Source organism: Haliotis rubra, unplaced genomic scaffold (assembly GCF_003918875.1).
Source record: "Haliotis rubra isolate DU_JTF1 unplaced genomic scaffold, ASM391887v1 Scf576, whole genome shotgun sequence".
Lineage (NCBI taxonomy): Eukaryota > Metazoa > Mollusca > Gastropoda > Lepetellida > Haliotidae > Haliotis > Haliotis rubra.
In genome coordinates, this window is record NW_025767275.1 from 20,566 (window position 1) to 225,075 (window position 204,510).

The following is a 204,510-nucleotide window of genomic DNA, read 5'->3' on the forward strand; positions in this document are numbered from 1 at the left end:
CTTGTTCATCTCTGGCCACAGATGCCGCGCCATGCAATGACGCCTCCTCCATCAAACGGATGAACTTCTATAATGCAGTTTGGCGCCAGTCGATCTTCAGTACTTCGAAAAACTCGCACTCTGCCATATTTTCTGAACACACTTTCAGAGCACTTTCTCCCTAGTCAGTGCCGCGGGCGTACAGTTCGTGCCCATTGTGGTCAGCGCTAACGTTATAGACGGATCAAGGCCATTCCTTGGAAGGGGCGGAGTGAGTGAGTGAGTGAGTTTAGGTTTACGCCACACTCAGCAATATTACAGCTATATGGCAGCGGTCTGTAAATAATCGAGTCTGGACCAGACAATCCAGTGATCAACAGCATGAGCATCGATCTGCGCAATTGGGAACCGATGACATATGTCAACCAAGTCAGCGAGTCTGACCACCCGATCCCGTTAGTCGCCTCTTACGACAAGCATAGTCGCCTTTTGTAGCAAGCATGGGTTGCTGAAGTCCTATTCTACCCCGGATCTTCACGGGGCGGAAGGGGCGGAAGGCTCGTATACCAACCATACCAAGTCGTGGAAGGACTGTTCGTCTGCAGATGGCATGTCCTAGTGCTGTCGCCTATTTGTCGTTCTGCGCCAACGTAATCTGACAATCGAGGCTGATTATTCTCTGGCGTTGACATTTTGTTAGACTGAGTAGTGGTTTATATATATATGTGTGTGTGTGTTTTTTTTTTCATAAATGTATATTCTTCCTCTGATATGCTAATAAATATTCTTTAATCAATTACTGCTATCTGATTAAGTTATTTGTGATGTCATGCTTCTAGGCTATGACTTCATAAACGTTACTCCTCATAACAATGATTACAAGATGCGTGATCCTACTGGGGGAAAATGCAACAGCACATATTACATTGCCTTTCGTGTGTAACCTGATGCATATTGTTTCATGAAACAAAGCTACCATTGGTTACTCCTTCATTACTGACTGTCTCTGAGGTCTAGTGGAGAGTCCGGAAGGTCGGTGGCTCTGTTCATACCACGTCATACAAACAGACAAAACAAATACCATTTTTAGCCTGCCTGGCGCACAGCACGAAAAGGGGCTGAATTGTTCATTCTCGGCACAGCGTGTGTCCAGATAAGTTATCCATGTGAACTGTGACAAGTTATGTCAGTTGGAGAAAAAACAACACACGTACAAGCAGAGACACAAGCACAAACATCAACACTAACACAAAACCATTTCACATCCTTTAATAGATGCTTATTGTGCTGAGTTTAGCCATTGTTTAAAATAACAAATATTTTACGACTTAAAGTTTGGTAAAGCTAAACTGACCTTGAAGTTTGGAGACTAACGTACCCTCTCAGGAGGACAACAATTTTACGCTACTTCAACCCCCTTTGAGGGTACAGCCACTAACAATCACAGTTGCTAAATTCAAAGTACCTTGTTTAAACTATCAATTATCTATTTACAAAACATATTCAAAATTTAGCTAATAATTCGATTTCCTTTAAAAAGTCAATTAATAAATGATAATTAACATTATACAAAGATCCCTAACTGTTTTTACATTGAAATATTTATCCCTTGTGATGGCAAAATCACTACAGTCAAGCAGGACATGCTTGACCGTGATTCTTTCATCACAATGGATACAAAACGGAGGATCTTCGCCTTTCAATAAATATTCGTGAGTATATCTATAGTACTGTCGGAAATAGAAAAAAAACTGTATTTTCTCACTTATCTCTACAATTTATGAAGTTGATATGTGCAAGTGTGAAATATCTCTTAAACTAAGTTCGGCCTAACTACAGTCTCAATGGTAGGGACACAAGAAACGTAGAAAAAGGACTTTAATGAGGAGAGATTAGTGCAGAAATGAGCAATGCCATTTTTTTCTAAGTCCAAAACGAATTATTTGGAACAGACCATGGCTGTATGCAAATTAGCGTGCGACGATATTGTATTATAAAGGACACTTTTTAAGTGACCAATTTGAAATTAGACGTAGCTTCATTATAAACGATAGCTGGCGTAAAAAATAATAACTTTCATGCTGAAACTATTAAGGATGTAGCTACCATGGAGTCTCACTGTCACTATAAAAAGAAACAGATAGGAGGGTTCGTCTCAAAAGCAAAACCTGGACGGGTGTCGCAGACGATCGTTTGGGTCGGACTTGGGGATAGACATATCAGCTCAGATACGATAATCCTTTAGGGCAATTATACTGGGGAAGTACACGGCATGTCATAACAATTTACAAATAATATCCAGTCCTGTCGATCTTCGCGATCGGGTTGTCATGCCACCTATATATTTTGAGACATTTAATACGATGCGTTTCTATGGTTATCAGGTATCAAACTCTTTTACATATCTCAACATAAACTTTATGAAAGAAAGACACTTAAGCTGTTAATCAATAGATGAGGCATAGTCAACACACATGAAAAAGCACAAAATATCTTCGAGATGACCCCTTGGACGCGTGTAGGCAGCACATGCATTTCATGCCAGGTGAGTCGACAGTCCGTCGTCATACCTGGCTGAGCGACCTAATTGCCATCTATAGTCTGATCTATTGTTTTCAGCAGCTTTTCGTATTTTTTCTAAGTTTTGCCCGATTTTACGAGTAAACATGCTTTTCTGGATATCCTATTACGCATCCCACTGAATGCCAAGTTAGGCCGAAGTGGGTTATTTCGACATTTGAAGTTGTGTAAATTTTAGGGATGCAGAGTAAGAGCCTAAAAACAGTTTTTTTCTATTTCCGACAGTACCATAGTATGGCCATAATGACCTCTTCAAATCTGGACTGAGAACCCAAGTAGGTGTAACCGATACGGGGTTTTATTGCATGTAATTTATTATGTCTCCCCCCGAAGTGTCGGGAGAGATATTGTTTTTTGGTTGAGTTTCCGTCGGCGTCCAAGAACCAATCCTTTGGGCACGCCGTTAACAAGATCCTTAGGACTGGAGATGTGAACATCAATGATCACCGATTGATGCCTACCTGATATGTAGGACTCAAACCACTGAAGAGTAATGCCTCTAATACCCACCCACGTGTATACATCAGAATAGTATGTTCGATAGTATCGAAGGCACTACGCAGATCGAGTAGAATAAATACTGCAGCACCATCTTTGTCTACAGCTCCCAGTATTTCACTGTGCACTTGAACGAGTGCGGTTTTCGTGGAGTGAAAATTTCGGCATGCTAATTGCATAACTTCGAAACACCCATTTAAGGTCATGTGTTCCTTGAGTCTTGTTGTGACCACACGCTCAATAAACTTTGAGGTGAATAGTAAATTTGTGACAGGCCGATAATTTTTAAGCGTTCTTTAGCTATACTTTTCGTCTTAAGAAGTGGAGTTACAGCTCCATTTTTTAATTTATCCGGCATCACACCCTCCTGAAGAGATTTATTCACAACGGGTCAAAGATTCATGACTTTGTTGGTGACTTAGTCATCGGTTTATTGATACACAAAATCATAATTTATCCAAGCATAAGATCAATTGATTAATATATATATGTCTTCTGTGAGACATTAAACAACGGTGCATTAAACTGTTTAAGTTGAACATGTTTTATTCTTCATATTGTCAGCTATTATTTGGGATTAATGTAAAATACATGAACCAGTATTGGCGCTACTTTCAAAACTTAAGTGGGACGTTGGCCCCCATTATTTAAAACTCAGAAACTCAGGGTCCCTTTTTCAAATCTGAAGAGGAATTGGGCCATGGTTTTTTTTCAAATCCTAGAATCAACACTGTATGGTGGACAGCCATCTGTAGCTAAGAGAGAGAACTTTGTTATTTAACCTTTGGAAGAACTGGAAACTTATATAATGTGCAAACGACAGAAGAGATATAACCATACTTGCTGCAGCACACTCAACGATTGAGTTTACGACACACAGAAACTTGTTAACAAATGATTTTGTTGAAAGATTCATCAGGCTATTGCAGTATTCTATCCTGATTACGACGAAAACGTATGATATGTTCACATTTCGTCAAAGGATAAATATACCAAGAATCCACATATAGCGAGACGGTGCCTGAGGGTGTGGGTTCGAATCCCGGATGGGACTCAACCCCACAAAAGTACTAAGGAAGTGTAATCCCCAATATAATATTTGTTACATTTGACCACTTTCTAAATGGCATTATGTATTCATCATTTTTTAAAATATTTTTTTTTTTTGGGGGTGGGGGGTCATTATTAAAACCATTCAAAAGATTCTCTTTTTACCGAGTGCCTCATATAAAATGCTGTTGTGATTATAGATATATTAATCATATTTTCTTCACAGGGTTTAGTGCTTCCTCAAGTAAAAGTAGTTTGATTGGCGCATTATGCAAGTTAACAAGTTTCTTACATCATGGATATTAAAGATGAAAGTAATAAGAAATAGATGTAAAATAGTAAATTTTGAAATCCAGAAAAAGTGGCAAACACAGAGGTGTGTAAACATAATGAGCACACTCTGCTAGAACAGATCATTTCTGAAATGCTGTGATCCATTATAGTGCAGATCACACAAATATCGTGGACAGGCATCTGCAGCCAAGAGAGAACGCACATGGCAGCTCCAACACACTCAACGATTTGGTTAATGACACACAGAAGCTTGTTAAAAAATAATTTTGATGAAGGAGTCAGCAGGCTATTGCAGTATTCGATAGATTGCGATTAAAATATTTCATGCATCACATTTGTTGCAAAAAGCGAGGCACAGCATGGAGATGATCTTTCAGGATACGCAGCTGAATGGACCCTGTACTACAAGTGTTATCATTTATTGGAAGCGCACATTTTATGCCACCTACTTAAGCATATTATGTATGTATAACAACCATGAGTATATAGTTTGCATGGAAATGATCGTTCAGTGCATCCAGCATCACGGATTCTGTACCCATCCTGAACGTATAATCATTTATCGGAATCGTGTTGTGTTTACTCGGCATTACTGGGCATTATTGGAAACTCAATAAGCATGCATGTTCACTCCAAACTGAATTCAAAGCCATTACGACTGTTCAGGTACCTCAATGTTGTGGACATTGGGCTGTTAGTGATCATCTGTTGTGCGCTGATGATGTGTGTTCTTGCATTTGAAAGACTGGTGTTTAATTTTAATCATATGCTTCTTTGTTTCACACCATTGTTTTCTACAGTTCAAACGTTGGGAACGTACCTGACTGTATTGATTGCATTTGTGAGATGTCTGGCCGTTGCAATGCCTTTCAGATTCTCAACTTGTATGCGGGATTCTGTTCAGAACACGTTGTTCATAGCTATCGCAGTTTTTTCCTCTGTTATTCAACGTACCTCTCTTTCTACTGTGGTCACTTGTCTTTACTGTTTCGTTCTCCGATATGCTGGTGCCTGTTAAATTTCACGCCAAGTACCTTAGTCTGGTATTTTCATGCATTCTTCCTATACTCATCATCGTCATCTGCCACGTCATCCTCGTTGTTTCCAGATGCAGAATGAGATCATTAACACGTCACAATGACAAATGTAGATCACCTGATAGACGACACAGCATTTAATATTTAACGTCACATCGGCAATATTTCAGTCATATCGTGACGAGAACATATTTGGCATTGAAATGGAAACTGTGTACACTATAAAAACCTGTCATCAAAGGACAGTAAAACAACTATAATATCACAATTACAATTAAAACTAGTGTAGAAAGGTAAAACTATTAACACTATTAGGACAATACAAGATAAAAACAGGCCATAGATCGCCAACAACCGAAGGTAGATCACCATACTAGGGTCCATGGGGACTTACTGCTACCTGCATGTACCCTAGTTGGATTTACACCATCCCTTCAGCTGCTGGCGATTGTAGGAAAGTTTAGCCGAATTTTAAAGGAACAAATATACACTACGTCTAAAAATCGGGTAAGCAAACATTTAACTTTGAAAGTCTTGGGAACTTACGTACCCTCTCAGGAGGACAATAAGTTTACGATACTTTCACCTCCTTAGACGATACAGCCACTAACAATCGCAGTTACTAATTTATACTACCATGTTTAAAATACCATATATCTATTTACAAATCATTTAATAAATCTAATTCTTTTTAAAATGCAATAATTTTACAATACTTCAACCCCCCTTTAGGGTACAGCCACTAACAATCTGAGTTATTAATTTAAACGTCCAATCATAAAATATTTAGCTATTTACAAATCAGTTAACAAATCTAATTCTTTTAAAAATGCAATAATTAAATGACAACTTATATTATTAAAAAGATCCTCATAGTTCGTGATTTGAAATAAATATCCCTTGTGATGGAATATTCAACACAGTCAAGCAGGACATGCTTGACCGTTATTCTCTCATCACAAGGGATGCAAACGGAGGATCCTCACCTTTTAATAGGTTCTCATGTGTGGCCAATACGACATCGTCGTAGGATGACCTCTTTAAATCTGGACTGACAACCCAAGTAGGTGTAACCGATAGTTGGTTTTATTGCATGTAATTTATTGATACCTACTTGGGTGTCCCACTTCTTTTGAATCAGATCACGGATGTAAGTTCTAATGCTAGCTTGTAATCAGAGTATGGAATAAGAAGTGGTGCCACAGATTTGTTGAGTGCTGCCTTGGCAGCAAAATCAGCCATTGTGTTTCCGGAAATGCCAACGTGGCTGGGTATCCAACAGAAGACGATGTCGTATTGGCCAGTAGCAAGATCATTATATAATTCAATAATTTGAATTAAAAGTGGATGTTTGCAAGAAAGATTTTAATCGCCTGAAGGCAAGAAAGAGAGTCAGGAAAGATAATATATTGTTTATATTTAGGGTGTATATTAATATATTTTAAGGCTGTCAATATGGCGTTAGCTTCTGCTGTGAAAATAGAGCTGTTATCAGGCAATCGAGAAGATATTGTTTTGGACCCAATGACAGTGGCACAAGCTACAGCGCCACCATCCTTGGATCCATCTGTAAATAAGGATTTATATGTATTATATTTATTTCTTAATTGACTAAATTATTGTTTATACTGTAATTCATTAGTTTCTGATTTTTTAAATGTGGTTAATATTAGGTCAACTTGGGGTCTAACCAATTGCCTTCAAAAAGTTTCTACTTTTTATTGTATGGCTTGTTTTCGTCACGATATGGCTGCAATATTGCCGATGTGACGTTAAATATTAACTCACTCACTCACTAACCAATTGCCAAGGAGGAGAAGAAAGAAGACGGGAAGGAGCTATATTTTTCCAGCTCAATGCCGGCAGCAGAAATGAATGGTTTAATTGAGTGCCCAAGAGGCGGAACAAGAAAAGAAGATTTTTTGTGTGTATAAATCCTCATAGAGGGATTGAAGACACTGTTACATGCAGGGTTAGATTTGTTAGAGTACAGTTTGGTAATATATACTGTAATGATAGTTTTATACGGCATTGTGCAAGAGATGACTCATCTGCCTCGACGTAGAGGCTGTAAACATGTGAAGTTCTAAAGAGCAAAGACAAAGTCTTAGACCTTGGTGGTGGACAGAATCTAATAGTTTTAGGTTGCTTTTGCAGGCTCCACCATATACGATGGAACCATAATCAAGTTTTGAACGGACCAATGATCGATATAGATGTAGTAGGGTAGCTTGATCCCCTCCCCACCTAGAATTGGAAACGACTTTCAACAAGTCAAGCGCCTTCAGTCATTTAGTTTTAAGGGATGTAATATGTGGCAGAAGTGTTAAAGTGAGTCGAAAATTAAACCCAGGAACTTTGCCTCCTTAAAGAATTTGTACTATTACATATGAAAGATTTGTGGTTAGTCTTATGCGGAACACCAAATTCATTCTTCAAAAAACTTGTGGTTAAATAATACCGAGCGAATAAAAGTTGCCAAAAAGTCGCCTGCTTCACTCTCGTCCGCCAACGAAACCACAGACAGGTTACATAACTCTGTCGCCAGAGCACTGCAGTGATGTCATATGAGGAAGGATTTTCAGTTAGTTGTATAGAAAGTGTGTAGCAAGCTCGTCATTTTGATGATTTCTCGACATCAACGAAGACATGCCGAATCGATGCGTTGTCGTCAATTGCTCCTAGGGGGTCAGGCAATGGTGTCACCAGGCACAGATTTCCACAGGACCCCGCAGTTCGTGATAAATGGGTTATGTTTGAGAGTGCGAAGCGAGCGTTGTGGAAGCCTGAAACTATATAACTTACTTGTGTTCAGATCGCTTCACGGAAGTTAAAGAATCCAAAACACTTACTAGTTGTAGTAAAATATGTACATGATTGATAACCATAAAGATTTTCCATGACACAATTTGTAACATAACGATTTCTTCCTCGGAAGCGAGGTTGTGGTCGAAGTAACAATAATATTGTAAGTAGTATTATATTGACACCCACCTCGCTTCCACGAAAGAAATGTTATGTTATAACCTATGTCATGCAAAATCCTATTGGCCATCAATCAATTACATATTTTACTACCAGTAGAAAGTAGTTTTGATGTAACTCGGTGAAAACAAACCTAAATAGCATTTATCCTCAGACTGGCGGATGTTCGCGACAGGGCGCTGCCATTTTTGAAAATCGTAAAGTCACGGGCTAAAGTCTGTTAGAATTAATGAGATTATGGTTTGTTTTCATCAAGTTAGAAATTCAAAACTACTTTCCACTCGTAGTTAAATATGTATTTGAATCATGACTAAAAGGATTTTGCATGACACAACTTATAACATAACGATTCCTTCCACGGAAGCGAGGTCGGGGTCGAAGTGACAATACTGCGCGATAAATTTCTTGCTACATTCACGTGGTAAATGTTCACTCACCAATATGTAGATACTAGTCAATATACGTCTTTATATTTGGTCTTATAATCCTAATTAGTTTATTATCGTACTTGTATGCATTTTGAAACGAAATATAAAGCAGACGATCTGGTGATACTTATAGTGAATTTATAACAGGACTGTAATATCTAGGCATTTTATAGTTTGGCAATGTGAATCATAATTCGGACACACGCCCTAGTGTATGTTGTCTGTCTCATTACACTTCACGGCGAAATGATTCTGTTTGATGCTACGACAAATGAATAAAAACAAAATGCAAATATTAACATTAAAACAGATTAAAGTTATAGGAACAATGTCAGGCTATTACCTTGTTCGAGGAATGTATCCATCAATATCCACAAAAACGAGTGATATGTCATTCATCTGCAGCTGTTCCAAGTGATGTATCTTTTAACAGTCTAATATACGAAAAAGTGATATATCGTTTCAGGTATTTCACATTGGTGTATAGTCTCATTGATCACCCAAGATAGCACACATGGCAACTAATTGCATAATATCCGCCATTCTTTAAAACAAAGTAATTTAGTTAGCCACTAATGAGCAATCAATCAATGTATTTGCGGTTAATCCTTTGAAAGAAGATGGTTGTTTTTAGCAGACACAGACACGACAGAGTTTATTCAGTATAGATTAGTAAATCTACATACATAAACACTACGTTTTGACAAATCCGCTGTGTAAGATAAAAGTAATTAATCAATCAGCGTGTTATCGGTTAATCCTTTGATCGATGTTTATAATGTTGAGTATTTACTCCAGACGCAGGAAATGCCAAATGGGAAGCTTTGTCGGGTAATCTAAGTGGTGTTACCACTTATTATACCTGTTATAAATTTATTAATTGACCATCAAGTGAATGATGACAAATAACATGTGTAGGTTTATACGACCTAACACGGGTTACAACAAGGGAGTTTTCACTGTTTTTAGAATGCAAACAGAACTTCATTGTTGCATAAGAAATGCATATAAGCATTTGCTGTGTGCTAAAACTGTATGTAGCTAAAACTGTATGTACCTATTTACCTAAGTAAATTTTCAGATTTAGTAGGGTTGTTGAGTTTACAGATTCAGATAAATCAAATGTCAATTTTTAATATCATACGTAATAGACGTCATATTTTTACATGACATGATTAATTATCGAGGTAGAAAAACACAGAAATAGGATCAATTTGGATAAATCATTATACCATCCAGGCATCAGAAAACCTGAAAAAGCCCACACTGCTTTGATACTTTATTACAATCAGACAAGAACTACCGGGGATATTTTCAAATAACTGCATCTGATTGGCATCCACCCTTCTTAATGTCGCACTGTTTAGGTAGAAGAAATTAACCGTAACCGTGATGAGCGAGGCTGATCATCGTTTTTGCTATCATTAGCGTCTGGCTCGAACAAATAAGGCCTAGCGACACCACGCGATTTTGACAGAATCGTCTATGAAAACAAGTTGTAACTCGTAAGCTAGGAAGAGCAGGAGACAAAATTAAATGACAGTAGAGGGTGAGAACATATGGCTTTCATTTTTCACAACAGTTGTCATGATTTCAGGTTGATACAAACCTGTAAACAAGATAATTTACCCCCTAAAATGTACATGAACATCGGCGCTCATATCTATTCCTCATATGACGTCACAGAGACGCGCCGCTCTGATTGGTTGAAATTTCGTTCGCGGGTGAGAATTGTGCACTGTTGTCAAAAAGGTCGATTTAAGTTAATAAAAGATCGAAATGAGTCGTTTTAATGACGGGGTTTCATTTATAACGATGCCAATTGGTGATTTATATATTTGTACCCCCCAAGAGTATATGTGACATTTAACAACTTTGATCGGAGAGCCATTTAGAAACAGTTCTGGGTCTTTATGCGGTTTATATTTTCTACAAAAATGCATACAATTAGTTTTGGATTAGACAATTTAAAACCGTTTTCAAGACACCATTTATTTATTTTGTTTAAACACAACTGCTGTTGCCGTTCAATAGTATGCATATTTTTGCCCCGACATGAAATATTAAAATCATCCACAAAAAGTGATCCATCAATTTAATCATTTAAAACTTTGGATAAACTGTTTATCTTAATGCTAAACAATGTTACAGACAAAATACTGCCTTGTGGGACACCCTGATCCTGATTATAATGGTCAGACAGGGTTGAACCCACTCGAACTTGAAATTGCCTGTCGGTTAAAAACTGTGATATAAAAAGAGGTAAACGAGCCCTCAAACCAAAGTCATGTAAATCCTTTAAAATGCCATGCTTCCAGGTGGTATCGTATGCTTTCTCGAGATCAAAGAATATCGATACAGCATGTTGTTTATTTACTAAAGCATTTTTAACAAAGGATTCCAATCGTACCAAATGATCAATGGTACTACGATTTTTCCTGAAACCACATTGAATATTTGTATTAGGTTATCGGTTTCAAGATACCAAGTTAATTTATTGTTTACGATTCGTTCCATGGTTTTGCAGACACAACTCGTTAAAGAGATTGGTCTGTGATTAGACGGATCAGTATGATCTATGCCAGGTTTTGGAATGGGGACTACAATGGCATTACGCCAGGAAGTTGGGAAATTCCCTGAAGCCCATAATGTATCAATTTAGCAGCGTTTCCAGACATGATTCAGGCAAATGCTTCAAGAGCTGATAATGAATATCATCAGCCCCTGTTGATGTATCATGAGCTTGCTCAAGGGCAGTATGTAGTTCATGTAGTGAAATTAATTCATTATAATCTTCACCATTGTTTGAGTTAAACTTTATTCTTTTCTTCTCCTGTTGTTTCTGGTGTTTTTTGAAACTCAGGGACATAATTTGATGATGAAGAATGTTTGGCAAGAGTTTCGCAAATTTTATTTGCTATTTCAGCTTTATTAGTTATTAGGTTATCACCATCCTTCAGATGGTGTACAGTAGATTTAGAACCTTTGCCCTTTACTCATCTGATACTGAACTACCTGAGGGAAGTTGATCTATATCATAAATTGTAACTGTGTAATGTCACTAACGAATTTACCTGCTTTTCAATTTAGTGCTATGACATTCTCTGTTCTAAAATGATAATGTAATGAATGTATGTCTTTGAAACGAAACCACTTTGTACTTACAATGTATATTAATGCAGACTTGTTCTCGTCACTATATGGCTGGAATAATGCCGATGTGACGTAAAGCCCAACTCAACTCAACTCAACTCAACTTTGGACCATGTTCAACACCTTGGACATAGGTGTACGTGAATTTATTTTGGAAACATAGTTCCTCCAAGACAGACGCTTATTCTGTTTAAATGCGCGTCGAGCCTTGGAATTTAAATTTTTTACTTTATCTAAATTATTGACTTTAGGATGTTGGCGAAAATACTTTTCAGCTTTTTTTCCTACTCTTTCTGGCCTGTTTACAGTCATTATTAAACCATGGTTTACGAATATGTGGAACTGCAGAAGATTTGGGTATAGTTGGTCAGCAATGTCATTAAGTCTATCAGAAAAGAATTGTATAGGATCTTCGCTGTTCGTAAATATATCATGTTTTAAGTGTTCAATGCAAAGAGTCTCATATAATGACCAATCAGCCCTGGCAAAGTTCCTTCTCGATAAAGGTGGATCATCATCAGGGTTGATTGTTTTGAGAAAGGTGGGGAAGTGATCACTACCACAAAGGTCATCATGGACCAACCATTCAAATTCATTATGTAAATTGGAATCGGCGAATGACAGATCCAGGGAAGAATATGTTCCCGTAGCTGGATGCAAATATGTGGCTGAACCATCATTTATAATACATCAACTGTTATCAGAAATAAATTCCTCAAGGATTTTACCTTTAGCATTAGTGTTGACACTTCCCCAAAGCGGGTTGGTGTCCATTCAGATCGCCCATAATGACACATGGTTTTGGAAGTTGATCATAGAGATTTTGAAGATCTGATTGTCGAATATTTGAAGAAGGAGGAATATACAAGCTGCACAGTGTTATTGCAATGTGCAGGGTCAAGCAAACAGCTACAGTTTGGAGATTGGCATGAAGAGGGACAAGGCTCTGTATTATTCCCTGCCGCACTAAAATGAAAGCACCTCCAGTTGCTTTATCTCCCGGGGGAGAAAAGGGATGCTAATCGGTGTACTGTCTCAAGTTTAAGATATCTGTATTATTTAAATAAATCTCTTGAAGGCAGAATGCTGACGGTTGAAGATCTTGTATGAGTAATTGTATTTCATTGAAGTTGTTCTTCAATCCTCTGCAATTCCACTGAATCAAAGTTTGAAAATTATTCATCTTTTAGGCGGATTAACTGAAGATCTCGCTCGCCCATTACGTTTAGGCGACAAACTTGTTGTCCTCCGAGGGATGCTTTCTGAAAAATCCATCCCTTCAAGTGATCCAAACTTGTTATAAAGTTTGATAGGATCATCTGAACCTTTTGATACTCTGCCCGTGTGATTGTTTCGGGAAGAGTCTGTTTTATATCTGGCTAACACATTTTTGTTCTTTCCTGGATTGTGAGTTTGAAGCAGAATCATTACGTGATCCTGAACGCTGAGTTGATGATGACGATTCAGGGGTCAGTTCACCTGGCAACGTATCAGCAGGGGTATGCGTGCCAGAATCAGTTAGACAGAGTGGTTCAGGATTGATGGAATTTATCCATGTCAAATCTGTTTGACACTGAACTGATACTGATGAAACTGTGGGAGTTTTAGTAACTGACGCATATGTTTCATTCTGGACTGTATTTGACACAAGCTTCTTTGCGTCAGTGTAAAAAATGTTTTTCATGCATTTTATTTTGCTTATTTCCATTTCTTTTTTCCATACTGGGCAGGCTTTACTTGATGAGGAATTTGCTCCAGAACAGTTCTGACACTTTTTAACGTCACTGTTACAATCTTCTGTAACATGAGAAGTTTGACTACAGTGTGCACAAGTAATTTTGTTTTTGCAGGAATTTCCCCATGGCCAAATGTTTGGCATTTGAAACATCTTAAGGGGTTTGGAATGTAGAGTTCAACATTAATGTTTCAATATCCTGCTTTAACTGATTTGGGTGCTGAAGGAGATGAAAAGGAAAATAAGTAAATATTTGCTCTGAACGTTTCAGTCCCTTGGCGCCTTGTAAATCGTTTCACCAATGTAACCCCTTGGTCTTTCATTTCCGACACTATATCACGTTATGTCATGTCTTCAAACAGTCTGTCACGATCCCTAATGATACCTTTGCTTGTGTTCAAGCATCTGTGAGGAGATACAGTCATTGAAAGTCGAACAAGTTCCTCTATTGACATCAGGTTTGCTGCTTGTTGTCTCCTTGCACATTCAATTAGTATAGATCCTGTCCTGAGACGTTTACTGTTTTTAACGTCACCTGCTATTCCGTAAATACCCTTTGCAACTGCAAAAGGGTTCAGTTTAATTGGTGTCCTGTCGGGTGTCTATCACCAAGAATCTAGGCCAATATTCCATTGGTTTTGTCCTTTGACTCACATCGTCATTTTCATGGTCGATTTCCAGAGTACGCTTTGATTTTTTAAGAGGGGTTTGGAAAGCCATAGTTGTATGAGAAAGGTTTGTCATCCATACTCCCCACCCACCATGGATTGCCAACAAGGGCAGTATCTTAATGCCTGTGGATATCCAACAAACAGATACTAGGGATATATGAATGATATACACCAGTAGTAAGTCCTACCAGTTTGGCCCATGAGCCATCGGCTTCTGTCACCAGCATCTAGGCAAATTTCTACTTTCCTGACGTTTCAAAAAACAGTGTATAATAATAAACTTGCAAGCACAATAAGTTCAACAATTTGTATTAAAAAAACAAGCCAAAAAGTGATAGAGCAATGAAAATAGAGTACTCAGGGCTCGGCATGACCAGCCGATTGGTTGAACCGGGCCCATTCAACCACCCGTCTAGGTGAAGTCAGGACAGAAGTGGTGCGTTGGGCAAAGGAGCACTGTTCCTAGAACCAGTGCCCTCAACCACCAGATTCCCTTCCTCCACCGACACAGGGGCGCAACCCACGGCAAACGGGTTGGTGGACCAAATATACCCCCGGGTCCACAACGGGGGGTTGAAGAGCTCTTAGCGTTACCCAGCACCCACCACGAGGAGGTTGCTCTTGCAAATGAAGTTGATGTTGCTGTTGTTGTTGCAGATCAAGTTGACATCCACAGTAGTTGTCACTCACATTGTCATCTCAGTGCGTTGCTATTATCCGCCATGATAATCGAGGTGTTTTTGTTTGTCATCAGTCACACGTGTAAATCGGCTTTCCTTCACTAATCAATGATAAACATACTCACCCGAGTCTTCATGTGTACGTGTATGTATATGTGTACGTGAAAAGCACAATCGCCACTGTTAAGGTAAATTAGATTGATCAGATGACAATACCATTGTTTGCCAATATGTCAACCAGTATTCACGGTTAGCCCTTTGCCCTACAACCTGAACACATTATATATTCATTTTCCCAAAGGAAATAACAGCCTGCAGTATATAAACAACGAGGCACTGCCTTGTTTAGATCGTTCAGCATACATAGCGTCATGGTTTACCTGTATATTGTGGGAGTATTATGGTACGTTCAAATCGTACTGTGTTTACTAGGTATTATTGGAAACGCAATTAGCGTGTATGTTCTTTCCAAGATGAACTCAAAGTCCTTAAGACTGTTGAAGTACCTCAATGTGGTGGATATAATACTGTTGGTGATAGTTTGCACCAGCATGACAATGAATGCCTTTATGGAGGGAGGATTCCAGCTATCCATGATTATGGTTCAGTGTATTACCGCATTGTTTCTTGTAGTTCAGACGTTTGAAGCATACCTGACTGTCTTGATTGCCGTCGTAAGATGCCTGGCCGTGGCAATGCCTTTCAGATTTGCAACTTGTATGCGGGATTCTATGCAGAATAAGTTACTCATTGCAAGTGCAGTATTTTCAGTGCTTTTTCAACGTGCCTTTCATAGCAACGATGTACTTAAGAGGAACGTCCTTAAGCAGTTGGATTTCAGATTTCTCTATCTACTTCCAACAGATATTTTGCCGGTTTCTTCCGATACTTGTCATTATCAGCTGCAACGTCATCCTAGTCGTTTCAAGATGTAGAATGAAGTCATTACAAGAACAGAACAACCAATGCAGTTCACCTAATGGACGACGCAGCCGGAGTGCATTTCAGCTGACGTGCCTCGTCATTGCAATCACTGCAATGTTTATTGTCACGCAAGGTTCTTTGGGTGTTATTCTTGTCTATCTTAGGATATCTCGCTCTGCAAGTATAATCGTTATCTTTCCCGTTCTCATGATCGTTATTAACAGTGCTACCAACTTCCTTTTCTATTGTTTGATCGGTAGCGAGTTTAGAACAACACTGGTATCTCTGTGCAAGAAAAACACCTGTTCCAGAAGAAGAAACATATCTCTGCCCGTGTCACCAGTGTAACATTTTGACTATGTGTTTCAACCAGTTGATTACCATTTGATTCACCATTTGACTACCTGTTTGGGATCTGTTGACTACCTGGTAACAACCAGATGAACAGTTTTTTTTACAATTTGCTATTGGCTACAACTCGGCGGCCAGATGTAACCAGTTACAGGTGTCACGAGAGAACCTCATAGGGAAGATTGTTTCCGGTGTAGTGTGTGCAACTGATGATCACAGGGCGTCCATGCGTCAGGGAAACTCTGGTGAGTTCAGTCGAGTAAATGATAACATATTTTCTATATTCTATTGTCTCTGTGAAAATGTGTGTAAGTACTGATCTTGCTTAAGAATTTAATTTAAGGAATAAGCTAAATATTGAAAACACTTGAGTTTAAAGGCTATAATGTTCTGTAGTACGAGTTGGTATCACGATTATTGTATTTGCTGAGCGATGATGATGATGATGATGATGATGATTTTACAGACGCTTTTTGACATAATGCGTGAAGGTCATTTGCCCCACAAGCCCTCATGTCTTTGCGACGATTACAGATTTTATTATTTATTTGAGATGACTCCCGTCTCGAAATATTTCACAGTACAATAAATCATGACAAGGCCAGACACTTCGGTGTACTCCATCCGCCTGCTTTGCCAATCGCTAGGCAATCGATTAAAATTTAATGTAAACATATTCATAGATGATTGGCCTATCGATCACCATTGATGACACCTTCCACTTCATTATTGCTATTTCTGCAAGTCAATTGAAAGCCGATTTTGACCCTCAACGTAACGATCTCGTCACAAATGGATCGCGATAGGTCCGCACAAAACGGGTGCGTGGTCGAAGCAAACCCATATTGAATTCTGTGTATGCGACCAAAAGGCCGGTTTTAACTAGATAGTGTCTTGGGCTTTGAGGGTTTGGCTTAAGTTTAGTGCGGTTTATAGGTTTTGTAGTGTGAAGCATCTGTGTCCAGTGCGTTTTTGCAGCAGCAATCTGTGTTGGTTGTGGTGCGTGTAGTGTAGTAGTTTGTGTTCGGATGTTTCTGTGGTGTTGCAATGAGGGGATTAGCGCCTTTTATGTGTGGTTTTGTTTTGTTTTTGTTTTTTGTTGTTGTTGTTTTTTTGGGGGTGGGATCGGGGGTTGGGGGGGCTTGTGCATTAATCTCTTTCATTTTATTTTAACCCAGTTTTAACATTTTAGTGGATTAGATGTTTGATAGGCATTTAGAAGTTGGTAGGGTAATACAAGACACTTGATATGGATGTGCAGCTGGTGAATGATGATGAAGGGTCAAGTATTAGCCCAGAAACGTCGTGTGTATATAATAAAGAAGTTGCACATCCATATCAAGTGTCTTGTATTGCACTTAGAGGGAACATGGGACGGTTTTCAGTGTCTGTAAGACAAAAGGTAGAGGGTTTCAGATATTTATAAGATTGAAATCTTTGCAGCAACATCAGCTGCCATATATAATTCATCGATGGGCAAATGTGATTCCTTTCTCTTGGGATAACACGTTAATGAATATCGTTCGACAATATGACTGTGCCCATTAAAATTTGTTAGATAATAATTGGGAAGCTAAATCTTGAGTACAATATTTTAAAGATGTGTTAATGCATGAGGACGTATCAAAATGGCGCGCTAAGCTCTGGGATGATGACGGTAATGTTAATGAGAATAAGCTTCGAACTTACAGAAAGTTTAAGGTCTCCCATGCTGTCGAATTTTATGTAAAAAATGTTATCTTTCGGGGCCATCGTCGTATTTTAGCTAAGTTTAGGTGTGGAAGTTTACCATTGTATGTTGAAACGGGTAGATATACCAAGTCTTCTATACCGTTTGAAGAAAGGCTATGTAAATATTGTAAAAATGATTGTACATATTTTATTGAAGATGAGTTTCACTTTTTGATCAAATGTACTTTTTATAAAGCCATTAGATTTAACCTTTTTAAGGTAGCTGCAGAAAGCAACGGTAATTTTAATCACCTTTGTGATGAAGATAAATTGTTTAATATACTACCCATCAAAAGTTTAGACTCACCTCAAGCACTCACTATATGTTATGTAAATATATATGGTTACATCGAAGATGAATTTCTCCACTAACTTGGGGGAACCAACTGCAAACCTTATGCAGATGAATTGCACGAGGATCATGCATCAAATTGCTGAAAAGCATGTGCAAATATCGTTCATGTGAACAGCTGCGTTGTGGTGTAAAGTTTTGTGAAGAATTCGCCAATTTTCACTGATTTTCAGCATTTACTGAACTCATGACAATAATCTTTTCAACGTTACGAATTTGTTTTACAATACATCAGCTCATGTGTAAACAGAGCCTTTAAACAGTATGGAATATTTTGCAAAATTTTGTTTAGAACAGTTGCCTGAAGTAAGTGGCTATATTTACACTAGTGAGTCTAAACTTTTGATGGGTAGTATATAATGAATTCCGATGTTTTACAAAAAGAATTATCTAATGCATTTTATAAAATGTTTAAAAGACGGCCAATAGCGGAATAATATTATTTTTATCTATGCAATGTATATCTAATTTATGAATTTTCATTTTTGGACTTAATTTATCATGATTATTTTAGGAATCTCCTGTTATTCTTTTTCTTTTTCTTTTGTTGTTTCATCGAGGAGTCTGTTGTTGTTATCAGTGTGTCTTAGCTACAATCTGCCTAAATTTCTACCTCCCATATTATATTCTATCACGTGTGTACCATTAATGTACTCGTAAGCCCATGTATGGCTGGACGCACTTCCTTTAAACTGTTTTATGTGATTCTGTATTTTACTGTAAATGTTGTGCGTGTGACACATTAATAAACATTTTACTACTACTACTACTACTACTACTACTACTACTACTACTACTACTACTACTGTATTGTTAATGAATGCACCTAATCCTCTTTACTGAACTCAACTTATCCCTGGGTGTTAAAGTTGATGGTACCGGCATCGGAGTTATAGCGTATGCAGATGATATTGTTTTAATTGCTGAAAATGAGAATGATTTAAATGTTATGTTGGACTGTTAACATAATATGTGTATATCCAATAAGATGACTGTCAATAACGTTAAATCCAAAGTTCATTATAGACGCTCGTCAGTTCCAAGAACTAATGTTTTACTTGTATGTGGTGATACGGAATTAGAAACAACAGATTGTTATAATTATTTAGGTTTACTTTTAACAGAGCATTTACATTATTTACGTATGGCAAAATCTGTAGCTTATTCCGCCAGTCGGGCACTAAGTATAAATTGTTAGGCGGTCAGTCGATCAAGATTAGTATGGCACTGACCAGTGAGTCATGTCCATAATAAGAGTAGGGATGCATTTTCTAATCCCAATTAGCCTACATTGTCTTTGTATGCGAAATGGGATGAAGGTGAATTGAGAAGTAGGCGAATAGAGACTAAACCGTCAATTGTTCTACTGAAACAATTCGGGAACGTAATATGGTGTAAGCCAAAATAGCCACCTTCAACTCAAAGAAAACATCAAATATGCACTAAAGCTAAATCAGGAAACTGGACAGACAATTTTCTATAAATTTACCATATCACTTGATAGTACCTTAATTTGTGTTCCGATGTCCTTAAAGGGGCACTGATCCAGAGCAATTTCCGTGGACTGGTTGTTGCTTTTGTTATTGTTTTTCTCCCGTGAATACCCGGATGATATCCCAGGAATCTTGACTGGCTAGTGACCTCTGCTGCGCCACCCGCATACGCAATTGATAGTGAGTGAGTGAGTGAGTTAAAGTTTATAGTCACAGCGGCAGTATTTCAGCCATATCGTGACATAAGATAGTTATAAATTCACGACCAATGCGCAAATGTCCAAAGCCTGTCGACGAAGGACAGTAACACCAACTAGTATATCACAGTAATAAGAAATAAAACAAGCGTATATTTCTAAAATGGGATTTCAAATTAGGACAATACAATATTAAAACAGGCTGAGGATGGCCAACAACTGAAGGTAGATCCCCACAATAGGGACTATGGCGCCTTTTGCTACCTGCATGGACCCTAGTTGGATTTATACCATCCCTTCAGCCATTGGCGATTGTACTGATATTTAGCCATACTAAAACAACAAATATTCTACGTTTGATAAGGTATGTGGAGCTTAATTGACCTGAGAAGTTTTGGGACTTATGTACCCTCTCAGGAGGACAGGGCACCCGTGAAGAGCCACCTCCTCGTGGTGGGTGCTGGGTAACGCTAAGCGCTCTTCGACCCCCCGTTGTGGACCCGGGGGTATATTTGGTCCACCAACCCGTTTGCCGTGGGTTGCGCCCCTGTGTCGGTGGAGGAAGGGATTCTGGTGGTTGAGGGCACTGGTTCTAGGAACAGTGTTCCTTTGCCCAACACACCACTTCGGCCCTGACTTCACCTAGACGGGTGGTTGAATGGGCCCGGTTCAACCAATCGGCTGGTCATGCCGAGCCCTGTGTATGTATATTGTGATGCACAAATTTCGGCAAATGTTTAAACTTTATCATATGTCTTGGCTGCATGATTTATATATTTAAATTCCAAATGAGTCACTTTAATGTTGTAATTTGCCTAGAGTCTTATGCGCAGAAGGCGGTGGCTCATGGGCCAATCCGGTGGAAAAATTATTATTTTAGTTTTTCTGCTTGAGTATATCATCCGAGTATCCTTGGTGCTGCAAGTTGGAGACCAAGTTGTTTTTAGCATTGTCTTCATGATACTCCGTGGTGGGTGGGGAGCTCGGATGATGACCCTTTATACACTAACCATGGCTTCCGAAACCCCTATTACGAAAAAGAAACGTCCTCTTGACACAGATCCAGATGTTAATGACCAACGACCGTCCACGTCTATTGAATACTGGCCACGTTTTATAGTGCTTGAGACTGTTGACAAGACTCCTTTAAAGCTGAACCCCTTTGCCGTTTCAAAAGGCATACACGGCATTGCAGGAGATGTAAAACAGGTAAAACGTTTGCGGACAGGTTCTATACTTGTTGAATGCAGTAAGAGACAACAGGCAAACAACCTCCTGTCAACTAAATCTTTTGTCGGCATTCCCGTATCAGTCTCGGCTCACCGAACGCTTAACACCAGCAAGGGTATTGTGAGAGACCGAGACCGACTTTTTGCTGATATGCTAGAAATTGATATTGCATCAGAGATGAAGGAACAAGGTGTGCTATACGTGAAACGTTTCACTGTCCGAAAAAACAATGAGATCCAACAAACGAACACCTATTTGTTTTCATTCTCCACTCCAACTGCTCCTACTTCCATAAAGGCTGGTTACTGTCAAATCAAATGGATACGTACATTCCGAATCCACTGAGATGTTTCAAGTGCCAGAAATATGGCCATGGTGTAAATACTTGCACATTGTCTGTTGTGTGTGCTCACTGTGGTGAGAAGACACACACAACAGAAGATTGTGAAAGTAATTATAAGAAATGCACAAATTGTTCTGGAGACCATTCCTCTTTCTCAAAAGACTGCCCAATTTGGAAGCTACAGATGGAGATAAATAAGATCAAATTCACTCAAAATATTAGTTTTGTCGAAGCCAAACAGCTTGTCCTAAGATCTGAATTAAAAGAAACGTATGCCTCCAAAACAAGGACTCCATCTGAGGCAACTCTTAAAGTAACTACATCATCTTCAAGCTGCCAAACAAATTTGACTTGGGTGAAAACCACTTCTCCACAGATTTTCTCCACTGCAATATCGATTCAAACAGTAGAGTCACTTCCTGACAGGTCCGACAGTCAACCAGAGCCAGATCACGATCATGGTACATCATCCCAGTCTACCACAAGGTCTCAATCGCAATCTCATGTACATCGCATTACTGATTATTCGAAAAAACAAAGTGGCAGAACCCAAAAAGGGTCTGAAAATAAAATTAACCTTTACAGCAAATATGGATCACTTGAAGACATGGACGTGTCCGAAAATGTCCATTCTAGGGCACAAAGCTTGTCGCCCTCCAAAACAGTGCGGGGCAGATCCCCAATAAATACCCCGAAAAGATAGTTTATTCCAACAACATCGTACAGTGGAATTGCAGAGGACTACGGCATAATTACAATGAGTTACAGTTATTTGTCCAGGATTGTATGCCGTCAGCATTTTGTCTGCAGGAGACTTATTTAAAGCAGACTGATTCTTTTGACCTACGGCATTTCAATGCTTATCATTATTTCTCACCTCCAGGTGACAGGGCCACTGGAGGATCTTCAATCCTAGTCAAACAGTCTGTTATCCATAGCCCTATTACACTTACTTCCAATCTTCAAGCAGTTGCAGTGCGACTCACTTTACACGTTGCATTTACATTATGCTCTTTGTATATCTCACCGTCTTCAGTCATTCAGAAGACTGATCTTCAAACTCTCTATGACCAACTACCAAAACCCTGTATTATAATGGGGGACTTAAATGGCCACAACCCACTTTGGGGTGGTACAACTACTAATCCTAAAGGTAAACTGTTAGAAGAGTTCTGTTCAGATAATGATTTATGCATATACAATGACGGTTCCAACACCTATTTACATCCTGGCACTGGAACTTATTCGGCGCTTGATTTATCAATCACGGATTCAAACCTACTGAATGAATTTGAATTGTCAGTTCACGATGACCTCTGCGGAAGTGACCATTTTCCTACAATTCTAACATCCGTTAACCCATCTGATATTACCCCATCTTCAAGATGGAATTTTAAGAAGGCTAACTGGCCTTTCTATCAAGCTCTGTGTTGTAACAGAATTAAAACTGAACTTTTTATAGAAAGTCCTGATCCTATAAAGGCTTTCTCTGATGAACTAATTAACATTGCTGATGAGTGTATCCCCAAATCCTCTGCAATTCCATACATACGAAAACCATGGTTCAACAATGAGTGCAAACAGGCTAGGAAGGCACGGAAGAAAGGTGAGAATTATTTCCGTCGCCATCCTATGGTCCATAATTTGAATACATTTAAAATTTTAAATGCTAAGGCACGGCGTACCTTCAAGCAAAGTAAACGTCAATCCTGGCGAAAATATGTATCAAACATAAATTCACAAACGCCGATATCTAAGGTATGGAACATGATTCAGAAAATAAAAGGGAAGGGCTCTCAATCTAGCATTAAGCATCTCAAAGACGGAGACGAATTATTAACTAGTAAAACTGATATAGCAAATAAACTTGGAGAAACTTGGCCAAACATTCTTCTTCTTCGAATTATATCCCCCAATTTCAAACTATGAAATGCAACAGGAAAAGAAAACTATTAATTTCAATTCAGATAATGGGGAAGATTATAATGAAATATTTTCTATTCATGAGCTTCATACTGCTCTTGATCAAGCGCATGATACGGCTACAGGTGCTGATAACATACATTATCAGCTCCTTAAACACTTACCGGAGTCAAGCTTAGAAACCCTTTTAAACATTTTTGATGGTATTTGGACTTCTGGACAATTTCCTTCTTCATGGCGCGATGCTATTATTGTACCCATCCCTAAACCTGGACGTGATCATAATGATCCTTCGAATTATCGACCAATCTCATTAACGAGCTGTGTTTGCAAGACCATGGAGCGCATGATAAATAATCGACTTGTGTGGTACCTGGAAACTAATAACCTTATAACAGACATTCAATGTGGTTTCCGTAAAAAACAGAAGTACTATCGATCATTTAGTACGTTTAGCCATTATTAAAAAACAACATGAAGGGGCGATCTTTTTCGATTTAGTAAAAGCATATGACACCACATGGAAACATGGTATTTTAAGAGATTTACACGATTATGGATTGAGAGGCCTCTTTTTTATATCACAGTTTTTAACGGACAGGCAATTTCAAGTTCGCGTGGCTTCTACCCTGTCTGATTGTTACAATCATGATCAGGGTGTCCCACAAGGCAGTATTTTGTCTGTCGCACTCTTTAGTATTAAAATAAATAGTCTTTCAAAGGTTTTAAGTGATTCAATCGATGGATCTCTTTTCGTGGATGATTTTAATATTTCTTGCCGTGGTAAAAACATGCGAACTATTGAGAGACAATTACAAATTTGTCTCAACAAAATTCATAAATGGTGTCTTGAAAACGGGTTTACATTTTCGAAATCCAAAACCAATTGTCTACATTTTTGTAGGAAATACAAACCCCATAAAGATCCTGACTTATCATTAAATGGCACACCCATCAAAGTTGTCAAGGAAGCTAAATTCCTTGGTCTCATCTTTGATTCGCATTTAACCTTTCTGCCACATATCAAACATCTAAAAGCCAAATGCCTGAAGGCACTCGACTTGTTGAAAGTCGTTTCCAGTTCAAAGTGGGGAGGGGACCAAACCACCCCCTTCATTTGTATAGATCACTGGTCCGATCAAAATTTGTTTACGGCTCTATCGTATATGGTGGGGCCTGTAAAAGCAACCTCAAACTACTTGATTCTATCCATCACCAGGGTCTAAGACTTTGTCTTGGGTCTTTGAGAACCTCTCCCATTGACAGTCTCTACGTTGAGGCCGATGAGCCATCTTTAAAACTTCGCCGTATCAAATTGTCCCTACAATATATCACAAAGTTATATTCTAATGAATCCAATCCTGCTCACACTTGCGTTTTTAATCCTCTTTATGAGGATTTGTATAATAAAAAACCTTCACTTGTTCCACCTCTTGGGATAAGAATCCAACAATATATTTCTGCTGCTGGCATTGAGTTGGCGAATATATCTCCTTCCCGTCTTCTTTCTTCTACGCCAAAGACCCGGGTTCGATTCCCCACATGGGGACAATGTGTTTAGCCCATTCCTGGTGTCCCCCGCCGTGATATTGCTGGGATATTGCTAAAAGCGGCGTAAAACTAAACTCAGTAAGTCAGTCTTTCTTCTCCTCCTTGGCAATTAGTGAGGCCACAAGTTGACCTAACACTGACAAAGTTTAAAAAATCCGAAACTAACGAATTACAGTATAAACAAGAATATAATCAATTAAAGAATAAATATAATACATACAAATCCTTATTTACAGATGGGTCCAAGGATGGTGGCGCAGTAGCATGTGCCACTGTCATTGGATCCAAAACAATATCTTCTCGACTACCAAATAATAGCTCTATTTTCACAGCAGAAGCTAACGCCATATTAACAGCTCTTAAATATATTAATCAACACCGTAAATGTAAACAATACATCATCTTTTCTGATTCTCTTTCGTGTCTTCAGGCTTCAGTCTTTTGTTGGTTACCCAGCCACGTTGGCATTTCTGGGAATACACTGGCTGATCTTGCTACCAAGGCAGCACTCAACAAATCTGTGACACCACTTCTTATTCCATACTCTGATTACAAAGCTAGCATTAGAACTTACATCCGCGATCTGGTGCAGAAGAAGTGGGACACCCAGGTAGGTATTAATAAATTACATGAAATAAAACCCTATATCGGTTACACTGGGTTGTCAGTCCAGATTTGAAGAGGTCATCCTACGACGATGTCGTATTGGCCACACAAGATATACTCATGAATACCTATTGAAAGGTGAGGATCCTCCATTTTGTATCCCTTGTGATGAAAGAATCACAGTCAAACATGTCCTGCTTGACTGTGTTGAATATTCCATCACAAGGGATAAGTATTTCAATGTCAAAACATTGAAGGATCTTTTTTATAATGTTAATTATCATTTAATAGTTGAATTTTTAAAAGAATTAGACTTGTTAACTGATCTGTAAATAGCTAAATATTTTATTATTGGTAGTTTAGATTAGTAACTGAGGTTGTTAGTGGCTGTACCCTCAAAGGTGTTTGAAGTAGCATAAAAATATTGTCCTCCTGAGAGGGTACGTAAGCCCCAAAACTTTTCAAAGTAAAATATAAATTATCACATTTTAAACGTAGTATTTTTGTTATTTTAACTGTTGGCTAAATTTTCCTACAATCGCCAGCGGCTGAAGGGATGGTGTAAATCCAGCTAGGATCCATGCAGGTAGCAAAAGTAATGTAAGTCCCCATGGTTCCTAGTATGGTGATCTACCTTCAGTTGTTGGCGATCTATAGCCCATTTTTACATTGTATTGTCCAAAAATAGTTTTGTACTTTTAAAGATATCTGCTAGCTAGTTTTAACTCAATCTGTGATAACCTAGTGGTTTTACTGTCCTTTGCTGACAGGGTTTTATATATTATATGTATGTATTATGAATTTAGAACTAGTTTTAGTCACGATATGGCTGAAATATTGCCGATGTGACTTTAAATCTTAACTCACTCACTCACTCACTCACTCACTCAGGAGGACAGTCATTATACAGCACTTTAACCCCCTTCGAGGATACAGCCACTAACTATCTTAGTTGCTAATTTATTCAACCGATTATAAAATATAATTTATCTATTCACAAAACATATAAATCAAAATTTATCAATCAACTCTATTTCTTTTAAAATTCAATGATTAAATGATAGTTAACTTTACTAAAAAGATCCTTCACTGTTTTAACATTGAAATATTTATGCCTTGTGATTGAAAAATCAAGTAATCTATTGATACCTACTTGTGTGTCCCACTTCTTTTGCATTAGATCACGAATGTATAATCGAATGGTTGCTTTGTAATCGGAGTATGGAATGAGAAGTGTATTATATTTCCTTTTTAATTGATTAAATTCTTGTTTATATTATAATTAGTTTCTGATGTTTTAAATGCTGTCAGTGTTAGGACAACTAGTGGTCTCACCAATTACCAAGGAGGAGAAGAAAGAAGACGGGAAGGAGATATATATTTTCAAGATCAATGCCAGTATCAGAAATGAATGGTTTAATTCTGAGGCTTAGAGGCGGAACGAGGGAAGATTTCTTGTTGTATAAATCCTCATAGAGGGGATTGAAGACACAGTTAAAAGCAGGGTTAGATTCGTTAGTGATGAACATAGAGAATTTTCTATTGTTTTATGAAGCATGCATTAGATTCTGCATTAGATTGCAGGTGTGTACCTCCCGAATGCATGGTTCATTAAAACAATAGACAATACCCCACTGTCCCCATGTATAAACCATACTTTCTATGTATACATTGCAATTACTTTACAGTGTATACATTTTTAAATAAGTGTATTTACATTTCTTAATTAATCAACAATTTTGTATAATAAGTGTCTGTACATCTATAATTTTGCAGTAAATAATATTTTATATATTCATAATAACATGTTTTCCTATTAGCCCTGTTAGCTGTATCCGTTATGGCCTCCACATGTATTGCGTCGTCATAGCATTGTGATGTAATAAGCATTGTGACGTCACGGGCAGAATTAACAGTTACTGTTTAGTTCTACCTGATGATGGGGCCAGAACAAGCCATGAAACGTTGTACCAACATAAAAAGAAGATGAAACCCAGAAAATTGTCCATGTTCATCAATATTACATGTGCATCTTTATTATTTATTAGACATACTCCCCTTCTTACATTTTGATTGGCAAACTAATTAAAACTATTTCTAATTTTGAACAGTGATCTCTTAAATTGATATATTCTTCGCATCTTGCCCTTCGGAGTGACGCATTGACAGATACGACAAGACAACACATGTCTTCTTATGTTATCAATTACTCAATCCAGAGTCCACCTAAGTACAAGATATCTCCCCATCAATGACTCGTGACATACGATCATTACCATAATCCTGATGATCACTATCAAATGTCAAGATACGTAGATGAAAATGCAAGGTGTATAAAATAAATCATGATGTTTTAGATTCTTACCTTTTTCTGTTGAGAAAACCTTTTAAATGCGTCTTAATTTGACTATAAATGGTATTTATCCAGGATGTAAGTCGATTTTGCTGAAGAGCTTCATATATAAACTCACCTCCAACTTTGAATTCTTGAACATCATTTATGTCTGCATTTAGCTGCCAGCTTCTTTCGTTAAAGGGCTAATTTTACCGTTTTGTTTTCAACATACAAAGTACTCATCCTGTCGTTGCATAGCTCAAACCGTACATATACCTCAAGTACCTAATGTAATTTTTGGCATTATATCGATTGATATTTTACTCATTTACCGAGGGTCCTATTCTCCATAATAAATATGCCATGGCGTATACCCCTTGCAATATGACGTCAGAGTTTCCAATGGATAAACGAGTTGACCTTAATATACCCTGTCACGTGGTATCGGACTGTAGGTATAGGTGTGTGGTGCCTGTGCCTCGATGCACAGCCAACTCCAATGGTACCTGGCCGTCAGCTGGCTTTGTGTACCATTTATTACCGAATTATTTATGTGTAACGAAACTCTATAACATATAACTGTAACAGTATCTTCTTTCAGCAAGTCCAAAACGTATAGGCACCAGATCCACCAAACCATCGGTTAATGTGCTGACAATATACGTTTGCTACTTACCTACAAAAATCATATATGTCCCAGCTCTTCAGCCTTCACTTTGATGTCGAAAAATATCCAAATACATCACAGACATAAATGCTTCGGCAATAAAGAAGTCTGTGGAAAATTCCCTCCTTTAAGATATCATCAGTTGCAGAAGGCAAAATTACTGAAAATTACATCCACCGTAAAGGTCGCCATTTTGAAACATTACTAATCACCATTCACGAGGATTTTAGAATGTTTTGAAATCTAACTATCGACTATTTACTCGCTTGAATATATAAAATCAGCATATTAGTACCCAGTGGTCATTCTGACTCGTCGTCGATCAACCTGGAATCATTCAGAACGTTTCGGAAAATAAACAATTACGAACACCGAAATGGACTTTATTGAGGAGTGTTTATGTGTCTGTACGTATGTCGGTCATGTTAACCTCATAACATCACGTATAATTTGAACACAGGTTCCTTGCATTTACCTCTGAATTCTTTATACATTTTACAATAAAATGACACATGGTCTTTGTTACCAATGCTAAGTGGTATGGTGAAATCCATCGAACTAAATCAGATGTGAAAAACTGAAGCCGTGCTCGAAAAAACAGTTATTTGGTTGATAATGACAGACAATACTCATGAGATTGTTATACTTGATAACGTTGTCAATTTGTCCAGCTACGACGTTGCCGTATGTAGATTGACATATAATTTCATACGCTAAAAGGGTTGCTAAATGGCCAAACAGTTCACAAAAGGGAAATGTGCATGGGTTGCATGATTTATTTGTCTGTGTCAGATCATCAATATATTATAATTATTCAGGCAGTAGTTTTGCGTAGTGTCTCTATACAAAAAACATGTAATTTGCGTTCGTCGCTAATCTATATGTTTCTGTCACTTTATTCTGTCATAATCATAATAATCTCTGGTGTTGTGGTACGTAAGCCCCAAAACTTTCAAAGTAAAATATAAATTATCACATTTTAAACGTAGTATTTTTGTTATTTTAACTGTTGGCTAAATTTTCCTACAATCGCCAGCGGCTGAAGGGATGGTGTAATCCAGCTGTGATAATCTAGTGGTTTTACTGTCCTTTGCTGACAGGGTATTATATTATATGTACGTATTATGAATTTAGAACTAGTTTTAGTCACGATATGGCTGAAATATTGCCGATGTGACTTTAAATCTTAACTCACTCACTCACTCACACACTCACTCTGGTGTTGTTTTGCACGATATCGATATGCTGTAATACATGATGACATATTTTGGTGTGAGACTTCCTTTCTGTTTAACTCCGAAGGCCGGAAAATCGGACAAAACGTCATGAGCAGACCAGTTTTCTGGCCAGTCCGTAATCACGTCTGTATGATAGATAATTTTAAGAACCTGATATATGATTCATTTGTTACATTTAATACTTTTCACTTTTCTGAAATCACGTGTTACGTTTCAATTCACCATAATTTCAAACCTAAAATTAGAAACTATTTTCTTAATGTGATTGAAAAATCAATTCTTGGACACAATCTTCGGCAACGGGTATAAATTGTTAAAGAAATCATAAATTAATTGAAATAATAAATACAATCAACAAACGTACCCATAAAGGTTGCGTAGATCTAAGTTACTATTTCCTTCTTGTGTGATGTAAGTCAAGTGACATCTCAGTTTCTGTCACCTTGATCTTCACGTACGGAAAATATCAATCCGAAATTACATACCTGAGAAAATTTGGTAGGTCACGACCTGGCATGAAGTTCCATAGTTTACATAGCGGTGGCGATTTCTTGCATTAAACGTTCAGGATAACCCAATTTTATCCAGAACGTTCGCCTGAATCTAAATGTTATCGTTTGCGAGGACGGTATTTATTGCTGCAATGCGATTGGCTGTCTTGGGTCACGTCCTACAATTTGACCAATCACCACCCTCATTGCAGAGTATCGCGAAAAGACGGAACTAGAAAAGAGTTTTTTGTCTAATACACTCGCTTGTTGCAACTGCGAAAATACAAATTAGTGTTATTGATGTTCAGAGCTTTCGAATAATTCTAAAGATCAAGAATCTTCTCGTTTGTTATTCATACAAATTATACAAGGTATTTTCAGGTGCGATCTCATGTTTCTGAGCGGAAAGAACTTTTTATCGGGAAATAGGAGACCGTGTATATTATGTAAGAATCTTATGTGGTGCTGTAAGATTAGGGAACACATTGCAAGGGTTACAATTGTTACAATTCTTGTAGAAATATAGTTAACAGTTTAAAATTCTGCCATCACAATTATACATGTTTTATATATAAACTAAGTGTATACCAACAAGACGTGTAAATCGACAAAAGCGCACCTGTCGGATCATTAGACATCATTGTCCGTGAAACGACATAGACTTATTCTATATCCGAGACAATTCCATGGATTTTCTGTGCATACAGATTTAACAGATATTAATTATTTTCTGTCAGTATTCCTTCTACGCTTAAGTGTAATGTATGTTTACTGACCTGTTAGTGTGAGTGAGTTTAGTTTTAGGCCGCACTCTTGCAAATATGTTATAACTCTTTTTAGTGTCCTGTGAAACAACTGATTATCTTATACAAAGCAGGAGCAGTAATTCGTAAATTGTTCGTAGTTTAGTGCACCTTGCCAATCAAACTGCTATCGGCCATCCAAACATAAGTGAGTGGGTGAGCTACATCTATTTATGATATGAAATATGAACAAGGATAAGTGTCACACTGAGTTTACTGGGTATAAATGGAAATGTGATAAGCGCGTATGTTCTTTCCAAGATGAAATCAAAGTCCTTTAGACTGTTGCAATACCTCAATGTCGTGGATGTTGTACCGTTAGTGACGATTTGTACTTTGCTAACGATGGATGCTCTCAGGTCCGAAGGATTGAAATTCAGTCACCACGTGTATACGTGCATTAGTACATTGATGTTTGTAGTTCAAAGTTTTGCAGCATACTTGACTGTCTTGATTGCCTTTTTGAGATGTCTAGTTGTGGCACTGCCTTTGACATTTTCAACTTTTATGCGGGATTCTGTTCAAAATAAGTTACTCATTGTAATTGCAGTGTTTTCTGTGATTTTCCGCGTTCCTTGGATCCTAAAGAAGATACCTCTCGTGAATAGCTACTGGATTATGTAACTAAGTTTACTTTGAGCTGATATTTCGCCGATTTCTTCCTATCCTCGACATTATCATCTGCAACCTTATCCTAGGCGTATCAAGATGTAGAATGAAATCATTAAAAAGTCAAGACAACCAATGTGGATCACTAAATAAACGACTTGCCTCGTCCCTGCAATCGCTGCAATGTGTATGGCCACTCAAGGTTTTACAGGCGTCTCTGAAATAACGTGAATGTTATGTCGATATTAATATGAATACAGTGGATTGGGATGTTTACCTTTGGTTTAAATTATAAGAACCAAGTGGTTCTAAAATGGTGCGGGTGAGCGGCTTTTTTCAAACCTTGGAAATCGCCTATCTAATTGAAATATGTCTTGACTTAACTTTATCCCTTTTGAAGTGGTCACCCGTGATGAGCCACCTCGTGGTGGGTGCTGGGTAACGCTAAGCGCTCTTCAACCCCCCGTTGTGGACCCGGGGGTATATTTGGTCCACCAACCTGTTTGCCGTGGGTTGCACCCCTGTGTCGGTGGAGGAAGGGAGTCTGGTGGTTGAGGGCATTGGTTCTAGGAACAGCGTTCCTTTGCCCAACACACCACTTCGGCCCTTACTTCACCTAGACGGGTGGTAGAACTGGCCCGGTCCTATCAATCGGTTGGTCACGCCATGCCCTGTGCATAGTAAATATTGTTGCACATTTCTCTTATTAGGTATTGGTAATGTTGATTTCCTGTGTACAAATTCTTGATTTATTCTTGATTTTATGTGATAGTCCTATGCCAAAAGGCGGTGGTGGCTCACGGGCCAATCTGGTGGAAGAATTAACCTTTTGAAGGTCACATGCAACGTAAAACACAATTTTGCAGATTCTGATACCTTTCGGTATGGACTTACCGAAACAAATCATGAAAAATGCAAATTCAACTTATAAAGTTGAAAAATAACGCGATGAAAAAAACCGCGCGAAATCGGAGTTCAAACGATTCACTAATTTCCCCCCGACTTTCCGGGGGAAAACTGGTTTCAACAGCTGGGCTGCGCTCATAGCACGTGCGCAGTGAAAATAGGTTCGCGCAACTTGGAAGCGGGCTGTCCGGTGAATACTCGGTGAAGGCTTTGGTGTGAGCTATTTTCCTTATGTTTTGTTGATATCTCACAGGCGCGAGCTTTTTATATGTTATGACAGTAAATAAACTGTTTATATAATTTCATTTGTCTATTTCACCACACGTTCTTCTTACCGAGTCACTTTTCAGTTCGATACTTAAAAGCAATGTCATTATTTAGCGTTGACAGAATTTCTAACTGTGATATAGATATGTCGTTGTCACAGACAAAACTCAATGTCTTGTTTTATTGACACCTGTGTGTCTGCCTGCCTGTCTGCTAATGACAATATTCAATACACAACTTCGATCACTGACCACATGCAATTTGAACTTAACACCATTCAGGCTATACACCATAAACAAAACGCATTGATTTATGGCCCGAGTTCGGTCTCTGTCACATTATGTAATTACACAGACAGGCAGGTGTGATACTTGAACACATGACATGTTATGATGTCTGTTGATTGCAAAATGTTATACACAAAAAATGAGCATGTATTTACAAAACCCAACATCTCTATATATACACACACAATGAGCCGTAGGGCATCTGCAAATGAACCAGCCGTTACACTTAAGTGCACACCCACCCGCTCTGACTGGGTTCGGTATCCCGGCTGCTTCGTTTCTTGGGAAGTAAACCCAAGTACACAATATTGCACTTTTGATTTGCGATTGTACGCTTATAATTTTGTTTATATGTTTTTTTTATGACCAGCAATGTATATTATATGTCATGAATAAGTGATAATTGTGTTTTAATTATGTTTGATTTTTTTGGTTGCATGTGACCTTTAAGTTTTCTGCTGGAGTATGTCATCTGAGTATCCTTGGTGCTGCAAGTCGGAAACCCACTTGCTTTTAGCGTTGTCCTTGCGATACTCCGTGGTGGGTGGGGAGCTCGTATGATGAAACTTATACACTAACTATGGAATACAAAAAAAAACTAAAACGAAACAAACGTCAACTTGACAACGGTGATGATGACAAACGTCCTTCCAACTCAATCGAATATTGGCCACGATTTCTGGTTATCGAGACTGTAAACAAGGCTCCACTGAAACTGAACCCTTTTGCAATTTCCAAGGGTGTACATGGCATTGCAGGAGAGGTTAAAAACAGTAAACGCTTACGTTCAGGCTCTCTGTTGGTTGAATGCAGTAGAAAACAGCAAGCAACTAACCTGATGTCAACAGAATTATTTGTTGGAATTCCAGTTTCTATCACTGCCCACAGAACTCTGAACACTAGTAAAGGCATGATCAGTGACAGAGATCGACTGTTGGCTGATATGTCAGAACTAGATATTATTGTTTCTGAGATGAAAGATCAGGGAGTGACATATGTTCAAAGATTCACAACCCGCAGAAACAACGAAACAATCCAAACAAATACTTATCTGTTCTCGTTCTCATCTCCAAATCCTCCGAAGTTTGTCAAAGCAGGTTACTGCAATATTTCAGTTGACATCTACATTCCAAATCCTTTGAGATGTTTTAGATGTCAGAAATATGGGCACGGAGTTAATACTTGTACAAAGCCCATAAAATATGCCCACTGTAGTGAGACTACTCATGTCACAGAAGACTGTACCAGTGACCTTAAAAAGTGTACAAATTGTTCAGGAAATCATTCTTCTTTCTCCAAATACTGTCCAATCTGGAAAAAACAAATGGCAATCAATAAAATTATATTCACCCAGAACATCAGCTTTGCTGATGCCAAAAAACTTGTGGAATCTGCAGCACCAACTGAATCATATGCATCAGTCGTCAGAACACATTCTGAAAACATGTCAAAAGTAACCACCTCGTCGATACATTGCATAACAGACTTGATGTGGGTTAAAACAAATAATGCTCAATTTGTTACACTTGAACAGTCTACTCAGACCTCGACATCTTCTATCAACACTCACTGACTCACTAAAGGTCCATCACAGCCCTGTAGTCAGATTTCATCTGTATCCGGAGAACAATCTTTGTCTCAGTCAACTCAAAAATCTCAAGCAAAAACAAGCTCGAAGAATAATGTTCAAACTAAAACCGACTCAAGAACAGAATCTTTAAAAAAAGAGTGGCAGACCCGCGAAGGGTTCAGATAATCCAGTCAAATTGTACAATAAATACGGATCGCTTGAGGACATGGAAGTGTCAGAAAACTTCCATCCCAGGGAACATAGCTTGTCGCCCTCGAAAAAGGTGAGGGGTAGATCCCCTATTAACCCACCGAAAAGATAGCTTTTTCTAAAGACATCGTGCAGTGGAACTGTAGAGGACTCCGAACTAATTTCCATGAACTACAGCTATTAGTCCAGGATATAACACTATAAGTATGTTGTCTGCAGGAAACATACCTGAAACAGACAGACAATTTTACCTTATGTCAGTTTAAAGTCTATCATTGTTTTTCTCCTACGGGTGATCGAGCCACTGGAGGATCTTCTATCCTTGTGCGACAAGATATTATTCACAGCCCTGTTACACTCAAAACTAATCTTCAAGCTGTAGCAATACGGCTTACTCTGGGTGTTGCTTTTACTTTATGTTCTCTATATATCCTGACTTCGTCAGCACTTCAGCAAGCTGATCTTCAGTCTCTCTATGATCAACTACCGAAGCCCTGTGTTATCATGGGCGACTTCAATGGCCACAACCCACTCTGGGGAGGTTCACACGCTAACGCCAAAGGTAAAATACTTGAAGATTTTATCTCTAATAATGACCTGTGTATATTTAATGACGACTCAAGCACTTATCTGCATCCAGCGACCGGCACATACTCTTCTTTAGATAAGTCTATTTCAGATTCTAATCTATTCAATGAATTTGAAAGGGAAGTTCAAATGACCTTTGTGGAAGTGACAACTTCCCAACTATTCTTTCAGAAATAACTCCATCTGATCTCCATGGTATACAAGATGGAATTTTTCGAAGGCTAACTGGTCCTCATATCAAACTAAACTCATGTCCAAAAGAAACGATACCAAATATTTTTTTCAATATTTTTAAATTAATGATACTTTTTGGAGAAAAAACATATTTCTGTGTATCCCACGTTCCTAACCAAACGTATTCGATCGAAAAAAACGGTAACATTTATTCACTGAAGAAGCAATCGCACGAATACTCAAAATGACGTTAAGTCGTGTAGCACGAAATGCACGTGCAGATGAACTGTATAAAACCGCTGGTCCGACACGTTGTGCCCACAGCAGTAAAAAGCACACAAAAGAAATGGCACGTTTGACAGCGATCGAGAGAGAAAGAGCCGTTTCAATGGCCCGACAGGGAGCATCACACGCCGCTGTAGCAAGAACGTTTGGATGCGCGCGCATACCCGTTACCAGGTTAATGCGACGGTTGCGTCAAACAGGCCGAACAACAGACAGGCCGAGAAGCGGGAGACCCCGGGTGACCACGCCTATTCAAGACAACTACATCCGGTTACTTCACCTACGTAACCGCTTCGTTCCTTCGACGTTAGCGGCGGCGACGGGACTTTGACACCGGATCAGTCGACAAACCGTCCACAGGAGACTGCAGGCACATGGTATCCGTGCACGTCGCCCCTACCGCGGAGACTACCTGACACGTTAAAACAGAGTCAACCGATTGATATGGGTCAGGCGTGTTCGGCGGTGGCAACGTCGAAACTGGGCACGTGTCTTGTTTTAGGACGAAAGCCGGTTTTGCCTTTACAAGAACGATGGTCGGCAACGAGTATACCGAAGAGTTCGTGAACGTTTGGCGCCGAACTGCATCCAGCAAGTCCATGCATTTGAAGGTGGAGGTGTAATGGTGTGGGGAGGTAACTGCGGTGATGTGAAAACGAGGCTCGTCATTAGTCGGGGGAACCTGAATGCACAGCGTTACCAGGATGAGGTTTTACGACCAGTCGTGCAGCCATTCGCCCAACAGCATCCAGGAGGAATCGTGTTCCAGCACGATAACGCTAGGCCTCATATGGCAAGATTGACCCAGAACGTCCTTGCCAACGCCAACATACAGGTTTTGCCATGGTCAGCGTGTTCACCTGATTTGAATCCCATTGAGCACATATGGGATCACCTCAATCGGAAAATCAGAAAACGCCCTGCGCCCCCAGCCAACCTCCAACAATTGGAACATTGTCTCCAGGATGAGTGGCAGCGAATCACCCCTAACGTCATCTGACGTTTGACGTCATCAGCCCGGAGGCGTGTCATGACATGCATCGCAGCTGCTGGTGGACATACCCGGTACTAAAGTGGCGTTAAGGCTGTTTTCAGAGACTACCCTCACTAGCCTCCTCCACTGTGCTAAAATGAAATTTCAATTTTTGACACCACACTTCGTTTAAAGCCCTGTGTTAATGATTGTACATCTTTGATTGCCATGACTTTTTGTACACATGCCGTAAAATCATTTATCTAATGAAAGATATCAATTTGAAATGTCTATGTTGTTTTGTTTTAATTTAGTGATCTTTGAAACACGTGGTATCGTTTCTTTTGGACACTAGTTTATGTGTAAATCGAAACTACGACCTGAATGTTTCAGCGATATAACTGATCCCATTCAGGCCTCATCAAGATGGAAGTTCAAAAAGGCTAACTGGTCTTTATATGAAACTCTGTGTGCTGCCAAACTTACACCTGGACTTTTTATTGATGTTCCTGATGCTCTAAAGTGTTTTCCGATGAATTGACTACCATAGCTGACGAATGTATCCCAAAGTCTTCTGCAATTCCACATATTCGAAAACCCTGGTTTAACGATACCTGCAAACAAGCTAGGAAGGAACGGAAAGAGGCTGAGCATTATTTCCGTCGACACCCCATTGTGCATAATTTGAATAAATTTAAGATTTTAAATGCTAAAACACGGCGAACATTTAAACAAAATAGAGGCCAATCTTGGCAAAACTATGTATCAAAGCTTAACTCACGTACGCCAATGTCAAAGGTATGGACTATGATGCAAACAATCAAAGGAAAGGGCTCCAAAACTAGCATTCAACATCTTAAAGACGGAAACCAGATACTAACTAAGAAATCTGATATTGCTAACAAACTTGGTGAAACTTTTGCGAAACACTCTTCCTCATCTATTTATGTGCCTAACTTCCAAAAGTACCAAAAAACAGCAAGAAAAGAAAACTATTAATTTTAATTCAGATAATGGGGAAGATTACAACGAGATATTTTCTATTCATGAGCTCCATACTGCTCTTGACCAGGCTCATGATACTGCTTCAGGAGCCGATAACATACATTATCAACTCCTGAAGCACTTACCAGAATCATGTTTAGAGACGCTCTTACATATTTTTGATGATATTTGGACATCTGGACAATTTCCTTCATCGTGGCGTGGTGCTATAATTGTTCTCATTCCTAAACCTGGACATGATCATACTGATCCTTCCAATTATAGGCCAATTTCACTTACTAGCTGCGTTTGCAAGACCATGGAACGCATGATAAATAATCGACTTGTTTGGTACCTGGAATCCAATAACGTATATATACAGATATACAATGTGGTTTCCGCAGAACAGAAGCACCATCGATCATTTAGTGCGTTTAGAATCTTTTGTTAAGAATGCTATAATTAATAAAGAACATGCAGTGTCGATCGTTTTCGATCTAGGAAAAGCATACGACAACACATGGAAACATGGGATTTCTAAAGATTATTATGACTTTGGATTACGAGGCCGTTTGCCTCAATTTATTTCCAACATTTTAAATGACAGGCAATTTCAAGTCCGAGTGGGTTCAACCCTGTCTGACCATTACAATCAGGATCAGGGTGTCCCACAAGGCAGTATTTTATCTGTAACACTATTTAGAATGAAGATCAACAGTTTATCAAATGTTTTAAACGATTCAATCGATGGATCACTTTTTGTGGATGATTTTAATATTTCTTGCCGCGGTAAAAATATGCATACTATTGAACGGCAACTGCAGTTGTGTTTAAACAAAATAAATAAATGGTGTCTTGAAAACGGTTTTAAATTTTCTAAATCTAAAACTAATTGTATACATTTTTGTAGGAAATATAAACCGCATAAAGACCCTGAACTATTTCTAAATGGTTCTCCCATCAAAGTTGTTAAGGAAGCCAAGTTCTTGGGTTAATTTTTGACTCAAATTTAACTTTTCTTCCACATATCAAGTCCCTAAAAACTAAACGCCTGAAGACACTTGACTTGTTGAAAGTCGTTTCCAATTCTAAGTGGAGAGGGGTTCAAGCTACCCTCCTACATATATATCGATCACTGGTCCGTTCCAAACTTGATTATGGGTTCCATCGTTTATGGTGGAGCCTGCAAAAGCAACCTAAAACTATTAGATTCTGTCCACCACCAAGGTCTGAGACTTTGTCTTGGGTCCTTTAGAACCTCTCCTGTTGACAGTCTCTACGTCGAGGCCGATGGGCCATCTCTTACACAACGCCGTACAAAATTATCCTTGCAGTATGTAACAAAACTATATTCTAACGACTCTAATCCTGCATTTCACTGTATCTTTAATCCTCTTTATGAGGATTTGTACAACAAGAAATCGTCTCTTGTTCCGCCTCTTGGGCTCAGGATTAAGCCATTCATTACTGCTGCCGGCATTGAGCTGGAAAATATCTCTCCTTCCCGTCTTCTTTCTTCTCCTCCTTGGCAGTTGGTTAGGCCACAAGTCGACCTTACACTCACTGAATTGAAAAAATCGGAAACTAATGACTTACTATTTAAACAAGAATATAATACATATAAATTCTTATTTACAGATGGGTCCAAGAATGGTGGCGCGGTTTGCTTGTGCCACTGTCATTGGATCCAGAACAATATCTTCTCGACTGCCTAATAACAGCTCTATTTTCACAGCAGAATCAAACACAATACTAACAGCTCTTAAATATATTAACAGACACCCCAAATATAAACAATATAAACTCTGTCAAAAGAAACGCAACCCCTGTATTTTAGAGATGTTGATCTGAAGTTTTAGGACGACACGGCATTTTTATTATTTAAGACAGAAGTCTGAAATTTGGCAGAATAATAACAGATGGGCATGTTTAAAATTGTCATTTCAAAAGTCATCTCACAGACACCAGTTTGTCACCAGGGGCGTCTTTCTCAGTATCTCGTATGAGCACCACGCGCTGCAATCACTGCACGGCATCTCCTTGGACAAGAACGGATAAGACGCCGGATTCTTTCCTGGGGAATGGCTCTCCACTCCTCCTGCAGTGCAACGGCGAGCTGTTGCAGCGTCTGTGGCGGCGGCTGACGTTGACGTACGCGTCGATCCAGAGTATCCCACAGGTGTTCAATAGGGTTGAGGTCTGGTGATTTAGAGGGTCATGGCAAGACATTGACGTTGGAATTCTGCAGAAAGTTCATTGTTGCACGTGCAGTATGAGGCCGGGCGTTGTCCCGTTGAAAAATCTGTGTCTGTTGGTCAATAATCGGGAGAAGGTGAAGCTCTAACACGTGGTTGATGTAACGTTGGGCTGTCAGGTTCCCTGGAACGATCACCAAGTCTGATTTCTGGTTGTATGAGATGGTTCCCCAAACCATGACGCTTTCTCCGCCAAATCTGTCCACCTGTCGGACGCAGATGGGCGCAAAAAGCGTTTATGACGTCTCTATACAGACGCTGTCTTCCGTCGTGACGTTGCAAAGAAAAAAACGTGATTCATCAGAAAACCAGATTCGCCTCCAGTTTTGTAAAGTCCGTATCCTTACGTTGTTGCACCACCTGAGTCGTCGGCGTCGATGTAGGGGGCGTAGTACAGGTCCAACAACTGGTCTACAGGCACGTAAACCCGCTTCTTTCAGACGGTTCCTAATCGTTTGAGCTGACACTCTCCTCAAACCTGGTATTTGTGTGGCAGTCACGGTTGGTAGGGCATGCCGATTACGCAGGTGATGGACCCGGATGTACCGATCTTGAAGGGGTCGTGATTCTTGGCCTTCCACTTCTCGGGCGATCGTTGAGTCAAATTGAAGTTGTTGTAGCGGCTCCAAAGTCGGGATATCGTTGTTTTGTGAACATTTAGGTGCCGTGCAACAGTTCCAAAACTTTCTCCGGCTTGAACACGACCAATGGCGATATTTCGGTCGGCAGCACTCAATCGTGGCATTTTAACACAGCTTTTCGGCGACAAATGAATGAATATAATACGGAAGCACATGGGCTTTTATACACCTACATTAACTGCCATTTTCATGATTTGCATGTGTTTTTATTGCGAAGTCACCATGAGGTCATTTCATGCGTTGTGACGGAATAAGCAATAAAATACACTTATGCGTACAAATGCAGTTGTTTGGATGGTAATCTTCATTAATTACGTGTATCATTTCAATACATTCGAATAAAATTTAGTTTTGGAAGCAATAACTTCATTCAAACGAATTTTTCATATCTGAGGACAGGGGTTGCGTTTCTTTTTTGACAGAGTTTATTATATTTTCATATTCTCTTTCTTGTCTTCAGGCTATAAACAATCTCTTTTGTAAACATCCACTTTTAATTGAAATAATTGAATTGTATAACGATCTTGCAACTGGCCAATACGACATCGTCTTTTGTTTGTTACCCAGCCACGTTGGCATTTATGGGAATACAATGGCCGATCTTGATGCCAAGGCAGCACTCAACAAATCTGTGACACTGCTTCTTAGCATTAGAACTTACATCCGTGTTCTGATGCAAAGAAGTGGGACACCCAAGTAGGTATTAACAAATTACATGAAATAAAACCTTATATTGGTTACACCTACTTGGGTTGTCAGTCCAGATTTGAAGAGGTCATCATGCGACGATGTCGCATTGGTCATACAAGGTATACTCACAAATACTTGTTAAAGGATGAAGATCCTCCGTTTTGTATCCCTTGTGATGAGAGAGTCACAGTCAAGCATGTCCTGCTTGACTGTGTTGAATTCTCAATCATAAGTGATAATTATTTCAATGTGAAAACAGTTAAGGATCTTTTTAACACTGTTAATTTTCATTTAATTATTGACTTTTAAAAGAAATTGATTTAATAGATGTATTTTGAATAATATGTTCTGTAGATAGATGTATTTAATGATTGATAGTTTAGATTAGTAACTTGTATTGTTAGTGGTTGTACCCTCAAAGGGGGTTAAAGTACTGTAAAATTATTGTCCCTCCGAGAAGGTACGTAAGTCCCAAAACGTTTCAAGTAAATTTAAGTCTACCAGGTTTTTAATCGTAGTATTTTTGTCATTTTAATGTATGGCTAAGTCTCCGTATACACGCCAATGGCTGAAGGGTTGGTGTAAATCCAGCTAGGGTCCATGCAGGTAGCAAAGGTACTGTAAGTCCCCATGGTCCCTAGTATGGTGATCTACCTTCAGTTGTTGGCAACCTATAGCCTGTTTTTATCTTGTATTGTCCTAATAGTGCTATTAGTTTTAACCTTCCACACTAGTTTTAAATCTAATTGCGAAATTCTAGTTGTTTTACTGTCCTTCGATGACAGGTTTTATAATATACACATATTCCATTTCAATGTAAAATGTTCTCGTCACGATATGGCTGAAATATTGCCGATGTGACGTTAAATATTAACTCACTCACTCACTATTATGCACCAGGAATCATAAAAAAATCTTGATAGTTTGGTTAACTGGCTGTGTCTTTATACAAGACTGAATAACTGGTCACAGTACAATAACATTTACCCAATTGTGCAATGATTTTTAACGAAACGCAACACCACCTGATCCGACGCTAGTATCTCTATTCTTAACATGTACGTCATACTCATGTCACCAGTATCATCATCAATCAACAGTACACTGAAGTCTTAGCTGTTTACATGAAGCTGTTTTGTATGAAAATCATGAAGTTACATATAGATCGCTTAATAACAGAGAATGATAAAAAGAGTCTTCTCCAATTAAATTAAATTTCAGCCTGTTTTAGCTGTGTTATTCTTTGTTGTTCATTTATACCTATAAGTGAGCATTTTAATTTGAAGCCGTCTCTTGCATTTCTGTCTTTAGTACCAACACAACTAAAATAGACCTGGTTTGAGTCTGGTGGAATATCTCCTTTCCTAAAAAAGGGAACTTATTCACATTGCATCACCATTTATTTTCTTTATCTGTTGACTATTCTCAACATAGACCTGGTTTGAGTCTGGTGGAATATCTCCTTTCCTAAAAAGGGAACTTATTCACATTGCATCACCATTTATTTTCTTTATCTGTTGACTATTCTCAGTCAACTGTTTAACTGTTAAATTCTGCATGGTCATCATCTGATTACACATGCCAGGTAAAATCATACTATTTTCCTGTTTGGGTAATGGGATTGGGGTTCTAAAGATACCTGAGAGGACTGATGTTCCAAATGAAGTTGATGTTGCTTTTGTTGTTGCAGATCATACAGTATGTGTCACTCACATTGTAATCTCAGTGCGTCGCCATTATCTGTGATGATAATTAAGCTGCTGTTGTCTGTCATCGATCAAGATGTAAATCACCTTTTCTCCATTAATCAATGACAAATATACTCACCCGAGTCTTCATGTGCATGTAGTACTAATAGTAAGCGAAATATTTATATTTTCTTGGAAATCACAATCGCCACAGCTTTAAATATTTATGTTTAAATATATATAAAGCACAATAGCTAAACTTAGATTAAATTAGATAGATCAAATGACAGATTGCTGTATTTTCTCAATACCACTGTTTGCCAAGATGTCAACCAGTACTAACGGCAGCCCTTTCATTTTCCCAAAGGAAATAAATGCCTGCAGTATATAAACAAAGCGGCACTGCCTAGTGTGGCTCGTTCAGCATACATATCATCATGGATTCTCCGTCTATTTGGGCAGTATAAGGATACGTTCAAATCGTACTGTGTTTACTAGGTATTATTGGAAACGCGATTAGTGTGTATATTCTTTCCAAGATGAACTCAAAGTCCTTAAGATTGTTGAAGTACCCCAATGTGGTGGATATTGTACTGTTAGCAATGGTTTGCACTCTGATGATGATGGCTGAGTTTTATATTGGATCACCTCTTGCTTTAAACATTGTGGGTCTGTGTATTGGGAAATTGCCTCTTGTCGTTCAGACGTTTGAAGCATACCTGACTGTCTTGATTGCCATAGTGAGGTGTTTGGCCGTGGCAATGCCTTGTATGCGGGATTCTGTGCAAAATCAACGTGCCTTTCATAATAGAGCCGTACTTACAAGGAACTTCCACATACAGCTGGATTTCAGATTTCTGCTTCTACTTTCAACAGATATTTTGCCGGTTTCTTCCGATACTCGTCATTGTCATCTGCAACGTCACCCTAGTTGTTTCAAGATGTAGAATGAAATCATTACATGGACAGGACAACCAAAGTAGATCACCTAATGGACGACACAGCCGGAAGTGCATTTCAGCTGACGTACCTCGTTCTTGCAATCACTACAATGTTTATTGTCACACACGGTTCTTTTGGTGTTATTAGTATCTATGTTCGGATTCATCGCACTGTAAATGATATGGTTGTACATTTCATTAACTTTTCCAATTTGATTACCATTCTACAGTGCTACCAATTTCATTTTCTATTGCTTGATCGGTAGCGAGTTTAGAACAACCCTGGTATCTCTGTGCAAGAAGAAACCTTGTTCCACAAGAAGAAACAGATCTGTGCCCGTGTCAACAATGTAGCATTTTAACTATGTGTTGCAACCAGTTGATTACCATTAGGTTCACCGTTTGACTACCAGTTGTAGATCTATTGACTCTGTTTGTGAACAGTTTGCTACTGCTTGTTGGCTTCAAGATGTTGCCAGTTATCAGAGGGATTATTGTTTCTGGTGCTGTGTGTGTAACTGATGATCATCAGAGGAGCGTGGTTGATACAGGGCGTCCAGGTCAGAGAAATGACTCCTCAGCAAGTCACTCTCTGGTGAGTTGATTCAAGTAAATGATACGACATGTTCTATATTCTTTTGTCTCTGAGAAAATTTGTGCAGGAACTGATTTTGCTTAATGGTTTAGTTTTAGGAATAAGCTAAATATTGAAAATACATGATGATAATGGATTTGATGTTTTGCAGTATGAGTTGGTATCGTGATAATAATGATCATGATTTTACAGGCGCTTTTGGACTTAATATGTGAAGGCCTTTTACGTATGTTGAATTGTGCGTATGCGGCCTAGATACTGCATTGGGTTTTGAAGATTTGACTTTTGTTTAGTCCACTTAAATGGGTCTTTTAGTGTTAGACGTCTGTGCCCTGTGCATTTTTGCTGCAGCATTCTGTGTTGGTTGTGGTGCATGTAGTGTAGTAATATCTATGCGGGTGTCTCTGTGCGGTTGCAGTGAGTGGATATGCGCTTTTTATGGGAGTATCGGTGTAATAAAACGACTCAGTGTATAATGCAGCTAATATAGTGTACCCCTCGACTATCTATCCGTTCATCCGTCAGTCCATTCTTTATCATTTCTTTTCGGGAGCATAACCCCAAACCGCTCAATATGTATCAACGAAAATTAATAGATGTTTCAAAGAGAACCTAAAGTGGTGCCTTTTGCAACTTGTGGATTTGGGCCATATTTTATGCTTTCCGAGGAAACAATTTGGGCTTGGTCTCAAAAGGATCGGGTGGATTTCGATTACGGAGCACCGCTCAAAAGCTTTAAAGACTTCCCATCCCAGCCTACATGTAGTAACCAAGGGCTGAAGTGGTGCCTTTTGCTCATATTGGTTAATATGATATTGAATTTGCATAAGAGTAAAAAATGAAATTATATTTGTGATTAAAAATGGCTTCTGTGGGAAGTAGTAATATGCGTTTCCACTCAAATTCCACCCCGTTTCCAAATTCCTCCCTGTTTACTAGGTATTATGGGCAATGCGAGAAGTGTTTATGTGTGTACCTCACTGTGGTGGATATTGTACTATTAACGATAATTATCCCCCGCAACGCGTTTTGCGGGGGGTATTAAAGTGGACTCCGTCCGTCCGTCCGTCCCTCCGTGCACATTTGTCTTTTCTAGAACTCTAAAACCGTTTACTATTTCTTCACCAAACTTGGCACATAGATATATCTGGTTGAGTACTGGTCCCTTTTGGTAGTTTTCAAATTCTAAAAATATTTTGGCGTTTCCATGGCAAATTAGTGGTAGTTTTGACAAAGTTAGAACTAGCCTGAAATATTGCCGTGGTTTAAATCTTAACTACACTATTCCGAAGCTGAACTCTAAAACCGTTTATTTCTTCACCAAACTTTCATTTCTGGTGGTGTACTGGTGCGAACTTGGCAACAAGTAGATTGGTCTGGTGGTGTACCGTTTACTATTTCTTCACCAAACTTGGCACATAGATAGATGCCTTTTGGTAGTTTTGGAATTCTGAATAAAATATTTTTGGCATTTCCATGGCAACAAGTTCGACTTAGAATGAAATTAGTGGTAGTGCTCTTTTCACGGATTGGTCTGGTGGTGGACTGGTGCCTTTTGAACTCTAAAACATTTCGTTCGACTATTTCTTCACCAAACTTGGTACATAGATTGGTCTGGTGGTGTACTGGTGCCTTTTGGTAGATTTGGAATTCTGAATAAAATATGTTTGGCGTTTCCATGGCAACAAGTTTTGACTTAGCCTGAAATTAGTGGTAGTGCTCTTTTCCGGAGTATTACAAAGTTAGAACTAGTTTTAGTCACGATATGGCTGAAATATTGCCGATGTGACTTTAAATCTTAACTCACTCACTCACTCACTTTTCCGGAGCTGAACTCTAAAACCTTTTACTATTTCTTCACCAAACTTGGCACATAGATTGGTCTGGTGGTGTACTGGTGCCTTTTGGTAGTTTTGGAATTCTGAATAAAACATTTTTGGCGTTTCCATGGCAACAAGTTCGACTTAGAATGAAATTAGTGGTAGTGCTCTTTTCCGGAGCAGAACTCTAAAACCGTTTACTATTTCTTCACCAAACTTGGCACATAGATAGATCTGGTGGTGTGCCGGTGACTTTTAGTAGTTTTGGAATTCTGAATAAAATATGTTTGGCGTTTCCATGGCAACAAGTTTTGACTTAGCCTGAAATTGGTGGTAGTACACTTTTCCGGAGCTGAACTCTAAAACCGTTCACTATTTCTTCACCAAACTTGGCACATAGATTGGTCTGGTGGTGTACTGGTGCCTTTTGGTAGTTTTGGAATTCTGAATAAAATATTTTTGGCATTTCCATGGCAACAAGTTTGACTAAAACAGAAATTAGTGTTAGTGCACTTTTCCGGAGCAGAACTCTAAAACCGTTCAATGTTTCTTCACCAAACTTGGCACATACATAGATCTGGAATTGTGTACCGGTGCCTTTTGGTAGCTTTGGATTTCTGAATAAAATATTTTTGGCATTTCCATGGCAACAAGTTTGACATAGACTGAAATTGGTGATAGTGCTCCTTTCTGGAGCAGAACTTTAAAAACCTTTCAATACTCTCCTTCCACTTTTTTATATACACACCTAAATATTTGACATAATCATAACTCGTAGACATAATCATTCTAGTTTAGTCTTACTTATGTGTATATGTGTATTCGATGGGATTTTTTGTTGGTTTTGTTCTGTTTTGTTTGTAGTTCACGTGTTTGAATCATACCTGACCATCTTGATTGCCTTCGTGAGATGTCTGGCCGTCACAGTACCTTTCACATTTGCGGGATTCCATTCAACATAGATTACTCATAGCAACAGCGGTGTTATCAATGCTTTTCTGCCGATCCTACCGTCGATACCTTTTTGTGCGAAACGTCATCAAGCGGTTGGATTATGCATCTAAGAGTTTACATTTTGCTGACATTTTGCCGATTTCTTCCTATACTATACTCGTCATTGTCATCGAACCCGGGTCATCGGCTTGACGAGAGAACGCTTTTACCACTGGGCTACCCCATCGCCCCTCATATCTGATGGGATTTTCTGTAATCCTTTACGTGAACCAAATATTATCAATGCAACTTATTTGTTTGATAACGCCAGTTAATACTCTTGAGAATGTTTTAATTGATAGCATTGTCATTTGTCCAGCTAAAACCTCCCGGCACGATTATACGTTCGTTAATGTCGCAGTTGACATTTCAACATATGTTGAAACAAATGCTGTATGCCCAGACGGACCAACAGAACTGAAATGTGCATGGAAGGATTTATTAGTTTGCGTCAAATTATCAATTCCGTACTCGAGCAGTTGTTATTTTGATGGGATTTTCATCTCTCCAAATTACATTAATTTGCCTTTTATGCTGAATGAAGTTCTGCTGCAATTTGTTTGGGTAGATGATCGGGAGTTGTCCCTGGCATTGATATGTTCCATTTACAAGAAACGTTAGCAAGGATAACCATAGAAATGTTGGCTATCGTCATCCAGCATTACTAAATTTGAGTTATTTTATTTTGATACTCTCATTCGATTTGTAACTCTTTGTAACAGCTAAAGATTAGACATGGGAATACCCTGTTAATATTGTATCGTCATACGACATCATGCAAAACTGAACAGTAAAAACACATACAACTCTTTCATTGTTGATACAGGAGCTGCCCCAAACTTTATGTTTTTGCATTTTCCTCAGTGATTATTTCACCCAATTTGATGGTTCTTCATTTCCTCTTATCCTTCTACACATAAGTTTTGATTCTGCAGTGTGAGGTCATGATGAACCAAGGTTTAATTCAGCCTAGTGTCAGATTCATTGATTCAGTGTTTGGATTGGGGTTAGGATTAGAATTCAGAGTAAAAGAAAAAAAACATGGCCTTAACAGAGGATCTTAAATAGGACGAATATTATATTTGAGCCAGTGATTGGATTCTGACATATTAAACCTCTACATATTTCAACATCACAATTTGTGATTCAGATAATAGTTTTTGAAGTAATGATTCTTTGAGAAGTGACTGGCGAAAAGCTACCAAGGTGGATTGTATATATGTATATCGAAATGCAAAGATAACAACATATCATTTTGACTTGTAGATGATAATATCAGCTTATGGCTTTATGAAGTAACAGGTGAAAAGCAGCCACAATCATGGATTTGGCCCTCAAAGAGGACCTTAAATAGGACGAATATTATATTCGAGCCAGTGATTGGATTCTGGTTTGTGAACCTCTATATTTGTCACCATTACATTTTGTAATTCAAATAATAGTTATGATTTTTATAAGTAACTGGCGAAAAGCAAGGATGGTTTTATATGTTGAAATGCAAAGATAACATGTTATTTCGAATGGGAACGTGTACATGACAATATCAGCTTAATTACTTATCACACATCCTGATGTGATCCATTCATAGCTACGTACGTAGTTTCATAGAAACATAACTACATAGTCTCAGGTTTGCGTTTTCCAAATAAACAACAGAGGCCACCATTAAATTTTGTTTTATATGTGGCAGTGCCCAATTCCGCTAGTATATCACAGACAGACAGACAGACAGACAGATTTATTTATTTCTGTAATTCAAGGCCAAAGGCCCATAATACACAAATGCAGGCATATTGGTAACATAATATTGTACATAGTAAGTATTAAGTGATTAAGAATTAGTACAGTGAATATAATGAATAAAACATTGAAATATCAGATTTGCTTCATACTTTCTTTATATGACAGTTGAGACGCCCAAGACAAGTTAATGTGTTAATGTTGTTTGCAAAAATTAGCCTAATAATTTTAGCCAAAACTGCGGTTAACAAATGTACACGGAGGAAGGCATTCTGGTCTAATATCTTCATATCTCCCACAAATTAACAGAACATGAGATTCATCCTCGACCAAATGTAAACCATTACTATAACAGTAAGAACAAATCCTATTAGCATAACTGATGTTTTATGCCTACCCAAGTCAACTGCAATTACACCCAAATTATTACACCCAACTTGAGAAATAGCATGCTTGTAAATATATGGAATATCTGCACTTAAGTATCATTCTACATTCAGCAATGACTAAAACTTACCATATACATTACATAGCCTTCACAAGATCACAAGTATGTTCGTTGAAGCTAACGTCACGGCGTATAAGCTGCATGCCTTGACAAGGAGGCATATGCGACAGACCAGTGAAACGCAATCATCGGCTTTGGACAGTTCTTGAGCATCTGAAGAGCTACAGCGTCTATAATGTCCACGTTGATTTAATGGCATGACATGAACATATTTTATGTTAATAAATGAAAGCATATATATAATGTCAGATAGCAATGAAAATGTTACAGTATTTAGTTTGTTTGGAACGACATTTTCATAATCATTGGTAATGACTACCACTTATATTAGTTTGACCATTATCAGTACCCGAACTTTCGGCGTATTAAATAGAAACGACAAACCCTTTCAACATTTGGACAATTCTCTGTGTTCACATGAGAAGATTTGGGAAAGTATGGCTCCAGTTAGTATAGGGAATATTTTTTGTCACTGTTGCATCAAATTTGGCAATGTCCTCCACATGTCCACCATAAAACCTCTGAAAGCTCTCCTGGCTTCGGAGCAGGAGCCGTGTGACACTCTGTGTAATCTTAGTAAAAGAAGCATAACGATGTACCTCAAAAGCTGTGAAATGCATAAACCTGAATAAACTAATTTCAGCAGACAACATTCATCGTAACGAAATACTTTGACCATGTGTTTATGTTTATGGTGGTGACAGGACATTCGTTGCACTTAATTTGAAACGTGATGGCATTCACTTTGGGTTTGTTATCATTTAATGAGTGAGTGAATTTAGTTTGACGCCGCCTTTAGCAATATTCTAGCAATATCACAGCGGGGGACACCAGAAATGGGCTTCACACACTGTACCCATGTGGGGAATCGAACCCGGGTCTTCGGCGTGACGAGCGGACGCTTTAACCACTAGACTACCCCACCGCCCATTGTTAGCATTTATTGGGGACAACAGTTTGGTACCTTTGTAATATGAGGTATCTGTCGCAGGATGTTAGTAATACCGTGCACTTTGTAGTTAAGGTGTTTAAATTGTAAGCATGTTTCAGTTTTAAATCCTTCTTTAAATATGTTAAAAATATTTACATGTGTGGATTATAGCGATGCTGTTTTCAAAAGGCGTTTAGGCACAATTCGTGGGATATGACTGTGAACATGTTTAGATAGAAGATACAATATTTAGTTTAGGAATTAAACACATTCCCCAACAAGTTTAGAGCTGCTACATGTCCTATTTCTCGACACATTAAGAGCTGACAATGGAAGTGTATGTGATTACTTCAAAACAGTATTATTTTAGCCATCAGAATAAGAAAGCGCCTTTCGAATGATTGATCATTCAGCAAGGAGGGAAGAATTGCTTGACAAAATTCTCCTGTCCATCAATCCCGATTAACGTTTTTTTATACGAGGAATATCATCATATCAGATATTACTGTTCCAGTAAACGTCATGTTGTATTTGCTATCATTTGTGACAATTTTGCTCGACCTTAATATATTAGTATTGACATGACCATCACGTTTAGTGTGAAATTCCTCATGGATCTAGGAATATGATTTTCCTTAAGTTAATTTTATCCGTGTGCGATAGTGATTTATATAGCTGACAAGGTAAATGTTTTCACACAAACTATCCTGCCTGCACATATGGCGCAATAAAAGAACATACATGAAGACAGGTAATGGATACAATATCCTCTCTGTTGTGACAAACCATTCGCTCGTTTACTGACTTCATGCTAAACACATTATATATTCCTTTTACTAAAGGAAATAGTAGCTAGAGCTAGAGTACAACGAGCCATAGCATTTAGTCATGGAATCTGTGTACAGGCGGGAAGCATGAAGATACGTTCATGTCGCAAAGGACACAAGAGCCGTGTATAGCCCGCAGTCACTGCAAGGTGTTGATAGGTCATCACTTACAGCGTCATGGTTTCTGTATACTTTGAGAAAGCATGTCGATATATTGGGATCGCACTGTGTTTACCTGGCATTATTGGAAACTCGATAAGCATGTATGTTCTTTCCAAAATGAATTCAAGATCATTACGACTGTTGAAGTACCTCAGTTTGGTGAATATTGTATACTTATCGATACTCTGTGCTTTGCTCACGATGGATGTCCTTATGTTAGAAGGATTCCATTCCAGTCTATATGCTGTGTCTATGTGTGTATCGACATTGGCTGAAATAGTTCAGACGATTGATGCATACCTGACTGTCTTGATTGCCTTTGTGAGATGTCTGGCCGTGGCAATGCCTTTCCGATTTTCAACTTGTATGCGGGATTCCATTCAAAACAAGTTATTCTTTTGAATTGCAGCATTTCCAATCCTGTTCAACATACCTTCAGTAGTAGAATGCATACTTTTCTAATGTACAACCCCCTCAAATGTATGGATTTCAGTTTTAACCAGCCACGTCAAACCGATATGTCGCCAACTTATTCCTGTACTCGCAATTACCATCTGCAACGTCATCCTTGTCGTTTCAAGATGTAGAATGAAATCATTACACGGACAGGGCAACCAATGTGGATCACCTAATGGACGACACAACCGGAGTACATTTCAGTTGACGTGCCTCGTCCTTGCAATCACTACAATGTTCATTGTCACACACGGTTCTTTTGGCGTAGTATTTTTGTATTTTCGGATATCTCACACTGAGTATGAAATAGCATATTACTTTGCTGTTTTTGCCAGTTTGATGACGATCGTTAACAGTGCTACCAACTCCATTTTCTACTGTTTAATCGGCAGTGAGTTTAGGACAGCCCTGGTATATCTGTGCAAGAAGACACCTTGTTCTACAAGGAGAAACAAACCTATGCCCATGTCATCAGTGTAGCATGCTGACTATTCCAACCAGTTGATTACCATTTGATACACCATTTGACTAGCAGTTTCCAATCTACTGGCAACCTGGTGGCAACCAGATGACTCTGTTGACGAACAGTTAGCTAGAAGTTGCAACTGGCTACAAGCCAGCGACCAGCCTGTTATCAGTTATCACGAGAGATCGGGGACACCATCATAGGGATTATTGCTTCTGTTGTGTGTGCAACTGAGGACCATGATTGATGCAAGACGTCCAGATCAGTGAAATATTTCCACCAGCGTGTTACACTCTGGTTAGTTAAACCGTGTAAATATTTAGATATTTTCTATATTCTTTTATCACTCATTTAAGCAGGAACAGAATTCGCTTGAGTATTTCAGTTTGAGAATAAAGTAAATGTTATCAGGTTTTAATGTACATTCTGTTCTACTTGAAAATGTGTACACCATTGCACGTAATATGTCTCTTGAGAATTGACTATCGTGATAAACAAGTGAGGAATATAATCTACCATCGCAGAAGAATTCCAAGTCCAAGATGCTTTGTTAAACTACTCTAGAAGGTTGAGTTGAACGCTTTTTAATCTCTTTTTTCATCTCTTTAAAAAGTACTCGCCAGTATCTTTTTTCTGAAGTTTAAATAAACTTGAGAATGTTGAATGCTTTGATGTTCCCATATAATGGGGCTTGGCAAAAAGACTGTACCACAGGTTTACTGGTCCATCGAGTATACGCAATATGGAAATGATGAAATAATCTGATGTGATGGTCATCGTTTATGTGTTCAAAATGTAATTATTACAACATACTTGCTAGATAATGCCAGTCAATACTCGTGAGATTGTGTTAATTGATAGCAATTTCATTTGTGCAACTAAACTGCTCGACGTTTTAATACATCTGTACATCTGTAAATGTTTCAATTGACATGTCAGTATCATAGGAGAACAGAAATGTTATATTCCCAAACGAGCCTACAAAATTGAAATAATGTTTTTGTCAATTTCTTGTTCAAGTAGTTAGTGTACTTGGTCTGTGTTTCTCTTGACAGAGAAAAATAGATTTGCCTTTTTGATCAAATATATATTTTGTTACAATTTGTTTCGGCAGATTTTGTTCGGTCATCTTTATTTATGAGAAACGTTAACAAAGACAACCATACACCTTCTGGACACTGTTATGTATCATTAGTGAATTTTATATATACAGTTAGCAATATGTATAGTGTAATAAAGTACACTTTGTCCTGAACTATTATAATACGAGGACGCTTTTGTGTAGAGCGAACTGTATTTCTTTATTACTTTACGGACGTTTAACCTAAGGCAGGAAACAAAACCAAAAACCGAAGATGTTTGTGACCTTAAATAACATTAATCGTTCAGGGCTGACTGACATATTGTTCCATTGACGTGTCTGCACTCCTACGTTCAAACGCGCGTTACCAAGACAACAAATAATATACAGGTTCAAGACAAATCTGAGATTATCATAAACCATATGGGGCAATATGAACGACGCATTTCCACTTCCAGCATTAGTTTAGATAAGTACATCCAGATGGAGCTGACATGTCACGTGACACAGATGAATTAGTTAGCAAACTGTGTCGTGTAGGTGAGACATGTTACGTCGAAAGAATTAAGCGTAATGTTTCCATCAGTGATGTTAGCCGAGTGAAGTAACTGCAAACCAAGAAACAGGGTGCTATACGAGACTTATTAGGCAATGGCAACTGACATGCGTCGTCACGTCGGTTACCAAGTGGGCACACTATAATGAAGTAGTGACGCATTGTCATCCATAAAGATGGGTCCTATGGATAGAGGATGGTTATCAAAATGTGGGACAACAGCCCTCTCATGAATCTCCTGTTGATATCGAGGCACATTTAGGTTACCACGGATGGTAATGAGGTCAATCTTGCAAACCAAGGAAATGCATATCCATACAATGATTTACCCTTCCCCAAAGAGAACCGTCTCTTGGATAATGCAGTGAACAAGTGCTGTGTTCTTTTGTCTTCAGACACGTGTATGGCCATTCACCATATGTATAAATAATAAACTCTCACTGGAATAGTGAAAAGTGCTGCATAACATGGCTCTCACTGATAGCCACTCTTGTCTTAACGATGTACTCGAGTGCCATGAACAGCACCTAACAAGCCTCAACAATGCTCTATCCCCTCTAATAGTTGTCTTACGGAGTTTGCCAGGTCTTGGGAGATCTTTAACTTCATCGGTGGCCCTGTGTTTGTTCCAGAGTCCCGAAATGATGGAAGATTGCACCCAAATTGATGTCCATTTTGTCTGGGGGACATTCCTGCATTTCACATACCAGTAATTTGCCGACGTTTGTAAATCAAAATCGAGAATAGTCCATTAAATGGCAATGTATATTCTGTAGCCAAAAAATACCCAATAGTTCCTGTGTGTTATTTGCATACCAACAGTCACAAACGTTGTTTAAGATACGATTATGTTGTTATGTATAACAGAAGGGGCATAACGGTTGGTTGATCATCGCATTATGGAAATGATGAAATAGACGGTAATCATATCTGATGGGAGTAAGTTTAGTTTTACGCTGCTTTTTGAATTATACCAGCAATATCACGGCGAGAGACACCAGAAATTGGCTTCACAATTTGTACCATGTCGGGATCGAACCCGAGTCTTCGGTGTGAGTGAACGCTTTCCCCACGTGGCTGCCCACCGCCTATCGATATTTGCAACGTATTTGCTTGATAATGCCAGCCAGTACTCTTGAGATTGTTTTAATTGATAGCGTTGTCACTTGTCCATCGAAAACTTTCCAGCATTTTCCGTTAGTACATTCATAAGTGTTTCGGTTGGCATTTCAACATGATATGCTAAGAGGATGTTAAATACCCAGACGGAACTTCGACACTGAAATGTGCATGGAATGATGTATTTGTCTGTGGCAAATTATCTAGTCAGTATTGTGTAGTTTGCGTTGATGCTTTGATGGGTTTTTCATTTTATGAAGTGAGAAGTGATGGGCGAAAGGCAGCCAACGCTACCAAGGTTATATTTCATGCAAATATGTATATCGAAATGCGGACGACGCTACCAAGGTTGATTTTATACATGTGTTTTTAAATGCCAAGATAACAACATATTATTGTGAATGGTAACATATAGATGACAATATCAGCCCCATTTATCTATCGCACACCGGATGTGATCCATGTTTTGCAGAATAGAAACAGACCCATTACAAAAGGCACCAAAGTAGCCACGTCTCGTGTTTGCTATTTTCCAAGTGAACGATTTAAGCCAGATATCAACATTTATAAAATCATAAGTACCGTCTGATGAAAGCAGAGTCGATTTACGATTCTGCTAGTATATCACAAGAATAGGTATGCCCTCCTTAATACAACTGTATCTACATCCACTGATGGCATCTGTAAACTTAAATACATTCAAAGGAATCCATAATACGTTTTGTATTACTTGCTATATCTGTATATTTGATATTTCTGAAATGTTATATTTCATAGTTGTAAGGTATCAGAACCTTTTGTAATCTTAAAGTTATCCAGTTTTAATGTTAGTTTAGTTTTACGCCGCACTCAGCAATATTCCAGCTATATGGCGCAGTTATCCAAAGAACAGATGCTATGTAACATTTAACGTAGAGTAATGAGAAAACACTGTCTTCATCGGGCGGGAGTAATAGTATACATGTGATTGGTCCAACCCGAAAATATAGATTGAAACTATTTGAAGTAAGACGTCTGACTACGAAATCCAACATGTTATATATCAATGACAAGTTGATGAATTAGTCTATGATGACAATGTGGAAGCGTTCTTCCATATCCTTAAGAAGATCTACAGTAGGGATACCACCTCTAACTATACACTAGTCCTTTTCACCATGTCAACGATATGCTAGTGACTGTGGCAGCCAGCAACGTGAATTATAGCAAGTGTAAATGAGGGTAATGTAACTGTTTTGCTTGCTTGAAGCTCGATAACTAAACAATTTCAAAGGAAAATATTATTTAAAAGTATACTTCATGATATATTTTGCTTTGTTTCACCAAGAAAGATATAAATGTTACAAGTATATCTTGACAGCAACCATTAGTAACAATTGTCTACATGACAAATTTCTGGAAGTGACGTATTTGCAGTTATTTTGTTGCTGTGTTTCACAATCACGATTTTGTTGTTGTTTATTAATAATGTTAGCATTATGGGTTTGACTTTGATGGACTGCTGATGTGTTCAGTTTTCTTCGTGTCATTTCTACTTAGATATATAGCTGAAACAATGCTGGGTTTTGTTTCAGACACCTACTCCTCAAGCCTAATCGTAACGTTCCCTTCATCTTTTGTTCTTACAGAATTCCAGAGGACGACGGGTATACATTTCTACTAACCTTGGTGTGCCGTACATCTTCATCGCCTGTGTTTTGTCGTTCGAGGAAATCTGCATGTTCTTCTGAAATCGCTTTTCGACAAAAACCCTTCCCTTCTGCTTGCATTTATGATATCGCCAATGTTCCCAAGAGATTCTTGGGATTAATATCACTTTGAGCATTATTTCAGTTATGTCACGGGTGTCAGTTCAACGTGGATGGAAGGGAGGAAGTAACGCATGTTGTGACGTTCTTCACTTTGGGGAAACCTTCAAGGATGTTTTTGATGCTGAGAAACCAAGGTTCAGGTTCAACCTAGGAATCAATACACTATTAGCAGATTAGTAATGACAGGCCTGGTGTCATTTTGTTAATCAATATTAGCTACAGTTTCTATGTGACAGATACCAGTTCTAACTTAACAGATGCTGCATGCGCCCATTTTCATTTATGGGATGTAGAGCGTAAATTGCTGGGTTGGTGCTAAATATTATTTCGAGTTACCAACTTTCTTTACTTGCAACCACTTTAATATGTTAGCTTTGTTTGCACTATATTGTATTTGAGGATTTAATTTGTATATTTTCTCCGGTTTGAAAGGATTGATTAAAAGAAATTTGCATCACTGTAGACGCTGAGAATGATGTTTAAGGTTATAAAATTATTGATGCATTGAGTTACCAAATATTATTCCGTATTATCAATGACAATTTGAAGCGTTCCGTTTGATACTTTTGTCAGACTATTTGATAAAGTAATATCAAAACACCACACCATGCCCCCACTTCTTGCCCCAGCCCCACAAAATTAAAATCGATCAGTAAAAATATAATTGAAAATTTTGTGTTATGCTAAAAACAATTGACGATGATGTTTGACGTGTTGGAAACTATCATTCTGGTAGAGCATTTGATTAATCACACGTTGTCCGGGTACTTACCAAGTCTTTTCTAAGGATGTAAACGTAAAGTAATCGAAATTCGTGTTTCGTATTTTGTTACGTAAATGTGTACAACGACGAACCATTATGCAAATTCAAATTACTCAATAAATTTTGTCGATATAAGGGGACTGGTTTGGGGCGCAGATGCATTCCAAGATCTGCTTGCCGTAAGATTCCATGATGATATGTCTAGAATATGAATCCTCACAGGGGTTAAAAAGAATAAAAAGTCACACAAAGTCACTACATGATTTCCTCAAACTCCTCCTTTAGCAGGCACGTGGCATAACGGAAATTCTGCTTTCCAGTGTTGACTTTCACAATTTAGACTTCCACACCAACCCGTACCTATAATTGAGGAGGCTGCATGTTCAGTTTTGTGTCTATACCTGGAATGCGGAGGTGAAGTCTTCAAAATCAAAACTCCTGTAAATGTGATGTGATGTTTTTATTGTTATTCCATGGTAGTGGATTACAGGTATTTCATATTACTGGTTTTCATAATCAGTGTGATGTTCTGGTTGGAATTTTATACATTTTGATAGATCTACGATTAAACTGAATGTTGTTATCTTAAGTGTTTTTATGCAAGGTTTACGATATAATTATACTAAATATTGAATATATATGTTGGATGGTTATTTATGACTATTTGATATCTAAATGGATTTATTGCGTACTCAAGATGATGTTTGCATGGACATCCTTCACATTTTATATCGGTATTATTACACTATTTGATATAGAATATACCCGTAGTTACATTATCAGCTTGATGTTTCAGTGGTGTATACATTCAATGTAATTGTTTTATGAATGGGTGTTAAAATCTGATATTGAAATTGATTTACAGCATTTTCACGGTGATCTTTTTATGAACACCGTTTGTATCTTTCATATCTAAATCAGATTTCTTCATGAGTTAAATGTTAAAGGTAATGAATATTCATTATAATTTGATATTGAAATGGATTTACTGCATGTTTTTTATAAACATTCACTTTATATTTCAAATCTAAATCGCATTTGCTTCATAAGGGTATTGTTAAATGTGATGTTCATGAGTATATACTACAATTTGAGAATCACATTAAGCATAGTGGGCCTTCGCAGAACTATTATTTCACTGTATAGCTCAGTCGATTTTGCTGCGTCCTTGTTGTGATTTTTATGCGTAATTGATGCAATTTGATAACGGAAGTTACTCAATTACTCGGTGGGATGTTTCGATTATAATTCAAATACCCGGTCATAACTATAAGTGTGTATTAAATATTGAATGTGATTGTTTTATAGATGATTAATACTCTTTGATGTTTATAGGGATTTCCTTCATATTAATACTGATGGTGACAAACACTTTTAGATATCTTTGATATATATGTGGTTTGCTGGTGAATATTATTTTTAAAAATGTTTCCCTATATATTACTTAAGTGTTTTATGGGTATTTAATACCAATAAATGGATTTATTTTATTTTCGCCCTGATATTCTTTTTGCTTTCGATATCTGATATATATTTAAAGGTCAATCATCATACTGGTCGATATAAGAACATGTAGTTACAACATCATCAGCATGATCTTGCATTACTGTCCGAGCTTTTCACAAACAGTTTACTGTATACTAAATTTGACTATTTTGAGGGTATTACATGTTTAATGTTTTTCGGCTTTTTGGAGGTTTTTTTTGCAATTGCTTCGAATTTGATAACTTTACTTTACCCCGTAAGTTATATGGTGTTCTCTTTAACAGGTTGATACTAGTATTTGATATCAGTTGACGTTGCTCCTTGTATCATGATTATTTGATGGTGATTCGTGAACACATGCTCAGCGTTGGCTTTACTGGGCGCTTCGAGGATATATGACTTCACAAACGTTGCCACCCATGATAGTGATTGCTAGATGTGTATCCCGGTTGGGGAAAGTGGTAAAACCTAAGATATTCCATTCCCCTGTGGTATATGATGCACTTTTGTTGCATGGAACAAAGCTTCCTAGACCTTCATTAATACCTATCCTGCTTTTCGCTAACTTAAGTCCCGATTAGATCATACCAACAGACAAAAGATATTATTTTCACCCCAAGCACATGGTCATGAACGACAATTTGCCATTGTCGTCATATATAGCCGTGGAATAGTGATGATTGCAGCCTTCGACACTCGCCCGTGCATGATACTGCAGTGTTATATTTTTTACGGCAATATTACACTAGCAATACCGGCTAGACATATGAGGTCATAATGGTTTACTTTTATGACGTCAAGCATGAACATCATACTCAACACTCAAGCATGCCACAGGTGTCTAATGTAAATGTCAAGGTAACGTCACAAGCATAGCTAAACTTAAGAACATACAATATACCATATAGCAGTTATGTTTGGGGTTAGTGTGGTTTAATTCAATATCAGACATAAAGAAGAGTTAATATAGTATATTAACAAGGAGTTTTACTACATTATTGAACTTTTGACCTTCTGAGACCTTGCCATTATAATGCTCAGTTTATGGGTCTATTAAACTTCAAACATATATAATTCAGAAAACAACCTTAGATGACACAATGAAATGCTGTATGAATATATTTACTAGGCTAGGGCTAAGTAAAGATTTGAAACATTTTTATCACCTAAATCCAAACTGATCTTTTAACACTAGAATCATTATAAACAGTTCAGCGGGGAGACATTTACCCAATTCATATTTGAGCAAGTAACAAATTCCACACAATGACATATATGGCTATTAAGTAGGCTCTTTCTTGAGTCCTTAATGTCACTGATGAAAAATAATCAATGAATGTGAAACTTATGGTAAATCTGTGTACATAAATCCCCAAACTGGGATATACTAAAAGTAATTTTCTCCAGAGAAACATTCTTATCTACCTAGAAAACCTGAATCAATGAAAGTGTTACTTTCTTCATACTATCAAAAAAGGCCAAACGAAATCATATCTACTACATTCTGGTCAATAACACATATAGTACAATAACAACATTTATTACTGGGGGTTTTAAAGTAAAAACTCTTTCCAGCTTTACACCTATATACTTTAAGCATAATTACACAGCTGATATTTGGATATTCTGTATTTTCTGACAAGGCCAGAGCAGTTTTATTTCTTGTTTTACGGGATGCAGGGTCATATTTTTCCAAGAATAAGAAAAAAAATACAAATTAATTTTCCCCTCTCAAAAAATAAAATTTTAATATTTTTATTGGCCAAAAATGTAAATGAGCAAGAAAATGTTTTTGATTTTTTTAAAAAGGAATATTACTTTGACTGGTGATGTTTATTTTTATTTTTTTCCCTCCTGCCTTTTGGTTTTCTGAGGACAAAAATACGTAAAACAAGAAATAAAATCAGTCTGGCCTAATTGTGATATGTAGATAAGCATGTTCAACAATAGCGTGGTTATTAATCAATACATAAATAATGTACTTCTCATTTTCCAGTATCATAAACTGTACTTCTCATTTACCAACATCATAAAAAGTACTTCTCATTTTCCTGCATCATAAACTGTACTGCTCATCTTCCAATATCATAATCAACTTCTCATTTTCCAATATCATAAACAGTGTACTTCTCATTTTCCAATATTATAAACAGTGTACTTCTCTTCTCATTTTCCAATATAAACAGTGTATAAACATGTACTTCATTTTCCAACAGTATAAACAGTGTTCTCATTTTCCAATATTATAAACAGTGTACTTCTCATTTGCCAATATTATAAACAGTGTACTTCTCATTTTCCAATATTTATGCAACTGTTAAGAAATTTTCCAAATGTTCTATGTTCATGTAATGTATGAACAGACCAATTTCACCAAGCATTGTCTGCATGACATTAAGGATTCACAAATCATTACCAATAAGAGATCAAGAAAAAAATATCTATCATTGCCTACATAATATAAAAGATCAACAAATTATTACAAATCATTAGTCAACACAAGATTATTGATCAACAAGTGACACTTGAATGACATTAATAAAAAATGATTTTACAATACCAAAGACTACATGACATCGATGATCAACAATTTTCACCATTGTCCGAGCGACATTAATGATCACAATGTTTTGCCAAAGAAAGAAAGTAAAGAATATTGCAAAACTTACTTGTGCGTGTGTAATCATTGCTGCTCTTTAAAAAACAATTTCAATACCTAATAATGAATTATAAAGAGAAAACATCACTAGAGCTTGGAAGACTGCTACGACATTTTACAAAGTGTCCATTAGTTGTAGTTAGAAAACAAACCATCTCCATCTGAAGCATTTGATGCAGTAAATGTTCATTGCATTTCAGAAAAGATGAAAGAAGATTCCCAATCATCAATACTCTTTCTTCTTGCCAGCTTGGACAAGTGTGCCCGCTTCTATTTGTGGCAAGACCTGTACCGGTTATCACTAGTTTGATTGTATGCTACATCCTGTACAGTCCCTTTGATACAAAAATACAAGCACATACAAATTTTACAAGTAAATCTTTGTACAATGATGCAGTTTTGTTAAAGGTATGGAAAGATCTGATAAATAGACACAAGCAGAGGTAACTGGGGTGAAAACTTGACGACATTTTTTCACAAAAATTAAGATTGATTAAATCAAAATGGAAATTGTGATGTATATATAAAGAAAGTAGCTGCTTTGAATCATAACCTCCGGTTGTTTCAAGAGGCAATCAAATATTGAAATTTTCACATAAATGCCCATCAATTTTGTTCACTTATAAACAAAAGCATCAATTACATAAATTCTGCCGGGATAAAATATCACGTTGTGTAAATACATTTCTTTTTTACCTGCTGGAAGATAGGGTGAAATACTGAAGACTATTTACACACAAAAATAAACATTTTGTTTGCAATGTTACCCAGATGATGATTTTCATCAATACTGACCCAATGCTTCTGATACTGTATGTGTCTAAGGCTGCAGGTGTTTCACCATGCAAGGTAAACAAGAAGCCAAACAAACAATAACAAATCTTGTGGGAACAAGGTAACAATGTAGTCAATAAATACATGAGAAAAAGAGAGAAAAGATTTTGAACATTATTTCCAAAAAGTTCATGCTAATACTACAAATTTGTTGAATGTATTCAGACAGTAAAAAATCTTTATTTACAATTGAGCTCAAGAAATGAATGTTCCATTACATAACTTCAGATATGATGCTATAACAATCTTGAGCAATTTAAACCTGTTAGTATGGATTACAATGTAGTGAATAGGAGAAAAACACTATACCAAAACAGTATAAACTTCATTTTGTTAGTAGACTTGAGGTTAGGAGGTATGGAAGAGAACTAAAGATTTACAGATACAAAACACATCACTATACACTTCATATAAACCATACACAAGGCTTGTGACAAAGGTATATTGAAACACCATATTTTCGTTAGACCACACAAACATTAAGTTCACAGTTCAGTGTACATATTTAACTGTGTCTTGGCATCAAATTTCAAAAGTATTTTTATCGGTTTCAAACTAGCTACTTCAAAAGTGCAAGAATTCTTTTCTTAGTATTTCCTTTATGGCCAAAATAATCACACAATTTTCATATCGGAAATGAAAAGGTCAGCCATAATATACTGGAACAAAACTCTGTGTCACATTACATACATTAAAAAACCCCAGAAATTTGTAAGTTGGGAAATATGCAAAAACATAACCCAAAACAAATTCTATTTTCATTATTTTATGACAGTTAAATATCTAACTGAAAAGGTAAATTTTGGCAACATGCTTTGGTTTACATATTAATATATTCTATCAGTGTTCGGTGGTTTAAAAAATGGTATAAGTGATTTAATTCAAAGCTATGAATACACTATATACATTTACATTTGTAACTTACACTTACAGAATACCGGTATATATTAGTATCCATCTTTTAGTATTCACAGTTTATCTGCTACACTACAGCATTGGTACATGTTACTGGTATGCCAGTTAAAAATGAAAAACAGCATAATTTACTATGCAATACCTTTATCCGTCAATAAAGTATTTCTATAAAATACAAAGTATTCATGGATAGATGTTTCTTACTAAATTGACTTCATCAGTATATGTCAATGTTGGGACACCACATTTCAGTGTGATTCTTTCATGTAAAAAGTTACTTTCACTCACAAGGACTTTACAGAATCCCTTGTGAGAATGTGCAATCTTATAAAATACAGTCCTTATTGTCTTTCCCATATCACAGTGGCCCTTTATTGACAAATATATTAAGGACCGAGTAAGCGATTATAACAGTCACATTAGTTTTGAACATGAAATATTCTTTGTCTTATGTGTCAATAATCAACTGGCCACCTTCATGACAAATTAAACTGAGTAATGTATTGTGAGTTGGATATCACAAGTGCTCAACAAACAGTTCAAGTCGCACTGTTATATCTTTCTCTGGTTCTTCTTGTGCAGATATTTATTAAATAGTTAACCCTTACATAAGCAGAACATTTGTTCCTTCTAATCCATCTCACAAGCAACATCTAACAGATTTATCACCTTGCTGGCTTTATATAAACTGTCAAGTTTTCTCCCTACTAAATACTGGTACCAGTGAACTCCAAACCAACAGAATACAAGTGACACAGGGTTATCTCCCCTATGAACTGAGGACTTGAAGAAACAGAGTTAGCTCCCCTACCAACATAGGCCAGAATTAACTGAGAGTTATCTACCCTGACAGGGGTCTTCCTGATACTAGTACAATGGACCCTCTGTTTCTGGTTTTCGACGCCTGAGGTTGTTTTCTCTTCTCAGGGCTTCTGCTTGCAATACTGCTTCCTTTGCCAAGTGTTTCTCTCGAAGCATCTGAAGCTTGACTGTGCGAGGGATGTCTGGGACGAGGTAGGACACCAGCCATGATAGGAACACCACCACCAACTGCAAGAGAAGCGGCATCTATTAGGATTAAAGAACTCTTATGTACACTAAACTTTGCATACTGATAGACCTGTGAAGATCCTCATTAGACTTGGTCTTCAGCAACCCATGCTTGTCGTAAGAGGCGACTAACGGGATCGGGGGTCAGGCTCGCTGACTTGGTTGACACATGTCATTGTATCCCAATTGTGTAAATGCTCTTGATGTAAATCACTGGACTGTCTGGTCCAGACTCAACTATTTATATGCCACTGTCAAATAGCTGGAACATTGATGAGTGAAGTGTTAAACAACAAACAAAGTTAAATTAACAGAAAAGTTACCCCCAATGAGTTTGGATTTTCAGTTGTGATAAACATATTTTATCCACAGACAATAAGTATCATTTTGATGGCACACATCAATTTCCAGTAACTCGCATATTTAAAGGATGAATATTTACAAGCAAGACCATTTCCCATCAACTTACAATGAATGCAATGATGAAGGCTAGCTTAGCTGTAAGGATCTCCCAGAACTGCACACTGAATCTATAATTTTTCGTTGCATCCCTGTAATCTCTATAGCTGTAAAATAAAAATGAAAAAATAGAATTAAAAATTACATTCAAATACTAAGGCACTAGGAATACACAATGCCATTCATAAAGTTGTCTGCATCAGATGTTACATAATTACACTTTGTAGTAAAGTACAGATTCTAATACTTTTGTTGGTTTGAAACTGCACTCTAAGAATCAGGCACCTTATAATAATAAATATAAGTTCATTTGTATAGCGCCCTATATCCAATCACCAAGTGGTAGCTCATGGCGCTGTCATATATACATATTTACAATAGGAGTTCATTTAGATGTCATAGTGCTTCTTGAACAGGAAAGTTTTTAAATTAGACTGGAAGCTGGCTATTGACGGGGGATTCTTTGAGAGACATATGCAGATTGTTCCAGATGATAGCTGACAAGCAGGAAAAACATCGGTGTCCGTATGTCTTCAGACCTGCATTTGGGACGATGAGCAGCAACTGATTGGCTGATCTAAGAGTCCTGGTTGGGACTTACTCTCTGACAAGACTAGAGAGATAGGATGGAGCTGCATTGTTCAGACATCTATAAGTCATGCTAAGTATCTTGTATTCTATCCTGGCTGGGAGTAGTAACCAGTGCAGACGCATGAGGATTGGGGAGATGAGGTTGTGTCTGGTGGTTCGGCAGATCAATCTGGCAGCTGCATTCTGGACTTTTGCAACCTGGAGAGCAGGTCTTTGTTCACGTTCCCAAGCAACCTGTTACAGTGGTCCAAGAGGGACAACACCATAGATCTTACAAGATGGTGTGCTGCGTCAGTTGTTAATAGGTGGCGTATGCTGGAGATATTCCTTGTGTGATGATAGCAGATTTTACATAAGTTACTGATGTGTGGCTCCATAGAAAGTGTAAGGACACCCAGGTTTTTGACTGTAGGGCTCATGGAGATCTGAGATTCACCTATCTTATGTGAATTCACATTCAGTTTAGCTATGTTGACTGGTGAACAAGCCATGAGAATGTCTGCTTTGTTATTGTTTAGTTTGAGTTTACTAGCGGTCATCCATGTCTTCACATTCCCTACACACACTTCAACTTTTCTAACTTGTGATTTTGCATCATTCACATTGAGTTTTCAGCTGAGTATCATCAGCATAACAATGATGTGAGATTTTATGCCGAGTAATAAGGTCCCCAAGACTGTTGGTGTAGAGAGTGAATATCAACAGTCCCAACACAGAACCTTGTGGGACACCACATGAAGGGTTGCCTGTCTGAGATCTAACATTTTGCATGAGCACAAACTGAGATCGTTCTGATAGGTATGAGGAAAACCATCTTAGAACAGAGCTGCCTAATTTAAAACGGCTTTGTAGACAATCAAGAAGCTGTTTGTGATCTATTGTATCAAATGTAGATTTATAATTTGAAATTGTATCCATTTAAAATTGGCTAAAAATAATATGGTAACCCCTCTTTAGGCAAACAGTCACTTTAGTCTACCCTTATGCACTTGATACAAGCGTAACCATAAATATGGTTTTCATGGCACCAATCAACCATTTTGCAAATCATGGAACAGGTCATTGACAAAAAGACAACACCTGTCAATAGCAGGTATGGGATCCACAACATGCAGTGACATACTGAAATCTAGGATCCATGCTTACAAGCTTAGATGTTTAAACCAATATTGATCCTTAGCAAAGTGTGAATAGTATACTTTATTGAATTAATATTCATACAAAGGTGAATCATACCTGCATGTTGTCACTACCCCAAATTCATCAGTTTTGAGGTCAGCAGGAAAACTTGAATTCTCATAATCATTGACACGGAACTCTGACAAGCTGAACTGTATGTAACCATCCAGGGAGGTATCATTGCCATAGGCAAACCGATACACCAGTTTGGGTATAAACTCGGATGTAAATGCTATTATACATGCCTGAAAGTAAGCAAAAGCATAAATATACTCATCGGCAGAAGTCAACGATAATGTACTGAAAAGTCTGTTTCCAAGCAATTACAATTTGCAATTTTTTGTATGCTATATTCATAAAGTTTAAAATAGAAGCAGATATTATCCCCTGCAAGTCCTTCTGAATGCAAAAGAGTTTAGATGTTGAACGGCTGGAACTAAAGCATAATGTGTTTTCTTCTGGCTAGAAGAAAGTGGAATGGTTATCGTAAGCCTATGGGAGTTACGATCACTTTAGCTTAAAGACAGCTTTGTAGAACGAAGTCTAGAAGTACACTCAATGCTGGAACAGTGTGTGTCAGACTTCTTCGTCCAGTTTCTCAGTTCACATTAGATAAGTGCATGCTCATCCATTACTAGCATAAGTGAGTGAGTGAGTTTGGTTTTATGTCGCTTTTTAGCAATATTCCAGCAATATCATGGTCCGGGACACCAGAAATCAGCTTCACCCAATGTACCCATGTGAGGAATCAACCCGGGTCTTCAGCACAACAAGCAAAGATTTAGACCACAGGGCTACCCCTTTGCCCCCATGAGCACAAGCATCACACATGCTTTGAATTTTACTGTAATTTTACTGATAGTATTCCAGGGATTTACGAGACGCGAATTCCTGCGTCCTATACACATTAATATTGACAATGGATGCAATGAAATTTATTAACGCATCCACGCAGAAAAAGTCCAAATGCTTTTTTTTCATGAAATTTTGAAAATTCCAATAAAGTAACAATAAGATATCAAAGAGTTTACTATATCATTTGCAATTCAGTTACTGTAACAATTAATGTGATGATCATGCTACACAATACAATAACAGTATTAATTATAATATTTAAATGTCTGGGACCCCCATTTTGTTGTCCAGGACCCCTGAACATTAAGAGTATGAGGACCCTCAAAAACAGGACTCCAGGTAAATCCCTAGTGTTCCCTCAGGAACAAGGGTCACAAGGACAAATATATAGACAAATATGATGGAAGAGTAGTTACATTTGAAGCTACAGCCACGGTGGAAATGCCTCTCAGGATTCCAAACCAGACACCTGAAAAAGAAGCAGGATCATAACTGAAAAATATCCAATACACATATAGGTTTGTGTTGTTTCTGATTTCTAATACAAAATGAGAAAATTGAATATATTGTACACTCGCATAACCTTGATTCGTGGAAATAAGGGAAGAGCTGTGAAAATCATATTTTAAATGCACAATTTCATTTTGAATACTCACTGATTATTTTATTCAATGATTCAGCAAATTGAAAATGCCTAATATTCCACTCGTGAATAAAACGTTTGTTTACCGAAGCCATTTGCAATTATCACCCATTCGTGTGCACACAAAATGTGACGTAACCATGATTAGTGGATTACGTAGTCGGTTACAATATATCACTATGTACGACAGCCCATTGCAGTAAGTATTGACACGACGGAAAGCAGACGATGAGATGTGAGAAGGTTGGTGCTAACGGTATCTTTTTTACTTGACATTTTGTAAAAATAAAATTTGGTATTAGTGAACTTAGCTGTTTATCTCAGTGCTGGAATATTAGATTTAGTGTACTTGCGTGTAATGCAGAGATTCGGAACATTTTTGTCAGCGAGGCGTGGCATTGTGTGTACATCAAAAGTACCGCTTTGTGACGTCATACAAGACTTAATTTACGAGATAGCATGATAATTACCACGAATCAAGGTTATCCACGAATTTAGGCAACGGTTTTGTGATATTTTTTGTTATTCCCTCAACACCAGGCTAGCTATTCTCGAAACGTTCATAACGCTACGAACTTCTTCAGCCCATTCTTAACACATTGGCTACAATATAAGTTAAGAATTCTTAGGGCTACGAAGGTTTCGAAAATAACAGCCCAGGCAGGGTAACAACAAGTTCCATCACTTTTGGTGGGGACTGAGCCAGTCACCTCAATCCTAGATAATCTCCAGGGTATACGTTACGATCACTCTCCACTATACCCTGGATGCATCCACCCCGATAATTATATTTCCTCCCTTTGCTGGCTCCGCATTCTCACAGTAGCCAATCAGCTAAGCAACCGCAAGTTTGTCAGTGATTTTTGAGGAAATATTACAGACAAATTGACAGATCTGAAACTTTAAAAAAATATATAAAAGAACTCCTTCTACCTCTTTCCGAGTACCTCTGCATCGACTGTGTTGCCAAGTTTAAACGGTTAGATAATTTAAGAAGCGAAAGTGAGTTGTGATTGGTTCGCTCAACTTCCAAGCGGAGACACCTGATTGGATAAAAAGCCAGCCAAGGGAGGTAATAAAATCATCGGGCCAAGCCGTGGATGGATCCAGGGTAGTGGAGGTGATCGTAACGTATACCCTGGAGATTATCTAGGATGAGTCACCTCATAGTCCCAGGGAAGATGTTAAAACAGACCTAAAGGTGGTCCAGAGTTCAAAGGAGACAGGAAATCCTATTTACACCCGTCTAATTACCTTTACATTATGTACATATACAGATGAAGGAGTGAATATTTCAGCTTGGTCTTGGTTGGTCTAGTACAGCATTAATGGTGACAAATAATCAACCAGGTCACTAAATTAACCACACAATCCTCACTAGTTGCCTCTTACAGCAACCACATGATACCCCACGGTGATCAATCTGCCTTCAAGTCCCACATGGTCCAGTATTCCAGCCAAAACTTGGCATGTCTGAACCAGCATTCATGTCGACATACAGTCAAACAGCGTTGTGTCGAACTCGTCGGGACCAGGGGGCAAGTTCTACTTATCCGAATGTTCGACAAATCTGTCAGCACTGCTTTCTCTAACCATTTTGAACCATTTCAAAGTGCTTCCACAACATCATCAAATTTAGCAGCACACATTCTCTTACAACAAGGTGAAAAGCTTGACTGACCAAATACCTCTTTGATATTATCAGCATTTTTTATCCATGTAGAAAGTGTATTTCTAGGTTCCATTTCGACACAACCGGGAATTCGACACATCTAATTCAAGAAATCAGGGTAAAAATAATGATAAATATAAGGATATTGTCCGGGACCAAGAGATAAGTTCGACACAACTGAGAATTCGTCTGAACCAAGTTCAAGACACTGGGGTTTTGACTGTATTTCAACCGGGTCACAGGTGAAGTACTCCAACCAAGTCCTAGCATGTCTGAACCAGCATTACCAAGTCCTAGCATGTCTGAACCAGCATTACCAAGTCCTAGCATGTCTGAACCAGCATTACCAAGTCCTAGCATGTCTGAACCAGCATTACCAAGTCCTAGCATTACCAAGTCCTAGCATGTCTGAACCAGCATTACCAAGTCCTAGCATGTCTGAACCAGCATTACCAAGTCCTAGCATGTCTGAACCAGCATTACCAAGTCCTAGCATGTCTGAACCACCACTACCAAGTCCTAGCATGTCTGAACCAGCATTCATGTCCAGTATGTAAGTAACAACCAAATAATCATTTCTCGCCTCTTACAGCAACCACATGATGCTGCAGTGACTTGGCTCCCTGTAATTTCCATAGGATGAATTATTAGCACATTAAGTAGTGTATGTTCAACACCCAACACTGACCAATATCCTGAGCTCTTGCTGCAAGAGGTCGCCTCCACTGAGTGACAAACTTGTAAGCATCCAGTCTCACTTCAATGACGTTGTTTAGCAGAGCGAATAATGGTGCCAGAGGGAATGCTGCCACAAAAATAGTCACAAACCCATACTGTATCACTGAAAGAAAGAAAAGCAAATGAATAAGGTGTGAGGATATTCAAGAGATATTTTATGATGGATGTCTGCAATGGCTGAAGAAAATATGGGGAACATGTTCATGTCCTTAAAATAGGTTTTAAAGCACCTTGAGCTTACTCTGTAAACATTAGGTCAGCCCTGGCTAAATGCATTCAAATCAGTTTCAAACTTGGTGCATGAAAAGGAAGTAACACTAAATTATGACTGAGTGAGCGAGTCTAGTTTTATGCCACACTCAGCAATATTCCAGCAATATGGTGGCGGTCTGCAAATAATGGAGTCTGGACCAGACAATGTAGAGATCAACAACATGAGCATCGATCGATGCAATTGGGATACGATGGCATGAGTCAATCAAGTCAGAGAGCCTGACAAAATGATCCTGTTAGTCGCCTCTAACTACTAAATTATGAGTACCCACTATTCAAAGATGTATCTCAGAGTAAAAAATGCAAGGTATTGCAACACCCCATATTTTTATAGCATTTATGTTATGATTAACCAATGCAAAAGAATTGATTCAAACTCAATTTAACTTACTATCTGGATGAACTGATCCTTAAGGAAGATTTACATGGCAAATCTTAATGCTAAAATGCATTAAACTGCAATCACTTGACTAATAATTTCTCTTTCAAGGGTACTGTGAACATATTCTACAGCAATATTCCAGCAATATCACGTCCTGGCTTCACACATGGTACCCATGTGGGGAATCAAACCAAGCTCTTCAGCGAGACAAGTGAACACTTTAACCACTAGGCTACCACTATTCTACAAGTCAAACCCCATGGACCAACTACTTACCCATCTCCAGATATTCATCAAACAGTCCCAAGTCAGGCATGGTGGAGAGGTTGTAATCTTCCTCCCAGCGAGGAAGAGTCTCCTTCTCTTCCTCACTCACCTTCCGCGACTTGAACCAGTTCATCAACTTCCTGCAAGAAACAGTGGTACAGTCTAATACTTGCTAAGAATGATTTTCTTGGTGGTGTATTTTACTCCAGGAGAGCTCCGTCTTTGAGCTCAAACAATCAAAGCCTGAAGTAGAATTTATTTCCCCATATTAAACACACATAAGAAGCTTCAACTTAACTCAAAGTCAGCTCTGATGGGTTCATCTCATCTTGATGAACTACTACACAGAGCTCCAGATAAGATTTAGCTCATGTGGGTACTGTACCCACTGTATTTTTTGGAGTGGGTATTATGAATGTTGAGTGGGTATTTCATTTTCCGTTACCAACTGCCTTCAAATATGTGCGTATTTCAGTCATTTCACTCACCTAAGTATTATGTCATTGAGTAAGTTTACTAAGCAGGTATGTCCTGCCTTATGTCATACCTAATCAAAACCATGAAATGAAATGATTTCATAAAAAATCACTCATCCTATACTGACAGTACAACACTAGTCCTATACTAACAGTACAACTTGATAGCAATCGATGTCTTTTTCATTACGCAAGCGATTTTTATAAATATACTCCGTACGCATTTGTTTTAAACTTTTTGCGTATCTAACATTTTAAAAGCGTAAATGGTACGCAACAATTATTTTTTCAATGCGTAATTGGAAATTTTCTATGCGTATTTTACCCGGATACGCAGCTTATCTGGGCCTCTGACTACATGTCACTACTGACACATGACATTGCATTCAAATATGTTTGGATTTTTTCAAAATGGCAGATTAAAACATATCAGCGAGATAAATTCATTGTTGGGTATATGTGGTCTTATGCCTCAGTGTTAAGCCAGAAATAGTCAGAGACAAACCATAAACATCTCATGGAGGGGAAATGTCATCTGTTGCACGTCTACACATTTAACTGACATGATAGGCTCGGCACAATCATGGAAGTACTCACGGTAGAATAACCTCCTTGAAGTTGTTGAAGGTCTGTTTGCCAACCATGATGACACCCAACTGTATACACAACTCTATCAGACAGCCTGCCGGATCACACTGGAACATAAGCAGATCATCACATACCTCCCCCATCTCCTGGACTACACAATGCTTTATTACCCTTAAGATAAATTTGTCAAATTCTGATTAGTCAATAGTCAAAGCATACAAAACCATGTACGTGGATTTGCCAGGGTGTAAAAGCTGTACACCCCGTCAAATCTGTTATGTGACACAATACACTGATTGTACAAATGACCTTGACCTTATATGGAATGTGGCTGCCAAACAGGTGATCGCTTCGAAGTTTTAGAGTTAGCGTATACAATTATGTATATAAACAGAGTAATAAAATTGTTGCTATAATTTCTTATTTGTTTGTGTCAATAAAAATATTAAAAAATAAAATGTTTCTGCATTTGACTTGTCGTTTAACAAAACCTAAAATTCATTTTTATCATAGACTAAGCCATAACGAGTTAGCTCCCTTTATGACCGTTCAGGCAAAAATCATGGCGGAACGTTTTGCGTCTCATTCAGTGCCTTCGGCTGCGCCTCAGGATACACAGAATTTACAAGGGTCTTACAGTCCTGTACATCCTTTCAAAACACTGTTTAACTAATAGTGTCAGCTCATTATGTTTGTTTTTCACTATTGTGAGCAAGAATGATACAAGAAACATACACGTGTGAGTCATGTGGATTTTCAATTTAAAAAATTACAAAACCTTTTTGGACCCTGTCATGAGGTGAGTGAATGAGTGAGTTTAGTTTTACGCCGCACTCAGCAATATTCCAGCTGTATGGCGTTGGTCTGTAAATAATCTAGTCTGGACCAGAAAATCCAGTGATCAACAGCAGAAACATCAATCTATGCAAATGGGATCGTGACCTGTGTCAAACAAGTCAGCGTGCCGGACCTCCCATTCCCATTAGTCGCCTCTTACGACAAGCATGAGTTACTTAAGATCAATTTATCCCGGATCTTCACGGGTCTATGTCATGAGGGTGTGCTCTTCAACATGACGAGAGAAAACCTGACATTCTACAGATACATAGGTTTTGAGAACACTATGATAACTTCATCAGGCCCCATTTCTCAAAGCGATTTTAGTACTAAGTAAGGACGGGACATATGAATGAACAACTTCTTTCTTTACAGCCAGGAGAAACATTTTGGTGTAGATTTTAACATCATTATCAAGCACCGAAACACTCTTTAGTTACATAGTACTCCATGGGTAGTTCGGTAGCCTAATGACCCACACCGAAGACCCAGGTTCGAATCCCCACATGGTTATAGTGTGTGAAATCCATATCTGGTGTCCCCTGCCTTGACATTGCTGGAATATTGCGAAAAGAAGAGTAAAACCATACTCACTCACTCACTCAGAGTACTCCTGACGTGTATATGCCTCTCAAAGAAGATCCTAACACAAGTACTTTTATTCATCTATGTTACAGTATGACAGCTACAATTGTCTTAGTTTTTGCGAAACAATGAGCTTAGTACTAAGAGGATGAACGTGTACTGGAACATGGTTCCACAAAATGCCAAAATGATACCAACCTCTTCTTGTCTGCTGCCAAGGATTGCTCTGTTGTAGCTGCCTGGGCGACCGGTTAATCTGAAAAAAATCAGTGTTTTGAATCTTGTGTCTCATTTGTGTTTCAAAAGAAATGCAAATATTACCAATGTTTGAAATTTTGTGAAATAAAAGATAAATGGATGCGAAATGGTATGTGTTCGATACTCAGATAGTCAGTCTCATCGTTGTGTGTTCTGAAGATACCAAAGGGATGCAGGGATTTACCTTGAGTCATGTACTTGAGGGTCCCTGGGACTCATACTTTTAATTTTCAGGGGGTCCTGGACTACAAAATGGAGGTCTAAGGCACTTAAACATTATCTTTAATTCTATGTTGTAGTATTGTTGTAATTCAGTTACTGTTATTGTATTGTGTATCATGTTCAACACATTGTTACAGTAATTAAATTGCAAATGATACCATAACCCGACTAGTAGCAGCCTCAGTGATAACTTATTGTTACTTGATCCAAATCTTTATTGGACTTTTTCTGCGTCCTTTGTCAATTTTTATGAGCATAGGACGCAGCAATTCACTTCCTCTAAATCCCTGAGCCGCAAATGAACGCCATACTCACCGCTAAAATGTCATTTTCCATGTCATTCTTAAGTCATGTTTACCTTACCACATGACACAATATAAGGACAACTTATTGACATTATCACTATAAGATCATTAATGTGTTCACTTTGTTGTTTTCTTTGCCTCTTTTCAGAAGCAAACATCAGTCACAACTGTATCACAGTTTTATGTGATATATAATATTGTTAAATATAATATTTGTTTGACAGAATATAATGAATAACACATCAACAGCTAACCTGTTACTGTATTGGGTAGATGTTATATCAAGTTGTAATACTGTCTGATGTACGCCTTTTTGTAGCTGTGTCACCAAGCCAGTAGGCTCGATAAGCCCGCTACCAACTATATGACATGTAAATAAAGCTTTGTATTGAATATGAAGAAAATCAAGTGAACGGTTCTTGAGATAGCTTAACATGCAGGTAAAACGTGAAAGTCCCCATGTGACCTTGAAATGAAGGTCAAGGTCACCAAATCTGACTTGGACCTTTCTTATACTTTGAAGAACCTAGCTACCAAATATGAAAAGAATCTAGAGAACAGTTCTTAAGATATTCCAATTCGTATGGACGGACGGACGGAGCCTAATACTGTATCCCCCGCTTCGCGCTAAACGCGCGGCGGGGGATAACAACAAGAAACCAGTGAAACATATTCTGACAAGCTTAAAACTGCTATAAAAATTGTTAATTTTGTTTCAGTTGAGTGTGCAAAAAATTACATGTATAAAATAGTTTAAATAAAGCTGTGAAAGTCAGTAAAATAAATGTGTACACAAGTGAACTAAAAACAACTAATCACACATTTTTCGACATCCGTGCACTGCAGCATCATATGACGTCATGCTATTGCTGGTGATACAGCTTCTTGGGGGAGAGTCTGGGGTTACAGAGGGTAATATTTTTTCCAGTTGTCACCCTCCTGTCAGGGGTGACACGGAAACTTGTTAAAGTGTCATTGACCAATGAAATTAAAGTATTTTACATGAAGGTAAGATAATCATATTTGTTAACCAATGCTCCCTATATGTATCATAATCAGGTCATAGCGGATTCGTTGCAGCCCAAGACTATAAATATCAGGTGTTTGTGTATAGATGAGTAAAGAATTTCCTTGTGGGTTTGTATACTCACTTTCCCTTGAAGAAGGCAATGTAGAAGAGAGAGGCGTAGTGGTTGACGAACTGGAACAGGAACATCTTGAGTGTGAAGCTGTCTTCCCACTCTGTCTGTGTGCGGTGGGTTTCTGTCAAAATAGCGCCACATTATACACATGCTCAGCACTAAGAGCGGCACAGCATAACCTGACAATTTCACTCATTAATCATAACATATCAGAATGTGGCAGTGATTCTCGGTGGGAGCAAATGACTGAAGCACTTGTAAAATATCAATGCTGCTCTGGGAAAATTGTAACAGGAAGTGTGATTTAGAGTTACCCCCCTTGGCTGTTGACTATTACGGTAAACCCTATTAGCAATGGTATCTCATGACAGTCAGACTGTTTCCCAGGCGGGTAGCAAGCCAATTCTTTCGTGTAAGCCTGATTGGTTGCAAAGCTTTATATTTAGATAGTATTGAGGGTTTGGCCAATCTTTTTAGCAACAATCATGTGTGAACCCGGGCTCTTTTTTTTTTCTTTTTTTTTGGTAATGGTAGCTATGCCCCTGTATCCTGTGGTTTCAGTAGGCTGGCTGATATAAGAGTGTGACAAGAAGGACAATTCGAGGTCTACTTCATCCTAACTTAAGAACAAACTTCAGGACCAAGGTATTTATTATAATTAGAAGATAAAGCTACTCTGTTTTCAAGTTTGCAATCTTTTATCGTTGCTTTAGAAGCACTAAATGTAATTTAAAAACTGAACGCGTAAATTAGTGTTTAACTGCCATTTAAGTACATTTTGAATGAGCTCTCAGCAAATAAGAATCAAGTATCACACAATGTCAAGCTAGAATGAACTTTCTGTTGTTAAATGAACTCACCAAAATGTAATGAGCTTACCAGATCATGTTATAAACTGATCAAGCACATTTTCAACTTACAACAATGTAATAAACTCAAAACAATATGTAAAAAAACCCAACTGCTATTACTACCCCGAAAAAGGTCTTTTGTAACTTACCAAAATTTGTTAAGACTTCGGCAATGACCAAGTACACCTGCAAGAAATGATGAAGAATATAGCAAGACTGTCATATGAATAGTCATTTACATCATTGCACATGATCCAAACGTTTGATAACATCATGTACTTCCTGAACATCCAGTGATGCCTAACTGATCGAGTGGCATAAAGTCAAGCATATTTAAAACTTAATACAAAATACGGGGCGATGGGGTAGCCTAGTGGTTAAAGTGTTGGCTCATCACGCCGAAGACCTGGTTCGATTCCCCACATGGGCACAATGTGTTAAGCCCATTTCTGGTGTCCCCCGCGGTGATATTGCTGGAATATTGCTAAAAAACGGCATAAAACTAAACTCAATCAGTCAGTCAGCAATACAATATACAATGCTGGATATATTCACTGCCCAGGGATATATGGGAAGCGAATTCCTGTGTCCTATATGCATAAAAATTGACAATCAACACAAAGAAATTTATTAGCACATCCTCAGGGACTCAGAAAAAGTCCAAATACTTTTTTTAAAATTCCAATCAAATAACAATGAGTTATCACTGTGTCTGCTACTAGCTGGGTTATGGTATCATTTGCAATTTAACTACTGTAACAAAATGATGACCATGATACACAATACAATAACAGTATTAATAATAATGTTTAAGAGTCTGGGACCCCCATTTTGTTGTCCAGGACCCCTGATCTATTTGAGAAAGGGGGGGTGCACACTATTGAGAAAAGGAGGGGCGCACACTTCATTTTCACTCGAGTTTCAATGGTCATTTAACAATTTTCAGCACAACCCTCTGGATCCGCCTATGAAGGGACACAAGAAAATGTTTTTCACACATTGTACCCATGTTGGGAATCAAAGCAGGAATGTTTTAACGCTAGGCTACCCCACCACCCCCAAAGCTGTGATACCTACCCTGCCTAGCACGATGATGATGACAAGATTGATGCAAGCTGCTGTTGCTGATGTGATGGTTGATGCTCGTTGACTGATCTCCTCCTGGTCAGTGCCATACAACAGCGCCGACACCGTGATTCGATAGACGATGACGCCAAACACTGCTGCCACTACCACACACAACTGTCCACAGAACAATAAAAGAAAAGTCAATCATTGTGGACACAAAATATGTTAATAATAGGTGGTGCTTCAAACGCAGCAGCCTCGATTGTCACATACATATCACCATACTTACACCTCTCTCTCTCTCTCTTTTGCGTCTGTGTGTGTGAGGGAGAGGGAAAGGGAAAGGGAAAGGGAGAGGGAGAGAGAGAGAGAGAGAGAGAGAGAGAGAAGAGAGAGAGGGAGAGAGAGAAGTGAGAGAGGGAGAGAGAGAAGTGAGAGAGGGAGAGAGAGAGAGAGAGAGAAAAAGAGAGTGAGAGAGAGAGAGAGAAGGAGAGAGGAGAGAGAGAGAGAGAGAGAAAAGAGAGAGAGAGAGAGAGGGAGAAAGCATCTGGACTCTTAGTTGACCAGTCCTTGTGTTTATCCATATTATCATGCCCAGAAATCAGACCACCACTGTATCTGTGCCACTACGTTCACAGACAATTCTCAGATGTCAGAAAATCCAACTGTCACACATTTATGATGAGACACACTTACCATGAAAAGGACGACCCAGAGAGAAGACATGTAGCGACACAATCGACTGCCCAGTGACAGGTACGGCTCCTCAATCTGCAACACACACCAACACCTGTCAGTCATCTTCCTTGTCTTAAACAACCAATCATTGGTCATGTTACAACATGAAGTGTACAATATGCAATGCACACACTTCAAATTCAATACATATTTTGCTTCCAATTGATTCTACCTTTCTATCATTTGAGTAATATCTGCCTAATTTCAAAATCAGGTAACATACTTAATCTGAAAATTACTGAAATTGTATACATAATAGCAATCAAGGCAATGTGTGCAAAGTTTTTAGCAAATAGTTATTCTCACATATGTTGACACCCATTCCTCCATATTTACATCTTAATGAAACGTGAAACAGGAATTTGCACGACAAATAATTATTACAACAATGAAAGGCGAGTATAAGAGTCATGATTATTGCAATAAATTCCAGTATCCAGATCAACTGTGTTGTCAACATGTCCAATAAACATCATCATCATCATCATCATCACTTCACATTCCTATACACAGATCAAATGAACTCTCTGATGGTGATACAATAGGGTAATGGTTTCCCACAAAATTGACCCCCATTAACAAAACGAATGGCACCAAAATCCCCCGAATGTTTGGTCAATCTTACCGGTCTTAATATGTTTCCACCTAAACATTCTCAACTTTTTAAAACTTCTGTCCATATTTATAATGAAACACCGTTTGAAATCTCCCATCCTGCTTAAGATGACATTAGGTCATTTGTGACAGATTCAATGGTTTAAAACAAACACCAAGAGATTATTGATAGAACTGGTTACTAGTATCTGGAAAATACCTTTCCATTTCAATATTTCATTATTCTGACTAAATGTGTTTTATTTTTCTGTGGTCGAAAGCTATTGAGTCAACGTGGGTAAATAGGAACTGAAATTTGAAGTCTGTGTTTGGTGCCACTCTTTCACCAAATCTTTGGAACACATGACCGAAGTGTATCACCATAGATCTACTGTTACGTATTAAAATATATGCAGCAATGTATGAATGAGTCATAAAAGCAATATATACATATTGATGCACTTGACAAAAAAATCAACTTTAAGAAACAATCTACAATTATTATAGCAAATAGATATATGATATATGATTAATCATAATATTCATTACTAGCTATCAGTCTGAAGACTGTCACTCCTTAAACAATGTAACTATCGAAATACTGAATCCAAAGGAAGAGTTTGTAAATATTTAATTCAAAACTTATGAAACCGAATGCAGAAATACATTATTGATATCTTGAAATTAGCAGTCTTGAAGGAAGGTTTGATATGACCGAGTATGTTGATAAAACACCCATGCTTTGCAAGACTGGCCAGACATCAGGATGGGGATTGCCAGTAACATAGTGAATGAGTGAAGTCAACACAAGGAAACCAATGTTGATGGCAACAGCAACCATCCATGCCATTGGGTGAGTGAGTGATGGGTTTAACAATATTTCAGATATATTGCGGGTCAGTATGTGTGGGGGCAGGTCGTTGCAATTTGGCACTGTCAGGAACAATTTTGGCATCATCTAAGCCAATCTGGGAGTCAAACCCATGATCAAAGGTTCCTGGGAGAACTTAGCAAGCCCTACACGGTGACATTGCACAAAGTGATCTTAGCGCTAAGGTAACTACCATACCTTAACATAGACTTAAGGTAGTCTTAGCGCTAAGGTTGTTTTGTACAACGGCACCTTGAACCACGAACAGCTGCATCTGAGACTGACAACACGGCCAATGAACCAAATCATTGAGCTGACCACCCAATTCATTTTCACTCTAACAAAGTAAACTCATTAAGGTAAAATAGCAAAGCCTGGTGTTTTAGCATGAGAATGTTGGGAATTCATGCAAAGTCTTAGCCATGATAAGAGACAGCAAGTGTCATGCAAACCCAATAAATCCATGGTGACAAGCCAGAACTGTAACAGAGCTGAAATCGTTCGCAAGTATAATAGGGTATGTTATCACCTAAAGAGGTCCACGGTCATGTCCACATTTTGACAAAAACTTTAAAAGAGGTTATACCCAGTGATCAAATATTCTGTATAAAGACCAAAACATTGAATATAGCGAGTCTTGTCAAGCACAAGTCAGGGAACCTCTAGTTTGTATGATGTCGTTCATAAATTTTAATTTTAATTTTAATTGTAGTCATCTCTGACAAAGAGTGTCTTAACTACAAGGATTCCTTCACACTGGTGGAAATATAGACAACAGAACATTTGTCAACACATTTTCTAAATCAATCCATCAGTCCACCAGAGTTATTGCCCTTTGTAAAAGGGAAGCTACTCTGTCTAGTCCATCAAGGTTACAGTCAACCATGAACTGTCATACCATTATGAAAGGCAGTCAATGTTCCACATAGTTTCCAGGTAAAATACTTGTGCCAAATCTAACAGATTTATATTCTGGAAAAGATCCTAAGTCCCATTGTTCCATGCAAACATATACTCAGATGATCTTGTCAACATCTTCACTACATTGATTCATAATTCATTTCTGTTGACCTACTTGTGAATGGTTCACCTGCTAGCTGTCATGTGTAAATATTCATAGTATGTTTCATGTAATCTTATTGTTGGACATTCGTTCAAAATCCCTATCTGTTGCTTTTAGTAAACAAGCCATGTAAGTGAAACAGGGAAATATGTGACTAAAGAATTGCTATAATTCAGCTTAAGGGCCTGGCAGTCAGCCCTCACCAAGCGTTAACATCTGCAGCTTCTTCATGTAGTTCAGTCAAGATAATGATAATAAGGCCACTTATATAGCACTGAACTCCACGTCACTGGGACATGCTCTAAGCGCATACAACATAATGGACATTACTGCCCCAGATAACCCAAGATAATCAAGGTAATAGTCATAAGACTTATCCCACCTGGTACCCATTGTATGATGGGTGAACAGAGGCCATTTTGAACAAACTCACTTGCCTAAGGTGAGACCACATGTGTGCGTCAAGGTTTCAAGCCTAACAGTGACCCAGAACGTAATCAACTCACATACAGCCATGTGAAGGTCAAGTCAGTGATACATGGACAACAGTCATCACAAAAATGTCAACATTATCTGACATACCAACAGTCAGTTTCAGTCAACGTTTAATTGTATGCCTCTGACATTTCAGAAGTTGGTGAAGACTTATCTAATTAGTTACTGCAAATGGTCAAAAGGTCTGTGGGGTTTTCAGTCTATGTCGCCCAAAAATCTCCTTCATCCATTTAGGGAACATTTGCTTATTTCTGTTTAGAAAATTAAAATATTGTATCAACTGCATCAGTTTCTGTCAGTTAGGGACTATATCTATGGATCTTCCAATTCCTTTAAATATTAAAATGACCAAGAAGATGGTTTTGTTAGTTCAACAAGTAGTATCAACTTTACTCCAGCTCTTAACTACCATTAGCTGCAGTTTCAACCCAATGGTTAAAGAACCAATCATAAAATTAGAAAATCAAAATTTGAAAAAAAAGACAAGAATTAGTCATTCACATTTTTTACCGGTAGTTACATTTTCATTGTAAAGACCATATGAATCCACAAAATATGATAGGAACTAATATTATGTGTTCATTGTTCAGTCGATAAATCCCCCTTAAATTCTATAACTCAAAATGGCTTCAGTAGCTGGATGAAGCAATGATGTTGTCATGCGGAAACACCACTCTGACATTTCCGAAAAAGTTAAAACCACATGCGGTATCCATGAAATGTCTGTTGGTACCTGGGTGATTTTGTTCCTATAAACCTGGATAAAGCAAAACAAACTAAAACAAAACCTATCCTGAACTTTATCTAAATGTTCCAATATAATCATCCTTAAAAAATGGTCGTCAGTAATTTAATGTTTTTGAAACTGCACACTTTTCTCCAGTCTGTGACTATAGCCTGTCATCCAAAGTCCTAGTCTAGCTTCTGTTTGTCCCAGTAAGATCAGCTACCTAATATGCCATGAGACAATACTAAATGCTGCTAGAAAGGATCCAATTTGGAGCTGCAAACTGAAAAGGTTATTGGCCTCTCTGTTTCTCATATACCATCTCTGTAAATAGGATAACTGGTAGGGCTATTGTCTCAAATGAACACAAACGTGACAACCAGATATGTGAATAGAATCTCCAATTCCTGTGAAATAAACAATTGAACTACAGCTAAAATACTGATATCATTCCCACCTGAATTATCTATGAAACAAAGTAAATCAAAATCAGATAATTAATTTCTTCTGGTCTAAGGCACAAAACACAACAACTGGAAGGGAACACAAAGCTTTATAAAAGGGTAATGCTTATTTTCAGAAGCTCTCAGATTGTCATTTGTTGGCTTTTATACCAGTCTGAGAGATTCTGAAAATATACTGTCCTGAAAACAGTGTTTTTGTTTCTGTAGCAAACATGGATGTTATCAGCATGATAGTGTCCTTAAATAAGTTCAACACAATCAAACAAAAAGGTGTTCCAGAAATTTGTTATTCATAGGAACACAACAGAAGCCTTGAAACATTAACAATAGGGTAGGTCCAAATATGTTTGACCTTGGCCTTCAAAGTGTGACAAGATCGGTAAAGGGAGAAAATTTTGTGAGTTTAAACGTTACTTTCGCTGAAGGGGTCTTTGTCGGCACGGGTACAACAGATGTGTACCCCAGGTAAGTTTCTGTATACAGAAACGTACCCTGGCCATAATCAGAATACAGAAACGTACTCTTGGACGATTCCATTCCGCACTGTGTCGTTTTCTTGATTGGAACCGTCACACTGTTGTATTAGATACATTTGATTGTGTTGTATAAGTAATGAGAATAAACAGTAACGGATATTTCGCGATGTATAATACCACTCGTAATCAGTTGAATAGGAACAACTACATACGGTTTCGGGTTTGGATTGCGGAATATGGACTCGTCCACTTTTTAGGGTACTGGGTACGTTTCTGTATTTTGACTTTGTTTGGGGTACATTAATATTTCTGTATACAGAAACATACCTGGGGTACGTTATCTGTAGTACCTGTGCCTACAACAACCCCTTCAGCGTTACTTTCTCACAGCTTGCTGGTAAAAGTATAGTAATTAATAACACAAATATTGAAAGTACTGCTCATTAACTCACATTGATGTAATGTTAGATTTTCTGTTCATATGTAATCTGTTGTGTGCTTCCTCTTCAAAATTGCTTTTGTTTTCTTCTAAATATATGCACATATCTTCCACCAAGCTTCCAACAGCTTAATCGTGAGGCTCTGACTCAATCACGTGATTCAACAATCACAACAAGTGTTTACGTTCATAATCAAATTACCTATGACATCAGAAATGTGATTCAAAATATCTATTTGCTATGCAAAATGAGGGCACATGAATTAAGTCCGCCCTGATAAATTATTGACTGTTTTATTCCTATTTCCATCCATTTTAGCTACAAAATCAGGATAATCATATACTTCATCACACAACACAGGGAAGAATGCAAACATTTTTATAAATAAATATCAAAATCAATAACGTCCAGTAAAATGCAGCAATTATCAGTTTATAACTGATAAAAAATGTTATTCAAGCATTTAACTAACTAATTTACATATTAACATGTTAATATTAAAGTGAATGTGATGTAAAAGAAACCTGAAAAAGACTTGTTTTGAAATTTTTGGAAAAAATATTTCAATTAGAATATTTCTTTCAATTTTATTGCACTAAATACAGAACCAAGGCCTAGAAAGCAGATCTAGCATTTTATATTCATATATGGGCACAAAGCATCATGCAATCACCACTTAATGCTGCACTTGTGCAGTAGGAGTAAGTATGAACGTTGTTAATATCAGATTAGCATCCAATTTCTTTGTAGCATCAGATGCGCGTTTCAAGCATTGAAGGAAACTTGAACAGTTAACTGAAAGTCCTTATTGGTGAAATCTTAACAAGCATTATTCATATTGTGAAAGGAGAACAAAATGCTACGTGATTGCTTGAATGTAGGATGGCAAAAATATGCCTTTGCTTTGCTATGATATTGTGATACTCAGTTCGACAAACCTCCTGAAATAAAATTAAACACATTATGGTTAGCAGACAGAATGAAATACAAAAGCTAAAGACTAAGTTTAAATGAACGTGTTAAGGGGCAACAAAAAATCTTCCTATTAGCTTCAGTAAATGTGATGACCAGACCTAAGTATGGCATCTGTGAATTTAGACTCCTGAACATTGAATGAAGCTTGGGCTGGACTGATACCTTTGACAATTCTTACCAGGGCTCCAGATAATTTTTCAACATCAGGAGTACGTACTCCTTATGTTTTCAATTTTGGAGTACTGGAAAAACTTAAGAGTACATTTAGAGTACTGAATGGAATTTAATGGCATATCAGTAATCTTGTGTTTCGTTTCATATATGCACCACAACATTGCTACTCTTGTGTAAACAGGTCAATAAACAATAAAACAATACTTTTTCAGATAAATACGTCTGTAAATGATTTTAACACCGTACACCATTGCTGTGGTGCGTATCTGCTACGTTTTCTAAATTATTTCCTATCGTATCGTGCATATTTTCTATCCGTACATACGCCGATACGGCCCTTATCTGGAGCCCTGCTTACACTCTCTGTCTGTAGAATATTCTAAAGTCATCAATGTGAATGACAGTTTAAATGATGTTTAGACAGACAGACATTTTTATTCAGTATAGGGGCCTCAGGCCCAAGATACAAACATCATGATTGAGGAAATTTCCAACATTTCCATATAGAGTACATGTGTTTGAATCTTTGACAATATTAACAACGGACATATGGTTATATGGTTTTTTAAAGTATCAATAAGGTATTTGTTTCTAATATCATCATAAAGCGCACATTCAAGCAAAATATAATGTTCGTCCTCAATAATATTTACATTATTGTTTTTACAGTGGCTACACAGCCTTAGATGTCTATGAGTATTAGAATATCTTCCTGTTTCTATGGCAATTTTAAAATTTGAACATCTAAATCTGGAGATAGCAGTTCTTACATGTAAAGGTATATTACAACAGTAGTACTTTTCAATGATGTTTAAGGGACAATAAAATAAAGTTTATGTTAATCACAGTTTTGCTAGTGTGTGAAACATAACAGGGTTTGGCTCTTACAGAATTTGTTTTCAGGCACTTTTTAAACATTATATTTTTAATCTATACAACACTGATTACAGTCTCTTTTTGCTATGTTTTACGAGGGGGGACCACTTGCTGGTAGGACAGCCAGGTAATCAACAAGCGTGTGTAGTGAAATTTCATGCACAATGTGCACACCTGGCTGTTCTACCAGCAAGTGGTCCCCCCTTGTTGAAAATAGCGAAAGGTGACAACAAAATAATGATTGTTTGTTAAACAACGTTTTTATTCAGGTGTTCAAAATTAGGAGACAAATCATCAGAGTTGGTCAGTCGATTTCATGTGACTGTGCAAAATTTGGTTTTGTTGCATTTATTAGATTTTGTGTTAGTGAGCAATTCATCGGTCTGAAACGAAATCAAATGGATTGTACATAGCCTCAGTAAAATATGCTTGCATCATATCATGAAAATGTGGGTGATTTATTGCAGTTTAATATCCTCGGATGTGTTTCTTGCCCTTGATGTCTAGAAATTAAATGTTGTTCTTCAAAATAAATAAATAGACTTCCATAAACGCTCGACTTTATGGGTATCTAAATGCCATTCAAAGACTTTAGAAAAACAAGATTGAAAGACAAAACATATCGATAGATAGACAAAACCATTGGGGGTAAAACTGTAAAAGATTCATGTAAAACAAGCAAAGAAGCTTCTAAATAGTCACATTCAGTGCTGCAGTCTTATAGCATGGGGTAGGACTTCACACGTTTGAATGTAAAGAGACTTTTCCACATATACAGCATTGACGGGGTTTAGACAGAGCTTGAGAAATCAGAACTATGTCAATCAATGAGTCAACAACTAACATAACTAAACCCACTGACACAAACCTACCACTGCCAGTGCTGTCTGTAACAATTCATATCAGCCAATCAGAACAAGTTTAACACTCATACAGCCAATAGCAAGGGCTGTACCAACTTGACACTGACAGTTGGTTTACTAAAATTCTCCTCTTAAACCAGACCAGCAGAATTTGGAAACAAACATGAAAATGAACCATAAAGTTAACATGGCTGACAAATTATGTCACTGATAAGCACAAACAAACAATTTTTAAAGCAATTTTCATGTATTTTTTTGTAAATACTTAATGACATGCAGTGATCATAAATCCCAATTCAGAATACAAATAAACAATGGAAAACAGTTTTTAAATGTCTCTCAAACAGACATGAACTTAAAATGTTCACTTCCAAATATGAAACTTCAACAATTTATTGATAATTGTTCTTCCAAAATTTCCCACATACCTCTGAAGCATCAGGGTTACAATGTTTTGAAAGCTAAAATAGGACAATTTACAAAAGGCATGTATTTGACTTAAAATTTATACTACATGATATTACATATTGCATCTACGCATACAGACATACAGTAAAGAATTCATCTTCCTTCCACAGTCTGCCTTTGCCTCAGAATGGAGAATATATTAGTCTCCTAGGATTCTAACTGAATTTTTGCACATAATTGGAATTTTTTTAAACTTCCTGTTTTCTTAATTTCTGACCTAGTTAAAAACAAAGTCTCTTTCTTTATTGGACATGTTATCAGTGAAATAGTTGTCATCTTTAAGACTGAGTGAGTGAGTTCAGGTTTACATCACTTTTAGCAATATTCAAGCAATATCACGGAGGGGGACACCAGAAATGGGCTTCACACATTGTACCAATGTGAGGAATCGAACCCGGGTCTTCGGCGTGATGAGCAAACGCTTTAACCACTAGGCTACCCCATCACCCCCTCATCTCTAAGACGTTTCCAGGTAAGTGATGATTATATTAACATGAACTGGGTAAAGTTTAATTTCCATTCAGGACATTTTACAAACATTTACTGTTTGGGCCAAATATGGGCATCTGAGGAGGTCCAAATTAATCTCTGCCTCTCTGTATACAAAGGGAGAGCACACAATAATTTTGACGAGATTTGTGATGATCAAACTAAATGCATTTCACGGTGCAAACAAACACAATACTGACCTACTCAAAACTTCCAGAACAATACAACTAACTTAACATTACTTTAGTTTAAAACTATTTTTCTGTATGGAAACATCGCATTCATGAAATAAAATAAGTTTTTATCCATAAAATATTTCAAAATTGTACCTAAAAAATACAACTCAAAGAAGTTATATTTTAAAACTAACCCCCTCCAAAGACATACAAATTTGACTTTAGCATTCTATGCACATACAAATTCGCACCGTTCCTTCCTCCAAAGCTGTGCATTCATTCACCAATGGCTACTTGCTACCATGCTGCTGTCTATACATACAGTGACACTAGAGAGCTACCAACTTGGTGGGCTTAATGCTACGATGCTATCAACATCTCTAAACATGCTTTGTGGTAGTGGCAACAGGTCCTGAGAAAACTTACGTGATTGATGGGATTCTTTTTCATCCGTGTCACTGACGCTTCAAACTCTGGTCGTAGTGTTTCCTGAAACATCACAAATACATGCATATACTGTTAAAGGCACCATCACACGACTCTTCTCTAAAAATAAATAATGCATTTCTCTTCATAAACCTAGCAGCCTTCAAGGAAGCTTCCATTTCCTGAAACATCACAAATATATGGATATACTTTTAAGTTAAAAGGTACTGTATTACAACAAACTTCTCTGAAAATAAATAATGCATTTCTCTCAATAATACAAACTATCGGGCCCTCAGGGAAGCTACTATATCATTTATTCCCCCCCCAAAAAAATTACGGATTTAGATTACAATATTAAATTAAAAAGTTTGAATGTATTAATGCAACATTGCATTAAATCAACTCCTGCACCTTCAACCAGCCGAATATTATTTCAAGTGAACCCCATAGAGTTATGTCCCTTGGGGCGCTGTTTAGGAATATCCTACGCACAACTTGTGATTGAAACCAGTTCGACAAACACTGACTTATTGCATCAATGGGAAGCTATAGTGAGTACATATGCCCCAATATATATTATATAGGCCAAAATATTGTCGAAAATATGTGACATTTTGCCTTTAAATATTGTCAAATTCTGCTCAAATAATGCAAAATGTCTTGTGGATGTTAATTCCTGTATCACTAAATTATATGTGTGTGGGTGGTTAAATGAAGGCGGTTCATCTGCTGTGTGACGGTGTTGAGCATTAAGTATGGCCATTTGTATGTCATGTCCTGTAAATGACTGAATCTGGACCAGACAAATCAGTGATTGATATTATGAGCAATAATCCAAGTCATCAGGACGTCACATGACATCGGGCTTCACCACCTGATTCAGTATGTGACCTTCAGTAACCAGCAGAGTTTGACGGAACCAAGTCTGTGGTCTGGTATATGTTCGTTTCACATGTTGTTGAATGACTGTTTGCTGGTTGTTGTTAACACTGCACTCAGCAGTATTCCAGTCATATGGCAGAAGTCTGTAAATAATCGAGTCTGAACCAGACAATCCAGTGATCAACATCATGAGCATCGATTTCGCTAATGGGATACGATGACATGTGTCAACCAAGTCAGTGAGCCTTACCACCCGATCCCGTTAGTCGCCTCTTATAACAAGAAAGGTTGTTGAATGATGTCAACTGGACAATGCGTTCCTAATGTCAAACACCATCAAACAACAAAAACAACAGAGCATCAACTGATAGCGGAACTAACCTCTTCCTCAAAATCAGCTACATCCCAATCATATTCAATCTCAGCCTGACGTCGTTTCCACATTTCGGCAAAGAATGTTGCTGGAACAAGAGAATTATAATCATGAGCACCAACCACAAAACATGACGCCTGGCAAATTTTTATATCATTTCCGTTCAGGTATTTCAAAGAGTGTCAGCTCTAAATCATTAATTTGGCAGGCAACAAACTCAGGGAGCAGCATTTCCATTTCCTATCATTGCATCATTGCCTAGATGAGGTCTGCTCTCTTATTCCCTTATCCAGTGTATTTGTATATTTTGGGGTGGTGGGGAAGCCCAGGGGTTAAAGAAATCACTCGTCAAACTGAAAACCCGGGCTCGATTCCCCATGGGTACAATGTGTGATACTGCTGAAGTGGAAAGAGTTCCTTCCGTTCCCCCAACTCTAAACCAAACTCTAAACCTAACCCTAAACCTAGCCCTAACTTAAATTTTGGACTTTTAATCATTTTGTGTGTTCTCTAGTAATTGTTGTGTTAAGGTTTGTTTATAATTCTAGAATATTTATACATATTATTTGGGATGGGGGAACGGGAGGAACTCTTACCGCTGAAATATTGCTACAAGCGGAGTAAAACCCAACTCAGTCACTAGTTTATTTTTAATCAGATCAGCCAAACTCAGCAAGCCTGATCATCAAAAAGTAGTTAGGCTCCCATAATTGCATCTTACAACAAGCACTGTTTGCTGAAAACATTCCTAATGATCAACACTGTGGGTACATAGTGTGGAAAAGAGAAGGAGCCAGCGGTAGTCTGAAACCAAGCTAGTGATGTAGGATACTGGTGTTCTTCCTCAAAGAACAGAGATAATATTACACTTCTTTGTACTGTGAGCTTCAAACCTAAGTTTATTTGTTGTCTATTCAGATTTCCCGCTATAGACAGTTGTAAGTCATTTACTGTTTTGTAAAGTGTATTAAGGCCCGTCCGACCACCCAAGACGGTCTAGATCCATACATCTGAGTAAATTCTTCCATACATCTGAGTAAATTCCCCATATTTGGTCTGGTTAAATCCAAGTCTGGCTGCTTTTTTGGCTTATTTCTTACACTGTGTAAGCCCAATAGTTTTCAAAGCTGTTTATTTAGACAGTATTGAGGACTTGCCCAACCTTTTAAGCAACAATCATGTGTAAGCCCAGGGATTTTTTTTATAATGGTAGCTACGCCCCTGGTAGTCTGGTTATAATCGAGTCTGGACCAGACATTCCAGTGATCAATAGCATGAGCATCTACATAATTTGGATATGATGAGCCTGACCAGCTGATCCCATGATCTGAATCTTCATGTGTCTCAAGATTATGAGTGAGTTGAGTTTTACGCCGCAATCAGCAATATTACAGCTATATGGTAGCGGTCTGTAAATAATCGAGTCTGGAACAGGAAATCCTGTGATCAACATCATGAGCATCGATCTAAGCAATTGGGATACAATGACACATGTCAACCAAGTCAGCGAGCCTAACCACCCAATACCGTTAGTCGCCTTTTACAACAAGCATGGGTCACTGAAGATCGATTCTAAGATCTTCATGGGTCTTAAGATTAGGACTAGGATATCAGTGTTCATGAATGGTGTTTCAAAGTAACAGGACATTGGGTCCTGTAAGCTTCAGATGTCTATATGACCCATTGACAATTCACTTTTAAAGAATAAAATTAAACACACATTTCAGATTAAACATTTCTTATTATTTGCGCTGAAATTATTAACAAACATAAGATTTATAAACAGCAAACAAGTGTCACATGTCACATATAACAACTTCAGTCAAAGCCATCGTGGAATATACAGTCAGACACTGGGGCCAGCTGGTTGTACAGTTCTATCAGACCTTTGCCGAATCTGCCGGATTTGTCAGAGGGTCAGACGCTATTCGGAAGGAGCTTGTTATATCTGGATGATATAGCAACAATAAATGTACATACCCCACAACGCCATAAACACAGCAAAGGCCACCGTGGCCGGGTTGTCGAACAGATACGTGACTTGTGAGTACAGGCAACTTCGCTTCAGTCTCCAGAAGGAGCATCTCTTGTCACACAGAGGACACATGGTAGTGTTGCCAGCCTTATCCAACAGACAAATCTCCTGACTGAAAACAGATATAACTGCAGAGATAGGATAGATCGGTATCTAAGAGTACATATTTCCAACGTCAACCCTTGAATAAATGCCAGTTCTTCACTAAATGCCAATCTGCTATACCTCCAGGCAAACAATGCAGCTTCACAAATCCATTGATCCATTTCCATGGTTATTGCAATTGCAGATTACCTACGCTTGCTATTCCTAAAATTTTACCAACATATCAAACACAGACACAATCGCTATTATTTGTTTGTATTACAAGGGGTGAATACATTTTCACTGCAAACAGACTATAACTCATATTACCTAGAAACCAACTGCCATTCTTAATGGACATGATGAAGTTATACTTTCCATCTAAATGTTTTGAAGGCTTTCTTTTGCATGTCACTTAGACTTTCAATATCGAATTTCTCCCAAACTTCTTAACAATCAACTGAACATGATATAGCCAACCCAACATTGAAGCAGGTGAGTAAGTTGTAATGAGCAACTTTCTTCAGGAACTGAGGTAGTATATGCTCAGTGTCCTTCTGGATGTACAGTTAATATTTGTACATTATCATCAACCATTATGGAGTTTCATTTCATTCTCAGAATCCGGAAACAGTTGGGAGTGGTCAATACACTTTCATGAAAAACAGGGGGTAGCCTAGTGGTTAAAGAGTTCCTCTCGTCAAGCCAAAGACCCGGGTTTGATTCCCCATATGGGTACTATGTGTGAAGCCCATTTCTGGTGTCCCCCGCCGTGATATCGCTGGAATATTGCTAAAAGTGGCGTAAAACTAAACTAACTCACTAACTCATGAATAACAGGAAAGATTTTTACCTGGGCACATCATCCCAGAGTGTTCCAAGGCCAAAGAAGGTGACAACAAGACCAATAATGGCCGAGGGTATCAACATACTGGTGTAGTAGCCGAGCCAACTGAAGTAGATGCCAATCTTCTCACCAAAGTAGCGTCTGACAAGAAGAAAACATTAACATTCAAAATGCAAAATACATAATTAAATCGAGTCTGTGTTCTTAAAGATTATTGCTCATGATGTCAAATGATGTCAAAATTCAAAATGTGAGGTCAGCGTTTGAAATAGCTACTGGCCCGCTAGCCAAATGCTAGCTGATTGTGAATCAAGCCAGTAATATATTGTTAAAGCTATCATGAATGGAAAATGATGAAAATCAGACCAGTAGATTAAAGCTATCATGAATGGAAAATGATGAAAATCACGCCCAGTATTATATTGTTAAAGCTATCATGAATGGATGAAAATGAAGCCAGTTATTATATTGTTAACTTACCATCATGAATGGAAAAACATGAAAATCAATTCTGAGTATTATATTGTTAAAGCTATCATGAATGGAAAATGATGAAAATCTCAGATAATTTTTTCTTTAATGCACATGACTATGATGAATTCAGTTTTTAGGGTGTTCACTTACAATCTTCAATTACCAAACATCACACCAATTCTGATCGATGTTCATTTTGACATTGATATTTTGCAGGGCCAGTGAAGTATGATGTGGGCTAGCATCAGTTTTACTTAACTAGCCCTCCTGGCCAGTGAGTTTTCAAAATTAACTCGTACACTGTGTGAGGTACATAATTAAATCAAGCTTGTGGCCTGAAAGATTAATGCTCATGATATCAATCACTAGATCTTCTCACCAAAGTAGAATCTGACAAGAACAAAACCTTCACCTACAAAATTAAATCCAGTTTGTGGTGTGAAAGATTAATGCTCATGATGTCAATCACTTGATTGTCTGGTCCAGATTCAGTTATTCACAGACTGTCTTCATATAACTGGAATATTGCCGAGTGTGGCATTAAAACGACAGCCAAATTTCAAGGACCCAAAGACCCCATATTTCCAACACTTAAATAATTGAAAACACAACATGTGTGTCTGAAGCACTGAAAGCAGCTTGGGATAATTTTTGTTTACTTGAAATACATGATTTTTAACTTTCAGGGAGTAGGAAAGCAGAAAAAGCCTGCTCACTGTAATAAAGTACCTCTTCCTTAACAGTACTAAATTTAGGAAAGAAGGTAATATAAGAATGTAAGATACAAAAGACTGACGCAACAGGTGTGGATCATACGCATAAGACGAAAAACACAAGGCGATGAACACAAACCTGATGTAATCAAGGGGCTGGAACTTGTACCACATCGATGGCTTGGCCCATACTTCGTACAGAAGCTGAAACATAAGATCATCTCTTTGTACGCGCAGACTACTCAACAGGCACTGAAGCTCACCTTTTAAGTTTCATATGCTACTATACTTTCCTTTAATGTCATCACGTTTTCAAAGACTTTGCAAATGCTTCCATGTGGATACTGGTTATGTTTCTACTAAACATCATGAAAGTACTTAAATATTCAATAAAATATTCATTTAACAAATGAGCCTGGAAAGGTCATAAGAAAAATGTTGGTTCAGATTAATTAAAAAACTATTATTTCTGGGTAAAGACTGAAATTTATTTTGTTATTCAGTGCTGTACTTACATGTCTGTCGTTAGCCTTGCCTCTTGTCAATAACGAGTGATCACTTTTAAAGTTGCCCTGAAAATTACACAGAGTCAGTGAGTGAGGTAGTACCACAGTTACATCAACACAGGCTGTAAGTGAAGGAATCCAGTCCAGTCCCTGACCAAAACTTCTCAATGGTCCAAAGGACCAGCACAAATAAAACTCTACTGGTCATGTTGGATCTCTGAGAGACACAATGGTTCTAACCAAAAGGGATTTTAAAATATATTACTGGACAATTACAAAGAGATACCAGAAAAGAAGGTAACCAATGAACCATTTAGGGTTGTTCGGCTGCTGGTTTCTTAGATGCTGATTTTAGAAGTTATCCACATTTTAAATATTTTGTTTGTGCCCAACAGAACACCAGACCACCGTACCATCATTTATTATATATGGTCCTTAAGAAAATATGCTTGACTCGGACCAGCAGACCAGTGTCTTTAATTCCTGGTCAGTAACTGTGAGCAGCATCCACACTGTGGCACAGAGGCAGCCATGTATAACATGTGTTCACTAATCCGGTACTTTCTGTCATGTGCCCCCCGATATATTACTGGAATATTGCTCAGGGCAGTAGAAAACCACGCACAACATACAACGAGCGTACTCACAACTCAGCTTCTAAGTCACACTGACCACTGATTCATATTCAGTTATCATTTTCTGAAAAAACTTGAATTATAGTTGTCCAAGGACAAGTTAAACATTCCACCCAAACTAAACTGAGATTTCCAAGCTAACGGAATAATAATTTCCTAGTTTATCTGAGTGTTAATATATGAGTTTCATTGCTCGACTGGAAACGGAGCACAGAAAATGTAAATCTCCCTACTGCATACGTACCTCATGCAAAGCGTAAGCTGCAACATAGGAATTTGTGCTCAGCATCTTCTTGATTCCTGAAACACACAAATAAATTTTCGATAAGCTCTTTATTGGCCTGGCCTTGATAAAGTTGTTTGCTATCATCATCATCATCGGTTGCCATCATCATCATCATCATCATCATCATCATCATCATCATCATCATCATCATCATCAGTTGCCATCATCATCATCAGTTGCCATCATCATCATCATCATCATCATCATCATCATCATCATCAGTCATCATCATCATCATCATCATCATCATCATCATCATCATCATCATCATCATCATCATCATCATCAGTTGCCATCATCATCATCATCATCATCAGTCATCATCATCATCAGTTGCCATCATCATCATCATCATCATTGCCATCATCATCATCATCATCATCAGTGCCATCATCATTTGCCATCATCATCATCATCAGTTGCCATCATCATCATCATCAGTCCATCATCATCATCATCATCATCATCATCATCATCATCATCATCATCATCATCATCAGTTGCCATCATCATCATCAGTTGCCATCATCATCATCATCAGTTGCCATCATCATCATCATCATCATCATCATCATCATCATCATCAGTTTGCCATCATCATCATCATCATCATCAGTTGCCATCATCATCATCATCATCATCATCATCATCATCATCATCATCATCATCATCATCATCATCCTTACCAAACTTGTTCTTTCTCTTGTCTCCCAAGTCTTCATAAACACATCTTAACAGAATCTGGTACACGATCAGACTGCGTTGAGCTGTGTTGAAGAATGTGTCCTGATCTTTGATGATGAACCTGAAAGTATACACGTCTCACTGCATGCATACAGGTCAACAAAACAAACAGGGTGAACAACAAAACAATTTAACAAGGACATTCCACAGTCAAGAGTCAATGATGATGTCATAGTTAAACTACTGGGTAGCTACAGTACAAAAGTGGGGATCACACCATCTGATCAGCATGCACAAGGTAAAGGTTGGTAAATGTTGAACATGATCATCATATCTTACAGAACAAAGGAAGCTTGCTTGCAAATCTTTATTTTAGCATACCTAGGTAGGATACTAATAAATCTTTGAAGATATTAAATACATTAGACTGATCGAGGTTTGATTATTGCTATCATATGTTATACGTAGGAACAGAATCACATGCAAGCATAACTTTACATCCATGCAAGTAGTATCACAGGATATACAAGGGATTATCTAACAGCTGTTATTCAGGACTGGATGAACAGCTGACATGCAGAGTATTGCCTGCAGCATGCTTTCAGATATCATGGATACTGTCACAGAATGGAAAGGGCCGATGGGTGCTGTCACAGAATGGAAAGGGCCGATGGGTGCTGTCACAGAATGGAAAGGGCCGATGGGTGCTGTCACAGAATGGAAAGGGCCGATGGGTGCTGTCACAGAATGGAAAGGGCCGATGGGTGCTGTCACAGAATGGAAAGGGCCGATGGGTGCTGTCACAGAATGGACAGGGAAAGGGCCAATGGGTGCTGCAGAATGTCACAGAACGGAAAGGGCCGATGGGTGCTGTCACAGAATGGAATGGGTTCGATGAGTGCTGTCACAGAATGGAAAGGGCCGATGGGTGCTGTCACAGAATGGAAAGGGCCAATGGGTGCTGTCACAGATGGAAAGGGCCAATGGATGCTGTCACAGATGGAAAGGGCCGATGGGTGCTGTCACAGGATGGTAAGGGCCAATGTGTGCTGTTAGAATGGAAAGGACCAATGAATGCTGTCACCATGAATGGATACTTTCTCAGTGTGCAAAGTTGGAAAGTGCCAATATTGTTACAGAATTGAACTTTATATCATGGCTGTAACTTAGATTTCACCAAAATGCACATTTAGAATGTCCAGGACATTCTTGGCTTATAACAGAATATGCAACAACAACAGCGTGACATCATCATCATGAAGATGAGCATGAGTTGGTAGATGATCATATTTCTATTAATAAACAAAATCAGCATGAAACATGCTAACTTGTCACTGGAACATTCATTAGACATTGGGATTTAACAGCATCCCTATAAAACAATTCAGGGATAATTCACATAGGATGATCCCATACCACACCCATGAAGGACAACCTAGGGATTTACCCACATGCACCAAGGACAACCTAGGGATTTACCCACATGCACCAAGGACAACCTAGGGATTTACCCACATGCACCAAGGACAACCTAGGGATTTACCCACATGCACCAAGGACAACCTAGGGATTTACCCACATGCACCAAGGACAACCTAGGGATTTACCCACATGCACCAAGGACAACCTAGGGATTTACCCACATGCACCAAGGACAACCTAGGGATTTACCCACATGCACCAAGGACAACCTAGGGATTAAACAACATATCTATAAAACTCCGGAGGTTAGTTCAAAGAGTGGGGTTCACGGAATTACTGACACACAAATATGACTTAATATCCTCAAATGCAGACAGATAAGTATAGTCTTCACTGATTTAATAGTACAACATAGCAAATACAACCCCTGAAAACCATGAACACTACAACATGTATTATTGTTTCAACAAAATAATTTATTAATTATACATTAATTATATAAACATTGTTGCTGTTTTTTCTCTAATTGTTTTAAGACGTTACAATGTCAAAACATATTGATCAAATGAAGTCAAACAACATGACTTAGTAAATAAATATGTGGTGTCGTGAACACCTGGTGTTTGCAAAATACATGCATTGTAGCTTACCTGATGCCTCCCAGGAGATTTCGTTTTCTCCTTAGATCTCTTCCAGGCAATATCTGTGGAGGCCAGTTTTGGATGACATCTTCTTGTTTGTTTGTTGTTTATATTGCGGCACTCAACAATATTCCAGCTAAATGGCGTTCTGTAAATAATCAAGAATGGACCAGGAAATCCAGCCCACAGCATGAGGATCGATGTTTGCTACTGGGATACTGTGACATGTTTTGGATGATGTAATTGTTCGTATGAACACAGTGACTGGTTCACGTCAGGTCTGTGATAGTTTTAACCAAGGACACCATGCAACCATGCAGACAGTGTTTAGGACATACAAACGTGCAGGGGATGACGCTATAAAGGAACAGTAAAGATTTGTTGGAAAACCCCCACCCAGTCAACACTGAATAGAACCATGACCTGAGATAACTGAGCCGTGCAAGTTTCTCACAAGTCACCAGGAATCATCTCCGCTAATGAGAATGTTTATCTGAATTTTGAGACCAATAAATTTTGTTCACATCAACAAATATATAATGAAACCATTTTCGGTAATGATCAATAAATTTCAACTTATGAATTTAAGAAAAGTGTTTGCTTTACAAATTTGAAATAAAATACAGTCAAACATTGTGGCGCATTTTGATGTTCAAACATAAAGTTGCTTCATAGTAAAAGCTTGGTCCCTGTGTATTCCTTCTTTAGTTGTAATCTTACGGTTGTGTCGAAACTTGGATATCCTAGGTCCCTTCTACTTTGACAGAGTGTTTGACTGGATTTTGAAATTGAGGCTGTTTGGCATGGTATCTGGTGTTGACTGGGTAGTTTTCAAAACAAATCTTGGACTATTAAGACACACAGAATAAATGGAAAGTGTTCTTACATCCCTCTGTTCAATGGCACGGAGAAAGAATGGAAGAAAGAATTGGTGGAAACATACTTATAAAATAATCCGAGCTACATATGAAGAGAAGTTGAAAAACATAATAACACACTTATATATTCTTTGAATTTCAACATTAGATAAAAGTTGCAGCAATGAAAATGTCTTTTAATGCTGAGTAATATTTTTTTCAGATTAAATGATAGTACTTAGAAAAAGTTATTCTAGTTATGTAAGTACATACAAAAAACATAATGTCAAAATAAGCTATTATTCATTTGAAATTTCTGACCGCACTCAAATGTCTCTTCTTGAAGAAGTGTACAGTTTCAGTCAGGACAATGTGGATCATGTACCATATTTGTACAACAACAAATTACATAGTTTAAAGAATGAGGAATAATATATTAGAGAGAGGCACTAACGACGATGACTTAATAAGAAAGTTGGAAGAATTTAAGAACAGTTGATAACTGGACTGTAAAATAATTTCCTATATACAGTAATCTATCTAGTGTGCTGTCAAATTTTGTAACTTGATCATTTCTATGTTATATGTCCAATGCTTATCTAGTACATCAATGAATTTATTCTATACCATTTACATAACAAATGTTATAAAAATTATGAAAATTTGATCATTAATCATAAAAATGTTTAGTGTAAGCCAATCCCTTATAGCAATTGTTATTTAACCCTTTTTCAAACAAAAAAACATAATTGAAAAAGAAATATATTCAAATGATGAAAGATAAGTGAATTGTCAAAGGGAGATAATTGCAACACAAGTTGTCTCCCCTTTGACCAGTAATCAGGAAGTGATTCAACTCTACTCACTGGTCAACCCTTTCTCTGGAGAAGGCAGCTGTGAAGTAATCTGACATTTCAGGCAGTCGGTCAGGGTCAATATCAAACGGTGTTGGACATTTTGACCAGCAAGTTGTGATGTTATCTATCATGTCGTTTTCCTGTTAAACAAATACAAAATGCATTTGAATCCCATTCTTCTTTGTAAGAAGTGTACGGACACCTGCTTGGTGGAAATATTTCAAGCATACTTTGTCTGTTTTGCGAGTGCCTAGTCCATGTGCGTAAAAATCATGCTTATATTATTAATTGGACTGTGAAGATGATAAGTTGAAGAAAACATTAGCCAATTAGCCCATATACAAAATGGATGCTAGATGAAATTATTGGTATCACAAGAGAAAGAATATTGCTCCATTAGAGATATAAATACTTAGAGAACCCAACTTATGTCATGCAACAAATCCATGCACGCATTACACATTTCAGTCGGAGAGTCAGAAAAAATAGAAAACCCAAGAGGAGGAAGACATTTTACAGATTGACAACTTAATTATTGCAATATATGTGACATACTGGTGTAGATGCTAACACCATTATCACTTGCATGATAAATTTTTCCTTTGAGTAAGGGGCGGTGGGGTAGCCTAGTGGTTAAAGCGTTGGCTCGTCACGCCGAAGACCCAGGTTCGATTCCCCACATGGGTACAATGCGTGAAGCCCATTTCTGGTGTTCCCCGCCGTGATGTTGCTGGAATATTGCTAAAAGCGGCGTAAAACCAAACTCAGTCAGTCAGTCAGTCCTTTGAGTAAAAATATATTGTACCCACCTCACACAAATTCATTTGGGTATTTTGCCATTTTCCATTAATTGTAAAAAAATAAAACAGTTTATGTTGTTTACGTTTTTGTTATTAATATTTGATCTGTAATATGATAAACGATAAGGAAGACTGCAAGTTGCAGTGCTGAAATAGAACTTCTCAATATACTTCAGTTATTTTATCTATCCTCAGTAACCTCCATCACATTTTTGTGTGTACGCATGTAAGATCATATTTATTGAGTACTTACAAAAATCAAAGCGTACTTGTACGCACTAGACTTTATATAGGAATTGAGTTTTCACATAAATATTTGCGTAATTTACCTGGATACACAGCTTATCTGTACCTCTGATCCAAATAATTACATCTCAATAAAAAGAATACTTTTAACATGCTAAAACTGTTTAGACCAAGATAGCTGCAACTAGGATCATGCGGTGAACACTGACTTTAAAATGAAGGCAAATACTTCACAAAATCATGCAGAGCATCATCAAAGTCAAAAACAAGCAAAGCATCAACAAATTTCAAGTTCAAACTGAACAATTTTGACAGGCTATACACAGATGACATTCAAAGCAAATTCAGCAGAAAATGTCAAAAAGTAACAATGCAATATCCTCAAATAAACGTCTTGAACCATGTTAGTATTAACACAACAAGAGATGTCAATTACTCCAACTGGACTGGAGCGTCACAGACAATAGGACAAAATTAGTATTCATAAAGTATTCACAAAATTAGTATTCATAAAAAAACAAAGCAACATAATTCCATAACCTTTCATCTTATGTGAAAGCAGTACTTCCAACATCAAAACAAAAATATTTCTTTCTCATTTACATCTACGAGGACTATATTTACTCCATGTATTCTCCTAACAAAATCTAAAATACAGATATAAAAACAGTATCTTTTATGCCAATTCCTCTTCCACCCCTTGACCAAAATGCCTCAACCATTTTGGCTACTTGAGCAAGAGACGCTATAACCACTGTACATTAACACACTACAATGCTGCCTGAATTATATACTAATCTTCACCGCTATTTCTAATACAGTTACAAGAACAGCGCAATGGACATTATGCTATTGAATATTCAGCACTGCATCAATTATGTGTTTTATTTCATTGGCATCACAAGAATCTTGTGAGGATGTTAACTGAGTTGACAAGGAGAGAGTACAAGAATATCAATATCATCAGATCATGTGTCTACATAAAACCAGTGCCAAAAGATGATGGGTTAATAACCTAGACTTCATACTGAGAAAAGCATGTTATTCAACTGATATTACTCCTTATATGTGTTGTTATAAGTTAATCTTACAAGACCAATAGGTTTATACGATTTGAACGTTTGACTACTGGCTAAATATCATGGACTGACAATCTAGAAATCAAATGGGTGAAGCATTCACCCATCACACTGAGGTTCGATTCCCAACAAGGGTACAATGTGTGAAGCCCATTTCTGGTGTACCTCATAATGATATTGCCAGAATGTTGCTAAAAGCAGTGTAAAATATCACTCACTCACTCACTCACTCTATGGATGAAAACATAAATTTTCCTCAGCAACATTCTCCTATCCCAAAAGCCATGCATTCTAACTAGTACTACATAAGAGTCTAGGGTGCTACAATGATACAGTTTCACCTTCACGAACATGCACAGTGATATTCCATCACACCAGACAAAGACCTCCTCCCAAATGCTAAGTCTATTACTAAATCTACATCTAGGTAAAAGTGGACCTGCTAAAGCTCCCTGCTTTCAAGTTCTTTCCTAGTCTATGAATATATCACCATACTGTTATGATGGCCTGCATTTGGGTTTCAACAAGAAACTAACTTATATTTTCACTAATCTGACAGACTTGCCCTCTTTGAGCCTTTTTCAAGCATGTGCGAACCCAGAATTACCTTGATAAAGAAATTAGGTCTGCTTTTCACCGTTTCCTATGACTGTAACATCTAACTAACATACTTTTATATATCCTCTTTCAAATACATTAAGTAAAAAGAAATCAAGTCTCATTCTCATGGCACCATAACCTTAACTCCCGTACACCAAATATACATGCATTAATAAATGTTCAATAAAGTTGGTAAGTTCTTTACATATCTACATCCAATCAAAGCAAATAAACCAAAAATTATCAAAGGCGTTGTGTCCCTCATCTTGAAGGAACATCCTCAAGAAATACAAACCTTCAGAAATGGCAACATCAAAAATACTACTGTCATTCTCTTAACACTTGACATTTTCAAAAGCTGTTCATGATTTATTAAAATAAACTGACTAAATTAAAAATCTTTCCAAACTTTGCAATTAACTGGTTTATGGCACTATTAATCGATTTGCAGGAAAATTCCATGATGCCAATTCTACTATCTCATCCCAGTTTTATTTGAGCAGTTGAGAATGTTGGTATGGGCTCCAGTGGTGGCTTGGAGAAACAGAATTTTGTTATCTTGGTTTAGGCCAGACCAATATTATTCCTTGTTTTACGGATCCGGCCGGTCGTATTTTTTCAAGAATAAGAAAAAAAATATAAATTAATTTTCCCCACTCAAAAATATAAAATTTTAATATTCTTATTGGCCAAAAATGTAAATGTGCAAGAAAATGGTTTTAGATTGTTTTTGCCCCATATATACTTTATATATTGCCAAAAGTAAAATACTTTTAGTATTTAAAAGGAATATTACTTTGACTGGTGAATTCTATTTCTATTTTTTTTCCCTCCTGCCTTTAGGTTTTCTGAGGACAAAAATCTGTAAAACAACAAATGAAATTGGTCTGGCCTTATCCTAATTTACAAGTTTCCTATGAATACAGATATAACTTTGTATATTGTGAGTGTAAATAAACCATATTTACTAAAAAAATCTAAATTGGATATTACTGATGACACAATTATCATATGGAGTTTGCAATTATCTAATATTTTTAGCCAACCCTACACTAAGTGTTTTGCATATTTGTGTCACTGGATCCACAAACCAACTTTCTTCAGAGAAGATACCACCTTTAGATATGTCCCGTATTAGTGAATGACAGCAGAACATTTGTTACAACAAACTAAAGGAACAGGAACAATTGGGGAACAATATGCATATCACCTGAACACTAAGCTAATGAACCATGCCAATGTCCAGCGCCACCATTTACCATTGTCTTTTAACCATTATCTCATTGGCATCCATCACAAGTCTACATGCCAGTTGTAACCTACATGACATTTAACCATTTCAACCCACCCATGACACACGATTACATCAACATGCATGAGGCTTGCCATTGTTTACATGATACGTTCCACAGATTATAGTCTTGCTGTGAAACGGACATCTACATTTAATATACATGGGCAGTGATGACTGGACACTGACAGCTACTTACGGCGTCGTCGTAGTCTCCCTGGTCCTGTTGGTGAGTACATTCGGTGGGCAATTAATGTCACTGAAGATTTGTGACTACACAAACTAACATTTCTACTTGTCCAGATACAAATCTGGTCATCCAAGGCATACTTGTACTGATCTACAACTCCTCATTGTTAAAACAAAGCTACACCACTGCCTAATATAGAAGCTATTTTCTGGTTCTAAGAACTATGTATGAGTTGATAAGCTTTGATAGAAAAATTATAGAAGTCTTATCAAGTTTAACTGTATTGAAAACTAAAAACAAACAAACAAAATTTATATAAAAAATGAACATATTAATGAAGGAAAAATGGTAGAAAAATTCAAAGCATTCCTCTACTAGAAAGAGTAAATTTAAACAATAAAATGACAGTGAAATCTCTAGACAACCTGACAGCTCAAGATGGCATCATCATCATCATCATCATTCATGGTATCAACATCATCATCATCATTACAACATTATTACCTGCAATGGCATCTTCATGCTCATGATCTCTGCATATCTCGTCAGAACCTCCCATGTTGCATGGACCTTGACAAAATACAGGTTATCCTCCTTCAGAAGCTGTGAATAATAATAACAATAATTATATAATAATATGGATAATATCAAACAATATACCCTAGAGTTGAAACAACAGCATATTAGAATATAATCAAATTCTAAACAATGTTACATAAAACATCAAAAAAGTTACATGCCCATTCACAAACACATTACCAGTTAAATGAAACTCTGTGGATCATGTATGAATTACTACCATGATGGAGAAGGGCAGCATGCTTTAGAAGGTATTTCATGCCTAAGATGATTACAAGATGCAGAAAAAAGGTTATCTTAAACAGTTATCTTAATCAACAATTACCATTGTTACCAGGCAGGTAGTGTTACCTAAGGTGATTGCAAGATGAAGAAAAAAGGTTATCTTGAACAATTACCATTGTTACCATGCAGTGAGAACTATCGGCTCATACACCGAATATCTTAACAATTAAACACAAGTATGGTATGAACCAATTCCATCAAGGATTGGAATACAGATGCAGGTTAATGCCAATAATAGTGTGTGGAGTTACGGAAAAATAATAATGAACACATCAGATTCGGAATCTACAAATAGGTTAGCATTGAGTGCATGTGAAGAACATCGATTCGGAAAATAAAATGTGCATTTGGTTCATATTTGGTGCAGGTTTAGCATCAGTGTTTTTATTCAATGGTGACTTCGTCAATCTTCAGTTTCTTGAAGATTGGATTCTCCTAATTCAGGAAAGGTTTCAAATATGTTGTCAAGTTGAGACAAAAAAATATCACCTGACAGTTTTTAATGCAGATATCAACATTGAAGGAAGAGTGGCTCTTCTCACTGAGCATTGTTCCTTATAAACTACAAAGGGTTTTTGCCTATCAGTCATCACCTCATATAAGATTAGCTTTTAGACCAAACAACAATATCAAAAGTGTCCCAAAATTCCTTTTGACAATCCATAGGTTGAGATCAGTATCCCTATGGACAATGATGAGCTTCCAGATTTTGTTGTCTGTTGTTTAAGGCTGCACTCAGGATATTCCACCTATGTGACAGCAGCTTGTAACGAATCAAATATGGACTAGACAATCTAGTGATTGACAGAGTGAACATCAATCCATGCCACTGACATGCATCAACCAGGTCATCAAGCCTGACAGTCAACTTTTAAGCCAAGCATGAATTGTCAAACACATATTCAGATGAAAGGCAACAATATTTGGGTGACGATGAGTATTATCAACACTTCGAGCAGTCAATGCACAGGTCAAAGTCTTTGACCATCCCAACCTGATTTACTCAAAGTGCTTCACCAAATTTCGTAACAAAGGCAATTACAGAACCAAATCTGGCACACACAGCCTCAGAAACTGATCAGTTTTTTGAGGAAAGGAGCCACCTCAAAATATGTTGGTACTTCCCTCCAATCCTAATATGGCTGCCCAATAATGTTTGCAGCAATGTACAATTTAGGGAAAATTTCAATCTTCTCGCAACTTTGACAAATAAAAGGTCTTTTCTTATTCTGACAGATAACAAAACTCTATTTTGCATTTATATACGGAGGAAAGAGAAAATGTGAAAAAACGATATAATGTATTAAATTCTTATTGTGAAACTACTGGAGACAGAAGCTATTCATTCAGACACACTGACATCCAATCCTTATTTGTCAGCATGGGAACACATTCTGACCTGGGGGCCATTGTACAAAGCGATCTTAGCGCTAAGGTGACCGTTACTCCCATACCTTAACATAGACTTAAGGTAGTCTTAGCGCTAAGATTATTTTGTACTACAGCAGCCTGTTATGGGTCTCTTCATCATTAGATAGGCAACAAACCACCACCAATATGTTAAAACAAGGTGTCATACAACTGAACAATGTCAATACCTTAGCCATGCACATACATGATGATTATTGCATGCGCCATCATTATGATTATTATATGAATGAGGTGTTATTAAACATATGATAATAATTTTCCATTATTATATGTAATAAGGCCAATATGTACAGGGAATACATATTCTACTAAACTCTAAGTATAATTTTTAGTTCAGTACAAGTTCTATCTACCCATTATAACACTAAGTCGTGAAGCTAAGTCCGCTACACTTTACACATACTTGCTGGATTTTGTTTTGTTTACCCAGAGGTTTCTGTTAGTGGAGAGATGAAATTAATTGGACTTAAAACGCTAACTCTGCTCTATGCAGAAAATAAGAATGACTGACAAGACTCCACAAATTCGACTGATGTGGGAATCAAACCCAGGCCTTGGGCAAGAAAAGGACATGTTGAACTAACCCTGCTGAAAATATGAATATGATGAAAATGTGTACCAAAATGAAATCTAAATATTTTGCTCACATTTGAGATATCAACATGCATGGATGATTATTATTGAGACAGCTTGAAGCTGGCTGTGTTAAATTTATCAAAAAAAAGTGATTTAGTCAAATGGGACTTTGATATGGGAGAAAAACTATCACAAACCCACTTGGTTATTCAACCGACAAAATGATTATGTTTAAAGGAATGAAAAGTTGGATACATGGTGAAATCGACAGTCTAAAAAATACTATCTAAAACAGAAAGTTGAATAAAAATCCCATGCATGAACATTTCAAATGTGCTGCAATGTATGTGATTTGCCAGCATAGATAAATGAATAAAGATATGAAAATGAAACAGGGCGAATCCATCACAAATTGTGATAATTGGTGAAAATGAACTTTGAGAAAAAGGGAGAAAGATGATGCATATTGATTATCTCCCTTTGAAAAGGTTGGTCTTGTATTAGTTTCTTTACATTCTACAAAACTATAGAGTCAGGGTTTGATATTCTAAGTAAAATTGCAAAAATCATCTTTTTGATATTATTCTCTTAAAACTAGTTAAAAGTATGCATGTTCTGGCCAATGGAATAGGAACAAAAAATGAAGTAACATTATTGCTTGGTTTCCGCAATAAGTAAAGGAGTTACTTCTTTTACTTATTGATCTACTACTTTCTGAATTTTCATAACTTATTAGCCAAAACAAACTTGCCATTTTTGGTCTAGGGTCTAGGTAATTGGGAAAATCCTAAAGAATATCCATGTTTGTTAAAATTATCATTCTGAACATATACTACTCAACAGAAGTGAGAGAACACCACGACATGATGGATTGTTGTAACCTGTAAGAATCAGGCGTTCTCTAAGTTGTTTTGAGTAGTATGCTTGGGAAGGGAGACCTGGATGTGAAGATAAACCTCATTTATCATGGGACCCTCTATTATCGCGGTAGTTAATGTTGTCGCCATCGGGATTATGAACGGCTACTGACATTTAGCATTTTATGTATATTTTCAGTTGACTGATGTTTAATCTTCATTTCTGTCACAAATAATGTGACACATGGTCGCAACTCGTTTAATACCATTGCGGCAATTCCGATTGTCTCGTTTGACCCGGAAATTGAAGCAACTCTCTATTATCGCGGTATTGCTACTTTCTTACTATGGCACGCGGTACAAGCAGATGACACTGTGAAACGTTTACTAAGACAAGTAACGAATCTAAATAGTTTGATCATTAAAAATATTTAGGAATTTCATTCACATTCGTAATATTATCAAGTTTTTAACCCAAACTTCTGAAACTTCTATTGATTCGGATACAAGGTAACAATAGCGTTACAAAATATTGTTTTTCCGGCTTAAAACGTACCATACAAGTTGCTGCCGTGTGCAGAGTGAAGTTGCATAATACGTCACTTCCTGTTATATTTTTAGCACGGAAAATATGCAAATGACCTTATAGTTGTCGCAGGATTGCTCTTGATGAAGTAAGTTTTGATTCATGCTAGATGTAATGGCAGTAGGGGTCATACTAGTTTCAAAATGTTCTAGAACTTACTGAAAAGATGAATGCTTTAATATTTCTCCGATTACACATAACATTCAAATGAAATAAATGACTTTTTCAAGAGCGATGAATATATTTTTTACGTAATTTGCATATGTAAACAGCCGATGTGGGTGTGGTGTTTCTGCTTTCCCGATGTTTTCGCGTGCCGCGATAATAGAGAGTCCCAGTATACTTTTATTTGTTAAACTTTAGATGAACACAATGCAATACTGATGATGTATTATGAGATATGTAAAATGGATGATGTAATATCATGCTGAGTAGTAGTGTTTGATGGTTTAACCTGAAACATTTCATAGCATCTGGTACATACTTGCTGATTGGAGAAGCAATTGTAAAGTTACAATCAGCCTTTGAGCATCTAATTTACAGTAAGTAATCATTTAGGAATCAGAGCAAAAATAAATTAACCTTTGATAAAAATGTTCAATTACTCTTTAATATTTAATTATTCAAGAACTTCTGTATTGACAAACATATACATTATAATAATTTCATGCAAACATTAGTTTCAAAACATGAACTTGGTTAAATATTGGAGTATGCCATTCAACAAGCAGCTGAACGCAAAATCTGACTAGTTTTAATCATTATGAAATTTGTTTTGAATATTGGAGGATAATGAACACAACAAATACCCACTGATTTTGTTCACTATGTCATCTATGTAAGAGATATATTCCCTAAAATATCATGCTTATCAATTGTTGTTGTTTGAATCTTATCATAAAATATGGCCACTATGGCAGCCATATTGAAACTGATCTCATTACCAGCAACAAACAAAATATTCAAAACAAAAGTGGGTAAACATGCTTTTGGAGGGCTTTTTGTGTTCTAACAATGTTAGACTTAGTATAAAATTTTGGAAAATACACAAATGATACATGTTGAGTGCAACTACTAATGCCACACGTACCAAATTTCATGTCATTTCATTTTGAAAAAAAATATGACTAAACAATGGTCATAAATAGACTGTTCAATATGGCTGGCATGGCGGCCATATTGAAAATCAGTTGCAGACTACACAAACGAATTTGGTGTATTATGGGAAAAGGAATGTGAAGTTCAATTTCACTTATCTTGTGGTTCCTAAGGAAGATGTGTACACACCTGGACAATGGACAACTTTGACGGATGATGGACAAATAGGCCATAACATTAGCCCACTTGTGACTATGAGGCTGGTGAGCTAAAAACTCACTAGTGTGACAAGTATATGTTTTTATCTCTCTGTTTTAAGGTTTGTATGGAACTATGTCAACTGGTGTATAAGCCATGATGCTGGGCCAAGTACTGTAGCATCAGCATCTGGACATTGTACCAATTTCTTCAATTTCATCAAGGTTATAGATATTCATGCACACACTATTCTACATAATATATCAGATATATATCTGTGTGATATTGAAAAGTGAGCTGGATAATTGCGAAAATACATGATCCAATATACATTTCACAGCACTGCATGAATCTCAAACAATTTGGATGTATCAACAATTGGTAAGATATTGGATTATATTTTCTTTTGGCATGTGTTTTAGCAGAGGTGTAAGAATACAGTAGGACAATATTATACATATCCCTACACTAATGATTTAATATCATTTGTATCTTGATACAGTACTTTTTTATTAATATTATAAGTTGATATTCTTTCTTTCAGCAGGTGAATCACAACCCTGAATCAGTCCCTTAAATTTCAGAGAACAAAAAGAGATATTCTAAGGTGGAAACATACAGTCTAAAGAGCACTATGACTGATATGCTATTATAAAACTTGTTGTACAGTTCAGTTTATCATTTTAACCCTGCATTGTTATGTATTAGAACTGCAACGATTCACTCAGACATCCATACGATTCGATTTTCAATATTGGACCCTCCATTTGATCTTTTTCGATTCGATTCTTCATACAAGTAAAAATATCAGATTTCATTTAACTCTCAGAGCCAGCTTTTTTAGCGTGAAATCCATCGTCAACTTGGCGATGTCTACTATCAACAATTCCCACTGGATAATTAGCCCAGCGTCAAGTTTCGCCTTATTTTGGTGCTCGAAACTGCTTGAGTCAAAATTGCGTTCTTGCTGTGTGGAAATATTTAAATAGGTATTCCAATATCCACATGAAATAGTGATAATGGTTATCGAAAATCGAAACTAAGAAGTCAGATTCGCTTTTTGATGAATCAAACTGAATCGTTGCACCCCTATTACGTATCATGATACAACAGTTGAAAAGCAATTGTCCTGAAAGCCTCGTAATAATACAATACAGTATTGTTGAATCATTACACCACTATCTGTGTTGTTTATTGTTGTTATTCTGCACTGTGCTTGGCACCATTCAGTGCTAGTTAAAGATGCTTATATCTGCACCCAAAGAAGCTGTCATCCATACAAATGCTTATTATAACTTAATGCTTAAACTTGTTAAACTTGCATTCATGAGCATGTGAAGACTGTTACAGTTTTAATATTTTAAGTTTATTCGTTGAGATAAGCTGCATCATGTTCTTAGCATGTGGTATGTGTTAGTGCAATTTTAATTTGTGTTTTTACTTTTCATATTTCAACAGTAATCACATAAAACTTCCAATGCAGTTTTTTGGGCGTTAATAAGGTGAAAAGGAAACAAATTGTTTTGCAGTGGAGTTGCATATAGGGATAAAACATATAAAAGCAAATACCATAAAATAATAATGGCATCATTGATAAAAATGTGCAAGTAGCATACATGACTTGTGTTTTGAGTACAACAAACATTTACCCCATCCTCTTTAGACTGAACTGTCTGAAAATTATTACGTATTTAGAATGTGTCCTTTCTCATCATACTATCATATAAACAATCTTTTAAAATATTAAAATCTTTTCAAAGAATCCTATTTATTTGTAATTTAATGGCAGATATGAACATATAGTCATGACCATGTTCATATGATAATTTTTGGGACGTAACATGAAACATTTATTAAAGCTTTGTGATTGTTTAGCCTTTATAACATTTTTGTCTAATTCATCCTGCAATAGCAGTGTGTGTTTTCATATCAATAGTAGAAAGATATTTGGAGCTAAATAATGTTTAACACCTTCGATCATATTGAAAAGCTTAATGTCATAGACATAAAACGTGACAGCAAATTCATAACAGGTATCAAAAGAGGGTCACTCATTGTCGTTAAAACTGGGACCAATTTCTGATTGGCATAATGAAAAATTTCAGAATTCCTGCCATATCACCACAAATGATTATTTTTCGGATTTTAATAAACAATGTTAAACAATCCACTGAGTATTTTGATCCTCCAGAAGTCCAAGAATACCTGAATCCCAAAGCACTACACAAAGACATCATTCTTCCCAACAGAAAGATTTAACACACTCACCCACACCTGTTAGACATGGTGGAACTCGTGGAAATCCTACTTTCACCAACACAATGATGGTGATAAATAATCTTCATATCGCAAATATGTTTAAAAATGAAGAAATTTGAAAAAAAACAACTTTTGAGAGAGTAACTACTATTTTTTTAATCATTTTTGCTGATGTTTCTTTCTTTTGTAAATCAGTTACATATACACCTACGAATTCCAGTATCAAACATAGGAATACCAATGAAGAAGTTCAAATGAAGCTACAAAGATTTTTTGTCTATTTTATAAAAAAATACAAGACATTATCAAATACATTTCCAGACTTTTTTAGATCATTTCTATTCAAAAGAATTCTTTTCAAGGGGATTATATTGAACAAGATTGTTATGTAAGTTGTTCAAAATGTGGTCCAAAAACTCATAGCAAAGCAAACAAATTCCACACACATAATTTCACCATGATCATCCACAAAACTCAATGTTAATTAATCCAACTTGGAAGCATGTTTGCATGTTTGGACAAAAGCAACTACATCTACGACCAATGGTTAATCATTCCACTTCCAAAGTAACAATTTCAGCGCAGAAGCTGTGGGGTCTCAGCTTAACTTCAGCACATATGTTTCAGCAGCTGCAAATATCGAACAGGTTAAAATTGTTAAAAATGCTACAACTGAACAAAGATCCACCACACAATGAAGGAAGCATTCTTGGACTCGGAAGTTGCTGTCACGTTTTACGCGGATTTCAACATTCATGCTTGGAGGGGGTTGAATGTAGTGAGGTAACACGACTGTGTTTGCTAGTATGGTATACTCACCGCCTATAGAATTGTTAAGAAAAAGTAAAATAAATGATCAGTAACTATGTAAAGAATCATAGACATGCCATAAATGCTTGTACAAATACCAAAAGTTGTTCTGTTCTGCGAGATATTGCCTCAAATGCAGAATACATACAATAATTATCAAAATCAATCTGAAAACATTTCAGACAGAATTTCAAATCCATGTTAGATATATTTTAGCAATATTTTTAGTACTAATAAAATAATAGGTTACACAAAACAATCACAAAAAGGAAAGATGGATCTTTCTATTTCAGGACAGGGGAGACCACTCTAAAAGCATTGTGTGCCCATGTCCAGTTCACAGTGGCAGGCAGAGATGAAAGTGGACTTGTGTACATGATTGAATCATAATATTTCATATTGTCTGCTTCAAAGACAAAGATTTTCTTTTGGTAATCTGTCAAGCATTTATGCTGTTTTCAACCATCATATAACTTTACTCAACTACATGTTCCTAAGTACATTTACAATCACAATCTTAATATCTTGTTGCTAGGTTCTAGCGCTACACAACACAAAAGATATAGTCAATACATTGTACTTAAACATTTCCAACAAAAAAAATCATAATAAACACTTTCTACAAGAAGACCATGATAAGGTAATGACTAGATTTCCACTTCAACCCTTCACATGTACTACTCTATTTTTGAAAGGGAATTACATGTATTTCTCTTTAATATAATACCATATTGATTTGTTTAATAACTTAAATTAAGGCAATTTCTTACCAAAAATGTCTCAAACTGCCTTTTAAAATTCTATTAAATACCAGTCATGAATTTCGGTGCCAAAGCAGAATATCAACGTAGTTTCACAAACATCAAAGCTAGACAGTTCTTTATCAATAGTCCTGTAATTTCTAAAATTATTTCATATGAATATTTACAATAAAGTTCTGACACATTATTTCATCATGTCCTTCTTTGTCTTGACTCATTATACCCTTGTGATCCAAAAAATGGTTAATGGAATGTAGGAATGGTTCCATGAGTTTGTCATTCTCAAGTTCATGGTACATGCACATGCATTGAAACACTGATTATGTAACATTGAGAAATGAAGAGAGAAAATATGTTATAAACTTCCATCATACATATCAATATAATATTAACAATTACAATAAGATGTTCCCTGAACATCTACATCAAACTGAAAAGACTAGCTTCATAATTTGTAAATGTTGCAAATATTACTGTTATGTCTACAATGATAGGGAGAAGAAATTGAAATATTAATTGGCATCAAAACATTAGTAAGATAAGCCACACTCTGCATATATAGAGAGAGAAATAGAAAAACAATTTGTTATAAAGATAAGTAATTAAAAATCTAATAACCTGCTTAGTCACTAAGAGAGTTCTCAATCAATCACTAAGCAATGGAACTTGATTATTGAAACAAACCTATCAATATATCTGACAATGAATACACTTACACTCTTATGTTCATTTATATTTAATTCAAAATCATATTTAACAAAACCTCTGTAATTATCAGCAATAATTCTCACCTTCTTTTCTTCAATTTCCAGTTCTAATCCCTCATTTCTGAGGTTTTCTTCAAACACGTCCCTTCGTTTTTTGCGCTTTTCTTCATTGGAACCAGTGTTTGTCTTATAAGCGAGAACAAAGTCAATTCTTCTTCTTCCATCATTAAAGAACATGGACTCTGGGTCAGTCTATGAAAAACAAGAAAATCAAAATAGTAAGTGCACATGCCTTTAACCCTTTCACTGGCATGAATGTCAATAATCAAACCAGTGAAAAGTGCAACATAACAAAGTTTTGATATTTCAGGAAGCAAACATCCTAGAATCCTGTCATAATAATTTGTTCCTTTTACCCAGACCATCACATTTGTGAAAGTTGACGTACAGGAGAGGGGGGTCTTGATGATTTGAAAGAGACGCCAGTTGCTAGCAAAGCAAAGCATGATCGAAATACCAAAGTTCTTTACATATCAAGTATTTCAACACTGCATTCAATGAACACGTGTAACACTAAGCATAAAGTGATTTTTTCGCTTCACCTGCCATCAAACTAGAAGTTACCTTTGTTAAGTCAAGCAGTATGCTACCATAAAACAGCAATTTGAATTGGGAAAGAGTTTATTCTAATTTTTAGAAATTAAAGAACATTTCCTATAAACTGGAGTCAAATATAAACTGGCCTCTGAATATGCCTTGGAAAGTCCCTGCCTCAGTAACATCCAAAAAATAAAACTACTCCTTACATCCTTTCACATGAATGGAGACACAAATATGAAAGATTTTTTTAAAACAATAATTTCAATATACTTAGCTCATGTTTGTCTTACAGACAATTCTCCTAAATGCAGATGATATTGTTTCTAAATAGTACATAAAGTCATAAAATATTATTTGTTGGTTGATTAACATATTTCAGCAATGTTCCAGCTATATGATGGCAGCTTGTCTGGGCCAGACAATCCAGTGATAGATATCATGAGCAACGATCCATGTCCTCTGGGACTGCCTTAGGATGCACACCAACCAGCACTGAGCCTAACCACTCAATCAATTAAGTTGCCTCTTACAACCAGCATATATAGTTGCTTGAAACCAATTCTAAGTAGAATCCCAACATTTTATAGAAATATTTGTGAATAATTCATTCCCAACTTCATGCCTCTGAAGGTAGATTATGGTGTACTCCATCCACAGGTTTTAAAGTACAAGTAAGGACTGATATATGTATTAGTATACATTAACACAAAATCGATAAACCTATAAAAATGTTAGTATGACAATCAAAATTCAATAGGACAATCAAATCATGCAGACAAATTGCCTTAAGCAATCAATTATAACATTTTTGACTGACATTTCATAATAAACAAAATATATACAACATTTATCATGCAAACCCTTTTTGTGTTTTAAGCTAAAAAAAATATTTATTTCATGTGCATCAATATCAGTACTTTATTTCAAATAATGTTTTGGCTATAAACATATTTAGAAATGGTTCAGTAACAATTCATATACATGTACTTGGAACCAGAAGGGCCTCATGAAGAAATTGCTTACCTAACAGTATGTAATATGGCAGTAAGATTTATGTTAATACTCAGTATCAGCTTGACATTGTATCACACAATAAAGTAAGCAAATAACATTGCTGATTCACATTTAACACCCAAATAACCTTATCTCACAGTATACAAATATAATACTGATAATTTTACAAATGAACTGTCTTGACTGCTTCAGAGAAAATACTTTTGAAATTACTGAAAGGGATAATATTAGTATAATATACATTATTGTTTCACTGACTTCCCTTGCCAATGTTGTACGAATAAAACATGATTAATACCAAACCAGTTTTACAAATAGGGTGGGTTGACAGTAACTTCATGATACCAGAAACCCTCATAGTCTGGTCTCCAACACCTAGTTATTAGTGTTTATGCACATTAGAAAAATGATATGATGCATGGATGTCTGCCATTGCTCAGATGATAGAACTGTTTTCTCTAATACAATACATTACAATTCAAAACATAATCTACAAAGAAATAGTTGTATAGGTTATAAAAATATGTATTTCGGTTTCTGAAATTCTTGTCTGGAGGTGTACATCTCCAGGCCTATATCTGCAACATGCAACATATTTACTGACAAACACCATTATTCCATGTTACTGAAGAAACTTAAGTACAAGAAACACAATAATTCAACACTATCAGTCAAAACATGAGTGCATCTGATAAGTTGTGCAGTATGGAACAATGATGACCATGAAAGCATGCAACCTTGTCTCACCCCTACATGACGTCATGCTCGACATGCAGCTTTGCCTCACAACTACATGCCATGCTTTGTCTCACCCTGCATGGTGCCATGCTTGACATGCAGGTTTGTCTCACCCTACATGACGCCATGCTCTCAATGCTACTGTGGTCCACTGCAGCATCACTTACAGTGTTTACGTGTTCTAAGATGTCCAGCTCCATTGCATCAGTAGTTCATGCAGGGTATTGTTAGTTGGTTGTCTTGACAGTTATACTGTGTCCTCCAATTTTATACATGATGCATGCCATATATTTTGCAGCATCTGGGAATATACTTTAGTCAGCTAAGTAATGTCACAAGTCGGATCTGTACTTTCTCATGGTAATGTATCATCAGAACATATGTTATTATTCTCCTATCTCTATTGCAATATGATAAAGCATATTTTACCATACCATTTGGATTTCATTGTAACATGACTTCATATTTTACCTTTACTCAACTGCTTAAACATCGTTCAGATCAACTATTTTTACAAAAGCAAATTACATATTGAACAAAGTCCTGATTTGAACTGTTGGCTCCAAAATGCAATCTGAAAGTTCTACCTCTGCCCCCAATGCTGTGATACAGGCATGCAGGCTATTCAAAGCACAGATACGGTGATATTCAGATATTGACATATGATGTTGTAATATAGATTTATCATTTTTGCTGAATGTCATTACAGACCTTCTGGCACTACAAGTAGGGGAGGATACAATAAGTGTGGCTCGTCATGGACTATCTAAGCATATAACTGTGATGAATTATCTATGTATGTAATCATAAAGAACTATCTAACCATATTATGAACAGAAGATGGAAAGGGAGGGAATCTTTAGCATTAGACTGAAAATAGCAGTTCTAGCCTTGAGATTTCTGGTTCTAAATAGTCACATTAAAAGTCTTAGAGACTTACAGATTAAATCTTAAATGAAATTACTGATTGAGAAACAAATACATTCCTATCAGTATTGAATGAATACACCTTTATAAAGCTCTGAAAGCTCTTAAAGCGCCATAACATCTCACTACAAGCAGCAATATCCCTGAGCCATTTCAGGAACTTTACAGGAACTAATCTGACTCTTTATTTCAAAAACATTAAATTCTGCACAGCAGCTTCAAGAACACCGGCCGGGACAATGGTTTTACAGGAAATGATCAGACTCATTATTTCAAAGACATTTAATTCTGCACAACCGCATCCGGAATACTTCAATGGGTTTTAAAGAATATGCCCTGAAAGGTATCACAGAATGTACCGTGGAGGGTTCCACAGGTAATGCCAAAGAGCTTTACAGGTTGTGTCTTGAAGAGTTTCACAGAATGAGTCCTGATGGGAATCAAACCCTGATCACTGTGACAAGCAAACTTCTGAATCGTATCTTAATAATGCCATTCTCTATATGTCTGAACCAAAATGAGTCACTGACTTTGCCTGTCAAATGACTGGTAATAACAGATTGTTTACGTGTTTACATCCGTTAAAGCTTTATCAGTCAATCTGCTTTATTCATTAATTGAATGTGATCCTTCAAACCTTTATACTGATATTATATGTAGAAAAACTATGATTACTGAGAGTTAGAACAAAATCAGTCACTCAAATATTTTAGGGAAAGCACAAGGAACACTTCCTTGGAACACCGCATAATAACCTTGGTCTTGGTCTTTCAAACAATAAGGCTACAATATGGAGAACACAGCATACAGATGGATGGATGGACAGAAGGTGGACGTACAATGGATGGACAGACGGAAGGTACAAGAGGTCAGTGCATGTGTCACCTTAAGATGCAGCTGGTCATTGTCCTCACGGGACAAGAGGACCAGGTCTTCCCGACTCTCTTCAGGGTCCTGCAACTGGACGTGTGAAGGTGGAGGTGACACTGGTCAAGGTCAAACAAGGGTACAGGTCGAGCCTGACCATCCCCAGAAGTCAGGAATACAGGTTTGGGGCTGGTTTGAATTTCATGATTTAAAGATAGAAAAGGTTTAAAGAAGGAAAATTTGGAAGAGAGTTTTAAAGTTGTAGAGACTTCTGAGTGAAAACTATATGCATACCTTCACTCAAGTAGTGAGAAAGAATTTCTTAACAAAGGCTGAGAAAATTGAAAGTAGGGCCCCAAACCTGAAACATTTTTCTCATGGTCAGGCTGTCTGTGCTGTGAAATGTTTTATAATAGAATAGCACACTCAGCACCTTGTACACATAATAGTAAACATTTTAAATCTCTGAAAATGGGGGAAATATGAAGACTAAAATATAATTGAACAGAAATGGGAATATGTTCAAGAGTATCAAACAAAACATGACACAATGCTGTTTGTCTGTGTATTTGTTGTGTAATACTGCAATCTGCAATATCCCAGCTGTATGATAAGAAATAAATAATCTAGTCTGGACCACACGGTCCAGTGATTGATATTATGAACAAGTATCCAAGCAAGTCTAAATACTGATATTCCCCACATATATGATCGGGCCATCTAAAATACTCTTTGTCAGGTTCTTACAAGAGACTGTTCTTGCTGTGTTCTTGATACAATTATCTGACGTCATGTATGTCATGTCATCTGTCATGCTATTATGGTGCATGTGTTGCTGGTGATGATGTACATGCTGTGATTGAAATAATTTGTTATGATTGATGAATTCTTCATCTTAACTCCTTTTAGGTGAAAATTAATGATTTAGGGTCTGGTTTCAAACACAAAGCTCAAAGCCCATGTTCCTACCAATTCCGGACATGCTGAGTATGCCAGTACTATCGATGCAGCATGGTGTTGAGGAGCCTGCTGGGACATGACATACCACATCATCACATCACATCACTGTACACAAGCTTACATACAACCCTGGGCACAAAGACAGAATTATTTCTGAGACATTGTGTAGACCATCGGTCAAAATATTGAATACATTGAAAATATGTACAAAAAGCATTCTGATCTTGTCTCTGGATGAATGGGTATAGGTCTCAAAATGCAGGATTTCTTAAAATTCAAGACTGGTGCCAAAGGAAGACTTATTAATTACTTAGGTTAAATAGTATGCAGCATAACTGATTATTTGTACACAAATGTTATAATAAACTTAAAAGGTCTAATGTATAGAGAAACAGTGGCCAAATCAGCACCAATCCAGCACATCAGTTTGATATATAGTGCTACATCCCTAATGCATGATAAGAATCTTGGGGTTCCAGTGCCAGCTTGGCATATATTGCGAATTATGTTCTGTCAGTATCATACGTGTTTCTCCTACGTCATTACTTTGGGTTTTCTTGCTCATTTAGCAGACATGCCAAGATTTAACTGGAATACCTATCGGAGCTGTGTAAAATGAAAGTCATTCTCTATTTAATGAAGTTCTGTATACGCTATATTTTCATCTGTGTGCCCATTCTCATCCCTTAGATATGCAAGCACCTTCACCAACATATTCAACAACCATCCTTCACCTTCTACTTTATAAAATGAAAGCTGAACCACAAAATCCCATGAACATCTTTTTACACATCAGCATCTGATTTCACTTTATGATACATGGCGTAAGTGACAGATTGAATGATACAAGTCTGAATATTTTACCATTTTCTTTATCACACTAAAAACAAGTCACTTGCCACTGTAAAAAGCAGCTTGATTCTTAAAAATATTTGGAAACAACAAAAATACAAAGACGCATGTCGCGGTTAATCAGGAATCTTTAAATCTAGAAGATCTCACTGGGAGTTGTACCATCTTAAGCATAAAGGTTTTAACTTCTATCTATTAATATCAATAAATGTTTAAGATATACTGAAATTTGATGAACAGGAAAATATATCAAGATGAAAAATCAAACAAAACCATTCTTATAATCTTCGGCTATTATCAGTTTAGATCTGATTATTCTGATTATCATCTAAAATTGGCTTCCATAAGTTATCGCTTTGTTGTTATCTGGGAGATACCACTACAACGAAATTGCATCAGAATGCTTTTCCAACTATTGTGACCTCACCGTTACCATAATACATGTATAATGATATCACAAATCTCTGCTTAGATACCTGTTAGTTGCTCTCTTTCACTTTCAACATCAGGTACAGTGTTTACAAACTGACAGACTTTGAAAGAAGATAAATTAGATTTCACCATCATGTCCTACGATATCAAATATATCAACTTAGATAAAAAAAACTTTAAAAAAGACTTTAAACAACCTATATTGATACATTTATTATCTACAGACACTCATCTGAGATTCTTTCTAAATCACCAGCTGTGGACAGAAGCTCAAGTCACATACAAATGATCCTTATAATCTTGGATTTTCCCACCATTGTCAATGTACAAGCTATCACAATCATAACACTACTAGTTAAGGACTCTAATGTGTTAAATAGGCCTTAACATGCAATCAAGTCACACCCTCCCAGGTCACAGGCTCTTGGTTCGTGAAAGTTCATGATCTGATCATGCATGAACAACCATCCAGGTGGTATGAGAAAGAAGGACTAGACTCTTAAAATTCTTCCTGTGTTGCTGTAATTGTATGTCTCCAGTTGTGTACGTCTCCTGTCATACAGAGTAGGTTTGTATGTTTATTCAATACATATCGTGGGAGTTTTGACTGTATTCTCTAGGTGTAAGTACATATCTATTCATAATGACAGCTGGCAGATCAATGGATTCACCAGTGTTGGGTCTTAAAGTTATAGCATTGTATAGTCAGTGGCATTTGCTGTTTATGAGCGACTGCTTACATAAAAGATTGAAAACCACTGTGGCTCTACCCAAAACCTATGGGGCAGATTTAGATTTATTTATCCATTAAATACTGTTTAGCACAACATCCTGGTAGGTAGGTAAGAAAAAATAATATCAATGTAGAATACGATATATTTTTAGGGCTGGCTAAAAAGATTGATAATCGGAAAATAGCATCATCAATGATATCGTACATAAACTTTTGTGATAGAATATACATTTAGTTTACTCACACAATACACAAAGTTAGGTTTTTATTCATGGGCTGCTTCTGAACTATGTTCAGGATGCTGTTTCATTCGGAATCCATGTAAAAACATGTCACCATTTACCAGTGGTGTAAAATATTATAATTTCTTTCAGAGTTTTTTTGGCATTTTTGCTCAAAGTTACTACTCCAATATTTATTGAAAATTGATTAATAATTAGTCATCGATGGCTATAATCTGTATCAATATCCTATATATTTTTACTTCAACATTTATACTTCAAAGATTCATCTGAATATGTGCAGTGTATGTGCTACGATAAACCCCCTTCAACCTATTACCCATTTGAAACCTGACTTGACTTGGCATTTCAGATGATTGAAAATCTCCAGGACGATGTTCCTGCAAATGACTGTCATATCCCAGGTTGTGTTCTGTATGTAAGCTTGTGTACAGGTAGATTCTCACAAACACAATCTATCACAATCAAAGTGGTAAGTGACAAGTTTGCAATCATCAGTAAAACATGAACAATTATTAAGGTTGCATAAAATGAATAAATCAATCAGTCCAAAATGTCATGCCAACAAACAACTCTATGATAACCATGACAACGCAGAAATGAATAACTGCGAGCAATGCAAAATAATTTAACATAACATGCTTTGCTGATAATTATCTGCAGTGATCAAATTTAAGGTAAATCTGTTAGAAACTTTATCTAATGGTCTAAAATCTTCTCAGATATTTAGACTAGTAATCCTTTTTCATTTTGACAAAAAATATACAAGAATTTTCCCCTGTTCTGAATTTCTGAAACAATAATTATACCCCAAGTATGACTTATCATTCATATATATCACAACACAGGTGTCAGATTGTGGGGGGGAGGGGGGTTGGGTTGTTGATATAGACAACTGGATTTTATACACACAAGCATATCTCCCCTTCCCTGGTGTTGTATATTTCAAGGGAAAGGCGTACATTTCACAATGGTACATTTCACCAGGATGTTCTTACCTCATGTTTGGTAGCATTTGGTTTCTCTCCATTTTCTACTGATCCTGAAACACAGATCATCGTCACCTATATGAGAGTGTATGTTTATTGGCGAATTAAATGTCATCATGCAGTTCTATGACTCATAAAAATTATTACATATTGCTGACAAGTGAGAGCATATATCATTATTTCATATAGATTGTACATCATGCAAGCTCATGCTGTTAGAGAAAACATGTTATTGACAGACTGTAACATATTTTCTATCATAGTGTTAAGTTAGTTCTTTTTCTTCATTTGCAATGTAATCAAAACATCCACCTGTTCCATCTGCACTGAAAGAATATAGAACAATCAACTCTCTTGAAGTAGTTAGAATACAAGCAGAGGAAAAATGGTAGACACTTCAGGTCTCTGATAAACACATTTGAAATTATCACCATTAGTATGTTAAGTACTTAGAATCGATGAAGTAGAAATGCATAATTTCTTAATACATCAATAGAGTACTTGGAAAGTTTATAAATTGCTGAGTCAGCATACTGGATTCAGCTGATTAACTCATGAACACACCTCTCAGATTTACTACCCAGGATTCAGCTACTAATTTACATATAACTGTTTCTAAAAAATAATTTGATATAGCCCAACATGTTTCAAAGAAAATTAATTTAGCCCCAAATATCAAGTCCAAGTGAAATGTGAGAAGTGTAAACATGAAAACTCCCATAGATGGGTAAGTAGATTTAGAGGACTGGACACTGGGGCTACAATGTCCACTTAATGCGGGTCAGCTGTGAATAAAATTTTGATAAGTCATTGTACAGGGCCTAGATTTTCAAAGCTCTCTTTGCACTAAGATGGTCGTAAGTGCCATACATTAACATTAACTTACAACTATCTTAGCGCTAAGAGAGCTTCGAAAATCTAGGCCCTGATCTTTCATGTTGATGCCAATAGCAAAAAGATTTTAAAGTTCTTTCCAAACCAATATGATCCACCATTTACTCAACATTTATTTTAAAATAAAACACTAACACTGTAATTAATTGCTATTTGTCTACAAAGTCATTTTATCTACAAAGTCACATGTCACTACTCACTATACTAAATGCTCCTACTAAAATGAAATATGAAAACACAAGTTTTGTTACTGAGATTATTTGAAAGAATCTAATATTGATAAACCTGTAAATCCTACAGAACAACAATCACATCTTCATGTATTTACGTGACATGAACGTGTTGATTACTCATGCATGACTGACAAGTGTAGTGTATTTCACATGACCTGCTTAGCTTCATGGCTGAGCAATACAAAATAACTGAAGCATGAAAACATGTAGGAAAAGTTTGCCACTGACAGATCTCTACATTTAGGTCAGTAGATATACCTGATCATACACAAAGTGTTCGTGTATACTAGTCCTGTCACAATTCACTTGCATATTCACTGAATCGAACCGCATCGAAATTGAAAATTGTTACTCATGGCCACCAGAAATCGAATATTTACGAATATATTTTACAAGTGTGTTAACTTAGAACTCATATGTTATCTATCAATGTGAGAAACGTAAAAAGGAATAGGTACAAGCCATGGCGTGTGTCATGTTGCCTTGGCCCCAAGTAGTATTGTCATTAGGCGAAAGTGGCATTGTGGTGATGTATTGTTTTATTGCCTTACAAAAAATATTAAAATGTTTCAATCTTAGCAATTATTTTACATTTGATACGTTTATTCCTTGATAAAAGTATTCATGTGAATAACTATTTATATCTGTTGCACTATGTTTTTGAAACATATCTTAACATGTTAAATCGCCTTAGGATAACTAATCTTAGGTGGATAAATATCTGCTGCCATCTTGAACACTTTTTCAGCAAAGTCACGTCACATGGTGACAATGACCTCTTTAGCTAACTAAGGATCATGTCATATCCATGATTTAAACTCAATCACAGATCCTGTCACAGCCAGGGGACACAACTCTGTACAGCAACTTGCATTGCCTTACAAATCTGAACTACCTATCAATCCTACAACCCACTTCTTTTGGGACTTGAAATAATTCATACACAAAGCTTCCCATTAACCTTCCAAAGTTTCAATTCATCAAATCTCATTCCATCTGCAACTAAATTAATAAGCTCAGAATAACAAATCTGTTCTTGTACAAAATACAATATATAAAATTAATTAAGATTAATAATCAGATAGAAAAGCTCACAATTAATGCAGTTATGCAACATTCATGTAAACTTTCTCTGCATGGCATAACAATTTTAGTCATCAATTCACTAACAACATAAATATTTAATGTTCATTAATTCAACATTTACATGAATGACATTTATAACAACATGAAGTGTATACTTATTACATATAATAGCAACAGAACCAGTTTCATCTGGATAGTGTTAGTTGCATAGACAATGAATATGCATTGATATTGACATGCATAGCATTATGAACGCATGCTGTGAAGAATATGTGGATGGTAATCTGAATCGCAACAAATATCTGACATTAATCAGTGTGTGATCCACACATAATAGCTCATTTCTCCATGATAACACATTAGTCTTTTTTATGATTAACATGAATTATTCATGAAATATCTATGTTCCTGATTTCTGATCTGCATATTATTGCTACCATGTTATACATGCCATTGTACTTTGGCAACAAGGGTACAATTTTAGTTGATTGCTATTTTTCTTTTACTGATATTTTCTTCTTTCTTTCATTCTCTCTCAACAGTCACACTTAAAATGCCATCTCTGACAATAAAAAGATTCTGGCATAAAAGTGAATTTGGCATTATAAAGAGATTAGCAAATGTCAAAGTTTTATGCCACAAGTAACATTATTTTTGCACAAGTAGTTCTTCAAAACAATGGGTTTTTTCCATTTTATAAGAGGTGAGCCTGTTAAAATCAATTGTCCAAAGTTATAATGATATGACCAGACCGGTCAGTAGGTCAGGGACCAGTTTCACAAAGCAATCTTAGTGCTACTGTAAGTCTATGCTGTATAAATGACTATCATATTGATGCTAAGATCACTTTGTGGAACAGGGCCCTGGTACACAAGTTTGAATATGATTTTGAATCAATAAGTGAAACCACTGGACAATTTTAAGACAATTATCTCAGCTGAATGAAAAGTCTCAGATTAAGAATTTGGCTGGCAACAACTTTCTCTTAAGCAGTAGTCATGCATAAGGTGGCAGATGCACATTTCACTGTGAAATCCAAATCTGCATGTGTCAGTAGGCTAACAATAGCCTAAAAAAGAAATACAGACAGCAATGAAAGACTCAGATGTCTCAGGAATCGGCAACATAAAACAATGAGAACATGCCCAAAAATGAAACATTGTCATACATCTAAGACCCAGTTGCCGTAAACATGGAAACAGCAGCTCTAAAATACACAATAAAAAATCTTCCAAACTGGGATTGTGCAGAGCTGGAAGAAAGTTGACTGTAATGTTGTAACAATCAACAACAGAGATTAATTTTCATCTGACAGCAAGAACTCAGAATATTCTAGATGTGTATTTTCACATTAGCTCTGTAAGATATAAATTTACTATTTAAAGTTGTCCTTGTCACACAACGGTCAACATCCTTCCTGTTCAACATGTCTAACTTGGATTGTGTTTTGTGTGTTTTAGCTCTACCATTCCATGCCTACTGGCAGCAAGCTAACAGATTCATAACAATGTTTCTTCATTTTTAGGTTACATTTTCATTATTTGATGCTGATGATTTCGTGTGAAGGCATTTGAAAGTTTTGGATTGCAGTCTGTTGGTAGGCCAGAGGATGTATTAATAAGACTTTCATCTTGACATACTGCCATCTTGACACACTGCCATCTTGACACACTGCCATATGCTGCTTAGTTCTGCTATATCCATTAATAAACATGATATACAACACTGTGACAGACATTCAACATCTGACATCCAAGTGACTTGCTATGATGATGATGATGATGACAAGCATCCCTGAAAAAAGCTAAAAACAAAACAGAAGGACACTCTTCGATGCCAATACAATTCTGTTTCTCAACACCCAGGACCCAAATGTCAGTTCAGACTTACACAAGTAAAGATACTTGATTTTAATTTCGAAATGGATGAGATTATTGGTGATTGAAGGTTATAAACAACAACAAACAGATCATGCAACGAGGTGAAGGAACCTGTTAATATTGGTCGTATTCCAATAAGTGACACGCCTGTATCTGTCAGGTTATTAGCTGTCGTCATTCCTGTTGTACAGAATGTAAGATATTAGTTGACAGCGACACACGATGCACATACACATTCATTAGGGTTTACAAGCCGTACAACAGATTCATATGCCACATTTACTCTCACAAGTCATGACATATATAAATGATAAAATGTCACATAAAGAGTAGTAAAATTTTTCATTTCTCAATGGAATGACGTAAAGCATGATCTATCATTTCAGGTACATAATAACCTCTCAGTCATTCAACGGATATTGGGTTTTTCGTTGATAAAATGTGACATAAAGAGTAATAATATTTTTCATTTCACAATGGACAGTTTTTTCGTACACAGTTTTATCTTGAGCCCATGACTGCTGGCAATGCAAGCAAAAATTCCAATTTTACCAATTCATGACACAATTACTGCCACATACACAGTGTGGAATACATGACAAATCAGTGTGTTAAATGTTAACACGACAAAAAATAACAATGACATCAAAATAAACAATTTGTCCCTGTTAAGGTCTACGAAGGTGTGAAAAAGTGAAGATGTCCATGATTGTGGAACTGTGATAAAAGTATAACTGTGTCAATGGAACCAACTACCCATTAAACAACATTGTCACTAATTCAACACACGATGTAAGCAAACATTCGGTCATGTTGCCATGAAAAACTCTTTTTTTTTCAAAAGTTCTGTCTGCAGTGTTTTACTGTATGATAAACAAGTACCCTTGTCGTGTATTTCTGAAATGTCAGTCATAGAAAACAATGACCTGCATCCTGACATATCTCACTCACTCATGCATATTATTACATGATTTTCTGATTTCTTCCACTCTTTCTTTCATGACAATAAGATTACATCCTGAGGTGAGGTGAAATTGGATTTAACGTCGTACTTGAGAATATTTCGCTCATATGACGACGTGCATCCGTGTGTGTGTGTGTGTGGCTGCTTGTACTAGCCCAGACTTAAGCTGGTTTTATGGTGCTAGCACACTGAGATACCATGCCGCAGTGAAGCATAGATACCCCACTCAGACACATTATACTGACTGTGAGCCGACCAGTCCTTGTTGTACCCATTAATGCCGAGCGCCAGGCGGGGACCAACAAGTACCATATTTTAACGTGTTTTGGTATGACGCGGCCGGGGATCGAACCCAGCGACCTTCTGCTCTCCGGGGGGACGCTCTAACCACTACACCACGGAGGCGGTCATTACATCCTGATGACATCAGTTAGCAACAGTAAGAAATCAAGTTAGTTGAGTAGAATCATTTCGAATTCATGGTACAACATACTACCAAACATGACTCACATACTTTCTGTGTCCTCAAAAACAAGAACTACTTCTATCACAAACTTACCCTAAAAATAAATACCCAAATACGTACATTCATGATATTTTCAAAAGCATATTATCCTAGTATCAGTTGTAAAAGTACCTGGCTTGATGGTCATGTTTGTATCAAGGTGGCGTATTTCCTCCGAAATGAAACAAACGTCTATTTAATGTACATTTCAACCTATAACTGCTGGGTGTGTTGTGAGAGTTTATGGTGGCAAGTACTTGGTCTATGTAGACAATAAATTGACATATTGATAAGACTCATGGTCAACTGACATCACTTGAATGCCACCTCTCCTTATGTTGCCGATATAACCATAAGGCTGTTCGATGTTGTTACAAAATGTCAATAGCAGTGAAATCTAAATGTCATACACTCAAGCAACATCTGTGTCACTACTTAACACACAAACCTGTGAAAGAAAATATCGTTCTTGAATCAACTCAGTTTTTGGTGATACTAAGCAATATTTTCATTAACAAATTCCAAGTCAATAGGATATTCTGTCTGTTATGAATTATCGTCAATAGAAAAATTAAACACCAGATAATATAAACATTGATTGCACAAGTTAGTGAATAGAGTTTTATGTCAATGAACAAAAATCCAGCAATATTCAAAAAAGGACATAGGGGCAAAAATGACATTTGTATTATGTATCCCTTATAGGGATAACCCATTTGGGTCAGTGGCGTGATGACCTAACCTCTAAGCACTAAACAACAGACATCTCCTCAAAGCAAGGATTTACCAAGTAAACTTTATAGGCTCAAACAGTTCATATTTTGCTTATGGATTGTAAGATAACCAGTCAGCTTATTGGTTAGGTAAAAATAATAATAATAATAATAATAATAATAAATGCATATTTATAATGCGCCCCTTCCACACCCTAAGGCATGCTCAAAGCGCTACAGAATATTTACACTGGAGTATTTACAGATGAAGTTATACATAATATACTGAGAAAAGGTGGGTTTTAAGTCTGGACTTAAAAATGTCAATTGTGTCAGAGCTTTTAAGGGCACATGGGAGAGAGTTCCAAAGCACAGGTGCAGAGTAAGAGAATGATCGGTGTCCAAAAATAACAAACAAATTTGTGTGTATCATTAATTTCTTATCTTATTAGGCCTAATTCAATTTAGGGGGAAACTACATTTTTATTCGTTTTCTAAATTATTCAAAGATTGGGGGATATAACTAAATAAATTTCAAATTTCAAATCAGTCAAATCAACACATATGATAGAGAGTTTTGTCTCTATCAGTCTACTGAATAGAGTATTCTGAATGCTATTGTCTGAATGCATGTTACCATAGTGACTAACTTTATCATGGTTATTGCACCCACACTTATGTTTAAATGGAGAATCTAGATTCCCAAAGAACCAAGTGCTCAAGCAGGCACACACATAGATTAAAAACAAGTGTTTGCCTCTAAAATATGGCAATGTCCCCCGCCGCTAAGGATGGAATATTCATAACATATTTACCACTTTTTATTTTTTGCTCACATACAAGATGCCTGAAATCACTGGTGTCTGCATAATCACCCAATGTAGACTGTCGACATAATTGAAGACACTGGGTGCTATGTTTTATGAGATATCGCATTTACATAAGTTTGAAAAGTGGTCAAAGTGTCAAGGTGACCTTGAAGATAAGGTCAAGGTCACCCAAATCACTTGGTGTCTGTGTAATCCCAAAATGTAGGCTGTCCCCAAATTTGAAGACATTGGGTACAACAGTGCATGAGATGTCCTGTTAACAAGAGTTTGAAAAGTGTTCAAAGTGTCGTGGTGACCTTGAAGATAAGGTTAAGGTCACCCAAATAAACTGGTGTCGGCGTAATCCCTCAATGTACGCTGTCACCAAATTTGAAGACATTGAGTACGACAGTTCATGAGATATCGCCTTAACAAGAGTCTGAAAAGTGGTCAAAGTATCGTGGTGACCTTGAAAATAAGGTCAAGGTCACCAAAATCGACTGGTGTCTGGATAATCCCCCAATGTAGGCTCATGAGATATCGCGTTAACAAGAATTGGGATGGACAGACGAACGGATGGACGCTGCTGAATACATAGTCCCCCGTTCCGCGTTGCAGCGGGGGACAATAAACTTAAATAATGATTTCTGAAATTTACTCTACAGGTTTCATTATTTTTGTTTCGAAACATAACATACACACTAACCAACACCTGCATAATTGTACATACATGTGAAACACGAACATTCAAAACATGTGAAACAATTCACATCCAATACACGGGAAACCCTTTACATTCAATACCCGGGAAACCCTTTATGTTTAATACACGGAAAACCCTTAATATTTAATACATGGGTAACCCTTTATATTTGATACACGGGAAACCCTTCATATTTGATACACGGGAAACCCTTCATATTTGATACACGGGAAACCCTTCATATTTGATACACAGGAAACCCTTCATATTTGATACATACGGAAACCCTTTATATTTGATACATCGTGGATATATTTAATACACGGAAATGACCCCAAATATTTGAATAAATCTCAAAAGTAAAACTAACACTTTCAATAATTTGATATTTATGTAAACTTTACATTTCCATGCATTATATCCTGATTCAGAAAACAATGCCATTTTCACAGACTGAAACTTTGATATAGATAAAAATATTATGGAATTAATCAATCGTATTTTCACTGAATAGCATCCTCAATTAAATATAGTATAGCATCAAACACATCAAACAAAACATCATATAAACTGTTGAAGCTACAACAGGTAAACAATGCTGAGCTCGTTAATGCCCCATAAAAGCAGTATGAAGCTATAGTATGGCCAGTAATGTGAAGCAAAGCAGATATCATTCCCTTTTTCAGTGTATCTCAGGAGCCCTCAGTGCAATTGGCATAAAAATAACTGATATTATGTGATTGTGATGTGATATACAATATGCTGCTTGGTGGAGAGGTGAGGTGAGGATTAACATCAAATTCAAGAATATATAACTTACATAACCACATGCATGTCGTTGTTTGTCGACTGCTTGTACAGGGCCGGACGAACTCTGGTTTTATATTGTGATCCAACTGAGATATCACGCAGCAGTTTAATATTGATACTCTGTTCAGAGTATACTGACTCTGGCAAGCCAGTTTTATTCCCTCCAAGCTGACCACCAGGCAGGGTAACACTAAGTACCATGCTTGTCATGTTGTATATATGGTTCCTGCATAGGGAGCTCAGTATGTTTTGTGTTTTGAGTTCGATACAAGAAGACATGTCCACAGAGGTACAATAATAATTATCTGTGCAGATCATAACAGGGTTCAACTACATATGCCATTTCTGAAGATCATTTTAGCAGAGTAGTAAAATCAAATAGCTATGTTTGTTGTATGACACTGCAGTTTTCCAGCTATATGATGACAATCTGTAAATAATCCAATCTGGGCAATGCAAACCAGTGACTGATGTCATGAGCATTGATCATCAAAATGATATACAATGACAGCGAGACTGACCTCTGGATCCAGATACATTGTAGTTGGGTCTTACAACAAACATGACTTGCTGAAGACCAATTCTAACCCAGATCTTCTTTAAAAAAATTTAATCCTGATGACAGTTCTTGTAAGAGTACTCTGCAACTGGATCAAGTATTTTCATTCAGTGTTATCAAAAGTCCTCTCTGACCATGTGTTGAAATGGGTCCATGGTAAATGAACTTAACCACATGTCTCAATCATCTGTGCAGTGCCTTTCTGATAGTGAGGATGATATTGAAGGCTCCTAGGCAGGCAAACTGTGTATATACTGAATATGAGGTGCAGTGCTATCTTTATTACAGAATCCAGATACAAGGTTCAGCTTCCTGTAGCATGTGGGGTGAACCAACAGCGCAAAAACGCCCACTATATATAACATTAACTACCAATTTCACTAATACCCCAGTAAGTAGAGCCTTGCTTAACACCACAGTCAGTGCTATTCTGGCTGTTATGTGTCCTGTCAATAATTAAGGTTGGACCAGCCAAACATAACCAAAAAACTGAGCCCACCATCAGAATAAACAACATAAAACCAAAAATGAACGATGAAAATAAAATATCTGAACCAATTCTGTCGGCCATCACAACAAGAATTGAACTGTGCCTAGCTAACTGAATAATTTTAGGCCTCGTTGGACGACACCTTGTAGGGACCTCTTCGAACAACCTCCCGTCTCAGATATTAACTACAGTCAAATCCCGATGAGTCGAATCGCTGGGGACCAAGTAATAAATTCGACTTATCGATGTATTCGAGACATAGGTATGTCTATGAGGGTAGAAAAAATGATGATCCAGTCCTAATTCCTCCGCCTAAGCATTTGTTTATCTAATGATTTCCATATCACTAATAGGGACACCTTATCAGTTCCAGTCTGATTAGCACAGACAGTGATTTCCGTAAAATCACTAATCTGCCTTTTGAACTCACCCGTCAATGGCGGAAAGGTGTGAGCCGCGCTGGTTTGTTAATTGGATCAGTTTGCTACACCAATCAACTTCTCATTGACTGACTTCGGCTTATGTATACAAGATTGCTGTTGTTTGAATCTCATGGGACCAAATGTCCTTCTCGAGTCATCGTGTGTATTTATGAGACTAATTCGTGTAACCGGTATTCAAATGATGACAACTATAACAGGGAATGGTCGGGACCGACAGATACTTCGAGTTATGCATAATATTCGAGACACCGGCATTCGACTCATCGGGATTTGACTGTATCTCTTTTGATCAACTTATTCTAAAGCAGCATTTTCAACAGATGCAAACAGATTACACAAGAAAACATCAAAACAAAAAATCAGCATTGATGACAACTTGTCTTAAATGCAAACCACAACTGCTGTAATTTTCACACTTTTTCTCCAATCCTATTTTTCTTATTTTTACACAAGACTCAAATACAGTCTAGCCCTATGACAGCACCCTGCAAAGAGTTGAGTGGACCAGACATTCTGGTGATTGATATCATGAGCATCATCCCTGAGGCTGAGTCTGATGACATTTAATTAACTGTCAATATTGACACCTGGATCCATTTAGACACTCATACAACCAGCATAATCTGATGACTTATCTTTACCCAGAATCACCACAAAGATTTAAAAACATACAAACTCTTACTGAGAAAATGGTAGTAATTCTCTGCAACATATGTGTAAAGCCCCATCACAAATGTAACATAAAAGTAAAACATCCTTCACACCTAGATTAAATGAATCTAAAATATAATAGGCTTTAGTACAAAAGCAAAATATATGACTCATGTGAAAAAGCACCTATTTCCTACTACCGTTACAAAATAGGCAAAACCAATCAAAAGAATTAAAAAGCTTCACCTATATTAGTCAAAGGTCCCTTTCCAAGAATATGGACGTGAAAATCTCAGTGCAGATTGTGCAATAAATCATAGTTTTACCTGGTACATGAACAAGATCTGGTGCAGCTACATATCCTGCACCTGCAGATGCAAGGGCAAGGTCATGACCTTTAGGGGGCGGTGGGTGACCTTGACCTTCAAAGCCAATGGGCTGACCGACAGGCTGGGGGTCAGGGGGGTCAGGGAAATGCTCGGCAGAGGGCATGCCTACTGCCTCAACTGGCTCAACGTTGGGAGTAGTTTCAAGATCAGGTTCAGTTTCAAATCCAGCATTTGCATGACCTTCCCCTTTGCATTTACAGGAATTGAAATAAAAAACAAACATAAGAGAATATCAAAAAAAGAAGGTAAATGATGTGCTGTCAACAGGAAATAAACATTATCAAGGATGAGAAAATAATACTTCTGAAATAAAAGATACAAGAGAGTGCAGTTTCATGTTAATGAAATGAACACAACCAAGTGATGTGAAAACAACATATTTGCTGAAAACAAGCTAAGTGAAATTTAATTGTTAGTAACAGAAGAGCATGTATGGGTTCTTGTACACTTGTTTTCTTAATATTTCACATACCATGTTTACATGACACTTTCTTATGAATAACAACCTATTTAATCCATAAAGTGTCCTGCATCATGTTTTTCCAGCTTCTAAATGCCTTACAAAGACTTTGCCATTGCACGTGCCATATTGACAGATGGGTGTTTATTAAAGCTGTATTCATCATAAAAAGATGGACCATAAAACAAAAATATTGTTAATGAATTTAATTTGTCCTTTACTCGAAACAACCAAACCGATGACATGTGTCAACCAAGTCAGCGAGCCTGACCATCCAATCCCGTTAGTCGTCTCTTACGACAAGCATGGGTTACTGAAGATCAATTCTAACCCGGACCTTTACAGGTCTCATAATTAAGAAAAACCATCCTCAAATGAGTGGATGGGTGGAAAAAGACATAACTATCAATGTCTGACAAATGATAATTGGTGCATAATTAATAGGGACCTTGCAAGATTTAATCACAATGCGTATCACTGGTCACAGTGTTTCTCTATCCAAGACCATAGGCTTACTTTCATAAACGTGTTAGAGTTAAATGATGATTAAAGATGTGTTGTGTAATTCACTCATTCTTTTATGTTATCACTCATTCCTTGTCACATTCTTCCACTTGTCCATCATGACACTCACTCACTAGTTCCTTCTCAATAATTCATTTGTTCACTCATTTTTCTCACTCTTTCCTTCAGACATTCATTTCTTCTTTTGTCCACTATGAATTCATGACTCTCTTTCTTCGACCTGACTCTCATTCCTAAACTCACTCATTCATTCACACACTTATTCATTCACTTGTCAAATAATTTCCAGTGTTTAAAACTCCAAAAATTCCAAGCCAGACAGGCAGATTGGTAACTTGAAAAACTTAACAGTCCGGATACAAACTTGCCTGTCCAGTTTTCAACAATAAAATAACCCAAAATGTTGTGATTGGTTATGTAACATGAACTGTCCAATCGTAGGTAGTTTAACATAATTTTCATAATACCTTAAACACTTCAAACTGACGACAAGAGAACCTGTCTGATATTATGAAATCGTTCTGGACGGTGGGGCAGGCGGGAATTTTACACGCTGTAATTACTCATTCCTTCTCTCACTCATTCCTTCATTCACTCATCCCTTCACTCATTCATTCATTCACACGCTCATTCATTCAATTCTATTCATTCACTGATCAATCAGTCACTCATTCCTTCTCTCACTCATTCATTCACACGCTCATTCATTCAATTCTATTCATTCACTGATCAATCAGTCACTCATTCCTTCTCTCACTCATTCCTTCACACGCTCATTCATTCAATTCTATTCATTCACTGATCAATCAGTCACTCATTCCTTTCCATTCATTCACTCATTCATTCACACGCTCATTCATTCAATTCTATTCATTCACTGATCAATCAGTCACTCATTCTCTCACTCTCTCACTTCATTCAATTCATTCATTCACACTGATCAATCAGTCACTCATTCCTTCTCTCACTCATTCATTCACACGCTCATTCATTCATTCAATTCTATTCATTCACTGATCAATCAGTCACTCATTCCTTCTCTCACTCATTCATTCACACGCTCATTCATTCAATTCCATTCATTCACTGATCAATCAGTCACTCATTCCTTCAGTCACTCATTTCTTTACTTGTAAATCCTTCACACTTGTTCCTTCACTCACTTATTCTTCCATTCGCTTATTGTTTCACATACCTCGTTCTGTTACTAACAAATTATTACGCAGTGATTACACATGGCATATCATACACAACTGTAAACAATTCTGGGTTGAAATACTGGGCTGCTATTATTGAAATCATGGTAAAAAATTCAAGTCACACCACTCTCTCCATCATCACTTGAAGCGAGGATTCTCTCAGCCCTCAGCCCTCACAGAATATGGGACATTCTACATCAGTTGAGGAAATTAATTTTGAAAAAAAATATATATTTCCTGAATACAAACTCCTGGATATTGCCATGAGATTTCATCTTTATTGGCCATTTCCATAACAAAAATGTAATATTTATTGTAACTTGCTTCCTATTAATTATGCAGCATTGGTGACAGGAAGCACAGAAGCAAATACTATGGCAACCAGATGACAAGCTGAGTAGGACCTGTACATCGATTACCATGTCACTTCCAAACAGCTGATACTGATATGGACGAGGATATTCATGTACGTTTCTCATTCAAATGTGAAAAGCAAATATGGGTTTGCCCCCTTGCATGCATCATCAGGAAATGTTTAATGTAGCATCTCTTATAAGGATGTTATACCAAACAATCACCATGTGGTCACGATGGTACATGACACCATTCGGCAGAATAACAGTGAGTGAGTTAAGTTTTACGCCGCACTCAGCATTATTCCAGCTATATGGTGGCGGTCTGTAAATAATCGAGTCTGGACCAGACAATCCAGTGATCAACAGCATGAGCATTGATCTACGCAATTGGGAACTGATGACATGTGTCAACCAAGTCAGCGAGCCTGACCACCCGATCCCATTTGTCGCCTCTTACGACAAGCATGGGTTACTGCAAATCAATTCCAACCATAATATTTATCGTATTCACCTTGGATGTATCGTATTGCAGCCATACCTGGTATACGGGCAAGCATACCCAACAGGTATGGCCAGGTAGATGGGGTTTCCAGATTAGCACCGTTATGACTGTCATCATAGAGTTTATCAAATGTCAGATTGTTTTTGCAACTTCTGAATCATTACATGAGAACTCAATTGCTACTGTATCTCATTACACACCTGAATCAGGACATGTTCTAACAACTAATTCAATATATGCTGAACAGTGTTCAATATGCTTTTAGTCAGGATTGATTTTGATTGGAATTTGTGTCTATCAAACATTTGTGACAGTATTCAGAGCCCCTAAGAATAGCAAGGGCATCTGGAAAGAGGTCTCCAAAGCCAGCTTTAAATGAGTGAGTGAGTGAGTGAGTTTAGTTTTACGCCACACTCAGCATTATTCCAGCTATATGGCGGTGGTCTGTAAATAATCAAGTCTGAACCAGACAATCCAGTGATCAACAGCATGAGCATTGATCTGCGCAATTGGGAACCGATGACATGTGTCAACCAAGTCAGCGAGCATGACCACCCGATCCTGTTAGTTGCCTCTTACGACAAGCATAGTCGCCTTTTGTGGCAAGCATGGGTTGCTGATGACCTATTCTACCCTGGATCTTCATGGGTCCCAGCTTTGAGAATAAAGGACAAAACTTAAGATTAAATTTCAGTGTGAGTAATATTTCAGTTTATATCTCAAATATAGGAAAAGACAATTTATATAACTTATGAATTAATGATAATCAACCCTTTTGGTTTGTAAGTTACATCTTAAAACCATATTTTTCCATTTTGAAATATTAATATAATAATAGGTAAAATAACCTTATGAAAATTCATAATACTGATACATAAATGCATGCATCCTTGAATATTTCTTACCAACATAAAATTTAAATCCTATAGGCACATGTGAAAAAAAATAACAAATGTGTATATGAGACTGACATGAACACCTGAAAACAGAACATGATAATCTCATAATCACCAAACTGAAACAGGAAGTTGTCAGCGTTGCTATGGATACTGACCTGCTCCCTCAAATCCGATTGGTGCAGGCTGTGTATATACAGAATATGAGGTGCAGTGCCATCTTTATTATAGAATCCAGATACAAGGTCCAGCTTCCTGTAGCATGTGGGGCGAACCAACAGCACAAAAACGCCCACTATATATAACATTTAACTACCAATTTCACTAATACCCCAGTAAGTAGAGCCTTGCTTAACACCACAGTCAGTGCTATTATGGGTATTATGTGTCCTGTCAATAATTACGGTTGGACCACCCAAACTTAACTGAAAAACACCAAACAGAAACAGGAAGTTGTCAGCGTTGCTATGGATACTGACCTGCTCCCTCAAATCCGATTGGTGCAGGCTGCTCCATGTCTACCGCCACTCCGTTGTTGTACTCTGGAGGTGGTGGCGGTGGCACCGGACTTACTCCTGAAACAGACACACCATTGTTAACTCAAGTCTTACACAGGTCTCTAAGAAATGATTACGTAATAATTCTATGTTGAATCAGGGATTTATCTAGATTGCAAAGTAAAGGCCCATGGCACTCATTTGTGAAAAAAGCGACATATTTTTCAGCATTGGATTATTTTGATGTTCTTTTGTTTGTAAATTCTGAGGCACTAAGAAATTATTTATTCAGGTGCAATTATCAGCCTCTGAGCAGATCGAGATAAATCCCTGTGAATACTAAAAGAGAACAAGCTGTCCCTTTGAGTGTGATTAGACTTGTGTGTCATAAGGATCTAATTACTATGTATCCATAGACAGATTATTATTAGAAACTTGGAGCAAAACTACATCAACATGCTTCTCATGTTATTCTGCAACCTGAGCTATTGTCCCTGATGTTGGTTTGCATTGACTCATGTTACATTAATGTGGAAATACGTTTAATGTTTCTATCATTCATATGGCATTAACATTGTCACATGTCTGCTCAGTGAGAGAGGAACAGTCACAGATCAAATATGGTTCCCACTTTAGTGCAAGGATGATTATCAGAGAGAATATGGGCTTGGAACCAGCAACCTTGTAGGTGTAATGGCCATAACCTCTGTATTGAGAATTCTGGCTCACTGGCAGTCTATGCTTTAGATACACAGATTAAAGACATGAGTGGTACTAATATCATTATCTTGCCTCACACATAAATGTCGTTTTCTGATTGGCTGAACGCTCTTCTATTATTTTCAATGTACCCAGCTTACAAGCGAGTAACATTTTCTATGTACCCTGCTGGGAATGCCGAACTCATTTGGTACTTCGTAGTAGTAATTCTTTATCTCGAATAACATTGAATCACGTATGATGTACGGAAATTACAGATGCTTTGCGAATGCAAATTGATGGAAGGGAGATAACTCTAAATTTGTTTTTCTTGTCGTCTTGTACTCCATCCTATGATCCGATACCTGTGCTTCAAATAGTTCAAAATTGAGGTGTTCGGTAAGCTAAATACTATGTTCACTGGTCCCTCGCGGCCCATGTCCCCCTCGAGACCAGTGAACAACTTATGAAGTAAACTGAAACATGCCTTCATGAATACCGCTATTATCAGGGGATGAAGATTACATGGAATGAGGACCAATATTTGTTTTATCCTCACAACTTTTAGTTTATAGAACCTTCACTTGTGAGCTAGATTGCTTGTAGCTAGGATATCAAGAGCAGTAGACACCATAAGATACATCTCACTAATCCAATCAGTTTAAGTTGAATATTAGGCATTAACGTAAAAAATACACAGTTTTGGAAAAACTATCTATCCATCAATCGCATCAGTGGCCCAGTCGTTAGTCTATCATACAGATCCTGAAATACATATATCCAAGAAAGCCCATGCAAGTCTAGAATATGTGTAAAGTCTAGGTTTCCACAGTTTCTGAAATGAAGAAAGTCTCAGGGTTCCTTCTCATTAAATTTATTTTTTTGTATCATGAACTGTTTTTTTTTCTGTAAAATAATTGTTCATTTCAGAAACTAGTTGTTAATCTATCCAGTTGTCGAAGTCACCACACTTTGCACTGTAGGGCTGCATCACCTTGTGTGAGTGAGTTTAGTTTTACACTGTTTTTAGCAAATTCCAGCAATATCATGGCAGGGGACACCAGAAATGGGCTTCACACATAGTGTGGGAAATTGAACCCGGATACCCATCTACTCCACCCTGCATCACCTTGGCACATCAGCAACACATGACCATGGGTCTGAGTATCAAATTCCTCTCATCTTTTCTCTAGATTTATCAATGCCAGACTGAATGCCTTTGACCTTGCACAAGTCTCTAACGTAATAATTAATTTAGTTTAAATGATATTTTCTAAATAATATAGATATTTCTCTAACAGACTGGTCTCCTTGTCTCCTTGTACCGCTAAACTAGATTTTCCTCTCTAAAGGATAGAATTACTATACATCCATGGGCTTAGCATTCAGTACAGCCTTGGGGCAAGGCTAAGAGACCTCCAGCTGACACAAGCTGATAAAACTGAAACACAGTTCAAAGATGAGTTGAACTTAACTCATTCAAGTGAGACTCAGGAATCACAGATAAACAGCTGTGTCTGACAGCTGGGTCTAACCCTGATGCTATTACTTGAGCTGGATCTATATTATTGGATTCCAACATGGATGAACCTCTATCTGATAAAACTGGTGAACTGATTGACACCATGGTGTGTCCAGCTGGTCAGTGGCTACAGCAACAGCTGAAACAACACAAACTGACCATTCAGTCATATAATACTTCCTCCTTGTAACTAAACATTTAATTCTGAGTAAACAGGGCGTAACTACAACACAGTCAGAGTTGAGAACTCATCCATAAACTTCTTGACCTTGAATGGTAATTCCTGCAATGTAATGCTTAGCACAAAATAGAATCAGTTTCATCAGATAATCGAGGTCATATTCTAAGATTATTTTACTACAGCCTTAGGGGCAGTGGGGTAGCCTAGTGGTTAAAGCGTTGGCTCGTCACACCGAAGACCCGGATTTGAATCCCCACATGGGTACAATGTGTGAAGCCTATTTCTGGTGTCCCCCGCTGTGATGTTGCTGGAATATTGCTAAAATCGGTGTAAAACCAAACTCAGTCAGTCAGTCTACAGCCTTAAAAAAATAGAACCATAAAAACAGTTTGTCAGTTAACAGCAATACACCAAACTTTGTACCAGTTTGATCGGAGTTATTTTCTTCTATGAATTTTGGGGGGCAAATCAGTTGCAGTGTGTTATTCAAGTGGCCTCCGAGCAGAGACATGCAACAGATCCAGGCAATACAGTGTCTTTAAAGCAGGATCAACTATCTGTGGTATTGGTATACCAAGAGACTCATTTCAAAACAAATTGCAAATTTCAAAACATTATTTCTGAGTACCGGTACCTATATAGTATTGGGCGAAAACAATTTTTTCTGTAGAATTATTTATCTTTGTTGATTTTTACAGTACTGCATGCTCATTACAATTCATAACAACTAACAAAAAAGTAAATGGCAACTTGACCAGTACGTATAAAACGTGTTGATTTTATAATTTATGGAGGCTGCATATTTAGTTAGTCTGTAATAGGGTGAAAACGTTTACAAGCTTGGCCATTATCTCTATGGGTTAAGTTAAAATCTACACTGACTTTCATTCACCTCTGATTTTACCCTGTGTAATCAATCGATAAAACATTAGAAACGCGAAGTGATGTTTCTCTCAAGTTCATTCTCTTGTTGGCCTATCCATAGTCTAAGACTTAGACTCTGTATGAGTCTGTATATATAAATTTAATAGACACATATAATTCCTTTAGAATTGAAAAGGACCCCAGTGAGATGGTAGATTCAGAACCTGAAGAAATCTGGACTTTGCGCATTTAAGGGCATAGCATTGCAGATAGGGATAGAAAAAAGGGAAAATAATGAGGTTCGGAGACTGTGAGACAGACTAGCGTATCCATGACAACCACACTATATTGTTTGACATCGTAATATTTACTTTACTTCCTGTTGTTCCATGTAAACAACCTGCCACAGAAAATGCCTCCAGTCCTAATGCATTTTATTATGAATTAGGTTGGCTTTGCTCTCCTGTTTCCTGGATTGGTAATTTCCCCTTTGCAATGATACTCAAATAACTAAACTTATTGTCCGCGTCAATGAACATTTGCCAGCTCCATGCAGTGGTACAAGAATTAGGTTACTGTATGCAGTGTATCAAGTTTATGAAGTTTTAACATGTAGATCGTTCTGCTTTACTTAACATCATATTCGTAACCATTCACTCCTTTCCACAACCTGCAAGAAGATTCGGCTTGTCATGGAATAACATGCGTTGGTCACGAATGTGAACATCAAGTAAAAATACTTCACAAACTTTATGGATAGCAACTACTTTTTATTTCATATTTATGACTTTATATGAAATCGATAAAGTTTGTCCAATATCGTACTTCCCAACTTTTAAAATGCCACTCAATAAAGTAGACTTATCAAGTTATGTTATTTGCAATGGTAATATCAATTTGTTTTATATGCGCGATATCATGCCAGAATATATAACTATTGGTAATTTGAATGATCAAACAAAAAATGATTTCAATCACACAAATATCAAATTACACTGACATTTCAATTCTTAACTTCCCAGAGAAAGCTTTATGTATTCCCACAATCCCCAATACCTGTATACACCTGAATAAATGAATTAACGGATCATTAAACACTGACGATTGTGATAATTAACGTACCTGTCACCAGTTTGAAACCAATACAAGAACCTGTTATGACAACAGCACCTGTATCATGTTTACATACATGCATATCAGAACTTGTTTGTGTATGGTACACCTGAGCATAATGCTCAACCATCATTTATTGGTACATTGTTGGAAACACTGCTCACAGTTTAGTTCACACAAGATTTCATGGAAACTAAAGTTTACAATAATGCATGAAATTGTGACTAAAATTAACAGGGATGGAAATTAACCGTGAATGTACTTGCTTGAACAGTGTTAACACATTCAGTAAAGCACAGTCATAAGGAACTCAGAGGGAGGACTGTTGAAGTTCATGGTAACCGTAGTTCATAGTACACATTTCTGCTAATATATGCAAGTGGTCAAGACCAAAATTTCAGTTTGTTATATCCATTATAAACGTGTTGGTATAAACATACCGGTAGTTTACTGTACAGCAAAACCAATACTCCCCAACCACTCACACCCCTCCAAAAGTGTTTGAAATTCTACTAGCCCTCAGGATACCTTTAACATTAACAAAACTAGTCAGGCCTAATTGGCAAGTACTAATTTCTACCCTGATTAATATGATATACTACAAATGTAAGTACAGATATAGAATGTGCATTTTGTATGATAAGATTAAATAATAACAGGAATACGATGTGTAATAACAAGATGAACTTGCCTACCTTTTCTATTTCATAACAAGTTATTTATGGTGTCACATCCTCTTCAATGTCTCATTGGGAATAAAGTCAAGCATGCTTTTATATCCATTCTACAGCTTAACATATTTGGGAAAAAGTGTGCAATGTACACGAAAATGTTATACATTATACAGACTCAATCTGAATATATGTCACGGGAAAAATACTTACTATTGACACTCATTGTGGAGCATTTTCACAAGCCAAAGTTCCAGTAAATCCAATCACTTGAATGTTTATATAAACAACTGGTTGATACACGACTTGATACACCTCAGTACAAGTCTCGCATCACGGTCTTGATAACAAGGTCCTTATGACGTACACAATATACTTCACATCTATCAATTTAATAACAGGGGGAACGCTACCAGGCAATTTGCCTATGTCGCTATCTTTTCTATACTTAGAAAGCAAATACAGGGGGAGTTGGGGTCAGTTGTCGTGACAGGTATACAATCCTTGTATTTATACACCACTTTGCTGAATGATATCATGTGTAACAATTATCTTTTTTTTCCAGTAAATGCACAAATGGAATATTTTTACAGGCTCTTTATGAGTAGAATATTGAACAGTTCGGCAGACAGTGTAAAAAAACAGTGTTTGGTTGATCTTAATGCAAGCACTGATCTTCGTGAATGTATAAACCATATATATTAAACATTTATGACAACTTTAGATAAATTACATAAATAGACTGATATAGTCTCTGTCATATAATCATACTTTGACACACAGTAGCTCCAATCTTGTGAATTATGTCGCCATTGGAATGATACCACACACAACGCATCATTAAAATATGTGATATTTGTGTGAAATATATCCAATCAGTATGAAAAATATCCAATCAGGATGGAATATATCCAATCAGTATAAAATACATGTATATCAAGTCAGTATGAAATAAATCAAATCAGTATGAAATATATCCAGTCAGTATGAAATATATCCAATCAGGATGACACGTGTCCAGTCAGTATGAAGAATATCTTCAGTAGATCAGTATGAAATATATCTCCCTTATCAGTATGAAATACACACTTGAATTGTCACATGATGTAACTGACACGTATCCACATCACCATCACATCAACATCGACACAGACACTCAACACTCAACACCTGTCGTGTTTCATTTTGAACACATTTAAGTCCCACATATCCACGAAATACATCAACCACCTCATCAACATCACATTCTGGAACAATAAATGTGAAATGTACGCATGTACATTTCAACATATCAATGTCAGTAACCATCCACCTTGTCCTGCGGTAAGAACGACATCAATTCTCATTGATCAGCATACATTATAAGTCTCTCCAGATCCCTTCAGGCTTGCATTGATCAGAAAAGTTAAATATTTGTCGGTAACCTAGTAACTATGTACATATACGCCTTACCCTTATTCAAAAGTTACTCATATGTTTGTTGTACACACCATCATTGTCACAAAATATTTTTCTTCATAGAGTCCCTAAACAAAAGAATAGAATACACAGATGAAACCCTTTAGAGACTTTCTGAAGTCTGTGCCTGGTAACAAGTTCCACCACAATGGCAGAAAACAGAACTGCTCAGTGCACTTATAAATTTTTAACAGAAGTAATACGTCACCATGACTTAAATGAATGCTTGTACTTAGCAAATACATCATGGGACATGCTTATATTTAGCTTCAGTTTGTGAATATCCATGGTTAAAGCCCCGGGGCCCGTTCAACAACTTAGCGCTAAGACATTGGTAATGCCCACGCTATAACATATCTTTACAACAGTCATAAATACATCATGGGTCATGCTTATGTGTAGCACCAGTTGATGAATATCCATGGTTAAAATCCCAGGGGCCCGTTTCACAAAGCCATCTTAGCGCTAAGATTATAATAATGGCCATAACACATATACTTACGATGGTAATTATTAAGCTATAAGATTGCTTTGAGAAATGGGGCCCTCATTACTTCACACTTGTTAAAGAGCAAGAAATATACCATAACGATAACAACAGTTTATAACACTATGTCAAAACTTGAGAGAAAAACATTCAGATGACATCATCATAAAGCATCACATAATTTCCTCATGATTTAGAACATGACAATCATAAACACAATAAATCAAGCAACTCACTTTCACATCATACAATACTCACAGAATGACATTTGAGTGACACAATAAGGCTGAATGTATACTGAGGAAACAAATAAGGGAACACCACTTCATGGCAGTGTTTCTTTATTTGTTCTCAGATTTCCTCCAACAGGGCTATTCAAAGCTGGTGATGAAAACTGGAAAATATTAAAGGAACACTTGAATTTTCCTGTGTTCCTTTATTTGTTTCTCTCAGTATGTCATGATGTATGTAAAGTCATAAGTAAACATAAGATTTCATCTGGTTCCTTAGTAACCTGTTTGTTTTCTGCTGATTCATAAACACATACACATGATATAGTAGGAATCATACAATGGACTGTTTTTAGCAGAGTATTATTAAAGGTTTGAGTTTTACTTTGATACAGCAGACCTCATTAGAAATCAAAAGGGATCCTGGGTGATTAATGTTTGGTTTTGCAGTATTTGAATTTAGGCCCCGTAAAATTGACTCTCATACTTAAATTCGCAAACTGAATACTTCACTGACGATTCTAAGTTCAATTTGAATTAAACTATAAGATCAACTGATATTTTGATATGGCTTGATATCTCCAAGCCCGATCACCCAATCCAGTTGCCTCTTTCTACCAGAAGAGCAATTCCACCCTGGAATCGTGATAGGGTTTAATTGGTCAAATATTAGAATACAGAAAAAGGGAAAGGTTATTTTCTTTAGGAGGGAGTGCTAATGAAGTTAATTATTCATAATTTATGGACATTTTTCCCAAAAGTTTCGATCATGGAAAGGTGAGACATGTTAAAATGTTTTAACATTTTAGGAATGATCAAAATAATAAAAGCCAAGGTTCTTAAAGCTAGTATCAATAATGGTATCGATTTCCAATAAAACAGACAGGTAAAACCTGTCCACATATAGGTTATCAACAAATATAACCCTGCTTAGAACATACCTGTGTGTTTATCCTTACTTATCCATCTCCGACCACACCTTCTATTATATCTCACACCCAGTAAACACACTGAGCATAGGGACAGTGTATCTTCACTGAACCAACAAGTCATTGCCTACATCCCTATTTGAACACCATGTTTTTAACATCCTCTTTCAGTTATAAAACTTATATCATTGTTTTCTAATGAAACTTTTGAACATGTTTGTTGGTTGTAATTATTGTAACAGAAGAATTGTCATCTTTCATTGCATGGTCATGAGGTCAATCGTTTGTAGTCATGTAGTCTGTCCATTGCATTGCGTAGTCAATCGTTTGTAGTCATGTAGTCTGTCCATTGCATTGCGTAGTCAATCATTTGTAGTCATGTAGTCAGTCAATAGCATCACGTAGTCAATCATTTGTAGTCAGTCCATTCCATCATGTAGTCAATCGTTTGTAGTCATGTAGTCAGTCCATTGCATCACATAGTCAATCATTTGTAGTCATGTCAGTCCATTGCATCACGTAGTCAATCATTTGTAGTCATGTAGTCAGTCTCAGTGCATCATGTAGTCAATCGTTTGTAGTCATGTAGTCAGTCCATTGCATCACATAGTCAATCGTTTGTAGTCATGTAGTCAGTCAATTGCATCACGTGGTCAATCATTTGTAGTCATGTAGTCAGTCCATTGTATCACAGTCAATCGTTTGTAGTTATGTAGTCTGTCCATTGCATCACGTAGTCAATCATCTGTAGTCATGGAGTCAGTCAATTGCATCGTGTAGTCAATTGTTTGTAGTCATGTAGTCAGTCCATTGTATCACATAGTCAATCGTTTGTAGTTATGTAGTCAGTCCAGTGCATCATGTAGTCAATCATTTGTAGTCATGTAGTCAGTCCATTGCATCATGTAGTCAATCGATTTGTAGTCATGTAGTCAGTCAATTGCATCATGTAGTCAATCATTTGTAGTCATGTAGTCAGTCCAGTGCATCATGTAGTCAATCTTTTGTAGTTATGTAGTCAGTCCAGTGCATCGTGTAGTCAATCATCTGTAGTCATGTAGTCAGTCCAGTGCATCATGTAGTCAGTCATTTGTAGTCATGTAGTCAGTTCAGTGCATCGTGTAGTGAATCATCTGTAGTCATGTAGTCAGTCCAGTGCATCATGTAGTCAATCATCTGTAGTCATGTAGTCAGTCCAGTGCATCATGTAGTCAATCATTTGTAGTCATGTAGTCAGTCCAGTGCATCATGTAGTCAATCATTTGTAGTCATGTAGTCAGTCCAGTGCATCATGTAGTCAATCATTTGTAGTCATGTAGTCAGTCCAGTGCATCATGTAGTCAATCTTTTGTAATTATGTTGTCAGTCCAGTGCATCATGTAGTCAGTCATTTGTAGTCATGTAGTCAGTCCATTGCATCATGTAGTCAATCGTTTGTAGTCATGTAGTCAGTCAATTGCATCATGTAGTCAATCATTTGTAGTCATGTAGTCAGTCCATTGCATCATGTAGTCAATCTTTTGTAGTTATGTAGTCAGTTCAGTGCATCGTGTAGTCAATCATCTGTAGTCATGTAGTCAGTCCAGTGCATCATGTAGTCAATCATTTGTAGTCATGTAGTCAGTTCAGTGCATCGTGTAGTCAATCATCTGTAGTCATGTAGTCAGTCAATTGCATCATGTAGTCAATCATTTGTAGTCATGTAGTCAGTCTAGTGCATCATGTAGTCAATCGTTTCTAGTTATGTAGTCAGTTCAGTGCATTGTGTAGTCAATCATCTGTAGTCATGTAGTCAGTCCAGTGCATCATGTAGTCAATCATTTGTAGTCATGTAGTCAGTCCAGTGCACCGTGTAGTCAATCATTTGTAGTCAAGTAATCAGTCCAGTGCATCATGTAGTCAATCGTTTGTAGTCATGTAGTCAGTCAATTGCATCAGGTAGTCAATCATTTGTAGTCATGTAGTCAGTCCAGTGCATCATGTAGTCAATCAGTTGTGGTCATGCAGTCAACTGGTTGTATGCATGCAGTTAATCATTTGTAGTCATGTAGCCAATCAGTTGCAGTCATGCAGCCAACCCATTGTATCATCGGTTGTAGTCATGTAGTCAGGCCATTGAATAACATTATAAATCAATCGGTTGCAGTCAACCCATTGTATCATCGGTTGTAGTCATGCAGCCAGTCCACTGTATCATGTTGTCAATCGGTTGCAGTCATTGTATAGTATGACCAGAAATTATTGAGAATTTTAGGAATATGTTTAATTGGATTTCTAGTATAAACAACCTTGACCAGCTATCAAGTGCTTGGTTTCATTCAAGAGAGACAACTCCGTTAATCCTTTTTCATTAGTTTGTGAAGAGTTACCCCCTTTGTTTACTTGCTAGCAGACGACATTTTCAGTGATCCTCAGTATGGATGATTTAGAGAAGAGGAAGTTGATTTTAGAGTATCATAACAAGGACATCAGATTAGCTAAAGTGATTTCAAGTAGAACAGGCATCCCTTTGTCCACTGTTTATCGTGTTTTGAAAAATATTGCAAATGGATATGGCATTGAGCACCAGGGAGGCGCAGGTAGGTCCAGAAAATTGACCGTCGGTGACAGGAGGCGGCTTGGTATTCTTGTTTCTAAAAACAAACGAAGGAGTTTAGAAAACTTAAGGCTGGATATTATTGATAGAGGAACTGTGGCTGTCTGTAAGGAGACAATTAGAACTGAGCTGCATGCAATGGGTTGGCAGAAAAGTTGAGGAATTCCATCACCGATCCTGAACAAACCTGAAACCTGAACAAAAGGAGCAAAGGTTGAACTGGTGCTTATGTTATAGGGACTACTTCAGGACAGCCATCGTCCAAATATTTAAAAAGTCCAAAACTATGTACTCAAGACACGTGAGACTTTATTGTAATATATATATGACACTAAGCTGTATTTTTAATCACTACTGTACATCCTTATCACTACCGCATTTTAAATTGACTTGTCAGCCCATTAATTATTGTATAAGACATTTATAACCTTCATTGGTAATCCCCCTTGGCCGTGTCTGCCATCACATCAACTGGTCAAGGAAGTGCTATTGTTTTTCTGTCTGTCCATTGATGAGTCGTCGCCTGTCCATTGTTGTCAAAAACTGTATATATACTAGGTATGCTCACATCTAGACAGAGAAGGAGTACGAGCCCGGTATTCCGACTGTCTGTTGGGACGACCACGAGCAGGATAATGCCGCTCGTAGGAAACGCCCTGGGGTTGAGCAGGTACTCCGCTCACCTTATGTATGTCTTGTGTATTTGTTTGTCATGTACTAAAGACGTTTGAACTCAACTATGCCTTCGTCTTCATCAACGCACACTTCATCTTAATTATGAGCTAATTCCCCAGTTGACGCATATCCACGCGTTGACACTTACAGCATAGACATTTTAACTGGGACAATGTGATTTTCTCAGATGAAAGGTCTGTGTGGCTGTTTCCTAATACACTGAAAGTCTGGACCAAACAAACTGAAAAACCTTTGTATCAGCGCCCAAAGTACAGTCCGAAATTTAACGTATAGGGTGGCATATCTGTGTTAGGGACAACGCCCCTCTGTGTATTTGAAGGGAATATGAACAGTGAGCGGTACACAGATATTCTCGAGGGACATTTACTTCCATCTGCTCACGTGTTCTATGGAATTTTTTGTATTTTCCAGTAGGACAACGACCCAAAACATTGTTCAAAGCATTCACAGGCCTTGTTTCGGACCTAAAATATGACATTATTAGATTGGCCAAGCTATAGCCCTGACCTAAATCCAATAGAAAATGTTTGGGGACTTATGAAGGAAAGTGTCAATAAGAAAAATCTGACAAATATTGCTGAAATGAAAGAAGAGGTGGTCCGATATTGGGACAGCATGGACCACGACTTTCTAACTTCTTTGATCAGTAGTATGCCCCGCCGCATTGAAGCCTGCATTGCTGCCCATGGTGACTTGACAAAATACTAACTGTTCACCTGTCTTTGAATCTGGAGTTATGTTCTGCTAATATTCACATTTAATACGTGAGTAATGAGTGAAAAAATTAAAAATTTACAATCTTTAAATTCTCAATAATTTCTGGTTGTACTGTAGTTACAGGTCGGAGACTAACCGTCAAAAACCACTCAACACTGTGTACAAGTACTATCACCAAGCAGTTTTCAAAATTATGTCCCAAGGTCCTTGAGATTGCTACTTCAGTACACATTTCAAGCACTGCTTGAGGCATGTGATACCTGTGGGGTGACCCTGATACTGTTCATGTAATAAATGACCGGTTCGGAATCACCCTGACAAACACAGCTGACCATATAGGTAAGTCAATGAGATAAACTCAAACAGCAACATCCAGTGTACCTAGGATAAACATACGCCTACATATACCCCTACAGGTGACAGTCTATTTCCAGCCACGCCCCACAACAAGGGATTGTTGATCGTCTGTAAACATTCGAGTCTGGGCCAGACAATCCAGTGATCAACAGCATGAACATTGGTCTACACATTTGGGATATGATGACACAGTGGTACAGATAAGTTGCGTATCTGCGTAAAATATTTATGTGAAAACTCAATTCCTATTATGTCTGTTGTGTACAAGTACGCTTGAATTTTTGTACATACTCAATATATTGGATCCTAAATGCGTACACACAAAAATAGGTCCTTGAGATTGCTGCTTTAGTACTCGGTTAATTTCAAGCACTGCCCTGTGACCCTGATTCTGTTCATGTAATAAATGAACAGGTCGGAGTCACCCTGACAAACACAGCTGACCATATAGGTAAGTCAATGAGATAAACTCAGACAGCAACATCCCGTATACCTAGGATAAACATACGCCTACATATACCCCTACAGGTGACAGTCTATCTCCAGCCACACCCCACAACAAGGGATTGTTGACGCAGGGCTTGGCCATACCGGCATGTTATATAGGCTAATCTATCTGAGGTCTACTGCCCTGCTTATCATTAACCAGCAGGGGAAAACTGTTCTTGTCACAACCCTAGCTTTACAGTGCTAGCCTCAAAAGAAACATGGGCGGTGGGGTAGCCAAGTGGTTAAAGCTTTCGCTCGTCATAAGGAAGACCAGGGTTTGATTCTCCACATGGGTACAATGTGTGAAGTCCATTTCTGGTGTTCCCCGCAGTGATATTGCTGGACTATTGCTAAAAGCGGAAAAAACTATACTCACTCACTCACTCATTCCAAAGATACATGTGCCATGCCACGTTCAAACATGGATACCCCACTTGCAGTACACTGTAGTTGAAGGCCTACTAATCCTAGTTTTAACCCCTCATGGGCAAGGAAAAGTAACAACAATTACCATTCTGATGGTGTGACCCAGACAGGGATCAAACCATGACATTTTGTTTTCCAGGCAGACACTCTATCCACTAGACCAAGGAGGCAGTAATCTGGTCACAGTTGTTTACCGCTATGGTTAAAGACACGAACACAATTTTGGTTTGTGTCAACCCAACCCGTGAAGGTCCGGGTTAGAATTGGTCTTCAGTAACCCATGCTGGTCACAAGAGGCAACTAAGGGGATCGGGTAGTCAGGCTCGCTGACTTGGTTGACACATCATCATATCCCAACTGCGTAGAACAATGCTCATGCTGTTCATCACTGGATTGTCTGGTCCGGACTCGATTGTTTACAGACCACTGCCATATAGCTGCAATATTGGTGAGTGCGGCGTAAAACTAAACTCACTCACTCACTCTTAATTATGAATTCAAAACAGTAGATGTACAGACATATTGTTTCAAGTAAAGGACAAATTAAATTCATGAACAATATTTTTGTTTTATGGTCCATCTTTTTTATGATGAATACGGTTTTAATAAGCGCCCATCTGTCAATATGACACATGCAATGGCAAAGTCTTAGTAAGGCATTTAGAAGCTGGAAAAACATGATGCATGACACTATTGCTGAGTCGGGGTAAAACTAAACTCACTCACACTCATGTCAAGCCAGAAACTATCAGGACCAATCTGTGTCTACAACACCACATCCATCAAAACCTGGCATAACCCACACAGGATTCTCACTCACTCACCCAGACTAATCACTATTGCACAGGATATTTATGCTATACTTTTAGCAATAATTGCTCGCCATTACCCTAACAAGCGTTTTGCTGCTGATATTAGTTTAAAGTGTTTTCAGTCAATTCAGTGTTGGGTAATACCACTAATAGCTCCACAGCAGGGACACTATCACAGACAATAAGCAAATCTGTTGCTCTCTTGTAAAAATATATCTATCATGCATGTTAGCCAATTGTTCCTTTGGGAGTGACCAGTTTTGCCAGTTTATTCTGAAGGCTTTTCTGAGTCCTCTCAAGGTCTGACAACATGTCTGGATGTCATATCTTATTGGAGGCAGACATTTTTCTTCGACGGCGACATGTCCATTGACATAATAGCACTAATATTGAATGAAAAACCATCAAACCATTTTAATGTTTATTTTTACTCAATGTATTTTTGTTTATTTAAATTTTATGAATAACATATCACCTGACAGAATAGTAAAACAATGTTACCTAATGTTTAAAACCCAACTTTTTTAAACTATCACTAATACAACATTACGAGAATTATTAACGATATTGCCTAAACAACATTTCAAGGCCATCTTCATGCAACCATTCCTGTCTTAAGAGTCGCCTAACCAATATCTCATGCCCAACTGACGACGACAGCCCAATCTGCTCAGCACGTGGTGCATATGCATCTTGTTTGCATCCTGTAACACTTGTGTGTGAAGCAAGATTCGTTTGTGGTAACCGTTCACAAACACATCAACTGAATGGACCTGTCTGGAAGCAGGATGTGCACCCAGGATGCACAAATGTAGTGAGTGGATGCAGAAAACCCAAAATACAGCATCCGGAGATACACACATAAATACCAAGAGCGTACCTACAGCGCATCAAGAATCATAGTTATCTGTGTCTGTTGTTTCACCCATCAGTCTTGATAACTGTCAACATGATCACTGATTCATTCCAGGCTCTGACATAATTATCTGAACGGATACGACATGACACACGCACACACGACACACGACACCACACTACACCACAACACGTTACGACATTAAACTACAGCACACTCCACTGTATACACTACAGCACACAACGCGACACTACAGCACACACGACACTACACTACACTACACGACATTACGCCACGCCACGCCACGCCACGCCACGCCATGCCATTTGAATACTTTACAGGACCCTCACATTTCCAACAAGGACCCATAACATTTAATGATGGTGGTCCCCTCGGCCCCCACTTTTGTAAGTCACTGTAAAACCCCACAGAAGTATATATACAAACAGAAATACAATAAGTAAACACACACAATACCTGTGTTGACAATCCTTTGTCCATCTTAGTCTAGATACTCCTCATCTAAGTCTTCCCCTTTCTATCATGTTCTATGACATGACAAATATCTCAATAAATATCTAAAAAACATTTTTACCAGCAATATTTTTAAATATACATTCATCTTTATTGCCACTGTCATGTTGGCAGCTATATTAGGGCCATAATGGCCATGCAGCCTCTTGGAGTTTATATTCCATTACCGTAATATAGCAGCAATGTACATGAATCAATTACATGCTGATTGACAGCTTACAGTTGTCACGTCTCCATCTGTCGGTGCTATATCACGGTAGGTGTGAGATCAGCATAATCAATATATCTGTGGTGATGATACAGATGCTCATACTGACACTGATAATGGCATGGGGTGATGATGATACCAGAGTACAGTCTGCATGGGTGACACTGGGTACAGAGAACACACAAATGATAGGCAAAAGTGAAAAGTTTTATTCCTAGTCACCAGCCTGAACGTTATCAGAAATGATTATAACTAATGTTGCAAAACAATCATTATCGTCATGTTAACTGACAAATGATTACTATTTCATGATTGAAAACAACAAACTGCTTCTTTTAGTAGCATTTAGAAGTTAAGTACAATATAGAACAAACTTTATGGATAACAACTTCTTTTATTTGTGAGTGCGACGTTTTGATGCAGATTCTTGTACCATTGATTCCTGCTTGACAACGGTACAAGAATCTGTCGAAATGTCACACTCATGAATAAAATAGGTTGTTATGCATAAAGTTTGTTCTATATTGAACAACAAACTGGTATCTAAATAATAGACTACTTGTGAGTCTATCCTCATACTATCACTTGAGAGTGAAAGATGATACGACTTCCACTAAACATGTCAGTATGTCAAGTAGCTGTAGGAAAGCATAATAGGTTTCAGGTTTCAGCCCCAGAAACTCACATTGGGAGCCAGGTGGGCCAGCTGGCTAAGGAGCTGGCTAAGGCGACAGGCTAGTGATCCAGCTAGGTTGAGGTGTCCGGATCAAGCCCACCTGTGACCGGGTGTAAAAACCTTGGAGTCAACTTTGTGTGCAGACTCTTTCAGTGTTGTCACAACCCCTAGTGTACAGTACACAACCCTGTGCACTTAAAAGAACCCATGAATCCGTTGGTATATGACCAGGTGGTGTCCACACGAATACATGCAAACACCTAGTTGCAGATACAGCAACGTGCAGTGAACTTGGACAAAGTACTGTGACTATGTGTCCCAGTCCACCCAGCTGTGAATGGGTACCTCGTAAGGATGAGAAAGCAACAATAACTTGGTGCTCCTAGTGGCTGCAAGAGTTGTATACTCCCTAGGGAGTTGAGATTGATAATACGATGTGCCATTGAGATTGACATCAAATGATTGAGGGAAAAAATATCAGCGCCTTGAGCATGCACTAGTTGCCTAGATATGTGTGCTATATAAATATCCTATAATAATAATAATAAACATTACCCCATCATTCACAGATAGTATAGTATGTCAAGTTAAATGCTGTAATTGTTCACATATATTGACACAGAAACCAACCCACCAACCATGCATGATCTTTAAAAATCTTCACCATCAATCTCACCATTTAGTTAAGAATTATACTTTCTAGATAATTGTAGAGACTATTCTGAATATCATTCTGATATATTCTGATATCAAAAATATCATTATCAGATTCACATCCACAATGAGAAATCATCATAATGATTATTTATCATATAAACTCAGTTGTCATAAAAATATTGCATGATAACAACATACCTTCACAGACAGATTACAAAGTCAGTAACATATAAAATCTCTCATATAACAGTCAAAAACATTTAGCAAAAAGCAGGACCCATTCCAACACCAACCACTCAGAGACAGCAGTCTTATAGTTGGTCTGGCCAAATTGTTTTGTTTAAAGAAGCAAACGTAAAACATTTGCTTCATTACCCAATCCAGTGTCAAGGAATCACTTGCAACGTCTTTATCATTACATATCAACATCATATATCAAGGGGGAGGTGGGGTAGCCTAGTGGTTAAAGCGTTGGCTCGTCACGCCAAAGACCCGGGTTCGAATCTTCACATGGGTACAATGTGTGAAGCCCATTTCTGGTGTCCCCCGCCGTGATATTGCTGGAATATTGCTAAAAGCGGCGTAAAACCAAACTCAGTCAGTCAGTCAGTCATATATCAAGATAATCAACCTCACAATAACCATCATCAAAAGCTATTTAATCTGTAAAGACCTAGGTTTGAATTGGTCTTCAGTAACCCATGCTTGTCGTAAGATGCGACTAACAGGATCGGGTGGTCAGGCTCGCTGACTTGGTTAACACATGTCAATATCCAAATTACCTAAATCGATGCTCGTGATGTTGATAACTGGATTGTCTGGTCCAGGCTCAGTTATTTACAGACAGATGACATCTAGCTAAATTATTGATTTGGACATTAAACAACAAACAAACAAAAACTATTAATATTTACAGGCACAATATCCTCCTCTGTTTCAACTACAGTAACAACACAAAACTCCACCCTCTCCAACTCCATCCCCTGAAAATGCCACAATCGCACTACACCACAATAACCCCTACCACCAGTCGACAACCCACACTGGAAGCCCACTCAATCAAGTCCCATAAGACACATCAACACACATTCTCTTTACACACATATTCTGTATTCCTGCAAACAAAATCGTCATGACAATGCAGCATCCTGTGTGATCACCATAGAAATGAAAGAATTATACAGAACCAACTGCTGAATCAATGAGTCTTTTAAATGCACACAGATTATCGTGATCTGCTTGTTATACAGAGAACATACTGCTGAATCAATGAGACTTTTAAATGTACATAGATTACCATGATCTGTTTGCTATACAGAGTGCACAATCAGGCTTGGCACTGTCATGTATGAGATGCTGGAGAAATGGAAGTACTGATTCTGGACCGAACATGGAAGCAGACATATGGCACAGGGGTGGAAATAACCCATTGCCCGACGTCCGAGTCCAGTGGGTTTTTTTGTCGGGCAAGCAAATTTGTATATCATGCTGTACCGGTGTCCAGTTGACTTTCCAATGTTAATTATGTTGTTTATTTAAAAAATCAACAAGAAAACGGACGGTATAGCGGAAACATTATCAGGGCAAGTGTTTTTACATGTGACACTGTACCAGAGTACACTAGCAATTTTTAAGTTATTTCCACCCCTGTGGCACAGCAGCCTTGCTAGTGTGATTGTCAGGAATCAGTGTGTAAATATACAGGACTGGCTCTCAATATAGATCAGAGAGATCAAATGTATTCATTAACTGAAAATCAATCAATTATTGATACATATCACAGAAGTAACTTTGAGCAATTTATTTTTTAAATCTGAAAGAAATCAAAATATTTTACATCCCTGCTGAGTTGTGACATATTCAAGCTTGGATTACCAACAAAACACTGTCCTGAACATAAATTAGAAACAGCCAATGACTATAAACTATAACCTAACTTCTGCATTGTCTGTGTCAACTAAAACTGTATTTCACCTAATGCTTATGATATTATCATATCAATGACACTTTCATATCGAATCATTAACATTGTTTCCATTGACAATGTTTCAGATTATCAATCTTTTCAGCCAGAACTAGAAATATTGGCATTCCTAGTAGCCCATAGCTTATTTCTACACTTCCAGGCAAGTGAAAAGCAAGCTAGCTTGACTAGGTAGCTTAATTTTATATGCAGTGAGTTACATAAAAAAATCATTTCCTCCATTTAACATGGGAAATGTTCAATGAAAAAATAAGGAAAATATGTACAAACAATTTATGCTATGTAGTTGATACAACTTGCACAAGTGACAGAAACCTGTCTCAGATTGAAGTTCTGACCTTGATTAACAAATTTCCGTTGCCTCTGCTTCTAAATTTCTATTTGTACTTGGACGTCTGCTCGTCACGCCGAAGACTCGGGTTCGATTCCCCACATGGGTACAATGTGTGATTTCTGGTGTACCCGCTGTGATATTGCTGGAATATTGCTAAAAGCGGTGTAAAACCATACTCACTCACTATTTGTATTTGGTATGGTAAAAATATGGCCACATCCATCTGAAACTAAACAGTGAAAAATATCTATCTAGCACACACTGTCACTAACACGAACACAACAAGACCACAGACTACTGAGTCAGTGTTTAATCCGATCCAGTGACACGCAATCAAAACAAGACACCAAGCCTGACCACCCGATCCTTTGAGTTTCCTATAACAGCCTGCATACGTTGCTGGGGACCAATTCAAACCTGGAATTCCTAATAAGGTCACATAGCAGAACAATCAAACATCTTTATCTTGATTTAGGAGAAATTAACCCAGCTATATCTTGACACTTGAGACATTAGCATTACAATACAGCAGGAATTGTATTATCAGCCGTAACATTAAAATGACTCTTAACAGGATGAAGCAGAGACTATGTAAGAGGCATGTAAGTCTTCATTGAACAAAACCACCCCTTAACCTGCTACATTTATACAGACACAATTAAACATAGAAGGAATAATGAATTAGAAACAGAGAGCTCATTAGTATTCAAGTCAGTTAAGAGTTTTATGTTGGTTAGCGATATAAGCCAAAGATACAACGATTTCCAAAATGAACCAAACATTTTCAGCAGCAATGATGAAGAGGAATCTCCTGTTACCATAATTAGAAATCAATAAATCTGGGAAATATCCTCCAGCTGTTGGTCACCACCTCATCTTGCAGGAACCTGGAGTAGGAGCCTTATCAGTGATCTAACACTGTGCTTCCAGCCTCACTAACAAAATGTCCTAGATGTCATGGCTACACAGGTCGAAGATAAATTATTGTACATCTTGAATTCAAGACATTTATATCATGTTACGATATGAATAGTTTTGACACTTTTTCCAGATAATCAAAACAACAGGATCCGACTGTATCGCACTATATAGCAAGTGGGTGACGTTACTAAATCTGTTGCATTATATCTAATAAAATGTATTTAATACCAGGTCCCACACGTGACCAAATTGTATGCTGTCGTGTTGTCATGGTTGTTGTACAATAGGCCATGTGGCCAAAGTACTGAATAAACTCCTTGATTGAAATGGGTGACATAAGGTTTTGTTTATTTGTTGTTTAACACCACACTAAGCAATATTCCTGGGCTTTATGGCAGTGGTCTGAAAAAAAAAGCAAACCTGGACCAGACAATCCACTGATCAACAGCATGAGCATCGATCTCCACAACTGGGATACGAAGACATGTGTCAATCAAATCAGCGAGCCTGACTACCTGATCCCATTAGTCGAATAAGGAATGATAAAAAATGTAGATGCCTTAAAACAACAAAGAAGAAACATTATGATTGTACCAGAGGCCCAGAGGTGAGGTGAGGTGAAATTGGGTTTAACGTCGTGCTTGAGAATATTTCGCTCATATGATGACGTGCATGCGTGTGTATGTGTATGTGCGGCTGCTTGTAATAACTAGCCCAGACTTAAGCTGGTTTTATAGTGCTAGCCCACTGAGATACCATGCCGCAGTGAAGCATGAATACCCCACTCAGACACATCATACTGACTCTGAGCCGACCAGTCCTTGTTGTACCCATTAATGCTGAGCGCCAGGCAGGGACCAACAAGTACCATATTTTAACGTCTTTTGGTATGACGCGGTCGGGGATCGAACCCGCGACCTTCCGCTCTCCGGGCGGACGCTCTAACCACTACACCACGGAGGCGGTCCAGAGGCCCAGATAAGCTGCGTATCCAGGTAAAATACGCATAGAATTACGCATTGAAAAATAATTGTTGCATACTAATTACGCATTTAAAATGTTAGATACGCAAAAAGTTTAAAACAAATGCGTACGGAATATATTTATAAAAATTCGCTTGCGTAATTAAAAAGACATCGATTGCTATCAAGTTGTACTGTTAGTATAGGACAAGTGTTGTACTGTCAGTATAGGATGAGTGATTTTTTATGAAATAATTTCCATTATATTTAAGTTGGTTTTGATTAGGCATGACATAAGGCAGAACATACATGCTTAGTAAAGTTACTCAATGACGTAATACTTAGGTGAGTAAAGTGACTGAAATACGCACATATTAGGGTTAGGGTTAGTCACACTGAAAAGGTAAACAGATTGAAATCCACTTTTCTCCTGTCTTCATATGTGTCACAGGAAATGTGACGTCTCAGCTTATTTACTTTTATCTATCAAACCTATCACATCCTCCGTTACCTCAGGTTATTTCACAATGGTGACCTCTTATCTTTAAGTTAACAGGGTGTGGGGTCGCCTAGTGGTTAAAGTGGTCAATTGTGTAAGTCCATTTCTGGTGTCCCCTGCCGTGATACTGCTGGAATAATGGCAATTCTACCATGACATTTAAGTATGTTCGTTTTTGATTGGCTGTTACTAAAAAGTTAGAAGTGAAAAATTTTAATAACCACTTCTCAGAGCCGGTTCACTGCATGTAGTGTCAATACACTACGCAATGGTAATGAGTGCATATTTAAAACGCATTATATTCATGGTGCATATGTCATGGTAGAATGGAGATAATCCTAACGCGTTCGGTTTTAAATGACATATAGCAGCGTTCAACCAACTATAATCACTTCCAAAATGTAAACACAATAGGATTATCTCCTAAACGCGGCATAAAACCCAACTCACTCACACACTAGTTGGATCAACAAGTTTTATATGTCTGAACTGTATAACATCTTAAGACTATTTCAAATCAATCGTTATTTTATTGTCCAACATGTCTATTGTCTGTTCCTGTGTTGGTAACACAGATGACTTCAGCCGGAAGCCAGCAGAGCTATTGTCTCAATCACCATATTCACACTACTGTCCAAGTTCAAGGCCATCAGGACATTCAGTACAGGATGCTATCTAAAGTGTTGGAGCATACATTCCTGACTAGGGACAGATTAACGAAGCAATTAGCTTATGCTATGTGTGAAACACGATAATTACCGCAGGCTTGCTATATCCTGTAGCCTCCTCCACTGCACAAAATCAACATTCACGGTGTCTCCATCACAACAGCTCATCACATAATGGAGTCAATAAACCCACTCAGACGTGTAATAATCACATCAGAGACCATATAATAGATAGGACCCTTTACCGGGGTGTAATGAAAGAAAATAAGATAAAGATTTGTATAGGGGCATTTATAAGTCTGTGGCGTTCGTCATTCCTTATTTTGGCTCGTGCAATCGCGATGAAATATGATGTTTTCGAAATATTTTACTCCACAACACTTGATTTTATCGCACGCTTGCACAAGAACAGCTTATTACTAGCATGTTTAAAATAAACATGTGAACATTCACGGCGATTTCCTCTTTTGCATGGTACACTTTTTATATGGCTACGATCGGTATTTTTATTTTTTATGATTTTTGGCGTAAACCCATATTTAAATTGAATACTGAACATTTCAATTATCATGTAGCAGCGACATAACATTCATTTGTTCATTAATATAGCGTGAATATATATTTAAATCATTCTACAAAAGTCTCATTCACCTAATCGTTTGAAAAAAAGTACATATTTCCATTATTGTTCATTTTGATGATTATATTTGTGGAAAAGGTCCTTATTTATCATGTAACAATTCATATATTTTTCTGTTATCATTATTCTTCCTACTGAAGTTAGAGTTACATTGCTATATATTATTATATTATTATACAGTACCAGCAGCCTGACTTTATGCAACAATGAATCAACATTTTATTTATATCATTACACTGTTTATATAATAAATTATCATTTGTTTGGCAGATGCCCAGGAAAAAGAAAGTTTTCATCAGCAGTCGCCGGAAGGGCTACTCAAAGTGGGGTCCGAGACAACAAGGTGTCAGTTCTTCCTCTCTCTCTGACATTATTATTCATCAGTTCAATCAACTGTTCTCGACGATTGCAGGTAAGTAATAATGGAAGTAAGAAATTCACAAATGATGTCTTTGAAAAAAAATGAGTAATTTTGTGTTGATATTTTGTAGTTATTGGTATTTATTTATTTTATTGGTACTTGTATATCTGGTACCTGCAGAAATAAGTTTAAAATATCAAAGCAATTGTATAATCAAATATTAATATTGTTTCTTTTCTTATGTAAAAACAACAGTATAGTGTAAATTGTTAAATACAATATTCCCATCTTGAGTAAGTAACTAGACCTTGTTTGAAAGAGCATTGGCAACCAACTATTGCATAATTTTAACAACTATTTAGAACACTTCAAATTTATTTTTTTAATATTAATGTTGTGTAACTCCATTTTCAGTTCAAGAGATGCACTGTGGGACAAAGCATGGAAGTCATTCTTCATTGACCTCACCGATGAACCCACAGATACCCATGCCTGGAAGAAAGCGACAGATTCTGATGTTTGTTCGGCTGATGAATTCTTTGGGTTTATTTGACACAATTCACCAGTATCATCCGTTTACAACAATGTAGATGAATTTGTTGATGGCATCCTGCGATACCAGCAATATTTAACATTAAAAAAGGAGCTGTTTCAGCATGTAGTAGAGCTAGGCAATTTTACAATTGCAAGAAACAAGCGTGAAAACATTACTATTGTGCAGTTTATGACTGACGTAGGGCTCAGTCAGATTTCAGTAGTCATCAAGCCATCCTTTTACAGCAGCAATATATGCACATCGACGCGACTTTTGGCCCAAATCATGAATTCTGGATTGGTTTACCTGCATTTTTCTCCACTCTAAGAGATATGAAGAAACTTTTATCAAAACTGTCTACATACCATGTTTGCGTCGGCAATTATGAAGACAGATTTGCAGACTTGATTCCAGTTGGTGCAGGCATAAGTGAAAGGAGCTATTTCAACAATATCTGCCTAATAATTTAACATGTAATAAAGTACATGAGTAGAAATTATGGAAATTAAAATCCAATGTACAGTTCACTTCATGGATATCTAAAATATCTGTTAATGAAGTTATATTAAGATTGTGTACAGATTTGTATGATTTTATGTTTTACATTCACAATCAGTCCTAAATGGACAACATAACTATGCAGGTTGTGTTGCAAGAAGTTTATAAGTTATCATCTTCCCTTATTTTATCATGACTACAATTAATATATTTTTCTGTTATCATTATTCTTCCTAATGAAGTTTGATTATGAGTTTACCTGGGCTTAGACAGTACCAACAGCCTGTCTTATGCAACAACAAAAATGAAAAATGAACTCATTATTCAACATTATATTTATATCATAAAATTATCATTTGTTTTGTAGATGCCAAGGAAAAAGAAAGTTTCATCGGAAGGGCTACTCAAAGAGCCCACTATTAAGTACAATATTCCCATCTTGATTAAGTAGATATACCTTGTTTGAAAGAGCATTGGCAACCAACTATTGCATAATTTTAATTTCAAATTCAGTTTAGAGTTTATTTGCAACAGTTGAAATTCACATTTACTGTGTTTTTAATGAAAGAATATCTAAATGGTTGAATTTAGTAATACATGATTGTACATATAGATTTATGGTCCTATTTTACAATAAATACATTGTACATATAAGAACGTGTGATGTTGTGTTTTAATGTTATTGGTTGCATTTTCCTGCCAAGTTAAAGTTGACACTTTGCTGAAATTTTTTAATTGATAGGGTCATGTAGTACAGCCCATTTAACACATATATTTCATGGGCTCGGAGGCAAGTGACTTTAGTATTTAGTGGCTTCCCTTTGAAAAAAAACAACAAGTGTCTCCATACGGCCCAAAGCATAATCACTGCTAGCCCCAATCTGGCATTATAAAAACATTAACGCTCTTGGAAAATGTGAAATCGTGTTTCGTTGGGACTATAAACTTTATAATAAACACCAGTCAGTCACAGGCCTCTCGTGGTTTTCCTCGAGGATTCATGATTTTAATAATATTGTTTTGAGATGACACCCGACTCAAACGCTTCACAGTACAATACATAATGACAGGCCGGACACTTCTAGGGTGCACCCTACCCGACTGCGTTGCCGATCGCTACGCTACCATCGCATGCAATTGATGTAAACATAATCATGGATGATTGGCCTATCGAGCAACACTCATGACACCTACCAATTCTTTATTGTTATTTCTGCAAGTCGATTGAAAACCAATTTTGACTCTCAACTAAACGATCTTGACACAAATGGATGACGATATGTCCGCACACAAAAGGGGTGTGGTCGAAGCAAGTCCTCTGATTGGCTAACGCTTGCAAATCTGCACATTCTTTATAAATTCGCGGGAATTTTTACTTTCATCGACTGCTTGACCACAACCTCGTTTTGTGCCAACGAATACTTGCAAGTAAATCTTGAGATTAGCCATGTGATGATACGCTTAGCGAAGCATGGGGGATATTGGCAACTGTAATGTTAAAACTGCCTTTACCTGACTGGGTAAGTTTGATTTTGTATTTTTGGTTTATATTCTCTGTCCTGTCGTAGTCTGTGAATTCTCCAAGTAAGTATCGAGGTCCAAGTCGGAATCATCCTAGTGAATGAATTAAGTCGATCCCATGGCCATGCCGAATGTTGAAACAAATATTCCAGGCTTATGACGACACGCATTTAGCGAATGATACATGTTCTGCGATGTTGTCAGTTGACATGTGCAAATGAGAGATAAGATAAAAATTAAGATTATTGTAATCAGTTTAATGGAGCTGTCCATGTAATGTTTAACTGTCAAACGCAGCCGGTGAAATCCCGCTAAGGGAATTAACTCTCGGCCCGGATATTACGCAATATTGTTTACGTGGTTACCAGAGTGCTCATTTTCGAATGTCTGCGCATTTGTTGCGCATGTGTACCGGTAGAGGGAAGTTAGCAGCAGGGTGTCGATGTGTATCAGTTACATATGCCAGGCCGTAGCGCTGATGGTTAGTGATAAACTGTTGGGGAGGGCCGTCCCTCTATTATATGGTCTCTGCTGATAGGCATGCACACAATGGAGGAATAAACTCACCAGTGATAAATGTCCCAACACTATGGCTTCAAGCAAACTTATTTGGTTAGAATATATCTACATATATATACAATTCTTTGTCAGTAAGAGTATGACTGTGACCCCCAGGTGATCTCACACCCATTGCTTCAGATCCTGGGAATGGTGTACATAATTGATGGCAGGTAGTGTTCTTGGCCTGGTCTGATTGACCTATCATAGATTCAAGATGTCTTCCCCCATCTGGAACACCATCACAATTAGTCATTTCTTTTTATATCTCTGAATTAATGTGATAGACAATCATTCCCACTGCATCTACACCCAGGGATATAACTTGGATTTTTCAGGACGTGCCAAAAATAACAAGATACTGTCTTCTATTCATTAAGATCCATTGATTCCAGCAAGTGGGCAAGAGTATTTTAAAAGCATGTTCTAAATGTACATCGATTTAAACATGGAGGGTTCCAGATGTACTTGTCCGAGTACATTCAGGGTTTTCTAAGGAAGACTGACTGACTGAGTTTGGTTTTACACCGATTTTACCAATATTCCAGCAATATCACGGCGGGGGACACCAGAAATGGGCTTCACTCATTGTACCCATGTGGGGATTCGAACCCGGGCCTTCAGCTTGACGAGCAAACGCTTTAACCACTAGAATACCCCACCGCCCCTTTCTAAGGAAGAAGAAATCTACTCCACCAAATTCCACTCATAGTGAATGGTCATAGTACTACATTATTATGTCCCCAGTCAATGGGTCAGTGTGCACATGACTCGTTGGTCAGGCTGTGTTACTGTTTGTTGGCTAATTGCATGTTTTTTGTGTGCAACTGCAAGTTTTGTGAGTTGTTGCTGGTGTTGATCAAAGGGCCTCATTCTACTCCAGGTCACAACAGGCCTTATGTGAATGAGGTTTTAAGCTGCTTTTAGCAACAATCCAGCAACATCACAGGAGTCGCAAATTGAATTCAAAGTCGGACCTACAGCATCACGGGTGAACACTTTAACCACTAGGCTACCCCACCCTGCTCAACAGTGAGTCTGGTAATTCTGCGCAGCTGCAATAGCGTACTTCCGTACGTTTCCGTACGAAGGTAAACATCGTCTGCTACCACATTTACGCTTGAAATTGGGACAATTCTATAAGGGACTGGCTTTTAATAACTAAAGGTAAGTAAATAACAGTAATTGACAGATAAATTGACAGCTTTATGAAAATTCGTTTTCTTCAGACTTTTAAACCTTTTTCTTCATTATTCATAATTGGATTTAATATGAAACACTCTTCCTTACTTTGATGAAGTGATATTTGAAAATAATCTGGCCCTTAATACGCTTCCATACTTCGGATGTCCAGCTGGATGTTATGCATCAGTTGCTGCGCAGAATTACCGGACAGTAAGCAATGTCGTCAGAACGCCAGTAAGGTCAACCGTATGACTTAATGCAACGTTAGAATCTTATAGTCGTCAATAAACTTATATTTCTAGGTAAATATGATGCATACCAGCATGTTTAGTCACTTAAACCACAAAAACTAAGAGACGTTAGTTGCCGTGTTGCGATCGATGTGCTTAGGTGCGCGGAATTTCTGGACGGCATTGTAACTGACAAAGGACTTCAAGCAGTAGTCACACACTGAGGTAGACGAACAACTAGCCGCTGAAATGAACATATTTTACAGAAATAAAGTTCATAGTAAAAAAATAAAATATAATGAAATGGAGCCCTGAGACTTTCTTCATGTAAGCTGTGGAAATCTAGACTTGCCACATTTTCTAGACTTGCGTGTGCATTCTTGTATATGTGTGCTTCAGGGTCTTTATGACAGCCTAACACTGAGGCTGCAACTACAGTTAAATGCACAGCCACAAAGAAAGATATTTATGAAGAGTATCACCGAGTCCCAGGCATAAAGATATCTATCATATTTGAAAAAAATACATCTCCAGGGAAAAAATGAATAAAATCGAAAAGGAGCAAACCCCCAACCCCCCTAACCCCCACCACCAAATTTTTATTTTCAGAATGCTGAGGCAATCTAGAGATGCTGAATATAATTCTTGTTTTAAACTCCTTTATGAATTTATTCTCGGTCTGTGAGTGTGAGACAGAAAAATATGCATGGAGCATCCCAAGAACATTTCTGCAATTTCAGACTAAATTGCAGACATTCCTCATCAGCAGCACAGCTGTATCTTGGACAATCACTAAGTGATTCAATGATAAAGTACTGAGGAAATCCCAGATGCAAGAATTACATCACAACAGCATCTAATCAAGTTTCAAGTACATTTACCAATCTACAAACACACGAATCAAAACACAAAATAATGAAAATATGATATTCATCTATCATACCTCAAGGATAAGGTGATAATGGACATGTTGGATGGGAAATTATGTTATTTTATCAGATGTTGAGTGGAATCACCAGCCTGGATCCTGCAACCATTTTTCAGACCGCAAAATTCAAAGAATTCTGGCCTTGAAACATCAGTGACTGAAATACTATGCCGCTGCTCAACTGACTGCTGAACACTAGAGGCAATGCTATTGAGATATCAGGATGGAGATTTGATACTGACAGGAGTCTATAGGGAGGATGGAGGTCTGGTGGGACGTTTGCAAACTCTCTGCTACCGGCTGTTCTGCATCCCTCCCTTGCCTCATTTGTCCCTTCATCTAATGACACTTGCTTCACCCCAGTTAATAGACAGGAAGCCACAATGGAGTGGCTCATTATTATAACATTGAAGCAGTTGAGATGAAACCTCCTTCAGACACTTGCCCAGAGTTAATTTTAGACAAGTATCCATTGTTCAAAAGTCGAGTTGTCATGTATGTAGCTCTTTCGTTAAAATACTAGACTAAGCTTCCCTCTGGAGAATTGTCTGTGTCATATGAAAATACATGGTACCGGTTGTAACCCTGCCTGATACTGAGGGGATGGAACAAGGACTTGTTGGAACAGATATTATTCTGTCTGGGAGGGTTGTTTTTGTTTTATTACTTTTAAACATATTTCATTCAAAAATGAAATGGATTGGGCAGAAGTTATCCAACCTAGGCACACCCTCTCCTGGGAGGGTTTGAGATTGTAGGTTTGGAAGGTGCGCTAGCACTTAAAGACTGCCATTAGTTCAGACTTCGCACAAGCAGCCTCACATACATACACACACACTTGCATGCACACACACACTTGCATGCACACACACACTTGCATGCACATTACGGCCCATATTTTCTTGTGTTTAGTTCACACTGAGTATAATGCGCACCCCACCCCCACCCCCACTAATAAAAATGAGTATTTATTAAACGCTGTATCCCTCCACAAGGTGCATGCTTGGCATCCAGATCCAGTATTATGGAGAACAAATCATTTTGTGTATTATACGCAGACAAAACCCTATATCTTATCTCTTCAGCAAATAAGGTGCCAACGAACACATACTGCGGTTCCGCTTGGCATTGTTTGTGAAAAAGTCTGGAATGTGACATTAAAATCCATTTCACCAAACGTCTGAAGACAGTTCTTTTACTTTGTCAAATGCAATCTTGCTGTGTATGATGGTACAAAAACAGTCTATCTGTGTATCATGGTACAATGTTGCACACATAATTGCAGTTTCCTGAATAATAAGATCACACAAGCAACTAGTGGCAGATGAGAACCTTTTTTCAACCATTTTGCCATGTCATTTAACATCCGACAATACATGCTACACAAAAACAGCACTTACAAATTCCTGATATTTCAACTACTGTTGAAACGGTTATATTTCTAAACCTTGAACAATATATTTTTCTAGGTCGCCACCTATGACCTGTATATGACCATCACCCTGACACACATCAATGAATTCTGATTTGCAATGGAACAATACATTTACATTGATGGGATGCAGCTCCCTATCATGTTAGGACTGACTGGTGTTGATCATTGAACAGTGTCAAGGTGAGTCATTGAACATACTGTTCAGATAGGGGCTCACTGGGTACAAGGTTCACAGAAATATTGACAGACCATACTGTTCAGTAATGGTGTTGTTTGTCTTCTTCAGGGCTCACTGGGTATCTTCCCATAAGACAGACCTCCCACAGACTGCTTAAAACAACACATTTTATGGTTGGTTGCATACGGCTTAATTAAGCTGTACCCTTGATAATAATGGTATGTGCCCACATGAAAAAGACAACATTAGGTATTAACTATAGTTTTATTAATACATGTAATGAATTATGATTTTTTTAATACTCTGCTCTTCTTAGGCCAGCTCATTAATTAAATAGGGGGGACAGCATGGCTCAGCTATTTATGGTACTCATTGAGTCTGTCTTATGGGAGGTCTGTCTTTTGGGAGTGAACCGCTCACTGACCAAGGTCCCTGGCAATCAAAGCAAAGAAGATGGAACACTCGGAACACTTACCAGTGTTTATTACCAAGGTATGAAACTCCCCAAAAATTTCAGCCAGGCCACAGGGCTGGTTAGATGTAATTGTAAAACTTGGCATTCTGGGCCAAAACTTACCTGCCCACAAAAAATACTAATATAAATTTCAACAAGACCGTCCGGTAGGTGAATCTGAAAATCTGGCAGTCCGTGTTGAAAATAACCCATCAAGCGGGCGGTCGAACGCTGTTATTACAGAGAAAGGTCCTGCTCATTTTGTTTGTTGAGGAACTCCTCCAATATTAAGCTAAATATCTCGTCTGTAATTAATAATTGAATTAATAATTCAATAATTGAATCAGGACCAGACAAGTGATTGACATCATCATCATCATCATCATCATCATCAATCTATACAATCAGGATATGATGACAAGCATCCACTACATCAGAAAGCCTTGCAGATCCATCAGTTGCCCGTTACAAACAAAAAATATATGGCCTTTTGACAAAGGAATACAGGTTTTCATGCACAAGTTTCTAAACTTCTAAACATCACACTGCATTTCCAAGTAACAATTTAGTGATAGTTATAAGTGAGTGAGTGAGTTATTATTTAACGTCACATCGGCAATATTTCAGCCATATCGTGACGATATAGTTATAAGTAGCATCTAGACAGTAATATGATGAAAACCATATATGCCCTATCATACACACTGCCCTTTACACACAACAATCTGACATGACTTTTCTTTGAGAATAATTGGCCATTAATTAGAGTCTCTTATCAGGAATTGTAAAATGACTCGTATCATGAGTAATCACAGCAATATGATCCAGACAGCAGCGAGTGCAATTATCAGTGAAATATTGCACTGTATCTCCAGGTCCATATGGCTAATATTGAACAATGTCCCCCTCAACAAACTCTATATATCAGATAGCTCACAACTCTTTATGACCCTACTGTAGATTAACAGAGCAGAACTGTGGGGAATAATATTGCTTAGGGCCAGTGAACACAACCATGGCAACCAGTTGCAGAGTTGGGCACCTAATTGCTTTTACACAAAGTCATCCATCTAACCCACTCAGCCACCACAGAATCAGAAGAGAACCTTACATTCCATGTTCGCTAGCTCTCTGAGATAACGAATTCCAGCAATATTCTTGTTGCCTTGTGTTTTTGGTATTTGTTTCCTTAAAGGTCACATAAACCCTAGGGGGTACAAATACATAAATCATTAACTGGCATCGTTATAAATGAAACCCCGTCATTAAAACTACTCATTTCGACCTTTAATTGACTTAAATCGACCTTTTTGACAACAGTGCACAATTCTCACCCGCGAACGAAATTTCAACCAATCAGAGCGGCGCGCCTCTGTGATGTCATATGAGGAATAGCTTTGAGAGCCGATGCAGAATTCATCTACATTTTAGGGGGTAAATTATCTTGTTTACAGGCTTGTATAAACCTGAAATCGTGACAATTGTTGTGGAAAATGAAAGCTATATGTTCTCACAATCTACTGTCATTTAATTTTGTCTCCTGCTTTGCCTAGTTTCCGAAGTTACAACTTGTTTTCATAGACGATTCTGTCAAAATCGATTGGTGTCGTTAGGCCCTATTTGTATAATGACTGATCCAAATTGATCCCATTTCTGTGTTTGTTTTACCTCGATATTTAATCATGTCATGTAAAAATCTGTTTGTATTCTCAAACAGTGTCGGCCCATAAGTTTTCACATGGAATACAGCAATTAATACTCCTCGTTGTAACCCGTGTTAGGTGGTATAAACCTACACATGTTATTTGTCATCATTCACTTGATGGTCAGTTAATGAATTTATAACAGGTATAATTAGTGGTAACACACTTAGATTACCCGACAAAGGTTCCCATTTGGCATTTCTTGTGTCTGAGTAAATATTCAACATTATAAACATCGATCAAAGGATTAACCGATAACACGCCGATTGATTAATTACTTTTATCTTACACAGCGGAACTGTCAAAAGGTAGTGTTTATGTATGTAGATTTACTAATCTATACTGAATACACTCTGTCGTAATGGTGTTCATGTAAAAACAACGTCCTTCTTTCAAAGGATTAACCGCAATACATTGATTGATTGCCCATTATTGGCTAACTAAATTACTGTTTTTAAAGAAAGGCGGACATTATGCAATTAGTTGCCAGGTGTGCTATCTTGGGTGACCAATGAGACTATACACCAATACCTGAAAAGATTTATCACTTTTTCGTATATTAAACTGTTAAAAAGACACATCATTTGGAACAGTTTTGTGGATATTGATGGATACATTCCTCGAACAAGGTAATGGCCTGATATTGTTCCTATAACTTTAATCTGTTTTAATTTTAATATTTGCATTTTGTTTTATTCATTTGTCGTAGCATTCAACAGAATCATTGTTTTCGCCGTGAAGTTTAATGAGACAGACAACATGCACTAGGTGTGTGTGTGCATGATAATTATGATTCACATTGGCAAACTATAAAATGTCTAGATATTACAGTTCTGTTATAAATTCACTATAAGTATCAGCAGATCGCCTGCTTTTTATTTAGTTTCAAAATGCATACAAGTGTGATAATAAACTAATTAGGATTATAAGACCAAATATAAAGACGCACATTGACTAGTATCTACATACTGGTGAGTGGACATTAACCATGGGAATGTAGCAAGAAATTTATCGCGCAGTATTGTGACTTCGACCCCACCTCGCTTGCGGAAGAAATCGTTATGTTATAAGTTGTGTCATGCAAAATCCAGTTTGGTTATGATTCCAATACATATTTAACAACGAGTAGAAAGTAGTCTTGATTTTCTAACTTGATGAAAACAAACTATAATCTCATTAATTCTAACAGATTTCTTTATTTTTTAAAATGGCGGGCGCTTGTCGGGAACATCCGCCAGTCTGAGGATAAAATGGTATTTAAGTTTGTTTTCACCGAAGTTACAAATCAAAACACTTTCTACTGGTAGTAAAATATGTATTTTATTGATGGCCAATAGGATTTTTTGCATGACATAGCGTGATATCATAACAATTTCTCTCGTTGGCAGCGTGGGTGTCAATATAATACTACTTACAATATTATTGTTACTTCGACCACAACCTCACCTCAGAAATCGTTATGTTACAAGTTGTGTCATGGAAAATCTTTATGGTAATCAATCATATGCATATTTTACTACAACTAGTAAGTAGTTTTGATTCTTTAACTTCCGTGAAGCGATCTGAACACAAGTAAGATATCGTTTCAGGCTTCCTTCTTTAAGAAAGATCCACAAAATCTTTCGCGGCACTACAACATTCATAAGCCTATGATGAAAGCATATTGCCATTTTTAAGAATTAATTCTAGTGACAATATAGTTTGCTAACGCTAGTTTGTTTCAAGATTTTCTTAGAACAGAAAAGCGTGTTTTATACAATACAGCATAAAAACAAAGCTGCACATGTGACCAGAAATCATGGCACAACTCTGCTGCTGGCACAGGCTTCCTCTCTATGTTTTATCTTTCAGCAATATTCCTGCAAAATCATGGCTAGGTACACCAGAAATAGGCACCACACATTGAAGGGAATCAAACCCGTGTTGTCAACTTGGCGGAAGAAAACACTTTTCCACTGGGACTTTAATGGCCAAATGTTGGCTGTGGATGATAATACATACCTTCCACGTCGATATTTAAGCAGTTGTAAAGGAAAGTAAATTATAGTAATTATACAAATCTATGTTTAAATCTAAAGTCTGCATCATACAGAACATGTACAAAGCTGCATGACTTCACTGATTTTAACACCACTTTGACCTTAACTATATGCTTTAGCATGTTAACAATAATAATTGTAACACTTAATTGTCTTTGTGTGGATGGGAAAATAGTGCTTAATCATATCCGGGAACTACTCATTATCATGCAGTTGCAGTTCACATTATGTTAATGTCGTAATTTGTGTAATGCTTGAGCAACACATGCTGACATGTCACTCGAGAATAACTTTCAGTGCAAACGTAGCTACCAAATCATAAAACAATCAACAATATTAAAACTAACAAGGAAAGAAAGGTTTTTGAAATCTGTTCTTACATTCTTCTTTCAAAGATTCAAACCAGGAGAAATATAATTTTATATTTCAAACATGACAAGGACAAGAAATCCACACTCATCAGGCTGTGTCAAGTTCATGCAATGGTAGCAGTATACTTCATGTTTGCAAAATTAGGCACTGTCCTTATATGGTATACAGAGTTTCTTGGGCTGTTACGATTTACTTCCATATTCATAGAATCGTATCGTAGAATTAGGCACTGTTGTTATACATGTTATATGGTATGTACATATTTCTTGGAGTGTATTCACTCGCACATTCACTGAATTGTAACATATCCATTCATGAATTCAATTTGTTATTCACGATTGCTAAATCAATAAATCCTGAAATTGTAAGGTATGTTTTCAGTTGAATTTGAGTGTTTATCAAAACAAGATACGCAACAAGGAAGATAATCCAAGCCCAGCTGGACAATAGCCAACTCTTATAGATTAAGTTCAACAGTAATGTGAGTGAGTGAATTTAGTCTTATGTCGCTTTTAGCAATACTCCAGCAACATCGCGGCAAGGGACACCAGAAATGGGTTTCACATATTGTGCACATGTGGGGAATCGAACCCGGGTCTTCTACGTGACGAGAACGCCCTAACCAAGAGACAACCCCATCGCCCCGACAGTAAGGTGGTCATGTCATGATTAATTGACATCGTAAACATAGTTAAAACATGTGAAATAATCATTTTTTTAATGTTTCGCTGAAGAACAACCCCAACTGCTGACTTTTTATATCACCCAATATCCATGATATGTCTCCAATTCGCCTACGAATGCATTCGCTGCAGCCCTATGTCTTTCAAGTTCGTTTTTATGGCCATCATACCAGTTAACCCATACACAATTTGACAGGGGAGCTTAAAAGCCACATTAACTATCACCTTGTTAACTGTACTTTAACCTGCTTCTTGATCTGTAATACCTCAATGTTAAACAAACCATTTACATCATGTACCCTTGGGATATATTTCATCCACACACAAACAAAGTTTTTACCTTCCACCAACTTGTCACCTAAGCCTTCCGCATCTGCCATATTGTCAGCTTCATACATTATCCCAACACACTCAGCTTAGTGGTATCCTAGATATGCGTAGCTTCTCCCATTAGCCAAATAACTCCAAGGAAGGTCACACATAAAATACTGACCGTCCAAATACTGACAAGTTCTTCCCACTGGAATAAACCACCAAATATTGCGGAAACTCTGAATTTTCTCGCTTTTGTAATACAATGTGCTATATATATAGTTGAACTTGTCGCCTATAGAATATATCTCAAAACATGTCTAGCAAGTTTTTAGGTGGTTTTCAACATTCTTAAGGCGCTTGTAGGTTTGTATTAGGTCAAGGCGTGTCACCGGAAAGTGAACATGATCATAAGCATCGTAATACTCAATAGTGTGTGATCTATATTTAGATTGGCTATTCACCCAGTCAACATACACTGATAATGTTTATTAATAGTGAGTAAAGATAAAACCTCACGCAGCACATGATGCAATGAATATGTCTGTACCATGATGACAATGTACCATTCTCTCGCTCTCCGTAACACAAACAATACATCAAAAGGCGCACTTTTGTCAGGGGTCTAAACATTCTATATAATTCTCAAACACATCACAAGAATTTAATTTTGAGATTTCAATGTAATGTGCCTTTAAAATATTACTTTTTTAAATATTCGAGATCCTTTTGATCTAACAAAACAGAGTGCAGAATGGTTATAAGTCCATGATAAAAATCTCTTGTTATGCTGAACAAGTTTCTCAGAGCCATGAGCATGCATTCGTGGGTGGACACTGGTGCTTTATGTCACAGAAGTTGACATCCATACATCTCCCCTTCACATGAATCACTTCTAAATGCCATTCAAAGACTTAGCGCTTCTGAATACTTTTTCATATCAAATTTCCCAAATACACTAAATGTGTAAATTATTGTACTGTGAAAAGATAATGGCTATTAATAAATCTCACAATGCAAACTGAAAACAACCTTCATGAAAGCCTGCGTAATAACTGGTCTTCAGCAAACCATGCTAGTCTTAAGGGATGACAAACGGAATCTGGTGGTACGCCCACCTGACAACCTGACGTGGTTGATGCATGTCATACAACAAATACCTGGATCGATGCTCATTATTGTCTGGCATCTGTTAACTACAGCCGACCATCATTTAGCAGGAATACAACCCAAACAAACAGTTCAAAATGAGGGCATGTTTGTTGTAAGAGGCGACTAATGGGATCTAGTGGTCAGTGGATCTAGTGTCCTTGTATCCCAATTGTGCAGATCGATGCTCATGATGTTGACCACTGGATTCCGGTCCAGACTTGATTATTTACAGACCACGGTCATACAGCTGGAATATTGCTGAGCGTGGCATTAAACAACAAACAAACAAAAATCAAAATGGGAGTTATCTTCAATGAACTAGTAGCTTCCTCTTAGTATGAAATTACGATACATTAACCTATTGTCCAAAATTGGACCATTTTCATATAGGACTGCCTAAATCTTTACCTCCAAACTTTGGTTAATGACGAGAACTGCTTGACTTAGATATTTAATCTAGAACAGTAAATAAGATTCCATTATATTTAAAACCTAACTTTTCGTACTCAAGTCTTTATTGCAGTGATTGAAAGGAATCAAGGGGCGTTGATCTAGAAAGGGAACTAATGTATAATGTTAAATACTCAGAAATTCACACACTGATCATGCTGATAATACAACTGTACCATAAACCACCACACTTGCCCAAAATTACATCTTACAACTTAATGACAAACTAGGTCTCCAATACTATGCCCAAAGTTACCCCAATGCTATGCCCATAGTCTTGCTCAAGGCTGTAGTCTGAATACTAAGCCCACGGATGTATAATTCTATCCTTTAAAGAGCGAGTGAGTGAGTTTTGGCCTGGTTCTGTTTCATGTCTCTGCTCACACGCCACTTGACCAACTCACTACAACTAATTTTCCCCCGAAAATTCATAGAAGAAAATAACTCCGATCAATCTGGTACAAAGTTTGGTGTTTTGGTGTAAACTGACATACTGTTTTTTAATTTTATGGTTCTATTTTTTTAAGGCTGTAGAAAAATAATCTTAGAAAATGACCTTGATTATCTGAAACTGATTGTATTTTGTGCTGAGCATTACATTGCAGGAGTGAGTGAGTGAAAGAGTGAGTTTAGTTTTACGCCGCACTCAGCAATATTCCAGCTATATGGCGGCGGTCTGTAAATAATCGAGTCTGGACCAGACAATCCAGTTATCAACAGCATGAGCATTGATCGCAATTGGGAACCGATGACATGTGTCAACCAAGTCAGCAAGCCTGTCCACCCGATCCCGTTAGTTGCCTCTTACGACAAGCATGTGTTAATAAAGATCAATATTCTAACCCGGACCTTCACGGGTCTATCCTTTAAAGAGCCAAGTCTAGATCAGCGGACACCATTCTGTTAGAGGGACAATGTGTACTTTTCATTTCATTTTTACGAAATTATCATTTAAACTATAAATTATTACCTTAGAGACTTGTGGAAGTCTACTATGCCCAATGCTAGACCCAGTGCGATGTTTATCATGTTTATGGCCAAGACAATGTAAGTTGTAACGCCTATGGACTACTTCCCTATCCCCGTCCCTGATATACAGCCGAAACATTCCTCACAGTAACACACAACAAATCAGCCACATTCACCGGCTCCAAACAATTTTACTCTCAAGAATGAATACAGTCTAGCTATGCAGAGATAGGGCGGGGCTAAATAGATAAAGAAAGTACTTGTTGAAATCTGACCTCAACGTTCGGTCAGTTATTTATATCATGCTAAATCTACTTCAGCTGTTGCAACATCAAGAGGGAAATGGTTGATTAAGCCCTACTTATCATGTTCATATGTCTGTTGTCATGATTACAGAGATTTAAAATATATCCCAACAAAACCTTTTGGCATTGTCCCAGAGATAAATTTGTCACATCAACATCTCAAATCTTAAATTCAACCTGCTTAACAGCACTTGAGCTGATACTATTAATTATACTATACACAAACTTACAATCATTGTTTCATGAGATCAGAAGACATGTATGTATTTTCAAGTGTGGCACAAAGCATTTTTAAAGTTATTTTGGTCTGCCCATTGGTATTTAATTGTTCCAACCAGAAGAATATATTTCAAAGTAAAAGAAAACATTAACAAAACTGTATGAACTAATATACCAGTATAATAATATTCTGTGTGCTTGTAAAGTTAACATGCTTTGCTTGTTTTTAAAACGTGGTTTCTAAGCATGTGATAAAGCCATGTATAACCTATTTTAATATTAAATTTGCTGTTTTGATCTTATCCTGCTGTGGTCTGTTTAACACAAGGACTTTGAAATCCAGCACACACTCACACAAAAGTGGACAAAATCTTATTGAGCAACATAATGAACTACCACAAAATGGCATATTTCAAGAACAAAAAGTCAAACTGGTCAAAGTCATGAGAAGAAATACTACAACATTTTGTAATCATTTTCATGTTCAGAGACACACTCATTTACAGAGTACTCTGAAACTGAAACTGATTCATAAATCCCCTTTCTGAAGTACAACCCACAAGGAACTAGACATGGGCAGCCATCAATATGCAAACAATCTTTCCCCTATTTGAACCCAGATGGCAATTAGCTTTTATTGAATGAATGAATATAGTTTTATGCTGCTTTCAGCAATATTCCAGCAACATCACAGCCAGGGACACCAGAATGAGCTTCACATACTGCACCTATGTAGTGAATCAAGCATGTATCTTTCGGAGTGACAAGATATTCACTCCATCTCAAATTGACTCCAGATCATACTATCCTATGCAGCCCAAACGGTAAAAACCTAAAAATGAGGATTTTTCACATTTATTTTATTGACATTTTGTACACATATTTTGTTGAAAATAGAGCTTGAAAGTCAAGAGGATAGCCCTAATGTTTAAAGTCAAAGACATAAAGAGACCCAGATTCAACACTTTAAGGTATCAAATAATTTGAGATACCTTTTTTCTGTAAACAACAATATGGAGTGAACATGATAGCGAGGTCAAGTCAGATTTATTTACAACAACGTTCCATCTGTCCAAACTTCCGGATATTACTGTCTCCGCCAGATAACTTAATAACCTTTGCTGCTGGCAACAGTATAAAGGTCACACAGCAATAAACAACACGCTGAAAATGTTACAATACCAGTGACTCCATCCATATATGTAGTGAAATCTACATGATTGCTACAAATAGGGAAATCTACATGATGTGCACCACTTTGGATGTGTCATTATCAGGGTTGTAAGTCATATTTGACAAGAACTAGCACAGTATAGCTTACTGTAATATATCCTGATGACTGCAGAATATAATAAGCACATGTATGTCACCCAGTAGGCTTTAAGCACAAGCACAGCCCTATGAACAATGAGGCTGATAAAAACTAGAACAGCAACTGTTTCCGTTATTGCAATTTGCATGTAATGAATATTTTTATACACTGTATATATTGACATGTGAAATGCACTCTATGCGAAGGCGAAAAAGCACATTTATGTAAAAGCAACATTTTCTTCACGTGACAGCTGGCAGAATGTTTACAAGTAGAAATATCATGAATTTCAGTTTCAAAATATCAAAATATTTATATCATGTATTCAGAGTTTACAGATTACACAATAAATAATCATATTTTCATATTGGCCCATCAACCTTTCATCTCACTGAAAAACACCTCCCCCGCATTTTTAAATGTCACAGACACAAGCGATGAAGCAAATATCTCTTTTCTTTTTGCATATGACATGTGTGTGTATATATATATATATATATATATATATATATATATAAAGAAAGTGATGAGAATACCGAGCGTACAGTAGTACATATATAAGAAGAAGTTTCTGAAATAATCACACGACGGATCTTCTCCAACATGTTTCACTTTTATCTTCAGGGAGAAGTGATTACAGTTAAACGGATTATGTTATGACGTCACAATGCAACTGTATACAAATTTACTAGTAGCTTTTCAGACACATTGCGTTACCTATTTAACATGGACACAATTCTTTGATGAAAAAGTGCTGCGCATTTGTCAATGTGACAATCTGTTGTTTATGGACGCCACATTCTGTGTTCTTCATGACACCCTTGGCATATAATAACATAAATAATATGTTTTTCTTGGAGCAGTCCATGTTAGAGCGTACATGAAATAATTGTTTCCTGTTTTTGAACTTTATACATGAAGTTTCAAGTATATATTCACAAGTTCCACAATTTCATTTTGAGACACTGAATTCTGTAGGTTTAATACATGAGTATATATATATATATATATATTATTTATTTATTCAGTCCTACCAACCATCATGTAAATCACATCCTTCAACCAACAGTAAACAAAACACTTGACCAGAGATTTGCAGCAGTTTAGTTTTTTCCTGTAACTCTTGTAACCCGAATACTTTGTTAAGTGGTGGTAGTAAAACCAACCTCATAAATGAATAGCTGTTATAAACATCTGCATTTAAAAATACTAGACTAACAACTAGACTCTGAAATAAACATAACTTACAGAAAAAAAGTTCATAGTTAAAAAAATAAAATATAATGAAAAGGAACTCTCAGACTTTCTTCATTTTCATTCCTGAAGCTGTGGAAATCTAGACTTGCCACATTTTACTAGATTTGCGTGGGCTTTCTTGGATATATTTGCTTCAGGGTCTGTATCACAGACTAATATAAATACATAAATGCCTTACAATGCTCATTTTTTCATAGTGATGAATTTAATGATTATTTAATCAACCAGCCAATGTGTAACATTTGAGCTTATTCCTGGTCTCAGATTTTCCAGTATATTATCAAGTGACATGAATCAAAGATTTTTTAAATTTGACAAATGCTATGAAAACATATTTTAGAAAGTGTTTTTTCTGGAAAAGAAGTAATTTAATTATTATGGTGGTTTTCCAACAGATGTTGCGAGAAAGTTATCAAACAACAATATTTATCTCAGAAGAGACTTCAGTCATAAAAACGTAAGTCCAGCTACTTAAATAGGATAAATACCTATAGTGACAAAAATCAAATTTAACTCTTTTCATATTGTTTTAAATAAATATATTCATTTCAGAAAGTAAGTGGGAAAATAGGGAATGAATAGATATGTTTTATTCATCATTCACAACAGGTTTTACATTCTCTGTGAATGTCAAGACCTATGACTGTTTAAGTAGGTACACAAAGTTTCTGTCAAAGGGTAGGACTGTCCTGTATGCATAAATAAATTTATTCCTTGTCAATAGATATGAGAGATTACACAAACATTGACGAAAAGGGTATCCGGTGTCGGAAGCAACGAAATATGTCTTGCTTGAAACTCCATCCTTCATCCGTGTCAAAGTATTAGTGATCCAGGGAGGGCGTGGTACAGTAGAGCTATAGAAGTATAAGGCATTCCCTCGCCCCTTTCTTATGACATTGTGTTGTTACTGGGACCAGCCCACAAAACTTGTCACTCATTTTAACCTGACAATGATTTCACAACAACAAGGGTGTAACAGAACTCGGCTCAAATACCCATAACAATACGACCCAGTACACGTACGTTCAAAACTATACTGCAGTACATATACTACGAATGACTGTTAGAGATAACTACCACGCCATGACCTTATTACCAGCTGACTATTAAAATTCTGTGGAGTGTACATGCTTCCTACCGCACCATCTTTGTTAATACATTCTACAGATCCACGCCGTTTATGGGCGATGTCCAAGAACTGTCAAAGCGCGTCAACGCATTCCGAAAGAGACACCATGTTATCAATCAATCAGCCTGTTGCATATTAGTACTATTCAGACAGCAATAAGAAATGACCACACCCTAAAAGAATACTCACTCCCTGGGTCAGGTCCTGGCGGGGATGGGTCCATGTTTTGCATTTCGAATCCAATGGGTGGCGGTGCCGCAACGCCTTGAGGCGGGGGTCCAGCGACTGGAATCCGAGAAATGTAACTCCCATTCTGCCCCTCCATCGTCTAAGGTAAACTCCGAGTCACACGCACAGAACCTGGAATATAGGCACAGTACCAATGAAATTCTACAGAAGGTCGAGGTAGTCTCAGAATACCTCTCAAACCAGACGATTCTCCCCACTGCCAAACCTACCCAGTCACCCCGCTCGCGAAATGATGGCCCAACTCCGAGATAACAGTAAACTAAAACAAGGCCAATTCTAGCTAATTAGATAGATTTTGCGTCAATAATCTATAGTTATGTAATACATGTCAACACTTACCGGTACTGTTGGGACTTCCGCCGATAATTTTCAGTTAATCCTCAACCAAACACACTTTCCCGTGACATTTGCCGACTTGTTTATATCAAGTCGACTTGTTCGACGTCTTCCTACATAGGTGGCGCTTTATTCTATTTTTAGCACACGAGTAGATGGGGAAACACTCTCCGCGCAATCTTCTGGCTGTCGGGGCGAATCACCGGCTTTGATGTGTGGATGTTCATACCGGCATTACCGCGCTTGCAAAATATTACCTATATATACTGCACCAGTTTTCATATATACCAGTAGGGGATGTACAGAATATTAATTTGGCAGGTGTTACCCCGAGAGACTATATACCCTAACTGCCCCATCACACAAGCAGACTTTACTTTGAAGACATGGATAAATACGGTTGGCTGAGGACCTCTCTGGACAACTATAGTCCACCATCGTTGAACAACATGCCTCGTGTTGTTTTATGCTTGTAACTGTAAACATTTGTATTATCTTTCAGTGATTTTCAAATAGATCTAGCCTCTAAAATGTCAACATATTTTTATTTTATTTTGAAATCACATTATATAGACTGTAATATCATTATTACATAACCATTTTGTGAGCATTTTTGTACCCGATAGCTTTTATTACGCATTGTAGAATGGTAAAAATAATAGAATGCCCTTAATGCCGCAGAAATAATATAAGTAAGTGAATGCTGCCATAATAAAATATGTGTGCCTATAATAGTGTGCAAATCAACGTCCATATAGACTTTCATGCTGTAATACATCTAACACTATAAAATGCGTGGTTTATTAAAATGTTTAGATGACAATACGCAGGGAAAAACCGCGAGGGAAGGGACAATAATGAAAGGAAGGACATACGTTTTCAGAATGGGCAAAATCTATTCTTTTTATGGCCATGGATATTTTTATGATGATTAATGTTGCAATCCTCATGATAAAATCAAAACAGTATGTTAATGTTGTTTTGTTGAAACCATTACTGGATGATGTTTTGGTTTTTTTACTCTTATTATCTTTTTCTATTGTTTTGTTTTGTTTCGTTGGAGGAGTAGGGAGCCAAAATAATTATGGCAAAATAATTATCAAACGTGGTGTTACATATTTCTTTGTTTGGACCAGGCAATCAGTTGAATGACTTCATGAGAATCGAGTCACAAATCATTCAGATTCTTTTGTCAGATTAGACACCGTGTACCTTCATTTCCGAAGATGTTTTGTTTGTTTTGAATATTGTTGGTTTGAGGGTTTTAACGCTGCACTCAGAGTTCGGACACAATGACACAAGCCAGGGAAGCTGACCACCCGATCCCGTTAGTCCCTTGTAACAAGCCAGGGAGGCTGACCACCCGATCCCGTTAGTCCCTTGTAACAAGCCAGGGAGGCTGACCACCCGATCCCGTTAGTCCCTTGTAACAAGCCAGGGAAGCTGACCACCCGATCCCGTTAGTCCCTTGTAACAAGCCAGGGAGGCTGACCACCCGATCCCGTTAGTCCCTTGTAACAAGCCAGGGATGCTGACCACCCGATCCCGTTAGTCCCTTGTAACAAGCCAGGGAGGCTGACCACCCGATCCCGTTAGTCCCTTGTAACAAGCCAGGGAGGCTGACCACCCGATCCCGTTAGTCCCTTGTAACAAGCCAGGAAGCTGACCACCCGATCCCGTTAGTCCCTTGTAACAAGCCAGGAGGCTGACCACCCGATCCCGTTAGTCCCTTGTAACAAGGCCAGGATCCCGTTAGTCTGACCACCCGATCCCGTTAGTCCCTTGTAACAGGCCAGGGAAGCTGACCACCCGATCCCGTTAGTCCCTTGTAACAAGCCAGGGAGGCTGACCACCCGATCCCGTTAGTCCCTTGTAACAAGCCAGGGAAGCTGACCACCCGATCCCGTTAGTCCCTTGTAACAAGCCAGGTTAGTCCCTTTGTAAGCTGACCCTTGTACCCGATCCCGTTAGTCCCTTGTAACAGGCCAGGGAGGCTGACCACCCGATCCCGTTAGTCCCTTGTAACAAGCCAGGAGGCTGACCACCCGATCCCGTTAGTCCCTTGTAACAAACCAGGGAGGCTGACCAACCCGATCCCGTTAGTCCCTTGTAACAAGCCAGGGAGCTGACCACCCGATCCCGTTAGTCCCTTGTAACAAGCCAGGGATGCTGACCACCCGATCCCGTTAGTCCCTTGTAACAAGCCAGGGAAGCTGACCACCCGATCCCGTTAGTCCCTTGTAACAAGCCAGGGAGGCTGACCACCCGATCCCGTTAGTCCCTTGTAACAAGCATGGGTTGCTGACCACCCGATCCCGTTAGTCCCTTGTAACAAGCATGGGTTGCTGACCACCCGATCCCGTTAGTCCCTTGTAACAAGCATGGGTTGCTGACCACCCGATCCCGTTAGTCCCTTGTAACAAGGATGGGTTGCTGAGGACCAGTTTTAACCCGAATGTTAACGGGTTCCTAAACAGGTCTAGCAATGTCGGACAATGACGGTGTTTTGCAACAAAAGGCTTTCTTTATGTGTTCACTACCCAAAAGATGCAAAACCTGTTTCAGTCCTCTAAACCGACAATAGACGAGGCTTGCTCCACGGGGTGCGACGGGTGTAATGCTATATAGTCTCTCTGAAGGTGATGTCCAGAGCACAGGCCCGCGTGTCTTTGCGAGGATTAACGATTTTATAAAATATATACAAAAATTTGAGATGACCCCCGACTCGAAATGCTTCACAGTATAATACATTATGATGTATTGCACTGTGAAGCATTTCGAGTCGGGGTCATCTCAAAAACAATATGTTTTTAATCATTAATCCTCGCAAAGACGCGAGGGCCTGTGATCCAGAGCTGAAAGTTACGATATAGCATATAGTCGGGTGATTTGACTGATATAAGTGTGCATGCATGAACGTCAGGTTGCATACAGACTTTGCATGCGATTGTAGAACATATAGAAGAACAGAATAGATAAAATACAACGTAAAATTTATGTTTACTTTGTGTAAGTGCAACATATTCGCCGAGTGGTTTCCTTCGTTCTAACGCTATCTTAGTTGTATGCCATATGTAGTATTCCATATATTATGTAAGTCATGACACTTGATAATACGTTGAGAAAAATAACAAAGAAATATACTGACTTATATAATTACATATACTGCATGATAATAGATCACATTCATGAAAAGTGGACTTGACCCAAAATTAATATCGTTATCGAAACGTCAGTTCGTTCAAACAGCCTCCCAAACACAACAAACTTACTGTCCGCAAACAGCAAAGACATACGCAGACAGACAGACAGACAGATCTATTTCGTAGAGTGGCCATGACGCCAAAAGTACAATGGCAGTTTTACATAATTTTCTTTGGAGCGCTGGCATGGAAAATACATTGGTATAAGCATCACAAAACCTTATGTAGTTTGTTTACAAATATAGCTGGGCGTAAAATAACATTTGCATTTTGGTTTTTAAGTAAATTCACAAACTTGTGTATGTTAGGGCTTACATGATACTGTTGGGGATTATATGTGCTTCGTAAACAGGGCATTTTAATTGTCTACATGGTGCTCATCCTCAACAATAGGGGCGGTGGGGTAGCCTAGTGGTTAAAGCTCGTCAGGCTCAAAACCTGGGTTCGATTCCCAACATGGGTACTATGTGTGAAGCCTATTTGTGGTGTCCCCCGCCGTGATATTGCTGGAATATTGCTACAAGCGGCGTAAAACTAAACTCACTCACTCTTCAACAATATTGAGGCAATGGGCGCACATGGCAGAACTGATATGATCATCTTTCGATCTTCTATAGGTTTGTACATTCAGTTTACTAATGCCGCATCTAAATATTGTAAGAGATCTTGGAAGTTGCATAGAGGGTAATACTTTTAGATATGTTTCGTGGACAATGTCATTTTTAATTAATGAATATGCTTACAGATAATATGTGGAGCTTGCAATATCGATGACCATTCTTGGTAAAATATATCTCTACAACATTGTTTGAATAGGATCTCCAACTGTTTCGAGGACCCATACATACAAAACTGTATTGAAATAACAATATTCTAACTGAAGAGGTCCAGTTATAGTATTTCCATTATCATACGTATCAAATACATCAAATAATAATTTAATTTTTGTTGCATTTTTATCCCATCCAACATGTCCAAGAAAGTATAGAGAATAAGGTAACTATGAGAATTTTATGTACCCGTGAAGACTCAGGCTAGAATTGACACATATCATCGAATCCCAATTGCGAAGATCGATACTCATGTTGTTGATCACTGGATTGTCTGGTCCAGACTCGATTATTTATAGACCGCCGCCATATAGCTGGAACATTGCTGAGTACGACGTAAAGCTAAACTCACTCACTCACTTCCTGTTTTTAAAACATGATGCTACTGTTAAAAATATATACTCTCCGATAGCATTCGTTGTTTTTTCTTCCTATTATGTTCTTTGTTTGTCGATTTATCGCAAACAACTTTGTTTTCCGGTGCATACAAAGGTTAAAAACAAACACGTCTACTGTCCCATGTTTTAGTGTCCGTTTAATGGGTTACATAGACTAACAACTAGTCTCTGAAATGAACATATTTTACTGAAAAATGTTCATAGTAAAGAAAAATATAATATAATGAAAAGGAGCCCTGAGACTTTCTTCAGGGTCTGTACGAGAGACTATGGGTTACACCGCGTGTATAAATTCAACAGCAATGACGTAGATGTCGACAGATATTCTGAGTGTGAACGGTAATAGACGTCATGTGTCTGACTGAGGTGTAATGTCAATGTTAATTTCACCGTTAACTACAGTGGGGGCAGTGGGATAGCCTAGTGGTTAAAGCCTTCGCTCTTCGCGCCGAAGGCCCGGGTTCGATTCCCAACATGTGTAAAAAGTGTGAAGCCCATTTTTGGTGTCCCCGCCGTGATATTGCTAGAATGCTGCTGAAAGCGGCGTTAAACCTAACTCACGTACTCACTCACTCACTCAACTACAGTATTAGGTCTGGGGCTCTTGTCCAGAATATAGATTTCCTGTACTATCAAAGCAAAAAATCTTTCAGTGACATCTAAAAAAATCTAATGTATAAACTACATATTTATTTATCTTTATTTCTATAGCTTCCGATGCAAGAAGTGTCATCCCTAGCATGCGGGTGGTGGGGTAGCCTAGTGGTTAAAGCGGTCTCTCGTCACACTGAAGCCCCGGGTTTGATCCCCAACATAGGCACAATGCGTGTGCCGATACTGTGATATGGCTGGAACATTGTTTAAAGCGGCGTAAAATCATATACTCACTTCTAGCGTGCGGTGGTAGCACCCCTCTCATAATCATCCACCACTTTAGAATCGATCGACTTAACGGGTCACCATATACTCGTGTGTGAAAAACCCGTGAAGGTCCGGGTTAGACTGGACGTTCAGTAACCATACTAGGCGACTAACGGGATCGGGTGGTCAGGCTCGCTGGCTTGGTTGACACATGTCATCGGTTCCCAATTGCGCAGATCGATGCTGATGCTGTTGATCACTGGATTGTCTGGTCCAGACTCGATAAGTTTCAGACCGCCACCATACGCTAGTAGCTGGAATATTGCTCAGGGCGGTGTAAAACTAAATTCACTCACTCGTGTGTGAAATGTATGCTAAATGTTTGACAACTTACACAATTTTCCTGTGATGGTAGTGAGTGAGTGAGTTTAGTTTTACGCCGCTTTTAGCAACATTCCAGCAATATCACTGCACCAGAATTGGGCTTCACACATTGTAACCATGTGGGGAATCGAACCCGGATCTGCGGCGTGACGGGCGAACGCCTTAACCACTAGGCTACCCCACCGACCCAGTGATTCCATACCACGACTTTAAGGTTTTCTGAACTCGAACGACGGCAACAGAACCCATAAATAATACAGGCAATGTTTGAGTTCATGAAACACGCATGTCAGTGAAGTAATTGATTAGGTTTCTCATAACTGTTGGACTTTATATAAATATAGACATATACAGCATCAAACTCAAACTCAAACTGATAAACATAATCATCATGATGGCATCTTCATCGTGACAATTACATACAGGACATACCATAACTTCGACAAGAGCACACTGAACGCCATATATATCGTATAGTGCGGTACGAGTTACTCCCCTTTGACCACTCTCTTGTCGCTTTCGTTCGCTGTCCACATTTTCCAGTGCCGTGGGTTTTTTCCAGAATGTGAAAATTATAGAGTGAATAAGTTTTATATGTGTGTAGTTTGTGCAGCATTTTAGTTGTATCAGGTAGATATTTAGCACTGATAAACCAAGTTTCATAATCGGAACAAATCTGGGATTCGAACCCACGTTATATGAGGCATAATCCGGCTAAGGGTCGCAACCTTACTCGTTCAAATACGACATCTCATACAGCTGAGGTACTGTTTCGGAATCCTTTTCGCAATGTTCCAGCAATATCACGCAGTGTGCGAAAAAGCCACTGGCCCGCTAGCCCGTGGCTAGTAAAAATCCAGTCGGGCAAGTAAATCTCCACAGTCACTGCCCCGACTAGCTATTGAATTTTCATGGAGTCATTTTGTAAGTATATCACTCTCTCCGACTTGTTAAGTTACAATTCACTATCACATCATGCAAGATTATGACCTGATAAAAATGTTCATCACATTATCAACTTAATGATAAAACCGTGTCATGCCGTCAATATCGTATTCTCATCTATTTTAGTAATCTTTTGCTTAGTGATTACATTCAAATTTCGGGCTAGTGAGTTATTTTGTGGGCTAGTAACTTTCAGGCCTAGCTAGCCCGACTGATTAGCAAACTTTGGAAACTATTTCGCACAATAATATCAGATATGGCTTCACAAATGTTGTAACGATGTAAGATGAAATCCGGTTTTAGTCACAACGCTTTCAGCACAACAGTCAGTCAGTTCAGCACAAGGCTTCCCTACCGCCCATTCAGCATTTGTGACATTAGAGTCAATGAACATTATAACCAAGAAATAAACAGTAAAACATTTCTCTCATTTACCCATGAATGAGAGACATTGAGAAGTTGGAGCAATAAGGAAGGATAACAATATATGGATGAACAACTTCTTTATTACAACGAAAGCGACGTTAATTCCGGTGCTGTCACTTGCTTGATAACAATGTTGGAACCTACACCGAAACGTCACTCTCGCTGTAATAAAGATGTTGTCCATTCACACATTGTTCTCCTTCCTTACACATGATTGGTTAGGACAGACGACCCGTGTTTGAATTCTGGACATTCGTCGGTGCATTAACGTTACTTCTAGGTCCTGTTACTTCGGCCACCAACGGGATCGGTGGTCTGGCTCGCTGACTTGGTTGACACGTGTCCTTGTATCCCAACTGCCAAGATCGATGCTCATGATGTTGATCACTGGACTGTCTGGTCCAGACTCGATTATTTTACTGACGGTCGCCATATAGATGGAGCCAAGCGTTGAACAACAAACAAACAAACAAACAAACAAAACGTTGCTGCCATATATTTGACCTAATGTATGCCTGTACTTTATTGATCGTCCTGCCCCTGTGTGGTACTTCACTGAATTCACAAGTAGGTTCTATGCAAACCGATTTCCGCATTAACCTTTGCGTTTCAATGTGGAAATGGTAAAAATGAAAATAAATATATAGACAGAAAGTTTCAGAAACGTGTTTCACTCAATATCTTCGTATCCTCAGTCACCGTGTGTCCAATAGGAGAAATACGGGCAAATTTACGATGAAATGCTTCATACCTTCAATTATACATGAAGAAGAAATCCAATTATATTCTGTGCTATTATTCATAATTTTTAATCATCTGTGTCAGATCGACATGACATTACTTGTGAAGTGGCCATAAAATCTTTCCAGTCCGTTAATGTACTTCATTGTGTGAGTGAGTTTAGTTTTACGCCACACTCAGCAATATTCCAGCTATATGGCGGCGGTCTGGACCAGACAATCCAGTGATCAACATCATGAGCATCGATCTACGCAATTGGGATACGATGACATGTGTGGAGCCTATTTCTGGTGTCCCGTGATATTGCGGGAATATTGCTAAAAGCGGTGTAAAAAGTTACTCACTCACTCGAATATAAGCAGTACTTACTTTGAAGGGCATTTAGAAGTGATGAATCTAAGGCATTTCGGATTTAATTCACTTAAAGAAGGTGATTTTAATGGTGACACGTACATGACGTAATGGTGATACGTACATGACGTAATGGTGACACGTACTAAATGGTGACATGTACATGACGTAATGGTGACACGTACATGACGTAGTGGTGACATGTACAGGGCTAAATGGTGACACGTACATGACGTAATGGTGACACGTACCTGGCGTACTGGTGACACGTACATGGCGTAATGGTGACACGTATATTTACATGGCGTAATGGTGACACGTATATTTACATGGCGTAATGGTGACACGTTGATGGTGTAATGGTGACATGTACATGACGTAATGGTGACACGTACATGACGTAATGGTGACACGTACATGACGTAATGGCGACACGTACATGGCGTAATGCGTACATTTCTGAAAACAGATGATAACACATGTCTTAGGAGACTGACATTTCTTCCAATAGATACTAACATATGTTTTACATTTCTACCATAGGTAATGGCATACGTATGGCAAGACACGTGCATTTCTAGCAATAGATGCTGACACACATAAATTATGACCACATACGTACATTTTCACCAACAGATGCTGACACCTACATGACTAACTCTATACGACATTTCTTCTAATAGATACTGACACATCTATAGTGAGAGAAACAAACAAAGGAACACAGGAAAATTCAAGTGCCCCTTTAATATTTTCCAGTTTTCATCACCAGCTATGAATAGCGCTGTGGGAGAAAATCTGAGAATAAATACAGGAACACTGCCATGAAATGATGTTCCCTTATTTGTTTCCCTCAGTACATTTACAGCGCTACACATATATCCAGAGGTGTGTGACTTAATACATTTCAACTAAATAACAGTGGCGCACGTAAGACTAAACACATGACATTAGATGTTGGCGCGTCACGCATATCTTCCATCGGGCCACAGAATAAACATTTGAAAAAATATTTGACCAACAGATTATAACCTTTATCAAAAAGTTACTAGTCTGGAAACACTGCAACATTAGAGGTCAAAACACAACTCTGATATTCGTATGCGTAGATCGACGTTCATGCTGTTGATCCCTGGATTGTCTGGTCCAGACTCGATTATTTACAGACCGCCACCATATACAGTAGCTGGAATATTGCTGAATGCGACGTAAAACTAAACTCACTCACTCACTCACTCACTGATATTCGTATCAATTCGACAACATTTAATAAACATTTCTATTTTGATTCATATTAGCCATTAACCGTGAGTGAATTCGTTCTGTTGCCAGGTACTTTAGTTTATGACATGTCCGTCAATAACATCTTTCCCCGCCGTGATGTTGCTGGAATATTGGTAAAAGCGGCGTAAAACCTCACTCACTCACTCACTCACTCTATCTCACCCAAACCCGCCCACTCACTCATTCGCTCATTCACAAATTCACTCACTCGCGTTTTGCATATAACCCTACATAATAAGTATATCACAAAATGAACGTCAGGAGTGCTGCAATTAGCAAATTCATAAAATGTTCGTGTTGGAGAAGGGCTACATATACGACTCATACCGCGGCAATTGACAGGAAGGGGAAGACTTTTGTTTGCTAAAACGGAAAAGCGGGACAATAACTGGGGAAAAGTCTAATTTAATGACTCACGAATGGAATTCTTACACTTAAAGTACCATTCATTCCTGACTGTTTCATAACAACTAATTATGCATTAGAATTAACTGAACCATTGAGCTTTAATAAACCGATTCGTAAATAAAGCTTCTGGTTCCGGGTTGAAATTTTCAACCACAGGTTTCAAGGAAATTAGTATATTTTGTCATATACAAAGCAAAAATCCTAACTTCAAATGGAATCGAACCCGGATCACCGAAATGATGAGCGAACACTTCATCTATTAGACACTTATCAGTCCTGCCTACCATAGACAAGTGGAGCACATTGCCTTGAACTGATAACTACATACCGTGTATGTGGACAAGAGAAGGTTACTTGAGAGCTGTATCTGTATCAAATGTCCCAACCCACCTGATAACACAGAGTTGGGATACTTGTATATGGCGTGGGATATATACATCTCCAATTCGATGACGGATTTACGTTTGTAACAAGTAGGTAATTCATTTTCACAACGACATATGGTACATTCTTTCATAATTATCACGTAATTAGTACTAATTAATCCATATGTATAACATGTAATATATGATTGTTGCTCATAGTTTATGATCATTGTCATATGACTGCCAATCATCATTACATTTTAACAACGTTACCATGGAAACAGTGAGAATATAGTTTAGAAATGTTTCAATGAGTCCAAACAAGTAGTCAGTTATTAATGTTTTGTCGACAGTAACATCCGGGTTCGCCTATCACGGGATTGACCTTTCATCGTCCAATGTACTGTCTGACACTGACCCAGATCGAGTGACGCTATTGCAAGAGAGGCTAATGCAATAAATGAACATGTCTATGATTCTGTATAAATGGGTAGTAATTTTGTGATGACAATGTGTGTTTCGATTTGAAAGATTTAATTAAATATATACACAAGAATATTACATTTTGCTGTACGGATGTTCAGTCAACCTATAGTCTGTTTGCAATGAAAACGTACCGATGAATTTCACTTTAAACAAGAAAGTAAATCGAATAAATTGAAAATAAGATTGCAAATCCTCATAATTTTACCTTGCCAACTGAACATTTAAATATCAGAATTTTATTAACCTAGGATAAAAGTTGTTTAACAAACGATCATAGTTTCAAATTGTTATTATTGGGTTGTATTACAAGGGTGTATGCACATTAAATAAAACACCGAGAACACGTAGGGTTGGTCTAAGTTAACGCTCATCACGTACCGCACGTGCACAAATTATCAGCGCAAATAACGCGGTAAGCAGAATAATGCCATAATTATGAGCAATGTCGAAACAATGTAGATCATTATGATAAACACTTCACGATCACGAATAGCAGTGTGGAGGTATATATGCAAGATGAAAAGATCATAAGGAGGAGTGAGTGAGTGAATATGTAGAGGTACATATGCAACATGAAACGATCATAGGGGAGAATGTAGATATATATGTGCAGCATCAAACGATCATAACGAGCAATGTAGAGGTATACAATGTATATGCAACATCAAACGATCATTAGGAACAATGTAGAGGTATATATGCAGCATCAAACGATCATAAGGAGCAATGTAGAGGTACAGATGCAACATTAAACGATCATAGGGGAGAATGTAGATATATATGTGCAGCATCAAACGATCATAAGGAACAATGTAGAGGTATATATGCAACATTAAACGATCATAGGGGAGAATGTAGATATATATGTGCAGCATCAAACGATCATAAGGAACAATGTAGAGGTATATATGCAGCATCAAACGATCATAAGGAACAATGTAGAGGTATATATGCAGCATCAAACGATCATAAGGAACAATGTAGAGGTATATATGCAGCATCAAACGATCATAACGAGCAATGTAGAGGTATATATGCAGCATCAAACGATCATAAGGAACAATGTAGAGGTATATATGCAGCATCAAACGATCATAAGGAACAATGTAGAGGTATATATGCAGCATCAAACGATCATAAGGAACAATGTAGAGGTATATATGCAGCATCAAACGATCATAAGGAACAATGTAGAGGTATATATGCAGCATCAAACGATCATAAGGAACAATGTAGAGGTATATATGCAGCATCAAACGATCATAAGGAACAATGTAGAGGTATATATGCAACATAAACGATCATAAGGAACAATGTAGAGGTATATATGCAGCATCAAACGATCATAAGGAACAATGTAGAGGTATATATGCAACATTAAACGATCATAAGGAACAATGTAGAGGTATATATGCAACATTAAACGATCATAAGGAACAATGTAGAGGTATATATGCAGCATCAAACGATCATAAGGAACAATGTAGATATATATGCAGCATCAAACGATCATAAGGAACAATGTAGAGGTATATATGCAACATTAAACGATCATAAGGAACAATGTAGAGGTATATATGCAACATTAAACGATCATAAGGAACAATGTAGAGGGATATATGCAACATTAAACGATCATAAGGAACAATGTAGATATATATATGCAGCATGAAACGATCAAAAGGAACAATGTAGAGGTATATATGCAGCATCAAACGATCATAAGGAACAATGTAGAGGTACATATGCAACATTAAACGATCATAGGGGAGAATGTAGATGTATATGTGCAGCATGAAACGATCATAAGGAACAATGTAGATGTATATATGCAGCATCAAACGATCATAAGGAACAATGTAGATATATATATGCAGCATCAAACGATCATAAGGAACAATGTAGAGGTATATATGCAACATTAAACGATCATAAGGAACAATGTAGAGGTATATATGCAACATTAAACGATCATAAGGAACAATGTAGAGGTATATATGCAACATTAAACGATCATAAGGAACAATGTAGATATATATGTGCAGCATCAAACGATCATAAGGAACAATGTAGATATATATATGCAGCATCAAACGATCATAAGGAACAATGTAGAGGTATATATGCAACATTAAACGATCATAAGGAACAATGTAGAGGTATATATGCAACATTAAACGATCATAAGGAACAATGTAGATATATATATGCAGCATCAAACGATCAAAAGAAACAATGTAGAGGTATATATGCAGCATGAAACGATCATAAGGAACAATGTAGAGGTACATATGCAACATTAAACGATCATAGGGGAGAATGTAGATGTATATGTGCAGCATGAAACGATCATAAGGAACAATGTAGATGTATATATGCAACATGAAACGATTATAACGAGCAATGTAGAGGTATATATGCAACATGAAACGATTATAACGAGCAATGTAGATGTATATATGCAGCATGAAACGATTATAACGAGCAATGTAGAGGTATATATGCAACATGAAACGATTATAACGAGCAATGTAGAGGTATATATGCAACATAAAACGATATATGTGACAGAATGTGTAACTTGAAAACCATGCTGGCGATACATTTAAAACAGGTTGACCATTACACAAAATGTTTTTTCAACTGTCATCGCGATCCTTTGGCGTATTTCGGGTGTTGTCGGAGTGACACAAGCTTGTGCTTCGGGTGTATGCCCTGTGATGAATAAAGTCAGGAATTGTAAGAAGTACAAATATTCACCATCATACAAGTACTACCGGATACTGGCGGCATCGTTTTGTGTGAACTGTTACAGTGTAATTGCAATCATTCAGATTTCGCATCAATTCCTCGTAGAATTCTGGAAAAAGTATAAAATCACTTAGATATTACAGATATTTGAAAATTGAGGGAAATAGACAATATATCATTATACACCCCCATCTATTGCTCGAGCTGAAAATGATCCTTTTGGAATTGGAATTGAATTCTGTGTTTGAAAACACATCGTATTCGAGATGCCATTTTCAATGTTTTTATTGACTTCCAACCTATACTCTGGTGATTCATGATGAACGGTGTAATACAAGTATTTTATTACCGAATTTGTCAATCATATATTGCAGTGAAAACTCCAATCAATTTGTAAAAGAAAAAACACTAAGTGGAGTGATCATTCTCAGTTCATGAATGTTTGCCCTTTCCTTCTCTATGTTCTACCAAACTCCCTTACTAATTTTAGCTGATTCTCAAACTGGGAATTGGAGGTCGAAAACAATTGAGAAAGTAAGTGTTGTGTAAGTGTAAGTTTTGTTATATTGCATTGTAGCCATTGATTAACATCTCTTTGATCGTGGGCTTTTTGGTGATAGATGTGTTTTTGAGTTTGTAGCATCTCATCATCGTGGGTTAGTCCACTGCTGTAATGATACTCGAAGTAAAAACACCCAATATGTAAGGTTCAGAAGAAGCATCACATGACCACTTGCAACCCACATATATTCCAACAGTACTTGTAAAGATTATAGCCATTGTTCAACATCGTTATCAAATATAGTATGACCAGAAATTATTGAGAATTTTAGGAATATGTTTAATTGGATTTCTAGTATAAACAACCCTGACCAGCTATCAAGTGCTTGGTTTCATTCGAGAGAGACAACCCCGTTAATCCTTTTTCATTAGTTTGTGAAGAGTTATCCCCCTTTGTTTACTTGCCAGCAGACGACATTTCAGTGATCCTCGGTATGGATGATTTAGAGAAGAGGAAGTTAAGAGTATTATAACAAGGACATCCGATCAGCTAAAGTGATTTCAAGTAGAACAGGCATCCCTTTGCCCACTGTTTATCGTGTTTTGAAAAATATTGCAAATAGATATGGCATTGAGCACCGGGGAGGCGCAGGTAGGCCCAGAAAATTGACTGTCGGTGACAGGAGGCGGCTTGGTATTCTTGTTTCTAAAAACAAACGAAGGAGTTAAGAAAACTTAAGGCTGGATATGATTGATAGAGGAACTGTGGCTGTCTGTAAGGAGACAATTAGAACTGAGCTGCATGCAATGGGTTGGCAGAAAAGTCGAGGAATTCCATCACCGATTATGAAACCTGAACAAAAGGAGCGAAGGTTGAACTGGTGCTTACAGCATAAAAATTGTAACTGGGCCAATGTGATTTTCTCAGATGAAAAATCTGTGTGGCTGTTTCCTAATACACTGAAATTCTGGACCAAACAAACTGAAAAACCTTTGTATCAGCGCCCAAAGTACAGTCCGAAATTTAACGTGTGGGTCGGCATATCTGTGTTGGGGGCAACGCTCCTCTGTGTATTTGAAGGGAAAATGAACAGTGAGCGGTACACAGATATTCTCGAGGGACATTTACTTCCATCTGCTCAGTGTTCTATGGAAATGTTTGGATTTTCCAGCAGGACAACGACCCAAAACATCGTTCAAAGCATTCACAGGCCTGGTTTCGGACCCAAAATATGACATTATTAGATTGGCCAAGCTATATCCCTGACCTAAATCCAATAGAAAATGGTTGGGGACGACTTTCTAACTTCTTTGATCAGTAGTATGCCCCGCCGCATTGAAGCCTGCACTGCTGGCCATGGTGACTTGACAAAATACTAACTGTTCACCTGTCTTTGAATCTGGAGTTATGTTCTGCTAATATTCACATTAAATACCTGAGTAATGAGTGAAAAAAAATAATTTACAATCTTTAAATTCTCAATAATTTCTGGTTGTACTGTACACTTGTCATTACATGGTGGCTTTATGCTTATTGAGATGGAAACAGAATAAAGGCGCTTGTGGATAGTGTCCGCAGTTGAACAAATCTACTAAAATACGAGTGTATTTGGACGTATGAAATACTAGTATATCACTAATTTAAAGATCGTGTGCATACAAAGTCTGAGTGGAATGTGTACATCGGTTTTTACGTTCAGAACCCCAAACGGAAAAGATATATAGACGGCAATTCTTATAAATAAATTGGCCAAAATATATTTGCAGCCTGCATATTTGATCTTAAACTGACATAGAAATGAAGACAAAAAGTATGATGCTATAATGCCACACTAGCCCCGCCCATTCTATTCTCAGCCAATCGGAAAACACCAGTCCTATAGCCATTGAGCAAGTGTTTCCCGATGCACGCATAACATATTACTTGCTCAAATTAAATGCTACGGAATCACTTGAAACTTATTCGTAAGTGAAATGCGTTCATTTGGTAGTTATTCCAGAACCACAACCCTGCTCAACATTTCTGACACGGCCACGTCATTATTCCGACACCGTATCGTATCTGCAAAATAGAAACGTCAAAACCCTTTCCACTTTCATAAGAGTCGATTGTACAATTTTGACTACTAGTATATCAAAGGCATATGTTTGTTTAACGCCACATTCAGCAGTATCACAGCTGCACGAGGCGGTCTGCAAACAATCGAGCCTGGACCAGACAATCCAGTGATTGACACTATGATATATCATCACTGAGCATATGTTTATGAATCACTATTAAATATCTATCCAAAAGGTGGGCGTATCCTGCACCACCGGTGGTACCTGCCATATACATATGCAAATGCTTGCCAACTGTTCATCTGAATAAAGGGGCGGTGGGGTAGTCTAGTGGTTAAAGCGTTGGCTCGTCACGCCGAAGACCCGGGTTCGAATCCCCACATGGGTACAATGAGTGAAGCCCATTTCTGGTGTCCCCCGCCGTGATATTGCTGGAATATTGCTAAAAGCGGCGTAAAACCAAACTCAGTCAGTCAGTCATCTGAATAAATACAGGAACGTATGCTACAAGTCAAAATAGGGAATTGCATCGGACATCGTTTTTTGTTGCTGGTGCATCAAATTTTAAATTTCCTTCACATGTCTACCACAAAACTTTTTGAAAGCTTTACTGAGGCCATGGCTACTAAACTCAAAGACACTTTGTCAACCAAGGACCGCCACATCCGTGACATGCATATATATGTATGATGCCATTTATATTTCACGACGAACCAAACTCTGGCAAATAACCAGAAATATGGCTGAAACATTGCCGGTGTGACGTTAAATTTTAACTCACTCACTCAAAGAACCAGAAGCAGGGACGTTGTTTACGTTGTTCAGTGTGCTAAATGCCGATGTAATAATATTAATATTTCATGATGTATAATAATTCTAGTGGTGGACTACCCGTAAATCTGTCTGTCAGATCACTACAACTATTACTTGAGCACCAGACTGTGGACTCTCTTGGGTCTTTTATACACGTTCTTCGTGAACAGAGCTCCAACATTTGAGGACATGGCTTCCCTTCTCTACCCTATGATCCCGGTTCGCCTCAATTGTGGTTCTAGGTATGTCCATACCATACCTGTGGCCGTGGGTTCACAAAGGTGTTGTACATCACAGATGTATTTATTGCAATTAGCCCCCAACATAAAACAGACACGGACAGATATAACTGGAATACTGTTCAAAGAAGAGATGCCCCCCTCACTCACTCGAACTCTTTTACAAAATTTCTTTGATCAATTCCAGCCAAACGGTCGGAAACAAAGAAAAATAATGAATGTGAAAAAGAATAAATTTATTACATTCACATGACTCTGCATTTACAACTTGCATCAAGCACACATAAATGTACACAAAGTGACCATTCTCAGAAAAAATGCAGGTGCCCGTATGCATGTGCCAACAAGGCAGATAATACAGCGTTGAACATAAGAATTCATAATATAAACAGATATCCATAAATGCATGGACTATGACTCGATGTTGCGGAAACCAGCAAATAATTCATGTTCATTTGTACATTGATAAATATACATTATGGCAGGTACATTAAGGTACAACTAAGTACAATTTTACATGATTTCATATAATGTGTAAATGAAAATAAATACATGCATGCTTCCGCACATTTGGTAGAATGATTTTTGGTATAGAAAATCACAGTGTTAAGATTGCATATAGACAATACACACAATCATTGATGGCAGAACTCGGAATTAGAAAATTTTGATTGGGATAAAGCAAGGCCACATATTACAACCCGCACTGTTTCCAAAATAGTTGAGAAAACCATTAAGGCTATGATTGGGCTTCTGTCAGCTGGAATAGCTCAGGTTTGTATGCTTCATTCTGGGAGGTTCCGCCATTGCTGCTTTGTGAAGACATTTCCTGTTTGAGTTCTTGCTCGTTTTCAAATTCTTTATCAAATTTGCTTCCATCGTGCACCAATTGTCGCCGTACCGGATCCCTGTATGGGTGAAGATGGTAGACAAATGTTTCCCAGTTCACCTGTTCCAGGCCGATCTCTTTGATCATTGCCATTTTCTTCTCAATATATGCGACTGGGTCTTCTGGTCTCTCAAGCATGAGACAACTGAGAAGTCCTTCAAACATTTGAGGTATTTTATGGTTAGCTAGGTACTGTTTCGCCTGCTCTCGTGTTGAGGCCATGGCGATCTTTTGACGATCTGCTTGCAGAACCCTGTTTTTCTCCAGACCCTTTGTTCGAAACTGAAATATACAGAAAAGTATTAGCTGGATCAACATATAGTGAGAAGGATCTCTTTCCAAGTCTCGTAATCACTCGAAGGACGCGAGTTTACGGTAGGGCTACAAAGATGGCGTACCATATCTCAATTACGGTAATTTTATGGGTTGGTCGGACAGATATAATTGGGGATATAATGCTACAATGGATATTACGTCCTCGGTGTGACATATGAGACAAAACAAGTTTGACATATCACAGAACACTGGTCTACTGCCAACGAGAAGCACAGTAATACATACTGATAAGGTGAACATGAGTCTAACAAATTAACAAATTTCGTCAAAATATGCAAATTTGTCAAATTTTCATAAGATACACACAATTAAATACATAAAAACTGTCGGGCAAAAGACAGTATACACCCATGACTGATAGTAACTAAAATGAAATACAAAAAGATATGGTTATTTAAAGGTGTTGGATTTCATACGCGTGCCATTCCTGTGTTTTCGACCTTAGGTGTGCAGTGTTTTGGCGACTGTTTTCAGCCAAGTAACGTTTTCATTCCTGTAATCATGGAATTCCACAAAAGTTTACAGATCACTCAACTTATTGCCTTTCGTTGGGCGATTAGCGGGACCGGGTGGTGAGACTAGCGGACTTGGTCGACGCTCATAATGTCAATGACGTCATTGTCTAGTGCCGACTCGATTTTTAACAGGTCGCCGCCTTATGGTTGGAATATTTCTGAGAGTGGCAATAAACAACAGAGAGACACTCCTGAATGAGTGAGTGAGTGAGTATGGTTTTACGCCGCTTTTTAGCAATATTCCAGCAATATCGCAGCGGGGGACACCAGAAATGGGCTTCACACATTGTACCCATGTGGGGAATCGAACCCGGGTCTTCGGCGTGACGAGCAAACGCTTTAACTACTAGGCTACCCCACCGCCCCTACTCCTGAATGAAGGGATGCCTCTTAAAGTGTACAGATTTGTTAGGATGAACACGTATCACGGAATCGCACATTGAACAGTTTCCATTCTTCACGAATGTAACCATTATACCAGTGATTCCTCTATACAATCAGAGAACACAGACATCTGAATGGGTTATGTTTCGCAAAAGGTTTGCATGCGCAGTCGACGGCATCATTTGTCACAACTGCAATGGATAGCTGTTACATCGTCTCAGGCGCCGAATTCGCTTTGCAAAGTTGCCTCCACTGGAGTACGCCATAAACCTATGATTGTGAGTTCGAATCCCGGGTCCACTTGATTATGTTTCTAGATTTGCAAGCATCATACCCGTGTTCGTGGGTTTCACTAAAGCCGTAAACGATTGATATTTGCTTCGAGCTTTTCTCCCGAACTGAGCTTCCGCCGTGATGAAACTTGATAGAAGGGCTGCAACGATTCACCAAGACCTCGATTCGATTCGATTTTCGATATTGGACCCACGATTCGATCATTTTAAAAAAACCCCAAAACAAGTAAAACATCAGATTTCATTTAACTCTCAGAGTTCAATTGAGTCGGCTTTTTTAGCGTGAAACCCATCGTCAACTTGGCGATGTCTAATAACAACAATTCTCAACAATAATTAGCCCGGCGTCAACCAATCACGTTTCGCCTTATTTCAGCGCTCGAAACTGCTCGAGTTGGAGTAAAAATTACGTTCTGGGTGTGTGGAAATAATTTTAATAGGCATTCAAAAATCGAACCGAAATAGTGATAATGGTTATCGAAAATCGAAACTAAGGTGTCAGATTCGATTTTCGATGTTCAAATCGATCCGAATCGTAGCAACCCTACTTGATAGTAGCCAATCGCGCACTTTAATTATATTCATCGCATAAGCATTTAAGGATGTACCAGACGTATCAGTTGAATTTCACTTTGGTATCTGTATCAGATACTTGCCTCCAATGAAGTAAGTACACTTTGCAATGAGGCAGCCGCTGTGAGTTACAAAGCAATGTCACATATTTAAGTTACAGTTAAGCAGTGTCAACCTGGAAAACTGAGCTACGGAGAAATCCATTAGAATCTAACTGTAGCAATCCATCCCACGTTGGCGTGACTGTACAACAGATCGCCATTATCTTTGCGCTTATAAAAATAACATCACACTCTTGCGACACATTTTCGATTTGTTGGTATGACAGATCAATCTACGTGAAGTCGATATTTACAAAAAAAATACATCGGTGTTTATTTGGATAATGTTTGTACTGGCATCTGAAATGTTTGCATATAAATGAAACTTTTTTGAGGAAAAAGATGTCAATAATCATCTGTCATTTTTGTCTGTACTTTTCACGACTTACCGACCCACGACAATGTGGCCATTAGCTGGGAATGTCCAACACCGGGCAACCGTATTCGTCGGCACACACAGAACCAAACAAATCGTTCTTACAAACACAGGGGGCGTCTCAAAAGTAATCGTGTGAAGATTAAGCGAGATTCGTTTAAAAAACAAATGTCTTTTTTTGTCATGACAGGCACAAATGTTACTTATATATATATCCTGCAATTTGTTCTCTACCAAAACTGCAAGCAGTTGAGACGACGGTGACATATTTGAACATATTACCGGTAAGCTTTGTACCTGACCATTGATCTAAGCTGTAAAATACGGCAATATTAAGCAATGCTTGGTGTCTCCTGGCAAGCACAAAGGACCCCTCTTGAGGCGATTAACCCCGACACATTGACACCTGGTCTGGTAGGCTCCACACACCGTTCTTGTCTTGATCTGGATGAATATGTTACATCAATTATCCTTAGCAGTCATGGTTTAATGAGAGCTCTCGCAACGCGCGGTCTTGGGCGATTTCTTACTCTTCAGTTACAGCATTTGTCTATTACAAAGGTGTCAGTATTGGTTTAGACAAATGTATAAGTTTGCTTTGCAACAAAGAGATTGCCTCAGTGACCTATATATTTTGCAGCAAAGAGATTGCCTCAGTGACCTATATGTTCATGCAAGGAACACTTGAACGAAGGCGAGAATTTTCAAGTTCATTAATATTAAAGCTCAACTATTTGGATGCAATTACAGTTAACACTGAACTTAACACTTTTGAAAATGAATATATTCAAATATTCCGACAATTTTAATACACATCTTGTAACATTAGGTTGAAACGCCAGTACAGTCGAGTACATATTAATGGTTGTCTGTCAAAATAGACAGAAAAGATAAAGCAGCGGAAGTGATTAATTAAATAACATTTACCACTATTCCCTGTAAGGGTTAGGGAATCCAGGTTTTCATTAGTGAATCCAGGTTTTCGTTGAACCCGTAGCACTGGTCGTGAGTGAAGTTAATCAATAACACATAGCCTTTCAAGGAAACAGTAACCTTTCAAATGAAATGACAAAATCGTTGTGTGTGTTCAGCTGAAGAGATGGTTGATATACATCTGTATAGAGAAACATGGACGCCAATTGTTATAATAATGCATAACTACCTGATACGATCCTTCTGAGCCCATATGTTTCTTTCTCTGGGTAGGAAGTCTGTAAACACCCGCATGTGCATACACTCACGTGCAGTAACAGACAGATGGCCTCTGACAAGCTCTCTCAATTATTAATACTACTGTCCAGGTATCGACCTTGAAAGTGAGCCACCTTTCAAATATTAATTATCAAATCAATTCAACTTAACATGCAATGAGCAACGGTTCTGTTTTGCATGCAGTGACCTGGTTCAAGACATTTTTGGAAAAAAATCTCATTTCTATCCATGTAAAAAATGCACCAGATTTAATTTATTGTTTTGTTGATTTGAGTTGAGTCTTATTTTTCCCTTCACCTAACGTCAAGGGGTGACATTTTTCTCTCCAAACGAGAACCCCGAAATGGTGGGAATGGATTATTCACGATAAACTACGGTAATGGACAAGATGTAACAAATAATTTAGTAATTCTTATATTATCAAAAGTGTTTATATATTTTTTGTCCCTTTGTAATTTCGTGTATTTTGGGGATAGATTTGCGTAAGATATTTACTTCAACCGGTCTTGCCCTAAGGATATAGTTACTGAGATGTATACATATTTTAATACGACGCCATATAGCTGGAATATTGCTGAGTGCGGCGTTAAACTAAACTCACTCGGTCACTTTAATACACTGTACTAATTGCTGACCACCCATAATATAAGAAAGTATTTTCCACATATTATTTTTATATTATGTGTATTAAAATAATATCCTAACGCTGCATTAGGTTTGATTGCCAACAATTTAGATATAAAAGCCTCAAAGTTTCTTAACTTAGATAAAGGTACCGGTTACCC

The 204,510-nt window shown here is 37.6% G+C and overlaps 1 protein-coding gene and 1 long non-coding RNA gene across 15 annotated transcripts; one reads left to right on the top strand and one right to left on the bottom strand.

The window, feature by feature from the left end:
• Nucleotides 1–61,974: 61,974 nt before the first annotated feature.
• Nucleotides 61,975–182,126, bottom strand: LOC124254573 (anoctamin-4-like). Of its 14 annotated transcripts, none has more exons than XM_046688397.1 (34): nucleotides 182,003–182,126; nucleotides 181,604–181,774; nucleotides 138,423–138,518; nucleotides 133,943–134,191; nucleotides 122,886–122,929; nucleotides 118,687–118,761; nucleotides 114,607–114,774; nucleotides 113,064–113,066; nucleotides 107,074–107,106; nucleotides 104,880–104,978; nucleotides 104,385–104,408; nucleotides 100,179–100,309; nucleotides 99,342–99,347; nucleotides 96,395–96,513; nucleotides 95,667–95,722; nucleotides 94,797–94,853; nucleotides 94,421–94,485; nucleotides 93,101–93,235; nucleotides 92,109–92,275; nucleotides 90,137–90,216; nucleotides 88,871–88,933; nucleotides 83,050–83,073; nucleotides 79,252–79,326; nucleotides 78,565–78,729; nucleotides 77,637–77,673; nucleotides 76,646–76,757; nucleotides 74,908–74,965; nucleotides 73,297–73,394; nucleotides 72,233–72,363; nucleotides 71,252–71,404; nucleotides 68,665–68,717; nucleotides 67,451–67,638; nucleotides 65,634–65,730; nucleotides 61,975–65,164 (listed from the first exon to the last, which is right to left on the bottom strand). In XM_046688397.1, the coding sequence occupies exons 2-34, from the start codon at nucleotides 181,737–181,739 to the stop codon at nucleotides 64,982–64,984; spliced, it is 3,180 nt and encodes a 1,059-aa protein (XP_046544353.1). In that variant the 5' UTR covers nucleotides 181,740–181,774; nucleotides 182,003–182,126; the 3' UTR covers nucleotides 61,975–64,981. The 14 variants fall into 14 exon arrangements, with proteins under 14 accessions (XP_046544353.1, XP_046544357.1, XP_046544365.1 ...); XM_046688401.1 differs by lacking the exon at nucleotides 83,050–83,073 and adding an exon at nucleotides 87,321–87,335; XM_046688409.1 differs by lacking the exon at nucleotides 133,943–134,191.
• Nucleotides 109,036–127,479, top strand: LOC124254576. Its single transcript, XR_006892489.1, has 3 exons — nucleotides 109,036–110,473; nucleotides 115,780–115,787; nucleotides 127,469–127,479. It is a non-coding gene; the product is annotated as an uncharacterized LOC124254576 (long non-coding RNA).
• Nucleotides 182,127–204,510: the final 22,384 nt, after the last annotated feature.

Coding starts and splice junctions, on each gene's coding strand:
- LOC124254573 (XM_046688397.1), bottom strand. CDS start 181,739: ATGGAGGGGCAGAATGGGAGTTACATTTCTCGGATTCCAGTCGCTGGA. Junction 134,192..138,422: donor AATCGGATTTGAGGGAGCAG/GTCAGTATCCAT, acceptor GTAAATGCAAAG/GGGAAGGTCATGCAAATGCT. Junction 100,310..104,384: donor AGGGAGACTACGACGACGCC/GTAAGTAGCTGT, acceptor TTTGTTTAACAG/GAAAACGACATGATAGATAA.